Consider the following 275,424-nt stretch of genomic DNA (forward strand, 5'->3'; position numbering starts at 1 on the left):
TTAAGCAATATATCAGAGAGCGTGTAGGGTTCGGTGTTCTATGAACGAAAAGGACATGAGCAGTTTAAATAGCGATACGCATACCAAAGAATAACGCTAGTATCTATATAACAAATTTATTGTCCTGTGGAGTTGATTTAACTTCCAGACACATTTTGTTTAATAAATATTAAATATTTATTGGCTGTTTATGAAAGATATTTTTATAAATACACATTCTACTTGTTAATATCACCAATTAAATTTGCGACAATTTGAGCTATGAAATGAGACGACTGGATCACTGTGTACATTACCTAAGTAATTTTAGGTGTTGTATAACTTCTGTCGCCGCTCGGAGGATTGAGATGCGATGCGCTGACAATTGTTGTATAAATTTCCTGAATTTATCCAAGGGCCACTCTCCAGTGACCACGACGAAGACAGAAAGCCGGTGGCTTGATGAAGGTCCCGTCAATTGTCCTACTAATATTTATTAGCTGGATTTTGAGCTTTAAAAGTTTTGGCATTTATGTATTCAGCGGGTAGGCTGTTCCATGGGTTTATAACCCAGTGGGTGAAAAAAGATCTGTTTTTAGTCCTACTTGAGAGGACATACTCTCCAACACTATATATGTGATTTCCCTGTTATCAGTGACTTCAGAGCAAATGGTATGAGGTACTTTGAGCTCTGTAATTACTTCATAGTAGCTGAATCATAAACAACAACAACAACAACAATCCTCTCTCCCAACGTGGACATAATTACCACAATTTTGTATGAAGGAGCAGAAGCTAAAGGCAAAGGACTCAACAACACCCTAAAGTGGATCCCATCCCATGTTGAAATTCCATTAAATGATAAAGCTGATGAATTTGCTAAATTGGCAACTCGTCATCCAGTGATCCACAAAAGAATTTAACCCAGCCTAGAGTACATAAAAAATACCATCACCAAAAAACTCGCACACCTCAACAAAGCCCATCTACACCAAAGAGTAGCAGAAGGTTCGTCCTCTGCAATATGGAATCTTCAGGTAATCAAGTTAGACAGGTTAAATATCCCGAAATGAATCCACAGGGAAACAGCAGTTCGGTTATATAGACTACGTCTAGGTCACAGATGCAACTGGGAAATTAGTTAACCCAGACAGAGAGAGAATGCAACTTCTGCCAATCACAGAAAAGTAACTACTTCACTATCTCTTGGAATTTCAAGCAACCAACCAACGACCTTAGAAGAGCTCTAATAGTCTCTGAATCTTACAGCAACCACCCTGAAGCCATCAACACTGCCAATTTTCTGGTATAAAAAGGTGTCCAGCAGCTAGACACCCTCATAAATACTGTCAAACTGGCTCCGGCTGTCAGTAGTCGTCTGCCGTTGCTGCATGACGGTTTGCTGTGGGGGGTGTGGAGCGCCAGCTGGTCGGGGCTCCGCCTGCCGGTATGGAGGCAGCGGATCCTAGCCATATTCGGAGGATCGACACAGTGCAGCTGGACTTTTCTGCTGCTGTGGACTGGCCCGTTGTAGAGGTTGCTCTCCTGGACGTCCACCGTGTTGACGTCCCCGAGCTCCTAGGCCTTGAGAAGTTATCGCCCACCCGTGTTGCGGTGTCGTTCGCCACGTCACATGTTTACCGGGAGTTTGTGGCTCGCTGGGATGGCCGCACGCTTTCTCTTCCGACTTCGGCTGTGTCTGTGGAGATCTCGGATCCCTGGGGGCCCTTGTCGTTTGTGAGTGTTCACAGCGTGCCGGTGACCTTCCCTGAGACGGCCTTCATGTCCTTGTTTACGCGGTTTGGGATGGTGGTGAAGCACCGGTTCAACATTTTGAGTGCGGGCCGGCTGGGTTCACGCACGATTGTCATGCGGCTCACGAGCCCTATACCGTCCAGAGTCTCGTTTCGTGGGCTCTCTCTGAGGACCTTCTATCAAGGTCAAGGTCAAAGCCACACGTGTTTCCGGTGTGGTGCTGAGGGCCACGTAGCTGCCGGTTGCGACGCTCCTCGTGCAGAGGCCCCTTCAGTTTTCCTGGAAGATGACTTTCCTCCGCTTATCTGTGAGTGTGGATTCCCCGGCGGATCCTCGCTCTGTGCAGGTGCCTGGTGTGGTTCCCGAGGCGGTTCAAGCTGTCCCTACGTCTGGATCTGATATGGTTGCCACCGGTCAGCTCGGTGGACCTAGGAGCGCCTGTTTCGGACCTTCGTCGTTCAATACCAGCGATGGTGCTTTAGCATCCGGTGGCCTTGGGGGATGCTGTAGGGATAGAGCCTGTGTCGCCTGCTGAAGGAAATGTGCTTTCCGGTCTGGCGGGGCGGTGGTTTGTGTCTCTCCACCCACGCCCTCTGCCTCGTCGCCTCTGGCAGTTTCCGCGTTGACAAGTACCTCTTCTCTGCCGGTCCCGTCACCCTCCCTGGATATCTCACGTGTGCTGGAGTCTATTCTTCCGTCTGCTATGTCTCTTCCTTCTCCGATTCCAGTCTCCATGCCTAGTGGTGGCTTGTTACCCCTCGTTATTGAGGATGCTGTTCTGCGTGATTGTGCTGCCCCGGCTTTGGGGCCGCCTGCTGGGGGTGTCAGCTCCGACGATCAGCGGCCTCTTTTTAAGCGCCGTCGCTCGGCTCGGGGTGTGTCGCCTCGCCAGTCGTGGGCAGAGGAGTGTGATGCGATGGATAATGATGCTGTGGCCGACGCTGTGTTGCCTCCTGTGGTGCCTTCTGTGTTGCCTTCTGTGTTGGACGCTGTGCCTCCTGCTGGTGGCTCCCCTCAGTGGGCGGTTGCCCCTGGTGATCGCGACCTTGTCGTGGTGTTGTCAAAGGATGTGCGGCAGAAGGCCTCTGCTCCTGTTCCGGTTGGTGGGGGCGCTGAGGCCCATGTGGAGCCACCCTCCGCAGGACTCGGTGCAGTGCCTGACGTCGACCGGAGTACACGCCTTAGTGAGTGGGCCGGTGTGCGGCCAGCCGTGCAGTTCAGTGTGCTTCCTTGTGTGCGGCCCTGTGACCAGCGTCCTAGGGGGTACCCATCCCTTTCATCCTCTAGTCCGGCGAGATGGTCGGCTCGGAGGCAACTGTTTCTTTTGAGTGTGATGACCAGGTGCGTCCTGTTCCCTGGTGCCCATCTACCATCTGGGTTCCACGGGCGCGGTGTTTTGTCTCGGGAGTGCCGAATTCGATGCCTTGGCCTATTGCGGCTCCTGGATGTCCGCTTCCTGAGAGTGACCTGTTTGGGAGGCTTATTACTTACGGTTTCCAGCTCTTGAGTACCCGGAGAAGTATGAGTAACTGGTGTGATTGGTTTCTGTCTGTGTTGTGCGTGATGTTTTCCTCGGTGCCTGCGTACACAGGTGGGTGTCCTTGTCTGTGCGTGTGGGTGGTGTGGGTGTTGTTCTTGCCCCTGCGTGGCCTGTTTTGTTGTGTTTGCGAGTTGTTTTGTGCTTTGCCTTTGGTATGGATGTTTGTGGTTGTTTGCGATTGTGGGTGTTTGGTGTTATTTATTTTGTGTCATTGCGGCGCCCCATGTATTGTGTTTGGGGTGGCGGCCAGTGTGGTTGTGTATGTCGCTTGTGTGCGTGTGTTTTTTTTCTTGTCCTCTTGACTTGCTTTCTTATTTGTACAACATTTATGTTATTTATATTTGTGTTTCACTGTTTCGGTATTTCACTGTTTTTCCATATTTATCTTTTGTTGTTTCCTGTAGTTTTGTATTTTTGCCTCTATGTCTGTGGTTTCGGAGGCCTGTTGTTATTATGTACTTTTATGCACATGTGTTTGGGTTGTAGGGCTGGGCTTGTTTGTGTGTTCTCTTTCTGTATTTCTGTACTTATGGTTTTGTGGATGTGACTATAATTTATGTTATTTCTATCTTGTGCTACTTATTTGTAACGTTTTGTTTTTTTGTGATATATATCCAGGGCCCGTTTCGAGGTTTTCTCTTTTTGTGCATTGTATCATGTATTTTCATTCTTGGTTTTTGTTGGGTATGTTTAGTTTGCATCCGTGTTTACTTACTTTGTTATATTTGTCCTGTATGTATTCATAAACTGTTTATTCTGCAGTTGTCTGTTTTGTGTTTTGTACATTGTGTATTTCTTTTATAAAAATAAAAAAAAAACTTACGGGCAATTTATCCCCGTGCCCCCTCTTGGGTGCCTTAATTTTCATCAATCATCAATCACCTCTGTCCGGAGTTACAGTTCCGCTCCTGTACCAGGTAAATCCACTATGGGCTCACCTTAACCCGTGATCTTTGGAATTTTTTGTTCCCAGTAGCTGAATCTAAAACATCAACATCCTCTCTCCTGGAGACCGAAAGACACATCAAGATGTTACACGACCAAAGATCACGCTCACTCCAAACATCTTTTTATTTTTTATTTTTTTTTATTTATATATACAAGAGTTCTTACACTCATGTAAAGCTACTAGCACGCATAACGTTTACGGCAGGTCCTTAATCATAATTTTCCTTGGAGTAAAACCCGCCAAATCGTTTAACAACCACGTACCCATTTACTACTGATGAACAGAGGCTACAGTTAAGGATTGACGTCCGGTTCACCCTACACGGCCAGGATATGAACCCAGGCCAAAGTGCTCGCGAAGTGCTGGGCGAATGTTTTATCACTGCGCAACGGGGACTGTTTAACCACCGACGGTCTATTCATGCCCGTGTCTTCTCTTGTGGTGGCTGAATCATAAACAACAGTAACCTCTCTCCCTCTCACACGACGTGATAAAGGTCTAGGACGGACTGAAACGTCGTCGTTTCTTCATCTTCTGATGTGTGGTTTGGTCATCACAACTTCATAGTTTCCCTTTGCTTTCCTTATTTAATTTTTAACATTTCCAACCTGTTCGACGAATTCTTGTTGTAGACTGACTTCTCAATTTTTAATCCTTTTGTACCAAGCTCTCTTTTTACCATAACGTTCTTCAGACCCATAGTTATAAATATCATGTCATTATTCGTTCTAATAAATTTGAATGGTATACTACTCTCCTGTGATTTGCTTAGAATATTCTTAAATAAGTTATATTTTTAATCCACATCGCAATCCCTTCAAACGTTACCGATCAATAGGTTCACGTCTCGCTCCAAGACTGACCCCACTCCCCATGCCCAGTTCTGTCCACTCTATTCCAACCTAATTATTTCTTAGTCTATTAAAATCAGCTATCTGGAAAGGTGGCACTTTAACATAATTCCCTCCTACGCATCTTTTCTATTTCTTGCTAGATCTGATTTCTTTGTGATCACTGTTCCCTAGATCACTCCTTATTTCGATGTGATTAAATTGTCTCCGATTTAGTTAACACTAAGTCTAATATATGATTTTCCCGCGTTGGTTCCATCTATTGTTGCTGTTCTATTCAGTGCTTTGTCTGATAAAGTAGTAGTATAACTGTTGATCCTTTGGTGAAGACTGAGTGTTCATTAACAGGTAATTTTGTAATCAAGTGATTTCTGTATTTTTATACTGTAATTACTGACATTTTTGGTGACATTAAAGGTGACATTCACAGGATAAATAAACATTGTTATCTGAAGCTCATTTTTATGCTAATTAATAAACATGTTAAGTTACATTAAGTGTTCAGAGATCTTGTATGTTTAGACAATTGTTAAGTACGCTCTATATAATAATTAACAGGTGATGAGTAAGAGTCAACAATTACACCATATTCAATCAATAAATAAATTAATGATAGAACTTAAATAAATGAGACGTATATATTATTCACATTCATCAGGAGAATAATAATTTAAAAGTCCAATCAAAGCAACATAGGCAACTCATATGCCCGGTAAAATGGCCAAAACATATACAAATCAACTGAACACTACCTATACATCGACGTATTTATACAAATTTGTACTATTTAATTTAAAAGCAAGCATTCTTTTTAATTTCAAAGTCGCTAGATTCAAGTATTTGAACACGATTAACATAAGTTCTTAGAGTAATTAGACCAAGACTAACAACGTTGAATGAAGTATTCAGCTAGAAATATGCATTCTGGAGTCAGGCAAATATACTTGTTAGAGTCAGGCTAATACAATTGCCGGAGTCAGGCTAATACAATTGTCAGTCAGGATAAAATAATTGCCAGAGTCAGGCTAAAATAATTACCAGAGTCAGGCTAATATAATTGTCAAAGTCAGGCTAATAATTGTCAAAGTCAGGGTAATATAATTGCCAGAGTCAAGCTAATATAATTGATGGAGTCAGGCTAATATAATTGTCAAAGTCAGGGTAATATAATTGCCAGAATCAGGTTAATATAATTGCCAGATTCAGGCTAATAATTGCCAAAGTCAGGTTAATATAACTGCCAGAGTCAGACTAATATAATTGCCAGATCAGGCTAATATAATTGCTAGTCAGGCTAATATAATTGCCAGAATCAGGCTAATATAATTGCCAGTTAGGCTAATATAATTGCCAGTCAGGCTAATATAATTGCCAGCGTCAGGCTAATATAGTTGCCAGAGTTAGACTAATATAATTGTCAGAGTTAGCCTAAAATAATTGCTAGAGTCAGGCTAATATAATTGCCAGGGGCACACTAATATAATTGCCAGAGTCAGGCTAATATAATTGTCAGAGTTAGCCTAATATAATTGTCAGACTAGGCTAATATTATTGCTAAAGACCGGCTAATATAATTGCCAGAGTCAGACAAATAAAATTGTCAAAGTAAGGCTAATAATTGCTAGAGTCAGGCAAATGTAATTGCCATAGTCAGGCTAATATAATTGTCAGAGTCAGGCTAATATAATTGTCAGAGTTAGCCTAATATAATTGCCAGAGTCAGGTTAATATAATTACCATTGTCAGGCTAATATAATTATCAGAGTTAGACTAATATAATTGCCACTGTCAGGCTAATATAATTGGTAGAGTGAGCCTAATATAATTAGCAGAGTCAGGCTAATATAATTGCCAGAGTCAGGCTAATATAATTGCTAGTCAGGCAAATATAATTGACAGAGTCAGGCTAATATAATTGTCAGAGTCAGGCTAATATAATTGTCAGAGTCAGGCTAATATAATTGCTAGAGTCAGGCTAATATAATTGCCAGAGTCAGGCTAATATATTTGTCAGAGTCAGGCTGGTATTTATTGCCAGAGTCAGGCTAATATAATTGCCAGATTCAGGTAAATATAATTGCCAGAGTCAGGCTAATATAATTGTCAGAGTCAGGCTAATATAATTGCCAGAGTCAGGCTAATATAATTGCTAGAGTTAGGCAAATATAATTGCCAGAGTCAGGTTAATATAATTACCTTAGTCAGGCTAATATAATTATCAGAGTCAGTCTAATATAATTTGCTTGAGTAAGTCTAATATAATTGGTTTAGTAAGGCTAATATAATTGTTAGAATCAGTCTAATATAATTTCTCTCTTCACAGTTTCCAATTTGTGGAATTAACTTTGTCATTCTACGTTAGACACGTTCTATTCGATATATGTCCATTCTATAGTATGGCGACTAAAACTGAACTCCATAATTTAAACGTTTTGACTTTATTTCAATCCCAATTTTCACATTAGTGGCAAAATTGCAAATATTGCTGCTCAAAACAGAATCTAAAATTGTTATATTTTAACAAAATAAACAACAGAGATTCTAGGACAGTCTTGCGGCACTCCACTAACAATTGTTTCTCACACTGACTTGACTCCATTTAAACTAACTCCATGTTTCTTTTGGTATAACCCATGTCTTAATCCAATCTAATATATCACACTGAATACCGTGAATACAATCTGGACATTGATCCCAGATTGAAATTCACTACTGGTGAATTTGTGAGTTCCTTGTCGGGCATAACAACCCACGTCACAATGAGCACCGAAGCACCAAGAGGCTGTTTATAACAAAAACAACAGTTGATTGGGAAGTTTTCATGCTTGTAAAACGTTTAATAAATGTAAACAAAGCCGTCAAAGATTGAGGAAAGATGTAAACGTTCACAAATATTTCAGTAACTGCTTCGTGAATCTGGCCCCTTATCTTCAGAACGACAGGTGCTTTGAGACAGTTTAACACTGGACATCAAAAATAATTCCAGAACTAAGTCAACTCTTATGCAAGAAACGGTTTAGGGCCATAGGGGTAACAACACTGCAAACCTGGCCTGACAGGGCAGATCTCATCGGACTGCTAAAATTTTGAAAATTTGAAGGATGTTGATGCAGGCAAATTCTTCAAAAAGTCACATGTAGCACAAACAAAAAACAACGGTTTCAAGCTCAACAAGCGACACAGTAGGAATGAAAACAGGAGATGCGTTTTCACTCAAAGGATAATAAACCTATGGAACTACATACCCGCCAAAGCCGTAAATAACAAAAACTCTGTTGAATTTTAAAATCCAGCTTGAAGAATTCAACAAGACAAATGGAGAGATATTTGAGAAGCCGCTGGCTTCCTGTCCTGGTAGAGTACAGGATGGCCCCTAGAATGTTAGCGGTCCTCAGTTTCCAAAACTATTATTTTTCCCATATTCACATTAATGCCCTCTCTGTTATGACTTTTCATACACTTGTTCACCATTAATAGCTCTATCGGCTGACTTGCATGGACAAAATGATAAATGCACAAATAAATGAATTTTCTTTGAATTTTTATATCAGGTTTGGATGATTTTAATAGTGAGGGTCTACGTATCAATTAACAGATACCCTCGACCGTCATCATATATTATTCATTTATATTGACATTAGCACAGATTTATATTATAATGAGGTATTATATTCATCTTAATTTTTTAAATGAAATAATGAACTTAAGGAAATAAAATATGTTAGATAAAGTAAATGTTTCCAGCAACTTTCATACAGCTATGAAGCAACATTTACAATTTATACTTATGTATTTGTTACGGACTCGTCACCACCGTCTGAGCATGGCCTGGTAATTCCAGCGCAATTTATGAGCCTGTACTCAATCTCCCCTGGAATGGGACGCTACGTAGAGAACGCCATCTACTGGTAGTGGCCTAACAGCGATCAACGGCTCTAGTTTCCTGCCTTGGTTATACAGGGAGGTTAGTGTGGATGACCTCTAGTAAGGTGGCGGATCAAGATCAGCGCCACCTAGGTTGTGCTACGTGCATAATGTCAACTCCCTAGTGAGTAAGTGTTACTTCCTGGTTTCACCAGTACTGTCCATTTAACTGATGACGTGTTTGTGTCCACAGGTGACGTGGGACAGCAGTGGTACTGAGGACGGCAGTTTACCTTGGGCAGCCGACGTTCTAAGGACTTAGACCTGCAAGACGATTAAGTAAGTCGCCACCGATCTAAAGCAGTGTGTTGACTGCTATTTACCCAGTCGCCGATCTCTTCCAGTATTGAGAGAGATCCAGACGGAGGTCTGGACCGATTATGCTCTCGATAAACCTTGGGGCTTGATCCACAGTTAGTTGGAATAGGAGGGATGAATCTACGTTAAGTGTGGGTAATGTTAACAAACAAAGGGATAACTGAACTCTTAATCTGTGTTAGGTTCTGCGGCCTAACGATAACTCGGCCTCGTGGAACCCACGTGTCAAGGACAATGAACAATAAAACATGAAATGGAAATAATAAAATGCAATTTACTATCTAAATAATTTATTAAAGATCTAAAACAATCTAAATTAAAGCGCTCCATATCCTTAACACTCCCTGACTTAAGGCATGAGATGAACTAATTCCTATACCAAACTATAGCAACTATACCTCTTATGGCAACCAGCTGGTGTACTGCTGGTTTCAGGGAGAGGTGGAGAGTGGGTCACCTTCCCGAGTCGTTGCCTTGTCCACACTGCCCTACCTCGCTCTGCTCAACACAGAAGCCCAGATGGGTATCCTTCCGCCTAGCTTACTAAGTTACTAGCAGGGTTTAAGTTGAATCAAATAATCTCTGTTGTACTGAACGACCCAGATGGTAGAGTTCTTTTAACTGAAGGTAATTACACAGGCATCTTAGAGAAGAGCTATTTCCGATTACAAAATGGCTATTTGACCTTTGAGAAATACCAAAAATATGGAGCTTTGGTGACCCTTATCACCTAAGGTTCCCCCGAATCGTTCCGAGGCTAGTCCCGCTAGTGACGTCACTGATGGTGACTTGCTAAAGTATTCTGACAATTTAGGATACTTTAACCAGAAATACTATTGAATATGTGTGAATACAATTTGAATGAATACTAATTTCTCGAAATTACTGAATTCTGTAAAATAATTCATTATACATTATTTTAAGACAAAGGTGGTGGCCATTTTGTATTTCACCCGCTAATCCTCAGGAGATATGACCTTGCTTGGGTCAGGTCAAACTACAACATGACTCTCACTTAGTTTTGACCTTAGTCTTTTTCCAGCCTTTCCTCCCCTCTCAACATTCTGGCTCCTTCAATCCATTTCAAAGTTGAGTGGGAATCTAATTCCCTCCTCCCTTTTCTTGACGTTCATGTTCACAGCTCTGTGTCTGGGTTCAATTTCTCTGTCTACCATAAACCCATGTATAGTGGCATGTACATTCACTTCTTTTCCTACCATCCTCCTTCTGTTAAGAAAAGTGTCCTCGTCTTTCTTCCTCCGCGCTCTATGCATCAGCGACCCTCAGTATCTTGATTCTGAAATTGCCTTTATCTACAAATCATTCTCTCGCCTTGGTTACCCTTTGTATTTCATCAACTGTGCCTACTCTCAAGCTAAACGAAATTTCTTTCATCCTAAACCTGCTTCCAACACTAGTAGCACTGTACTATGCCTTCCCTTCATATCTGAACTCAAAACATTTACCAATACCTTTCGTCCTCTTGACATTAAACTCGACTTTCGACAAACTAACACTTCGTTGCAATCTAGTTCACACTGCTCCTCCTGCTTCTAATCCTGCTGGTGTCTACTCTATTTCCTGTTCGTCTTGTCCTCTCCAGTACTTTGGCGAAACTGGCCGTACACTGAATGACAGACTTAAAGAACACAAGAGAAGTGTTAAGTCTGTAGACACTATCAATGCTCTCTTCTGCCATGTGAGGGATTCTAATCATCCCATTGATTGGTCTTCCTCCAAAATCTTTCCTGCCTCTACTCTACACAGACACCGTCTTGTTGAATCGGCTCTAATACACAACGTACCCAACATGAACTTGAGTCCTGGCTTTGTTGCTGTGGACTCTTCCCTTTCACAGTATATACTCAAATGCTCTTAATCTTTCTAACAAACGTGACGTAACATAAGCTTACCCCTTCCATTTATCTTTCTTTCTCTTTCCTTTTCTTTTTCACTTCTCCCTTTTTTCTGTTCATTGTCTTCTCCTACGCTCCTTTGTTATCCTCTTCTTATTCCTATTAGTTTCTCCTTCTCATTCGGTGGTTATAATAGGAGCTGCCTCGTATGGGCCAATAGGCCCTCTGCAGTTATTATTATTACTACTATCCCTTCTACTACTACACCTTTGCTCCTCAGCTCTCTCTCGCCTATTTATTACCTGTCTCTACTTCCTCATCACAATCGAATTGTGAATGGTCCAGGACGGACCGAAAAGTCGTCGTCCCTTCACCTTCTAGTGGGTGGTTTGGTCAACATACTTTAGCCACGTTATTGTGACTCATCGCCTGCTGACTCTCACTATTGTACGAAGGCGTATCCCCCTGTCTCCCATACAATTACTTATTTTTAAAACAGGTTCAGTTGTTACAACCCCCCCCCCCTGCACAAGTAACTTAAAAGTAGAGGTTTAGTATCCAAATCCTCAATAAACTCATGCCTCAAACAAAAGCTAACCTATCTAAGAAAAAATTACAATCAGATTGTCCAGCAACATCACAATAAACATGTTCAACTTCATCAATGTCTCGGCTGTCAACTGACAACAATCCTCCAACATCAGGAAACATACATCATACATTTACTGACATAGTTAAATATCATATCCTTAATCTAACAGCAAAGACTAGCCATTAAAATTCCTTGGCTCTTCACTAGCCAACCTCATGTGTCCCCTAGAGCCGGACACACAATGCTCAACATTGAATATAAAAACTTATATCTACAGACTGAACTTTCAGTCATTCGGGAGCATACCACTGAAATCTACTAAGTTCACATCCGTGTACTATCCACTCCCCAATCAATGTCAACCTTGACATTCTAATAAAAACACACAGATTTTATTACATATATCTAAAAATAAAATCCCACTATAACTATATCACAGGTTTCATCTGACTGTACAGCTAAGTGTCCGCACTCACTTTAAGAGTGTCAATGTCTTTATTGGTCTGCCTCTCCTCTGTTCAAAAATTCTGAAAAATAATAGCACAACATAATTTTCCATAACCGTTTGTTCTGGGCTTGAGACATTCACACAGGAGGCGTTGATTTTAGTTACTGACCAATTTTATAGAGAAGAATTTTCATATATTAATATACCAGAATAATATTTATTTTAAATCTGTTTTTCAACATTTAAACAAGTGTCCAGATTTGCTTTGTAAAGGTGTTCAGAGCCAACTTTATCTTTTTCAGCAAATGTTCATATTGAGTAATACAAAAAATCAATGCTGATGGACGCTGAATGTAGGCGCCGACGATGATGATGTCGATCTTGCTTCTATCATGCGTAGATGTCGATACCTGGTCCTCTTGTACTCTCATCCGGTACTCTTGAATGACGACAGAGTGTAGTAGAGCGGAGTGCCAAGTGACAGCTGTAGAATACTGTCACTAAGGCTATTGACCTGGCTCCCGACAATCCACACGTCTTCATATCAATCACAGTTCACACGGCAGTCTTGATGTTAAACTTGACGGCGCAGACGACCACAGCAGAGCAGGACTGGATGTACCACTTGTGTTTCGTAGCAGGAGTGGTGTCAGAGGGTCGTTGAGGCGGTTGCTTGTTTGCAGAACAGGTGAATCCCGTCTTCCATCATTGTTCACGTCATCTCGGGCGTTTCTTGATGTCACCAGGTTACTAGGCTGTAAACACCAGCTGTGTATACCCTCGTACCGCTGACTTTAGGCCTAAGGAGGAAATTTTGCGACCTTCTACCCCCCCCCCCTCCCCGCTCAGCTCGTTGATGCCGTGAGGGGGGCTTAGTGGGTGGCTTGCCGGAGTGTGATGCTCCTTGGGATAGTCCTCTGTCCTTTTGTAGCCTTGTGCTCCGGCTGCCGTCCTCTCCAATTGTGCTGAGCTACTTTTCCTTTTCCTTCTGTTTCGTTAATTTCCCCCCCTCTTCTCCTATCTGCTTGCCGTTTCCTGCCGACCTTTTGCTTGCTTTGGTTATTCCTTTGGACCTCCTCTATTTTGACGCCCGGGTGCTTGAAAAGGCATACTCTTGCACCCGTAGAACTGTAGTACCCAACATCGAGAGCGAGGGGAACCTTTTATTGTCAATCCCCCTTTCATCACTGAACCCGATCTCGACGGACTGTCGGTTCTTAAGGTGGCGTTTGTGGGGCGTATAGTCACGACGCACCCCTAGGAGGCCCCGGCAAGATCGGCGATAGCTTCTTGTTGGGTGTCCTGCCTCTAATTGTGGCTCCATGGTGGGTGTGGGGGCACATTCATGAATGAATGTTTCTTTTTCGTAGCGATGATGTATACTGTTTCTCCTTTACCTTCTCAGGCTCGTGGGGTGGGCGACCAAGCCGCCGAGTCGGTCCGTGTTGGAAGACCAGGCTCTGTAGCCTCCGCTGCATTGGGCCCCGACCTTGCTCCTCCTTTGGCCTCTCTGACTCTTCCCCTCGGCTCCCCTCCCTCCTCTGTGGTTGGGTCGAGCCCCAAGCCCCCAGTGGTGACTACCTCGTCCCCTGTCGAGGTTCCATCTCTCGTTGTAACTACTGCACCATTCAACCCCTCTCTCTCTGGGGGTTCTCAACGCCGTCCTCGTCACGGCCACCCTCGCTCGATTCCTTCCTGTTTTGATACCTATCAAGTCTTGTTTGGTCCCGCTTCGTGGGCCAAATATTTTAATCTCCTCCCTCTTGATTCTGCGCCTCCTGACGATTTCTCCCTCCATCGACATCTCGTTGATTCCGTGGATGCCTCTGTTACCTTCAACCCCACTCGTCTCGGTACACGTGTCGTTGCTGCTCCTTTTCAGGATGCAGCTTCCCGCTTGGCTGCCTTATCCTGCTTTAGCGAGACCCCTGTTCGGGTCTCAAAGAACGCTCAGTTGAACGCCAGTGTTGGCACTATTCTCCTCCCGCCTCATGTTGCGACCGGTGTTCGGGATCTGCGAGACTGCCACGACGATATTCGACATATCCTTGATGCCCAGGGCCATTCTATTCTCCAGGTGGACACGTTTACTCGTCCCCCTCGTGGTAGTCACCGTCAACCCCTTCACGGTTGTGAAGATTACCTTTGATGGTCGGATCCTTCCACCCTCTGTCATTCTTGCTGGTGCCAGGTGCTCTGTCCAGGAGTACATTCCTTCTCCTAGGCTCTGCAACAAGTGCTGGAGGTTTGGGCATGGTGCCCTTCCCTGCTCTGGGACTGTCTCTCTCTGTCCTTTGTGTGGTGGCGAAGGTCACTCTAAGTTGGATTGTACTTCTCCCCTGGCTCGTTGCCTCAACTGCGGTGAGGCCCATCCTACCTTCTCCCGTGCATGTGTCCATTACAAGCTTTAGACAGCCGTCCTCAACTTGAAGCACCTAGAGCATTTATCTTTTCCTGAGGCGAGGTGCCAGGTTCGCCGGCTCCCGCCTTATGCTAATATCTCTTATGCTTGCGTGTTGCACTCTTCCTCTCCTCGTCCTTCCCACCTTCCTCAGACTCACAACCGTTTTCGGGCCTTGGACCCTGATACGCCCACTGCCCCCTCCTCTGTTCCTTTGAGTTCTGTCCCGAAGGATCCATCTCCTGGCCCTTTTTCTGGGGTTCCTTCTTTCTACCCGGTCTGTCTTGTCTCCTGTGTCTTCTTCCTCGTCTCCCTCCGTTCCTCCTTCCCATCCTTCCCTTGACTCTCCCCGCCGCCTGTTGGTGCGGGCTGATGTCAATCGCTCTCCTAACGGCCGTCGTGTGTGCTCTCGTTCAGCTTCTCCTGTTGAGATGCTAGAATCCGTTGCCCAGTACGTGGTTGCTGGGACACCTGTCTCTTTAAGTCAGAAGCGTAAGCCTGGCTCCTCTCCTTCCTCCTCCCCAGCGGGAAAGGTTTCGCTTTTTTCCTCGGCCCCTATTTCTGCCTCTATCGCTTCTTCCCCTCCCGTTTGGGTGGTTGCGCCCCCTGTTCCTGCTATGGAGGTTTCTTTGGCTCCCGCTTCCCTCTCGGTTGCTGCCCTTGCTGCGGTGCGCTCCCCTCTTTCTACTCCTCCTCTTTCTACTCCCCCTCTTTCTACTCCCCCTCTTCCTGCTGCTGTCCTTGAGTGCTCCTCTCCGTTGTCTCCTCCTCCTCCGGTCCCCGCCCGCCCAACGCTGGTCTGTTCTCCCGCTTCTCTATGTGCATCTTTATGTCTAAGGCTGTGGCGGCATGTTGGACTAGTTCTTTAAAACTCAATAACGCTCCCTCCGCAGATATAAATGACCCCATAGCAGAAGGTAACGCTCGGCAGAACAATTGTTTAGCTAATCGCTCTGCCTGACTCATTGAACCCCAGCTCCTGAGTAAGATCGTCAACCCTACTCCTCCTTAGCAGCGTCCCGAAATCTTTGATGGTGCTGCAGTCATCCCTTTTAAGCGACTGCAGGTAAATCTGAGCTTCATCTGCCGACACCCTTTCCTTAAACCTGTCCCTAATCGCTTGGACAAACTGAGGCCATGTCGTCAGGTGCCGAAAGTCTGTCAACCTCGCCAGTGGACCGGCTACGTCCACGCAAGCCCCCATAGCGAAAGTAATCTTCAGACTATCATTTGGGACAGCCTCCAGCATCGCACTAATCTGCCAAAGCCAGTCTTCCACTCGGCGGTTACGTTCCACCTTATTAGACGGCAACTCCGTACCTCTGAGTATCGGTAGAGTCACCTTGGGAATCAGACTCATAATTCCCGGTGTGTGAGACGCGAGGCTACTGGAAGTGGGTGGCCCCTGGGCTTGGGGTACGGTTTGAGGTTGGGGTTGGGTCGCCAAAGGTTTGGGTATGGTGTGGGTGGCCTGGGGATGGGGAAGTGGTTGGGGTATGGTGTGGGTGGCCTGGGGTTGGAGTAGGTATGGGGTGGACTGGGGTTGGGGAAGAGGGTGGGGTATGGTGTGGGCGGCCTGGGGTTGGAGTAGGTTTGGAGTGGCCTGGGATTGGAGTAGGTATGGTGTGGCCTGGGGTTGGGGAAAAGGTTGGTATAGGAATTCAGGTTGGGATTGGGGTTGGTATAGGAGTTGGGATTGGGTGGGTTGGAGTTGTTGTAGTGATGGGTGAGGTATAAGTGGGTGTTGTGGTATTGGTGTTATATGAGGTAGTTCCTGCTGTTGGTGTGGTTCATGTTCCAATTGAACAGGTTGCTGGTCATGTTCCCTACTTAACGAAGTGGGACGTCCTACCATGCTGACTGATGCCCCCTGTCCAGCACCCTGTATCCCCTGCTGGTATGGCGACGATGTTGTCGATGGGGGAACCCAAGACGGCACCCCTCTTGGGACGAATCCTCGAATGATTCTACACTCATGTCTATAACCGTGTGTGTACCAGAATGTGAAGATACCCTCGACTGCCCAGTCCTATGCAGAACTCGTGACACCGTCGCCTCAGTCCCACTGAATCCACCTGTGACGTCAGCTAGGCTACCTGAGCGGTCCACCAGATCCCCCGTAGTATCGGAAGAGGTGCTCTCCTCTAAGCTTGCACTCCCCCTGGTCCCTACTGACTGGTCACTGCCTGGGTTAAACATTCCCTGTACTTTCCGGTGCGCCATGCCTCTCGTAACTACCATTTAATTCACCCTCTACCCAGATTCTCACTACAACCGAGATCTTACACAAATAACACCAAAAAAATCAAAGCTCTTTTCCAAAAGAGCTAACTAAATTCCCAAAACTAGGAAATACAACGATTAATCGAGAGAATCGCTGAAGTAAAACCAATGAATGAGCGTCTGCCCCGCACTCGTGTCCTATTGCAACTAATCCGAAGTTCTATTACTGAAAACTAAGTCCTTTACGTTAAAAAAATTAAAGAATCTAATTTATATAAAAACAATTAAAATGATAAAGTAACTAACGCGCTGCACTCGTGATGGATTAATAAATAAAATTTACTGTACTTGAACACTAGACTCACTTGAAGTAAACACCCCCTCCCCGCTCAGCTCATTGTCGCCGTGTGGGGGCTTCGTGGGCGGCTGCTGGAGTGTGATGCTCCTTAGGACAGTCCTCTGTCCTTTTCTAGCCTTGTGCTCCTGCTGCCGTCCTCTCCAATTCTGCTGGGCACCTTTTCCTTTTCCTTCTGTTTCGTTTTTCTCCCCCCTCTTCTCCTATCTGCTTGCCGTTTCCTGCCGACCTTTTGCTCGTTCTGGTTCTTCCATGGACTTCTTCTATTTTGACGCCCGGGTGCTTGAGGAGGCATACTCATGCACCCGTAGAACTGCAGTACCCGACGTCGAGAGCGAGGGGACCCTTTTATTGTCAATCCCCACTTCGTCACTGAACCCGATCTCGACGGACTGTCGGTTTCTTAAGGTGGCGTTTGTGGGGCGTATACTCACGACGCACCCCTAGGAGGCCCCGACAAGATCGGCGATAGCTTCTTGTTGGGTGTCCTGCCTCTAATTGTGGCTCCATGGTGGGTGTGGGGGCTCATTCGTGAGTGAATTCTTAATTTCGTCAAGATGATAACCCCTGTTTCGGCTGCTTCTGGCTTACCTTTTCAGGCTCGAGGGGTGGGCGACCAAGCCCCCGAGTCGGTCCGTATTGGAAGACCGGGCTCTGTAGCCTCCGCTGCATTGGGCCCCGACCTTGCTTCTCCTTTGGCCTCTCTGACTCCTTCCCCTGGCTCCCCTCCCTCCTCTGTGGTTGGGTCGAGCCCCAAGCCCCCAGTGGTGACTACCTCGTCCCCTGGCGCGGCTCCTTCTCTAGTTGTAACTACTGCGCCTTTTAACCCCTCTCTCTCTGGGGGTTCTCACCGCCGTTCTCGTCACGGCCGCCCTCGCTCGATTCCTTCCAGTTCTGCTACCTATCAAGCCTTGTTTGGTCCCGCTTCGTGGGCCAAATATTTTGATCTCCTCCCTCTTGATTCTGCGCCTCCTGACGATTTCTCCCTTCATCGACATCTCATTGATTCCGTGGATGCCTCCATTACTTTCAACCCCACTCGTCTCGGTACACGTGTCGTTGCTGCTCCTTCTCAGGATGCTGCTTCCCGCTTGGCTGCCTTATCCTGCCTTGGCGAGACCCCCGTTCGGGTCTCGAAGAACGCTCAATTGAATGCCAGTGTTGGCACTATTTTGCTCCCGCCCCATGTTGCAACCGGTGTTCGGGACCTGCGCGACTGCCACGACGATATTCGCCATATCCTCGCTGCCCAGGGCCATTCTATTCTCCAGGTGGACACGTTTACTCGTCCCCCTCGTGGTAGTCGCCGTCAACCCCTCCGGGTTGTGAAGATTACCTTTGATGGTAGGACCCTTCCACCCTCTGTCATTCTTGCTGGTGCTAGGTGCTCTGTCCAGGAGTACATTCCTTCTCCTCGGCTCTGCAACAAGTGCTGGAGGTTTGGGCATGGTGCCCTCCGCTGCTCCGGGACTGTCTCTCTCTGTCCTTTGTGTGGTGGCGAAGGTCACTCTAAGTCGGAGTGCACTTCTCCCCAGGCTCGTTGCCTCAACTGCGGTGAGGCCCATCCTACCTTCTCCCGTGCGTGTGTCCATTACAAGCTTGAGGCAGCCGTCCTCAACCTGAAGCACCTGGAGCATTTATCTTTTCCTGAGGCGAGGCGCCAGGTTCGCCGGCTCCCGCCTTATGCTAATATCTCTTATTCTCGCGTGTTGCGCTCTTCCTCTCCTCGTCCTTCCCGCCTTCCTCAGACTCACAACCGTTTCCGGGCCTTGGACCCTGATGCGCCCACTGCCCCCTCCTCTGTTCCTTTGGGTTCTCTCCCGAAGAATCCTCCTCCTGGTCCTCTGTCTGGGGTTCCCCTTCCTTCTACCCGGTCTGTCGTGTCTTCTGTGTCTTCTTCCTCGTCCCCCTCCGATCCTCCTTCCCATCCTCTTCCTCCATCTATTGGCTCTCCCCACCGCCTGTCGGTGCGGGCGGATGTCCATCGCTCTCCTAACGGCCGTCGTGTGTGCTCTCGTTCGGCTTCTCCTGTTGAGACACTGGAATCCGTTGCCCGGTACGTAGTTGCTGGGACACCGGTCTCTTTAAGTCAGAAGCGTAAGCCTGGCTCCTCTCCTTCCTCTTCCCCGGCGGGTAAGAAGGCTTCGCTTTCTTCCTCAGCTCCTCCTTCTGGCTCTGTTGCTCCTTCCCCTCCCGTTTCAGTGCTTGCGCCCCCTGTTCCTGCTATGGAGGTTTCTTTGGCCCCTGCTTCCCTTTCGGTTGCTGCTCTTGCTGGGGTGCGCTCCCCTCTTTCTACTCCCCCTCCTCCTGCTGCTGTCCTTGACGGCTCCTCTCCGTTGCCTCCTCCTCTTCCTCCTCCTCCTCCAGACCCTGCCCGCCCACCTCTGCTCTGTTCTCCCGTTTCCTTCCCTCCGTCTTTGCTCAGTTTACCCAGTTGTCCTCAGCAGTTGTTCTGCTGCTCGTATCTTTGTGGGGAAATGGTACACAGTTTGTTCCATTTATCTCCCCCCGAGTGTCCCGCTCTCTCTTCCTGATTTGAAACACCTCCTGGACTCCTTGCCGGAGCCTGTGCTCCTGCTGGGTGACTTCAATTGTCGTCATTCTCTTTAGGGTGACGTTCTGACGAATACCCGGGGTCGCCTCCTTGAGCCGTTTCTCCTCTCTTCTTCCCTGTCTCTTCTGAATTCTGGTGAGCCCACTTATTTGGACTCTCGGACTCGCACCCTTTCTTGTCTTGATCTTTCTCTCTGCTCTTCTTCTCTTTACTTAGATTTCACGTGGCAGGTTCTTGATGACCTCCATGGAAGTGATCATTTCCCCATCCTTGTTTCCTTTTTATCTTTTCGCCCTTCCCTCTCTTTCCCTAGGTGGCAGTTTGCTAAGTCAGACTGGACCCTATTTACCCTCAGTGCTGCTCTCCCTGACCTCTCCCTTCTGCCTCTCTCTCGCGCTCTCCTCCTTTTTCATGACACTGTCTTCAACGCTGCCCTCCGCTCTATTCCTCGCTCTTCCTCTCGGGGTCCACGGAAGTGCGTTCCCTGGTGGAATGCGGACTGTGCTCGGGCTGTCCGCTGTAAGCGTGCAGCCTGGAAGAGGCACCGCTGTAGGCAGACGACCGATTCTTTTCTTTTCTTTCGGAAAGCGAGTGCGGTGGCCCGTAGGGCCATCCGTACGGCTAAACGTGAATGTTGGGCATCTTATGTCTCATCAATTACGTCCGAGACCCCTCTGGCCCAGATCTGGAAGCGTATCCGCAAGATAGCGGGTAAGTTCGTTCCCGATGTTTCACCGGTCCTTCACCTCCATGATACTCTTGTGGCGGACCCGTTGCAGGTCGCTTCCGAACTGGGTTCCCATTTTTCTTCTGTTAGCTCTGGTCTTCATCTTCCCCAATCTTTCCTTCTTCGTAAACCTGTCCTTGAGTCTCGTCCTTTAGATTTCTGCACTCATCTTCAGCTTCCCTATAATGATCCCTTCTCTCTCTCTGAACTTCGTTCTGCCCTGGCCCTCTGCGGTTCTACGGCGGCGGGCTCCGATGGTATTCATTATGAGATGCTTCGCCATCTCCCTCCGGGCACGTCTCAGTATTTACTGAGTCTGTATAATCGGATCTGGGAGTCGTCGTCAGTCCCTGAGGACTGGCTCGATGCCGTTGTCCTCCCTGTTCGCAAACCGGGGTCTCTGGGTACTTCCCCTAAGGACTTTCGCCCTATTGCTCTCACAAGTTGTGTCTGCAAACTCTTTGAACGTATGGTTAACGTTCGTCTGATGTGGTTCCTGGAACACCATCACCTCCTCTCCCCTTCTCAATTTGGTTTCCGCAAGTGCCGCAGCACGACAGATGTCCTGGTGAACTTGGAGGTCTATATTCGTACTGCTTTTGCTGCGAAGACCTCCGTTGTTGCCGTCCTTTTTGACCTAGAAAAGGCTTACGACACCACTTGGCGTTATCATATCCTCTCTCAACTTCATTCTTTTGGCCTTCGTGGTCATCTCCCTCTCTTTCTCCGCAGCTTCCTCTCTCGTCGTTCCTTTCGGGTGCGCCTTGGTACCGCTCTCTCTCCCTCTTTTCAGCAATACGAAGGTGTGCCCCAGGGTAGTGTTCTGAGCACTACTCTTTTTCTTGTTGCCCTCAATGGTCTTCTTTCCTCTCTTCCTTCTGGTGTCTTCTCCGCTCTCTATGTCGATGATCTTACCCTTTGTTGTCAGGGTGATGATTCGCCTCTCCTTCAACGCCGGCTTCAACTTGCAATTGATGCCGTGTCGTCTTGGGCCACAGGTCATGGCTTCAAGTTCTCTACTTCTAAGACTTGTGCCATGACTTTTACGCGGAAACGGGTTGTTCTTCGTCCCTCTTTGTCGCTTTATGGTCATCCCCTTGAATACAAAGATTCCGCGAAGCTTTTGGGGTTATTCCTTGACACTCGTTTGTCTTGGTCTCCCCATATCTCTTACCTCCGTGTTGAGTGCTCTAAGGCCCTTACCCTCCTTCGGGTCTTGTCCCATACTTCTTGGGGGGCGGATAGGCGCACTCTCCTTGCTTTACATTCCTCTCTCGTCCTGTCTAAGCTCGATTATGGTTGCCCTGCTTACTCGTCTGCTTCTCCTTCTACTCTTCGCCGTCTTGATGCTTTGCACCATACTGGGTTGCGCCTCAGTTCTGGTGCCTTTCGTTCGACTCCCATCCTTAGCTTGTATGTTGACACTGGCTTCCTGTCTCTCCAGGACCGCCGTGATCGCTACTGTCTTCGCTATCTTGCGCGGTCCTTGCAACATCCTTCCTCTCGCCTCTGTCGTGCTTTAACTTTTACCCCTCCTGCGGTTCCTGTTCCTCTTCACCACCTCCCTCTTTCTGTCCGGTTATCTCGCCTACAGGATTCTCTCTCCGTTCATATTTCTGATGTTTCTCCTCGTGTTGTTCCTTCTTTGCCCCCGTGGAGGGTCCCTCTTCCGCGGTTTTGTACTTCCTTGACCCGTATCACTAAAGCTTTTACCCCTCCTGCGGTTCTAAAACGCCTTTTCCTCGAGCACTTTTCTTCTCACTCCCGCTCCGTTTCTGTCTTCACCGATGGGTCTAAGTCAGCGGACGGTGTTGGCTACTCTATTGTTTTTCCTGATCGCACTTATATGTGTCGCTTGCCTCCGGAGACTAGCATCTTTACAGCAGAACTTTATGCTATTCTCTATGCTCTTCGTCTCCTGCTTTCTCGTTGTCAGTCCTCCTTTGTGGTTGTTGTTGACTCTCGTAGTGCCCTCATGGCTCTCGGGTCCTTTAATCCGGTTCATCCAGTAGTTGTCGAGATCCAGCATTGGCTGTTTCTCGTTCACAGTAAATTTAAGTCGGTTGAGTTTTGTTGGGTTCCCAGCCATATTGGTGTGTCTTTAAATGAGCGTGCGGATGCTGCCGCTAAGGAAGCTGTCCGCTCTTGTCCCATCTCTCGTAAAGGCATTCCGTATTACGACTTTTACCCAGTTATCCATTCCTCGGTTCTTACCCGTTGGCAGGCTTCTTGGTTGTCTGTTACTGGTAACAAGCTACGTACTCTTAAATGTTGTGTTTCCTCGTGGCCGTCCTCCTTCCACCATAACCGGCGATGGGAAACAGCTCTGGCGAGGTTGCGTATTGGCCATACTCGCTTAACCCATGGTCACTTGATGGAGCGCCGCCCTGCTCCTTATTGTCCTAGTTGCATTGTCCCTCTTACGGTCGTGCATGTCCTTCTTGAATGTCCTGACTTCCAGGACGAGCGTGTGTCTTGCTTTCCGACCGCCCCTCGCGGTCACCTGTCCCTCGATAGAATTCTTGGTGACTCGGATACTTTTGATATCGTTCGCCTTATGCGTTTTTGTTCTCGTATTGGCATCCTTGGTGATATTTAGCGCCCTCTGATTATTTTGCGTATTTGATGGTGCTACATAGCCTTCCCGGTTTGGTGCCTTCTTTTGATAATTACTTATTTACTTGAAGTAAACAGCGTGGCCACCGATGAACGATGGAGCTGGACCAGCTGCGCTAAAAACACAAGTCCCGCACTTTTTTGCTTAAGCACTTAAAAATCAAAATATTTATTCTGAAGGAAAATAACTAATTTTACGTTAATATGGACACCCAGGACATGTATTTGTTTAATTAAAGTGAATTTTCACCGAAAACTGCGTTTTTACTCAATGCTGGACTCAGACAAATTTTCTGCACCCGGAAAAAATCTATAACACAAATATCGCAAAACTCCCTTAATTCGCCAAAAATGGGTTTATCGTTCACAGATATAAATACCGTATTATTTAATACTACGATGTACACAGAACAATACTGATGCTTCGGACGATCTCAACACTCATTAATTCGATTTTCCGTCAAAATCCGAGGTTTTCACCTCAACTGGACTCTGACAAAAAAAAATCACAACACAAATTTCTCGAAAAAATAACGAAATTCGGCAAAAATGTAATTATCACTGTCCAATGCTTAAGATCAGAATTACGTTCCTTGCACGCACTAGAGAGTAATACTGACCCTAGAATATACACAAAAAATGAAAATTCGAATTTTCGCCAAAAAGTTAGATTCTAGCCCAAGCTGGACTTAGATTTTTTTTCCACCTACGTTTCCACAAAAGAAAAATTCCATGTCTAAAACGCAAATTCTACCGTCTTACTGGTAAAAACTAGAAAAAATATCACTCGCATCGACTGGGGAATCCTAATGATGACCAGATCATACACGTGATCCGGGAATATAAATTAATCACAGTTAACGACTTTCCGACGTTGACTTAGCCGAAAACCTATCCCAATATACATGTAGAAATAATTCCACGAACTCGATCAAACATTTACAACGAAAATCACTATCACTTAACATAAACTCACTCACTGTAACGATAGTGACCGACATGTAGTCCTAAGTCCAGAGCATTAGCTATGCTCTAGAAAACACGCCTCTGACTTCGACTAATACAATAGGGAAGAAATAATAAATTTACGGACTTAGCCTAATGTACAAGTAAAAATGCTGATCACTTGAGAAAAATTTATAACAGGGGACTGAATTTAGGGGAAAATTTTAATCGCTAGAAAAACGCAATTAAGGGGAATATTTTATGTAAATTTAAACTATACTTAATTAAAGATTCACTCGCCTTAATCCTATAATCGCTCCTACCGGCTCGCCGTACTGCGCCTAGCTTAGGGGCCTCGACCATCTAGGTTCCAACAGAGCAGCATGAAGATTTCAGCAACAATTATGACTAGATACGACTCGACCTCCACTAAGTGTGCGATCACTTAGTCGCTGAATCGCTGCTATGTATTATACTAGCCCGTCCCTTGGTAGCCGCAACCCCCCTTCACGGATTTACCGTTTTTCCTAGCGTGTTGGGTCGTCTAACAACGCCCTCAGATAAATCTCCTGGCGTCCCACAGATAAATCCGCCCAGACAGCCCACAAGGAACTGCTGTTGAGAGTATGGTGGCTTCCAACACCTCTGAATCAATTGCAATGGGTCGAGTAAGGTACCCAGTCCAATCAACTCGGAGCGGTCTCCTTAACCAATAAATCTTAACAGCCTAACTTACTAACTAATCCTTAATCGTATCAGCCCCCACGACCCCAAGATTCGCCAACCCCCACTCAACTGCACTGTTGTGAGGCGCACTGCTAATCCTGGCTCGCGGCCCGCGGCTGACCTCCCTAACACCTACGCACGTGTCCGAATGGCTAGACGCATGAGCCTTTCAACAATTTTTGACAAAATTAGTGAAACCACCGCTGTGCACAATTGTAACACGGGGGGGGGGGGTATATCTCTCTAACCGTCCTTTCAACCTTTACTCTACCCGTATTCTATTTTATCTTCTTCAGTCCAAGGGACCCCAGAGCTACAACTCTAGGCGAATCCCACGCCACGTGGTCTTAAGCCGTTTTGACCGGCTAAGATTCTATAGCGTTTATGACGTGGAACCAGACCTCTAGCAAATTCTAGAATCTCCTTATGCCGCCACCACCACCAGATCATTAACACTAAGGAGCAATAACCGAGGTCCGGACCGATTATGCTCTCAATAAACCTTGGGGCTTGATCCACAGTTGAAATTGGAGGGATGAATCTACGTTAAGTGTGGGTAATATTAACAAACAAAGGGATAACTGAACTCTTAATCTGTGTTAGGCTCTGCGGCCCAACGAAAACTCGGCCTCGTGGAACCCACGTGTCAAGAACAATGAACAATAAAACATGAAATGGAAATAATAAAGTGCAATTTACTAACTAATTTATTCAAGATCTAAAACAAAATCTAAATTAAAGCACTCCCTAAAGCAACTATACCTCTTATGGCGACCATCTGGTGTAGTGCTGGTTTTGGGGAGAGGTGGAGAGTGGGTCACCTTCCCGAGTCGTTGCCTTGTCCACACTGCCCTACCTCGCTCTGCTCAACACAGAAGCCCAGATGGGTATCCCTCCGCCTGGCTTACTAAGTTACTAGCAGGGTTTAAGTTGAATCAAATAATCTCTGTTGTACTGAATGACCCAGATGGTTGAACTCTTTTTAACTGAATGTAATTACACAGGCATCTTAGGGAAGAGCTATTTCCGATTACAAAATGGCTGTTTGACCTTTGAGACATAAAAAATATGGAGCTTTGGTGACCCTTCTGACCTAAGGTCGCCCGAATCGTTCCGCGGCCGAGGCTAATCGTTCCGCTACTGACGTCACTGATGGTGACTTGCTAAAGTATTCTGACAATTTAGGCTACTTTAACCAGAAATACTATTGAATATGTATGAATACAATTTGAATGAAGACTAATTTCTCGAAATTACTGAATTCTGTAAAATAATTCATTATACATTGTTTTAAGACAAAGGTGGTGGCCATTTTGTATTTCACTCGCTAATCCTCAGAAGATGACCTTGCTTGGGTCAGGTCAAACTACAACATGACTCTCACTATTGTACAAAGGCGTTTCCTCTGTCTCCCATACAATTACTTATTTTTAAAACAGCTTCAGTTGTTACAGTTGTTTTCCAAACTGTTCATTTTATGAGTATAGTTTATTTATTTATTTTTTCATTGGTTTTTATTTCGTTTTTTAACTGTTCTTCTTATTTTTCAGTGCAATTGGTGGTGAAATTGTGCTGTGTCGATTGATCTGCGTTTGATTTGAAATATTTAGTTAGTATTTTTTGTTTTTATTTTAAAAACATGAAATTGGACAACACGTTTGTTTCTCGACTACAAATGTGCAACAAACGGCTATGAATCCACCGACTACAGCGTTAACGGCTTTCTTCACATTATGTCAGAATGACGTGTTTGCCAAAACACTGCTGTATTATGAAGTGCCTACGTATTACACATGGAATGCCAGTAGAAAATTATTTGAACGACGCAAACGAGGAGAGCGAGTCGACGGACAACCTGGCATATACAAATACTTAGATTGGCAGACTGTACACCGTACATCCCAATCAGGATAAATGCTTCTTTCCTCGCATGCTGTTGGTAAATGTGCCCGGTCCAACGTCTTTCTAGCAATTGAGATTTGTCACCGGCGTAACACATGCCACTTCCCATAGTTCATGTCAAGCTCTGAATTCATTGGAGAACGACCGACATTGTGATGTGTGGATTAATGACGCGTCCAACACGTCACATCCAAATCAAATTCGTGCATTGTTTGCAATCATATTGACCACCGGCTCTCCTTCATCTCCAACAGAGTTATGGGAGAAATATAAATCGCATATGGCTGAAGATATTATCCGTCGAATACGCAAGGAAAATTCAAATATGATGATGGATTTCACAGTAAAAATCTACAACGAAGCGTTGATAATGATTGAAGACTTGTGCTTAGAAATCGCGAACAAAGTTCTCAATCAATTGGAAATGCCATCACCAAATCGATCTGCTGCTGCTTCGTTCAATGTAGAATTGCGTCGTGAACAAAATTACAACACGGGTGATCTGTTGTCGTATGTTTAATCAAATATTCCTAAGCTAACGCTTGAGCGAAAAGGCATTAACAATTGAATAATTCAAACTGTCAATAACGGGCTTGGAGAAATCTTCTTAGAAGTGCCAAGAGGAATTGGTAAAACATTCCTGTTTAGGTTGATTCTGCCAGCATTTCGATACCAAAAAGGCATAACCTTAACTCTTGCATCGTCCGGAATTGCTGCAACATTGCTACCAGGTGGATGAACTGCTACTTCGGCTTTGAAATCGCCATTGAACATGCAATTCATTGAAACTCCCACGTGCAACATTTCCAAAGCATCCGGCCTGGGAAAAGTATTGCAGAAATGCAAACTTATTGTTTGGTATGAATGCACAATGCCCCACAAAAAATCGCTCGAGGCTCTTGATCGATCATTGCTAGCTTTGCGTGGAAACATTAGACCATTTGGGAACGCGTTAATATTGGTTGCAGGAGATTTCAGGCAAACATTACCTGTAATTCCTCGAGCGACACCAGTGGACGAAATGAATGTCTGCCTGAAATACTCTACTTTGTGGCGCCACGTAAAGGCATTTAAATTAACCACAAATATGTGTGTAGTTTTGTAGCTACTGCAAAACAATCCATCAGATGAGATATTCTCACATCAATTTCAGGAAATTAGGAACGTAAACGTGCCGGTTGATCTGACCTCAGGACGAATTTCATTGCCTCATAACTTCTGCAATTTAGTGACGTCAAAAGAAGAATTGGATGAAAAAGTATTTCCCAATATTCAAACCAATTATAAGAATCACGATTGGCTGAGTGAACGAGCTATTCTTGTGACCAAGAACAAAACGTCTACGACCTTAACAATATTATTCAGTCTAACATACAAAGCGAGGCAGTCACATACAAGTCCGTCGACACTGTTGAGGAAGCAGATGAAGCGGTTAATTATCCAACAGAATTTTTGAATTCACTCGATCTGCCAGGGATACCATCACACGAACGGCAATTGAAAATCGGCTTGCCAATTATCATGTTGCGAAATACCAACCAGCCAAAACTTTGCAACGCCACGCGCCTTGCAGTAAAAAAATTAATCAGCGACGTCATAGAAGTAACAACCTTGACAGGACCTTTCAAAGGTGAAGATGTCCTCATTTGTCGCATTTCTTTCATTCTAACAGATATGCCATTTCAATATCAGCGATTGTAATTTCCAATTCGATTGGTGTTTGCAATCACCATCAACAAAGCTCAGGGCCAATCTTTAGAACTGTGCATTTTATATCTAGACACGGATTGCTTCTCACATGGTTAATTATATGTTGCGTGTTCTAGAGTCAGCAAACCAGACAATCTCTATATCTCCACAGACAATGGCACAACAAAAAGTATTGTATATCCACAAGCATTGTGATATTAAACATGTTAGAAACGTGCACTTTCTCTTTTCTTTCTTTCCCATTTAACCAGACTGAGCCACAGCAACGCGTGGCAGGTACTGCTAGTTTATTCTAATATATATATATATATATATATATATATATATATATATATATATATATATATATATATATATATATATATATATATATATATATATTATTAAATATGACCGAAAAAGTAAGATTAATAATTCTAACACGAATTTTCTCAATCCTTCGTACATTATGCTTCACTGTTGGAGGTAAATCAGATGAGATGAATTTTGGAGAAGTGATTTTTGATTTACCTCCAACAGTGAAGCATAATGTACGAAGGATTGAGAAAATTCGTGTTAGAATTATTAATCTTACTTTTTCGGTCATATTTAATAATATATGTCTACAGGAAAGACTGCTACCAAAATATACTAATATTAAAGTGCACGACCCAGCAGCAAGGAATCAAGCCTTCACGATAAAATATCGCCAGGATCTGATTCGTGATCAGATATACAAGGCAGAGAATGAAATCAAAGACAACAAAACGCAACTACTTCATGCTACAAACGAGTGGAGAAATAGCAACATCGACCATAGTATCCGTACCCGCATTGAACAACACCTCGACATCCTCACAGACCAACATCACCTCAGCACTGAAACAAGGATTATCAAGAAACTAACAACATTATATGGAGGACCTATGGCAATTCCACGACCAAGAGATGGCTTCCTGAACCTTGCAGGAATTAACCTCACTGAGGACCAAGTCACTCTCCTAAATCTGGGCATAAACTGTCATGTTATGTCCAGACCGAGTGAAATGGCCCGGAAAGTGGAGTTGGAAATTCTGTTGGACGACATATTCGACCTCGAGACACAAAAGAAGGTCACTACCAAAGATACCTTACAAGCAGAACTTATTGCAGAAGGAGGAAAGAATCGAGGCAACTACAGAAGCACCATACTGTCCCCCGAGCTTAGAGCGGCAGCTAAAAGCCTTCGTGAGAACAAGGAGATAGTTGTCAGGAGAGGTGACAAGTCGCCAATATATGTCATTCTTAAAAAAGACGAATATCTGGCGAAAATGAACATCATACTCTCTGACCAAACTAAGTTCCAAAGGGTAACGAAGGACACTACAGCCGAATTAAAAGCAAAGGTCAACAAACTGATCGAAACTGTGAACGCCAAGAAATCCGGACTCCACCTGCCAAAGATCATTGGGGAATATAAACCTGGATATGCGTATGGAAATGTCAAGACGCACAGGCCTGGAAACGCACTTCGGCCAATCATTAGCCAGATACCCACACCCACGTACAGATTGGCGAAGCGACTCAACGGCCTGCTGACTCCTTATGTTCCTTGCGCCTTCAGCCTGAAGTCTCCAAAGGAATTTGTGGACTTACTGCGGGGCGCACGGGCCACAGGGATAAGAGCCTCGTTGGACGTAGAATCGCTGTTCACCAACGTACCTGTGGACGAGACAATCGGAATGATAGCCGACAGAGTGTATCGTGATCCAGCCTGTACTCCTCTTGACATGCCAGAAAGTATTCTGAGGAAACTACTCCAAGCTTGTACTAAAGAGGCACCCTTCTTGAGCCCGGATGGGCACATGTATAAGCAAGTAGATGGGGTCGCCATGGGTTCTCCCCTAGGTGTCCTGTTTGCAAACTTCTACATGGGTACCATCGAGCAAAAAGTCTTAGTCGACATGAACTTGAAACCGGCCATATACTGCAGGTATGTTGACGACATTTTTACACAGGTACCTGATGTCAGACATCTGCAGGAGCTGAAGGAGGCATTTGAGCAGAGTTCCGTGCTGCGTTTCACTTACGAGACGGAAAAGGATGGGAAGCTGCCTTTTCTAGATGTAACAGTCATGGAAAAGGGCGGAGGTTTCCACACTGCAGTCTACACAAAGGAAACAAACATAGGAATGTGCCTAAATGCCAACAGCGACTGCCCTGACAGGTACAAGAGGAGTGTTGTTAACGCATACGTCGACCGTGCTCTCAGCCACAGCTCAGAATGGAAGCAAGTCGACGAAGAACTCTGTAGGGTAAGGCAGGTTCTAGTCAATAACGGCTTCTCCAATGGCTTCATCGAAGACATCATAAGAAGGAAAGTGAAAAGCCATGCAACCTCCGAAGAGACAACTAACACAACACCTATACCCCCTATTAGACTATTTTACAGGAACTTCTTTTCCACAGCTCATAAAACAGAGGAAAGGGTCCTGAAAGATATTGTTAATAGAAACGTTATCCCTACAGACAAAAATCAGAGGATACAACTGATGATTTACTATAAAACCAGAAAAACGGCCAGCCTACTCATGAGAAACTCTCCAGACACGAAACAGAACGCTTTAAAAGAGACTAACGTCGTCTATGCCTTCAAATGCCCACTTGGGGACTGTAAGCTCCAAAAAACCCAGTATATAGGCAAGACAACAACATCTCTTTCTAGGCGTTTAACGATGCATAAACAACAGGGCTCCATTAAGGAACATATAATCTCTTCCCATAACCAAACCATCGCCAGAGAAATCCTAGTAAACAACACAGAAATCATCGATAGATACAGCGACAGCAGGCGGCTTGACGTTTGCGAGGCACTACACATCAAGAAGTCAACACCAGCAATCAACAGCCAATTATTGCACAACTATATTCTACCCACCTCAAGACTCCGCTCCAATATAGAAGCATCAAGAAATATGGACCAATAGGCTTTCTACAAACACTTCTATTCAATACCCATTGTTTCGTGTTCTGTCTTGTGTTGATACTTTTAATACCCTATTAATATCCTCTAGTGTTCTGTCTTGTGTTAATGCCACATCATCCTTCCCACCTCACTCAAATGTAATGCCACATCACCCTTCCCACCTCACTCAAATGTAGATATAAAATCAGGGAAACGCAAGTTCTAATCAGTTGTGTATTTGTGAAGTCTTTGAAAATGTAATAAGTTTTACGAAACGCGCCCGTGTCGCGTCAGACTAGAAATAAAAATGAATTTTGGAGAAGTGATTTTTGATTTACCTCCAACAGTGAAGCATAATGTACGAAGGATTGAGAAAATTCGTGTTAGAATTATTAATCTTACTTTTTCGGTCATATTTAATAATATATGTCTACAGGAAAGACTGCTACCAAAATATACTAATATTAAAGTGCACGACCCAGCAGCAAGGAATCAAGCCTTCACGATAAAATATCGCCAGGATCTGATTCGTGATCAGATATACAAGGCAGAGAATGAAATCAAAGACAACAAAACGCAACTACTTCATGCTACAAACGAGTGGAGAAATAGCAACATCGACCATAGTATCCGTACCCGCATTGAACAACACCTCGACATCCTCACAGACCAACATCACCTCAGCACTGAAACAAGGATTATCAAGAAACTAACAACATTATATGGAGGACCTATGGCAATTCCACGACCAAGAGATGGCTTCCTGAACCTTGCAGGAATTAACCTCACTGAGGACCAAGTCACTCTCCTAAATCTGGGCATAAACTGTCATGTTATGTCCAGACCGAGTGAAATGGCCCGGAAAGTGGAGTTGGAAATTCTGTTGGACGACATATTCGACCTCGAGACACAAAAGAAGGTCACTACCAAAGATACCTTACAAGCAGAACTTATTGCAGAAGGAGGAAAGAATCGAGGCAACTACAGAAGCACCATACTGTCCCCCGAGCTTAGAGCGGCAGCTAAAAGCCTTCGTGAGAACAAGGAGATAGTTGTCAGGAGAGGTGACAAGTCGCCAATATATGTCATTCTTAAAAAAGACGAATATCTGGCGAAAATGAACATCATACTCTCTGACCAAACTAAGTTCCAAAGGGTAACGAAGGACACTACAGCCGAATTAAAAGCAAAGGTCAACAAACTGATCGAAACTGTGAACGCCAAGAAATCCGGACTCCACCTGCCAAAGATCATTGGGGAATATAAACCTGGATATGCGTATGGAAATGTCAAGACGCACAAGCCTGGAAACCCACTTCGGCCAATCATTAGCCAGATACCCACACCCACGTACAGATTGGCGAAGCGACTCAACGGCCTGCTGACTCCTTATGTTCCTTGCGCCTTCAGCCTGAAGTCTCCAAAGGAATTTGTGGACTTACTGCGGGGCGCACGGGCCACAGGGATAAGAGCCTCGTTGGACGTAGAATCGCTGTTCACCAACGTACCTGTGGACGAGACAATCGGAATGATAGCCGACAGAGTGTATCGTGATCCAGCCTGTACTCCTCTTGACATGCCAGAAAGTATTCTAAGGAAACTACTCCAAGCTTGTACTAAAGAGGCACCCTTCTTGAGCCCGGATGGGCACATGTATAAGCAAGTAGATGGGGTCGCCATGGGTTCTCCCCTAGGTGTCCTGTTTGCAAACTTCTACATGGGTACCATCGAGCAAAAAGTCTTAGTCGACATGAACTTGAAACCGGCCATATACTGCAGGTATGTTGACGACATTTTTACACAGGTACCTGATGTCAGACATCTGCAGGAGCTGAAGGAGGCATTTGAGCAGAGTTCCGTGCTGCGTTTCACTTACGAGACGGAAAAGGATGGGAAGCTGCCTTTTCTAGATGTAACAGTCATGGAAAAGGGCGGAGGTTTCCACACTGCAGTCTACACAAAGGAAACAAACATAGGAATGTGCCTAAATGCCAACAGCGACTGCCCTGACAGGTACAAGAGGAGTGTTGTTAACGCATACGTCGACCGTGCTCTCAGCCACAGCTCAGAATGGAAGCAAGTCGACGAAGAACTCTGTAGGGTAAGGCAGGTTCTAGTCAATAACGGCTTCTCCAATGGCTTCATCGAAGACATCATAAGAAGGAAAGTGAAAAGCCATGCAACCTCCGAAGAGACAACTAACACAACACCTATACCCCCTATTAGACTATTTTACAGGAACTTCTTTTCCACAGCTCATAAAACAGAGGAAAGGGTCCTGAAAGATATTGTTAATAGAAACGTTATCCCTACAGACAAAAATCAGAGGATACAACTGATGATTTACTATAAAACCAGAAAAACGGCCAGCCTACTCATGAGAAACTCTCCAGACACGAAACAGAACGCTTTAAAAGAGACTAACGTCGTCTATGCCTTCAAATGCCCACTTGGGGACTGTAAGCTCCAAAAAACCCAGTATATAGGCAAGACAACAACATCTCTTTCTAGGCGTTTAACGATGCATAAACAACAGGGCTCCATTAAGGAACATATAATCTCTTCCCATAACCAAACCATCGCCAGAGAAATCCTAGTAAACAACACAGAAATCATCGATAGATACAGCGACAGCAGGCGGCTTGACGTTTGCGAGGCACTACACATCAAGAAGTCAACACCAGCAATCAACAGCCAATTATTGCACAACTATATTCTACCCACCTCAAGACTCCGCTCCAATATAGAAGCATCAAGAAATATGGACCAATAGGCTTTCTACAAACACTTCTATTCAATACCCATTGTTTCGTGTTCTGTCTTGTGTTGATACTTTTAATACCCTATTAATATCCTCTAGTGTTCTGTCTTGTGTTAATGCCACATCATCCTTCCCACCTCACTCAAATGTAATGCCACATCACCCTTCCCACCTCACTCAAATGTAGATATAAAATCAGGGAAACGCAAGTTCTAATCAGTTGTGTATTTGTGAAGTCTTTGAAAATGTAATAAGTTTTACGAAACGCGCCCGTGTCGCGTCAGACTAGAAATAAAAATGAATTTTGGAGAAGTGATTTTTGATTTACCTCCAACAGTGAAGCATAATGTACGAAGGATTGAGAAAATTCGTGTTAGAATTATTAATCTTACTTTTTCGGTCATATTTAATAATATATGTCTACAGGAAAGACTGCTACCAAAATATACTAATATATATATATATATATATATATATATATATACATATATATATTTTAACGGTGGAGGTAAATATATTAAAAAAGTGAATAGTATTTTGTTTAATCCACCCCCCCCTCCCCTCTTATCATTGCACTATATAGCCAATTCCTTGAAAGCCACTACCGACTTGGGGTCGGATACAACTTACAATGAACCGTAACTGTGATTGACAGTGACCGTAACAGTATTTTACAGAGAATTTGATAAATTTGATATTTAGGTATATCACTTTATTTTAACATATAAGACAGCAAATAATGTTATGAAATAAATTATTAGCCAAACCACAAAAAATAATCTCATCTTGGGACAACAAAAAATGTCATTTGCAGAACCCACTGAAGAAATTCGTGGAAGTTGCAACAACGTGTTTGTGCTTGTTGGTCACTCGCCTCTACAATTTTCTTGAGTTACACATTTGTGTTCCGCTTATCATCCAAGATCCGATTCGAATAGAACTACGGTAAGTTCTCCATCACAGTTTTGACAGCGTAGGTGGTTTGCAGTGCAGGTCTTGTAGAGGTGGTTTTGGGAACAATTGCTGCGTTTTGCTTCTCGTTGTGTACATTTCCTTGTGTAGTGGTTATATTAGCAGCACCTGAGGCACTGTTTCAGCTCCATGTTCCTCTTCGCGAGGGCCGGTGATGTCGTGATACCTAAGCATCGAAATCAGTTTTCAGTAGTGAGGTTTCGCAGTATTCATGGTGAAGGTCGTCTTCAGTGGCGGTAGTTGGTTGTCATCATTGGGGACAATCTTTGCTGCAAGCCTGCAACCCCAATCAGTGAAGGATTTTGAGGTTTGAAGATGGTGATAATGTTGTCAGTATCTTCGTCGGTGATCCATATGCTATATCTCCTGATAAAGATGATGCTATCAGCCAGGTAACGTCGTGGTGGGGGGAGTAGAAGATTGGGTGGGGATCTAGTTTGTGGGAGAGAACAGGTTCTGGAGGCCCCAAACCGGGGGCCCAACCAGGATTTTTGAACCACCGTGGCCGAGCGGTTAAGGTAGGCGTCTGGGAATTACTAGGTCGCGGGTTCAAGTCTTGGGATGCCCTAAAATTATATTAAAACATATATATGCATAATCTTCACTCACTTTCTTCTTGTGCATTTTGAAACAGTTAAAATACATAACTTGACCAAAAGATATTTTGCTAGGGTTGTTAGGAAATTGATCTCTATCTCTAACACTATTTCTCTCTGTATCCCTCTCTCATTATTTTTTTTTCTCTCTCGCTCTCTCTCTCTTGTTCTCTCTCTCTTGCTCTCTCTCTCTCTCTCGCTTGCTCTCTCTTCTTATTCTCTCTCCCATTGCTATCTATCTTCTAGCTCCCTATCATCCTGCTCTCTCTCTCTCTCTCTCTCTCTCTCTCTCTCTCTCTCTCTCTCTCTCTCTCTCTCTCTCTCTCTCTCTCTCTCTCTCTCTCTCTCTCTCTCTCTCTCTCTCTCTTCTATACCATAAAACTACATATGTTTTGTCTTCTTTCCTTAAGCCTACGTGTCCTCCCTATAAACTCTCTGGCACAGGTGAAAATCTCCAACTGTGTGTGCTTGTTCATACCGAAATAGCCTCATAATTTTTGGAAAATGGCTATAGAATTTTGAAAGGAACTTTTTGGTTATTTCGATATCAACTGCCTTTCTTACCCCTCGCCTGACCAACCACATAATTGGCTTCACGAAAAACACTAACGCCGAAGAACAAATTTTTCCAAAACCAAAATTAGCCATTTTCAGTTTGATACAAAGAGCTTCGCCTACGTATAAGTATTGGCAACCTCCATCTAGAAAGACAAAATGACTACCTTGTGTCTACCTGGTTTCTACCTTGTGTCTACCTTGTGCCTACCATGTGTCTACCATGTGTCTACCTTGTGTTTATCTTGTGTCTACCTTGTGTTTATCTTGTGTCTACCTTGTGTTTAATTTGTGTCTACCTTGTGTTTATCTTGTGTCTAGCTTGTGTCTACCTTGTGTTTATCTTGTGTCTACCTTGTGTTTATCTTGTGTCTACCTTGTGTTTATCTTGAGTCTACCTAGTAATTATCTTGTGTTTACCTTGTAATTATCTTGTGTCTACCTAGTAATTATCTTGTGTTTATGTTGTGTCTACTTTGTATTTATCTTGTCTACCTTGTATTTATCTTGTGTCTACCTTGTATCTACCTTGTTGTTACGACCCTGGGTTCCTATTTGGAAACCAGAGGTCAAATTGAGTTTTAAATAGTAGTGTAAGAGGGATATTTAATTATCAGTAACGTTTATATTCAGGGCTTCTTATACCTGATGCGTATTTGTCTCAGTCTTCCTTGCCAGACGTAAGACGAACATTGTTACTCACAGATTATTCAGACTCTGGGCTTGGTGATTATTAAATATAATATTGAACTACTTATCAGCTATTCTTAGAACTGTTAAAATAACTAGTAATGAATATCGGTGAAGACATGTAATGTTTATGGTTGTACGATCAGCAAGGTGTCTTCCCGGCAGCAACTTGAGAGAGCTCAGTGGCCGGGCTCTCCCTCCTGTGGCGGCTGTGGTGGTGGCTACATCTTCCCTTGTGGACTCCGTTCGCCTCCTTTTCTCCCTTCCCTTACCTTATTCTATATTTCTTATATAAGATAAGTATCATACCGTGTTACCGGGTTACTGGCTAGGTGTGTATTTAGTTCTTGTGTAACCTAAGCTAGTGTAATGGTATCTATGTGTGTACTCTAGGGGACTAGTGAACCCACTTGTGCTAAAGTCTGCGGTACCTTTGATACAAGTGTCCTTCTCCAAGTAGTCTTTACCCTAGTGTGGAATTGTAAACCATGCATCCTGCCTATGTGGATTAAGGTGTTTAACGTAAGGTAGAGCGGTAAAGTGATTTATTGTATTAATGTATATGGGGGGTTATTAGAGGATTTATTAAATAAGTTAGAGTATGAGGTGTATCCGTTCATCCTGTTGAAGTGGAGTAGATGATTAGCTATTAGACTGCAGACCATTAATTTATAACAAATAATCATTGCTGGGAACATTTTTCCTTGGGGGCCGGGCCTATCTATTCCACTATTTTAGGAACATCTTGACTTTAGCTATTGGCCCTTCTCAGTACAACCACCTGGCCGGGAACTGAAATTTTTATATATAATTTGTAAAAAGTTACATTTTTGAGTGCCAAAACTAAATTTCTTGCATTCCGCACAACGGTTGTGTGGTAGCCTAGGGTCCAGGTCAACTAGCAAAGGATATATCTTGCACTGACTAGACATCCAACTGGATCTCTTCACGATTGAGGTAAGTGTGGCCTTGTAACAGGGGCCGTGCGAATATTTGTATTTTTTTAATTTTTATTTTTATTTTTACTTTGGCTAATAGCTACAATAATTCATGATGGAGGCTAAACTGCAGGAACTGGTAAAGACACCTTCAGTGGAATAGAGATTAAGAAGATGACCAAAGCTAAATTAGTGTTGTTAGGCAAGGGATCGGGCCTCGATTTATATGAAGCTAATAAAAAGTGGGTCTTAATGAATGAATTTTTACAAGATTGCATAGACCCGGACCTATTGGCAAGTGACATAATTTTATGCCAGGCCAATCCAGCTGAAAGTGAAGCTAGCAGGATAGAATTAGAATTACAGCTGGCCCGATTAAAACTAGCAGAGCAAGAGGCAAGAGTGGCAGAGCAAAATGCTAAGGTAGAGGAGCTAAGGCTCAAAAATGAGGCGAAAAGAATTAGAAGAAATACTGCTGTACCACCACCTGCCGGGGATTCAAACCCTAGGCATTATGATAAAAAACATAACCTGCCTGAATTTTCAGAGTTCGTCCCTGATAGGTTTTTCAGCCATTTTCAGAGACTGGCCATGTCCATGAGCTGGCCAGAGGAAGAGTGGGTGAAAATCTTGCAGGGCGGCTTAGAAGTAAAGCCCAAGATATTTTTATAAACATGCCTTACTGCGATTGTTTTGATTATAGTGAAGTCAGGGAACGGATTTTGAGGGCATATGAAATTACGCCTGAAGCTCACCGCCAAGCTTATCGCAACCTTCGGCCTACTCACAACCTTCGGCCTACTCACAACCAACCTCTCACTGAATTTGCTGACGATCAAATAAGATTGTTTGAAAAATGGATTCGCTCGGCTAAAGCTGAAACAAATGAGGCACTTAAGAATTTAGTTTTAATGGAGGGTTTTATAGATAATATGCCAGAGACGGTAGCATGGTACTTACGAGAGAGGACAGAGGTAGATACAAACATTTTGGATTTGGCCAAGATGGCAGAAAACTACCAGTGGGCGGGCAAAAGGCCCAATAAAAATAATTATAGCCCAATTTGTAACAAAACTTATACCCACAGCCAGTCCAGACCAGCCCATTCTAACCCTGAAACTAGCGCCTAGTTTCAAAAACTAGTTTTCCAAACAAAACTAACCGGGTTAAATTGTCTAACCACATGGCACCTAAAGGTGAATCAAAGGGAAATTCTGGTAGTAATGTCTCTTCTCCCCGACGATTCTGTGGTCACTGTAAACATTCAACCCACATTAATAGCCGTTGTTGGCAACTGTACCCGGAAAAAAGACCCAATGCTCTTGTGACACAAGGCTTGAGGCCTTCTGAAGGGTTAGGGAGTAAGACCTCCATCCCACAGTGGTTGGACCTGCTTACTCCATTCTTGTCGAAGGGGAGGCTTTTGTCTTCTGAGGGTTCTTCCTGGAAGGACGTGGTGGTCTTCTGCAACACCGGTGCCATCCAGACTTTAATTTTGGAGAGTGCGTTTCAAGGTGCCTACACTCTCGACACTGGAGAGGTAGTACTGGTCGAGGGTGTCACTAGTGATACTCGGGCAGTACCCCTCCGAAAGGTAACCCTGGAATCTGATTTCCACAAGGGTATTTGAACTGTCGGAATCACTTCTTACCTACCTTTCCCTAATGTTGATGTAATATTTGGTAATGATTTAGCAGGGGATAAGTTAGGGGACTCCAAACTGCATATTATGTTGCCTACCCCTAAGGTTTCCCTGGATCTACCCGCTGCAGATGAAAATGTTGTGTACCCTGCGTGCACGGTGACCAGGTATATGAGACTTAAATGTAAGGGCAGCCCTGTGGTTTCCAAGGTGGTAAATCCCGAGGACACGAGGAACTTTCCGAGTGGTGAAAGCCAGGTGGACCTTGTGGACACAGTCATGGCTCGAATTGATGACGAGGCCGAGAACAATGTGGAGAGCTTACCATCGCCTCCTACCGAGAGTAGCGAGGAGGTGAAGGAAAACCCTGTTGAGCCTCGGCCAATGGCATCTGACCAAGGCATGTATGCCCCCTTGAGTGACTTCTTGACATAATTTTGGGGCTTTAGTGTCCCCGCGGCCCGGTCCTCGACCAGGCCTCCACCCCCAGGAAGCAGCCCGTGACAGCTGACTAACACCCAGGTACCTATTTTACTGCTAGGTAACAGGGGCATAGGCTGAAAGAAACTCTGCCCATTGTTTCTCGCCGGCGCCTGGGATCGAACCCAGGACCACAGGATCACAAGTCCAGTGTGCTGTCCACTCGGCCGACCGGCTCCCACTTACAGAAGGCTGACCCCAATCTTCCAGAATGTTATGATGTAGCTCTCTTTCTAAGGGGGCGATTGTAGATGCAGTAACTGGTTACTATTATGAAGATCAGATTTTGATGTGAAAATGGAGACCACAGAGTGCTCCCTTGTCAAATGAGTGGGAGATAGTCCACCAGGTTATGTTGCCTACCTGCTATAAAGAGAAAGTTTTGGCAGCTGCTCATGATGGCCCTATGGGGGACATTAAGGCATTAATATTACGTATCATAAGATCTTTAAATATTTCTACTGGCCCAAGCTGAAAAGCGATGTGGCAAAATTTTGTAACTCTTGTATCCCTTGTCAGCTTGTTGGGAAACCAAACCAGACACCACCTAAAGCTTCTCTAAGGCCTATTGTTGTGCCGGAGGAACCATTTTCTCATGTGGTAATGGACTATGTTGCTCCATTACCTTGAACGAAGTCTGGTGATATATACCTAATCACGATGATGTGTATCACGACCCGTTACTCTAAGGCTTTTGCTGTAAGGAACATCCGAGCAACGACTGTTGTTGCTCGTATGTTGCAATTTTTTTCTACTTTTGGGCTGCTTCGGGTCATGCAAACTGACAATGGTACTAATTTTAAGTCTGATATTTTTTAGCAATTCTGTAAGGACCATGGAATAACTCATAAGGTTTCTAACTCATACCATCCACAGAGTTAGGGTGTAATTGAGCGGTTCCATCAGACGTTAAAGCAGATGTTGAGAATTCACACAGGGTGAGAATTCACACAGATTTTGGGATGACAACTTGCCATATGTTTTGTTTGCTGCTCGAGAGGGGTTACAAAGTTCACTGGGTTGTTCTCCTTTTGAGTTAGTCTTTGGCCATAAAGTCCATGGACCTTTGCAAATGTTACAGGAGAATCTGTTAGGTAATGTAACGTTGACCGAAGGTTCGGCTTTCTTTGCGCAACACCACCAGAGACTCAGTGACGGTAAGGTGGTTGCATTAAAATATCTTGGGATGGCGCATGACAGTATGAAGGAACGACACGATGCTAAGGCTAAGTTGAGGGTATTTCAGCCTGGTGACCTCGACTGGGGAACAATATGTCTCACAAGTATGAAGGCCCCTATAAGGTTACAGAAAAGGTTGGGGATCTCACATACAAAGTAAGGCACTCTCACAAGCGTAACCAGGTAATGCTTGTACACTTGAACCATCTGAAGAAGTTCCAGGGCCCCAGGCCCATTGCTCAAACCAATGTTTCCTTTTCCAGTGGGGGAGGGAATAATTGTTCTGGGGATCCATCTAATCTCATTCTCAATAATTCTAGTTCTGTGAATGCTGTGGAGGAGAGACTGTTCTTATTTGCAGATGGCCCAACATGAAGAGGTGCAATCGCTACTTGACGAATTCTCCAGTCTGTTCGGGGAGGTCCCGACTCAGACTGATGCCATCTACCATGATGTCAAGTTGACGGACTACACCCTAATTCGTCTTCAACCCTATCGGATGAGTCCAGAAAAGAAGGCTATCGTGTGGAAAGAAGTCGACTTCCTGCTCCAGCACAGCCTAATCTGGCTGAGCCAAGGCTCTTGGTGTTCGCCCTGCCTTTTGGTCCCCAAACCAGACGGCTCCAGGCGATTATGCACCGGCTATCAGCAGCTCGACAAGGTGACCATCGTGGATGCTTATCCGCTGCCCCTCCTAGAAGACTGCATCGATGAGATCGGGAATGCCACTTATCGAAATTTGATCTCTCGAGGGGATACTATCAGATCCCACTCACCAAATGTGCCAAGCAACTAACTGTGTTCGTAACACCCGATGGTGTCTTTGAGTATCAAGTGTTACCGTTCGGATTGCATAATGCCCCTGCAGCGTTCTAGAGGCTAATGAACTCTCTGCTCGCAAATGTGCCAAATTGTCAGCCGTATTTAGATGACATTGTGCTTTTTGATAGAAATTGGGCTGAGCACATAGCTAGGTTATGCCAGTTGTTCACAGTTTTGAAAAGAGCAAACCTAACATTAAAAGCGAAAAAGTGTCATTTTGGCCAAGGCACAGTGACGTACCCCGGTTATGAAGTGGGAAAAGGAAAAGTGTTACCTCAGAAAGATAAAATCAGTGCAATTCTGGAGTGTCCGGTGCTCCGGTCTAAAAAGGACATTCAACAGTTTATTGGAATGTGTGCGTACTACCGCCGCTTTTGTCAGAACTTTTCCAGTGTCGCCACTCCTCTCATCAAGATGTTGCGAAAGGCCATTAAATTTAAGTGGTCAACAAATTGTGCAGAAGCTTTTATAAACTTGAAATTGATCTTAGCTTCCGCCCCAGTGCTCGCTAGTCCAAGGTTCGACAGACCATTTAAAATTCATGTTGACTCGTCTGACTCGGGTGCTGGTGCAGTGTTGTTGCAAACTGGGGATGATCAAGTGGACCATCCAGTGTACTATTACTCTGTGAAATTTGAAAAGGCTCAACACAATTATTCAGTGGTAGCAAAAGAACCGTTGGCGCTAGTGTTAACCTGTAAATAGCTTGAAGTGTATCTAACAGCTAACAGAGTGGAAGTGTACACGGACCTTAACCCACTGGTTAAGGTCATCTTTCATCTGGTATACACCAGATGAAAGAGAAAAATAAATGCATACTCAGGTGGGCATTGTGCCTACAGGACTTCAATCTTTAATTTATCCACTTATGAGGTCGGCTAAACGTGATAGCCGATGCGCTGTCCTGGTTACCTGATTAATATTCCAACCCGTTCTCGCAAATTTAATAAGTCAATATTGACTTATTAAATATGTGCATAGGTGACATACTTAACATAATAGATACCCTTAAAAAGATTCATAGAAAACACCGACCTTACCTAACCTTGTTAGTATCTTAAGATAAGCATCTTATTGCTTCGTAATTACAATTATTACCTAACCTATAATAGGTATAGGTTAAGTAATAATTGTAATTACGAAGCAATAAGATGCTTATCTTAAGATACTAACAAGGTTAGGTAAGGTCGGTGTTTTCTATGAATCTTTTTAAGGGTATCTATTATGTTTAGTATATCACCTATGCACGTAGTTAATAAGTCAATATTGACTTTACGAATTTGCGAGAACGGGTTGTAATATTCAGCTGAGGTACAGGAAGCCATATACCAACTGTCATGTTCTAGTTATTTTTTTAGGTTCTCCTGTGACATTAAATATTCCGTGTCAAATTTACTTACTTCCCTGTTTTTTGTATGTGCTTTTTCTTTCAGAGAATTCCTTTATGCTTTTTTCTCACAGAGAAATTTTTGATATGTTTGGTTTTCTTTTATTACATAGGTTTTCCTTTTTATCAATGTATGCTCTTATAAAAAATATGACTACTATTCTAGTAGCCACATTCTTTTTCTCTGAAGGGAGGAGTGTTACGACCCTGGGTTCCTATTTGGAAACCAGAGGTCAAATTGAGTTCTAAATAGTAGTGTAAGAGGGATATTTAATTATCAGTAACGTTTATATTCAGGGCTTCTTATACCTGATGCGTATTTGTCTCAGTCTTCCTTGCCAGACGTAAGACGAACATTGTTACTCACAGATTATTCAGACTCTGGGCTTGGTGATTATTAAATATAATATTGAACTAGTTATCAGCTATTCTTAGAACTGTTAAAGTAACTAGTAATGAATGTTGGTGAAGACTTGTAATGTTTATGGCTGTACGATCAGATAGGTATCTTCCCAACAGCAGCTTGAGAGAGCTCAATGGCTGGGTTCTCCCTCCTTCTCTGTGGTGGCTGTGGTGGTGGATACATGTTCCCTTGTGAGCTCCGTTCTCCTCCTCCTTCTCCTTTCCCTTACCTTATTCTATATTTCTTATATAAGATAAGTATCATACCATGTTACCGAGTTACTGGCTAGGTTTGTATTTAGTTCTTGTGTAACCTAAGCTAGTGTGTTGGTATCTCTAAGTGTACTTTAGGGGACTACTGAACCCTCGTGTGCTTAAGTCTGTGGTACCTTTGATACAAGTGACCTTCTCCAAGTAGTTTGTTTTACCCTAGTGTGCAATTGTAAACCATGCATCCTGCCTATGTGGACCAAGGTGCTTAATGTTAGGTAGAGTGGTAAAGTGATTTATTGTATTAATGCATATGGGGGGTTATTAGAGGGTTTAATAAATAAGTTAGAGCATGAGGTGTATCCGTTGAAGTGGAATAGATGATTAGCTATTAGACTGCAGACCTTTAATTTAAAACAAATAATCATTGCTGGGAACATTTTTCCTTGGGGACCGGGCCTATCTATTCCACTATTTTAGGAACGCCTTGACTTTAGCTATTGGCCCTTCTCAGTACAACCACCTGCCCCCCCCCATCAGACTTGTGTCTACTTTGTGTTTATCTTGTGTCTACCTTGTGTTTGCCTTGGGTCTACCTTATGTTTACCTTGTGTCTACATTGTGTTTATCTTGTGCCTACCTTGTGTTAATCTTGTGTCTACCTTGTGTTAATCTTGTGTCAACATTTTGTTAATCTTGTGTCTACCTTGTGTTTACCTTGGGTCTACCTTGTGTTTACCTTGGGTCTTGTTATGATCTCAGCCTACAGGAGAAACGAGTCTCCCTTCTTGAGAGTTATTCAGCAAGCCTGACCTAACTAGAAGGTCTAGCAAGTATTGAGGTGATAACGCATATGTAAAATAGTTGGTTGGATATGTGTAACAGTTTGAGATTAAGGGCAATGCAGAAGAAAATAGATAAATGACGGGCTAAGAGATGTGGACATTTTGCTGGAGGCGTGAGGCTCGCTTCCGGAGGACCTTGACCTCACTTGAGTGCCAGACATCGCAGGGGGAAGCCGCGCTCCGTTTGAGCTCCCGCCAGAAGGGAACCCCTAGTGATATATCTCGAAGAGAAGAGAAGTGTGCGGACGTACCAGCTGTGGAATCGAGCTGGGAACGTTGTGGTCTCAAGTCCTGGTCGACGAGCAGATATTAAATCGCCCAGAAGCATTATTGTGGGCTGTGTGGAGCGCCCTGACCAGACGCCGTCAGAGGGAAAGCGCCCTCGACCAATTAATCTGTGGTAAGCACGATAAACGCCAGTTCATAGTGATTGCTTGTAGTTGGTCGTGTGCCCAGCGACAGTAGCGATGTTTATTTATAAGTTAGACATATTTTAATAAGGCAGAAAGCCTGAAATAAGAGAGTGGAGAGGGAGGAACACGGAGCGACGTCCGTCCCCTCTGAGCGCTGGCGGACGACTGAGGGAGCCTGGCTCCGGATGTAGGAAGACCCTCCCAGCGAGTGAGGACCGCCGCCAGGCAAGGTGGAGTATGGACCCGCCCAAAACGGGGGAGTCCACTCTCACTGTATGTAGAGGACAGATAGAGGTTTGAGGCAAGCATATTGTGTGGTTATTTTTGTTTATGTGTTAAAAGGGAACATTTTATTGGAACGTCGATGGGTTGCAGGTTTGTCTTTTGGGGAAGAAGTTGCTGAGAACTTCGAAGCCAGCAGATGAAGTAGTTGATGAGACTCCAAGGTAGTGGAGCAGAGGACCTCGAGCTGTGAGGAGAAGCAGCAGTGAAGAGGAGTGTCACGTGCTTCTGTAGAGGTGGTGAAGCACCGTAGTTACTCAAGGAAACTTCATGATAGCAGCCTGGAGGAGCTGCAGAGGATCCTGGTAGTGAAGCCCGGAAGAACCTAAGGATATTAGGGTAGTGAACTTCCAGAGGTGGAAGGGGAAGTTCTGGTGGATTACTTATAGGGAGTTGATAGTGTTTGGTTGTCAGTAGCGTGCAAGACGCAGTGAGAGGTGAGTGACTGTTTGCATTCTTATGTCAAGGAGTGATTTATTCTGAAGCTTAGAGTTGCAGTCGTAGGCTTGATTACCTACAGATGTATGTGCTCGGGGACTGACAGTGATCGATTAATCATTGTTGTGTATCAGTGAACATTTATACTGATATATGTTATTGCATCCAAATGCTGATTTTCTATATATACATTATCTTGCTGATAGTGCAACAGTGTATGTAGACTTGGTCAACTTGAGGAGGTTAATAGTATCAGGTGGTGAACCAGGAGATAGGATACCACCTGATAAGCTGATAATAGAGTTCTGATGGTATTGGAGTGCAACCTGATTGTGATATTATAGAGTATAGGATTCATTATTATTATATGTGTGTATGTATCGTGTATGTGCTTTGTTCAGTAAATGTGTCACAATTTGCTGGTGTTTGCCCTTGTCCTAGTGAGGCTTCCCAGGAAGTAGTGAAGAAGGAGAGAGAGAGAGAAAGAGCCAAGAACCACTGCTGTGGACAGGGTAAGAGGTAATACTAGTAAGTCATAGGGGATTGAGGAGATCATATCTCATAAGGAGAGAGTGGGGAGTCACAGCGGCTCGAGTGGGTGTGTGCACGTGACAACGAGGCTAAGTGTTGGAGCCGCATCCCCTAAACGTGTGACGTTGAGCCCCTCTCCAAGAGCCAGAAGCGCCAAGGGTGATCTCCTAGTATAAGCACTCTGCCGAGTTGTGGGTTGGGTTGTCCATAGAGAAGGATCGACGACGACAACACCAACCAACCCACAGTCTATAATAAATTGGGGGCCTGTCCGGGAGAGTGAACTGACACACCCACACCCTGTCCAAGAGTGGATTTGTACACCCCTGCTGAGATAAACTGTGTGACCGCAGGTGTATACTCTCTCTCTTGGGAAGACTCACAGGACAAAGATGGATAAGGTGCAAGCATTTGTGGAGTCAGGCAAGCCTGAGGACTTGGAAGGTTGCACGAGGGATCAATTGAAACAGATAGCAGAAAAATGTGGCATCAGGTTGAAAGCATCTAAAGTAGCTGGGATGAAGGATGAGATCCTTAGACAGTTGAGAGCCAGAAGTGAAGCGGCAGAGCAAGGAGCCCAAAAAGGAGCTGAAAGTGGAAAGGAGGATGATGGGCAGGATGAAGTGAGATCCCAGGGATCGAGTAGGAGCAGCAAGAGTAGCCGCAGTAGTAGGAGTAGCCGAAATAGGAGCTTGGAGAGATTCCAGTTAGAGCTCCAGATCCAACAACAGCGTGAGGAGAGACAGTTCCAGCTGGAAAAGATGAAATTAGAACTCCAGATGAAAAATGAAGCCGAGAAGGAAAAAGAGAAAACCAGGCTGGAAGTAGAAAAAGAGAAAACCAGACTGGAAGTAGAAAAAGAGAAAACCAGAGTAAGAGAACTGGAGTTGGAACAGGAGAAAGAAAAAGAGAAAGCAAGACTAGAGGTCGAAAAAGAAAAAGCCCAGGTCGAAAAAGAAAAAGCCCAGGTCGAAAAAGAAAAAGAGAGAACAAAACAAATGCAGATAGAAGCGAATAGAACCTTGGCTGAGCAGAGGATTGAACATGGGTTGCCAGAGAGCACCACCCAGGTATCACACCCACCAGAGGTTAGGGTTAGGGAGAAGGACATTCCCTTGTTTGTGCCCGAAGAGGCAGAGAGCTTCTTCGAGCATTTTGAGAAAGTAGCCAGTATCAAGGAGTGGCCACAGGAGGAATGGGCCCAGCTGGTCCAGTTAAGATTGACCGGTGCAGCCAGGGAGGCATACACCCAATTGTCACTGGAAGAGTGCCAGGATTATGCCACAGTAAAGAGCAGCATATTGCGCTCGTTTCAGTTAACCCCAGAAGCTTATAGAAAGCGCTTCAGAGAGATGAGCAAAGTTGGAGCATGTACGTTTGCTGAGACAGCAAGAGATCTGGAAAGACGATTCCAGAAGTGGATTGAGGCTGCTGGAGTTGGATCTTACGCTGACCTGAAGCAACTGATGGTCATGGAGAAGTTCTTGGAGATGATGCATCCCGAAACAAAGTTCAAGATCCAAGAAGCAGGGATAATGGAGGTGAAAGATGCCGCAGATAGGGCGGATATGATTACTGAAGCGTACAAGAGCTTAAGGGAGAACAGAGTGAGAAGCGAGGCGAGACGCAGCAATTGCAGATCCAATGGAGTCTGGGGAGGAAGAAATTACGAGAGGCCCAGAAGAGTCTGGGGTGAGAAAAATTTTGATAAATGGGCAGATAAAAGTAAGTACCCTAAAACTCAGAAGAGTAGGTCGCGCACTTCATCTGAAAGTGAGGATGGAGGAGCCAAACGAGAAACTAATCGTTATCCAGGGAATCAAGAGTCCAGTAAAGCTCCACAGAGTACGAGTAGTACGTCTGGCCCGAGGAACTCCAATACGAGTGGGCAGAGTCAGAGCTACTCTGGTACATATAGAAGAGACTTTTCCCAGATGAGATGTTACAATTGTAACGGATTGGGTCACGTGATGCGAGATTGTCGGCAGGGCAAGAGAGTTGTGACCCTGGCCATGTGTGACCCCCGAAGTAAATATACTAATGTGTTCCGAGACAAACCACAGAAGATGAACTTAGTGAACGAGAGGTATAGGCCGTTCATGAGCAAAGGTTGGGTCAGTATAGGAGGCCAACCTGAGGTAGAAGTTGGTATCTTAAGAGATACCGGAGCTAATCAGAGCTTGATTACGAGAAGCCTGATTGGGAATGGTCGACGGTTAGCTGGCAGTGGGAAGATGAAAGTATATGGGTTATTGTCTGAGAGTGACATGCCCGTTTGTACTGTCCAGCTAAGGTCGGAATATGTGTCGGCAGAGGTGATGTTGGGAGTGTGCCCCGACATACCTATTCCAGGAGTCCAAGTGATCCTGGGGAATGACTTGTGCGGGACAAAGGTGTTGCCAAGAGTCGTAGCGGAGACTGTGCCAGAGGAGTGCCCAGAAGGCCACTGCACGGGTGGGACACCTGAGAGTGTGAACCTGACTGACATCCGAGGAGATGAGTCAGGAGACCGCCAAGCCATTGAAAACCCTGTCTCGGTAGTGATGAAGGCAGAGGCGGCCGACAAGGAAGACGCTGGAGGAGATGAGACAGTGTCAATTAAACCGGTAGAAGATATCGACGTAGATATAGCGTGGTTGTTTGATGAAGGTCCAGCCCAGAAAAATGAAGTCTCGGTGAGGTCGAAAGTGAGGATGACCCAGCCGAAGAAGAATCATGTGAAGAGAGCGGACCTGAGTAGAGCCCAGACTGCTGAAATTAAGAGTCGGAAGGTGAATGCAACTGTGCTGAGTAGGAAAGAGGAAGGATGTGGACATACAGAGGACGAGAGTAGAGCGTCAAGTTGTCCACGAGCACAGAGGCATTTGGGTAGTAGAGTTAAGTTGTTTGAGATGTCAGGAGTTGACATGTTTCACAGAAAACGTAGAGTAGAGATAATGAAGAAGAGTAGTAGCCGAGAAAATGAAAGGAGAAGAGACAGTATGTGTGGAGAGATGCCTACGAGCACTCTGGGAGAGGCAAAGCGACATGTATGGTCGAGTGCTGTTGGATGTAATACAGTGCCCGAGGAAACTTTTAGGGAACGAAGAAGAGTCGAAGGAGAAGAAATGGAGTGGTATAGAAGTGAAAAGTGTAGGAAGAGGATGATGATGCAAGCATGGAGGGATAGAAGAAAGCCGAGGACTCGATGGAAGTCAGACAGGATGAGGTCTCGGATAAATGAGGAGACAAAAGGGAGGATCGTCAGTGAAGACGAGGAAGTGAAGTATGATGACAGGAGACGAAAGTATAACGGCAGTAGATGGAAGTATGAAGACGACAGAGGAGATACAGACAGTAGATGTCTGACTCTGGACGGGAAGAGAAGAAGACGAGGAAACGGAGGGTGGAGACAGTAAGTAGAGTGGACCAATGGAGTGCAGGCGTCCAAGGAGGACAGCCTAGCCAAGAGGTGCCAGAGAGGTCAGATCATTTGTGAGAAGAACATGTTCCTGGAGAGTTGTGAGCCAGATGTTGCAAGGTGCAACGAATTAATTGTAGACTCCTAAGGAAGTATATGGGGTGAAGAACGAGACAGTGTGGTGGCGGATGTATTATCCCGAGCTTTGCCACTGGAATAACTCTCAAAAATAAGGGGAGGGGAGTGTTATGATCTCAGCCTACAGGAGAAACGAGTCTCCCTTCTTGAGAGTTATTCAGCAAGCCTGACCTAACTAGAAGGTCTAGCAAGTATTGAGGTGATAACGCATATGTAAAATAGTTGGTTGGATATGTGTAACAGTTTGAGATTAAGGGCAATGCAGAAGAAAATAGATAAATGACGGGCTAAGAGATGTGGACATTTTGCTGGAGGCGTGAGGCTCGCTTCCGGAGGACCTTGACCTCACTTGAGTGCCAGACATCGCAGGGGGAAGCCGCGCTCCGTTTGAGCTCCCGCCAGAAGGGAACCCCTAGTGATATATCTCGAAGAGAAGAGAAGTGTGCGGACGTACCAGCTGTGGAATCGAGCTGGGAACGTTGTGGTCTCAAGTCCTGGTCGACGAGCAGATATTAAATCGCCCAGAAGCATTATTGTGGGCTGTGTGGAGCGCCCTGACCAGACGCCGTCAGAGGGAAAGCGCCCTCGACCAATTAATCTGTGGTAAGCACGATAAACGCCAGTTCATAGTGATTGCTTGTAGTTGGTCGTGTGCCCAGCGACAGTAGCGATGTTTATTTATAAGTTAGACATATTTTAATAAGGCAGAAAGCCTGAAATAAGAGAGTGGAGAGGGAGGAACACGGAGCGACGTCCGTCCCCTCTGAGCGCTGGCGGACGACTGAGGGAGCCTGGCTCCGGATGTAGGAAGACCCTCCCAGCGAGTGAGGACCGCCGCCAGGCGAGGTGGAGTATGGACCCGCCCAAAACGGGGGAGTCCACTCTCACTGTATGTAGAGGACAGATAGAGGTTTGAGGCAAGCATATTGTGTGGTTATTTTCGTTTATGTGTTAAAGGGGAACATTTTATTGGAACGTCGATGGGTTGCAGGTTTGTCTTTTGGGGAAGAAGTTGCTGAGAACTTCGAAGCCAGCAGATGAAGTAGTTGATGAGACTCCAAGGTAGTGGAGCAGAGGACCTCGAGCTGTGAGGAGAAGCAGCAGTGAAGAGGAGTGTCACGTGCTTCTGTAGAGGTGGTGAAGCACCGTAGTTACTCAAGGAAACTTCATGATAGCAGCCTGGAGGAGCTGCAGAGGATCCTGGTAGTGAAGCCCGGAAGAACCTAAGGATATTAGGGTAGTGAACTTCCAGAGGTGGAAGGGGAAGTTCTGGTGGATTACTTATAGGGAGTTGATAGTGTTTGGTTGTCAGTAGCGTGCAAGACGCAGTGAGAGGTGAGTGACTGTTTGCATTCTTATGTCAAGGAGTGATTTATTCTGAAGCTTAGAGTTGCAGTCGTAGGCTTGATTACCTACAGATGTATGTGCTCGGGGACTGACAGTGATCGATTAATCATTGTTGTGTATCAGTGAACATTTATACTGATATATGTTATTGCATCCAAATGCTGATTTTCTATATATACATTATCTTGCTGATAGTGCAACAGTGTATGTAGACTTGGTCAACTTGAGGAGGTTAATAGTATCAGGTGGTGAACCAGGAGATAGGATACCACCTGATAAGCTGATAATAGAGTTCTGATGGTATTGGAGTGCAACCTGATTGTGATATTATAGAGTATAGGATTCATTATTATTATATGTGTGTATGTATCGTGTATGTGCTTTGTTCAGTAAATGTGTCACAATTTGCTGGTGTTTGCCCTTGTCCTAGTGAGGCTTCCCAGGAAGTAGTGAAGAAGGAGAGAGAGAGAGAAAGAGCCAAGAACCACTGCTGTGGACAGGGTAAGAGGTAATACTAGTAAGTCATAGGGGATTGAGGAGATCATATCTCATAAGGAGAGAGTGGGGAGTCACAGCGGCTCGAGTGGGTGTGTGCACGTGACAACGAGGCTAAGTGTTGGAGCCGCATCCCCTAAACGTGTGACGTTGAGCCCCTCTCCAAGAGCCAGAAGCGCCAAGGGTGATCTCCTAGTATAAGCACTCTGCCGAGTTGTGGGTTGGGTTGTCCATAGAGAAGGATCGACGACGACAACACCAACCAACCCACAGTCTATAATAGTCTACCTTGTGTTTATCTTGTGTCTATCTTGTGTTTACCTTGTGTCTACCTTGTGTTAATCTTGTGTCTACCTTGTGTTAATCATGTGTCAACCTTTTGGTAATCTTGTGTCTACCTTGTGTTTATATTGTGTCTACCGTGTGTTTATCTTGTGTCTATGTTGTGGAGATAGTGAATTGAGTTGAATCCCCGGTTACATTGTTTTTAGCATATTGTGGTTCACTGGTTTAAGGCGTGCAGCTGGGACTACTCATGTGGCTGGTTTGTGTGTCGCATTGCTCCAATTGATTTCCTAGCAAATTGTTGCTAATATAATTAATTTATAAAACCTTTCTATTAAAATTTTGAAACAAAGTAACCTACATGAATCTATGATACATCTTTGCATTCATGGGTAAGTAAATTAGTTCCAATGTTCAAGTATTATTTGTTCATGTTATTACTTTTTTATGAAAAACTAGTATACAATAACATAAGTCCATTTTCCAATTTAAATTTTACAAATATCTTAAGTCAACACACAACTCATCTGAAGAAAAGACAATCAGTTTATTAAACAGTGATCCTGTTAAATAATTTAAACAAGAGTTCCGAGACAAAGATAACGAGAGAGGAGACCAGGCCGAGGGCGAGGAGCATGAAGGGTCCCTGCATGTGGTGGAGGGCGAGTGCCTGGGTCCCGGTGGTGTCTGGCTCCCCCAGGGCGGCGGCGTCCTCACCTCCAGACTCCTGCCTTGCCAGCTGCCTCCTGCGGCTCTCCTGCTTCGTCCTTTCTAGTTCATCCCTAACCCACTTTTCGTATAATCCTGCCTGAAAAGTGATAAATATGAAAATGTTTCATTGATATGCATCATAGTGGATCATAATGGCTAAGGCTGCAAGAAAATTATTAATTTTGTAATACAAATTGAAAGTTTTCCTTTGAAAACAATTATGGTAAGCAATATTGATTATTAATTGATGCGCTCACTGATGAAAGCTAATTTGTTCTTCCAACTTCCACTATCCTGACCCTTTCCAAGTGTTATTTAGTCGGAATAGCCTTGCGCTTTCCCTTGTTAATTCCTTCTCTCCCTTTTTACTAGAAAGTCCATCTCCCCCTTCTTGCCTTTACTTTATTTCTTGCATTATTACTTGGGAATCACCTAGGAAATACTGCACCAAAGATCATATAATTTATTTTCGTTTTCACTATTGCAATTTAATCAGGACCATTTTCGCTAACCATTTCTTTAATTTCGTCTGTTTGAAATTGCGGTGGGGTTTGTGTACCATACCTTAAGACACTCCCTTGACACCCTACTCATAGAATTCCAAGAGACTGGCACAAGGTTGGAGGCAGGTTGTGGGTGGGAGGCAGGTTGTGGGTGGGAGGCAGGTTGTGGGTAGGAGGCAGGGAGTGGGTGGGAGGCGGGTGTGGGGGAATTCTGACTCGTGGGATTTTGTCCCCGTGGCGTAGTGATAAGACACTCGCCTAGTGTTTCGCGAGCGCTGTGTCCTGGATTCGAATCCTGGCCGGGGAAAATTTACTAGGCGCAAATCCTTAACTGTAGCCTCTGTTTACCCAACAATAAAATGGGTACCTGGTTGTTAAACGATTTTGCGGGGTTGTATTCCGGTAAATATTAAGATTAAGGACCTGCCCGAAATGCTATGCGTGCTAGTGGCTGAACAAGAATGTATGAACACTTGTATATATAAGTAAATAGCATTATTATTTATTATAATTACAATTAGTTAATTATTTATTTAATAAATTCTAATTAAAAATATAATTAATTTATTTCGGTAGTGGATTATATGGTTTTAAATTCTCCAACAAATCATATCCTACACAAGTTGGGGGGGGGGTATTAATTATAGTCTATTACTCGAAAATTATTGACTGACAGGAAATTCACTACAAACTTGACCCATTTTTAAGTTACAATATTACACAACAGTTTAAGAAAAAATCTGATAGGGGATTACAATGTCTCATTACAATATTATTACCATATATTATGTGTTTCTTTAATGAGGCTTTTGGTTTAATCTTTCATGCTTATTCTTTGACAACTTAATCCTTCTGACTATTCAGAGTTAATCTATATCTGTTTCTGAGTAAATCTTCCCCTGAGGTTGAGAAAGACTTTCCCACGAGCCCTGCAAAGCAAGCACCCACCCAGAGCCCCACAAGCCAACAGCATTGTTCCGCCACCAGCTGAGACCATTTCAGACCCATTACTGATGGTGAATCTGGAGTCTACAAAGAACCTTTTTCTTTTCCAACCCCCCATCCCCCCCTTCCCCGCTCAGCTCGTTGATGCCGTGAGGGGGGCTTAGTGGGCAGCTGCCGGAGTGTGATGCTCCTTGGGATAGTCCTCTGTCCTTTTGTAGCCTTGTGCTCCTGCTGCCGTCCTCTCCAATTGTGCTGAGCTACTTTTCCTTTTCCTTCTGTTTCGTTTTTCTCCCCCCCCCCCCTCTTCTTCTATCTGCTTGCCGTTTCCTGCCGACCTTTTGCTTGTTTTGGTTATTCCTTTGGACTTCTTCAATTTTGACACCCAGGTGCTTGAGGAGGCATACTCTTGCACCCGTAGAACTGTAGTACCCAACGTCGAGAGCGAGGGGAACCTTTTATTGTCAATCCCCCTTTCGTCACTGAACCCGATCTCGACGGACTGTTGGTTCTTAAGGTGGCGTTTGTGGGGCGTATACTCACGACGCACCCCTAGGAGGCCCCGGCATGATCGGCGATAGCTTCTTGTTTGGTGTCCTACCTCTAATTGTGGTTCCATGGTGGGTATGGGGGCACATTCGTGAATGAATGCTTTTCTTGTAACGATGATGTATACTGTTTCTCCTTTACCTTCTCAGGCTCGTGGGGTGGGCAACAAAACCCCCGAGTCGGTCCGTGTTGGAAGACCGGGCTCTGTAGTCCAAAGATTGGGCCCCGACCTTGCTCCTCCTTTGGCCTCTCTGACTCCTTCCCTCGGCTCCCCTCCCTCCTCTGTGGTGGGGTCGAGCCCCAAGCCCCCAGTGGTGACTACCTCGTCCCCTGTCGGTTCCGTCTCTCGTTGTAACTACTGCGCCTTTTAACCCCTCTCTCTCTGGGGGTTCTCAACGACGTCCTCGTCACGGCCGCCCTCGCTCGATTCCTTCCCGTTCAGATACCTATCAAGCCTTGTTTGGTCCCGCTTCATGGGTCAAATATATTAATCTTCTTCCTCTTGATTCTTCGCCTCCTGACGATTTCTCCCTCCATCGACATCTCGTTGATTCCTTGGATGCCTCTGTTACCTTCAACCCCACTCGTCTCGGTACATGTGTCGTTGCTGCTCCTTCTCAGGATGCAGCTTCCCGCTTGGCTGCCATATTCTGCCTTGGCGAGACCCCTGTTCGGGTCTTAAAGAACGCTCAGTTGAACGCCAGTGTTGGCACTATTCTCCTCGCGTCCCATGTTGTGACCGGTGTTCCGGATCTGCGAGACAGCCACGACGATATTCGACATATCCTTGATGCTCAGGGCCATTCTATTCTCCAGGTGGACACGTTTACTCGTCCCCCCTCGTTGTTGGAAATTTCCAACACCGAATACAACACTGTTGTATTCTCATTAATTATTACTAATTCTACTAATCATTGTAGTAAGTAAAATTAACACAACGTAGAATTCACATGTACTAATAATTTCATCTGTGCAATAGGCTATAATTCTCACGTCACCCGACGCCAGTATTGTGTCAGATTTCATTACAATAAACACATTATATCCAATGTATCTGAGAATTGAATTCGATTCTCTATAACCAAGGTGTTCTGTGTGATAATTAATTACAGATAAATTGACCTCCAACTAAAAGCCGAATCGAGCGTTAGAGTCATAGCAGTTATCTAGTAATAAAAATTAACGTCACAAGTGAATGCCATGGAGAGACATTAATTCCTCCCCATTATATGTTTACTATCACTGAACTGGCAAATAATAATATTTAACTCTTCTAAATAATAAACCCGTCCTGTATTGAACATTTCAAGCACAACTGCGAGAAATACTAATATTCATGATAATAACTTGTCTAATGAACGCGAGACGCGGAGCGGGGAAGGAGAGCAAGCCAGTGCACGTGTTGAGACGCTCTCGAGCGGACCTGTTCACGTCGTGCTCAAGAGGAGAGACCATTACCCAGCCATCAGGGTAAACGCTATCCATTCTCCCGAAGAAAGTCGCCACTGTGAGGCGTGAAAGGCCTTGCAGACAATATCTTCAACTGGTGTCAGTGTCATATAAGGAACCTATCAAATCTGTTTTTTTGTGATTCCACGTGACCGGCCAGTGAAGCGCGCCATTATCCAGGATAGGTGAAGCCAGAGCCTGGGACGCGAATTTCGGCAATCTTAAAACTTATACAGTGCCCATATTAGCTAAGTATCTTATCCTTATTTGATGCATCTGATAGGGTGTAGAATTGTAGCTGGGTGATTTGTCGTGACGACGTATACCAACACCAAACTACAGGTCATTATCCCTTATCTACTATTAACATTAATTTCTTGGACATAGAAATTCAGTAGTTTAATTAGTTGCTACTGTAAATATTTGTTTTGCAGCACGTGAGAAGAATTCTCCCAGCTGTCCTCTCCCATGTTAATTGAATCCTAATCGTCATCACGCCGAGCCCAGGAGAATCAGAGGAAGCTTCGTGACTTACTTCAAGGAATCGTCATTAAGCTAAGATTCCTTTGTATTCCTTTAATTATTATCTGGAATTATTTACATGCAGAACTCTGTTTTTGGATTGACATGTGTTTATTCTGATTATCATTATTATATTCATAATCTATGTTCCCATTAATGATAATGACAATGATTTACAATAATTCATAGGATTAGCTTATTATATCTTGGATTAGTGAACGAACCACACTAGTTCCTGGACGTACTGAGTTCCAGTAATAACCCCCCATTGTAGGTGTTTGAGGGTTTGATTCATTTAATTATACAGCCCATTAATTATTTCTATGATCATATTCTCTAGTATTTTATCCATAGTTACTGGTTCATCTAGGAATTATCAAATGATCATAATTTCTCAGTTTCCCTCTTTACTATAAAAGCGGGTGGTCCTTCGTAATTTAATTTACTACATTAATATTTAAATAATTAGATTCAAGCCCCAAATGTCCCACATTATGGTCCTTCGAACCGGATAGGCATTAAATTTATAATTAAAATATTAATCATTAATAACTAATCCTTGTGTGACATAAGCTAGACTAACTCTTTAACTAATTGTGTCAACTAACAGTGTAACACATTAGTTAGTCTAGATCACACTAACATATTGCTACTTTCACCTCATGTATAAGGTAGCTTTAGTGGGTCATAGCCCATTACCCACAACATTTAGACCTACACTTCATACTGAAGTAGAATCTTTAGGTCACCAAGAGCAACAGCTCATAACCTTATATTAATCACTAACACCAATTAAGTGTTAACCATTTAGGCTATACCAATGTTTCAATGTATGGCTGTCAGCAGACTGTCCATTATAGCCTGAATCCATGTTATAATTACTGATTCACTCAAGTCAGTGGATCATTAACATTTAGGGATCCAGTATACTAATATAAATTACTGATCTCATATTAGTTAATCATTACTAACCCTGATAATATTTTATTCCACAATTAGGAGTACATTCAGGAGTTAGATAATATTTACGGCAGTAGAATACTTGCCAAACACAATTAATTTTCTTGTGTTCATTTAATTTCTTATACACATAATTACACAAGTGTATATTATATAAAATACAAAAACCCAAAAACACAGCACAATTATTTGCACATTACTGCACCATAATATAATCTTTGCCAACCTTTATTAGGTAGCAATTTAGGCTGTGATTGTGTTGAATTTGGCACAAACACAGACTAAATATAGTTGTAGTTTCTTAAGTAGAAATTCTCACGACTAGGCTTGAGCTAGTTAGTGACACATATATTATTCTTTTGTGCTGACCCTATCAAGGGTGGGATTAACCATTTATTGTGTAATTATTTTATTGCATATTTCTATGTATGTCTTTGAGTGTTACTGTAAGTCCACTACCCATCCGAGGCTGATTTAGAAGAGCTAAGCTGAGGAACACCTGTAGTGAGACCAAAGTACCACTCAAATCTTAGTTACTTATTATTAGGTAGGTAGCTAACCTCTAAAGGAGGTACATTACAACCAGCCTCAAGAAATACCAGGCTGTCAATACTTATACCTGCTCTACATCAAGGAGCAGACACCATAGCTATACCACTAGCTACATAAGCCCTATCAGGCTCAATTTACCGCAAGAATGAATCCTCTAGAAAGGAATGCAAGATTCTTGAGAACTCTTCAAGTTCGACTAGGAGAACTGCTTATGAAATGTCATCTCTGTATAGAAACTGACCCAGGTGACGTCTACAGACTAGCAAGTTACATAAGGAACGCCATCCAAAAATATGATCATGTAAAGACTGTAATCGAGTCCCACAGGAATTTACTCCAAGTCGGTCATACTGTCTCAGACCACTTACGTCTAACAGAATCTGATCTTGATAACTATGAACATTACGTTCAAACCAGGTTAGACCGATATAAGGAGGGGCTTGCGGGACAAGATATTCCCGAGTGGATAGAGCCGATCATTAATAGACCTACACCTGAGTCAACACTCAGTTCAGATGAAATACCTTAACTACCTCAAGACGAGGAGAATCCTCTAATCAATACTGATCACTACACAGGATCCACAACTGAAGTTCAACCTTCATTTTCTAACCTCTCATCTAATACAGCTTCATGTGATGATTTGTTTACAGTCTGATCAAATTTCAGACCACTCTTCTCAATGTTCCCTGGATTCTATAAGTTCAATACATAAGGCTACTGAATTAACTAGCTTATCACCAGAACCCAGAGAAACAAGTGAAGCTGCAGATGAAACAAGTGAAGCTGCAATAATCAGTGAATCTGAACCAGAAAATGATAAAGCTAATGCTGCAGCAGCAGTCGAAGCTGTAATCAAAGCTGAGGCTAAGCAAGAAGCCTTAAGCAACACAAGTAATGGTCACAATTGCTCACAACAGCCTTCTAAAGTAAGTGCTAACAATAAGAAGACTATTATAAACCTTGTGCACCAATTATTAAATTTATCTTCACCAGACCAATCAGTTGACTCTTTACAAGCCTTTAGTTTTCAGCTTGAGTCACTGATAATTTTTTTCAGTAAAGAGGCGGATCACCCAACTACTGAGTGGATGACTAAAATTATCATCCAAAGAAAATTGTCTGATGACACACTTAATAAATTATATGTATGCCAGAATGGTAATACCCTGTCAATGCAGGATATATTTACAGGTTTGCGCAATATGAGCGATCATACAGCAGACCAAGCAATTAATGCTAAATCTGAATGCACCAAAACTGTACCTACATCAGTTTCCTTGCCTGAAACTCCTAAAGTGACACTGTCACTAGGTAACAAAGGTGCTAATAATCAATGTAACAACAATCAGTCAAACACTGATTCATCAGTGAGGCCTAAGAGTCCCACAGGTGCTCCTAAGAGACCTAATAGTCCAAAGAGCACTGCTAATAACTCCACAGGTGCTCCTAAGAGACCTAATAGTCCAAAGAGCACTCCCAAGAGCCTATTAATGGTTCCTCAGAGTACACCAAGTACTCACAAGAGAATAAATAACAAGCAAATGCAAACAGCAAAACCATCACAACCTGCAAATACTGTTTTACCTAAACCGGTAAGCCCTAATCGAACTGTAGGATGGGGAATGTGCTTGTTTTGCAATCAAAAACATTCTCTGTACAAATGTACCAATTATCCTAATAGAGACACAAGAGTCAGACGACTCAAACAGTTACACAAATGTACTAGGTGTCTCAAACCACATAATGTTAACAGCTGTGAAACCCCACTGAACACCTGCAATAGGTGTAGAAGGGGCAAGCATCATGCTGCACTGTGCAAATTAGTTAAGACAAATTATGTCAATCCTAGAATAGGACGTAGAGAATCTACACCAGTACAGTGCTGCAAGGTGCGAGATGTGTACAGCGTAACTTCACAAGCATCTCAAGTGGATGCTGCCTTGCCTACTGCCCCACTTCAAGTGAAGAACAGAGGAACCAAGATCACCATACGTGGACTATTTGACCAAGGTTCCCAGAGAACTTTCATTACTCAAAGAGCAGCAGAGGCACTTAATTTACAACCAATAGGACAGGTAAAATTAAACTTGTCAGGCTTCATGATAAATCGAGGAACCCATGAATACTCAGTAGTTCAACCGCTTGTACGACTAGGTAGTCATGCCAAGGCTGTCCAAGCCATTGTTGTGGATCAAATACCTTTAGACTTAAATATTAAGGGTCTGGGGTACACAGCCCACTTCCTGCAGGAACGTGAAATTAATTTGGCTGACAACAAGTTAACGTCTGACCGCCTTAACAATGTAGATATACTAGTAGGAGCCGACTACTATTACCAGTTCATAACTGGACATGTTAAACGATTGGGAATGAATATGCTCCAATCTGCAGGTGGCTACTTACTTACTGGTAAAGTTCTGAATGTGAACAAGCCTAAGCCTGCCAACAATAATAAATTAGTCAGCAGTAAATCAATTCTCCAGCAGCAAGCTAAAAGGAGAAACACAGCTGAGTAATAAACTCAGATTGAATGTGGTGCAATTGATACTCGCTGAGATGTTTCATAGCTCTCAGTGAAAACCAATGGTCCGTACTCAAACAAGTACAAGTCACAGCGACCAACCATTGAATTCACTGCAATCCTAGAATTATTCTCGACAAGTAGTAATTGACCACACTCAGTCTTCCTAGGTAAATTGTAATGTTGGGCTAGAGAATCTAGTACTCCCTAGGTAATTAATAATGTTAGGCTAGAGAATCTAGCACTCAATGCCACTGGTATTTCCTGAATTTAGTAATAAATTCATTAGGACCACTGGTCCACTATACTTGCGCTTAAAGGTTTGCCAAGAAAACCTTCTTAATACTATGTTTTCTGCACTAAGAGTTAGTGATAAATACTTGCATCAATTTGTTTGAGTTGTTTTTCTTTCGTTTCTGCTTATTTAGTGTAGGAGCGCAGCACGAACAAACTTGCAAACTTACTAATATGTAAGCGAATTTACAGAGAACTAATATGTTTAATGCATTATCGTTAAACATCAGCATTGTTAATTAACATGCTTCATGAGCTTAATCTAGCTCACCTTAGAATTAACGTAATAATATGAGTACTTGTAACCCATGCGTACGAGCTTAATATTGCTCGCCATGACAATCGAATGCTTTAATGATCCCCATGCCACGAGCACTGCTCGCCATGATAATTGAATGATGCAAAACTCCACCTCGTTGATTCGAGTTCACTGAACTCACCCTGTTAACTGTTAACGAGCTCACTTCAGCTCACCCTGTCAACACTGTTGACGAGTTCACTGAACTCACCCTGTTAACTGTTAACGAGCTCACTGCAGCTCACCCTGTCAACACTGTTGACGAGTTCAATATAACTCACCCTGTTAACTGTTAACGAGCTCACTGCAGCTCACCCTGTCAACACTGTTGACGAGTTCAATATAACTCACCCTGTTAACTGTTAACGAGCTCACTGCAGCTCACCCTGTCAACACTGTTGACGAGTTCAATGTAACTCATCCTGTTAGCACTGCTAACGAGCTCACTGTAGCTCACCCTGTCAACACTGTTGACGAGTTCACTGTAACTCACCCTGTTAGCACTGCTAACGAGCTCACTGTAGCTCACCCTGTCAACACTGTTGACGAGTTCACTGTAACTCACCCTGTTAGCACTGCTAACGAGCTCACTGTAGCTCACCCTGTCAACACTGTTGACGAGTTCACTGAAACTCACCCTGTTAGCACTGCTAACGAGCTCACTGTAGCTCACCCTGTCAACACTGTTGACGAGTTCACTGTAACTCACCCTGTTAGCACTGCTAACGAGCTCACCATGGTCACGAGTTTAATATAGCTCGACCTGTTAATGAGTTCAATACTGCTCACAATGTTAATTCGAGTACTTTTGCTCACAATTAGCTTAGTCCCTTACTTAGGTAGGTTAGAAACTCAAACCATTTATTTAGGTAGGTTTAGGGACTTTAGTTAGTGTCAACTGAGTACTAGCCTAATCTGAACTCACCATTAATTGCAGTTGACTATACTTATAGAGACTGATTCAATAAACTCAATTTCATGTAAAGGTGATTTCGTATTAACAAGTTTACAGTGTCAAACCTATGAGCTGCCACTTAATTAGCTCATAAGTCAGAATGACTAGGCTACTAATCTCACTGTCGACTCAGAATTTTCCTTGATTTAATGAATAAACTTTTCAGTTCTCTACTTTTCTATTATTTTAGCTAGTTAGCAAATTAGTTGTACCATCAGTCAGAATGACTACTGCACGGCAGTTCACATTAAATTCAACTTCCTCATTTGAATTTGGGGTGATCATGATACTGCGTGATGTTATTGTCTAGTAACCCAATAGTTACAAGTCACAGCGACCCTAGACAGTGACCTTACTGTAGTGTCATAGTCTCCTTGATCTTAAATGACTAATAATACTTTACTGTATAATCATACAATAGTGTTATCAGTTCTTAGGAACTTATTCTGAGTTTGCCTACGATTCAGCAGCTACGTAATACACCATTACATGTCACTGCGACCCTAGTTGTTGAGTTTATTGTGAGCTTTAGAGGGTTCCTGATTACCGATAATTTAATCATTTAATGTTTCAATATTTAATACATGTTTCCACTAAGGGAAACTACAAGCCTATTATAGTTCTCAACTAAGAGCAATTCTATAATTATTGTGTAGGCTATAAATAACATGTTTCATTTGACATGTAAATAGCAAGACTTGATTTCTTGTAAGTCCTTGATAAATACGGGACGTTCGTTATGTGTGTACTAACATACTAACATATTAACCTACTAATGTACTAATATTAATCTCAACTTCGGGATAGGTCAGTACTCCACAGTACACTACGACCCTAGAATCCTCCTCCCGGAGTTATGTTGGAAATTTCCAACACCGAATACAACACTGTTGTATTCTCATTAATTATTACTAATTCTACTAATCATTGTAGTAAGTAAAATTAACACAACGTAGAATTCACATGTACTAATAATTTCATCTGTGCAATAGGCTATAATTCTCACGTCACCCGACGCCAGTATTGCGTCAGATTTCATTACAATAAACACATTATATCCAATGTATCTGAGAATTGAATTCGATTCTCTATAACCAAGGTGTTCTGGGTGATAATTAATTACAGATAAATTGACCTCCAACTAAAAGCCGAATCGAGCGTTAGAGTCATAGCAGTTATCTAGTAATAAAAATTAACGTCACAAGTGAATGCCATGGAGAGACATTAATTCCTCCCCATTATATGTTTACTATCACTGAACTGGCAAATAATAATATTTAACTCTTCTAAATAATAAACCCGTCCTGTCTCGAACATTTCAAGCACAACTGCGAGAAATACTAATATTCATGATAATAACTTGTCTAATGAACGCGAGACGCGGAGCGGGGAAGGAGAGCAAGCCAGTGCACGTGTTGAGACGCTCTCGAGCGGACCTGTTCACGTCGTGCTCACGAGGAGACGCCATTACCCAGCCATCAGGGTAAACGCTATCCATTCTCCCGAAGAAAGTCGCCACTGTGAGGCGTGAAAGGCCTTGCAGAAAATATCTTCAACTGGTGTCAGTGTCATATAAAGAACCTATCAAATCTGGTTTTTTGTGATTCCACGTGACCGGCCAGTGAAGCGCACCATTATCCAGGATAGGTGAAGCCAGAGCCTGGGACGCGAATTTCGGCAATCTTAAAACTTATACAGTGCCCATATTAGCTAAGTATCTTATCCTTATTTGATGCATCTGATAGGGTGTAGAATTGTAGCTGGGTGATTTGTCGTGACGACGTATACCAACACCAAACTACAGGTCATTATCCCTTATCTACTATTAACATTAATTTCTTGGACATAGAAATTCAGTAGTTTAATTAGTTGCTACTGTAAATATTTGTTTTGCAGCACGTGAGAAGAATTCTCCCAGCTGTCCTCTCCCATGTTAATCGAATCCCAATCGTCATCCAGCCGAGCCCAGGAGAATCAGAGGAAGCTTCGTGACTTACTTTAAGGAATCGTCATTAAGCTAAGATTCCTTTGTATTCCTTTAATTATTATCTGGAATTATTTACATGCAGAACTCTGTTTTTGGATTGACATGTGTTTATTATGATTATCATTATTATATTCATAATCTATGTTCCCATTAATGATAATGACAATGATTTACAATAATTCATAGGATTAGCTTATTATATCTTGGATTAGTGAACGAACCACACAAGTTCCTGGACGTACTGAGTTCCAGTAATAACCCCCCAATGTAGGTGTTTGAGGGTTTGATTCATTTAATTATACAGCCCATTAATTATTTTTATGATCATATTCTCTAGTATTTTATCCATAGTTACTGGTTCATCTAGGAATTATCAAATGATCATAATTTCTCAGTTTCCCTCTTTACTATAAAAGCGGGTGGTCCTTCGTAATTTAATTTACTACATTAAGGTTTGGGCATGGTGCCCTCCACTGTTCTGGGACTGTCTCTCTCTGTCCTTTGTGTGGTGGCGAAATTCACTTTTAAGTTGGAGTGCACTTCTCCCCAGGCTCGTTGCCTCAACTGCGGTGAGGCCCATCCTACCTTCTCCCGTGCGTGTGTCCATTACAAGCTTGAGACAGCCGTCCTCAACTTGAAGCACCGGGAGCGTTTAACTTTTCCTGATTGCGAGGAGCCAGGTTCGCCGGCTCCCGCCTTATGCTAATATCTCTTATGCTCGCGTGTTGCGCTCTTCCTCTCCTCGTCCTTCTCACCTTCTTCAGACTCACAACCGTTTCCGGGCCTTGGACCCTGCTACGCCTACTGCCCCCTCCTCTGTTCCTTTGAGTTCTGTCCCGAAGGATCCACCTCCTGGTCCTCTGTCTGGGGTTCCCCTTCTTTCTACCCAGTCTGTCTTGTCTCCTGTGTCTTCTTCCTCGTCTCCCTCCGTTCCTCCTTCCCATCCTTCCCCTCTGTCTCTTGACTCTCCCCGCCGCCTATCGGTGCGGGCTGATGTCCATCGCTCTCCAAACTGCCGTCATGTGCGCTCTTGTTCAGCTTCTCCTGTTGAAACGCTAGAATCCGTTGCCCAGTACGTAGTTGCTGGGACACCGGTCTTTTTAAGTCAGAAGCGTAAGCCTGGCTCCTCTCCTTCCTCCTCCCCGGCGGGTAAGAAGGTTTCGCTTTCTTCCTTGGCCCCTATTTCTGCCTCAATCGCTCCTTACCCTCCAATTTCGGTGGTTGCGCCCCCTGTTCCTGCTATGGAGGTTTCTTTAGCCCCCGCTTCCCTCTTGGTTGCTGGCCTTGCTGAGGTGCGCTCCCCTCTTTCTACTCCCCCTCTTCCTGCTGCTGTCCTTGACTGCTCCTCTCCGTTGTCTCCTCCTCTTCCTCCTCCTCCAGACCCCACCCGCCCACCGCTGGTCTGTTCTCCCGCTTCCTTCCCTCCGTCTTTGCTAAGTTTACCCATGCCCCCTAACCCTGACTTTGCTGACCCTGATCCCGACCCTAATATTCTTTAACGTGCTATGATGCTCTTTCGCCTTTGTTTCTTCCTTGTTTTCTGCTGTTGTCCTTTCTCTTCTCGTCGTTGTCTATTCTTCAATGAAACGTTCGAGGTTATTACGCCAATTTCCTCGAACTTCAACTTCTGATTTCGCGGTTTTCGCCCCTTTGTGTTTGTCTCCAGGAACCGATGCTTGGTGCTCGTCCTGCTCGTTTTCATCGCTATTCCTTTCTCTTTCCCCCCCTCAGCTGTTGCTGGGGCTCCTAATTCTTCTGCTCTCTTGATTCGCTCTGATGTTCCCTTTGTCCCCTTACTTTTTCCTTTGCCTCTCCATTGTTCTGCTGCTCGTATCTTTGTGGGGAAATGGTACACAGTTTGTTCTAATTATCTTCCCCCCCAACCCGAGTGTCCCGCTTTCTCTTCCTGATCTGAAACACCTCCTGGACTCCTTGCCGGAGCCTGTGGTCCTGCTGGGTGATTTCAATTTTCGTCATTCTCTTTGGGGTGATGTTCTGACGAATACCAGAGGTCGCCTTCTTGAGCCGTTTATCCTCTCTTCTTCCCTGTCTCTTCTGAATTCTGGTGAGCCCACTCATTTGGACTCTCGGACTCGACCCTTTCCTGTCTTGATCTTTCTCTTTTCTGTTCTTCTCTTTACTTAGATTTCACGTGGCAAGTTCTTGATGACCTCCATAGCAGTGACCATTTCCCTATCCTTATTTCCTTTTTCTCTTTTCGTCCTTCCCTCTCCTTTCCTAGGTGGCAGTTTGCTAAAGCGGACTGGAACCTATTTACCCTCAGTGCTGCTCTCTCTGACCTCTCCCTTCTGCCTCTCCCTCGCGCTCTTCTCCTCTTTCATGACACTGTCTTCGATGCTGCCCTCCGCTCTATTCCTTGTTCTTCCTCTCGGGGTTCGCGGAAGTGCGTTCCCTGGTGGAATGCAGACTGTTCTCGGGCTGTCCGCTGTAAGCGTGCAGCCTGGAAGAGGCACAGCCGTCGGCAGACGGCCGATTCTTTTCTTTTCTTTCGGAGAGCGAGTGCGGTGGCCCGTAGGGCCATCCGTATGGCTAAACGTGAATGTTGGGCATCCTATGTCTCCACAATTACGTCCGAAACTCCCCTGCTACAGATCTGGAAGCGTATCCGCAAGATAGCGGGTAAGTTCTTTCCCGATGTTTCACCGGTCCTTCACCTCCATGGTACTCTTGTGGCGGACCCGTTGCAGGTCGCTACCGAACTGGGTTCCCACTTTTCTTCTGTTGACTCTGGTCTTCATCTTCCCCAATCTTTCCTTCTTCGTAAAGCTGTCCTTGAGTCTCGTCCTTTAGATTTCTGCACTCGTCTTCGACTTTCCTATAACGATCCCTTCTCTTTCTCTGAACTTCGTTCTGCCCTGGCCCTCTGCGGTTCTACGGCGGCGGGCTCCGATGGTATTCGTTATGAGATGCTTCCCCATCTTCCTCCGGGCACGTCTCAGTATTTACTGAGTCTGTATAATCGGATCTAAGAGTCGTCGTCAGTCCCTGAGGACTGGCTCGATGCCGTTGTCCTTCCTGTTTGCAAACCAGGGTCTCTGGGAACATCCCCGAAGGACTTTCGCCCTATTGCCCTCACAAGTTGTGTCTGCAAACTCTTTGAACGTATGGTTAACGTTCGTCTGATGTGGTTCCTGGAACACCATCACCTCCTCTCCCCTTCTCAATTTAGTTTCCGCAAGTGCCGCAGCACGACAGATGTCCTGGTGAACATGGAGGTCTATATTCGTACTGCTTTGGCTGCGAAGACCTCTGTTGATGCCGTCCTTTTTGACCTGGAAAAGGATTACGACACCACGTGGCGATATCATATTCTATCCCAGCTTCATTCTTTTGGCCTTCATGGTCATCTCCCTCTCTTTCTCCGCAGCTTCCTCTCTCGTCGTTCCTTTCGGGTGCGCCTTGGTACCACTCTCTCTGCCTCTTTTCAGCAATACGAAGGTGTGCCCCAGGGTAGTGTTCTGAGCACTACTCTTTTTCTGGTTGCCCTCAATGGTCTTCTTTCCTCTCTTCCTTCAGGTATCTTCTCCGCTCTCTATGTCGATGATCTTACCCTTTGCTGTCAAGGTGATGATTCACCTCTCCTTCAGCGCCGGCTTCAACTTGTGATTGATGCCGTGTCGTCTTGGGCCACCGATCATGGCTGCAAGTTCTCTACTTCTAAGACTTGTGCTATGTCTTTTACTCGGAAACGGGTCGTTCTTCGTCCCTCTTTGTCACTTTATGGTCTTCCCCTTGAGTACAATGATTCCACGAAGCTTTTGGAGTTATTCCTTGACACTCGTTTGTCTTGGTCTCCCCATATTTCATACCTCCATGTTGAGTGCTCTAGGGCCCTTACCCTCCTTCGGGTATTGTCCCATACTTCTTGGGGAGCGGATAGGCGCACTCTCCTTGCTTTACATTCCTCTCTCGTCCTGTCTAAGCTCGATTACGGTTGCCCTGCTTACTCGTCTGCTTCTCCTTCTTCTCTTCGCCGTCTTGATGCTTTGCACCATACTAGGTTGCGCCTCAGTTCTGGTGCCTTTCGTTCGACTCCCGTCCTTAGCTTGTATGTTGACACTGGCTACCTGTCTCTCCAGGACCGCCGTGATCGCTACTGTCTTCGCTATCTTGCGCGGTCCTTACAACATCCTTCCTCTCGCCTCTGTCGTGCTTTAACTTTTACCCCTCCTGCGGTTCCTGTTCCTCTTCACCGCCTCCCTCTTTCTGACCAGTTATCTCACTTACAGGATTCTCTATCCGTTCGTGTTTCTAATGTTTCTCCTCGTGTTGTTCCTTCTTTGCCCCCGTGGAGAAGTTCTCTTCCGCAGTTTTGTACATCCTTGACCCACATCACTAAAGCTTTTACCCCTCCTACGGTTCTAAAACGCCTTTTCCTTGAGCACTTTTCTTCTCACTCCCGCTCCGTTTCTGTCTTCACCGATGGGTCTAAGTCTGCAGACAGTGTTGGCTACTCTGTTGTTTTTCCTGATCGCACTTATATGTGTCGCTTACCTCCGGAGACTAGCATCTTTACAGCGGAGCTTTATGCTATTCTCTATGCTCTTCGTCTCCTGCTTTCTCATTGTCGGTCTTCCTTTGTAGTTGTTGTTGACTCTCGTAGTGCCCTCATGGCTCTCGGGTCCTTTAATCCGGTTCATCCAGTAGTTGTAGAGATCCAGCATTGGCTGTTTCTTGTTCACAGTAAATTTAAGTCGGTTGAGTTTTGTTGGGTTCCCAGCCATATTGGTGTGTTTTTAAATGAGCGTGCGGATGCTGCCGCCAAGGAAGCTGTCCGCTCTTGTCCCATCTCTCGTAAAGGTATTCCATATTCCGACTTTTACCCGGTTATCCATTCCTCCATCCTTACCCGTTGGTAGGCTTCTTGTTCGTCTGTTACTGGTAACACGCTACGTACTCTTAAATGTTGTGTTTCCTCATGGCCGTCCTCCTACCACCATAACCGGCGATGGGAAACAGCTCTGGCGAGGTTGCATATTGGCCATACTCGCTTAACCCATGGTCACTTGATGGAGCGCCGCCCTGCTCCTTATTGTCCTAGTTGCATTGTCCCTCTTACGGTAGTGCATGTCCTCCTTGAATGTCCTGGCTTCCAGGACGAGCGTGTGTCTTGCTTTCCAACCGCCCCTCGCGGTCACCTGTCCCTCGATAGAATTCTTGGTGACTCGGATACTTTTGATATCGTTCGCCTTATGCGTTTTTGTTCTCATATTGGCATCCTTGGTGATATTTAGCGCCCTCTGATTATTCCGCACATTTGATGGTGCTACATAGCCTTCCTGGTTTGGTGCCTTCTTTTGATAATTACTTACCTTCTTTTCCAGCTGGGTCAGCAGGCGGCTTTACAGGATTAAAACCTCAACACATCAAGCAAATGTTAAAACCTGCAGTTAGCAACGCTGCACAAGATCTTCTTATGAAACTCGCAAGGTTCGTCAATGCGTGCCTGGCTGGTGATATACCTGAAGTCATCAGGCCCCTCATTTTGGTACCTCCCTCTGTGCGCTCATCAAGAAGGATGGGGGAATCAGGGCAATCGCTGTTGGTAACACTCCGACACCTGGCTGTCAAAGCTGCCACGAGGGTAGTCAGCCAGCAAGTTGCTAAATTGCTGAAACCACTAATGGGTTCACCATAGCCCATGCTACTTGGAACTTTTTGTTTCAGGTAGCGAATCTTAAACAACAAACAATGCTGAAACCAATTTAGCTAGAATTTGGGATCCCCCAAGACTGTGAAGCGACTGCTCATGCAGCACGAGCATACATCACCAACATATCTGACGGAAAGGCCCTACTCAAACTGGACTTTAAAAGTGCCTTTATCATGGCCAGAAGAGATGCAGTGCTCTATGACATACATCGCCATTTCCGGCCCATCTTCCCGTTTATACTATCTTGCTACAGTGGTGAATCTAACATGCTCTTTGGCGAACATGAAATCAGTTCCTGTGAAGGTGTTCAGCAAGGTGATCCTCTAGCTCCTCTTCTGCTTAGTCTTAAAATAAATAACCGTAAGCTTGTTCAGCGAGTTCAACATCTTGTTTTTGGATAATGGCACCATAGCTGGCCCCCTAGACCACCACCTGGAAGACATCAGAAAAATAAAGGAGCAAGAAGTAAGCCTGGGTCTCTTCCTGAACCCTTCCAAGTGTGAAGTAGTCTCCTCCAACCCAGACATCATAGCTAGAATAAGGTCTGCCTTGCCTGGAGCTCATGTCATTAGGGCTGATAACAGCACTCTCCTAGGAGCCCCCCTCGGGTCTAACGGCATTGAGGAAATCCTTGACAAGAAAATCACAGACCTCAGGAGGATGGAAGACAGAATAGGTGACATTGATGCCCACGATGCTTTTTATCTCCTCTCTAAAAGCCTATCCCTTCCAAGGCTAACCTACTTTTTGAGGTTCTCCCCATCCTATGACGAACCCAAAGCTTGAAGAGTTTGACCTATTACTAAAGACCATGCTAGAAAAATTTGTCAATCTTTCCCTCAACGAATGCCGGTGTAAACAAGCCACTCTTCCTGTTAGGCTCCGGCTTGGGTGACCGCACTTCCACCCAAATTGGTGTCCCAGCCTTCCTGTCTTCCTCAGTATCAGATGAACCTGGATAAGAAAATTTTTATCTAACAACCAGTGTGATTTAGCATAGACACACTACTCCCCACTACATGGAATGCAACACAAAATAGGATACCATGGCAGATCCAGCACTCAGACCAACCATGTTGAAAGCCAAGAAACAATCCAGCTGGGACAGCCCCATTGTAGCCAAAGAAGCCACAGCTTTGCTAGCGGCAGCAACAACCCGAAGTGATCGTGCACGCCTGACAGGCTCTCCAAGCAGGGAACTTCCTCTTGCCAGTTCCTATGTCTGCAACAGGCACACATCGTGATTCGCAGCTGCTCCGGATCGTATTCATAAGTGTATTTGCGGCAAGTCAGATGCAGACGAATATGGATTGCATGGCCTGCACTGTGTAAAATCTGGCGATTGGAACTCTAGAGACGACGAAGTCAATGACATCATTATAAGGAGCCTTGTCTCTGCCTAGTGTCCTGAAGGGAGAGAGAGAGAGCCCTAAAATCAATTGAAACGTAACTCTGCTATCTTTGCCTGTCGACCAGATGGAATCACACTGCACCCCTTGGAAAGGTGGCAGACAGTTGGCGTGGGACTATACTTGCGTATGCACCCTGGCAACCACATACATCAACCTCTCTGTCGGCAAAACAGGAACCGCGGCGACACTAAGAGAAAGAGAAAAGTCAACCACATACAGGGAAATAGATCACTGGTACAACTTCGTTCCAAAAGGTCCAATAACCCCCAAGTTCTATGGCGAGAGAGCGGAAGGAGCTTTCTTTAGAATCTTGGGTCCAGGCTCACTGACACTACAGGAGACCCTAGAACAGCAAGTTTTCGCTACCAGCGCCTCGGTGTAGCGATCCAGAGGGGGAATGCTCACTGCATCCTAGGTTCCTGGCCAGCGTCAGAGGAGTTCGAAGAAATCTACAGCCTTTAGGAAACAAACTATCACTTACTTCCACTTAATGTTCTCTTTTTGTAAACAATCAGATATGTAGCTGTATAACCTTGTTTAATAAAGTGCACAACAAAAAAAGGGGGGTGGTATGAGAAGTGAACACTCATATGTAGTCAGAGTTAAATTGCAAGTTTTTCCTCTTAATGCTCTGTGTTACCTGCTTCGAGGCAAGGGGTCCCTACAATTGCACCGAAGGTGGTACCCCTATGTATATACATAGTATATACATATTCAAATATATGTACTTTTATATATACATATGCGAACAAGCTTGAATAGTCTCCAAGCATGAATGCAACTGAAAACTCCACAGCCCAGAAGTAACTCGAACCCATACTGCCAGGAGCACTATGCAGCTGGTGAATATGATACCTTAACTACTTGACCAACAGTGCCCGTACACAAGACATTGGTAGCCGAGGCTATATCCCCAACATCCCGACGGCTCTTGGTGGTAATCTTGGGCATAGTTATGTCATCGAATTACCTCACATTGTGGGGCCACGTGAGCAACACAAATGCAACACACACACACACACATACACACACACACACACACATATATATATATATATATATATATATATATATATATATATATATATATATATATATATATATATATATATATATATATATACATACATACTAACAGTACCCGGCCACGCATTGCTGTGGCTCAGCAACGCATGTGCGTTGCTGAGCCACACCAACATTCCCTGTCTCCCAGTCCTCCCCACCATACTCTCCCTCACTCGTCTCCTCGTCCTCCCAACCATTCCGCCACTACACCGTCCCCTCTTCCTCCCCACCAAGCCCACTCCCCAGTCCCTTTGTCCTCCCACAATACTCCATTCCCCCATCCCCTCGTCCCCACCATCCCAAACTCCCCTGACCTTTCGTTCTTCCCCACCATTACCCCCTCCCTTGTCCCTGCATCCTCCCCACCATCTCTCACTTCCATCTCCTCGTCATTCCCACCATTCCCCATTCCCTCGTGCGATGCCTTCCCAAAATGTTCTGATGTACCCATCAGAAAATTGGGAACATCCAGTGATCTGATGTACCCACCACTGAAATATAAGGAAAACAGTTAACAAATGAAATGAAGATATGGAAAAAAATAATAAACTATACTCACAAAATGAACGGTATGGTAAAACAACACAGCTATGCACAGAATTCCAATGCAATTCACACAAAATAATTAATAAAAATAAAAATAAATAAAAATCTATGAAAATTAAATTTATCAATGCAATCAGAAACATTGAAATTGAATTGTTACATTTTTAGTATAGCATGTGTGTTGCTCTTACATGCAACAGATGACGCTGTTTTTCAAAAAAAGCATAGTTTTACCCATCACATGTGTGGCATCTATACTTATACTTACGAAATGAATGGTATGGTAAACAACAGAGCTCAATTCCAACACATTGTCACACAAAATAATTCAATACAAAAGAAAATATATCGAAATCTATGAAAATAAAATTTATCAATGCAATCGGAAACATTTTAATGAAATTCGTGACATATGTGCAACAGATGGCTCTCTTTTTGAAAAACGCATGTCGTTACCTGTGACAGGGGTGGCATCTATATAGTAGGTATATAAAAACACGCGCCTATTCGAATGCAACGTTGTGTCAAAATTTCAAAGCAATCGGTAAAGAGGTTTCGAAGATTTCCCTCACATGAAAAAAACAGTTTTTGAGAAAAAGTATGTTTTTTTACCATCACAGAAGTGACATCTATATAGTATGTATATAAAAACCTAGTCGGATGCGAATGGAACATTGTGTGAAAATTTCAAGGCAATCAGTGAAGAAATTTAGGAGATAAGCGATTTTGAACAAACGAATATTTCCATTTATATATATATATATATATATATCTATATATATATATATATATATATATATATATATATATATATATATATATATATATATATATATATATATATGTCGTACCTAGTAGCCAGAAAGCACTTCTCAGCCTACTATGCAAGGCCCGATTGGCCTAATAAGCCAAGTTTTCCTGAAATAATATATTTTCTCTATTTTTTTTCTCATGAAATGATAAAGCTACCCATTTCATTATGTATGAGGTCAATTTTTTTTATTGGAGTTAAAATTAACGGAGATATATGACCGAACCTAACCAACCCTACCTAACCTATCTTTATAGGTTAGGTTAGGTTAGGTTGCCGAAAAAGTTAGGTTAGGTAGTCGAAAAGACATTAATTCATGAAAACTTGGCTTATTAGGCAAATCGAGCCTTGCATAGTAGGCTGAAAAGTGCGTTCTGGCTACTAGGTACGACATATATATATATATATATATATATATATATATATATATATATATATATATATATATATATATATATATATATATATATATATATATATGTCGTACCTAGTTGCCAGAACGCACTTCTCAGCCTTCTATGCAAGGCCCGATTTGTCTAATAAGCCAAGTTTTCATGAATTAATTGTTTTTCGACTACCTAACCTTCCTAACCTAACCTATCCTAACTTTTTCGGCTACCTAACCTAACCTAACCTATAGAGATAGGTTAGGTTAGGTAGGGTTGGTTAGGTTCGGTCATATATCTACGTTAATTTTAACTCCAATAAAAAAAAATTGACCTCATACATAATGAAATGGGTAGCTTTATCATTTCATAAGAAAAAAATTTGAGAAAATATATTAATTCAGGAAAACTTGGCTTATTAGGCAAATCAGGCCTTGCATAGTAGGCTGAGAAGTGCGTTCTGGCTACTAGGTACGACATATATATATATATATATATATATATATATATATATATATATATATATATATATATATATATATATATATATGTATATGTCGTACCTAGTAGCCAGAATGCACTTCTCGGCCTACTATGCAAGGCCCGATTTGCCTAATAAGCCAAGTTTTCCTGAATTAATATATTTTCTTTAATTTTTTCTAATGAAATGATAAAGCTTCCCATTTCATTATGTATGAGGTCAATTTTTTTTTATTGGAGTTAAAACTAACGTAGATATATGACCGAACCTAACCAACCCTACCTAACCTAACCTAACCTATCTTTATAGGTTAGGTTAGGTAGCCGAAAAAGTTAGGTTAGGTTAGGTTAGGTAGGTTAGGTAGTCGAAAAACAATTAATTCATGAAAACTTGGCTTATTAGGCAAATTGGGCCTTGCGTAGTAGGCTGAGAAGTGCGTTCTGGCTATTAGGTACGACATATATATATATATATATATATATATATATATATATATATATATATATATATATATATATATATATATATATATATATATATATATATATATATATATATTTATATATATATATATATATATATATATATATATATATATATATATATATATATATATATATATATATATATATATATATATATATATATGTATTAATAAATATGACCGAAAAAGTATGATTAATAATTCTAACCCGAATTTTCTCGATCTTTCTAATGTTTCTTTTCACTGTTGATGGTAATTGAAAAATCAATTCTCCAAAATTCATTTTTATTTCTAGTCTGACGCGACACTTGATCGTGTTTCGTAATAACTTATTACATTTTCAAAGACTTTTAGTTTACACACACACACAACTATTACCTGCAAACAGAAAACAGAGTTCTTACTTATGCTATGATTTAAACAGCTTTCATTTTTCATTTTATACCCGCATTTTGGGTGAGGTGATATGTTACAACAGTTTTGGATGAGGTGAACAAAACTTTCAACACAGGATAGAACACGAAACAATGGGTATTGAAGGAAAGAATGAAAGTAATTGCAGAGGGCCTATTGGCCCATGTTTCTTGATGCTTCTATATTGGAGCGGAGTTTTGAAGTGGGTAGAATATAGTTGTGCATTAATTGGCTGTTGATTGCTGGTGTTGACTTCTTGATGTGTAGTGCCTCGCAGATGTCAAGCCGCCTGCTATCGCTGTATCTATCGATGATTTCTGTGTTGTTTGTTAAGATTTCTCTGGTGATGGTTTGGTCGTGGGAAGAGATTATATGTTCCTTAATGGAGCCCTGTTGCTTATGCATCGTTAATCGCCTGGAATGAGATGTTGTTGTCTTCCCTATATACTGAGTTTTTTGAGGCTTACAGTTCCCAAGAGGGCATTTGAAGGCATAGACGACGTTGGTCTCTTTTAAAACGTTCTGCTTCGTTTCTGGAGAGTTTCTCATGAGTAGGCTGGTCGTTTTTTGGTTTTATAGTAAATCGTCAGTTGTATCTTCTGATTTTTGTCTGTAGGGATAACGTTTCTATTAACAATATCTTTCAGGACCCTTTCCTCCGTTTTATGAGCTGTGGAAAAGAAGTTCCTGTAAAATAGTCAAATAGGGGGTATAGGTGTTGTGTTAGTTGTCTCTTCAGAGGATGCATGGTGTTTCACTTTACTTCTTATGATATCTTCAACGAAACCATTGGAGAAGCCATTGTTGACTAGGACCTGCCTTACCCTACAGAGTTCTTCGTCGACTTGCTTCCATCCTGAGCTGTGCTGAGAGCACGGTCGACATAAACGTTAACAACACTCCTCTTGTACCTGTCTGGGCAGTCACTGTTGGCATTTAGGTACATTCCTATGTTTGTTTCCTTAGTGTAGACTGCAGTGTGGAAACCTCCGCTCCTTTCCATGACTGTTACATCTAGAAAGGGCAGCTTCCCATCCTTCTCCATTTCCTAAGTGAAACGCAACACAGAATTCCGCTCAAATGCCTCCTTCAGCTCCTGCAGATGTCTGACATCAGGTACCTGTGTAAAAATGTCGTCAACATACCTGCAGTATATTGCCGGTTTCAAGTTCATGTCGACCAAGACTTTTTGCTCGATGGTACCCATGTAGAAGTTCGCAAACAGGACACCTAGGGGAGAACCCATGGCGACCCCATCTACTTGCTTATACATGTGCCCATCTGGGCTCAAGAAGGGTGCCTCTTTAGTACAAGCTTGGAGTAGTTTCCTTAGAATGTTTCCTGGTATGTCAAGAGGAGTACAGGCCGGATCACGATACACTCTGTCCGCTATCATCCCGATTGTTTCATCCACAGGTACGTTGGTAAACAGTGATTCTTCGTCCAGCGAGGCTCTTATCCCAGTGACCCGTGTTCCCCGCAGTAAGTCAACAAATTCCTTTGGAGACTTCAGGCTGAAGGTGCAAGGGACATAAGGAGTCAGCAAGCCGTTCAGTCGTTTCGCCAGTCTGTACGTGGGTGTGGGTATCTGGCTGTTGATTGGCCGAAGTGGGTTTCCAGGCTTGTGTGTCTTGACATTTCCATACGCGTATCCAGGTTTATATTCCCCAGTAATCTTTGGCAGGTGGAGTCCGGATTTCTTGGCATTCACAGTTTCGATCAGTTTCCTTCATTACCCTTTGGAATTTAGTTTGGTCAGAGAGTATGAGGTTCATTTTCGCCAGATATTCGTCTTTTTTAAGAATGACGTATATTGGCGACTTGTCACCTCTCCTGACAACTATTTCCTTGTTTTCACGAAGGCTCTTAGTTGCCGCTTTGAGCTCGGGGGACAGTATGGTGCTTCTGTAGTTGCCTCGATTCTTTCCTCCTTCCGCAATAAGTTCTGCTTGTAAGGTGTCTTTGGTGGTGACCTTCTTTTGTGTCTCGAGGTCGAATATGTCGTCCAACAGGATCTCCAACTCCACTTTCCGGGCCATCTCACTTGGTCTGGACATAACGTGACCGTTTATACCCAGATTTAGGAGAGTGGTTTGGTCCTCAGTGAGGGTGATTCCTGCAAGGTTCAGGAAACCGTCTCTTGTTCGTGGAATTGCCATAGGTCCTCCATGTAACGTTGTTAGTTTCTTGATTATCCTTCTTTCAGTGCTGAGGTGATGTCGGTCTGTGAGGATATCGAGGTGTTGCTCGATGCGAGTACGGAGACTTTCGTCGATGTTGCTGTTTCTCCATTCGTTTGTAGCATGAAGTAGTTGCGTTTTGTTGTCTTTGATCTCATTTTCTGCCTTGTATATCTGATTACGAATCAGATCTTGGCGATATTTTATCGTGAAGGCTTGATTCCTTGCTGCTGGGTCGTGCGTTTTATTATTAGTATATTTTGGTAGCAGTCTTTCCTGAAGACATATATTATTTAATATGACCGAAAAAGTAAGATTAATAATTCTAACACGAATTTTCTCGATCTTTCTTATGTTTCTTTTCACTGTTGATGGTAATTGAAAAATCAATTCTCCAAAATTCATTTTTATTTCTGGTCTGATGCTAGACTAGAGCCTCAAAAAACTCAGTATATAGGCAAGACAACAACATCTCTTTCCAGGCGATTAACGATGCATAAGCAACAGGGCTCCATTAAGGAGCATATAATCTTTTCCCACGACCAAACCATCACCAGAGAAATCTTAGCAAACAACACAAAAATCATCGATAGATACAGCGATAGCAGGTGGCTTGACATCTGCGAGGCATTACACATCAAGAAGTCAACACCAGCAATCAACAGCCAATTAATGCACAACTATATTCTACTCACTTCAAGACTCCGCTCCAATAGAGAAGCATCAAGAAATATGGGCCCATAGGCCCTCTGCAATTACTTCCATTCTTACTTTCAATACCCATTGTTTCGTGTTCTATCCTGTGTTGAAAGTTTTGTTGACCTCATCCAAAACTGTTGTAACATATCACCTCACCCAAAATGCGGGTATAAAACGAAAAATGAAAGCTGTTTAAATCATAGCATAAGTAAGAACTCTGTTTAGTGCTTGCAGGTAATATTTGTGTGTGTGCGTAAACTAAAAGTCTTTGAAAATGTAATAAGTTATTACGAAACGCATTCAAATGTCGCGTCAAACTAGAAATAAAAAAGAATTTTGGAGAATGGATTTTTCAATTACCATCAACAGTGAAAAGAAACATAAGAAAGATCGAGAAAATTTGTGTTAGAATTGTTAATCTAACTTTTTTGGTCCTATTTAATAATATATGTCTTCAGGAAAGACTGCTACCAAAATATACGTATATATATATATATATATATATATATATATATATATATATATATATATATATATATATATATATATATATATATATATATATATATATATATATATATATATATATATATATATATATATATATATATATATATATATATATATATATATATATATATATATATATATATATATATATATATATATATATATATATATATATATATATATATATATATATATATATATATATATATATATATATATATATATATATATATATATATATATATATATATATATATATATATATATATATATATATATATATATATATATATATATATATATATATATATATATATATATATATATATATATATATATATATATATATATATATATATATATATATATATATATATATATATATATATATATATATATATATATATATATATATATATATATATATATATATATATATATATATATATATATATATATATATATATATATATATATATATATATATATATATATATATATATATATATATATATATATATATATATATATATATATATATATATATATATATATATATATATATATATATATATATATATATATATATATATATATATATATATATATATATATATACAATAGGAAGGGAGTACCACCTCTAGCTGGAAGAAGGGGGACCCATAGCCTCGGAGGAAACCACGCATAACGGATTAGAGGGAATGTTTAGATCCCCTCCAATACAGTTTCTGTGTGCTTTTCTCCTACCACCCCCTTCCTTGAATATTTTTTGTGCTTTATTATGCATTTGATGGTTACAAGATATACATGGGTTGATACAAAAATAATAATGCAAAAAGGTGCTTAAAGGTTATGGATCTCTTGAAGAACACAACAATGGGAAACATTGATGAATGTCACAGACGGGTTCGATCATTGTTGCAAGTCAAACACTTCTTCGAATTCCTCTGAAGTTGGACTAGTGCCCAAGACGCAACAGGCATTTCCCCTCTGAATCGCAACACTGAGGCGCTGGAACAAGAAACTTTTTGCTCTCTGGTCTTTTGTAGCGCTGATCAATTTGTCCCCCAATTCCTTCAGGAACTTCAATGCACATTTTCCCCACGAACCGAGGGTCTCCGAGCCGATCGGAACAAAGCTGTAGCAGTGTGCTAGACCTCTGTATTTAATAATTTTCTGCGATTCCCTGAAAGAAGCAGCACCACCGCTTTCACGTGTGCTGTAGTGGAGGTAGGTACTGGCCAGTGTGGCAGCGCACGTGTAGTCCCATACCACTTGCTTACCATCCTTCCAAGGTAGCAAGGTGACCCCATCAGGGCGCTTCTGAGGGTCGTTAGGTCTGGATAAGTGTGGTTCTCTTTGTGCCGGGCAGCGGGCTGTGGCGAGGCTCCTCTTGATGATGTCGTTGACTTCTTCATGTCTTGCAATTTTACCCTGTGATTTACGACATACCAGACCATGACGACCATATTGGTCTGCCATCGCAGTTCCGCAGATGCACCTATGTTCGGTGAGGATGGGGGCGGCAAGGCGAAGGGCAACTCCAATGCGGAGAGCGTCATGACTGAGGCGAGTTCCCAGGGCTGCATTGGGCACAGCAAATAAAAAATCCCCGGCGTGGGGTGCTGTTACCGCTAGGAGGCGGGCTTTGTTTTCAGCATCAGCGTTGTCAATCATTGCTGTGACAGTCTTTTCCATTATGGGGCTATCCCAGTGGGCCTGCTTGTGGTCTTTTGGGACTTGTGGTCGGGGTTGAGGGTGTGCCATGGTGTCCCATTGTCTGGCTGCTTCGATGAACGTTTGATCATGAGTTCCCGCTGTCTCTCTCATACGCTCTGGTAGGATCTGCCCTACCAATTCGTTGGCTGCTGTACATGAGGATAAGAATGCTGGAAGTGCTACCTCAGTTGCCTTTCGTATGCCTATCCCTCCAAATCTCACTGGTAGTGTTGCTTGGTCCCACTGACTGTCATCTAAATCTAGGTTGAGCGCCTTCCTGAATATTGACCTGAGGAGCTCATCATATTGATTTAGAAGTGGGTTGCCAAAAATTGGTGCACACCTTAAGAAGTATGTTAGCCTGGGCAGGGTAAGGCACTTTGTGAGAAGGTAGAGGGCATCGTGGGAGTCCAAGTCCCCAATTCTCTCTTCCATCCTCTTTAGGTCTCTAAACTTTTCGTCAAGGACTGCAGCAATGGCATTGTGGCCCAGAGGTGCTCCGAGTAGTGTGCTGTCGGTAGGTTTAACGACTGAGGCTTCTGGTAGAACTGATTTCACTGCTCTAATGATTACTTCACTAGATGCAATAATTTCGCACTTGGAGGGGCTAAGAACGAGACCCATGGACTCCCCCCGTGTCTTCACCAGCTGTAAGTCTTCTAGCAGGGAATCTTGTGTGCCTGCCAGAGTGCCATCATCCAGGAACCAGATGTTGAGCTCGCTGGACAGTCTGGTTGTAATTTCTCGAGCCGCTATGCAAAAGAGGAACGGTGCAAGTGGGTCACCCTGTTGAATTCCCTCTGGTGAGGTGACTTCATGTTTGCCAAACAGGAGGGTTGAGTCTTTGCTGTAGCCTGCTGACACAAACGGGAGAATGCTTGGGCAATGTTCCTGGACTGCAGTGAGGATTCCTTCCCTTTTGACCGAGTTGAAAGCGTTTTTAAAATCTAATTTTACTACTGCCTGGTCTTCAGTAAGAGAGCTAATGTAGGCTCGTGCAGCATGAGCCGCTGCCTCACAGCCTTGGGGGACTCCAAACCCCAGCTGGTTGGGTTGCAGCATGGTGGCTGCTTCCGTTCGGATACTTCTGACAGCAGCCCTTGCAACTAGGCGGCGAAGGGTATTACCAACGGCAATGGGTCTGATTCCTCCCCCCTTCTTTTTGAGGGCACATAGGGATGCACCAAAGAAGAATGGTTTGATTTTATCAGGGATTAACGCGGCGAGACAGTTGTTGACAAACGTTGTGATTTCTGTCAGGAGCGCTTCTGCAGCTGGGCCAAGAACAGGGTTCACCATTTCCTTCACATGTTGAGGTCTTACCCCTGTGTAGCCTCCTGAGGAGCCCGGGGGAAATGAAACGATAGCTTTATAAACCTCTGACTCCCGGAGGACGAGAGGTTCCTGATTAGGGGCGAGCCTGACCTGTGGGGGAGGTCTACCTACGGCCCTGACGGGGTGTTTTTCTCTCAGTGGTTGGGCTGTGGTTTCATCCCTGGGCAAAATTTTGTCCTCACTTGTGATTAACCTGAGTGCCCCGACTGTATTGCCCTCTTCAATTTTCTTGCTGACTTGGGTACCTAATTTTCTGTTGTCGCTGATTGTCGTACTTGGTCTGCCTCGGCGGTGTTTGGTGTGTTTGGGGAGGCGGACTAGGTTGTCAGCCCTCGGAAAATCCCTAATTGCTTTATTGACGGATGAGGCCAGTGTCTTGCCTCCTCTGTCTGGTACACCTAAGCATGCATTGCCAAAAAGTAACAGATTGTGCCAGGCTTTGATGGTATCAGGTGCAACAAGGGTATTTGACCCTCTGTTGACTTTTGCGATGAGGTCCGTGTATTTCCCTGCAGCAAAAGGGCGAGAGGCCTTTGGGATGTGGGTGAGTGTCCTGGTTGACGTTGCTTTAATTGCCTCTAGCAGGTCGTCTGTTGCAATGTAATCTGTTGCGATTTGTACTGGTGCAACAGGCTCCTGAGTGCTGCCTCCTCCCACGGGAGGCCTCCCTGACCCAGGACAGTCACCATGCTGGCGTATGACTCTGGAGACAGAGTTGATGCTGACGATGTTCCCACAACCACTGCATGTGCCTCTCCTTTGATTGGCTTCGGGAGGGGTGAGCTGGCTGTTAGCGGCTTCTTCTGCCATTCCCTTATATATATATATATATATATATATATATATATATATATATATATATATATATATATATGACAATGTCAGACCACGGAGGAAAAATGAAACAGGAAATTTCCTTAAGTACTTTCGTATATTAAATACATCTTCAGAAGAAGAAAGTTTCGTATATTTAATATACGAAAGTACTTAAGGAAATTTCCTGTTTCATTTTTCCTCCGTGGTCTGACATTGTCACATTCTTAATCACGTGTTTATTTTCGTGATATACACACATATATATATATATATATATATATATATATATATATATATATATATATATATATATATATATATACATATATATATATATATATATATATATATATATATATATATATATATATATATATATATATATATATATATATATATATATATATATATATATATATATATATATATATATATATATATATAACACAAACAGTATGATGCGTGAAACATATATAGCTTCAACTTTTAATTTCTTGAAAGTTAAATTTTAAAATTTAAAGACATTACGAAGTCTTGAACTTCATCATCAGGGATAATGAGAGAATATTTACATACCGAAATTAGGTAGGAGCAATGTAATATATATAAAATTATATACTGAATGAAAATTAAAAAGCAAAAACCTAAACCTAAGCTATATACAAAATAAAAGACAAAGATATACACACAAGAAGAAGAACAATAAAAGAAATCAACACCTACTAAAAATAAGACGACAATTAGTGTACAAACAACTGAGGTGACGACTTTGAACTGTTCAACTCTGTTTTCATTTTCAAAAATAGAGATACTCTCGAAACTAATGAGTTCAAAGCGAGACGACCTAGAAGACAGAATTGAGAAATCGCTGAGGGTGATAAGGTGGCCTTTGTCCTTGATGTGATCTCTAATACCATACGAAGCACATTGCCTAAGAGGCAAACCAGTAAAGTAAGAGATAATCATATGTTCATCTATACATTATATAAAAAAATCTGTCCCCAATTCCGTCTCTTTTTTCATTTTGGATGCGAACTTTTTTGCTACAGTTTAATTAAGCGAAAGGTATGATCTAAACTATCTTCCTGAAATTTTCCAGATAAAATTATATAGATTTAATCTTATTATTGCACTTTTTTTTTCAATTTATTATGTATTGCAATGTATATAATGGAATGAAATTAATTCCTACCTCGACGACAGACATCATTATTGTGTCCAGCTGAGGCTTGTAAGGAGCGTCGTGAGGTATGGGCCATGCTCCCAAGCCCGGAAGAACACTCTGTCTTCCGATATACAGCTTAGTACTGCCGTCGACGCTCATGAAGTGGTCAGCGAGCATCTGTTGCAGGTATCGGCGGCCGTCCATGTGAGCCTGTCTGGTCAATGAGATATATATATATATATATAATATAATATATAATATATATAAAAGTTTGTGAGGGTACCAACTCTGATGCCAATGTGGGGACCCATAGCCTCGGAGAAGAAAATAAAAATATTCATAGTAGACCTTGTGGTTTCTCACTGAACACTAATATTATCTTCTCCTACCACCCTAATTCTTTTGTATGTACACATATATATTTCAACTTTGTTACAAAAAAGGAGTTACATATAGGGTACAAAAATGGTTATCATAAGTTGTCGAGTTCCTGCAGCTCCTCAGATGACTGGCAGGAACCCTGATTGCAGTGTGCATTTCCCCTCTGTATCGCCACACTGAGGCGCTGGAAAAGAAAGCTGGCAGCTCTAGGGTCTATTATTGTTTCAATGAGGTTAGAACCCAATTCCTTCAAAAAACTGGTAGCACTTTTACCCCAGGCGCCGAGTGTTTCAGAAGCAATGGGGACAAAATTGTAGTGGTGATCCAGTTCTCTGTACTTACGGGATTAAGCTGCTTCCCTGTGGGTGGCAGCGCCACCTGGATGTGCAACACTGAGGTCAATGTAGGTGTTAGCCAGGGTTGATATGCACGTGTAGTCCCATACCAACTGCTTGCCGTTCTTCCAGGGGTTCCCTGTGATACCATCCGGGCGACCAATAAGAGCATCAGAGTTATGGGGCATTAGGTAACGGGGCTCTCTTTCAGCTGGGCATCCAGCTGTGGTGAGGCTCCTCTTGATGATGTCGTTAACTTCACTGTGCCTCGAGTATATGCCAAAAGTAGCTTTAGATCTATACTGTAGCATGAATGTGCAAAAGGGTAGAGGGAAGAGAAATGACTATGAACCGCATGGAGTATAGCATCCCTCCGCACCAAATTGAAGGCATTTTTGACATCTAGCTTGATAAGGACCTTTTCGTCTGTGATGCTGGCGATGAAGGCTCGAGCGGCATGGGCTGTAGCCTCACACCCTTGTGGAATGCCGAACCCTAGCTTCAGCATGTTGGCCGCTGCCTCACTAACTGTTCTTGCAGCAGCCTTTGCGATGAGATGCCGGAGAGAATTGCCCACAGCTATTGGCTTGATCCCTCCATCCTTTTTCTTTAGAGCACAGAGAGATGCTCCAAAAAAAGATAGGTCATATGGTCTCTGGTATGTTGCCAGCGAGACATGTGCTGGGGAATCTGGTTAGTTCCACCAAGAGGTTCCTTGCAATGTCACCCAGTGCAGGGTTGAGCATTTGCTTGATGTGGTTGGGTTTAATCCTGTGAACCCACTTGCTGATCCTGTTGGGAAGGACAAGGCTGCTTTATGGACCACAGATTCGGCCACCCAGAGTGGTTCTGCTCCGGTAGCCCCCACTTGTACAATGTCGTCCTCACGTGGAGCCCTGGGTGGGTGTTTCTCCCTTAGGGCTTGAGCTGTTGCGGCATTTCTGTCAGCAATTGAGTCCTCACTGGTGATGACTCTTATTGCGCCAATAGTGTTTCCTTCTATTTTCTTGGTGACTTATTTTCTGATTTTTGATGTCTCTGATATGCCACTGTTGCTCTTCCTGCCGTGGGTGTTTCTCGCGCGAGTGGGAAGGCGCACCTGGTTGTCCTCCCTGGGAAAATCATTTATAGCTTTGATGACTGATGCAGCTAAGGTTTTGTCTCTCCTTGCAGGGGTGGCTAGACATATGTTGCCAAATAGTAGGAGGTTGTGCCATGCTTGGGTCGTTCCAGGAGAGTCGTTGACCTTTCTCAGGAGGGCAGATAATTTGGCTGCTGCATGGGGGCGGGCTGCTTTAGGGATGTGTTGCAAGGTTCTGGCTGATGTTGCTTTGATAGCTTCTAATAAATTTTCTGTGGGAATGAGGGTCTGGGAGGTGTTTTGCCTGACGGGCGGTGTGGGCTGTTGATTGGTGTTCTCCCTGGGAGGGCGCCCAGAACCCAAACACCTGGCTCCGTTGTGGTAATGATTGCGCACATCACCGTCACTCGACCGGATATAGCATACCTTGTCACACGTCTGACATCTGCCTTGTCTACCCCTGCTTGATGGCTCATCTTGGCTTGGAGAAGCCTGGCTGTCTGTTGAGAGCTGCGACATGGGCGGGCGCTGGGAGGGAGGGTGGACGGCGGGTGGAGACTGGAGGGTGGGCGGCGGTTGGAGGCAGGGGGGATAGTCAGCTGGCTGTGGCACTTACTACTCAGATGAGTGGTAATACATATACCACCTCTATACAATGTGTGGTTATACACCCACTACACAATATGTGGGTATACATTGGGTGGGTGGGTGGCGTAGACACACATGGGAGCCTCCCGGCTTCTATGGGCGGATGGCAAGGTGGCCTCGTGGGTGGGGAGGCGACGTGGTGGGGTGGGGAAGGAGGGGGAGAGCAGGTACTTCCCGGCCTGGGCGCAGGGTGGGGGCGGGGGTCAGGGCGACACTAACACTGGTATAATTTCCCCATATATCACTGCACAATGATGAAAGAATCATACACTTGTAATCTGACTCACTGCACGTGTGATGTACTCACAATATGATAGATATGTTGTGCCAATTATCGCTGACAACGTAACTTGTTCAACAAAACTTTCAGAAAAGAAAAACACAAAACACTATTTGGCACACGCGTAACCCGCACCTCTCTCTCCTGACCACACAACACCCCTCACTCACCCCCCATCTCCCCTCACTATGGGAGGCCTGCTGGGTCCATCCTGGCCTCTCACTCCAGCCTCCATGACTCCACACTGCCAACCCACCTGTTTTGACAAGTTTTCACATAGATGGTACACCGTAGGCACTTCCGGCCACTCCCACGTCTGCTTGATGTATTCACGGTGAATATGGTTGAGTCTTGGTACAGTGAGGCCAAGATGTCTCAGGGTAAAGGCTGAAAAGGCAGCAGCTCCTCCACCTCACGTCCGTCCCGTAGGGCGTTCTGGCATATATATATTTATATATATATATATATATATATATATATATATATATATATATATATATATATATATATATATATATATATGTTGTACCTAGAAGCCAGCACGTACTCGGCCTACTATGCAAGACCCGATTTGCGTACTAACCCAAGTTTTCCTGAATTTATAATTTTTTCCATATTTTTTTCTTATGAAATGATAAAGCTATCCATTTCAATATGTACGAGTTAATTTTTTTTAAAATTTGAGTTAAAACTAACGTAGGTATATGACCGAACCTAACCAACCCTACCTAACCTATCCTAACCTCTCTTAACCTAACCTAAACTAACAATTAAGTCTGTAATTTATGTTCTTAATATAATATAATAATAATAATTAAAATAAGCCTATTGGAAAGAATTTATTGAAAATAAAGAAAATCACTCGGCCTATTAGGCAAATCGGGCCTTGCATAGTAGGCTGAGAAATGCGTTCTGGCTTCTAGGTAAGACATATATATATATATATATATATATATATATATATATATATATATATATATATATATATATATATATTTCAAAAGCTGTTTCAAAAGCTAGGGGCAGGGCCTCGTCACATAATAGAAAAAAAAAGAGAAAAGCTGGAGCTTTCGTCTGTGGTAAGGTAATGGGAAGACACACAAAACACAAGTAAATTAACAATGAAATTTTAATTACTCTAGAAAAACAAGACATGAATAAAGTTAAGCACATAAAATATGAAAGACAAATCAACAAACAAAATAATATGAATAACCACTGGCAAATGAAAAGTTACGTTAAGACAAGTGAGTTACAGTGATAGCAAAATAAAGTATTAGTGGTGCTGGAATACCGGCTTCGAGCTGCCTCCTCCCTTCGTACACGAAAGCCAAGGCTTAGTCTACCAGCGAGAGATGTCAACTGCTTGGAGCACAGAGATATTCTGACGATATTAGCGCACTGCAGCCCAGACATCAACTTGTGGCGGAGGCGGAGGGCAGGTGCGACGGGACACCAGCCAATCAGCGACAGGCAGGCAAAGGATGAGCAGTTTGCTGTTTACGGCGGTGGTAGGTAGCAGGTGTCACTGTGTGCTGGGTACGATTTGCTCTCTGGGCAAAACGTTTTGGCGATACTTGGTGGACGTATCTTCTTTAGTATCTTGTATATTGACGTACTTGTGTAGGGAAGAGCAGGCTCAATCTCTCTTGAAAGAGATTATCGTCACAACTCTCCCCCGAAGCCTGCGGTTCTGGAAGAAGTATGTCGTCATGTGGTGGAGTAATAGGTGGAGTTGCTTCTACTTTGTAAACTCTGGAGAGGGTGTCGGGTATGATGTTGTCAGACCCCTGGTATAGCGGATCTCCAGGTTGAATTTCTGCAGTTATCAAGCCCATCGTAGAAGACGTTGAGTGTAGAAGTAGGCTTGCTGCAGGAAGTGTAGGGTGTTGTGGTCCGTGTTGATGGTAGACCAAGCACTTTTCAGGTATGGAGCAAAGTGCTGTAGATCCAGGATGATGAAGAGTAGTTCCTTGCTAATTGTTCCGAAGTTCCTTGTAGCTGTGGTCGCTGACAGGTGTATTCTCCTCCCCTCGTTGTTGTACTAGGTCACCCCCGATACCGGTACCACTGGCGGCGACATGGAGGATGAAGGGCTTGGTGATATCTGACGAGGTGAGAGTAGGATTAGAATATGGCAAAGGAGCACTATTATGGTCCTGAAAATGGTTGGGAAGATCAGTAAGGATTTCTGAATTTGAAAGCGCTGACTTAGTGTCAGTGCTTTCGGGAGGAGAAGCAGGGAAGGTCTCACTGTGGATGTATGGCTCTTTAAAGGAAGAGTATAAAGTCAAGACAGTGGGAGGAGTACCGTTATATAGTTTCAGGAGGTTGACGTGGCACAGCTGGGTCTTCCGCCGCCTATCTGGAGTCTCTAGAACGTAGTTATGGTGGTTTCTGCACTCCTCGATGCGGTAGGATCCTGAAAACCTGTTTTGTAAAGGAGAACCTGGGATAGGGAAATAAGCAAGTACGAAGTCTCCCGGCTTAAATTTTCTTACTTTGCTGGTCTGGTCGTAATGAGTCTTCATCCTCTCCTGTGCTTTCAATAGATTATCTTGGGCAAAACTGTGGACCCTCTCTAGAATGTGTAGTAGGTTTTGAAGAAACTGGGGCACATTCTGATGCTCACTGAAGGTGGCATCACGTAGAGAGTCTTTGAAAGCCTTGAGGGGAGTACGGCACTTACGTCCGTAGAGCATCTCATAAGGAGATACTCCTAGGGACTCATTGGGAAGACTTCTATATATGCACATTATCAGGTCGATTTGCTTATCCCAATCCTTAGAGGTTTCATTACAAAACTTCTTCAGGAGTGCTTTAATAGTCTGATGACTACGCTAAAGAGAACCCTGTGAAGCAGGATGATAGGGGCTGGACAATACCTGTTTGATGTTGAACTCCTCCAGTGTCCTCTTGAAGAGATCACTGGTGAAGTTGGTGCCACAGTCGCTCTGAACCTTCCTTGGAAATCCATACTGGGTGAAGATCTTCCATAAGTGTTTCACAACCGTAGCAGCCGTAATGTTCTTTACTGGAACTGCTATGGGAAATCTGGTGGTAGGACACAGGATGGTTAAGATATAGGCGTTACCTGAACTGGTCCGAGGTAAAGGACCAACACAGTCTATAATAAGTCTGTGGAAAGGTTCCGCAGGCACCTGTATGGGAATCAGTGGCGCTCTGGGAATAGAGATGTTCGGTTTACCTGCCATCTGACATGTATGACACTGTTTGACGTACTGTTTGACGCTATTTACCATACCTGGCCAGTAGTAGTCTTGACGGATTCCATGGCAAGTCTTGTTAAATCCGTAGTGGGAGAGTGCTCCGTGGGCCAGGTGTAGAATAGTGGGCCACAGGCTGGCAGGAATCACAAGTTGTTCGACGTTGGGCCAATCGTCCTCCTCCTTCAGTATACTGGGTCTATATCTGCGGTAGAGCAACTCGTTCTCTATGAAGAACCCAGGAATACTGTCGGGTTGAGTCTCAGCCTGGAAAAATAATGGTGTCAAGGTAAGATCTTCCCTCTGTAACTTACGGAACTCCAACTTGGTCAGATTCGGGGGTAGTTTCTGAGAGTCTTGAGGGACAGCGGTAGCAGTAGAGTCAGCTGGCTGTGGACGTGTGGCTTGTGCACGGGTGGTCACTAAAACCGGAGGAGAAACTTCATCACTCTCTTGAACCTTTGCTGGAACATACTTAAATATAGGGTTATCTGGCACAGAGGTACACACCTGGGGTTTGTCCATGACGATCAGGTTGGTCGGTTGCAGGTCTTCTGCCAAGTCATTGCCTAGGAGAAGTTGCACTCCAGGCATGGGAAAAGGCTTTTCCCTGACGACGACTTGGACTTCTCCGTTTACGAAGGGACAATCCAGGTGGACTCTGGCGAGAGGATAAGGAGTGGTAGCAGTGAGGTCAGTGATGAAGACAGTTTCTCCGGTGTAGGCGATGTTGGGCACAGCTGACTTCAAGATGATCGATTGAAGAGCCGCTGTGTCCCTCAAGATCTTCAATTTGAAACGTTCCTCCGGATTTGAACCGTTGGCAGAGACAGTTCCAGTATACAGGTGTTTACTGAAAAGAGAAAGATCATTAACATGAACACCAACATTCATCACAGGCTTACCGGACTTAGGAGGAGTTGGTTTGGGTTTTGGTGATTCGGTGGTTCCTTTGTATTGAGACTTACCACATTAATCTATGGTATGTCCATAGAGTCTACAATACTTACAGTACAATTGCGAGCCAGCTTGATCGGTACTCACTTTCTCGTAACTGTACCACGACTTCTTACTGGAACATGGTTCTGGTGTCAGCCGGTGGATGAGGCTGTAAGTGTCAGCCGACTTAGCACACTTTAGGTAGTCGGCTTCTTCTTTATCTGCTAAATATAGACGGACAGGAGGCGGCACACGCCTCAAGAATTCTTCAACTAGCATGAGGTTGACGAGTTCTGCAAAGGTAGAGACATGTGCTGCTTCCAGCCATTTCATAAAATATCTCCTTTTGGTATTAGCAAACTCGAGAAAGGTAGTGGTACTTGCCTTCAGGTGGTCACGGAATTTCCTTCGATAACTTTCGGTGGAGAGAAGGTAGGCGTCCAACACTGCTTGTTTCAGAGTCTGGTAGTCATTCTCAGACGCCAAAGTACTGAGTGTAACTGCAGCTCTACCTGTAAGATGTACTCTGAGAAGGGTTGCCCATTGGTCGGCAGGCCAACTAAGTTGATTAGCAAGGGTTTCAAAGGTGGTAAAAAACACATCAACTTCTGTCTCTACGAATGGTGGCATTAACTTACTTGCATGTGATATATTGAAACTGATGGGAAGATTGGCGGTAGCTTGCTGGCGTTGAGCGAGGTGTGAAGTTTCCAACACGAATTCTCGTTGACGACATTCTATAGCCAAAGTTGCTTGTTGTTTGTCATATTCGTGTTGCATCTCCAATTGGCGTTGTTTTGTTTCAAGCTGTATTCGTTCCCGCTCACGGAGTATTGCAATCTCACGTTCTTGTTCTTCCTTTCTTATGGCAGCTGCCTCCCTTTGCTGCTCGCGTTCAATCTTGGCCAGCTCTAGTTTGAGTTTCATCGTTGCCAAATCAGTTTTATCTGCAATAAAGTAAGTTTCGTGAGTTTCAGAGTCTATCTTACCTTCCTCTAAGAGATGATCCAGTAACAGGTTATGTATTTCATTTTTGTTGGCTTGGTAGGGAACTGCTAGTTGGTACTCGTGTGCAAGAGTTTGTAATTCAGTCTTCTTGGCATGACTTAAAGTCCCCTATTGCACCTGCTGGATCTGCACGGAAAGCTTGGAGACGAAACATGGTGAAATTAGCAAATAAATGCACAACGAATATACTGTTGTGATATGGTGAATGTCAGAAACAGGACAACGTGGCAACTGGTACCTATCCTGTGGAATCTTTAACAATTAATGTTAATTACAAGATGATAAATGATTAATTAAATCAAGGTCGCAGGAAATCTTGTACCCGGTACTCATGTAAGAGGATAAGAGCAAGAAAATCCTACTAAACAAGCGAAACTGAGTTTCTAAAACAAATGAAACAGTTAATTGCCTCAAAAGTAAAATTGGTAGTCCAAGAATGTAGGCATACCTTGCCGAGTCTATAGGACATAAGCAAGTTTTCCCACTGAAATTAATATGATACTTACAGAATTAGCGAACTTTTGTGCTCTGGAAAAGAAGGCTAATTCCCTATCAATGTAAATATCATCATCTCTGACCGACGTGTAGGGGTGCGAGGTGTCAACTGGTGACGAGAACTGCTGCTGAGGTCCCAATTCAGCAACTAAAGTTCGTACGAGAGGAACTATGGCCCTCTTTATCCTCCTACTGTCAGATTGCAGAAGATTAGGTGCACTTGACCCGGGGACAGACCACAGTACCAGGGTACCAATATGATGATCTGTCGAAAATATGAGAAATATCCTAGGGACAAAAGGTGGTAAACACGAGTAATAACACGGAGGGAGAGATGAGCAATTAAGAGAATGACTGAGGCCTACAGTCACAACGTAATCCAAAGTTGTCTCACCTTCACCATATGCTACTTTCGGAATGCACAATACACACAGCACCATATAAAAATAAAATTGAAAATTGAAAATAGTAAAAAGCTATGTTACCAAAGCCAAATACGCTTACCATAAATTTACTACTTGGCACCAGTACCTGAGTGAAGCTCCTAGGGCAGGCTCCCACTTTATGTGACGGTAAAGCGTTGGTGTTCGGCTGTTTCAAAAGCTAGGGGCAGGGCCTCGTCACATAATAGAAAAAAAAGAGAAAAGCTGGAGCTTTCGTCTGTGGTAAGGTAATGGGAAGACACACAAAACACAAGTAAATTAACAATGAAATTTTAATTACTCTAGAAAAACAAGACATGAATAAAGTTAAGCACATAAAAATATGAAAGACAAGTCAACAAACAAAATAATATGAATAATCACTGGCAAATGAAAAGTTACGTTAAGACAAGTGAGTTACAGTGATAGCAAAATAAAGTATTAGTGGTGCTGGAATAACGGCTTCGAGCTGCCACCTCCCTTAGTACACGAAAGCCAAGGCTTAGTCTACCAGCGAGAGATGTCAACTGCTTAAAGCACAGAGATATTCTGACGATATTAGCGCACTGCAGCCCAGACGTCAACTTGTGGCGGTGGCGGAGGGCAGGTGCGACGGGACACCAGCCAATCAGCGACAGGCAGGCAAAGGATGAGCAGTTTGCTGGTTACGGCGGTGGTAGGTTGCAGGTGTCACAGTGTGCTGGGTACGATTTGCTCTCTGGGCAAAACGTTTTGGCGATACTTGGTGGACGTATCTTCTTTAGTATCTTGTATATTGACGTACTTGTGTAGGGAAGAGCAGGCTCAATCTCTCTTGAAAGAGATTATCGTCACAACTCTCCCCCGAAGCCTGCGGTTCTGGAAGAAGTATGTCGTCATGTGGTGGAGTAATAGGTGGAGTTGCTTCTACTTTGTAAACTCTGGAGAGGGTGTCGGGTATGATGTTGTCAGACCCCTGGTATAGCGGATCTCCAGGTTGAATTTCTGCAGTTATCAAGCCCATCGTAGAAGACGTTGAGTGTAGAAGTAGGCTTGCTGCAGGAAGTGTAGGGTGTTGTGGTCCGTGTTGATGGTAGACCAAGCACTTTTCAGGTATGGAGCAAAGTGCTGTAGATCCAGGATGATGAAGAGTAGTTCCTTGCTAATTGTTCCGAAGTTCCTTGTAGCTGTGGTCGCTGACAGGTGTATTCTCCTCCCCTCGTTGTTGTACTAGGTCACCCCCGATACCGGTACCACTGGCGGCGACATGGAGGATGAAGGGCTTGGTGATATCTGACGAGGTGAGAGTAGGATTAGAATATGGCAAAGGAGCACTATTATGGTCCTGAAAATGGTTGGGAAGATCAGTAAGGATTTCTGAATTTGAAAGCGCTGACTTAGTGTCAGTGCTTTCGGGAGGAGAAGCAGGGAAGGTCTCACTGTGGATGTATGGCTCTTTAAAGGAAGAGTATAAAGTCAAGACAGTGGGAGGAGTACCGTTATATAGTTTCAGGAGGTTGACGTGGCACAGCTGGGTCTTCCGCCGCCTATCTGGAGTCTCTAGAACGTAGTTATGGTGGTTTCTGCACTCCTCGATGCGGTAGGATCCTGAAAACCTGTTTTGTAAAGGAGAACCTGGGATAGGGAAATAAGCAAGTACGAAGTCTCCCGGCTTAAATTTTCTTACTTTGCTGGTCTGGTCGTAATGAGTCTTCATCCTCTCCTGTGCTTTCAATAGATTATCTTGGGCAAAACTGTGGACCCTCTCTAGAATGTGTAGTAGGTTTTGAAGAAACTGGGGCACATTCTGATGCTCACTGAAGGTGGCATCACGTAGAGAGTCTTTGAAAGCCTTGAGGGGAGTACGGCACTTACGTCCGTAGAGCATCTCATAAGGAGATACTCCTAGGGACTCATTGGGAAGACTTCTATATATGCACATTATCAGGTCGATTTGCTTATCCCAATCCTTAGAGGTTTCATTACAAAACTTCTTCAGGAGTGCTTTAATAGTCTGATGACTACGCTAAAGAGAACCCTGTGAAGCAGGATGATAGGGGCTGGACAATACCTGTTTGATGTTGAACTCCTCCAGTGTCCTCTTGAAGAGATCACTGGTGAAGTTGGTGCCACAGTCGCTCTGAACCTTCCTTGGAAATCCATACTGGGTGAAGATCTTCCATAAGTGTTTCACAACCGTAGCAGCCGTAATGTTCTTTACTGGAACTGCTATGGGAAATCTGGTGGTAGGACACAGGATGGTTAAGATATAGGCGTTACCTGAACTGGTCCGAGGTAAAGGACCAACACAGTCTATAATAAGTCTGTGGAAAGGTTCCGCAGGCACCTGTATGGGAATCAGTGGCGCTCTGGGAATAGAGATGTTCGGTTTACCTGCCATCTGACATGTATGACACTGTTTGACGTACTGTTTGACGCTATTTACCATACCTGGCCAGTAGTAGTCTTGACGGATTCCATGGCAAGTCTTGTTAAATCCGTAGTGGGAGAGTGCTCCGTGGGCCAGGTGTAGAATAGTGGGCCACAGGCTGGCAGGAATCACAAGTTGTTCGACGTTGGGCCAATCGTCCTCCTCCTTCAGTATACTGGGTCTATATCTGCGGTAGAGCAACTCGTTCTCTATGAAGAACCCAGGAATACTGTCGGGTTGAGTCTCAGCCTGGAAAAATAATGGTGTCAAGGTAAGATCTTCCCTCTGTAACTTACGGAACTCCAACTTGGTCAGATTCGGGGGTAGTTTCTGAGAGTCTTGAGGGACAGCGGTAGCAGTAGAGTCAGCTGGCTGTGGACGTGTGGCTTGTGCACGGGTGGTCACTAAAACCGGAGGAGAAACTTCATCACTCTCTTGAACCTTTGCTGGAACATACTTAAATATAGGGTTATCTGGCACAGAGGTACACACCTGGGGTTTGTCCATGACGATCAGGTTGGTCGGTTGCAGGTCTTCTGCCAAGTCATTGCCTAGGAGAAGTTGCACTCCAGGCATGGGAAAAGGCTTTTCCCTGACGACGACTTGGACTTCTCCGTTTACGAAGGGACAATCCAGGTGGACTCTGGCGAGAGGATAAGGAGTGGTAGCAGTGAGGTCAGTGATGAAGACAGTTTCTCCGGTGTAGGCGATGTTGGGCACAGCTGACTTCAAGATGATCGATTGAAGAGCCGCTGTGTCCCTCAAGATCTTCAATTTGAAACGTTCCTCCGGATTTGAACCGTTGGCAGAGACAGTTCCAGTATACAGGTGTTTACTGAAAAGAGAAAGATCATTAACATGAACACCAACATTCATCACAGGCTTACCGGACTTAGGAGGAGTTGGTTTGGGTTTTGGTGATTCGGTGGTTCCTTTGTATTGAGACTTACCACATTAATCTATGGTATGTCCATAGAGTCTACAATACTTACAGTACAATTGCGAGCCAGCTTGATCGGTACTCACTTTCTCGTAACTGTACCACGACTTCTTACTGGAACATGGTTCTGGTGTCAGCCGGTGGATGAGGCTGTAAGTGTCAGCCGACTTAGCACACTTTAGGTAGTCGGCTTCTTCTTTATCTGCTAAATATAGACGGACAGGAGGCGGCACACGCCTCAAGAATTCTTCAACTAGCATGAGGTTGACGAGTTCTGCAAAGGTAGAGACATGTGCTGCTTCCAGCCATTTCATAAAATATCTCCTTTTGGTATTAGCAAACTCGAGAAAGGTAGTGGTACTTGCCTTCAGGTGGTCACGGAATTTCCTTCGATAACTTTCGGTGGAGAGAAGGTAGGCGTCCAACACTGCTTGTTTCAGAGTCTGGTAGTCATTCTCAGACGCCAAAGTACTGAGTGTAACTGCAGCTCTACCTGTAAGATGTACTCTGAGAAGGGTTGCCCATTGGTCGGCAGGCCAACTAAGTTGATTAGCAAGGGTTTCAAAGGTGGTAAAAAACACATCAACTTCTGTCTCTACGAATGGTGGCATTAACTTACTTGCATGTGATATATTGAAACTGATGGGAAGATTGGCGGTAGCTTGCTGGCGTTGAGCGAGGTGTGAAGTTTCCAACACGAATTCTCGTTGACGACATTCTATAGCCAAAGTTGCTTGTTGTTTGTCATATTCGTGTTGCATCTCCAATTGGCGTTGTTTTGTTTCAAGCTGTATTCGTTCCCGCTCACGGAGTATTGCAATCTCACGTTCTTGTTCTTCCTTTCTTATGGCAGCTGCCTCCCTTTGCTGCTCGCGTTCAATCTTGGCCAGCTCTAGTTTGAGTTTCATCGTTGCCAAATCAGTTTTATCTGCAATAAAGTAAGTTTCGTGAGTTTCAGAGTCTATCTTACCTTCCTCTAAGAGATGATCCAGTAACAGGTTATGTATTTCATTTTTGTTGGCTTGGTAGGGAACTGCTAGTTGGTACTCGTGTGCAAGAGTTTGTAATTCAGTCTTCTTGGCATGACTTAAAGTCCCCTATTGCACCTGCTGGATCTGCACGGAAAGCTTGGAGACGAAACATGGTGAAATTAGCAAATAAATGCACAACGAATATACTGTTGTGATATGGTGAATGTCAGAAACAGGACAACGTGGCAACTGGTACCTATCCTGTGGAATCTTTAACAATTAATGTTAATTACAAGATGATAAATGATTAATTAAATCAAGGTCGCAGGAAATCTTGTACCCGGTACTCATGTAAGAGGATAAGAGCAAGAAAATCCTACTAAACAAGCGAAACTGAGTTTCTAAAACAAATGAAACAGTTAATTGCCTCAAAAGTAAAATTGGTAGTCCAAGAATGTAGGCATACCTTGCCGAGTCTATAGGACATAAGCAAGTTTTCCCACTGAAATTAATATGATACTTACAGAATTAGCGAACTTTTGTGCTCTGGAAAAGAAGGCTAATTCCCTATCAATGTAAATATCATCATCTCTGACCGACGTGTAGGGGTGCGAGGTGTCAACTGGTGACGAGAACTGCTGCTGAGGTCCCAATTCAGCAACTAAAGTTCGTACGAGAGGAACTATGGCCCTCTTTATCCTCCTACTGTCAGATTGCAGAAGATTAGGTGCACTTGACCCGGGGACAGACCACAGTACCAGGGTACCAATATGATGATCTGTCGAAAATATGAGAAATATCCTAGGGACAAAAGGTGGTAAACACGAGTAATAACACGGAGGGAGAGATGAGCAATTAAGAGAATGACTGAGGCCTACAGTCACAACGTAATCCAAAGTTGTCTCACCTTCACCATATGCTACTTTCGGAATGCACAATACACACAGCACCATATAAAAATAAAATTGAAAATTGAAAATAGTAAAAAGCTATGTTACCAAAGCCAAATACGCTTACCATAAATTTACTACTTGGCACCAGTACCTGAGTGAAGCTCCTAGGGCAGGCTCCCACTTTATGTGACGGTAAAGCGTTGGTGTTCGGCTGTTTCAAAAGCTAGGGGCAGGGCCTCGTCACATAATAGAAAAAAAAGAGAAAAGCTGGAGCTTTCGTCTGTGGTAAGGTAATGGGAAGACACACAAAACACAAGTAAATTAACAATGAAATTTTAATTACTCTAGAAAAACAAGACATGAATAAAGTTAAGCACATAAAAATATGAAAGACAAGTCAACAAACAAAATAATATGAATAATCACTGGCAAATGAAAAGTTACGTTAAGACAAGTGAGTTACAGTGATAGCAAAATAAAGTATTAGTGGTGCTGGAATAACGGCTTCGAGCTGCCACCTCCCTTAGTACACGAAAGCCAAGGCTTAGTCTACCAGCGAGAGATGTCAACTGCTTAAAGCACAGAGATATTCTGACGATATTAGCGCACTGCAGCCCAGACGTCAACTTGTGGCGGTGGCGGAGGGCAGGTGCGACGGGACACCAGCCAATCAGCGACAGGCAGGCAAAGGATGAGCAGTTTGCTGGTTACGGCGGTGGTAGGTTGCAGGTGTCACAGTGTGCTGGGTACGATTTGCTCTCTGGGCAAAACGTTTTGGCGATACTTGGTGGACGTATTTTCTATAGTATCTTGTATATTGACGTACTTGTGTAGGGAAGAGCAGACTCAATCTCTCTTGAAAGAGATTATCGTCACAATATATATATATATATATATATATATATATATATATATATATATATATATATATATATATATATATATATATATATATATATATATATATATATATATATATATACTGGCAGGGGTCTCCAGCAACACACTGGTAGAGGTCTCCAGCAACACACTGGCAGAAGTCTGCAGCAACACACTGGCAGGGGTCTCCAGCAACACACTGGCAGAGGTCTCCAGCAACACACTGGCAGAGGTCTCCAACAACACACTGGAGGGTGTGTTGAACAACACACACACACACACACACACACACACACACACACACACACACACACACACACACACACACACACACACACACACACACACACACACCTAAGTTTCCCCTCTCCCCCACTCCCCTAAACCCTCCCCTCTTCCTCACCCACCTAAGCCCTCCTTTTTTCCCCATGCCCCCCAAGCCCTCCACCCTTTTCTCCCCCCCCCCCATCTCCCCTATCCCCCACAGCCTCTCCTCCCCCCATGCTTCCCCAACCCTCCCTCTCTCACCCCCCAACCTTCCCCCTCTCACTCTCCCCCCCCCCAACCCTCTCCCTCTCACTCTCCCCCCCTCCCCTCCCCCTCTCCCCAACCACCCCCTCTCTCCCCCCCCCCAAGCCCTCCCTCCTCCACCAGTCTCCCCGTGCCAGGCCCCCCCAGCTCCCACTCACCCCAGATCCCAAAGGTTCCCCCCAGAGAAGAAGCAGAAGAGAGTCAGTTTCAGGGTGATGTACTCGAACATAGATGAGATCACAAGCAAGACAAGTGAACTAAGGGAAAGAGCACAGGAAGTTAACCCAGATGTGATCGGACTCACTGAAACAAAACTCTCTGGAATCATAACGAATGCCGTGTTTCCCCAGGAGTACACAGTAATAAGGAAAGAGAGGGAAGGTAGGGAAGGAGGCAGAGTGGCCCTACTCATGAGAAAGGAATGGAGTTTTAAGGAGATGGCCATCCCGGGCTGTGAGGGGTTCAGAGACTACATAGCAGGCACCATAACAATGGGAGGATCAAGAATAGTAGTAGCAGTAATATACAACCCTCCACCAAATGACAGAAGACCCAGTCAAGAGTATGAAAACAACAACATGGCAGTTAACACTATAATTGAGAGGGCAGCTTCTGCTGCCTGTAGAAATAGATCCCACCTGCTCATCATGGGCGACTTCAATCACGGAAAGATTGACTGGGAGAACAAGGAACCGCATGGAGGCGAGGATACGTGGAGAGCCAAACTATTGGAGGTGGTGACAAGAAACTTTTTAACCCAGCATGTCGGAGAACCCACAAGGATGAGAGGCAATGATGAACCAGCGAGACTCGACCTAGTCTTCACTCTGAACAACTCCGGAATAAGAAAAATCGGTTTTGAGGACCCAGTAGGAATGAGCGACCTCAGTGTACTGGTGTTTGAGTACTTGATTGAAGAAGGGTTATTGAACTCGAGGAGGGATACCGAAACCAAAAGGTTAGCATACCGAAAGGGAAACTATGAGGGGATAAGAAAATTCCTAACAGACATATCATGGGAAACAGAGCTCAGGGGAAAGACGGCCCAAGATATGATGGATTACATCACACAGAAGTGCAAGGACGCAGCAAACAAGTTTGTCCCAGTCCAAAAGGAAAGCAGAGAAATGAAAATGAGAAACCCATGGTTTAATCAGAGATGTGGGCTAGCTAAGCAGCAAAGTAAAAGGGCATGGAGAAACTATAGGAATAACAGGACTCTGGAGAGCAGAGAAAGATACCAGAATGCCAGAAATTAATATGTCAGGATGAGAAGAGAGGCAGAAAGACAATACGAAAATGACATCGCAAGCAAGGCAAAGACTTAGCTTAAATTGTTGCATAGCCACATCAGGAGAAAAAAAAAACAGTAAAGGAACAGGTTATGAAATTAAGGATAGGGGCGGAAGGATTCACTACAAATGACAAGGAAGTGTGTGAGGAATTGAATAAGAAATTCCAGGAGGTCTTCACCTTAGAGCAAAGAGAAATTCCAGAGGTAAGTGTGGGAATAGTTAACCAGGAACCACTGGAAGAGTTTGAGATTACCAGCGGGGAAGTAAGGAAGTTTTACTAAAGTTGGATGTGACAAAGGCTATAGGCCCAGATGGAATCTCCCCTTGGGTTCTAAAGGAAGGAGCAGGAGAACTGTGCCTACCACTCTCCATAGTGTATAACAAATCACTGGCAACAGGGGAACTGCCAGATATTTGGAAAGCAGCTAACGTAGTCCCGATATTCAAGAAAGGGGATAGACAGGAGGCACTGAACTACAGGCCTGTGTCCCTAACCTGCATACCATGCAAACTGATGGAGAAGATTGTGCGAAAATAACTAGTGGAGCATCTGGAGCGAAGGAACTTTGTAACACAGCATTAACATGGTTTCAGGGATGGCAGGTCCTGCCTCACAGGGTTACTTGAATTCTACGACCAGGCAACAAAAATAAGGCAAGAAAGAGAAGGGTGGGCAGACTGCATATTTTTGGATTGTCAGAAAGCCTTTGATACAGTGCCACACAAGAGGCTAGTGCGAAAGTTGGAGACGCAGGCTGGAGTGAAAGGGAAGCTACTCCGGTGGATAGAGGAGTACCTAAGCAACAGGAGACAACGAGTCTGTGTGTGGGGGTGAGGTCTCAGATTGGCGAGACGTTACAAGTGGAGTCCCGCAGGGGTCAGTCCTTGGACCTATACTGTTTCTGGTATATGTAAATGATCTCCCAGAGGGTATAGATTCGTTCCTCTCAATGTTTGCCGACGATGCAAAAATAATGAGGAGGATTAAAACAGAGGATGATAGTAGGAGGCTACAAGATGACCTAGATAGACTGATTGAATGGTCCAACAAATGGCTGTTGAAGTTCAACCCGAGTAAATGCAAAGTAATGAAACTAGGCAGTGGAAACAGGAGGCCAGACACAGGATACAGAATAGGAGATGAAGTACTTAATGAAACAGGCAGAGAGAAAGATCCAGGAGTTGATATCACACCAAACCTGTCTCCTGAAGCCCACATAAAGAGAATAACGTCTGCGGCATATGCGAGGCTGGCTAACATCAGAACGGCGTTCAGGAACCTGTGTAAGGAATCATTCAGAATCTTGTACACTACATATGTAAGATCAATCCTGGAGTATGCGGCCCCAGCATGGAGCCCGTACCTTGTCAAGTACAAGACGAAGCTGGAAAAAGTCCAAAGGTATGCAACTAGACTAGTCCCAGAACTAAGAGGCATGAGTTATGAGGAAAGGCTGCGGGAAATGCAACTTACGACACTGGAAGACAGAAGAGTAAGGGGGACATGATCACAACCTACAAAATTCTCAGGGGAATCGACCGGGTAAACAAGGATGAACTATTCAACACTGGAGGGACGCGAACAAGGGGACACAGGTGGAAGCTGAGTACCCAAATGAGCCACAGAGACATTAGAAAGAACTTTTTCAGTGTCAGAGTAGTTAGTAAATGGAATGCACTAGGAAATGATGTGGTGGAGGCTGACTCCATACACAGTTTCAAATGTAGATATGATAGAGCCCAGTAGGCTCAGGAATCTGTACACCAGTTGATTGACGGTTGAGAGGCGGGACCAAAGAGCCAGAGCTCAGCCCCCGCAAGCACAATTAGGTGAGTACACACACACACACAGGAGGGCCTGGTAGCCTGGTGGTTAGCACGCAAGACTCGTAATTCTGTGGCGCGGGTTCGATTCCCACACCAGGCAGAAACAAATGGGCCAAGTTTCTCTCACCTTGAATGCCCCTGTTACCTAGCAGTAAAGAGGTATCTGGGAGTTAGTCAGCTGTCACAGGCTGCTTCCTGGGGTGTGTGTGTGTGTGTGTGGTGTGTGGAGAGAGAGAGAAAAACGTAGTTAGTAAACAGTTGGTTGAGAGGCGAACCGAAAGAGCAAAGCTCAACCCTCGCAAACACAACTAGATGAATACAACTAAGTGAATACACACACACACACACACACACACACACACACACATTAATTGTACACTAAGAGAGAGAGAGTGTGTGTTGGAAATTACACATCACATTCTCTCTCTCTCTCTCTATCTCTCTCTCTCTCTCTCTCTCTCTCTCTCTCTCTCTCTCTCTCTCTCTCTCTCTCTCTCTCTCTCTCTCTCTCTCTCTCTCTCTCTCTCTCTCTCTCTCTCTCTCTCTCTTTAGTGTACAAACAATTAATGTGCTGAAAAATGGGAAAATGTACAGACATATAATGAACATATTTTTCATTAAGTGTGAATTGGTTACCTACCTCTTCTCAACAGCTTGGCGCAATCCATATTCAGCAGAAGGAACAAGTTCCATTAGGCGTGAGAGGGTCTGAAACACGATGGAATCCGATTGTTTGAAGAACTGTAAAAATTCCTCTCCGTAAGGCGGCATCGTTACCCTGGGGAGAAGTACACAAGATCCAGAAATTTATTGTGGTGAAGGGTAGGAAAGGTGTTAAAGGGCAGGGAAGGCTGTGAAAGGCAGGGCAAGTCCTGAAGGTTGAAGGGAAAGGAAAGTGCTGAGGAGTATTGAAGGTAGTAAGGAGTAGGCGAGGATGTTGAAGGATTGGGATGGTGGTGAAGGAGAGAGAGGATAATGATGGAGGTAAACGGAAGGGAAAGTGGTGAACGAGAGGGAAGGTTCTGAAGTGATGGAAGGTGGTAAAATAGGTGGAATAAGATGAAGGAAGGAGGAGAAAATGATGAAGATGGGGCATCCTGTGCTCACCTAATTGTACTCATTTAGTTTTGCTTACCAGAATAGAACTTCGGTTTTTTGGTCCCGCCTCTCAATTGTGACTCAACTGGAGTACATGTTCCTGAGCCTATTGGGCTCTATCATATCTTCATTTTAAAACTGTGTATGGAGTCTGCCTCCACCAAATCACTGCCTATTGCATTTCACATGTTAACTACTCTGATACTGAAAAAAATATTTCTAGCATCCCTGTGGCTCACATGAGTACTTAGGTTCCACCTGTGTCCCCTTGTGCGAGTACCACCCGTGTTAAATAATGTCTTTATATACTCTGTCATTTCCTCTGAGAATTTTGTAGCTGGTGATGATGTCTCTCCTAACGTTGTTGTCCTTCAGTATCGTGAGGTCAATTTCAATAGTCCTTCCTAGTAGCTTATGGTAGTGAAGATAGTTACAGAGATGAAGACTTTGTGCAACGAAGATGGTTACAGTCTGGAGGAAAGCCTTGTATATTGTAAATAGTTACAGTGCTGAAAGTTATTTGAGTGAGGATGGTTACAGTGATGAAGTATGTGAGTTGTTAAGAAGGTTACAATGATACAGTTGAGCTTAGTTACCATTATTACAGTGTGAAGATTGTCTTTAGTGAAGAAGGGTACAATGATGATGGTCGTGTGTTGTGTATATGGTTAGAATGACGAAAGTTTTGGTTAAAAAGATGGTTACAGTAATGATGGTTGTTTGTTACTGATGATAGTTATAGTGGCGAAGTTGTTGTTGTTGTTTTACATTCAACTACTCTGAACAAAAGTTCCAAGTATCACGGGCTATAGTGAACCCATCGTGGACGACGAAGCTACTTTGTAATCAAGATATACCCTATATCACCGGAGAAAAACGCGGAAAAATCACTTTTGAAAACAAGTTAGAGATCCCCCACTCTATCTTGCTCTGATGAGGCCGAAAACGCGATCAGCATTCTCTTAATTCTTCAAATGTGAATTCTCCCCATACTTGGATCACTGTTTTTTTGTGATCGTTGTCACACACACTTGTCCCAAAAGTATGTGTGTTGTTAAGAAGGTTACAATGATACAGTTGAGCTTAGTTACCATTAGTTAGTTGAGTTCAGCCAGCCGCGCAGGGAGGGTCACTGGGGTCAAGCGCTACAATAATCGCCAATATTTTAGGGTTAATTAAGGCTACAGTGACAGATCACAGATCTAGGGGTATCACAAAGCGTAAAACCGCCGCGACTATTAAAGAATAATACAGTGCTATCACTAGAACTTGGTGTTAAACAGTGAATTCACCAGACAGGCCACGTTGGAGGGCCCACGAGGCTTTGTTTACATATTGGGTCAAGTGATCAGTGGTACAGTGAATTGGTGAACTGTAACACAGCAGACACACCGATACAGTGATTGACTCCAGAGATTTGTGTTAGATAGAGAAGAACCGCCATCATCAATCTACTGGATTAGTGAATCACCACGTGGGAGACGACGACGGAGCACTTCGTCATCCAGCATCGTAATTATTCACCTGGTTGTGTGAGCGGGAGGCTGACAGGTAGGTACCCCTCTCTGGTCAAGTCTTCAGGTGTACAGAGGTAAAATACTACCAAATTCTTGTTCAGTATATCAGATACATTTAAAATATCAAAGTGGCTCATTTTGGGTAGAGGTTGACATTTTACGGGACCCCCGTAACACACACACACACGCACGCACACGTACGTTTGCAAGCACACGCAAAAACACACGCACGCACACACACATACGTCCAGTTAGGCTAGAAGGGATTAACACCTTTCGTGGAAAGGGGATAAAACCTCACTCATAATCCACCCCTTCTCTTACCCCTTCTCTTACAGCCTTTTTTACCTGCCATAATCTGCAGACAACACCACACCTCCTCTTAACCCCCATCCCACGCGCACACACACACACACGCAAGTTCTCTCTCTCTCTCTCTCTCTCTCTCTCTCTCTCTCTCTCTCTCTCTCTCTCTCTCTCTCTCTCTCTCTCTCTCTCTCTCTCTCTCTCTCTCTCTCTCTCTCTCTCTCTCTCTCTCTCTCTCTCTCTCTCTCACACTCTCTCTCTCTCTCTCTCTCTCTCTCTCTCTCTCTCTCTCTCTCTCTCTCTCTCTCTCTCTCTCTCTCTCTCTCTCTCTCTCTCTCTCTCTCTCTCTCTCTCTCTCTCTCCCTCTTGCTCTCTCTCTCTCTCTCTCTCTCTCTCTCTCTCTCTCTCTCTCTCTCTCTCTCTCTCTCTCTCTCTCTCTCTCTCTCTCTCTCTCTCTCTCTCTCTCTCTCTCTCTCTCTCTCTCTCTCTCTCTTGCTCTCTTGCTCTCTCTCTCTCTCTCTCTCTCTCTCTCTCTTGCTCTCTTGCTCTCTCTCTCTCTCTTGCCCTCTCTCTCTCTTGCTCTCTCTTTTGACAAGGGGGCAGAATGGCAGGAGGCCACAACAGGGACACAGGAAACAGCCAGAGTGACCAAACGAAGGAAATGTTAACCCAAGTTCTGGAGGAATTCAGGATGGTGATGCATGAAATGAGGATTACAATTAACAATCTGCAAAGTGAGCAGACATCAGCAAGGGAGGAGATCAAATCCCTCACAGAGAAAAATAAAGAGACCGAGCATCAGATTATCATCCAAAGGGAAGGTAGGAATGTTACATTGGAAGGAAATGCCTCTGTACCTGAAACATTTGCGGACATACTGAAAAAGAGCTCAGAAGCAATGGCCACAGTGAGGGAGATAGCCATGCAAGCTGCTACCTCACAGGAAGTAGCAAGGTGCACCACTCAGCTGGTGGAGAGAAAAAGATCAGTGGTAGTTGTAGGCATCAAAGATCAGGAAGGATCCAACAGGCAAGAATGGAATAGCAAAGATAGAGAGGCAGTACATGAACTACTGAAGGGGTTACAGATGGAAGGGGCTGAACAAAACATTGAGAAGGTTTTCAGGTTGGGCTGGTACAACAAGGACAGAAACCGACTTGTAAAGGTGGTGTTTACAAATGAAACCACGAAGGAGGACATGCTCGAAAGGAAGAGTCGTCTGCAGCATGTGGAGGGATACAAAAAAGTATTCTTGCAGAGGGACAGGACGAAGGAGGAGAGAGCCAGGGCAGCAGAGGCAAGGAGGAAGCGCAGGGAGAGAGGAGCAAACCAGGAAATCACAGCCCCCAACACAACAGTCCTAGAGACAAGAGGGGAACCCAAGACCAGCATCCCAGCAACACCAGAGGGAGGGCAACACCACCACCCTCCTCTGCATAGAAACCCTCCCTTCCCCTCACCCTACCTGCCCCCACCCAACCCTCCCCCCCCCACCCCATTCTGACCCTGTCACCCCTTCCCCATTCCCGTCATGTCCCCCCTCCCACCTTTCCCCCCCTGTCTTCTCTCCCCCTTCATCCCATACCCTCCCTGTCCCTCCTCCCCCCTCACCCAGTATCCTCCATGTCCCCCCTATCTCCTTAACCCACACCCTACCTGTCCCCCCCTTCCCTTCAACCCCCACCCCCCACACCAAAATCCTCTGAGACCCTGCAAACCACCTCACAGATCTTCTCACCCACGGAACAGCTTCCCACACCAGCAGAATGCTCGCCAAGAAAGGGACAAGAAAATGAACAGAAGAAAGTGAGCTTCAAGGCAATGTACACTAACATAGATGGGATTACAAATAAAACAAGTGAACTCGGAGAATGGGCACTAGAGGAAAACCCAGACATAATAGCACTCACAGAAACAAAGCTAACGAAAACTATAACAAACGCAGTGTTTCCACAGGGCTACTATGTAGTGAGGAAAGAGAGAGAAGGGAGAGGAGAAGGTGGTGTAGCTTTGCTACTAAGAGAAGGTTGGAGTTTTGAAGAGATGGTAATTCAAAACTGTGAAGGTTTCAGTGACTACATATCAGGCACCATAGCAACTGGAGGACAGAAAATTATAGTAGTAGTCATATATAACCCCCCACCGAATGACAGAAGATCCAGACAGGAATATGATAGAAACAACTTGGCCACCATCAATATAATAGAGAGAGCAGCTTCTGTGGCTAGCAGGAACGGATGCAGACTACTAATCATGGGAGACTTCAACCATGGGAAGATAGATTGGGGGGAACAGAAACCCACATGGAGGCCCAGACACATGGAGAGCTAAGCTGCTGGATGTGGCAACAAGAAACTTTCTAAGTCAACACATCAAGGGACCGACAAGAATGAGAAGAGGGAATGAACCAGCCTTGCTTGATCTGATATTTACCCTAAATGAGTCGGATTTAAGGGAAGTTAAGTTGGAAGCCCCCCTTGGGAATGAGTGATCATAGTGTATTGGGCTTTGAGTACCGGGTTGAGCTAGGAATTATCACCCCCAAAAAAGAACTGGGAAACAAAGGGCTGGCGTACCAAAAGGGAGACTATGAGGAGATGAATAAATTCCAACGGGATATACATTGGGACACAGAACTAGGAACCAAGTCTGTACAAGACATGATGGACTATATCACCCAAAAATGTCAGGAGGCTGTAAGCAGGTTTGTCCCAGTCTGACAGGAAAAAAAACAGAGAAGCAAAGGAAGAACCCATGGTTTAATAGGGAATGTATGAAAGCAAAGGAACTGAACAAAAGGGCATGGAGGAACTTCCGTAATAACAGAACACCAAAAAGCAGAGAGAGATACCAGAGAACCAGGAATGAGTATGTTAGTGTGAGAAGAGCAGCTGAGAATAGGTATGAAAATGATATAGCTAATAAAGCCAAGACCGAACCAAAGCTACTACACAGTCACATCAGGAGGAAGACAACAGTGAAGGAACAGGTGATGAAACTTAGGGTGGGCGAGAACAGGTACAAAGAGATTGACAAAGAGGTGTGTGAAGAACTCAACAAAAAGTTCCAGGAGGTCTTTACAATAGAACAGGGAGAAGTCATGGTGCTAGGAGAGGTGGCAGCAAACAGGTGACCTTGGAAAGGTTCGAAATTACAAGAGATGAGGTCAAGAAGCACCTATTGGAGCTGGATGTCAGAAAAACTGTTGGGCCGGATGGAATCTCACCATGGGTATTGAAAGAGTGTGCAGGAGCACTTTGCTTGCCACTCACCATAGTGTATAGTAGGTCACTGGAAACGGGAGACCTACCAGAAATATGGAAGACTGTTATGTAGTACCAATATACAAAAAGGGTGACAGACAAGAGGCACTGAACTACAGGCCAGTATCCTTAAATTGTATACCATGCAAGGTGATGGAGAAGATTGTGAGAAAAAACCTAGTAACACATCTAGAGAGAGAAGAGACTTCGTGACAACCCATGAACATGGGTTCAGGAAGGGTAAATCTTGCCTTACAGGCTTGATAGAATTCTACGATCGGGTGACAAAGATTAAGCAAGAAAGAGAAGGATGGGCGGACTGCATTTTTTTGGACTGTCGGAAAGCCTTTGACACAGTACCCCATAAAAGGTTGATGCATAAACTGGAGAAACAGGCAGGAGTAACTGGTAGGGCGCTCCAGTGGATAAGGGAGTACCTAACCAATAGGAAGCAGAGAGTTACAGTGAGGGGTGAGACCTCAGAATGGCGTGAAGTCACCAGTGGAGTCCCACAGGGCTCTGTGCTTGGACCTATCCTGTTTCTGATATACGTAAATGATCTCCCAGAGGGTATAGACTCATTCCTCTCAATGTTTGCTGACGACGCCAAAATTATGAGAAGGATTAAGACAGAGGAGGACAGCTCGAGGCTTCAAGAAGACCTGGACAAGCTGCAGGAATGGTCGAACAAATGGCTGTTAGAGTTTAACCCAAGCAAATGTTATGTAATGAAGATAGGGGTAGGAAGCAGGAGACCAGATACAAGGTATCATTTGGGAGATGAGATACTTCAAGAGTCAGAGAGAGAGAAAGACCTGGGGGGTTGATATCACGCCAGACCTGTCCCCTGAAGCTCATATCAAGAGGATAACATTAGCAGCATATGCCAGGTTGGCTAACATAAGAATGGCCTTAAGAAACTTGTGTAAGGAATCTTTCACAACATTATATACCACATATGTCAGACCAATCCTGGAGTATGCGGCTCCAGCATGGAGTCCATATCTAGTCAAGCATAAGACTAAACTGGAAAAGGTTCAAAGGTTTGCCACCAGACTAGTACCCGAGCTGAGAGGTATGAGCTACGAGGAGAGACTACGGGAATTAAACCTCACTTCGTTGGAAGACAGAAGAGTTAGGGGGGACATGATCACCACATTCAAGATTCTCAAGTGAATCGACAGGGTTGATAAAGACAGGTTATTTAACACAAGGGGCACACGCACTAGGGGACACAGGTGGAAACTGAGTGCCCAAATGAGCCACAGAGATATTAGAAAGAACTTTTTTAGTGTCAGAGTGGTTGACAAATGGAATGCATTAGGAAGTAATGTGGTGGGGGCTGACTCCATACACAGTTTCAAGTGTAGATATGATAGAGCCCAATAGGCTCAGGAACCTGTACACCTATTGACTGACGGTTGAGAGGCGGGATCAAAGAGCCAGAGTTCAACCCCCGGAAGTACAACTAGGTGAGTACACACACAGAACGCCTTTGACACAGTACTCAACAAAAGGCTGTTAAAAAAGTTGGAGCAGGAGTAAAAGAGAAGGTGCTCCAGTGGATAAGGGAGTACTTAAGCAACAGGAAACCGCGAGTAACGGTGAGGGGGGAGACATCAGAGTGGCGAGATGTCACCAGCGGAGTCCCACAGGGTTCAGTACTTGGACCCATCTTGTTTCTAATATATGTAAACGATCTTCCGGAGGGTATAGACTCGTTCCTCTCAATGTTTGGTGATTATGTCAAAATTATGAGAAGAATCGAGACGGATGAAGATAGACAGAGACTACAGGATGACTTGGACTAACTGGATGAATGGTCTAGAAAATGACTGATAAAGTTCAACTTCGGAAAGTGTAAGTTAATGAAATTAGGCGAAGGGAGCAGAAGGCTAAACACAAGGTATTATCTGGGAGGTGAAATCCTGCAAGAGTTAAATAGAGAGAAAGATCTGGGGGTCGATATCACACCGCACCTGTCCCCAGAGGCCCACATCAAAAGAATATCATCAGCGGCATATACTACACTGGCCAACATAAGAACTGCCTTTAGAAACTTGTGTAAGGAATCGTTCAGGACCCTGTATACCACTTATGTAAGACCAATCCTGAAGTATGCAGCTCCAGCCTGGAGTCCATACCTAGTTAAACACAAGACAAAGTTAGAGAAGATTCAGCGGTATACCACCTGGCTCGTCCCGGAACTGAGAGGAATGAGCTACGAGGAAAGGTTAAAAGAGCTGAATTTCACATCCCTGGAAACAGAATTGTAAGAGGGAGACATGATAACCACCTACAAAATTCTCAGGGGAATTCACAGGGTGGACAAAGACAAACTCTTCAGCACGGGTGGGACACGAATAAGGGGACACAGGTGGAAACTTAGTACCCAGATGAGCCACAGAGACGTTAGAATTTTTTTTTTCAGTGTCAGAGTAGTTAATAAATGGAATGCACTAGGAAGTGATGTGGTGGAGGCTGAGTCCATACACAGTTTCAAATGTAGATATGATAGAGCCCAGTAAGCTCAGGAATCTGTACACCAGTTGATTGACAGTTGAGAGGCGGGAAGAAAGAGCCAAAGCTCAACCCCCGCAAGCACAATTAGGTGAGTACACACACACATACACATACACACACACCCACCAGGGGACTCGAACACTGGCCAACCAGGTGGCAGTTGCACGCTGTATCCACTACACCATACTTCAAAGCCATAAAGAGAGGTAGGAATTCTGGGGTATTTAACCAACCATGCAACTGCCACCTTGTTGGCCAGTGTTCGAGTCCCCTGGTGGGTTGAGTGTCTAAAAAGTTATAAACTTCAGCTACTGGAATAGGGTAGTCTGTGCATTAAGCATTTGGCACTGAGTTTTCCCATATAACAGGGCTCGATGAAAGAGCATCGGGGGTCCCACACTATCTCATTGCCTGGGAGAGGATTGGAGTTGTGGTTGGTTAAATACCCCAGAATTCCTACCTCTCTTTATGGCTTTGAAGTATGGTGTAGTGGATACAGCGTGCAATTGCCACCTGGTTGGCCAGTGTTCGAGTCCCCAGGTGGGTTGAGTGTCTAAAAAGTTATAAACTTCAGCTACTGGAACAGGGTATTCTGTGCATATATATATATATATATATATATATATATATATATATATATATATATATATATATATATATATATATATATATATATATTATTAAATATGACCGAAAAAGTAAGATTAATAATTCTAACATTCTTTTCACTGTTGGAGGTAATTCAAAAATCAATTCTCCAAAATTCTTTTTTATTTCTAGTCTGACGCGACACTTGAGCGCGTTTCGTAAAACTTATTACATTTCCAAAGACTTTAGTTAACACATACACAACTGAATAGAACTTACACATCTCCGATTTTGTTTATATCTACATTTGAGTGAGGTAGATGGGGTGAGGTGGTATTTAATAAGGTATTAATTTCATCAACACAAGCCAGAACATGAAACAATGGGTATTGAATAGAAGTGATTGTAGAAAGCCTATTGGTCCATATTTCTTGATGCTTCTATATTGGAGCGGAGTCTTGAGGTGGGTAGAATATACTTGTGCACAACTATATTCTACCCACCTCAAGACTCCTTCTAACCCCCCCCCCCTTCTTTTTGTGTTTTTTGTGCTTTATTATGTATTAATGGTTACAAGATATACATGGGTTGATACAAATAAACATATATATACACGAAGCCTGCACTAAAGAGGCACCCTTCTCGAGTCCCGATGAGCACATGAATGAACAAGAAGATGGAGTCGCTGTGGGTTCTCCCCTAGATGTCCTGTTTGTGAACTTCTACATGGGCACCATCGAGCAGAGGGCCTTAGTTAACATGGACTTGAAACCCGCCATATACTGCAGATACATTAATGACATTTATATGGAGGTACCTGATGTCAGACTTTTGCAGTAGCTGAAGGAGGCATTAGAGCAAAAATTCGGTATTAAGTTTCATTTACGAGATGGAGTGTGATGGGAGGCAGCCCTTTCTAGATTCATCATTCGCGGAAAGGAATGGTGGCTTCCACACTGCAGTCTACACTAAGGAAACGAACATAGGAATGTGCCTTAATGCCAATAGTGACTGCCCAGACAAGTACAAGAGGAGTGTTGTCTATGATTATGTCGACCGAGCTCTCACTCACAGTTCTGGTTGGAAGCAGCTCGACGAACAACTCTGTAGAGTAAGGCAGGTCCTAGTCAACAATTGCTTCTCTAACGGTTATGTTGAAGACGTCATCAAAAGAAAAGTGAAACGCCATGCAACCTCTGACGAGTCAACTAACACAACACTTGTACCTCCTATTAAACTGTTTTACAGGACTTCTTTACTTTTTTTCGACGGGTCACAAAACGGAGGAAAGTGTCCTGAACGATATTATTAATAGGAATGTTATCCCCACAGACACAAATCAGAAGATACAACTAACAGTTTACCAAAAAAACAAAAAAACGGCCAATCTACTCATAAAGAACTGTCCAGACACCAACAGAACGCCTTGAAGGAAACTAAAGCGTCTATGCCTTCTCATGCCCACTTGGGGACTGTCAGCCCCAAAGATCTTAGTATATAGGCAATACAATAACGTCTCCTTCTAGGCGATTAACAATGCATAAACAACAGGGCTCTATCAAGGAGCATATAATCTCCACACACAGCCAGACTATCACCAGAGAAATCTTAACAAGCAACACAGAAATTATCGACAGATACAACGATAACAGGAGACTCGACATCAGTGAGGCCTTACCCATCAAAAAGTCAAAACCAGTAATCAACAGCCAATTAACACATAATTACATTTTGCCCACTTCAAGACCCCGAACCAGCACAGGAGCAAGAAGATAGAATATATACCCATGGTTATATGCCCATTGTATATATCCATTGTTTCGTGTTTTGTCATTTGTTTCCTGCTACCTCACCCAAAAACATTTGTATCCTATCACCTCACCGAAAAACGAATATAAGCACGATCTGAGTAAGTAAAAAAATTGTCTTTGAAAATGTAAGAAGTGTTCTTGAGAAACGCTTCTAGGCGTCAGACCATAAATAAAAAGTGAAAATGAACTTTGGAGAGTTAATTTTTCATCTACCCCTGACAGTGAAGAAAAACATAAGAAATATTGAGAAGATTCGTGTTAGAATCATAAATCTTTCCCTTTCGGTCATATTCAACAACATTTATATAAATAAAAATAAAAATGTTCGTTTGTTCATAACCGATAATCTCCGAAAGTTCTTTACCGATTGCTTTGAAATTTTCACACAACGTTCCATTCTCATCCGAGAAGGTTTTTATACATACTATATAGATGTCACGTCTGTGACGGTAAAAAAAACATGCTTTTTCTAAAAAACTGTGTTTTTCATGTGCGGGAAATCTTCTATACCTCTTTACCGATTGCTTTGAAATTTTGACACAACGTTGCATTCGAATAGGTGCATCTTTTCATATATCTACTATATACATGCCTCACTCATGACAGGAAAAAACATCCTTTTTTTTATAGAAAAAAACAGCGCCATCTGTTGGACGTAAGAACAACACACACTGTAATCTCGAAAGTTCTTCACAGATTGCTTTGAAATTTTGACACAACGTTACATTCGAATAGGCGTGTCTTTTTATAATACCTACTATACAGATGCCACCCCTGTGAAGGCAAAACATGCGTTTTTGAAAAATAGTGCCATCTGTTGTACTAATAGCAACATGCACGCTATACTAAATGTGTCACAAATTTTATTTCAATGTTTCCGATTGCATTGATAAATTTAATTTTCATAGATTTTGATTTATTTTATTTTTTATTAAATGATTTTGTGTGGCATTGTGTTGGAATTGAGATGTGTTGTTTACCATACCATTCATTTCGTAAGTATAAGTATAGATGCCACACCTGTGACAGGTAAAATTATGCGGAAAAACAGTGCCAACTGTTGCATGTAAAAGCAACACATGCTATACTATATAGGTTAAGATTCCATTTCAGTGTTTCCGATTGCATTTATAAATTTAATTTTCATTGATTTCGATATTTCTTCATTTTGATTCAATTATTTTGTACGACATTGCGTTGGAATTGAGCTGTGTTGTTTACCATACCGTTCATTTCTTCTGCTTAGTTTAGTTTTTATATTTTTTCATTGTTTTTCAATTCTATTTTTAACTGTGTTTCTTATTCTTCATTGATGGGAACATCGGATCATTTGGGAATGCATCGGACGAGGGAGTGGGGAATGGAGGGGAAGACGAGGGGACGGGGGAATTGGGGATGGTGGGGACGGAGGAATTGGGGATGGTGGGGACGAGAGGACGGGGGAGGGGAATGAAGAATGGGGAGGGGAGGAGAAAGGGGCAGGGGAGTCGGGGATTGTGGGGAGGAAGAGGGGACAGGGGAGGGGGGAATGGTAAGGAAGACGAGGGGACGGGGGAGTGGGAGATGGTGGGGAGAACGAGGGGGATGGTGGAGTGGGGAATGATAGGGAGGACAAGGGGGCAGGTGAGTAGTGAGATGGTGGGAAGGACGAGGGGACGGGGGAGGGAGGAATATTTGGGAGGACTGGGAGATGGGAAAGTTGCTGTGGCTCAGCAACGCACATGCGTTGCTGAGCCACAGCAACACGTGGCCGGGTACAGCTAGTAAAGAATAAAATTATATATGTGTATACTTTCCCAAATCCTTTGTAACTGGAGTGTAGAGTGAGCATGTGATGGTGGTAATGGCAGTAGAGGACAAACACATTCCTAACGTTGAGATTGGACATGTAGATAAGACCGTTAAGCAATTAAGTGCTTCCACAATTCACTGAGAATCTGACAGTTCTCACACCGTAGGAATGGCATCTAAGTTGCACCTGCCCCTATCATAGAGAGAGCGAACGCAGCCAATACCCAGATTAAATTTAACAAATTGTGACATCTACGGTCCTTAATGTTTTTATATAAGATGAAGAACTCGAACCAGAGATTGACTAGATGGGCTGTTCTGTTGCAGGAATACTAGTTAGAGATGAAGCACATTAAAGGAAGAGAGAATGTAATAGCAGACGCCCTTTCTCGAATGCACTAAACTGATATGATTCTTATATTAAAGGGAGGGATATGTTACGGTGCCCTCTCCTATATCTTCCCTTATCCAGCAAGATGAGTCATACCTCTACATCCTGTATGTTCCTTGAGATGCAGGGATTCGTTTGAAGTAGGTGATGATTAGCAAGAGTACTAATTTGGTTAGAAAAGGCAAAAACTAAAATGTCCTTACAATGGGGATTATGCCCTTTAGGTGTGCAAGATAGCGACTGATAGACCAGACTCCCGCCAAGACGTGAGGGTGTGAGCCGCTTGGTGATTGGCAGTCCAGGTCACGTGCCAATACTGAGCAATGAGGAGCCCGTCCTCGGGGCGGTAACGTCACCGGGCAGCAGAGCCTGAGAGTTGGCAGTGCCAGGAGTTCAGAGTTACCCGACCCTTCACAGAGAGCAGACGTGCGCCGAGTGAGTTCCCGATATTGGAGGTCGAGGCCGGAACCTCGCACTGTGGATTTATGCAGCCTGGCATGTATCATTGTTATTACAGAAAACTAGTGTGCTTTTGGGGAGGAAGCTAGGAAACCGAGTTTCGAGGAGTGAGAGGCCACCAAGAATTCGTGGCTGATAGTCTCGAACGGAGGAGGTGCAGCGATTCTTGCACTTGCAAGAAGGTTGCAATCCCTTTAACCATGTTTTGGCACAGTCAACTAAGGTGCATTAGGCATTATCCCGGACGTAGATTCGAGCCATCATCACGCCCCTTGTGGATTTGTTCATTTGATATATCATACTATTGTGATTTCCAATTTATACCCATTGTTTCGTGTTCTGCATTGTGTTGATACTTTTAACACCCTATTAATATCCCCTTTGTTATGTCCATTCATCCACGTTTACACTTCTATCATGTCACTAATAATTCTTCGCCTTTCCAGAGACTGTAATTTAAGTTTCGATAATCTTTCTTCATATGACAGGTTTCTAATATGAGGGATTAACTTCATCATCCTACGCTGGACGCGTTCTAGTTAATTTATATCCATTCTATAGTATGGCGACCAAAACTGAACTGCATAATCTAAATGGGGCCTAACAAGAGCAAGATAAGATGAAGAACAACACCAGGTGTCCTATTACTAATGCTTTGATAAATAAATCCCAGTGTCCTATTGGCCTTATTACGAACATTTATGCATTGATTTTTTTGTTTTAAGTTCTTTCTAATCATAACTCCCAGATCCCTTTTGCAGTCCAACTTCGCAATCTCAACACTATCTAGCTCATATTTTGTAACCCTGTCATCATTACCTATCCTCAAAACCTTACATTTGTCAGCATTAAACTGCATCTGCCCAACTTTTGACCATTTCAAAACCCTATTTAGGTAGTTTTGAAGTGAAAGTGAGTCTTTTTCCTAGTTTATTTGCCTCCCGATTTTTATATCATCGGCAAATTTGCAAATGTTGCTGTTCAAACCTGAATCTAAATCATTTATATATATTATGAATAACAGAGGTCCAAGGACAGAGCCTTGAGGCACTATCCTGGCGCTTTTTGTGTTCCTAAATTCTGTCATTCACTGTACGGCCAGTTTCACCGAATATTGGAGAAGAGAAGACGAACAGGAATAGAGTACACACCAGCAGGATTAGAACAGGAGGAGCAGTGTGAACTAGATTACTATGAAGAGTGTTAGTTTGTCGAAAGGTGAGCTTTATATCAAGAGGACGAAGGGTATTAGTGAGATTTTTGAGTTTATATGTGAAGGGAAGGCAGAGCACAGTGGTACTAGTTTGGGAAACAGCATTGAGGTGAAAGAAACTACGTTTAGCTTGAAAATACGCACAGTTGATAAAATGTAATGGTTATCCAAGGCAAGAGAAAGAGTTGTAGATAAAAAGAAATTTCAGAATTAAGAAACTGAGGGTCAATGATGCGTAGAGCGCGTAGGAAGAGAGAGAGAGACAAGAACACTTTTTCTCAACAGGACGATGCAGTCCATCCTCCGAATAGACAGTACGTTTTAATGCTAAATGTAATAAGTACAATCCTGACTATCAGTATAGTACATAAATACACTTAATCACCAGTATTGCACCAAAATATTATGAATATTTAAGTTTACATGAAAAGCTGAATAGAAAACCACGACCTAACCTAACCTTGGGAGTGAAGGACAAACATGTAAATAGCATTTATTGCTCCTTAATTACAGTTGATACTTAACTTATAGCTGTATTGATATTACAATTTTATAAAACTAATAAAACAAAACTAAAGTCTTTCAATAAATTATAAAGTAACTCAGGATATTTCCAAATTTTGTATAAAATCTCTATTGTTTAATTTAATAAAACTGAAAAAAAAATTCTTTATGTTTAAAACTTCTGTATGTAGCCTTAAACACGAAAATTTCAACCTAAAAATTTTGAGTGTATTAACAGAAAATAAGAACATATGGGGAGGTAAATGTAAGGGCACAATTAAATGTATTTATGTACTATGCAGACATTCAAGAATGTATTTATTACATTTAGTATTAAAACGTTCTGTCTATTCGGATTAAGGGTTGGGAGGAAAGTAGAAAAGTAGTGAATGTACATACCACTATGCATGGATTTGCGTTAGACAGAGAGATAAACCGGACACAGAGCTGTGAACATGAACGTAAAGAAAAGGAATTAGATTCCAAATCAACTTTGAAATCGATAGGAGCCAGATTGTTAAGAGAGGAGAGAAAAGGCTGGAAAAATATAGTGTTATGATCCTATAGAACAAAAATAAAATTAATATGACTATGTCAATGCTATAGTCACTATATTATGCAAGAATTTTTTTGTGTTAGCATCCAAAAGCAAAATTACGTTCCACTGAATTGCTAGGCTACTTCTACCAAACATAACTCCACAAATCAACTTTATTTGTCAGGATCTAATTATAAAAATGTCACAACCCAGAAAATATGTAAATAATCACTCATGGCATATAAATCAATCAATAATAAATATAAATCATACATCGTCATCAAAACAGCCAATTTCAGGGGAAAGGGGAAGTATGAACTAGATGTATCTGAGATTACAACTAGTGCTCCCAGTCATCGTCTGCCTCCTCGGTCGGGGGATCTAGGACTACTCTTCTCCTCGCTCGCTCACTATTCACATTGTGTCTTTTATTTGATTTGTTGCACTTATGTCGCAATTTTTTATTCACACTGATATTTATGCACTCGTCTTTACACTGCTACTCCAGGCCACCGGGTAATTGAGGGGATTAACTGTAGTCAGTCTGAGGACCTCCTCGGTACGAGGCTACATTTGAAATTGTTCTTCTGTTGCAGTGCTAATCTAAATCGTGTCCACCAATGATTGTGACCCACTCACCCCTTGCAACGACTCTGGGTTAAACACTACTCATCACATTAGGAGTTAAACACTTACTCTTGCTTTCAGGCAAAAGACATTGGAAAGTCAATGATTCACCACCGGAACACAGTGCTCCACCACACAGGCTCCTAAGGCTTCTCTGATGTCGCAATTCTCTGCTACTGTCACTAAATAATTGGCACACTATACTCAGGCATGTCACGACCTCATATGTTACTGATTTTGGCTGCGGGTGTTTCCTACTCTACACTCACTTTCATTAATTGAGGGGTGATTGACGTTTTCGCCAGAAGGGGGTGTGGGTGTCTCTTCCCTCCCTGCTGTTCCTGGTGGTGGGGACGTGGCGTGTTTTGTGATGGGCGGCCCTATTCCCGCTGTCGTGCAGTTAAACTCCATCGGATTGGAGTTTACTGGTCGTGCTGGTTAGCCGCTGGTGGACGTGGTATTGAGTGACATGCTTCGTGTCCCGATTGGGGACGTATATGGCATTGAGCTGGTCACTGCTCACCGTGTCATTATCAAGTTTGTGGATGAGGCAGTGTGCCGTGCTTTCCTACGGAGGTACGAGGGACGTACTTTGAAGCTCCAGGACGGCACCGGGTCTGTGACCATTTCAGACCGTAGTGGTGCTGTGACGTATGTCAGTGTTCATGGCGCCCCCATGGAGTTTCCTGAGACTTTCCTCCGGCGATTCTTCCAGAGGTACGGCTCCGTCGTCAGTGTGCGGATGAACTCCCTGTCGTCTGGCACGTATTCGGGTGTGAAGACCAACATTCGGACCCTCGGGATGCGACTGAGGTCGGACATACCGTCCTCTGTCCGGCTGTTGGGGTACTACATGCGGGTGTTTTATGCCCGGCAACCCTGTACTTGCTTCCAGTGTGGCTTGTTGGGGCATCAGGCTGGCGGGTTTACTGCTGATCCGGTCGCTCCTGTGAACTTGTTCCGTAAGGAGGATTTCCCGCCGCTCCCTCTGAAGGAGGACTCCGGGGGTGAGGAGGTGAGCGTCCCGTTCGCTGCTGAGGCTCCCCCAGCGTCACCCGACGTTCCCCCGGTTGTTGCAAACCCTCCTCCGGGTGTTGCGGTGCCGTCGGATGTTCCTCCTGACCGTGTCTCTGGCCCTGCTGTTCCCATGGAACTTCTTGGTGATCCCTGTGGAGCGTCGCTGTCGGCTTCCTCGTCTTCGGCTGTGGAACCTGGCCCTGCGTCCTCCCCTCGGGTCCCTCCTGTGAAGGGTGCTGGGGTGGCTGCGGAGCCTCCTACTGTGTGTGGTCCGGTTCCCCCTGTGGTAGAGGCTGCTGCCGTTCTGCGTCGGGCGTCGGTTCGTCCGGCTAGTGGTGCCCGTGCCACTGGATCTGCGTCCGGCTCTGACGATATCCGGCCGGAGCCCAAATGTTCCAGGCGTTCGTCTATGGCCTGAGCTGATGTTGGGGACTTTAGTGACTGTGGGTCTTCAAGTGTTGATGGCGTGGATCCGGGTGAGTCGTTGTCTCCGCGGTTGGTGGTGGCGGAGGTTCATGTGCCTGCTGGTGCTGATGCCCGTGTCTCGGGTGTGTCTCCTGTTTCTTCCCCGCCCGGGGGCTTTCCGCTATGGGGTGTGGTGGCTTCTGCTGTCAGGTATGGTGTGGATGCTGGTGCATGGGCGTGGCCTGGTGGTGACTTTATGTAAGGATCCGCACCGCCATGATTCCCTGTAGTCGTCTGGTGGTGTGCCCGTGGCCGCTGGTGCACCTGTGGTGGTGCCCTTTGTTGAGCCCTCTGTCGAGCTCCCTCCTGCGGTGTTGTGCATTGAGGACCTGGAGGCCCGGGTTGCCGAGTTCTTGCTGCTTGAACGGCCAGAGGACTTTTCTGTGGGCGGGTTCCGGGTGTATGGGATAGGGTGGCGGTTACTCGCGTCCGGAGGGACACCGTGTGGGTTCCATGTCTGCGGGTGTTTGTTGCCGAGGTTCCGGTTCACATGGCGCAGCCGGTGTTAGGCCACGCCTCCTGGACAACGTGGCTGCTTTGGGAGGCGTTCAATGTGCGGTTTCCACCGGATATGTTCCCGGGCAAATATGTACACTGATTTCATGTTACTGTAGTTGTTGTTTTTGTTGGTATTCTTGGCTTGTTGGGTGCTGTGCGAAGTGTCTTGTTATGTTTCTTGATGTACTTTATGTTGTGTTTTATTCTCGGTCCTTCAGGCCAGTGCATGTATATTGTTGTGTTTGTACCTGTTTGTTTTCTGGTTTGTGTGGTTTGCTTGTTTATCATTATTGTTTATTTTGGCCTCGCCCTTTGTTTGTTGCTGGCCGGATGGTTTGGTGTGAGTGTTTTTATTCCTGTATTGTTTCTGTGCTGTACGTTTGCACTGGTGTTTTCATATTGCTTTACCTGTTGTACGTGTTTGTTCTTTATGTTTTGTTTGGTATGTATTGTGATTGTCCTGTTATGTTTCCTGTTATGCCTCTTGATGTATGTTTTGTTTTATGAAGATTTTGTTTTGTGATGTTACTGTGCTTGCTTGTTTGCCATTGTATTATGTTTTGTGCCTTGATGTATGCAGTATTTTTTCTATGCATTTATCGTGTTTGTGTTTTGTTGTGCTGTGCTGTCAGCCCTTCTGGCCGGTGGTCTATTGTTTTAATTTGTTCTGTTCTGTTTTCTGTGTTGTTTTTATTGTATTTAATTTGCATGCTTTGCATGTAAAAATAAAAAAAAAATAAAAACTTTCATTAATCGGCCTAAACATAATCGTTTCGATGACCAAAGTGACATGCTAAGGGGGAGGAGGAGGATGAAGAATGAACATTTTTCGAAATAATGATAAGGATGGGGAACGATTAGGAAAGTTCGACGACCTGTCCACTTTGGATTGAAACTCTGTGATTTACTATGGTGTTGATGGTGAGCATTCTCGGGTGGTAACCGGTGGCGATGTCTTTTGGGGGAGTGGAGGAGGGGCGTACTTGCTTTGCTCAGGTACTGTACTTCATTTTAATTGTTGTTGTTGTGTTCAACTGTTAAGTCTTCTTATTCGCCTTTTCTGCAGTGAGTTTGACTCCTCGTCATTATGTTGGCGTAGTCACTTTTGTGTGAATAGAGCTCGTAATGCTGGATCGACAACTTTCGGGTCAAATCGGTTAATATCGCAGACGTAGTGGACTGACTGCTTTGATGACCCATATGATGGGCCACTCCTTTGATTTGTTGAGCTTATGCCAAGTGTTGTTGTAAAGAGAATTCGAATTCCTCCACTCTGAGGAGTATGAATATTTGGAATGATTTTCTATGGTAGCGCATTTTATTTCTTGTGTTCGTTCTTGTTCTCTTTCTGTTGAGACCGTGCGTGTACTCACCTAGTTGTGCTTGAAGAGGTTGAGCTCTGGCTCACTGGTCCCACCTCTCAACCATCAATTAACTGGTGTACAGGTTCTTGAGCCTACTGGGCTCTATCCAATCTACATTTGAAACTGTGTATGGAGCCTACCTCCACTACATCACTGCCTAATGCATTCCATTTGGTAACTACTCTAACATTGAACAAAATATTTCTAATGTCTCTGTGGCTCATCTGGATACTAAGTCTCCACCTGTGTCTCCTTGTTCGTATTCCACCTGTGCTAAAGAGTTTGTTTTTGTTCACCCTGGCAATTTCCCTGAGAATTTTGTAGGTGGTTATCATGTCTTCGTTAACTCTTCTGTTTTCCAGGGACGTGAGGTTCAGCTCCCTTAGCCTTTCCTCGTAGCTCATTCTTCTCAGTTCCGGGACTAGTCTGGTGGTTGTGGATATGTCGGTGATATCCGCTGACGTATCTTCGTCAGATGAAGAGTAGGACTCATTCTGGTTTGCAAGGTTGGCTGAAGCAGATGCCAGAGTAGTAGGCTCCAGAGTAGGTGTTGCAGGTTCAGGTGCTGCAGGCTCAGACGGCTCTGCCGGAGCAGGTGTAGAGGCAGGAATCATGGTAGGCAGTGTCGCCGGTGGAGTAAGCAAGTTTCTGAGCATGTCAGCAGGGACATTAACTGTGTCCAAAGCAGTACTAGGTGTAGCTGGGGATGAAGTTGTCGTTGCATGAGCAGTAAGCAGGTAGTCAGGAACTGGAACTGTGATGGTTGTCAAACTATTTGTAGAAAGTTGCTTGCTCGTGTGCTTTGTCCAAAGAGCTTGGAAAAATAGGGTGGGAGGGGGAGGGGGGTTGGAAGAAGAATGATGGGGAGTTTAAATTCTGGAATAGTTTAAAGTTTAACTTTAAATTTAAATTTTAAGTTTTAAGTGAGTTTAAATTCTGGAAGAGTTAAATTATTTCTGGAGGCTTGAAAGTTTGGTGACCTGTTCACCGTGGATTGGCATGATGAATTGATCTGGGAGTGGAGCTTGTTGTTGGTGTTGATGTTGACTTCTTGTTCTGTGGCAGGACGCTTGTGGAGCGGCGGTTGACTGTCATGCTGGTGTAGGTGAAGCGCTGTGTCTGGCTTGGAGGAGGCGTCTTCCCATTTGAGGTGTTACACATTTGTTATTCCAGTGCATATGTTGGTGGTCGTTGATCTTGCTGGAGGCGATGCTTGACTAATGCACACGACACTTGTGGGAGTTTGGTTCCTTCCAGTTCGTCGTCTTCGTCGTGGAATTCGCATTGTCTCTCAAGGAATTTCTGTTGAAGTTCTTGTTAGGGATGATCCAGTTACTTTTGTGGGCCAGCTGTTTTTGTGGTACTGTGGTTACCCCTGAGTCCCTGGGTGTAAATGTAGAGGGACTAGCAGGACTCTTGTCGTCATAATTTTCCTCGTCGTCGGGTTAACTATAGGCAATTTCAAGGTCCATACAGTCGGCTGGTTCAGTTGTTGATTCACCTAAAAATGTGGTCTGTTTGTTCTTAGTTTTTGGTCGAGTGCCGGCAGAGGGAGTTGAGGTTGCCACTGGGCGTCGATGAGCCAGGTCCGAAGTGGTAATCACAATCTCTAACTAGCTTGTTGATTGAATTAACGAAAATTCCGTTGTCAGACCCGGCCATCCTAATACTAGACAGAGCAAAACATGAGCAACATCGGTATTTGTGGCTGGTGGAAGCCGCCGTGGCTAGGTTGTTGATTGGGGAAAACGCTGGGAGCAGCTTCCCCCTTGCTTAAGCCGTAGTTTAGTGCTGCATTGGATGGTAAGATCAGAAACGCTTCTGGTTGAATGTTGATGGATGGCGCAGGTCGAGAGGTGGTTGAAGATTGAATAGCTTCAAACATTTTCTTCATTTCGGCTTCATGTAGGTACACTCTTGTGAGAAGGTGGTAAGGGCGCTGTGGGAACCGACTCGTGAAATTTATATTTATTTATTTTATATGACTTTATATATAATTTATATTTACGTTAATTTATATATTTTTCATAGCATTTGTATGATGTTTAGTGGACTGTATATCTGCAATATTCTCACAACTCGATTCTTACACATTAGGGGGAGTTTATATTAAATTTATTTATGCAGCCAATCAAACTATTGTATTAAACTACATATATTAGTAAATAAATTGAGGTGCCTTATCTTATTGTATGGTAGGCTTAGTGCACCAGTTATAACAAGGATGTAGACACCAAATAATCCTCGTGTGAGCCTAGCTTCCAACACCCAATTAACAGATGCATCAAGATTAATTCTTGTTTCCTCTTCTATTAATCCTGTCAAAGGGCACTAGTTGTAAGCCGGAATCCTAATATATGACAGCTATATCAGAGAAAACACTGTTACTTTACTAGATAAGAACCTATGATTAATTACCTGGGTTTAGTGGCTTGTCTAGTGTCCTAACTGGTTCGCCCTATATCTACTTACCATTAACTGGCCAGAAATGATTAGATAAATGGGTTTCGGTAAGACACTTCCCTTGTTTAGATGTTGACTGCGTGTTGATGATGGAAGAAACACTAATTTGATCTCCATAATACTTCGCCCAAAGGAGAATTATAGGAGCTGAATTTACTCCTGCCACTATGTTCTTAAACAATGGCTGACCTCCTGACCACTGACGCCTGGCTCTCCTTGTCCAGATGTCAATAAGTGATAGAGGAGTCACATTTACTCTATTTTGATAAAGATAATTAAGTTAATTCAAATGAGATGATTTTAAGATGCCATAAGTCCAAAGACTACCGTATTAACAATATTTCCCAACAGAATAGCTGGTGAATTTATAGCGCTATGTGGCAATGATATCTCGTTTTCTATTGATGGAAAATTCCACTGTGACACGTCTTCTTTGGGAGAATTTATATATATATATATATATATATATATATATATATATATATATATATATATATATATATATATATACAACAGCAGCAATATTATCTACCTATTGTATTGAATATAAATGATGGTGTCGGGTTTTCCGACATAATTCCCCGGGGGGCTGCTTATGGGTCGCAGTTCTATTTAGAACAGACAAACACAGATACTTCTCCTTCGACTTATTAGATGAATTTGAGGTTAGTAGTTAGTAATCACACATATGTGTGTCTGTTCGTACAGGACGGATGTCCCGTACTCGAGTTGCAGGGGTTAGAAGTCTAATGCGATTTCATTTCCCTGTTAAATCTTTAGGAGGCTAAAATTCTAGCCTAATTACATATCAACCCAGAGTACTGAATGTGATCAAGTACTACAGTCAAGTATGGTTCAGGGACTGCAGTGAGATCAGTGACATTAGTTGCAATAACTCGAAGCTTGTTCATGTAACTGGTCACTGATATATACACTGAGGCCCATGGAATTCATCTTGATTAAACAATAAATGTATCAAAATCAGTCGTCAGATTAATTGGGGTTTAATTTAGTTAATTGATTCAGAGGATTGAATATAGTCCATCATTAAAGTCAAGTATGGTCTGAGACTTTAGTGGGTCGCAGTGACTTGTAGCTGTTTAGGCTACTGTTCATTGATTTGCCACTGAGGCCTCATGAATGGCAAACAGACCACATTTGCCACTGAGGCCTTCAGCTTTAAATGATGATATTAAGATCAACCTCTGTTGTTATAGTCAGCTATAAACTCCTAAGTATAATGCACTGGAGATATACAGTCAGCTGACAAATTTAGATTTCTACTGGTATTGTTTATCTGCAGGCATAGGTCTCCTCAGGCTTAATACTGGGCCTGTGAGTAATTTGCCTCCTGCAAAATTTAACATGGTTATGCCCTGATATTTAGTATAGCTACCGATGAATCAATGAATCTGTACCTACAAGGATACCGATGTCGGTGATGTGATCAGATTTAATATTATCTGCCAATTTTATTCCTCTCCTCTTGGTTAGGTTTGGTCATATATCTACGTTAATTTGAACTCCAATAAAAAAAAATGACCTCATACATAATGAAATGGGTAGCTTTATTATTTCATAAGAAAAAAATTAAAGACAATATATTAATTCAGGAAAACTTGGCTTATTAGGCAAATCGGGACTTGCATAGTAGGCGAGAAGTGCGTTCTGGCTACTAGGTACAACATATATATGTATATATATATATATATATATATATATATATATATATATATATATATATATATATATATATATATATATATATATATATATATATATATATTATTAAATATGACCGAAAAAGTAAGATTAATAATTCTAACACGAATTTTCTCAATCCTTCGTACATTATGCTTCACTGTTGGAGGTAAATCAAAAATCACTTCTCCAAAATTCATTTTTATTTCTAGTCTGACGCGACACGGGCGCGTTTCGTAAAACTTATTACATTTTCAAAGACTTCACAAATACACAACTGATTAGAACTTGCGTTTCCCTGATTTTATATCTACATTTGAGTGAGGTGGGAAGGGTGATGTGGCATTACATTTGAGTGAGGTGGGAAGGATGATGTGGCATTAACACAAGACAGAACACTAGAGGATATTAATAGGGTATTAAAAGTATCAACACAAGACAGAACACGAAACAATGGGTATTGAATAGAAGTGTTTGTAGAGAGCCTATTGGTCCATATTTCTTGATGCTTCTATATTGGAGCGGAGTCTTGAGGTGGGTAGAATATAGTTGTGCAATAATTGGCTGTTGATTGCTGGTGTTGACTTCTTGATGTGTAGTGCCTCGCAAACGTCAAGCCGCCTGCTGTCGCTGTATCTATCGATGATTTCTGTGTTGTTTACTAGGATTTCTCTGGCGATGGTTTGGTTATGGGAAGAGATTATATGTTCCTTAATGGAGCCCTGTTGTTTATGCATCGTTAAACGCCTAGAAAGAGATGTTGTTGTCTTGCCTATATACTGGGTTTTTTGGAGCTTACAGTCCCCAAGTGGGCATTTGAAGGCATAGACGACGTTAGTCTCTTTTAAAGCGTTCTGTTTCGTGTCTGGAGAGTTTCTCATGAGTAGGCTGGCCGTTTTTTGGTTTTATAGTAAATCGTCAGTTGTATCCTCTGATTTTTGTCTGTAGGGATAACGTTTCTATTAACAATATCTTTCAGGACCCTTTCCTCTGTTTTATGAGCTGTGGAAAAGAAGTTCCTGTAAAATAGTCTAATAGGGGGTATAGGTGTTGTGTTAGTAGTCTCTTCGGAGGTTGCATGGCTTTTCACTTTCCTTCTTATGATGTCTTCGATGAAACCATTGGAGAAGCCGTTATTGACTAGAACCTGCCTTACCCTACAGAGTTCTTCGTCGACTTGCTTCCAATCTGAGCTGTGGCTGAGAGCACGGTCGACGTATGCGTTAACAGCACTCCTCTTGTACCTGTCAGGGCAGTCGCTGTTGGCATTTAGGCACATTCCTATGTTTGTTTCCTTTGTGTAGACTGCAGTGTGGAAACCTCCGCCCTTTTCCATGACTGTTACATCTAGAAAAGGCAGCTTCCCATCCTTTTCCGTCTCGTAAGTGAAACGCAGCACGGAACTCTGCTCAAATGCCTCCTTCAGCTCCTGCAGATGTCTGACATCAGGTACCTGTGTAAAAATGTCGTCAACATACCTGCAGTATATGGCCGGTTTCAAGTTCATGTCGACTAAGACTTTTTGCTCGATGGTACCCATGTAGAAGTTTGCAAACAGGACACCTAGGGGAGAACCCATGGCGACCCCATCTACTTGCTTATACATGTGCCCATCCGGGCTCAAGAAGGGTGCCTCTTTAGTACAAGCTTGGAGTAGTTTCCTCAGAATACTTTCTGGCATGTCAAGAGGAGTACAGGCTGGATCACGATACACTCTGTCGGCTATCATTCCGATTGTCTCGTCCACAGGTACGTTGGTGAACAGCGATTCTACGTCCAACGAGGCTCTTATCCCTGTGGCCCGTGCGCCCCGCAGTAAGTCCACAAATTCCTTTGGAGACTTCAGGCTGAAGGCGCAAGGAACATAAGGAGTCAGCAGGCCGTTGAGTCGCTTCGCCAATCTGTACGTGGGTGTGGGTATCTGGCTAATGATTGGCCGAAGTGGGTTTCCAGGCTTGTGCGTCTTGACATTTCCGGACTCCACCTGCCAAAGATCATTGGGGAATATAAACCTGGATATGCGTATGGAAATGTCAAGACGCACAAGCCTGGAAACCCACTTCGGCCAATCATTAGCCAGATACCCACACCCACGTACAGATTGGCGAAGCGACTCAACGGCCTGCTGACTCCTTATGTTCCTTGCGCCTTCAGCCTGAAGTCTCCAAAGGAATTTGTGGACTTACTGCGGGGCGCACGGGCCACAGGGATAAGAGCCTCGTTGGACGTAGAATCGCTGTTCACCAACGTACCTGTGGACGAGACAATCGGAATGATAGCCGACAGAGTGTATCGTGATCCAGCCTGTACTCCTCTTGACATGCCAGAAAGTATTCTGAGGAAACTACTCCAAGCTTGTACTAAAGAGGCACCCTTCTTGAGCCCGGATGGGCACATGTATAAGCAAGTAGATGGGGTCGCCATGGGTTCTCCCCTAGGTGTCCTGTTTGCAAACTTCTACATGGGTACCATCGAGCAAAAAGTCTTAGTCGACATGAACTTGAAACCGGCCATATACTGCAGGTATGTTGACGACATTTTTACACAGGTACCTGATGTCAGACATCTGCAGGAGCTGAAGGAGGCATTTGAGCAGAGTTCCGTGCTGCGTTTCACTTACGAGACGGAAAAGGATGGGAAGCTGCCTTTTCTAGATGTAACAGTCATGGAAAAGGGCGGAGGTTTCCACACTGCAGTCTACACAAAGGAAACAAACATAGGAATGTGCCTAAATGCCAACAGCGACTGCCCTGACAGGTACAAGAGGAGTGCTGTTAACGCATACGTCGACCGTGCTCTCAGCCACAGCTCAGATTGGAAGCAAGTCGACGAAGAACTCTGTAGGGTAAGGCAGGTTCTAGTCAATAACGGCTTCTCCAATGGTTTCATCGAAGACATCATAAGAAGGAAAGTGAAAAGCCATGCAACCTCCGAAGAGACTACTAACACAACACCTATACCCCCTATTAGACTATTTTACAGGAACTTCTTTTCCACAGCTCATAAAACAGAGGAAAGGGTCCTGAAAGATATTGTTAATAGAAACGTTATCCCTACAGACAAAAATCAGAGGATACAACTGACGATTTACTATAAAACCAGAAAAACGGCCAGCCTACTCATGAGAAACTCTCCAGACACGAAACAGAACGCTTTAAAAGAGACTAACGTCGTCTATGCCTTCAAATGCCCACTTGGGGACTGTAAGCTCCAAAAAACCCAGTATATAGGCAAGACAACAACATCTCTTTCTAGGCGTTTAACGATGCATAAACAACAGGGCTCCATTAAGGAACATATAATCTCTTCCCATAACCAAACCATCGCCAGAGAAATCCTAGTAAACAACACAGAAATCATCGATAGATACAGCGACAGCAGGCGGCTTGACGTTTGCGAGGCACTACACATCAAGAAGTCAACACCAGCAATCAACAGCCAATTATTGCACAACTATATTCTACCCACCTCAAGACTCCGCTCCAATATAGAAGCATCAAGAAATATGGACCAATAGGCTCTCTACAAACACTTCTATTCAATACCCATTGTTTCGTGTTCTGTCTTGTGTTGATACTTTTAATACCCTATTAATATCCTCTAGTGTTCTGTCTTGTGTTAATGCCACATCATCCTTCCCACCTCACTCAAATGTAATGCCACATCACCCTTCCCACCTCACTCAAATGTAGATATAAAATCAGGGAAACGCAAGTTCTAATCAGTTGTGTATTTGTGAAGTCTTTGAAAATGTAATAAGTTTTACGAAACGCGCCCGTGTCGCGTCAGACTAGAAATAAAAATGAATTTTGGAGAAGTGATTTTTGATTTACCTCCAACAGTGAAGCATAATGTACGAAGGATTGAGAAAATTCGTGTTAGAATTATTAATCTTACTTTTTCGGTCATATTTAATAATATATGTCTACAGGAAAGACTGCTACCAAAATATACTAATATATATATATATATATATATATATAAACAAAAAAGAGAAAATCTGGAACTTCGTCTGTGGTAAGGTAATGGGAAGACACACAAAACACAAGTAAATTTAACAATGAGATTTTAATTACGTTAGAAAAGCAAAACATGAATAAAATGGACATAAAATTCGTATCATAAAATCAATCAACCAAAATAATAAGAATAATCAAATGACAAAATGAAAAGTTACGTTAAGACAAGTGAGTAATAACAAGTGAACAATATACAATGCAAAATATGGGTGCAGGAATATTGGCTTTAAGCTGCCACCTCTCTTAGTACACGTAAGCCAGAGCTTAGTCTACCAACGAGACATGTTAACTTGTTGAAAGCACTGGATATTCTGAGGTCTGCAGGTCGTGGTGGCCCCAGACATCAGGTAGTGTGGTGGTGGAGGAGCAGGTGCGACTGACCACCAGCCAATCAGCGATGAGCAGGCGACGTACAGGTAGTTTGGTGGTTCGAGTGGTGGAGGCGGAGCAGGTGTTACTGGTGCTGAATACGTTTGCTCTCTGGCAAACCTGGGTGTTGTACTTGTTGGATATTTCTTCCATATTAGTTGTATAGGGATGTATAGCGACGAACTTAGGAGGGAAGAGCAGGCTCAATCTCTCTTGAAGGAGATTATCGTCACAATATATATATATATACATATATATATATATATGTCGTACCTAGTAGCCAGAACGCACTTCTCAGCCTACTATGCATGGCTTGATTTGCCTAATAAGCCAAGTTTTCCTGAATTAATATATTTTCTCTAATGTTTTTCTTATGAAATGATAAAGCTACCCATTTCATTATGTATGAGGTAATTTTTTTTTATTGGAAATAAAATTAACGTAGATACATGACCGAACCTAACCAACCCTACCTAACCTAACCTAACCTATCTTTATAGGTTAGGTTAGGTTAGGTAGCCGAAAAAGTTAGGTTAGGTTAGGTTAGGTAGGTTAGGTAGTCGAAAAACAATTAATTCATGAAAACTTGGCTTATTAGGCAAATTGGGTCTTGCATAGCAGGCTGAGAAGTGCATTCTGGCTACTAGGTACGACATATATATATATATATATATATATATATATATATATATATATATATATATATATATATATATATATATATATATATATATGTCGTACCTAGTAGCCAGAACGCACTTCTCAGCCTGCTATGCAAGACCCAATTTGCCTAATAAGCCAAGTTTTCATGAATTAATTGTTTTTCGACTACCTAACCTACCTAACCTAACCTAACCTAACTTTTTCGGCTACCTAACCTAACCTAACCTATAAAGATAGGTTAGGTTAGGTTAGGTAGGGTTGGTTAGGTTCGGTCATGTATCTACGTTAATTTTATTTCCAATAAAAAAAAATTACCTCATACATAATGAAATGGGTAGCTTTATCATTTCATAAGAAAAACATTAGAGAAAATATATTAATTCATGAAAACTTGGCTTATTAGGCAAATTGGGTCTTGCATAGCAGGCTGAGAAGTGCGTTCTGGCTACTAGGTACGACATATATATATATATATATATATATATATATATATATATATATATATATATATATATATATATATATATATATATATATATATATATATATATATATATATATATATATATATATATATATATATATATATCGTACCTAGTAGCCAGAACGCACTTCTCAGCCTATTATGCAAGGCCCGATTTGCCTAATAGGCCAAGTTTTCATGAATTAATTTCTTTTTGACAACCTAACCTACCTAATCTAACCTAACCTAACTTTTTCGGCTACCTAACCTAACCTAACCTATAAAGATAGGTTAGGTTAGGTAGGGTTGGTTAGGTTTGGTCATATATCTACGTTAATTTTAACTCCAATAAAAAAAAATTGACCTCATACATAATGAAATGGGTAGCTTTATCATTTCATAAGAAAAAAATTAGAGAAAATATATTAATTCAGGAAAACTTGGCTTATTAGGCAAATCGGGCCTTGAATAGTAGGCTGAGATGTGCGTTCTGGCTACTAGGTACGACATATATATATATATATATATATATATATATATATATATATATATATATATATATATATATATATATATATATATATATATATATATATATGCAATTGACGATCACAAAACACTGATCATTTTATGCGGAAAATCCACAGAGAAATATGAAATGAGGTGAACGTTTCGGCTAGTTAAAGCCTTTGTCAACACCAGACTGACTAAGGAGAAGGGAGAAGGGGGAGGATATATAGGCCGACACCTGACCAACCCATCCCTAGGGTTGGTCAGGTGTAAATAACCATATATTATACCTATACCTACCTAACCTAACCTAACCTATCTTTATAGGTTAGGTTAGGTTAGGTAGCAGAAAAAGTTAGGTTAGGTTAGGTAGTCGAAAAACAATTAATTCATGAAAACTTGGCTTATTACGCAAATCGGGCCTTGTATAGTAGGCTGAGAAGTGCGTTCTGGCTACTAGGTACGACATATATATATATATATATATATATATATATATATATATATATATATATATATATATATATATATATATATATATATATATATATACATATATATATAATAATCATACACACTAATGATTTGAGTGATAAACCAGTTACTGGAAGTACCTTTAGGTTAGCTCCTCAATTATCACCCTAGGATGGTATAGACACTATTTAATCACTCAAAAGGTGCAATGATTATAAGAAAATTATTATATATATACACAACTCAACTCGAGCTGATAACAATTACTCCTAAGGTAAGGTCTGAACCATTCATTAATGGTGCTGAGTTGTTCAATATAGTACAACAAGACTCTGGTAATAAATGGAACTAGGATGAACAATAAATAGTTCAACTAGTCAATAGTAATAGGGGACTAGATTATCAATAAACACTAGCAATGTATATCCTACCCTGTTGTGGGTTTGTTTGGCAATTAGTAAATATTGTATCGAGAACTCTAGTGCAATATATATATATATATATATATATATATATATATATATATATATATATATATATATATATATATATATTATAATTCTCTATTTAAGAGAAATAGTATACACAATTATTGATGATAGCCTCTAGTATTATCTAGAAATACTAAATCTTATTAATAACCTCTCGAAATTAACACCACAAAATTCGTGGATAATCTTGCGAGGGCGCAGCCACTAATTTGGCTGGCTTTAAAATAAGCACTGTCACATCAGGGAATAACACTCCACTAAATTGGTGAGAGTCAGTGGAGCCGCTGTGAGGCTGGGCTGAGGGGCTCGCGAGGCTACGCGGCCGGTCTTTGACTGGCGATGTATTGTTATTGTATAAATCTCACTAGTACCAGTGTGCTTAATGAATCCACTGGTTAACTCTGGTTCATTCAGTACAAAGATGACCAAATAATCTGTCATCCGGCTTGAAGATGACCATATAATGTGGGAACCGACTTGTGATATTTATATTTATTTAATTTATTTGGATTTATGTAGAATTTATATTTACGTTAATTTATGTATTTCGATAGCAATTTGAATGATGTTTAGCGGACTGTATTTCTGCAATATTCTCACAACTCGATTCTTACAGATTAGGGGGGTTTATATTAAATTTATACATATGCAGTCAATCAAACTACAGTATTAAACTACATATATTAGTAAATAAATTGAGGTGCCTTATCTTATTGAATGGTAGGCTTAGTCCACCAGGTATAACTAGGATGTAGACACCAAATAATCCTCGTGTGAGCCTTGCTTCCAACACCCAAGTAACTGATGCACCAAGATTAATTCTTGTTTCCTCTACTATTATTCCTGTCAAAGGGCCCTAGTTGTAAGCTGGAATCCTAATATATAACAACTATATCAGAGAAAACACTGCTACATTATTGGATAAGAACCTAGGATTAATTACCTGGGTCTAGTGGCTTGTCTAGTGTCCTAACCGGTTCGCCCTATATCAACTTACCATTAACTGGCCAGAAATGATTAGATAATCGGGTTTCGTTAAGACACTTCCCTTGCTTAGATGTTGACTGCGTGACGCCTGGCTCTCCTTATCCAGATGTCTAGAGGGGTCACATTTACTCTCGTTTGATACTGATAATTAGGTTAATTCAAATGATATGTTTTATGATGTTATAAGTCAAAAGATTACTATATTAACAATAATTCCCAACAGAACAGCTGGTGAATTTATAGCGCTATGTGGCAATGATAACTCGTTTTCTATTGACGGAAAATTCCACTGTGCTGCGTCTTCTATGGGCGAATTTATATTTATTGTGACGTGAAAGTGTAGGAGTGTAGATGTTCTTCAGTCCTCCAATGGCTGGTGTCAATGCCTAGTCACACTTACAAAAAAAAGATAGACTGCTTGGCAGTTTGTCTGTGGTAAAGTAAGGGAAGACACGCAAAACACATAGTATGAACAATGAAAGTTTAATTAATATAGAAAACAAATTAAAAACAAAGACAATCTCTTGGCTATGTACAGTGCAAACAAACAAGTCAAAAACATATAACGTAAATGAAGAATAGGGATGATGTTACTCTACAATATAAAGACCAAGAGATTAAACAGGTGCTGAGAATATAGTGCTAGCTGAGAAACATCCACCTGATAGCGCATATCAGTTAGTTGTTCACAGCTTGAGAGCACAAGGATATTCTGACTTCAATGGCTGGTTCAAGCCCAGACATCGACTTGTAGAAGGCGCTGAGGTGCAGAGGTGCAGGTGTGCAGTCGGTGAGTCACCAATCAGAAGCAGGCAAGCTGGGAATGGCAGTTTGCTGGTTGATGACGGAGCCGGCATGGAGGGAGTGTGGAGTAGGGGGGGAGTCTTGGGTACGTTTGCCTCCTGGTCAAAACGTTTTGTGCTACTGGGAGACGTATCTTGAAGGTAGCATCTTATTGTTGTATAATATACATAACTTTATGTAGAGAAGAGCAAGCTCAATCTCTCTTGAAAGAGATTATCATCACAACTCTCCCCCGAAGCCTGCTCTAATGGGTGAAGTTACGTCTTCAGGTGGTAGGTGGAGCTGCCTCTACCTCATAGACTCTGGAAAGGGCGTCTACTATAATGTTGTCAGAACCCTTGATGTAGAAGATCTCCAGGTTGAAATTCTGCAGATACAAAGCCCATCGTAGAAGCCATTGATTGTTGAACTGGGCTTGCTGCAGGAAGTGTAGGGGATTGTGGTCCGAGTAGATGGTGGTAGACCGAGCACCTTGTACGTACGATTCAAAGTGCTGTAAGTTCAGGACAATGGAGAGAAGTTCCTTTTCGATAGTGCTGTAGTTCTTCTGGGGAGGTTTTAACTTGTAGCTGTAGTAGCTAACAGGTAGAACCTCCTCGCCTCGTTGTTGCATCAGAACGCCCCCGATGCCAGTACCACTGGCGTCGACATGGAGGATGAAAGGCTTCGTGATATCTGGCGAGGCGAGAATAGGATTAGAACAGAGCATGGATTTAAGTTGTTCAAAAGCAATGGTTTGCTGAATGGTCCAATGATACCGTTGCTTGGGGCTGGTTAAAGTGATCAATGGTGTCGCCACCATACTAAAATTCTTCATAAACCTATGGTAGTAGGAGGCAAGACCAAGAAAGCGCAGGAGCTGCTTCCTGGTGGTAGGCTGTGGGTATTGCTGGATGGCTTGGGTATGTATGTTTAACGGAGCTAGGCTGCCACTCCCTATCTCATGACCAAGATAACGCACTTTACCTTTAGCAAAGGTGGACTTGCCCAAGTTGATGGTGAGGCAAGCAAAACTCAACCGACTTAAATTTACTGTGAACAAGAAACAGCCAATGCTGGATCTCGACAACTACTGGAAGAACTGGATTAAAGGACCCGAGAGCCATGAGGGCACTACGAGAGTCAACAACAACTACAAAGGTAGACTGACAACGAGAAAGCAGGAGACGAAGAGCATAGAGAATAGCATAAAGCTCCGCTGTAAAGATGCTAGTCTCCGGAGGTAAGCGACACATATAAGTGCGATCAGGAAAAACAACAGAGTAGCCAACACCGTCTGCAGACTTAGACCTATCGGTGAAAACAGAAACGGAGCGGGAGTGAGGAGAAAAGTGCTCAAGGAAAAGGCGTTTTAGAACCGTAGGAGGAGTAAAAGCTTTAGTGATGCGGGTCAAGGATGAACAAAACTGCGGAAGGGGGACTCTCCACGGGGGCAAAGAAAGAACAACACGAGGAGAAACATTAGAAACACGAACGGAAAGAGAATCCTGTAAGCGAGATAACCAGACAGAAAGAGGGAGGTGGTGAAGAAGAACAGGAACCGCAGGAGAGGGAAAAGTTAAAGCACGACAGAGGCAAGAGGAAGGATGTTGTAAGGACCGCGCAAGATAGCGAAGACAGTAGCGATCACGGCGGTCCTGGAGAGGCAGGAAGCCAGTGTCAACATACAAGCTAAGGACGGGAGTCGAACGAAAGGCACCAGAACTGAGGCGCAACCTAGTATGGTGCAAAGCATCAAGATGGCGAAGAGTAGAAGGAGAAGCAGATGAGTAAGCAGGGCAACCATAATCGAGCTTAGACAGGACGAGAGAGGAATGTAAAGCAAGCAGAGTGCGCCTATCCGCTCCCCAAGAAGTATGGGACAATACCCGAAGGAGGGCAAGGGCCTTAGAGCACTCAACACGGAGGTTAGAGATATGGGGAGACCAAGACAAACGAGTGTCAAGGAATAACCCCAAAAGCTTCGTGGAATCTTTGTACTCATGGGGATGACCATAAAGTGACAAAGAGGGACGAAGAACGACCCGTTTCCGAGTAAAAGACATGGCACAAGTCTTAGAAGTAGAGAACTTGAAGCCATGATCGGTGGCCCAAGACGACACGGCATCAATCGCAAGTTGAAGCAGGTGCTGAAGGAGAGGCGAATCATCACCCTGACAGCAAAGGGTAAGATCATCGACATAGAGAGAGGAGAAGACACCTGAAGGAAGAGAGGAAAGAAGACCATTGAGGGCAACCAGAAAAAGAGTAGTGCTCAGAACACTACCCTGGGGCACACCTTCGTATTGCTGAAAAGAGGCAGAGAGAGTGGTACCAAGGCGCACCCGAAAGGAACGACGAGAGAGGAAGCTGCGGAGAAAGAGAGGGAGATGACCACGAAGACCAAAAGAATGAAGCTGGGATAGAATATGATATCGCCAAGTGGTGTCGTAAGCCTTTTCCAGGTCAAAAAGGACGGCAACAACGGAGGTCCTCGCAGCAAAAGCAGTACGAATATAGACCTCCAAGTTCACCAGGACATCTGTCGTGCTGCGGCACTTGCGGAAACCAAATTGAGAAGGGGAGAGGAGGTGATGGTGTTCCAGGAACCACATCAGACGAACGTTAACCATACGTTCAAAGATTTTGCAGACACAACTTGTGAGGGCAATAGGGCGAAAGTCCTTAGGGGAAGTTCCCAAAGACCCTGGTTTGCGAACATGGAGGACAACGGCATCGAGCCAGTCCTCAGGGACTGACGACGACTCCCAGATCCGATTATACAGACTCAGTAAATACTGAGACATGCACTGAGGGAGATGGCGAAGCATCTCATAATGAATACCATCGGAGCCAGCTGCCATAGAACCACAGAGGGCCAGGGCAGAAGGAAGTTCAGAGAGGGAGAAGGGATCGTTATAGGAAAGTCGAAGACGAGTGCAGAAATCTAAAGGACGAGACTCAAGGACAGGTTTACGAAGAAGGAAAGATTGGGGAAGATGAAGACCAGAGCTAACAGAAGAAAAGTGGGAACCCAGTGCGGTAGCGACCTGCAACGAGTCCGCCACAAGAGTACCACGGAGGTGAAGGACAGGGGAAACATCTGGAACGAACTTAACCGCTATCTTGTGGATACGCTTCCAGATCTGTGGCAGGGAAGTTTCGGACATAATTGTGGAGACATAAGAAGCCCAACATTCACGCTTAGCTGTACGGATGGCCCTACGGGCCACCGCACTCGCTTTCCCAAAGAAAAGAAAAGAATCGGTCGTCAGCCTACGGCGGTGCCTCTTCCTGGCTGCACGCTTACAGCGGACAGCCCGAGCACAGTCCGCATTCCACCAGGGAGCGCACTTCCGTGGACCCCGAGAGGAAAGCGAGGAATAGAGCGGAGGGCAGCGTCGAAGACAGTGTCATGAAAAAGGAAGAGAGCGCGAGGGAGAGGCAGAAGGGAGAGGTCAGAGAGAGCAGCACTGAGGGTAAATAGGTTCCAGTCCGCCTTAGCAAACTGCCACCTAGGGAAAGAAAGGGATGGGCGAAAAGAGAAAAAGGAAACAAGGATGGGGAAATGAACACTGCCATAGAGGTCATTAAGAACCTGACACATGAAATCTAAGTAAAGAGAAGAAGAGCAGAGAAAAAGATCAAGACAGGAAAGGGTGCGAGTCCGAGAGTCTAAATGAGTGGGCTCACCAGAATTCAGAAGAGACAGGGAAGAAGAGAGGAGAAACGGCTCAAGAAGGCGACCTCAGGTATTCGTCAGAACATCACCCCAAAGAGAATGACGACAATTGAAATCACCCAGCAGGAGCACAGGCTCCGGCAAGGAGTCTAGGAGGTGTTTCAAGTCAGGAAGAGAAAGCGGGACACTCGGGGGGAGATAAAGGGAACAAACTGTGTACCATTTCCCCACAAAGATACGAGCAGCAGAACAATGGAGAAGCGAAGGAAAAAGTAAAGGAACAAAGGGAACATCAGCGCGAATCAAGAGAGCAGAAGAATTAGGAGTCCCAGCAACGGCTGGGGGGGAGGGGGGGAGAAAGGAATAGCCACGAAAACGACCAGGACGAGCACCAAGCATCGGCTCCTGGAGACAGACACAAAGGGGCGAAAACCGCGAGATCAGAAGTTGGAGTTCGAGGAGATTGGCGTAATAACCTCGAACGTTCCATTGAAGAATAGACATCGACGAGAAGAGAAAGGACAACAGCAGAAAACCAGGAAGAAACAAAGGCGAAAGACCAACATGGCACGTTAGAGAATATCAGGGTCAGCAAAATCAGGGTTAGGGGGCATGGGTAAACTGAGCAAAGATGGAGGGAAGGAAGCGGGAGAACAGACCAGAGGTGGGCGGGCAGGGTCCGGAGGAGGAAGAGGAGGAGACAACGGAGGGGAGCAGTCAAGGACAGGAGCAGGAAGAGGGGGAGTAGAAAGAGGGGAGCGCACCTCAGCAAGGGCAACAACCGAGAGGGAAGCGGGGGCAAAAGAAACCTCAATAGCAGGAACAGGGGGCACAACCACCGAAATGGAAGGGGAAGGAGCAAGAGAGGCAGAAATAGGGGCCGAGGAAGAAAGCGAAACCTTCTTACCCGCCGGGGAAGAGGAAGGAGAGGAGCCAGGCTTACGCTTCTGACTTAAAGAGGCAGGTGTCCCAGCAACTACGTACTGGGCAACGGATTCTAGCGTCTCAACAGGAGAAGCTGAACGAGAGCACACACGACGGCCGTTAGAAGAGCGATGGACATCAGCCCGCACCGACAGGCGGTGGGGAGAGTCAAGAGATGGATGGGAAGGAGGAACGGAAGGAGACGAGGAAGAAGACACAGGAGACAAGACAGACCGGGTAGAAAGAAGGGGAACCCCAGACAGAGGACCAGGAGGTGGATCCTTCGGGAGAGAACCCAAAGGAAAAGAGGAGGCAGTGGGCGTATCAGGGTCCAAGGCCCGGAAACAGTTGTGAGTCTGAGGAAGGTGGGAAGGACGAGGAGAGGAAGAGCGCAACATGTGAGCATAAGAGACATGAGCATAAGGCGGGAGCCGGCGAACCTGGCGTCTCGCCTCAGGGAAAAGATAAACGCTCCCGGTGCTTCAAGTTGAGGACGGCTGCCTCAAGCTTGTAATGGACACACGCACGGGGGAAGGTAGGATGGGCCTCACCGCAGTTGAGGCAACGAGCCTGGGGAGAAGTGCACTCCTACTTAGAGTGACCTTCGCCACCACACAAAGGACAGAGAGAGACAGTCCCGGAGCAGCGGAGGGCATCATGCCCAAACCTCCAGCACTTGTTACAGAGCCGAGGAGAAGGAATGTACTCCTGGACAGAGCACCTGGCACCAGCAAGAATGACAGAGGGTGGAAGGGTCCTACCATCAAAGGTAATCTTCATAACCCGGAGGGGTTGGCGGCGACTACCACGAGGGGGACGAGTAAATGTGTCCACCTGGAGAATAGAATGGCCCTGGGCAGCAAGGATATGTCGAATATCGTCGTGGCAGTCTCGCAGATCCCGAACACCGGTCGCAACATGGGGCGGGAGCAGAATAGTGCCAACACTGGCATTCAACTGAGCATTCTTTGAGACCCGAACAGGGGTCTCGCCAAGGCAGGATAAGGCAGCCAAGTGGGAAGCAGCATCCTGAGAAGGAGCAGCAATGACACGTGTACCGAGACGAGTGGGGTTGAAAGTAACAGAGGCATCCACGGAATCAACTAGATGTCGATGGAGGGAGAAATTGTCAGGAGGTGCAGAATCAAGAGGGAGGAGATCAAAATATTTGGCCCACGAATCGGGACCAAACAAGGCTTGATAGGTATCAGAACGGGAAGGAATCGAGCGAGGGCGGCCGTGGCGAGGACGGCGATGAGAACCCGCAGAGAGAGAAGGGTTAAAAGGCGCAGTAGTTACAACTAGAGATGGAGCCGCGCCAGGGGTCGAGGTAGTCACCACTGGGGGCTTGGGGCTCGACCCAACCACAGAGGAGGGAGGGGAGCCGAGGGGAGGAGTCAGAGAGGTCAAAGGAGGAGCAAGATCGGGGCCCAATGCAGCAGAGGCTACAGAGCCCGGTCTTCCAACACGGACCGACTCGGGGGCTTGGTCGCCCACCCCACGAGCCTGAGAAGGTAAAGGAGAAACAGTAGAACCAGTAAACATCATCGCAACGAGAAAAAATATTCATTCACGAATGTGCCCCCACACCCACCACGGAGCCACAATTAGAGGTAGGACACCCAACAAGAAGCTATCGCCGATCATGCTGGGGCCTCCTAGGGGTGCGTCGTGAGTATACGCCCCACAAACGCCACCTTAAGAACCGACAGTCCGTCGAGATCAGGTTCAGTGATGAAAGGGGGATTGACAATAAAAGGTTCCCCTCGCTCTCGACGTTGGGTACTACAGTTCTACGGGTGCAAGAGTATGCCTCCTCAAGCACCCGGGCGTCAAAATAGAAAAAGTCCAAAGGAATTACCAAAACAAGCAAAAGATCAGAAGGAAACGGCAAGCAGATAGTAGAAGAGGGGGGAGAAAAACGAAACAGAAGGAAAAGGAAAAGGTGCTCAGCATAATTGGAGAGGACGGCAGCAGGAGCACAAGGCTAGAAAGGGACAGAGGACTGTCCCAAGGAGCATCACACTCCGGCAGCCGCCCACTAAGCCCCCCTCTCGGCAACAACGAGCTGAGCGGGGAGGGGGGGCTGTAAAGGCCAAAAGGAGTGGTAAAGGCAGATATTTCCTTAGCTCGCTCTGTCAAACATACTTGTTAGTATCCTTTGAGTAAGTCTAGCTTCGATAGATACCGAGCATTACCAATGGCGTCAAGGATGTCATCTATTCTAGGTAATGGATAAGCATCCTTGATAGTCACAAGATTCAATTTCCGGTAATCGGTACACAACCTCACTTTACCGTGCGGTTTCGGCACCAAGATGCAGGGTGAGGCCCAAGGGGACTCACAAGGGGTGGCCAGCACATGATCCAGGAGGTACTGTACTTCAGCACGCATAACTTCTTTTTTGCTCGGGCTGATTCGGTAGAAAGGTTGACGAATCGGCCGGGTGTCAGGGAGTAGCTGGATGTCATGCTGAACCACATTACACTCCTGCGGATCATCGCTGAACAACTTCTGGTGTTCATTGCAGATTCTGATGAGAGGAGCACTATTACTGTCCTGTAAATAGGTATGAAGATCAGTAAGGATTTCCGAGTTGAAAGGCGCTGACTCTATGTTAGTGCTTTCGGGAGGAGAAGCAGGGAAGGTCTCACTGTGGAGGTATGGACCTTTAAATGTGGATAATGATACCAATACAGTGGGCGGAGTACCTTGATACTGCTTCAGGAGGTTGACGTGGCACAACTGGGTCTTCCGACGCCTATCTGGAGTCTCAAGAACGTAGTTGTGGTTGTTTCAGCACTCCTTGATGCGGTAAGGTCCTGAAAACCTGTTTTGCAATGGAGAACCTGGGATAGGAAAATATGCCAACACGAAGTCTCCTGGTTTAAATTTCCTTAGTTTGCTGCGTTAGTCAAAATGAGTCTTCATCCTCTCCTGAGCTTTCAATTGATTGTCATTAGCAAATTTACGTACTCTCTCTTGAATGTGTTTTAAGTTTTAAAGAAACTGGGGCACATTCTGAGGGTCACTGAAGGTGGCATTATGTAGAGAGTCTTTGAAAGCTTAGAGAGGAGTACGGCACTTACGTCCGTAGAGCATCTCATAATTAGATACTCCTAGAGTATTGGGAAGACTTCTGAAAATGCACATAATGAGGTCAAGTTGTTTATCCCAGTCCTTCAAGGTTTCATTGCCAAATTTCTTTAGGAGTGCTTTAATAATCTGATGACTACGCTCAAGAGAACCCTGTGAAGCAGGATGATAGTGGCTGACAGTACCTGTGTGATGTTGAACTCTTCCAGTGTCTTCTTGAAGAGATCACTGGTGAAGTTGGTGCCACAGTCACTTTGAACCTCTCTTGGAAATCCATACTGGGTGAAGATCTTCAATAGTTGTTTCACCACAGTAGCAGCCGTAATGTTCTTTACTGGAACTGCTATGGGGAATTTGGTGGTAGGACACAGGATAGTTAGTATATAGGCGTTGCCAGAACTGGTCCGGGGTAAAGGACCAACACAGTCTATGATGAGTCTGTAGAAAGGTTCTACAGGCACCTGGATAGGAGTTAATGGAGCCTGGGGAATAGAGATGTTAGATTTACCTGCCATCTGACATGTATGACACTGTTGCACGTAACTTTTGACGTCTTTAACCATACCTGGCCAGTAGTAGTCTTGTCTGATTCCGTGGTAGGTTTTGTTAAAACCGTAGTGAGGAAGAGCTCCGTGGGCCAGGTGTAGAATATCGGGCCGTAGGCTGGTGGGAACCACTAGTTGTTCGACATTTGCCCAATCGTCATCCTCTTTCAGCTTACTGGGTCTGTACCTGCGGTAGAGCAACCGATTCTCTAGGAAGAACTCAGGGATACTGTCAGGTTGAGTCTCAGCCTGGAAAAATAATGGTGTTAATGATAGATTTTCCCTCTGTAACTTACAGAACTCCAAACTAGTAAGATTCGGTGATAGATTCTGATGGTCTTGAGGGACAGCAGTAGCAGTAGAGTCAGCTGGTTGCGGGCGTGCAGCTTGTGCACGGGTGGTCACCAAAACCGGAGGAGAAACTTCATCACTTTCTTGGACCTCTGCTGAAACATACTTATAGATGGGATTGTCCACTACAGAGTTACACACCTGGGGTTTGTCCATGATGATCAGTTTGGACGGTTGCAGATCTTCTGCCAAGTCGTTGCCCAGGAGAAGTTGCACTCCAGACATGGGAAAAGGCTTTTCCCTGATGGCGACTTGGACTTCACCGGTTACAAAAGGACAATCCAGGTGGACTCTGGCGAGTGGATACGGAGTGGTAGCAGTGAGGTAAGGGATAAGGACGCTTTCCCCCGGTGTAGGTGATGTTAGGCACAGCTGATTTCAATATTATTGACTGAAGAGCCGCTGTGTCCCTCAATATCTTCAATTTGAAACGTCCCTCCGAATCTGTACCATTGGTAGAGACAGTTCCAGGATACAGGTGTTTGCTGAAGAGAGAAAGATCATTAACAGGAACACCAACATTCATCACAGGCTTACCAGACATAGGAGGAGTCGGTTTGGGTTTAGGAGTTTCATTGCCTTTGTATTGGGCCTTCCTACATCTATTTATGGTATGTCCATAGAGTTTGCAATACTTACAATACAATTGAGAGCTCGCTTGATCGGCACTCACTTTATCATAACTGAACCAAGACTTCTTACTGGAAGGTGGTTCTGGTGTAAGCCGGTGGATGAGGCTGTAGGTGTCAGCTGACTTCGCACATCTGATGTAGTCGGTTTCTTCTTTATCTGCTAAATATAAACGAACGGAAGGGGGAACACGTCTCAAGAATTCCTCATCTAGCATGAGGTTGACGAGTTCTGAAAATGTAGAGACATGTGCTGCTTCCAGCCATTTCATGAAATATCTTTTCTTGGTATTGGCAAATTCTAGAAAGGTGGTGGTACTTGCCTTTAGATAATCACGGAATTTTCGTCTGTAGCTTTCGGTGGAGAGAAGGTAGGCGTCCAAAACTGCTTGCTTCAGGGTCTGGTAATCATTCTCAGACGCTAAGGTACTGAGAGTAACCGCAGCTCTACCTGTGAGATGCACTCTGAGAAGGGTAGACCATTGATTCGCAGGCCAGCTAAGGGTCTCAAAAGTAGTGAAAAATACATCGATCTCTGTCTCAACGAATGGTGGCATTAACTTACTTGCATGGGAGACATTGAACTTACGGGAAGACTAGCGGTAGCTTGTTGGCGTTGAGTGTAGTGTGTAGCTTCCAACGCTAGTTCTTGTCGCCGGTATTCAAGAGCACTATCAGCTTGCTGTTTACTGTACTCCCGTTGGATTTCCAGGTCACGTTTTCTTGCTTCAAGCTGTTCTTGCTCACACTCACGGAGTAGGGCAGCCTCTCGTTCTTTGAGGGCCATCTCTCGTTCTATTTGTTCCTTCTTAATGGCAGCCTCTTCCTTCCTTAGGGCCGCCTCACGTTCCTTTAGGGTGGCTTCACGTTCCTGTTCTTCTTTCCTGATTGCAGCCTCTCTTTCCCTCATTTGTAGAACTTCCTTTTGTTGTTGGAGGGCTTCTTTTTGTTGCTCCCGCTCGATCTTTGCAAGTTCGAGCTTGAGTTTCATAGTTGTCAAAGCATGTCTATCTGCAATAGAATAATTTTCGTGATTAAATCTTCCCTTCATCTACGAGGTGATCCAATATTAAATTGTGCAATTCATTTTTGTTGGCTCCATGGGAACATCTAGTTGATACTCATGTGCAAGAGTTTGTAATTCGGTCCTCTTGGCACGACTTAAGTTCCCTATTTCACCTGCTGGATCGTTACGAAAAGCTGGGAGACGAAACATGGTGAAAAATAGCAAATAAATGTACAACGAATACTTGTGATATGGAAGTGTCAGTAACAGAATAACGTGGCAACTGGTAACTATCCTGTGGAATTTTATATTTAACAATTAAAGTTAATTTTAGTAGGGTAAATGATTAGTCAATCAAAAGCGCAGGAAATCATGTACCCTGTACTCAATGTAAGAGAATAAGGGCAAGAAAATCCTATTAAACAAATGAAACCGATAGTTTCTAAAACAAATGAAACATTTAATTGTTCCAAAAGTGAATAAGGTAGTCCAAGAATGTAGGCATACCTTGCCGTGTCTCTATAGGACAGAAGCAAGGGTTTTCCCACTAAATGAAATATGATACTTACAGAATTAGCGAACTTTGTGCTCTGAAAAAAGAAAGCTAATTCCCTACCTAAGTAAATATCATCATCTCTGACCGACGTGTAGGGGTGCGAGTATCAACTGGTGACGAGAACTGCTGCTGAGGTCCCAACTCAGCAACGTAGTCCGTGCTAGAGGAACTATGGCCCTCTTTATCCTTCTTCGGTCGGATTGCAGAAGATAGGGTGCTCTGACCCGAAGACAAACCAAAGTACCAGGGTACCCAAAATGATGATCTGTCTGAGATTGAGAAATATCCTAGGGACAAAAGGTGGAAAACACGAGTAATAACACGGAGGGAGGGCTGACCAATTAATCGAATGACTGAGGCCTCCAGTCACCACGTAATCCAAAGTTATCCAACACTCACAATATGCTACTCTCGGAATGCACAATACACACAGCACCATATAAATATTAAAAGTAATGAAAATATTGAAAAGCAACTGTATCAAAGCCAAGTACGCTTACCACAAATTGATGTTCTGTTACTAGTACCTGAGTGAAGCTCCTAGGACAGGCCCCCCATTAAATGTGACGTGAAAGTGTAGGAGTGTAGATGTTCAGCAGTCCTCCAATGGCTGGTGTCAATGCCTAGTCACACTTACAAAAAAAAAGATAGACTGCTTGACTGTTTGTCTGTGGTAAAGTAAGGGAAGACACGCAAAACACATAGTATGATCAATGAAACTTTAATTAATATAGAAAACAAATTAAAAACAAAGACAATCCCTTGGCTATGTACAGTGCAAACAAACAAGTCAAAAACATATAACATAAATGAAGAATAGGGATGACGTTACTCTACATTATAAAGACAAAGTGATTAAACAGGTGCTGAGAATATAGCGCTAGCTGAGAAACATCCACCTGATAGCGTATATCAGTTAGTTGTTCACGGCTTGAGAGCACAAGGATATTCTGACTTCAATGGCTGGTTCAACCCCAGACATTGACTTGTAGAGGGCCCTGAGGTGCAGAGGTGCAGGTGTGCAGTCGGCGAGTCACCAGTCAGAAGCAACCAGGCTGGGAATGGTAGTTTGCTGGTTGATGATGGAGCCAGCATGGAGGGAGTGTGGAGTAGAGGGGGTCTTGGGTACGTTTGCCTCCTGGTCAAAACGTTTTGTGCCACTGGTAGACGTATATTGAAGGTAGCATTTTATTGTTTTATAATATACATAACTTTATGTAGAGAAGAGCAGGCTCAATCTCTCTTGAAAGAGATTATTGTCACAAAATATATATATATATATATATATATACATATATATATATATATATATATATATATATATATATATATATATATATATATATACATATATATACATATATATATATATATATATACATATATATATACATATATATATATATATACATATATATACATATATATATATATATATATATATATATATATATATATATATATATATATATATATATATATACATACATATATATATATATATATATAGAGAGAGAGAGAGAGAGAGAGAGAGAGAGAGAGAGAGAGAGAGAGAGAGAGAGAGAGATAGATAGATAGATAGATAGATAGATACACAACAGCAGCAATATTACCTACCTATTGTATTGAATATTAGTAATGGTGTCAGGATTTGCGACAGGCGCCACCACATAGTAAGCAACGTTCGGAGTGATGCTTCCCAGCTCTTGATGTGGTCTTGAGCACACTTGCTTCATGTGGCAACTGGAAGTGTACACTTCTTGGTGTAGTCAGTGTACTGGTAACACTTAGAACACTGCCTCTCTTGCTACTGTCTACAATGCCACTCCTTGAAGACTTGGTGTGGTGTGCAACAGACCCAAAACATTACAATTTATTTTCAGCAGCATGGAAGCCTCAGCAGGAGAGTTGATGGTGATCTTCTTAATAGAACGTTCATTGTCGGCCGTTCAGATGAACTTTACTGCTACTGTAGTCATGGTTGGGTTCTGATTGGGTATAGTTCAATCAGGTTGGTTGCCTCTAATGCAGCCAGTATGGTGGAGGTATACAGCTACTGTAGAGCATCTGCATTGCTGAAGTGTTGAGCTCCAGCGCCGTCGTCAACGATGTCCATCGGTGCAACGTCGGTGATTTCCCCTAAGATTTCGAGAATCTCAAACCTGGTGAAGATGTTGGTTGCTCGGAGCTGCACCGTAATCCTGTAGAGCATAGTACCTGTACCACTGTACCGTGAGCAAGTGCTAGAACTAGTTGCAATGGAAGAACTGTCTACCATATCTGACGAGTCACCTGCAGGAGTTTGGTGCCTCTCCCATCCGTCTGACTCGGTGAGCAAACTAGGAACACCACTTGTATCCCGCCAAACACACACCGAAACTACGACGTTGGTACAACGTTCGAACAAGTTTTAACACCTCCTAACCAGTTATAACAATCAATATAGCAAGTTGTAACAACGTTCTAATACGTCATAAACACGTTAAGCCAACATGTAACAACTTTATTACAAGTTGTAACAAGCGGAAAATAGAAACAGTTTCGGCTTGTGTTTCCAGGGATTAGTGGCGTATCTAGAGTATGACGTGTGCCCAAGCGCCACTTGTAGCAGTGGCGTATCCTGGTTATAGCAAGTATGGCACGTGCCCAGGGCACCACTTGAGGGAGGCGCCATTGACCACTTTCTGTTAGAGCCAGATAAGCTATCCTTGGATACTGAAAAAATTATTTTTTTTTCCAGATGTTTGATCCGACTTTTATTATATTATCATTATATGTAGATACAGGATTTATTTCTTTAGCTACATATAACAATGTTATTGTAATACGGCGCCGCCACTGACAATAACAATCTAAATAAGAAGAACAACGAAAAATTTATCGAATAGTACTTTTCTGATGTGGATGAACAGCAGCTATGTGAAAAAAATGGATTGCAGAATGTTTCTATCAAGTTGGGCCAACGTGATAATATCAAGACCTGAAGAACTTCTCAAATTTATTGTTCAGTATGGAGATCAGAGCGTGTTGTCAACTGCCCAGGAGGCCTGGTTGGGGACCGGGCCGCGAAGATGTTGATCCCCGAAATCATCGCAAAGGTAAGGTGTGGCCTAACCTTGGCATTGCTATTCAGATAATGCTAACCATCGCAGTCCCCATCGGCAATTGTGAGAGATCATTCTGCAAGTTAAATCAAATACTTTCGTACTTGAGAGCATGCCTGAGTCAAGGCAGACTTCGTGGTCTTGCTCCGTCAAGTGTAGAAAGAGAAGAAACTGAAAAAACTGACTTTGGGCGCATTGCAGCTGGGTGGACAGCGCTTCGAATTCGTAGTCCTGAGGTTCTAGGTTCGATCCCCGGTGGAGGTGGAGACAAATGTTCAAAATGTTTCTTTCACTCTGATTCCCCTGTTACCTAGCAATAAATAGGTACCTGGGAATTAGACAGCTGCTTCCGGGGGGGGGGGGGGTGTGTAACAAAAAGGAGACCTGGTCGAGGACCGGGCCTCATGGTACGCTAAAGCCCCGAAATGATCTCAAGATAAGTTCTCAAGAAGATCATAGACCTATTTGCATCAGTGAAAACAAGGAAGGTACAATTGTCATTTTCATGTGGTGTAATAATTTGTCAAGTAAAAGATTGATGAACTTGACTGGTATTTTTGAGCTGACTTTATAGTAAACGTTTCTTAGAGATTGAAGTCAAATGGACAGGAGCGCAATTTTAGTGATTGCCACAGGTGCTGTTTTCACTAGATACGCCATTCATTTGTAGAGACGACTTCACCATACGGCTGCTGTGTAGAAACTCCCGATGATCAAGTGTTCTACATAATTGCCCAGGCAGCAGGACAGCAGCTTGCTATACACTGATTACTTTATTCTTGTCACTGCTGGTTCTCAATAGCTATGTTTGACCTGAGGTGCACCATACGGTTACAGGAGGTCAAGCTTAAGAGCGACCACATTGGACCCTCCAGTCCAGGAGTTACGTTTAAACTGATGTCCCCCAGCCACTAGCAAACTTTTGACTTCCACTCCTTTTTCAACTTGTTAAATCCGTCAACCTTGCCTGCCTTCGCTGGTGCCTGAAATTTCTCCCCTGTAACAACGTTCTCAATTATTATTATGGATATGTCAAGTTGGCTCCCCCCCCCCCCCCGACAAAACAAATTACATTTTTCAACTTACCATAAAAATTAGACATGCTTCCACCTCACAAATTTAACTAAGGATTTCTTGTACCGTCTTATATATGCACAAGTTGGTTTATATGACTCTTGATATTTGGAATAGGCTTGTTAAGCATTGTTAAGAGTGTGAATCTCCTGAGAGAAGTGAACTAATTCTACTTAAACAATAATTCAAAACATGGCAGGGAGTGTGTGTGCTATGATTCATGGAACCTAACCACCTAGCCTAACATACGTTAGGCCTAGCTACTCAGTAGTTAGTTGCAGCAGGTAATAATATTAACTTATATTCGAAAAAATACAAAGGTTTAATGTGTAGTATGTTTACATTCAATTAATGTGTGTTTGGGGTAGACTTCAGGATTAATGGGCTTAATTCTCCTTTGGAAGAGTTATTTTAAATCTAGTTTTGATAAGGATTGTTCTTGTACATGTGAGGGAAAGACGAAGCATAGGTCTCTTACAATAAACAGATGTAGGTACAGCCTCGACAAATTTCTTCGGAACATTTGAAATGTGACATAACACGACGAGGTTGGTCGATAGGGCGCACACCCTCCGTCACTATGTGATGGAGTGCAAAAAGATAGTGAATTTAGAGACAATTCTATAACCAATGTTCCAACGATATGTAAATATTTCATTCAAAATGATCTGCTACCAGAAATTGTAGCCAAATGTCCCCAGTTTGCTAACTGTAGGTAGTCGAGTTGCTGCCTGGTGTTGCGAGGGGGCGAGTGCAGTTTGCGGTGTGGAGCGCCCGCTAGCCGGGGATCCGGCTCGTGGTAGCTGGTGATACCCATGTTCGGCGGGTAGATACTGTATGGCTGGATTTTTCTGTTGCAGTTGACTGGCCCATTGTGGAGATTGCTCTCCTAGACGTGCTACGTATCGACGTCTCTGATCTACTGGGGCTAGAAAAGATCTCGCCTACCCGTGTGGCGGTGTCGTTTGCCACGTCACTGCTTTACCAGGAGTTTGTGGCACGCTGCGGGCCATGTGGCGGCCACCTGCGACGCTCCTCGTGCTGAGGCCCCTTCAGTTTTCCTAGAGGATGACTTTCCTCGCTTGTCTGTGCATGGGGATTCCCCGGCGGATCCTCGTTCTGTCCAGGTGCCTGGTGTAGTTCCTGCGGCGGTTCCAGCTGGCGTTCCGTCTGGACCTGATCTGTCCGGCCCTGGTATGTCTGCCCCACCGGTAAGCTCTGAGGACCTGGGGGCACCTGCTTCGGATCTTCGACGTTCGGTGGTTGCGGAGGTGCATCCGCAGCCGGTTGCTTCCATGGAGGCATTGGATGGTGAAGCACATGTCCGTCTGCATTGGACTGCAGACGGACATGTGCTTCCCGGGGCTGTCTGGGTGGTGGTGTGTGAAACTCCCCACCCCCTGCCCTCTGCCTCGTCACCTCTGGTAGTTTCCTCGTTCCCACATGCCTCTTCTCCTGTACCGGTTCATCCGTCCCCGCTGGATACCTCACGTGTGCTGGAGTCTACCCTTCTGCCTGCTGTGTCTCTTCCTTCACCGACTCCGATCTCCTTGGATGGTCGTGGCTTTATGCCCCGCGTCGTTGAGGCTGCTGTTCTGGGTGATCGTGCTGTCCCGGCTTCAGGGCCGCCTGCTGATGGTTCTTCTGGGGCACCGCTTGCAGGGGGTGACAGTTCCGACGATTTGCGGCCTATTTCTAAGCGTCGTCGTTCGGCTCGGGATGCGTCGCCTCACCGGACGTGGGCTGAGGAGCGTGATGCGATGGATGATGATGCTGTGGACGACGTTGTGCTGCCTCCTGTGGTGCCTTCTGTGTTGGCCACTGTGCCCCCTGCTGGTGGCTGGTAGTGGGCGGTTACCCCTGGTGACCGTGACCTCATAGTGATGTTGTCGAAGGATGTACGACGGGGGGATTCTGCTCCTGTTCAGATTGGTGGGGGCACTGGGGCGCCTGCGGGGCCGCCCTCCGCGGGGCTCGATGTGCTGCCCTGCGTGGAATGTAGTGCACGTCCTGGTGGCCGGCCCGATGTGCTGCCCGCTGTGCAGCCTGGTGGGCTTCGAAATATGCGGCCCTGTGACCGGCCTCCTAAGGGAAAACCCTTCCCTTTCATCCTCCCGTCCGGTGAGGCGGTCGAGAGAGCTGAATCTCCGACTTTTAAGTGTGATGACCAGGTGCGTCCTGTTCCCTGATGCCCTTCTACCATCTGGTTTCCGCGGGCGCAGTGTTTTGTCATTGGCGTGCTGGATTTGATGCCTCGGCCTATTGCAACTCCTGGATGTCTGCTTACTGAGGTCGACCTAGTTGTTTGAGATGCTTAGTGCTAACAATTTCCGGCTCGGGAGTACCCGGAGAAGTATGAATGATCCGTGTGGTGTGGTGTGTGTTGATTCCCCAGTGCCTGCGTGCACAGGTGGGTGTCCTTGTCTGTGCGTGTGTGTGGTGTGAGTGTTTGTTCCTGTGTTTGAGAGTTGTTTTGTGTGTGCTTATTTCTTTGTCCTTGTACTTGATTTATTCTTTGTACCTGTTTATGGTATTTCTGTTTATATGTGTAATTTTTGGATTCACTGGTTTTTTGTACATTTATTGTAACTTTTGTGTATTTTTTCTTATACATTTTTGTTATTGTACTTATGTCATTTATTTGTTGTGTACTGTGTGCATTCTTTCTCCTGTGCTGATTGTGGGTTTCTTTGCTTGTGTCCTGTGTGCTTTTCTGTGACCTCTTGTATGTATTTTCTGTGTGTTTTATGGTGTTTTGGTGTTTGCTTTGTTTCATGTATATGCACGATTGTTTGTATTTTTCTGTTGTTTTGTACTTGTTCCCTGTTTTTGTATTATGGTTTTTAAATATCAATAAAAAAACTGTAGGTAGTAACTAAGTGATTATAACCTATCCACCGCTGCCCACTGGATGGGGGGCGGTGTGCAGGACAAACATATTAATTGTGACAATAGATCTCCACATATGTCAGTTGCTAAATTTAGAAACTGTACTTGTGGTCGATCTCGAACCCATTGTTGATGTGACGACTTATGCTGAATTTTGTAACTAGCTCATCACGATTGTAACTTGCATAGCTAAATGAATTGTTGGGTTTAGTCCCTGAGCCCATTATGTGCCTCTGTAACCCTTTCCACTACCGCCCACAGGTTGGGTATGGAGTGCATAATAAAAGAACAAAACTAAACGTTGATCGATAGCCAATAGGAGTTGCTGGTCAAGCGTGGCATCATGTAGGTTAGCCTTTTGGACGAAAAATCCTATTTATGGATTTTTCGTAGGGTTACGGGGGTACAAAGAACAACAAGGAAAGCATGCGTCAAACGTTTCTGTGAATAAGCAGTGAAATAATATTCAACGGAAAAAATATGGAAAATTATGTTTTCGAAGTTGTAGAGAGTTTTTATATAAAGTCATTATAGATGTACGGTATGGCAAGTGTTTACATGTGAGATCACAACTGAGGTTGCCATATAAAGATAGTGATGAGCATCTTGGTATTTAATGTGAAGTGAGCGGAATATAAGTAACACGAAAAGAACTATGCTGTATAACAAGGATTGTACAATTGTGAAAGATATAAGTGATAAATATTTGCGAGAGTAGTAGAGACACATATAACAGAGAGGAGACTATCAGTTAAGTTGTGGGGTCGGCAGCAAGTCACCGACAGGCCAATATTCTCTACCGTAGTGGTGGCAACCACCAGCCGGGTCGGACGTTCCCCTGGTCTCCCTGCTGGTATTTACATTGGGTGATTGTTGGTTGCCCTGACGGGTGGTTGTTTGCCACTGCAGGGTGACTGTTTTTCAGTCAAGTATGGGGACTTACGTGCTACCACTAAGGGGGAAGGACTCGGCTGGGCTGACTTTTATCTGTCGGGTGGATATTGGTGTAGTCAGCAACACTCTGTTTGCAGTTATGGGTGTGAAAGTGGAAGGTCTCGTCGGTCTACAGGTTGTTCGTGACGACAGAGTAGTTGTGAAGTTCGCCGAGAGTGGCTTGTTCCGGAGGTTTCTCGACCAGTATGAGGACAAGGTGATGAGGCTGAGCAACGGTCTTGGCTCTGTGACTGTAACGAATTTGAGTGTGGAGTACACATACGTGTCTATTAAGAATGCACCGTTTGAAATGTCTGAAGATCTTCTCCGTCGGGCTCTTGTCAGGTATGGGCGTGTGGCTTCTATTCGTGTCTGTAAATACACAGCCGGGGACGTCAAGGGACTCGGTAATGGTTACAAAACAGCTAAAATGATTCTTCATGGGAATGTGCCTTCTTCTCTCGCACTTGCTGGCATTACGGTCTGCTTCTCCTGCCGTGGGCAGACTCGGATGTGTTTTAAATGTGGCCATGTTGGACATTTGACTGCTGCCTGCGACACTTGGATGTATGATCAGGTAAATGTGTTTCATGAAGCGGATTTTCCTCCCTTGCCCGAGCGTGAGGATGTCTCGGTTGTGGATGATATCCCTTGTGAGAGGACGGCCGCGGTGATGGGTGCCGCTCCAGTTAGTGCAGTTGGTGGTGTGGGTGTCGGGGTGGTGGGGGGTGCGGACCCGCCCCTGCCGTCAGCTTCCTCGCCTCCTCCGGCTTCTTCGCCTCCGCCGGCCCTGCCGGCTCCTTCACCTCCGCCGGCCCTGCCGGCTCCTTCACCTCCGCCGGCCCCATCTCCAGCTCATGATGCGCCTGAAGGGTATGGGCCTGTACCCCCTGTGGATGAGGCTGATGTTTTTCCGGATCGTGTGTTGCCCGGTGACTTGCGGCCGGCCCTGGGCTCTACTGGAATGCCTCCTGCTGGGGCCGACAGTTCGGATGATCTGAGGCCTCTGTCCAAGCGTTCCCGGAGGGTTAGGAGTGTGTCGCCCCCTCGTGCGTGGGCTGCAGAGTGTGAAGTTATGGAGGATGATGTGATGGAGGGGCCTGTGCGGCCTCCTGTGACGCCTACGGCGCCTGCTGCTGGTGTCTCCCCTCCTTGGGAGGTTGCCCCTGGTGAGCGTGACATCGTGGTGGTCCTCACTAAAACTGTGCGCCGGGAGGCCTCTGATCCTGTGCCCGATGGTAGGGGCCCTGGCAAATGTGCATTCCCTGTGGTTCCCTATGGAGTGAAGAACCGTGTGACTATCAGTACGGACCTCTGTGGCTACCCTTGTCCATCCCCTGGTGCTCGTACCCCTCGTGCTGCACCCCTCCCTGTGGTATCGGCCAATGGAGTCCCGCTCGATGTGTCGCAGACTTTGGAACTTACTGTGGATAGCCGGGTGTATCCGGGGCCATGGTGCCCCTATACTATTTGAGTGCCAAGGATGAAGTGTTTTGTTTATGGGGTGCCGGAGCTGATGTCTCAGCCTTGTGCGTCGCCTGGTAGACCGGTGTCTGATGATGTCAAGCTCGTTTGGGAGGCATACTAGTTGTGGTTTCCGAAGAGGGAGTTTCCCGATAAATATGCTTAGTTTTGTGCTTGCATTATATGCTCCCGGAACGATTATAACTTATTGTATTGTCTGCAATGTGGTTGTTTCGTTTGCCTAGTTTAGACCTTTGTTTACATTGTTTTGTGTTTGTTCATACTGTAATGTGTTTTCCGTGTGTGTTAGCCTGTTATCTTCTGTGTTGTGTTTCTAATGGTGTTCTGTGTGTGTGTACTTCTGGTGTGTGTGGTGGTGTTTTCTTGCCGGATTCTGCGTGTTCCAGTATTTTTTTCATGTGTGTCTGGGTTGTGGTTGCCGTTAGTTTCATGGTTCCTGTGTGTTCCGGTCGACCGGTCACGTGTTTCAGTACTGTGTGTGCCGGGTGTTCCATGGGTTGTGTGTGCATTTAATTTTTTTACTTTGTACCTTTGTTTATGACTGTTTATTTTTCGCCATTGTGTGGTTTTTAATGTATGTAACTTGGCGCTCCTCGTCTGGGTTGTGCAGTTTATTATTGTGTTTTCTAATGTATTTTGCTTGTTTCAGGGATTCTCATTTACGTTTTGCACTATGTAAATTGTCCACTGTGTTTTTTTTGTTCACGTATGTTCAGCTTTTGGTGTGTCATCTGTACTGTATTTGTTCTGTGTTGCTTGCATATCAATTGGTGTTATGTTGTTGGTGTGTGCTGGCGTACTGTTTTTCTTTTGGTGCTTCGGTGCCTTAATGTTGTAATGTGCGGCCTTGTCATGTATTTGTTTAATAAATAAAAAAGGAAAAAAAAAATATTCTCTAGCCCCCACCCCCTCCTCCTCCCCCTCCTCCTCCCCCTCCCACAGCATTGCCAGATCTACACCGCCACTGTTCGCCACTGTTCTCTAATCCTCCCTGATACCATAACTGCCCACTGTCCTTTATAGCAACAGATAACTACTGAAGCAAATAAACTAGATAGCTAAAAGGAAGAGGAAATAAAAGTTCAGTGTCAAGAGAGGATATCATTGGTAGGAGCTGCCTACCACACACCACTTACCTGTTTCTGACTGAGGTAGATAGTTGGGTCTTTGAATTGTTGCAAGCCAGCTGACTTGTTGTATCCGAGTGTTAGTTGTTATAGTGTAGTATAACTCTGGGAACAGCTGAGAGAGGAACAAAAAAAAATGACCGATAGAGCAGAGAGCAGTAGGAAGGAGAGGATTAGGAAAGATAGGGACAAAGAAGGAACAATGAACCATAAGGCAAAGAAATGTTCAATCGATATAAACACGGCTACATGGAATATGTTAACATCATTAGAGGCTCAAATGAAGGAGTAACAGCTAAGAAATGCAACACCATAACAGAGTTGAAGGAAAATGTTGTCACTAACAAAAGATGTAGAATAGAAGAGAAAGTAAAGTGAGAGATGATAAGAGAGCTACAAGCAGAGGTAGCTTTACTTTTTTTTAATAGCATATAAATACTAATAAAAGGCAGGGTATCGAAGCACCTGAACATTGTCGAACACCACAGGATACATCACCAGCAACAGAGCATCATTCCAATACAAAACAAATACACCAAACCAATCCATAAATACAAAAACACCATGCAAATACAAATACACAAACCAGGGCACAGCAAATTCGCACATAAACGGGAACAGAACTGCACTAGGGAAACACTGTTAAGGCACTGCAAAGTCAAAACCAGGACCACACACAACACTTAAAAAACAGAATACACAATTGGAGTTGCGCACTGGGAGGAGTGGGGAGCGGTTCACTTGCCTGTCCAGGCGTTGCTTGCCTGGTGTAGCTAGCGGACCCTTGGTGGTATGCTGACGTAGCCTGAGTGAGGGGCGGTTCCCTTCCCCCCCATTTTGGCTCAAAATGGGGCTCAGTCGGTTGGCCTGGAGTTTACTGGCAAGGCTGGCTACCCGGCAGTAGAGCTGGTGATGTGTGAGATGCTGCGTGTGGATGTGGCTGCCATCTATGGCGTGGAGGTAGTATATTCTCATCGGGATGTGCTAAAGTTTGCTGATACGGAAGATTACAGGGGACTCCTCACGACTCTGAGACATCCTCACGCTCGGGCAAGGGAGGAAAATCCGCTTCATGAAACACATTTTTACGCCGCTACGAGGGACGGTCATTTCAACTGCCAGACGCTGCTGGTACGTGGTTATCATTGACAGGAGTGGTGCTCTCACTTTCTTCAACGTTCATGGTGAGCTCCTTTAGTTTCCAGAGAAGCTGTTAAGGAGGTACTTCGGGCAGTTTGGTGCTGTCGTGAGTGTGAGGTGAAATATGATTTCCTCCGGAGAAACACCGGAGTGTACGGACGAGTATCCGAACCTTAGTTATGCGGCTGCGTGCGGACATCCCTTCCTCAGTGAGATTTATGGGCTGCTACATCCGCGGCTACAACGCAAAGCAGCCTCACACGTCCTACTGCTGTGGGTTGTTCGGCCACCTGGTTGCTCGGCAGATGCCGTCACACAGGCTAATCTCTTTCGTGACGAAGATCTCCCGCCGCTGGCTGTGGATGCAGACCCATGGGTGTGCCTGTGGACGAGCCCTTGGTTGCTGTGCTGCTTCCTGTGTCAGATGGGGCACCTGCTCATGGTGGAAAACATGCGCCAATGAATGTGCAGTCATCGGTTGTGTGTTATGCTGCTAGTGGTGTTGCCGGTGCTGCTGTGGATCTGCCAGTTGCTCTTTCTCCATCTCCATCTTCTGTACCTGCCCCTCTGTGTTGTCCTGCAGATCCTGTCCCCGGCGCTTTTACCAGCCATGCTGAGAGGTGGTGTGGAGTTGGGGCCTCCTGCTGAGCTGGGGCCGGTCCCCCATGTCGTCGAGGATGCTGCAGTCCCGCGCCGTGCGAAAATTTTACTTTTAAGCGCTTCCCGTGCTTCGGGTTCTGCCTCTGGCTCTGACGATGTACAAATGGATCCCTGAGGATTCGCTCACTGGCCACCAGAGGGCCAGGACGTGCTCGTTTGACCTGCCAGATGTCGCCTAGTGCTGAGTGGTGGCGGGTGTGGATTGTGGTGTGGTGCGCCCGCTGGCCGGAGGGCCCGGCTGGTGGTATGGTGGTTGGTGGTGTGTCCCGCGTAGGGCGGGTGGACATGGCGTGCGTTGACTTCTCAGGGGATGTGGACTGGGCGCTTGTGGAAGTTGCTGTCGTCGATGTGCTTCAAGTGGATGTCCAGGATTTGATAGGGCTGGAAAAGCTTTTCCCTACGCGGGTGGCGATGACCTTCTACAGGAGCTCGCTGTACAAGGAGTTTGTGGCGCGTTGGGCCGGCCACTCGGTTCCAGTCACCGACACGGCTGTGTCTGTGGCCGTTTCGGATCCCTGGGGGGCCGTGCAGTACGTGAGTGTGCATGGTGTACCTGTGACGTTATCTGAGGTTGAGCTGCGGGTTGTGTTTGAGAAGTATGGAGTGGTGCAGTTTCATCGCTTCAACCATCTGCGTACAGGTCGGCTGAGCGGGCTGCGTATGGGCATTCGTACACTAGGTATGAAGATTACGTCACCGGTACTGTCTCGTCTTATGTATCGTGGGCTCTCGCTCAGAGTATTTTATCAGGGCCAGACTCGCACTTGTTTCCGGTGTGGTGCTGAGGGCCATGTGGCAGCGAGCTGTGATGCTCCTCGAGCTGAAGCTCCCTCCGTTTTCTTGGAGGGTGACTTCCCCCCTTTGGAGACGCGGGGGGCTTCCTCGTCGCCTTCTCGCCCTGGCGAGGTGCTTGGGGTGGTTCCTGTGGCGGGTTCGGCAAGTGCTCCCTCTGTCCCTGTTTGGTCGGGACATAGTACGTCTGTTTCCCCAGTGTGCTCTGTGGGAACGGGAGCTCCTGCCTCGGGGGTTCCTCGTTCGGTAGTGGCGGAGGTGCATCCGCGGCCGGAGGCTTCTGTGCGGTCCTCGGCTGCTGCTGTTGGTGTGGTGCCTGCTTCCCCTGCTGAAGATTGTCTGCTGCCCGGGGATGCTGGGGTGGTGGGGTGTGTGGCCTCCTCCCTGCCCTCTGACTCTGCGTCGACTCCCTCGTCGTCTGCGAAGGTCGCCTCATCCAGTGGTTCGTCAGCTGCGCTTGCCTCGGCGTCCATGGTGGATGCCCCCTGTGAGCTGGAGTGTGCTCTCCCGCTTTCTGGGCCTGCTCCTTCTGTTCCGGTCTCCGGGCGTGGTGGTAAGCTGTGGCCCCATGCTGTGGAGGTTGCTGCTATGTGTGTCCGTGCTGCCTCGGCTTTGGGCCCGCCCGAGTCGGGATCTTCTGGAGCACCCCTTGCTGGGGGTCGTTGTACCGACGATCAGCAGGCTCATGTGAAGCGCCGTCGTTCGGCTCAGGATACATCGCCTCGTCGGTTGTGGGCGGAGGGCGGTGTTGCGATGGAGGTTGCGGGTGAGGACATCGAGGAGGTTTCTTCTGTGGTGCCTCCAGTGACGGCAGCTGCGACTCCTGATGGTGGCACCCCTGGGTGGGTGGCTCATCGCGGTGACCGGGACCTGGTGGTTGTGTTGTCTAAAGATAACTGTCGGGGGTTTCGGCCCTTGTTCCGGTTGGTGGGGGCTCTGCGGATCCGGCGGAGGGCTCATCCACGAGGCTGGGTACGGCGACTGGCGGTGTTCACTGTGATCACCCTGGGGTCCAGGATGATGTGCGGCCATTGTGTCGCAACGGGTTGGGGGTGTCCTGAGGTTGTCCTGATGGCGCCCTCCATAGTATGTGCGTCCTTGAATGTTCGGGGTTTGAATGCTCTTGGGGTCCAGTTGGGCCTGTTGGATGTTTTGCAGGAGCAACGTGTGGATGTAGCTCTCATACAGGAGCATAATGTGCATGATGTGTCTGTGTTGCAGTGTCTGAGCGTGCATTATCATGTGGTGCTCAACCCGCCGAGGACGCCTTTCGGGGGGACCCTTATGTTATTCTCTCATAGGGCCTCCTTCTCCGTGCTTCACACGAAGTTGGACGAGGATAGGCGGGTGTTATTTGTGTGGGTGGAGTTTCTGGGGGTCGTCATTCCGTTCTTGACGGTGCACGCCCCCTCGGGTGCGGCGCGTCGTCGGGAGCGGGAGGAGTTTTTTCGGGTGGGGCTTCTCCCTTTCTTGCGCCATGATACGCGGGGCATGATTTTTGGAGGGGACTTCAATTGTGTGACGAGTGCACGGGATTGTTGTAGCGCTCGTCCGCAGAATGTCTCGGGTGCGCTGCTGGTGGTGGTGCGTTCCTGCGGTTTCCGGGACGCTGCTGTGCTCTTTGGTGGAGGTCTGTCGTTTACTTTTGCTGCACATGGTGTGCGTTCGCGCATTGATAGGGTGTATGTCAATGGTGGGAAATGTACGGTGTATGATTTTCGCACTGTCCCGGTTGCATTCTCCGACCACAGTTTGGTGGTGGTCCAGGTTGGGGTGCCCAGTCAGGTTTCGGGTCGGTGCGGGGTGGTGGAAGCTAAACTGTGGGTTGTTGCGTTCTCCGAGTGTTTGTCGTCAGTTTCGGTGTTGGTGGGTCGGGATTCGGGCCCGGCGTTGTGAGTTTCTGTCTGTCTTGGAGTGGTGGGAGTGGTGTAAAGTGCAGTGTTGTTTGTTTTTTCGCGTGGTTGCTAAACGCAAGGCTTCTGGGCGCTTTGGGTTGCTGCGGTTGTTGCAGGCGCAGCTGTCGAAGTTGTATGTAAGGTACGATGCTGGTGTTGATTGTTTTGATAAGATTGTGGACTGCAAGGCGCGTATATGCGGGTTGCGGAGTGAGTGGGCGGAGGGTGTGCGTGTGAGGGATCATGTTTGTGAGAGGGTAGGCGGGGAACAGATTTCTCCGTTTCTTTTAAGTAAGGTAAGGGCCACGCGGGACTCTGTTATTTTTATGGCCTTGCAACGGCCAGATGGGACGGTTGTTTTGGACACAGGTGGGGTGTTGCATTATGTTCGGCAGGAGTTGGCTGCGCTGTATGCGGAGGTGGCTGGGGACGCCGCGCTTGCGGAGGATTTCTTGGGTCGGTGCCTTCCTGGGTTGTCGGTCGCGGAGTGTGCTGGTCTGGTGAAAGAGGTCTCCTTGGCGGAGCTGCTTGTGGTGGTGCAGTCGTTTCGTTCCGGGAAGGTGCCGGGTTCGGATAGCCTTCCTATTGAGTTCTATGTCGCCTTTTGGGATGTGTTGGGGGATGTTCTGCTGGAGGTGGTCCGGTCTTGTCTTTGGGAGTGTGTTCTGCCTATGTCTCAGTGCGTTGGGATTGTGCGGCTTCTCCCGAAGTCGGGCGATTTACGGTTCTTCTCAAACTGGCGGCTCATTACTTTGTTGAATGTAGACTACAAGATCCTGTCTAAGGTCTTGGCTGGTCGGTGTCGCAGTGTTGTGGCGTCTGTTGTCTCTGTGGAGCAGTTTTGTGGTGTTCCGGGTCGATCCTTTTTGCATTGCAATGCATTGTTTCGAGATTTGCTCTTGTACGTGTCCGACTCTCGCTTGTCGGCAGCGATGATTTGTCTGGATTGGTCGAAGGCTTTCGACCGTGTGTCGCTCGATTTTGTGTTTCTTGTGTTGGGGAGGCTGGGCTTTCCGCCCTTGTTTGTTTGTTGGGTGCGTATGTTGTACGCTCAATGTTGTAGTCGGGTCTGTGTAAATGGGTTTTTTAGTGATTCTTTCCCTGTGCGTCGCTCGGTGCGGCAGGGTTGTCCGCTTTCGATGCTTCTGTATATCGTCTTTCAGGAGCCTTTTTTTCGGGCGATCAAGGGATGCCTGTTGATCGTCCCCCCCCCCGTTTGTCGTCGGGTCTTCGGTTGCTTATCTGCGGTTTTGCAGATGATACCGTCCTGTTCGTGGCCTCGGAGGGGGTCGGTTGGGGCGGTCCAGGTTGTGGTTGAGAGGTTTGAATTGGCCACTGGGGCGCAGGTAAACTGTGCGAAATCCGGTCTTATGGGTCTTGGTGGGTGGTCCTCTCGCCGTGTGTGGGTGGGGTCATGGTTTCCGGTTGTCGCTTCTATGCGGGTTTTGGGACTTACCTGGTTCGCTTCCTATGAGCTGTCCTTGGCTTGCAATTGGGATATGGTTTCCCGGAGTGTCGGTGTTGCGATTGGGTTGCTGGCTGTGCGCCCGTTGACGCTTTATCAGCGGGCGTTGCTTGTGAATTGCAAAGTTTTGTCCTGGGTCTGGTTCATGGCTCGGTGCTTCCCCCTGGATCGTAAGCTGGCTTTCGGGTTGGAACGCCAGGTTTATCGTTATGTGTGGTGTGGTCGTTACCACCCAGTTTGCCGGTCGACGTTGGTGTTGGCTGTCCGGGAGGGTGGGGTGGGCATTCTTGATGTGTTCACGAGGGCTCAGGCGCTCTTTTGGGTCTCGTTGTGTCAGGGGTTTGAGTTGGGTGGGGGGCTCAATGGTTTGTGTATTTATTATTGCTCTGTTCGGTTTAGCTATTTGGTGGATTTTGGTGTTTGTCGGGAGGCGGCGGTCTGTACACCCCCACCCCCCCCACCCCCGGTTTACTCTTGGGCAGTGGCGATCCTTCCGGAGGTCTGCCGTTGTCCGGGGTTCCTGTCCTTGTTGGTCAAGGCGGTGTATCGGGTTTTGTTTCGTTATGTTCCACCGCGGGTGGAGGGTTTGTTCCAGTGTTGGGATTGGGGGGATGTGTGGGCGGCGCAGGGGGCTCGGATTCTGGCTCCGCAACAGCGGGAATTGTTGTTTCGGCTCTTGCATTTGTCGTTGGCGACTAATGCACGGTTGTGCATGCTGGGTTTGCGTGCCTCTGATGCGTGTGTGCACTGTGGTCTCCCTGAGACACAGTTGCATGTCTTTTATTTTTGCGGGCGGTTGCGGGGCTTGCTTGATTGGTTTCGGGATGTGTTGGTTGGGGTTTGTGGACCTGGGTGTCGGGGTGACCTTTTGAGGTTCTTGTTTTTGTCCTTTCCGCGGAGGTCGCGCCGTGTTCGAAATATGCTTTGTCTTCTTGTTGCTGACTTTGTGTATTGTGTGTGGGTGGGTCGGAGGGAGGGTTATGGGGTTGCTAGGCTTTTGGGGTTTTTGAGGGGTCATTTGCGGTTCACGTGGTGGTGGGTGCTGCGTGCGTTTCCGAGCGAGTTTCGTGGTTGGTTCACGGGTGGGTATATGCGTGGGGTTGCTTTTGGGTGAGTGGTCTTCTGTTTTCATCCTAGATCACCGGCCCTCCGGTGGGCTTCCTCGGGGGGGTTGTGCCGGGTGTGTGTGTGGTTGCTCCTGTGGTTGTGTGTTCGGTTTGGTGTATGGGGTTGTGTGTGAGCGTGGGTATGCTTCTTTGCTGGGTCCTGCGTGGGTCGTTGCTTGTGCCTTATGTGGGTTGAATGCGGCTGTTTTGTTACTCATTTTGTTGGTTTGATTGCTGTTCTTCCTGGAAGTGTGTTTGTTTAGGGTACATGTATCTCTGTGTTTCATTGTTCGCCCCGGATTCTTTCTTGGGGTTGTCATATAGTAGTGCCTGGGCCTTGGCCATGGTTTGTTTTTATGTTACTTATATGATTTGTGTGCGATGTGCTTATGCTTTGTGTTATTTCTGTAATTGTGTGCATTGTGTATTTATATGTGTGTCTGGCTTCTTCTTTGTATGTTTGTTGTGTCTTTCCATGTCCGTATGCGTCCGTTTGTTGTGTGTCCATTATTATGTTTAATTTTGTATACGGACTTATGTCCCTGGAGTTTCTGGGGTCTTGTTATGCAATGTTCTCTTTTATGCCTGTTTATGATTATGTTTTTGTTGCTATGTTCTTGTTCTTAGGTTCATGTCATGTATATATTGTGCTATACTTTGTATATTTCTTTTATCAAAATAAAAAAAAAAAAAAAACTTGCCTGTTTCTGACTAAGGTAGATAGCTGGGTCTTTGAATTGTTGCAAGCCAGCTGACTTGTTGTATCCGAGTGTTAGTTGTTATAGTGTAGTATAACTCTGGGAACAGCTGAGAGAGGAACAAAAAAAATGACCGATAGAGCAGAGAGCAGTAGGAAGGAGAGGATTAGGAAAGATAGGGACAAAGAAGGAACAATGAACCATAAGGAAAAGAAATGTTCAATCGAAATAAACACGGCTACATGGAATATGGTATCATCATTAGAGGCTCAAATGAAGGAGTAACAGCTAAGAAATGCAACACCATAACAGAGTTGAAGGAAAATGTTGTCACTAACAAAAGATGTAGAATAGAAGAGAAAGTAAAGTGAGAGATGATAAGAGAGCTACAAGCAGAGCTAGCTTTACTTTTTTTAATAGCATATAAATACTAATAAAAGGCAGGGTATCGAAGCACCTGAACATTGTCGAACACCACAGGATACATCACCAGCAATAGAGCATCATTCCAATACAAAACAAATACACCAAACCAATACATAAATACAAAAACACCATGCAAATACAAATACACAAACCAGGGCACAGCAAATTCGCACATAAAAGGGAACAGAACTGCACTAGGGAAACACTGTTAAGGCACTGCAAAGTCAAAACCAGGACCACACACAACACTTAAAAAACAGAATACACAAATGGAGTTGCGCACTGGGAGGAGTGGGGAGCGGTTCACTTGCCTGTCCAGGCGTTGCTTGCCTGGTGTAGCTAGCGGACCCTTGGTGGTATGCTGACGTGGCCTGAGTGAGGGGCGGTTCCCTTTGGTGCAGTCGGTTGGCCTGGAGTTTACTGGCAAGGCTGGCTACCCGGCAGTGGAGCTGGTGATGTGTGAGATGCTGAGTGTGGATGTGGCTGCCATCTATAGCGTGGAGTTAGTATCTTCTCATCGGGATGTGCTAAACTTAGCTGATACGGAAGATTACAGGGGACTCCTCACGACTCCGAGACATCCTCACGCTCGGGCAAGGGAGGAAAATCCGCTTCATGAAACACATTTTTACGCCGCTACGAGGGACGGTCATTTCAACTGCCAGACGCTGCTGGTACGTGGTTATCTTTGACAGGAGTGGTGCTCTCACTTTCTTCAACGTTCATGGTGAGCTCCTTTAGTTTCCAGAGAAGCTGTTAAGGAGGTACTTCGGGCAGTTTGGTGCTGTCGTGAGTGTGAGGTGAAATATGATTTCCTCCGGAGAAACTCCGGAGTGTACGGACGAGTATCCGAACCTTAGTTATGCGGCTGCATGCGGACATCCCTTCCTCAGTGAGATTTATGGGCTGCTACATCCGCGGCTACAACGCAAAGCAGCCTCACACGTCCTACTGCTGTGGGTTGTTGGGCCACTTGGTTGCTCGGCAGATGCCGTCACACAGGCTAATCTCTTTCGTGACGAGGATCTCCCGCCGCTGGCTGTGGATGCAGACCCATGGGAGTGCCTGTGGACGAGCCCTTGGTTGCTGTGCTGCTTCCTGTGTCAGATGGGGCACCTGCTCATGGTGGAAAACATGCGCCAATGAATGTGCAGTCATCGGTTGTGTGTTATGCTGCTAGTGGTGTTACCGGTGCTGCTGTGGATCTGCCAGTTGCCCTTTCTCCGTCTCCATCTTCTGTACCTGCCCCTCTGTGTTGTCCTGCAGATCCTGTCACTGTGTCCCCGCCGCTTTTACCAGCCATGCTGAGAGGTGGTGTGGAGTTGGGGCCTCCTGCTGAGCTGGGGCCGGTCTCCCATGTCGTCGAGGATGCTGCAGTCCCGCGCCGTGCGAAAATTTTACTTTTAAGCGCTTCCCGTGCTTCGGGTTCTGCCTCTGGCTCTGACGATGTATGAATGGATTCCTGGGTAGCTTGCATTTTCCTAGACTGTCACAAGGTATTTGATCCTGTTTTTCATGAAAGGCGCATGTACAAGATGGAAAAACAAGCTGTGATAATTGGAAGATACTGAATAAGGGAATACCTGATGGACGGACATCAAAGAGTCACAGTCAGTGACGATGTCTCCAGGTGGAGGAATGTAACAAGTGTGGTCCTACAACGATCAGTCTTGGGACCCTTATTGTTTCTAATTTATGTTAATGATCTACCTGAGGGAGTGAGCTCATGCTTGTCAATGTTTTCAGACGATGCCAAAATTATGAGGAATGTAAAAACAGAGGAGGACTGCAGAATGTTACAGAATGACCTTAATAAACTCCAAAAGTGGATAAGCAAATGGTTATTAGGGTTTAATCCTAATAAGTGGAAGGTAATGAAGAAGGGGAAGGGAGAAAGAAGACCAGAAGGTGTCTACAACATTAATGGAAGGCAATTGCAGGAATCTGAGAGAGGAAGAGATCTGAACGTTGATATATTTCCATCACTACCACCACAGGCAGACACAGGCAGGGTGACATTGGTGGCAAATGGGTTGCTGGCAAACATTAGAACGTCGTTTAGAAGTCTAAATCAGGACGTTTTCAAAGCAATCTTCACTGCTTTTGTTAGGCCAGTACCTGTTAGGCCAGTACCTGTTATATGCAGCACCTGCCTGGAATCCATACCTTTTGAAACAAAACTATAATGAAAAAAGTGCAGACGTTTGCAACTAGATTAGTGCTATAGATTAGGTTATATGGATAGGCTGAAGGAACTGAAACTCATAATCTTGGAGGACAGAAGATTTAGAGGAGATATGATAACAACGTACGAGATACTGAGGGGAATAGACAAGATGGATAAGGACAACCTCTTCAAGTTGACAGACAGTGGGATAATATGACACAAGTCAAAGTTGGAATCACAAATGAGTCGAAGAAATGCAAGGTAGTACTCGTACTCTGTACGAGTAGTCAACAAGTGGAATGCACTAAGGGAAGAAGTTGTGGAAGCCACCTCCATTCACAATTTTAAGGAAGGGATTGATTGACATAAATATTGAGTGTTAGAATGGTGAAGCTTTAACGCAACGGGAACAGCAGGGCTTGTAGGCGAGGCATAAATAGCTATATCTCACTTCCCTGTAGTCACTGATAGGTAAGTACTCTGTCTTTGGCTGAGAGATTTAATGATTGTTCCGAAACTTACACTGATGTTTTGATGCATCTTGCACACAAGTGCAAGATGTTCTCTTGCCATCCTAGTATTAGTTTATGCATATAAATGACCTGAACAACAACCTGAGAGTATTTAGAAATAAGAGTCGAAGCTACAACAGGGCAGAGAGTCGACTGTCTACTCTTGGTGGCTAGATCTGTTACTCCAGCTGGACTTGTTCGACGAATTACCTGGTATCAACATCAATAGTCATGAGTGGAGTCACTTCCCAGGGTCCATAGACTCCAGGAAGAAGAAAAAGAACTATTGGCACCTGTGGAAGGTGACCTGCTTCCTCAGAAGAGAGACGTCGTGTGTTTGAGTCACTATTTGTGATTTACTGTCCCGAGAGGAGAGATTAAATTTGGCATCTACAGAATAAAGTCTCGAGAACATAAGTGAATTGTTAAGATTCCACAAGTTCTTTTCAGTGGACAATCAGAAAGCAGACTTTTGCACAATCGAATTTCGAAAGCAGGAACAATTTTCAATTTATGTTGCTTAAAAAACCTAGCCGTATTATGTCTAATGCATGCTATCTAATATTTATTATAGTTCATATATGAGTTATCCTAGGCGTAGGCTATTCTATATTATTATTATAATTATAATTATAATAATAATTGTTGTAATTAATAATTATTACTCTTCCTTCGGCTGGGTCATGAAGGAAGCCAGCCTCGGGTGAAGGAGGGCTGAGACGGTCTCTGTCTGAACATGTAGGTGCGGGACTGGGACATCCACCTCTCGGGGCTCGTGCGGCCCAAGCCGATAGCTTCAGGGGCCGATAGAACAGTTTTGGAAAAGTTGTTCAATGTCAACCAATATTTTTTGACTGGTTGTATATGAAAAGTGCTGAAATTGTCCCAAGTTTCAGTAACGTAGCGTAAATAGAAAGGGAGATTTTTTTTTTCATCGTTTTTTAAACATTTTCAAGTCTACACTTCAGAACACACGTTTCAGATATAATTCCTCTGTGACACTTTTCTGACACATTAGCATATAATAAAGGATCGTTAGTTAGATAATTTCCAAATCATCTTTAGTTTTCCTAATACAAATTTTCAATGTCCCCCCCCCAAAAAAAATTATGCAAATATGGCATGTTTATTGCTATCATAAAGTCAATAAATGAACTTTGAGAAAAAAGCTGTCTACCAAATGTAGAGACATGCCCTCCACATATACTGTGTAAGTTTCATGTAAATTGAATAAAAAATGAAAAAGTTTTGTAAACGTTTAGGTCAATTGAAAAAAAAAACAGCAAATAATAAAGTCTAAGGTTCTAAAATCTGTGGCTGAGGTATGATGCCAAATTTCTCCAAAATTGGCATCCTTACAGATAGGCTTACGTGCAGTCAGGTGTATAAGTTTTATGCAAATCGTCCGAAAAAAAAGAGAAAAAAAATTGAAAAAAAAAAATCAATTTATTTTTAAACTTAATTTTTTTTTCCAATTAAACTCATTATAATATTTGTTTAATATATGCTATTGTGATAGCAAAGAGTCATAGCTATGATTTCAGTTGACCCTTTTGTTTGATAATCGCTTTTGACCATTTTGGCATAATTTCCACACCTACTTCAATATTTTTTTCTCCCTTCCTATTTATGCTACGATGCTGAAACTTGGACCAGATGAAACACTTTTCATATAGAACTTGTCAAAAAATTTTGATTGAAATCGAACGAGTTTTCATTTATTGCATTTTTGGAACCAAAGGGGCCCTTTAGGCAGTTCGATGTTGCCTTCAATCTCGTTCTGACAGTACCTGCAAAGGCGCTGAAACCAATCGAATTTGTGTTTGCCTTTCCATTGGAGACTTTCGGCGTCGTGGAGATGGGGGACCTGCTGCTTGGATAACAGCTTCTTCCCTGTATCAACCTACCCTGGCTTTGCGCCCTGGAGAGGTCACTCGAAACCGACAACCAGAGCACAGCTCCATAGTCTCCTGAGACTGATGGATGCCTACTATCCTAGGCCAGGGAATATTTACATTTGGTTTAAAGCTTTTTTTCCGGACACTATTAAAACTAGTACTAAAATAGCTGATTTGGGGCTTCATTTCTACATATTGGTACTTTCGACCACATCATTTCAAAAACTCTATGATTTCAGGAGGATGAGTTGCATTATATGCACAATGATTATATGTAAGGAGGCATATGTATAAGCATAAATGTATGTGTACTTCTAATCCACAAAACAATTCTCATTACTTGTGAACGACTCCAACAAGCTGCTGGAGCGTTTCAATCCTTGGTGGGTACTTGGGCAGGGTGAGGGCGGCGGTGAGGGTGCCCCGGTACACGGTTCCTACCACAAAGGCGAACAAGAGCCACGTCACCAGCAACACCCGACTTGAGCTACTCCCAGGAAGGCGCTTACCGCTGCTCTGGCCAAGCAACGCTCCAACAGTTACTTCCACCGCGTCTCCCATTGATATGCCTTTACCATGTCCGTCATCAACTTCCGGCCAAGTAACCTGATGAGGGATAGTGTCAGTATAATGGGGACTAACACACATTGTTCGCGTTTTTAACGCTTAAATTGTATATCTCTTTACGTTAGAGGTGGAGGGGGTATATAAAGGTTGTTAAGTTGTTTAGACTCGGGTTTAATCTTAACATGAGTTTTCAACCTGTAAACCATTATTCTCAGTCCCTTGAATATATGCTCGTGAGTGAGAAACTCGGTTTTATAGTGCGAGCAGATTTCTGCTAAAATATTTCGAGGTAATTTCCTCTGTAAAAGTAACTTAATTGACCATTCTGAGGCTGGTACATCAACTTTAGTACCTAAGGCCTTCACTAGAGACTCTACTTCTAGCCTGAAGCTTTGAAGTGAGTCAGGTCGGTTACTTGGTGCATTCAGATCCAGTAACTGGTAATACAGGTTAGCTATACTCAACTCCTTGTTGCAATAGTTCAACTTTAGTAGTTTTATAGCTTCCACATAATTACCCTCAGTGAGAGCTAGGTTATTTATGATCCTTTTAGCCTCCCCTTTGAGATGACTGATTAGGTAAGAGAATTTAGAAACTCTGTCAAGAGAAGATTTTTTATGTATATGAACTTCAAATGAAGTCCAAAATGTGTCCCAATTTTCTTCATCAAGCCCTGCAAATGTAGGTAAGTCTAAAGTAGGCAGACGAACCTCAGGTAATTGATTACTGGATTGAGACACAGTATTATTTACATTGGATTTATGTTGATTTACTATATTGGATAGTACATTAAGTTTATCTTGAGTCTCATCTTCATACTGATAAATTTCTTCTAGAGTTTGATCTATTTCATCAGGATCAGTTTCAGCTGCATTCAGTATGTTCAGATAAGACTGGATTGTAGATCTGACTTGATCAAATTTGAGATCAGCTACTCTCAATGATGTTTCTAATTGATGGTAATCAATGGGAGTTGCTTTAGACAAAGTATCAGACTTATTAATCAGTCTGGTTAAATGACCTTTAAGGCCAATATAGGTTCTCCACCACTGTTCAGGAGCAGCCATGGTGGCTTTAAGTCCAAGTTTCATAGGACTTGAATAAGTATTGCTAATGTAGCTTGGGTACTTGCTCATTAGTCGACAAGTAAATTAAATATAGCCTAAATTAGTCTAGCAAAATTGCATTCTTCATCACTCGAGGTTAAATGAACCTACCTAAGAATAAGTAGCTAAGGATTTTGAGCAGTGTTTGAATGCCCCCTTTAAATTTTCTTCTGGCTAGCTCTTCATTATCACCATTAAATGTAATAGTGATCATTCAGCAGCAATCAGAATTCATACACACAAATAATTAATACACAAAATAATTAATATGTATATACTCTAATCAGAGTTACTATAAAGTTTGAATCCCACCCTCAGTAAGGTCAACACAAGAATGAATAATGTAAGCACTACTGACTAGTCCAAGACTAGTTGAAATGATTTCTACTAAAGAAAATTATTTAGTCTGCATTTGTGCAAAACTCTGCACAATCACAGCCTAAATTCCTACCTAATAAAGGTTGGCAAAAATTAATTTATGGTGCAATAATGTGAATATATAGTTGTGCTGTGTTTTTTTTTTTTAGATTTTATAGTTTATATAAATGTGCACTTCTACACACAGGTGAAAATACAAATATATTCAGTTAATTTTGGCTTGCTAGCCACAGCCTTTTAAGGTGGTTGATTGTGTTGACCAACTTGTCAACTACATGTGACCTAGACTCACCTGACAGGTGTACACCATCTCTTGCCAGGTTTTGCCTGTATGGTCTGGCTGTAAATTGAATGTAAGTTATGAGCTGTTGCTCCTGGTGACCTGAAGATTCTTACCTCAGTTTGAGGTATAGGTCTGAGTGTTGTGGGTAACTGACTGTGTCCCACTAGTGCTACTTTATAAATGAGGTATAAACAGCAAATAAATTGGTGTGAATTAGGCTAACCTATGTGGTACACTGCCGGTAGCCACAATTAATAAAATGTGGTTAGTCTAGATTACTACACACGGTAATTAGTTATGATTATGGTATTAATTGTAATATATCCGGTTCGATAAGGACCATATTTTTGTGTTGGGAAGAAAGCTTACTCTCTATTTATGGATTGATGTTTAATTAGTAGATTAATTTAAATTAATCGAAGGACCGCCTTATTTTTACTGAACAGGTGAAACAGATAAAGGTATAATAGATAAGGACTGAAATACCAGTGCCTATGGATAATGGAACTATTAAGAGTTATTCTTTAAACCTTAACGAACTGTATATTAAATTAATGTTCGAAAATAAACTTTCTGTCCTTCACAAAATGGGGGGTTAATACCAGAAGTAAAATACTCCCAGTACGCATCGAGACTGGTTCTTCCTCGAATAAAATTTGTAATTCTTACTAAGTTATATACAAATAAACATTAAATAAATTGGTTAGTAACAAGAATATTATATTATGGTTAAACAAGAAATCATTTTCATTTAAATTTCATGAGGCTATCAAATTGTACTAGATGTCTCAAATCATATAAACGAAATATTCCTGACTGGTGATTAATTATCAATGTCACTTAATGAGAGAAAAATAACTGGAAAAAAGCAGCTGTGATAGTGAGGGAGAGGTAGAGGTGTGATGGCATCATCTGGTACTTGCTGTAACACGTGTGCCCGAACGTGGTGTGGGAAAGTGAGACCACGGCCGCTTTCAACACAAGCTGAAATTCCAATTAAATGTAGCAATTGATTACACCAAATATCCTGTGTCATCACTATTCTATAGAAGGAATAGAATTAATTCCTTGTGGACGTACTTGTTGTTTGGGGAAGTCATGTAGCGTGACTATGGACAGTGCACAGTAAAAATTATACAGAGATCTCATAATATAAATAATACTAGAGCACTTAACCTGCTGGTTGTCCACCGAAGCAATCCTTAGATTGCTACTGGAGCAATTGCACGCTCCTAGGCCGATTAACTGCAAGGGCCTATCGTAGAATTGATGGAAATTCGACTCTCCCTGGATGCTCGTTGTACTTTGATGGCGTCGCTAGTCAGCTCCGAGCCCCAAGTCGTAGTGGCGTCTCCATGCTTCCGTCTCCCTCAACCCGCCTCACGCATTCGCAATAGAATTTAGTAACAGACAGAAGATTCTTTATACGTAATAACTTTACGTAATGCGTTAATGAGAACCGGGTTGCAATTGTAGGGAATTAAATAGTATCTATATTCTCGTTAAATGGTGTTAATCGAGAAATGGATTGAATTTCTATTTCCTCCATAGCGTTCGTATGTAACAGATAAAACTGTTATTTAGTGATAATCTTAGTTAATAACTCTCGGTTGTTGGATCATTAGGAGTTATATTATCCATAGTTAATTATTGTACGGAATACTGATAAAATTAGAGAACCATATTCAATTCTCTAACATGTTGGTAATAAATATGTCTAGATAGACGTTATCTGACGCAATCCTGCCTCTCGGTGTCGTGAGAATTTCAGCAATAAATGTACAGATAAAGAAATAATAATTTATGTTAGCACTACAGTTAGTAGAGTTAATAGTTACTGTACTTAGCATACAATAGTGATGTATCAGTGTTGGAAATTTCCAGCAGGTGTGCCTGTGAGTACGGGTGGTGGTATGTGTGACGGGGTGGTGGTGTGTTCGGCCCCGCACCCGCCGTCTGCCTCTTCGTTTCAGGAGGATTGCTCCACTATACATGCCTCTTCTTCTCTGCCGGATCTGGCGTCTCCGCGGGCTCCCTCACCTGTGCTGGGCTCTTCCCTTCCGCCAGCAGCACCTGTTATTTCCTCAGTTCCGGTCTCCGCTGTGGGTGGCGGCCTCGTCCCCCATGTCGTCGAGCCTCAAATTCTGAGGGGTCGTGCCCCCACGGTTATAGGGCAATTTGACAGAGGCTCTTCTCGGGCCTCCTGCAAGGAGTGATAGCTCCGACGATGTCCCTAAGCGTTCTCGTACGGATAGGGGTGCATCGCCTCCTCATGCGTGGGCTGAGGATTGTGAGGTTGAGGAGTGAGATGTTGGCACTTCTGCGAGCTGTTCCTCTGTGGAGTGTGAGGATGGTGTACCGGGAGCTGGTGTAGTTCCGGAGGGTGGTGTGGGCCCTGGTATGGCGCCTGTTGTCAGGGTGGAGGTTGGTGTGGGGCCCTTGGGTCCTGCTTTCGGTGCCTCGCCCGCGTCTGTTGGTTCCGGATCCTCGTGGGGGGGGGGGGGGTGAGCACGGTGGACTCGTGGTGGTCCTGAAGAAGGCTGCTCGCTCGGTGGAATCCGTGCCTGCACCCCCTGATCCTCGGCGGTGGTCTTGCTGCCTCTCCAGTCTCCTCCCTCTTCGCCGGTGTCTCCTGCTTCGTCGGCAGCAGTGATGCCGCATCCCCAGGTTCGCCCGTCGTCTTCTTTGTCCTGTGCTTGGGGGCATCCACCTCCGCCCGAGCTTCCTCCTGATTTCGTGGTACCGGACTACATGCCTCGTCCTACCGAGCGGGACTGGTTGATGTGAGAGACTTATGGTAGCAAGTTTCCACGGAAGGAGTACCCTGAGAAATATGATGAACATGAAACATAGTGCCTGTATTCCTGTTACTGTATACTCCATGTCATTGTTTTTGTTACCGTGTCTACTGTTCTATGTATGTTTGTCTCCGTGTGTGATTTCACCCTGTTGGGTGGTGTATTTGTTTGTGTTCAATGTGCATTTTTGGTGGTGCTGTGGTGTTTGTGTCCTGTGTGTGCTTTGTGTTCTATTGCTTGTGTTGTTTCTAGGGATGTTGGGTGTGTGTGTGTGTGTGCGCGTGTATATGTTTGTTCCCAGTCCCTGCGTGTTCCGGTTATGCATCTGTCCTGTTCTGGCTTTATGTGCAGGCGATGAGTCACAATAACGTGGCTAAATTATGTTGACCAGACTACACACTAGAAGGTGAAGGGACGACGACGTTTCGGTCCGTCCTGGACTATTCTCATGTCGATTGTCTCTTCTCACAATCGACTTGAGAATGGTCCAGGACGGATCGAAACGTCGTCGTCCCTTCACTCTCTAGTGTATGGTCTGGTCAACTAGCTTTATGTCCTGTCTGTGTGGCCCTTCAGGCTGGCTGGTGTAACTAGAGCAGTAATTGTTATTTTGTACAATGTCATTTCAGTGTTTTTTCTGTGTTTCCTGTTGTGTGCTTATTTTGTTTTTCAGTTGTGTGTTTCCTTCCTTTCTTTGTTGTTCTCATGTTTTGTTTTGTGCTTTATGGTTCACTGCTTGTGCGGTTTTTTGCCAGGCTGTTTTTATGTTTATTTAATGTGCTTTATCAATATAAAGAACAAACAATGACATTGACCAACAATGTACTTAAATTCACGATTGCCAATGTCATGTGTTCCAGTTACTGTAATCTGTCCACATTGTACCACATTTTGTGGAAAATTTCCACTGCTTGTTATATATAACATCTTTGTTAAATAATAAGTATAAAATCAGTTGCATGAGCCAATTATGTGTCTAGACCGGAACTACAATTCGTCACCACCTATTATTTTCATAGATTTTCACAGCCCCAGTGAGAAGCCATAAATCTACATGCAGATGACATGGCGAATGACAGGTGCCAAAGACAGAATGCTGCTGACTAAACCCAACCAATGAATGAAATTCCCGTCTCTTGTTACACCCTTCGCCCTACATTCGTAAATTAATGCACGGACAAGTTAGAATGTGCCTAAAAATTGTCTACTAACTTAGCACCGCAAAAATAAAACACACTGCTTACTATGCTTGAATAAATCCATGTGAAAATTTCCAAAATTAAACAAAAATTACATTAAATTAACTAACACAAAATAATTATAATCATCTTGATAAAATTTTATTATTTACTATAAATACGAACACCCGATTTTGATTGGTTAACATCATATGACGATCGTATGATCATATCATCATTTTAACCAATATGAATTAGTTAAAATTTTCCTTTCAGCTAAAACACAAATCCAATATCTTTTACCAAAAAATCAAATAATTATTTACTGAACACTTGAACAATATATGCTGTAACTTGTACTAGTGATTTTCCACAAAGGAACTACTGTTAACAATTGCTATCGAATTTACCGATGTAGCAAAAATGTTTGAAGTTACCAAGACCAGCGCACAATGCACAAAATCAGTTTAATTAACAATATTTTCTAGTTTTCTTTAATTCACAGCCACACTTTAATTACTGACGTTACTGTAATAATTTAATACTGGTGCAATGTGAATCTCTACAAAATTTTATTCCTTGCGCAAGACTTAAACTGCGGCACGCTAAAGTGAATTTAGAACTTTCTGTAAATTATTAAATAATTAAGAATATATTTTAAATCAATTAATTTGTTACCTGTTGGAACCGGATGTTTAAGACACTTGTTTGTCGGTATCCGCGCTGCAGTTCACTAAGAATTTCTGAATAATAATACTTGACCACCGTGCTGGAAAAATTTGTGTTTGTGTTATTTCTTAAAAAAAAATCTAGTAATTTTTTCCCAAATTATAAATTAAATATTCTCGTTTTGCCCACTTAATTGTTGATCTGATAAGAACACTTGCTAGCCGCTTGTGCACTAGATTGAGTTTTAACAATTTGAAATGCTACACACCCACTGTTGAGTACTACCATGCTAAAAAAAAGTCACGTGCTAGTTTGCTTTATTAACCAAATATCGATTTTAATCCCCAAAGCTTTAAAACATGACACACATTAATAACACACTTAAATAATCCCTGCAAACACTTTAATGGCACACTTGACACACAAAATGGAATTTAAAAAAAAAACACGATTTCTTGTCCAAAGTGGACTTAGAAAAATTTCAACACCCAAAAATTAATATGTTATAAAATCGAGTTTTAATCCCAGAACTTTCACATAGGATACATTCTATTTCAAAACACTATTAATTACTGATGACACACGAAACACGCACCTACCATACGAATCAGAATTTCTAAAAAAAAAAAAAAAAAAAAATTCTGGCCCATTCTGACAGAAAAATTTTCACCACAAACGTTTCTCACGACTTTTCCACAACGTCTTGTCACTTTCTCACAATACCACTTGCAAAAGTATCAACTCTACTCACCTTATTTAATTCTCCCGAGAATTAATGACGTTTCCATGGTGAAATACTCCACTTTAAAATACCTCACCCCTGACTTAATTATTCTAAGGGTAGTACAGGAACTATTTCCTGTACTTGGAAATTACAGGGGTACTTATAATAAGGGAAATTCTTATAAACAAAGGGAGAACACTTGATCAGAGAGGAACACTTTAGATTAAAGGGAACAGTTAATTCAAGGGGAACATTAATTTATCTTAAGAAAACTTTAAATTAAGAAGATAGCTGTCCTTACCAGTGTGCTCTACTGGCCCCTAAAGCCAAGTCCCTCGACCACTTGGCTTCCCGCAGTAACAGGAAGCTACTTTCAAGCCCACAGCTAGACTAGAATTCGAATCAACTTCCGAACTTAGTACGTGATGCTAGTCGTCGATTCCTTTGCTAGGAGTCCACTACCTCATCCCTCAATGGCCCTCTGACCACTTACATGAGTGTACCACAAAGCCAAGCACTGTTCCTACCTCACATATACCAGACACTGACACAGGCCTTTTTATCCGGTCGATGGTAACTTGAGAGTGGAATGTTTATGGTCCCGGACTGATAGATCGCTCTCCGTGTTATTGCCATGGGTGAGGGAACGGAGAAAGGAGAGGTCGGTGAGGGGATGAAAGGGAAGAATAAGGAGAGGGGAGAGTGGGAAGGGGAAGGGCAGTGGGCCGCACACAACAAACGGGCGCTTCACTTTTGGGATTTATGGTGAAAGCCTAGGCCTCCATACTGTTCCAGACATTGGATTGCCGGTAGGGGAAGCGAAGGGAGGGGGAGATGGATGTGGAAGGGAAGGGGAGAAGGGCAAAGCGGTCGGCGACAATTGACCGTTACAAAAATAATAAATTATAAAATTATCTTCTTGTTGTTTACAACTAAATATGTGAAAAGATTCCAGAATTAAAATATTAAACTAAAATGATAATTCATAACCGGCAATAGATCGTGCTGTATTATAATTCAACTAATTTTACCATTTGATAAGGATATTTTTTATTCAACAGGTAAAGGAAACATCCCTGTTGAATCTCCCTCCCACTGTAGGCTCACTAAAGAGTACTGAGCCTACAATACAGTCCACTTTCTTGCACAGTTATATCAACACAGATTCCCAGGTACCACAGGAAATTACTACTCCAGCAATCAGCAGCCAAGAATATACCACTTTGTTATTTTTATTTGTTTTATAATAGGTTCTTTTCATTTTAATAATAATCTTTTGATATTGAGGGAATCAAATAAATTGCGTATATTTTTTCTGACCTTATCAATACCTAGCGCAGTGGCAGAATGATCCTTTAGTCGGCTCAAGCACATAAAGCTTTACCTTTGTTCTACAATGGTCAAGTATAGATTGCCTGGGTTAATTTTGCTTTCCATTGAAAGACAGATAGTTAGTTGAATTATAATAAAGGAATTAAATAGATACCTTTGCAAGGATATAACATAAACGAAAGATGCCGTCATTTTTACATCATACATCTTTCATAATGCTTCATTTTGTTTTATTTTTACTTTTAAAATATAAAATACTTATATAGCACAAATGTTGTTATTATGCTTTGATTTTAAATACAATATAGATATATAAGGTTACTGTAAAGCTTTTTTATAATGCGTTTTGATTTTTAAAAACTAAATACAATTTTAAAGGAGTTACGTAAATGTTATGTTTCTTGTGTTTTGATTCGAAAAAATATTTTTTAATTAATTTAAAATTATTTGGTACATGTCGTGGAGCTTTTTATGTGCTTGCTCTCTGCCACTTTTGTTAATGGTCCAATTATCTGTGTCATCAGAATTTCATTTAATGCGAGTTCAGCCTCCAATTTTTCAAAATATATTTTAATTCTATCATCTCAAAACGCAAATTTCCTTTTTCGATTTCATTTCCACTTCAAATAATAATTGCAAATCACTCTTTAATGTTGCTTTTCCCCTGTCACCTTGTGTCGTCTCATTATATGTTTCCCCCGTCATCTTGTGTCATCTCATTATATGTTTCTACTGTGAATGATGTTCTCACTTTTTCTAGCATAGAGTTTGTTCCTGTCGTTATATAGGTGTGCCTCTGGAGTTATATTTGGCGTTAGTTCCACTCCCAGGTCTCTTTCTCGAATCGTCACGGGTATGTAGTTTCCGTTCAATGTTTACTTTCCTTTTGGTCTACTGTCGCCAAGTTCAATTTCCATAACTTTATATTTTCTCGTGTTGATCTCCAGTAGCCATTTTTCTGACCATCTCTGGAAATTGTTCGGTTCTCTTGGCGTATCTTACAAGCCTCATCTGTCACAACTCGTCTCATTAATTTCGCGTCATCCGTGAACATCGACATGTAAAACTAGACTCCTGTAGATATCTCCTTAACACGTGTGTGTGTATCTGCTGCATGTAATATGATGCTAATTAAGAATCAGCCAAACAAAGATTGATGTAAGATATTTCATTTATATTTTAAAAAATTCGGAATGTTATCAACATTATTTAATACTTTTTAACTAATGGAAATAATAACTCAGATCCTATAAAAAAAAACAATTCTTTCATTAACATATTTATTTAAAATCTGCTGTTTTAAGCGCAAACACATTTTCCCTGCTATAATATCGCACACAGATAATTACGTACATAAAACAGCTCGCTAATGGATTTTTGTTGAAATAAAACCATTTACCCAAACCCATCCTTAACCTTTACAACTCAGTCAAACCCAAATCGACGTTGAATAAGTCCAATAAATTCAAACCTAAAACTGCTCCATCCACTGGGAAAAGGAGAGGTAGTGTAGGTATTTATTTAGTGTCTCCCTCTGACGTTGCAACTGATGAGTCTACTAAAAGGACAAACTCAACAAGAGAGTGAAAGTGTCTGTTCTGTGAACAAGAACATGTCACCTACAAATGCAATGTTTATCCTAACTTTAATACCAGGATTAAACGGCTACAAGAATTACACAGATGCACCAAGTGCATGGGTTCTCATGATCCCAGTAAATGTGTAGTACATCTATGGTTGTGCAGTAGAAGCAACAAAGGTGTGTTATTAAGCATCATTATGCCTTTTGTAGAAAAACTTCTTCACAATCTGTGACACCTAGGGAGGATTCTATGAATTCTAACACAGTACAATATTGCAAAGTACACCAAGAAATAAATGTACTTGCTACTGAGTCAAGCAATAATACTATTCTGCCTACAGCTCAACTCAAACTAATTGATAGGAAGTCTAGAGTTAACACTAGAGGTCTCTTTGATCAAGGATCACAGTAAACTTTCATCACGCAACAATTAGTCGAGCAGTTGAAATTAAAACCTGCCAAAAGTGTGAAACTGAATATCTCTGGGTTCTTGACTAATAGTGGACCTCGTGAATACAAAGTAGTTAAAGTGTTGGCGAGACTTGGATCTTCCACTAGTCCAATACAAGCGGTGGTAGTAGATAAACTTCCTTCAGACCTGCAGGTCACAGGACTAGCTCGCACTGTGAGATATCTCAGACGTAACCGCATGAGGCTAGCGGATCACAAAGTAAATTCTGACTGCCTAACAGACGTTGGTATCCTAATAGGCGCTGACTATTATTACAAATTTATAACAGGATGCACCAAACAACACGGAATGAATTTGTTGTCATCTGCTGGAGGCAAATTGCTTACTGCACTGGTGCTTTTCCAACAAAAAACTGCGTCAACCAACAAACAAGCTAACAATTCAATAGTGACGTGACTAGGCTTGGAACAGTCACCCCTACATTTCAGAGAAATATCTGAAGATAATGAGTCTGATCCACCTGTATTTCGTCTGTGGGATTTAGACGCTTTAGATATTGTCCCTGATAAACCAAGCCCTGATGATGCGTGGACTTACCAGCAATATCTGGACACAGTTGTCCATAAAGACAAACAATACTGGGTGAGACTGCCATGGAAGTTGAATCATCCACAACTTCCAGTTAATTATTACATGGCAGCCTCTCAATTACAGTCTCAATTAATACACCTGACGAAACAGCCAGATAAATTGAACATGTATCATCAATTAATTCAACAATAACTCCACAGTAAATTTATCGAAGTTGTTGATAATGATGACCGAAAAACAGGTCACTATTTACCCCATCACGCTGTGGTGAAAGATTCATTGACTACACCAATACGTATCGTTTTCAACTGTAGTGCCAAAGTGAAGGCAAACAGCGTGTCCTTGAATGAATGTCTCCAAATGGGACCTAGCCTGACACAAAGGTTACACGACGTATTGTTATGATTCCGTACTGGTATTTTCGCTTATACTGCTAATATCAGTAAAGCTTTCCTTAGAGTAGGCTTACAAGAGGAGGATCGTAATTGCACCAAATTTTTCTGGATTAAGGACCCACTGGATCCTGACAGTGATATCGTAACCTACAGGTTTGCCTCTGTGCTATTCAGTGTGACTTCTTCCCCGTTTCTACTTCAAGCCACATTATATACACATTTGAAGAAGTCAGACAGCCCTTATAAAACGGAGATTAGTGACAACTTGTATGTCGATAATTTCCAGGGAACTACTAATGACAAATGCAAATTGGTAGAAATCTACCATGAGGCTAACCGTGAGTTGTTAGGAGCCAATATGCCACTACAATCATGGGCCTCGAACAACAAATCATTAAATCAGATAATAGAGAAAGAATTTCCGGGTTATTGGGTGCCTAATCAATTAAAGGTTCAGGGCGTGGAATGGAACACAGTTACAGACGAGATGAATATCAAGTCTGTACAAACCAATAATTCAACCCTTTCCATGAGAAAATTACTCGAGTATGTCAGTCAATCATTTGACCCTTTGGGCTTACTTAGCCCTATTTTAATAAGGGGCAAACTCCTCATGCAGGAATGCTGGCAGAAACATATGGGATGGGACGATCCGTTGCCAATTGAGTTGCAAGATAAATGGCAAATACTCACAACGGAATTTAATCAATTAGGAGTTTTGAAATTTCCTCGTAATGCTTCAGGACAAAACTTACCCACAAATTTGCACGTCTTTTGCGACGCCTCTGGCAAAGCGTATGGCGCTGCAGCCTACTTATTCAATAATGTACAATCATTTTTATTCACATCTAAAGCAAGAGTTGCTCCAATCAAGAAGAGATCTTTGCCTCAAATAGAGTTAACTGCATTGCTGGTGGGAGTACGATTGGCTCATTGCCTGACCAAGACACTCAACAATATTCACTTTGGTGAAATCGTAGTGTGGTCAGACAATAAGGCAGTCTTACAATGGGTAAAAATAATAATAAAACTCCCTACGTTAGTAATCGTGTTAGGGAAATTCATGAATTATCTGCGGGATACAAATTCAGACATGTTCCCACCAAGGACAATCCTGCAGATTACCTATCATGAGGCTTAACATTAAAACAGCTAATCAAGTCTTCGATGTGGTTTAATGGACCTTCATGGCTTGTTAGTGGTCAGTGGCTCAAACAGAAACCACAAGTCATAGTGACCAGTATCACTACTCCCATGAAAGACCAAGGACCTCATCGAATCTCAGCTATTAATCCTTACAGTCATTCCAACTTGGGTAAGTTATTAAGAGTGACAGCACATGTGTTTGATTTTCTTGCTAGGATAGGAATCAGACATAAGTTTCCGAATCCTATCCTCTACTGGATCAAACGTGCACAACAAGAGACGTATGGAAGTGAATATGAAAATCTTCCAGATAAATTAACCAAGTATCTAGGTATCTGGTATGATACCAACACTCATAATATATTAAGGTGTGGAGGACGTCTGCTTCATGCAGAAATTGATTTGGATACAAAGAATCCGATCCTTCTACCACGTCACCACATTGTTACGAAACTTCTAGTTTTACACCATCATCAATATGGTACTTTGCATAACGGAGTGTTAGACACTCTCACCGACTTGAGACAGAAATATTGGCTTCCCCAAGGTCGTCAAACTGTCAAATCACTCATGAAGTCCTGTGTAATCTGCAAAAGATACGATGCTCGAGTGTGTCTTTACCCAGGACCTCCACCACTCCCTAAGGAGAGAGTAGTCCTTCTTCGTCCCCTTGAGACCACTGGTGTCGATTACACAGGAGCCTTACTTCTCATTGGCACTCCAGAGAAGTTACCATTGAAGGCTTATATTTGCCTCTTCACGTGTGCAACCACACGAGGAGTACATCTAGAAGTGACTTCTGACATGAGTGCCGAAGCCTTCATCCAAGCTTTTCGTAGATTGTCAGCTCGCAGATCCTGTCCCAAACTAATGATATCCGATAATGGTTCGAATTTTGTGGCAGGAGAAGCCTGCCTACGAGAGATATGGAATCATCCAGAAGTGCAGTCTGTCATGCAGAGACGACAATGCCACTGGAAATTTATAGCTCCCAGAACCCCCTGGCAAGGTGGGTTCTACGAACGTATGATAGAGACTGTCAATAAATGTTTAAGGAAGACCTTACATCGACAGAAAATTAGTTTCCCTGAACTACAAACACTCGTCGTAGAAATTGAGGCACGAGTCAATAACCGCCCATTAAATTACCTATCAGATGACTACTCACAGAGAGAACCCCTGAGAACCCCTCACATTTAATACATGGAGGCCGGCTGTGCCCTCTGATACCTTTGGCAGAAGAGGATCCAGTTGACCCTTCCCATGTGACTAGGAGTGATTTGGTGGAAGGTTACCAACATCTCTCGAGAGTAATTGAAAGGTGGAATGAGGTGTGGACTCGAGAGTACCTCACAGCTCTACGAGAGTGCCACTATGGACCTTCGAGCCCCTATAATAAGGTTCAACTCAAACCAGGAGACCTAGTGTTGATTGACAGTGATGGACCCAGGTTAGAAAGGCCTATAGGCAAGATTGTCTCTATTCACCCAGATCACCAAGACATCCTGAGAGTAGTACGGGTATTGTGCCGAGGCACTACTACCCTAAAAACATTAGAGTTATATTATAAGTTATAAAAACATGAATTCGAGAGTTGGTACCTCTCGAATTAGCAAAACAAGAGTGTTTAACAGAACCAACTTCACCTACAGTTTCTGAGGACAACAATTCTAGTCCACCGAGCACACGCCCACTTAGAACAGCTGCTCAACAATGTAAACGGAAACTACAAGCCTGACTAAGAGCAAATAATTTACCATACAATTTTGGGTAGTCATGATGATACCGTGTTGTGATGTCTCGTAACAAATCAGTTACAAGTCACAATGACCCAGGACATTCACCTCACGGTGGATTCTCAGTTACCTTGAATTGTATGATTTAATCATTAATTTGTTTTTGTAGGCTATCAACTATAACATTATTCCATCTAGAGAATCTATGAGTTTACAAAACTTTAAGACTTAGTAACATAACCATTACATGTCATCGTGACACCAGTCATTGAGTACATTGTAGGCTTTAGTAGTTATTAACTTTAGATGATTTATCATTCAATATTCTACATTTAACTTTAATTTCTTTTATAAGACTTAGAGTCTTATCTGCCTTTGACAGATACTGTACATCCGTTATGTGTGTACTAACATACTAACATTAAATTAACTTCGGGATAAGTACGTTAGTACTCAACATTGAACTGCGACCCAAGTTTTCCCCCTCGGAGTTATGTTGGAAATTTCCAACACTGATACATCACTATTGTATGCTAAGTACAGTAACTATTAACTCTACTAACTGTAGTGCTAACATAAACTAATATTTCTTTATCTGTGCATTTATTGCTGAAATTCTCATGACATCGAGAAGCAGGATTGCGTCAGATAATGTCTATCTAGACATATTTATTACCAACATGTTAGAGAATTGAATATGGTTCTCTAATTTTATCAGTATTCCGTACAATAATTAACTATGGGTAATATAACTCCTAATGATCCAACAACCGAGAGTTATTAACTAAGATTATCACTAAATAACAGATTTATCTGTTACATACGAATTCTATGGAGGAAATAAAAATTCTCTCCATTTCTCGATTAACAGTATTTAACGAGAATATAGATATTATTTAATTCCCTACAATTGCAACCAGGTTTTCATTAACGCATTACGTAAAGTTATTACGTGAAAGTAAGTAAGTAAGTAAGTAATTATCAAAAGAAGGCACCAAACCGGGAAGGCTATGTAGCACCATCAAATACGCAAAATAATCAGAGGGCGCTAAATATCACCAAGGATGCCAATACGAGAACAAAAACGCATAAGGCGAATGATATCAAAAGTATCCGAGTCACCAAGAATTCTATCGAGGGACAGGTGACCGCGAGGGGCGGTCGGAAAGCAAGACACACGCTCGTCCTGGAAGTCAGGACATTCAAGAAGGACATGCACGACCGTAAGAGGGACAATGCAACTAGGACAATAAGGAGCAGGGCGGCGCTCCATCAAGTGACCATGGGTTAAGCGAGTATGGCCAATACGCAACCTCGCCAGAGCTGTTTCCAACCGCCGGTTACGGTGGAAGGAGGACTGCCACGAGGAAACACAACATTTAAGAGTACGTAGCTTGTTACCAGTAACAGACAACCAAGAAGCCTGCCAACGGGTAAGGACTGAGGAATGGATAACCGGGTAAAAGTCGGAATACGGAATGTCCTTACGAGAGATGGGACAAGAGCGGACAGCTTCCTTGGCGGCAGCATCCGCACGCTCATTTAAAGACACACCAATATGGCTGGGAACCCAACAAAACTCAACTGACTTAAATTTACTGTGAACGAGAAACAGCCAATGCTGGATCTCGACAACCACTGGATGAACCGGATTAAAGGACCCGAGACCCATGAGGGCACTACGAGAGTCAACAACGACTACAAAGGAAGACTGACAACGAGAAAGCAGGAGACGAAGAGCATAGAGAATAGCATAAAGTTCCGCTGTAAAGATGCTAGTCTCCGGAGGCAAGCGACACATATAAGTGCGATCAGGAAAAACAACAGAGTAGCCAACACCGTCCGCTGACTTAGACCCATCGGTGAAGACAGAAACGGAGCGGGAGTGAGAAGAAAAGTGCTCGAGGAAAAGGCGTTTTAGAACCGTAGGAGAGGTAAAAGCTTTAGTGCTACGGGTCAAGGATGTACATAACCGCGGAAGAGGGAACCTCCACGGGGGCAAAGAAGGAACAACACGAGGAGAAACATCAGAAATACGAACGGAAAGAGAATCCTGCAGGCGAGATAACCGGACAGAAAGAGGGAGGTGGTGAAGAGGAACAGGAACCGCAGGAGGGGTAAAAGTTAAAGCACGACAGAGGCGAGAGGAAGGATGTTGCAAGGACCGCGCAAGATAGCGAAGACAGTAGCGATCACGGCGGTCCCGGAGAGACAGGAAGCCAGTGTCAACATACAAGCTAAGGACGGGAGTCGAACGAAAGGCACCAGAACTGAGGCGCAATCCAGTATGGTGCAAAGCATCAAGACGGCGAAGAGTAGAAGGAGAAGCAGACGAGTAAGCAGGGCAACCATAATCGAGCTTAGACAGGACGAGAGAGGAATGTAAAGCAAGGAGAGAGCGCCTATCTGCCCCCCAAGAAGTATGGGACAAGACCCGAAGGAGGGTAAGGGCCTTAGAGCACTCAACACGGAGGTAAGAGATATGGGGAGACCAAGACAAACGAGTGTCAAGGAATAACCCCAAAAGCTTCGCGGAATCTTTGTATTCAAGGGGATGACCATAAAGTGACAAAGAGGGACGAAGAACAACCCGTTTCCGCGTAAATGTCATGGCACAAGTCTTAGAAGTAGAGAACTTGAAGCCATGATCAGTGGCCCAAGACGACACGGCATCAATTGCAAGTTGAAGCCGGCGTTGAAGGAGAGGCGAATCATCACCCTGACAACAAAGGGTAAGATCATCGACATAGAGAGCGGAGAAGGCACCAGAAGGAAGAGAGGAAAGAAGACCATTGAGGGCAACCAGAAAAAGAGTATTGCTCAGAACACTACCCTGGGGCACACCTTCGTATTGCTGAAAAGAGGGAGAGAGAGCGGTACCAAGGCGCACCCGAAAGGAACGACGAGAGAGGAAGCTGCGGAGAAAGAGAGGGAGATGACCACGAAGGCCAAAAGAATGAAGTTGAGATAGGATATGATAACGCCAAGTGGTGTCGTAAGCCTTTTCCAGGTCAAAAAGGACGGCAACAACGGAGGTCTTCGCAGCAAAAGCAGTACGAATATAGACCTCCAAGTTCACCAGGACATTTGTCGTGCTGCGGCACTTGCAGAAACCAAATTGAGAAGGGGAGAGGAGGTGATGGTGTTCCAGGAACCACATCAGACGAACGTTTACCATACGTTCAAAGAGTTTGCAGACACAACTTGTGAGAGCAATAGGGCGAAAGTCCTTAGGGGAAGTACCCAGAGACCCCGGTTTGCGAACAGGGAGGACAACGGCATCGAGCCAGTCCTCAGGGACTGACAACGACTCCCAGATCCGATTATACAGACTCAGTAAATACTGAGACGTGCTCGGAGGGAGATGGCGAAGCATCTCATAATGAATACCATCGGAGCCCGCCGCCGTAGAACCGCAGAGGGCCAGGGCAGAACGAAGTTCAGAGAGAGAGAAGGGATCATTATAGGGACGCTGAAGATGAGTGCAGAAATCTAAAGGACGAGACTCAAGGACAGGTTTACGAAGAAGGAAAGATTGGGGAAGATGAAGACCAAAGCTAACAGAAGAAAAGTGGGAACCCAGTTCGGAAGCGACCTGCAACGGGTCCGCCACAAGAGTATCATGGAGATGAAGGACCGGTGAAACATCGGGAACGAACTTACCCGCTATCTTGCGGATACGATTCCAGATCTGGGCCAGAGGGGTTTCGGCCGTAATTGTTGAGACATAAGATGCCCAACATTCACGTTTAGCCATACGGATGGCCCTACGGGCCACCGCACTCGCTTTCCGAAAGAAAAGAAAAGAATCGGTCGTCTGCCTACGGCGGTGCCTATTCCAGGCTGCACGCTTACAGCGGACAGCCCGAGCACAGTCCGCATTCCACCAGGGAACGCACTTCCGTGGACCCCGAGAGGAAGAGCGAGGAATAGAGCGGAGGGCAGCGTTGAAGACAGTGTCATGAAAAAGGAGGAGAGCGCGAGAGAGAGGCAGAAGGGAGAGGTCAGAGAGAGCAGCACTGAGGGTAAATAGGGTCCAGTCTGCCTTAGCAAACTGCCACCTAGGGAAAGAGAGGGAAGGGCGAAAAGAGAAAAAGGAAACAAGGGTGGGGAAATGATCACTTCCATGGAGGTCATGAAGAACCTGCCACGTGAAATCTAAGTAAAGAGAAGAAGAGCAGAGAGAAAGATCAAGACAAAAAAGGGTACGAGTCCGAGAGTCCAAATGAGTGGGCTCACCAGAATTCAGAAGAGACAGGGAAGAAGAGAGGAGAAACGGCTCAAGGAGGCGATCCCGGGTATTCGTCAGAACGTCACCCCAAAGAGAATGACGACAATTGAAGTCACCCAGCAGGAGCACAGGCTCCGGCAAAGAGTCTAGGAGGTGTTTCAAATCAGGAAGAGAGAGCGGGACAGTCGGAGGGAGATAAATGGAACAAACTGTGTACCATTTCCCCACAAAGATACGAGCAGCAGAACAATGGAGAGGCGAAGGAAAAAGCAAAGGAACAAAGGGAACATCAGCACGAATCAAGAGAGCAGAAGAATTAGAAGCCCCACCAATGGCTGGGGGGGGGGAGAGAAAGGAATAGCCACGAAAACGACCAGGACGAGCACCAAGCATTGGCTCCTGGAGACAGACACAAAGGGGCGAAAACCGTGAAATCAGAAGTTGGAGTTCGAGGAAATTGGCGTAATAACCTCGAACGTTCCATTGAAGAATGGACAACGACGAGAAGAGAAAGGACAAAAACAGAGAACAAGGAAGAAACAAAGGCGAAAGAGCAACAGAGCACGTTAAAGAATATCAGGGTCAGCAAAGTCAGGGTTAGGAAAATAGGTAAACTGAGCAAAGACGGAGGGAAGGAAACGGGAGAACAGATCAGAGTTGGGCGGGTGGGGTCAGAAGGAGGAGGAGGAGGAGGAAGAGGAGGAGACAACGGAGAGGAGCAGTCAAGGACAGCAGCAGGAAGAGGGGGAGTAGAAAGAGGGGAGCACACCTCAGCAAGAGCAGCAACCGAAAGGGAAGCAGGGGCCAAAGAAACCTCCATAGCAGGAACAGGGGGCGCAATCACTGAAACGGGAGGGGAAGGAGCAACAGAGCCAGAAGTAGGAGCTGAGGAAGAAAGCGAAGCCTTCTTACCCGCCGGGGAAGAGGAAGGAGAGGAGCCAGGCTTTCGCTTCTGACTTAAAGAGACCGGTGTCCCAGCAACTACGTACCGGGCAACGGATTCCAGTGTCTCAACAGGAGAAGCCGAACGAGAGCACACACGACGGCCGTTAAGACAGCGATGGACATCCGCCCGCACCGACAGGCGGTGGGGAGACCCGAGAGATGGAGGAAGAGGATGGGAAGGAGGATCGGAGGGGGACGAGGAAGAAGACACAGGAGACACGACAGACCGGGTAGAAGGAAGGGGAACCCCAGACAGAGGACCAGGAGGAGGATCCTTCGGGAGAGAACCCAAAGGAACAAAGGAGGGGGCAGTGGGCGCATCAGGGTCCAAGGCCCGGAAACGGTTGTGAGTCTGAGGAAGGCGGGAAGGACGAGGAGAGGAAGAGCGCAACACGCGAGCATAAGAGATATTAGCAAAAGGCGGGAGCCGGCGAACCTGGCGTCTCGCCTCAGGAAAAGATAAACGCTCCCGGTGCTTCAAGTTGAGGACGGCTGCCTCAAGCTTGTAATGGACACACGCACGGGAGAAGGTAGGATGGGCCTCACCGCAGTTGAGGCAACGAGCTTGGGGAGAAGTGCACTCCGACTTAGAGTGACCTTCACTCCCACACAAAGGACAGAGAGAGACAGTCCCAGAGCAGCGGAAGGCACCATGCCCAAACCTCCAGCACTTGTTACAAAGTCGAGGAGAAGGAATATACTCCTGGACAGAGCACCTAGCACCAGCAAGAATGACAGAGGATGGAAGGGTCCTACCATCAAAGGTGATCTTCACAACGCGAAGGGGTTGACGGCGACGACCACGAGGGGGACGAGTAAACGAGTCAACCTGGAGGACAGAATGGCCTTGGGCATCAAGGATATGCCGAATATCATCGTGGCAATCCTGCAGATTCCGAACACCGGTTGCAACATGGGGTGGGAGGAGAATAGTGCCAACACTGGCATTCATCTGAACGTTCTTGGAGACCCGAACAGGAATCTCGCCAAGGCAAGATAAGGCAGCCAAGCGGGAAGCCGCATCCTGAGAAGGAGCAGCAACGACACGTGTACCGAGACGAGTGGGGTTGAAACTAATAGACGCATCCACGGAATCTACAAGATGCCGATGGAGGGAGAAATCGTCAGGAGGCGCAGAATCAAGAGGGAGGAGATCAAAGTATTTGGCCCATGAAGCAGGACCAAACAAGGCCTGATACGCATCAGCACGGGAAGGAATCGAGCGAGTGCGGTTGGGGCGCGAACGGCGTTGAGAACCCCTAGAGAGAGAGGGGTCAAAAGGCGCAGTAGTCACAATGAAAGACTTAGCCACACCAGGGGACGAAGTGGTCACCACCGGGGGCTGGAGGCTCGACCCAACCACAGAGGAGGGAGGGGAGCTGGGGGAAGAAGTCAGGACGGTCAAAGGAGGAGCAAGGTCCGGGCCCAACGCAGCGGGAGCTACAGACCCTGGTCTTCCAATACAGGCCGACTCGGGGGCTTGGTCGCCCACCCCACGAGCCTGAGAGGGTACAACGGAAACATTCAACGACATAGAGACGAAAGGTGACAAATTCATCCACGAATGTGCCCCCATACCCACCATGGAGCCACAATTAGAGGCAGGACACCCAACAGGAAGCTATCGCCGATCATGCCGGGGCCCCCTAGGGGTGCGTCGTGAGTATACGCCCCACAAACGCCACCTGAAGAACCGTCAGTCCGTCGAGATCGGGTTCAGCGACGAAAGGGGGATTGACAATAAAAGGTTCCCCTCGCTCGAGACGTTGGGTACTACAGTTCTACGGGTGCAAGAGTATGCCTCCTCAAGCACCCGGGCGTCAAAATAGAAGAAGTCCAAAGAAATAATCCAAAACAAGCAAAAGGTCGGCAGGAAACGACAAGCAGATAGGAGAAGAGGGGGGAGAAAAACGAAACATAAGGAAAAGGAAAAGCGATCCGGCACAATTGGAGAAGACAGCAGCAGGAGTGCAAGGCTAGAAAAGGACAGAGGACTGCCCAACGGAGCATCACACTCCGGCAGCCGTCCACCAAGCCCCCTCACAACGCCAACGGGCCGGATGGGGAGGGGGTATTACGTGAAAAGAATCTTCTGTCTGTTACTAAATTCTAAGCGAATGCACGAGGAGGGTTGAGGGAGACAGAGGCGTGGAGACGCCACTTCTACTTGGGGTTCGGAGCTGACTAGCGACGCCATCAAAGTACAACGAGCGTCCAGGGAGAGTCGAATTTCCATCAATTCTACAATAGGCCCTTGCAATTAATCGGCCTAGGAGCGCGCAATTGCTTCAGTAGCAATCTAAGGATTGCTTCGGTGGACAACCAGCAGGCTAAGTGCACTAGTATTATTTATATTATGAGATCTCTGTATAATTTTTACTGTGCACTGTCCATCGTCACGCCACATGACCTCCCCAAACAACAAGTACGTCCACAAGGAATTAATTCTATTCCTTCTATTGAATAGTGATGGCACAGGATTTTTGGTGTAAACAATTGGTACATTTAATTGGAATTTCAGCTTGTGTTGAAAGCGGCCGTGGTCTCACTTTCCCACACCACGTTCGGGCACACGTGTTACAGCAAGTACCAGATGATGCCATCACACATCTACCTCTCCGTTCACTATCACATCTTAGCAGCTAAATCCTTATTCCAGTTATTTTTCTTTCACTAAGTGACGTTGATAATTAATCACCAGTCAGGAATATTTCGTTTATATGATTTGAGACATCTAGTACAATTTGATAGCCTCATGAAATTTAAATGAGAATGATTTTTTGTTTAACCATAATATAATATTCTTGTTACTAACCAATTTATTTAATGTTTATTTGTATATAACTTAGTAAGAATTACAAATTCGATGAAGAACCAGTCTCGAAGCGTACTGGGAGTATTTTACTTCTGGTATTAACCCCCCGTTTTGTGAAGGACAGAAAGTTTATTTTTCGAACATTAATTTAATATGCAGTCCGTTAAGGTTTAAAGAATAACTCTTAATAGTTCCATTATCCATAGGCACTGGTATTTCAGTCCTTATCTATTATTCCTTTATCTGTTTCCCTTTTCAGTAAAAATAGGGTGGTCCTTCGATTAATTTAAATTAATCTACTAATTAAACATCAATCCATAAATAGAGTAAGCTTTCTTCCCAACAACACCAGCCAGAGAACCAGGTAACACCACCGGGTCAACAGACGGCAGGGAAACCTCCCCACCCACTCCATCACATGGTGACAGGTCTTTAGCCACAAACGGGGATAAATCCTCCTTCCTAAACAAGTTAACAGGTGCAGCCGCTACCCTAATACAGGCGGCCTCCTGGTGCCCCTAAAGGCCACAATGGAAACATGATCTGGGCTGCCCTGCATAAAAAGCACGTATGGTGTAGCCCAGCAATGTAACCGAAGATGGAACAGGTGACTTGAGCCGCATGGCGAGAGTCCGGGTATCACAGGAGACCCCGCACCACCTGACAAAAGAGACAGAGTTCATGCGGAGGGAAACCACGGTACCAAACTTTCCAAAGTACCTCCAAGCAGGGCCTCCGAGAACTCGAAGGGCACAATATGCAGCGCCACATACGTCACAGAGCAACAGCGGTCTGAGACAGAGACGGTTCCACTGTCTCCGGGGAGAGTAAACAATTGCCCATCATAACGGGCCACAAATTCTCGCGGAGTGAAACTTAACAAGCTCCAGGTGGGTAGTTAACAGCTGCCGTCCATACACATCGGCCACACGAACACGTAGCATATCCAGTAGAAAAACCTCAATAGCAAGGTACGATGCGCGCCCGAAAACTCCAGACTAATAATCTCTGAACAGCGAAAATTGGGAAGGAGGGTCTCCATGGTGCCGACACAAAATATCTGGAGGGCAACGCCCCCGGTCCGGTCGTTAGAACAGTCGGGGAAGTACTGAGCGAGCCACGGAGCGCACACACCAGCACCCGGCGCACTCTAGCCGGTCCTCAATTTCTTTACGCTTGAATTTGCCACATTAGTAGTGCTCATTATCTGTCTTGTCTTGGAATGTACATGTTTTGGAATGTACATGTTTTGGAATGAGAGAAACTCTTGTTCGATTTCAGTTTTACCATATAAATTAACTAATTAACAAAAAGTTAAAAAAATCTTGAAAAGGTGACACTTCTTAAAAAAGGGTTCAAATGAAGCAACTGTTCTAAGTGCTTCCTCCAAGCCCCTGCCCCTTAGCCTGCTCCCTCCCACCCCCGGCCCCTTAGCCTGCTCACTTCCACCCCGTCCCCTTAGCCTGCTCCCTCCCACACAGGCCCCTTAGCCTGCTTCCTCCCACCGCCGGCCCCTTAGCCAGCACCCTCTCACCCCCGGCCCCTTAGCCTGCTCCCTCCCACACTGGCCCCCTAGCCTGCTCCCTCCCACCCCCGCCCCCTTAACCTGCTCCCTCCTACCCCCGGCCCCATAGCCTGCTCCCTCCCACCCCCAGCCCCTTAGCCTGCTACCACCTTGTAGGGGTTTTCTAATTTGCTTTCCCGTCTGCAATGCGTACGTCGCCAATGTACATGTGGCAGACGCTTCACGAAGCTGTCGGAATCAGCAGAGAAAATATGAGAGCAACCGTACAGGGCCTGGGAGCAAGGTCGAGTTAGAGTCCTTGAGGGTCTCTTCTCAGACTAGCCTCATATGGTCCTGGTCCACGCTGATCGTTGGAATCTCCTTAATGATTTAACACTTTAAAGGACTCCTAGGGTCCTCACCACATTTATAGTTTAGTGAGTATAGGCAACTCGGTGTTGAAGACACCTAGAGCTGAAGGCTTGAGTAAATAGTTGGCAGTATTCAAAAGTGGTTCAACGGAAACACCACATAAAGCTTAACAGCAGTTTATTTACTAACTTAACCACTAATACAAAGGGTGCTTGATTTACTTTAGATAGGCATCAGAAAGGCTATGGTGCATTAGCGAGACTCTTGACGTCTGGCTAATCGATTCGGAACCACTCGTGGCGAAACACCTAACTTAACACAGTTGTCAGCCGGTGTTTTGCGATGGGCGGCCCTATTCCCGCTGTCGTGCGGTTAAACTCCATCGGATTGGAGTTTACTGGCAGTGCTGGTTACCCGCTGGTGGACGTGGTGTTGAGTGACATGCTTCGTGTCCCGGTTGGGGACGTATATGGCATTGAGCTGGTAACTGCTTACCGTGTTGTTATCAGGTGTGTGGGTGAGGCGGTGTACCGTGCTTTCTTACGGAGGTACGAGGGACGTACTTTGCAGTTACAGGACAGCACCGGGTCTGTGACCATTTCAGACTATAGTGGTGCTGTGACGTATGTCAGTGTTCATGGCGCCCCCATGGAGTTTCCTGAGACTTTCCTCCGGCGATTCTTCCAGAGGTACGGCTCCGTCGTCAGTGTGCGGATGAACTCCCTGTCGTCTGGCACGTATTCGGGTGTGAAGACCAACATTCGGACCCTCGGGATGCGACTGAGGTCGGACATACCGTGCTCTGTCCGGCTGTTGGGGTACTACGTGCGTGTGTTTTATGCCTGGCAACCCCGTACTTGCTTCCGGTGTGGCTTGTTGGGGCATCCGGCTGCCGGGTGTACTGCTGATCCGGTCGCTCCTGTGAACTTGTTCCGTGAGGAGGATTTACCGCCGCTCCCTCTGGAGGAGGTCTCCGGGGGTGAGGAGGTGAGCGTCCCGTTCGCTGCTGCAGCTTCCCCGGCGGCGCCTGCCGTTCCTCCGGTTGTTGCCGTCCCTCCTCCGGTTCTTGAGGTACCGTCGGTTGGTCTGCCTGATCCTGTCGCTGTCCCAGTTGCTCCCGTGGGCCTTCCGGGAGCTCCCTGTGTGACGTCGCTGTCTTCTCCCTCGTCTTCTGATGCTGCGCCTGGCCCTGTGTCCGTGACTCGGGTCCCAGATGTGCTTGGTGCTGGGGTGGCTGCGGAGCCTCCTGCTGTGTGTGGCCCGGTTCCCCCTGTGGTTGGGGCTGCTGCCGTCCTGGCGTCGGTTCCTTCGGCTCGTGGTACCCGTGTTTCTGGGTCACTTACCGGCTCTGACGATATCCGGCCGGTGCCCAAACGTTCCCGGCGTTCGTCTTCTTCCTGGGCCGATGCTGGTGACTTCAGTGACTGTGGGGCCTCGGATGTTGACAGTGTGGATACGGATGCGTCGCTGTCTCCGCGGTTCGTGGTGGCGGAGGTCCATGTGCCTGCCGTTGCTGGTGCCTGTGTCTCGGACGTGCCTTCAGTTCTTTCTCCTCCGGGGGACTCTCCACAGTGGGGGGTGGTGGCTTCCGCTGCCAGGGATGGTGTGGACTCTGGTGCTGGGCGTGGCCTGGTGGTGACGTTATGGAAGGATGCGCGCCGTCCGGGTTCCCTGCTGTCGTCTGGTGGTGTGCCCGGGGCCGCGAGTACCCCTGTGGTGCAAGTATGCGTTGGGGCCCTGGGGGACGTGTTGCCGGCGTCTGTGATGCCACCGGGTCACTGGTCGAAGATTGCCGAGTTACTGCTGTCTGACGGACCGGAGTGCTTTCGTGGGGGGGCAAGTTCCCTTCCTGTGGGGGCGAGTGGCGACTTCTCGCCTCATGAGTTCCACCATCTGGGTCCCCAGTTTGCGGGCGTTTGTTGCCCCGGTTCCGGATGTTATGGCGTCCCCGGTGGATGGACGAGACCCTTGGCAATGGGTGCTCTGGGAGGCGTTCAATGTCAGATTCCCGCGGGCCAAGTTCCCGGGCAAGTATGTGCTCTGATTTCTTGTGTATTTGCTCTGACATGCTGCGTGCCCTTCTGGCTGTTTGTTTGCCCTGTTCTATTATGTGCTTCTGCCTCTCCCTTTGTGCGTAGCTTTGCCGTGTGGCATATTAGTTTCTAGTGCTTGGCGTCACTCGTTTCGCGTTTTGGCTTAGCATTTCGCCTTTCCTGGCTTTGCGATTCACTCTTCACGGGTACGCCGGGGCGCATCCGATCCCACGATCGTCGTCGCCCCTAACTCAACAACAACAACAACAGTTGACAGCCAATCATTAACACGGCAAACCTAACTGCCGGTATGCAAAGGGATCACAAGAGTTCCGACAAATACTTGGGTAACGATGATATGCAATAACTCACAAATACACTGTCAATGAGACAGGCAATAACATGTGCAATAATAATGTCACACAATAACTAAATGTGTGGTGTATGTGAAGCTCACATTCACAGACGACTGTAATGTCGTGATACCACACAGATAAACACGCATACACCATCGAGGTCTTCACCTATACCTGTGTCAGGTATGAGAAGGTGAGACTGTGGTTGATACCTCAGATCATCACAGACAGACACAATATAACAATGACAAGATCTTGTAGTTACAGGTAGGGTACCTCTCTTATTCACTCACTTACTCAGGCACATTTATGCAAGAACTCGTAGGTGGCCTGACAGCTGGGCGCTCGTTATGACGTGAGACTATTGGCGACAGGCTTTCCCACAAACCGTACTTGACACGGGGGTACTCACAGGAGTGCGCGCAGTATGTCAACAGACACACGCACACACTCTGGCACTGGCGGTGAGTAAGGGTGGTGACCTCACCCTGGTGATTTGTCACTAGGCTTCTAAACAATATATTCACAGTCGCGATTCCGGGCGAGCGTTGGTATATCAAAAAGACGCTGAGTGTCACAATTGTTATTCTCCACCACACCAGTTGAGGCTGACCCCAGAGGTCAGACTGTCCTGTCGCCTCGCTGGCATCTCTCTCACGCTGGCACCAGCCAATGTACTCTCTGACCCTATGGCCAGTAACTTCCCTGTATCTACTTCCTGCCTGGACATATGGCGGCCTCCGTATTATAAACGTGTTCCTGGTTAAGTGGGCATTCTGCAGATATCCAACATAGCAGTATACAATCCAGGGTTAACAGAGATAGGGCTTGTGCACGAAGATCGGTGCACTGCAATGAGCCGTTCAAGTCAGCTGTGGGAGAATCCTGAGAGACCATTCTCTCATACTCCTACCTCCGGCCCCTAAGCCTGCTACGTCCCACCCCCAGCCCCTTAGCCTGCTAACTCCCAACACCCGGCACCTTAGCCTGATCCCTTCGATCCTGGGCCCTTAGCCTGCTCCCTCCCACCCCCGGCCCCTTAGCCTGCTCCCTGGCTAAGGGGCCGGGAGTGGGAGGTAGCAGCCTATTGGGCCAGGGGTGGGAGGGAGCAGGCTAAGGGGCCGGGGGTGGAAGGGAACAGGCTAAAAGCCGGGGGTAAGAAGGAGCAGGCAAAAGGGCCGGGGGTGGGAGGTAGCAGGATAAAGGGCCGGGGGTGGGAGGGAGCAAGCTAAGAGGTCGAGGGTGGGAGGGAGCAGGCTATGGGTCCGGGGGTGAGAGTGAACAGGCTAAAGGGCCGGGGGAGGGAGGGAGCAGGCTAAGGGGTTGGGGTTGGGAGGGAACAGGCTAAGGGGCCGGGGAAGAGAGGAAAAAGGCTAAGAAGCCGGGGGGGGGGGGAGCATGCTAAAGGGCTAGGGGTGTGAGGGAACAGACTAAGGGGCCGGGGGAGGAAGGGAACATGTTAAGGGTCTGGGGGTGGGAGGGAAAAGGCTAAGGGGCCGGAAGTGGGAGGTAGCAGGCTAAGGGGACGGGGGTGGGAGGGAGCAGGCTAAGGGGCAGGGGGTGGGAGGGAGCAGATTAAGGGGCCAGGGTGGGAGGGAACAGGCTAAAGGGAGGGGGATGGAAGGGATCAGGCTAAGGGCCGGGGTGGGAGGTAGCAGGCTAAGGGGCCGTGGGTGGGAGGTAGCAGGCTAAGAGGCCGGGGGTGAGAAGGAGCAGGCTAAGGGGCCGGGGGTGGGAGGGAGCAGGCTAAGGGGCCGGGGGTGGGAGGGAGCAGGCTAAAGGGCCGAGGGTGGAAGGGAGCAGGCTAAGGGACCAGGGGTGTGATGGAGCAGGCTAAGGGGCCGGGGAAGGGAGGGAGCAGGCTAGGGGGCCGGGGGTGGGAGGGAGCAGGCTAAGGGGCCTGGGGTGGGAGGGAGCAGGCTAAGGGGCCGGGGGTGGAAGGGAGCAGGCTAATGGGCCGGGGTTGGAGGGAGCAGATTAAGGGGCTGGGGGTGAGAGGGAACAGGCTAAGGGGCCGGGGGTGGGAGGTTGCAGGCTAAGAGGCAAGGGGTGGGAGGGAGAAGGCTAAGGGGCCGGGAGGGAACAGGCTAAGGGGCCGGGGGTTGGGAGGGACTAGGCTAAGGGGCAGGGAGTAGAAAGTAGCAGGCTAAGATGCCGGGGTGGGAGGGAACCGACTAATTGGAGGGGGGTGAGGGGGAGCAGGTTAAGGGGTAGAGGGTAAGAGGGAGCAGGCTAAGGGGCCGAGGATTGGAGGGAGCAGGCTAAGGGGCCGGGGGTGGGAGGGCGCAGGCCAAGGGGCCGGGGGTGGTAGGGAGCATGCTAAGGGGTCGGAGGTGGGAGGGAGCAGTCTAAGGGGAAGGGGTTGGGAGGGAGCAAGCTAAGGGGCAGGGGGTGGGAGGTTGCAGGCTAAGGGGCCGGGGGTGGGAGGTAGCAGGCTAAGGGGCAGGGGGTGGGAGGGAACAGGCTAAGGGGACGGGGGTGGGAGGGAGCAGGCTAAGGGCCAGGGAATTGGAGGGAGCAGGCTAAGGGGCAGGGGTTGAGAGTTGTCTAAGGGGCAGGAGGTGGGAGGGAGCAGGCTAAGGGGCAGGGGGTGGGCGAGAGTAAGCTAAGGGGCCGGGGTGGAAGGGAGCAGGTTAAGAGGCAGGGGGTGGGAGGGAGCAGGCTAAGGGGCCGGGGGTGGGAGGGAGTAGGCTTATGGGCCGGAGGTGGTAGGAACCAGGCTAAGGGGCTGGGGGTGGGAGAGAGCAGGCAAAGGGGACGGGGGTGGAAGGGAGCTGGCTAAGGGGCCAGGGGTAGGAGGGAGCAGGATAAGGGGACGGGGGTTAGAGGGAGCAGGGTAAGGGGCCGGGGTTTGAAGGAACAGGCTATGGGACCGGTGGTGGGAGGTAGCAGGCTAATGGGCCGGGGGTGGGAGGGAGCTGGCTAAGGGGCCGGGGGTGGGAGTGAGCGGGTTAAGGGGCCGTAGGTGGGAGGGAGCTGGCTAAGAGGCCGGAGGTGGGAGTGAGCAGGCTAAGGGGCCGTAGGTGGGAGGGAGCAGGGTAAGGGGCCGGGGGTGGGAGGGAGCTGGCTAAGGGGCCGGGGTGAGAGGGAGTAGGCTAAGGGGCCGGGGGTTGGAGGGAGGTGGCTAAGGGGTCGGGGATGGGAGGGAGCAGGCTAAGGGGCAGGGGTTGGGAGGGAGCAGGCTTAGGGGCCGGGGGTGGGAGGTAGCAGGCTAAGAGGCTGGGGATTGGAGAGAGCAGGGTAAGGGGCCGGAGGTGGAAGGGAGCGGGCTAAGGGGCCGGGGGTGGGAGGTAGCAGGCTATGGGCCGGGGGTGGGATGCTGTAATGCTCCTGAATCTTGCCTTGAAATGAATCTTTCCTACCCTCCTTCTTCTTCACTCAATACCCCAGCTTAACACTGTTAGAGTCCAGTCAAACCCCCTCACTGGACTGCCACGAATATAAGCTGAGTGTTAAATGAGGAGGACACCACAAGGATAGGTGTTATCAATTTATAACTAATAATAAAATATCATTAAAACACTGCCACCACCTTCCCGATCAACCGTATCTGAATGTGTCTATCACCGATCCCCCAGGAAGGCAAGTAATCAGTAATCATGGAACTCCCAGGTAATAGGAACTTCGGTAATCAATTTTGGGAATTAGTTTGTTTAATTTACTTTGATTATTTAAATCCAAGGGCAACTTTAATATCTAATAAATGGAGGAGAACATGGGGGGTTTCCAAATATCACATAAATATACACCGCAATAGAAACTGCAAACTTTAATAACAGAAGGGACCGAGATTAATAACCAATCAAAACCGATTTAATACTTTATTTAAATTAAATAAATTTAACACATTTTGAAATCAAATGAACATGTACCCTACTCTATGACCTACAGAGGCAAAGTGGATATCTACCGGGGACATGAATACTCAAGTGCACAATACCTTAAAACCGCACTGAAGCCAAGATGTCGATGGCTGCCCTCAGCCCCTTGGATGCAGGCCCGGGTCCCTATTCCCAACACACACCCAGGACACACTACCAAAATTTTGTTTTAACAGCTTACTGGTGGCAAGGATTGCTCCTCCCACAATCTAGTACAGCCCCCAGGGCTCCACCCATTATTTTGGCAATGGCCAACCATTTAACACTAGGCCTGAGGTCTGACTCTCTAGGGCCAATAAGGACTTGGAACTTATCTACCACCAATCACCTTCCATGATCTGCCATGGAAGGATACATGAAATAGCGCTCTCCAGCTATTTGAAGGGAACAAGGCGCTTCTATAGTGGACCACCGGAGCCTAGTGCACCTCCGAGAAATGTTTACCAAACTGATAAATTATATTCAAGCCTGTCTCCTCCTAGATAAATGGTAGGAACATTTGACTCGCCTGGTATGGGGAAGGAACCGGTGAGAGGCGAAGAGAGGGAATTATGGGGAAGGAACCGGTGAGAGGCGAAGAGAGGGAATTGAGAGGTTGGTGGAGAGAGAAATTTGAGTGGGAAGAATTGAGTGGGGAAGCAAGGTACCACGAGGGCCAGCTAGCAAGACCACCCTCAGGTCAACCTCTTGACCCTTAACAAATGGCCGAAGAGGGGGATGAAGAGGTGGGAGACGAATGACAGGCAAGGGGAGGGAAGAAAAAGGGGAGAAAGGGAGAATTAAGGAAGGAGGGGAGAAACCATGATCTGAGCACCAGATCATTACAAGGGAGCTGGCTAAAGGGCCGTGGGTGGGAGGGAACAGGCTAAGGGGCAAGGGGGTGGGAGGAAGCAGGCTAAGGGGCCAAGGGTGGGAGGGAGCAGGCTAAGGGGCCGGGGGAGAGAGGGAGCGGGCTAAGAGGCCAGGGGTGGGAGGGAGCAGGCTAAGGGGGCCAGGGGTGGGAGGGAACAGGCTAAGGGGCCGGGTGTGGGAGGGAGCAGGCTAAACGGCCGGGGGTGGGAGGGAGCAGGCTAAGGGGCCGGGTGTGGGAGGGAACAGGCTAAACGGCCGGGGGTGAGAGGGAGTAGGCTACGGGGCAGGATGTGGGAGGGAGCAGGCTAAGGGGCCGGGGTGGGAGGTAGCAGGCTAAGGGGCAGGATGTGGGAGGGAGCAGGCTAAGGGGCCGGGGGAGAGAGGGAGCGGGCTAAGGGGCCGGGTGTGGGAGGGAGCAGGCTAAACGGCCGGGGGTGGGAGTGAGCAGGCTAAGGGGCAGGATGTGGGAGGGAGCAGGCTAAGGGGCCGGGTGTGGGAGGGAACAGGCTAAACGGCCGGGGGTGAGAGGGAGCAGGCTAAGGGGCAGGATGTGGGAGGGAGCAGGCTAAGGGGCCGGGGTGGGAGGTAGCAGGCTAAGGGGCAGGATGTGGGAGGGAGCAGGCTAAGGGGCCGGGGGAGAGAGGGCGCGGGCTAAGGGGCCAGAGGTGGGAGGGAGCAGGCTAAGGGGCCGGGAGTGGGAGGGAGCAGGCTAAGGGGCCGGGGGAGAGAGGGAGCGGGCTAAGGGGCCGGGTGTGGGAGGGAGCAGGCTAAACGGCCGGGGGTGGGAGTGAGCAGGCTAAGGGGCAGGATGTGGGAGGGAGCAGGCTAAGGGGCCGGGTGTGGGAGGGAACAGGCTAAACGGCCGGGGGTGGGAGGGAGCAGGCTAAGGGGCAGGATGTGGGAGGGAGCAGGCTAAGGGGCCGGGGTGGGAGGTAGCAGGCGAAGGGGCCGGGGGAGAGAGGGAGCGGGCTAAGGGGCCAGAGGTGGGAGGGAGCAGGCTAAGGGGTCAGGGGAGAGAGGGAGCGGGCTAAGGGGCACGGGGTGGGAGGGAGCAAATTAAGGGACAGGGGTTGGAGGAAGCAGGCTAAGAGGACGGGAGTGGGAGGGAGCAGGCTAAGGGGCAAGGGGTAGGAGGTAGCAGGCTAAGGGGCCAGGGGTGTGAAGGAACAGGCTAAAGGCTCGGGGGTGGGAGGGAACAGGCTAAGGGGCCGGAGATAGGAAGGGACGGGCTAAGGGGCCGGGGGTGGGAGGGAGCAGTCTAAAGGGACAGGGGTAAGAGGGAGCAGGCTAAGTGGCCAGGGGTGGGAGGGAGCAAGCTAAGGGACCGGGGGTGGGAGGGAGCAGGCTTAGGGGCCAGGGGTGGGAGGGAGCAGGCTAAGGGGCAAGGGGGTGAGAGGAAACAGGCTAAGGGGCCGGGTGTGTGAAGGAACAGGCTAAGGGACCGGGGGTGGGAGGGAACAGGCTAAAGGGCCGGTGGTGAGAGGGAGCAGGCTAAGGGGCAGGGGGAGGGAGGGAGCAGGCTAAGGGGCAGGGAGTGGGAGGGAGCAGGCTAAGGGGCAGGGGACGGGAGGGAGCACGCTAAGAGACAGGGGGTGGGAGGGAGCAGGCTAAGAGACCGAGGGCTGGAGGGGGCAGGCTAAGGGGCCAGGGGTGGGAGGAAGCAGCCTAACGGGCCAAAGTAGGAGGGAGCAGGCTAAGGGGTCAGGGGTGGGAGGGAGCATGCTAAGGGGCAGGGGGCGGGAGGGAGCAAGCTAAGGGACAGGGGGTGGGAGGGAGCAGGCTAAGGGGCCGAGGGTTGGAGGGAGCAGGCTAAGAGGACGGGAGTGGGAGGGAGCAGGCTAAGGGGCAAGGGGGTGGGAGGAAGCAGGCTAAGGGGCCGGGGATGAGAGATAGCAGTCTAAGGGGCCAAGGAGAGAGTGAGCAGGCTAAGGGGCCGGAGGTGGGAGGGAGCAGGCTAAGCAGGTTCCAGGGGTGGGAGGGAGCAGGCTAAGGGGACGGGGGTGGGAGGGAGCAGGCTAAGGGGCAGGGGTGGGAGGTAGCAGGCTAAGGGGCCAGGGGTGGGAGGGAGCTGGCTAATGGGCCGGGGGAGGGAGAGAGCAGGCTAAGGGTCGAGAGGTAGGAGGAAGTAGGCTAAGGGGCAGGGGGTGGGAGGGAGCAGGCTAAGGGAAGAGCGGTGGGAGGGATCAGGCTAAAGGGCCGGTGTTGGAGGGAGCAGGCTAAGGGGCACGGGGGTGGGAGGAAGCAGGCTAAGGGGCCGGGGATGAGAGATTGCAGTCTAAGGGGCCGGGGGAGAGAGTGAGCAGGCTAAGGGGCCGGAGGTGGGAGGGAGCAGGCTAAGCAGGTTCCAGGGGTGAGAGGGAGCAGGCTAAGGGGCCAGGGGGTGGAGGCAGCAGGCTAAAGGGCAGGGGGTGGGAGCGAACAGGCTAAGGGGCCGGGGGTGGGAGGGAGCTAGCAGACTAAGGGGCCGGAGGTGGGAGGGAACAGGCTAAGGGGCCGGAGGTGGTAGGGCGCAGGCTAAGGGGCCGGTGGTGAGAGGGATCAGGCTAAGGGGCAGGGGGTGGGAGGTAGCAGGCTAAGTGGCCGAGGGATGGAGGGAGCAGGCTAAGGGGCCGGATGTAGGAAGGGACGGCCTAAGGGGCCAGGGGTGGGAGGTAGCAGGCTAAGGGGACGGAGGTGGGAGGGAACAGGCTAAAGGGCCAGGGGTGAGAGGGAGCTGACTAAGGGGCAGGGGGAGGGAGGGAGCATGCTAAGGGGGAGGGAGTAGGCTAAGGGACAGGGAGTGGGACGTAGCAGGCTAAAAGGTCGAGGGTTGGGGGGAGCAAGCTAAGGGGCTGGGGGTGTGAGATAGCAGGCTAAGGGGCAAGGGGGTGGGAGGAAGCAGGCTAAGGGGCCGGGGATGGGAGATAGCAGGCTAAGGGGCAGGGGTGGGAGGTAGCAGGCTAAGGGGCCAGGGGTGGGAGGGAGCTGGCTAAGGGGCCGGGAAGAAAGAGAGCAGGCTAAGGGTCGAGAGGTAGGAGAAAGTAGGCTAAGGGGCAGGGGGTGGGAGGGAGCAGGTTAAGGGAAGAGCGGTGGGAGGCAGCAGGCTAAGGTGCAAGAAGTGGGAGGAAGCAGGCTAAGGGGCCGGGGGTGGGAGGGAGCAGGCTAAAGAGCCGGTGGTGAGAGGGAGCAGGCTAAGGGGCCAGGGGGTGGAGGCAGCACGCTAAGGGGCAGGGGGTGGGAGGGAACAGGCTACGGGGCCGGGGTGGGAGGGAGCAGGCTAAGGGGCCGGAGGTGGGAGGGAACAGGCTAAGGGGCCGGGGGTGGGAGGGAGCAGGCTAAGGGGCCGGTGGTGAGAGGGATCAGGCTAAGGGGCAGGGGGTGGAGGCAGCAGGCTAAGGGGCAGGGGGTGGGAGGGAGCTGGCTAAGGGGCCGGGGGTGGAAGGGAGCAGGCTAAGGGGCTGGAGGTGGGAGGTATCAGGCTAAGGGGCAGGGGGTGGAGGCAGCAGGCTAAGGGGCAGGGGGTGGGAGGGAGCTGGCTAAGGGGCCGGGGGTGGAAGGGAGCTGGTTAAGGGGCAGGGGGTGGAAGAGAGCAGGCTAAAGGGACAGGGGTGGGAGGAAGCAGGCTAAGAGGCAGGGGGTGGGAGGTAGCAGGCTAAGGGGCCGTGGGTAGGAGGTAGCAGGCTAAGGTGCCGGAGGTGGGAATGAGCAGGCTAAGGGGCAGGGGGTGGGAGGAAGCAGGTTAAGGGGACGGGGGTGGGAGGGAGCAGGCTAAGGGGCAGGGGGTTGGAGGTATCTGGCTAAGGGGCCTGGGGTGAAAGGGAGCTGGCTAAGGGGCTGGGGATGGGAGGGGGCAGGCTTAGGGGGCGGGGGTGGGAGGGAGCAGGCAAAGGGGCAGGGAATGGGAGGTAGCAGGCTAAGGGGCAGGGGGTGGGAGGGAGCAGGCTAAGGGGCCGGAGGTGGGAGGTAGCAGGATAAGGGGCCGGGGGTGGGAGGGAGCAGGCTAAGGGGCCGTGGGTGGGAGGGAGTAGGCTAAGGTGCCGGAGGTGGGAATGAGCAGGCTAAGGGGCAGGGGGTGAGAGGGAGCAGGCTAAAGGGCAAGGAGTGGGAGGAAGCAGGCTAAGGGGCAAGAAGTGGGAGGGAGCAGGCTAAAGGGCCGGTGGTGAGAGGGAGCAGGCTAAGGGGCAGGGGCTGGGAGGGAGCAGGCTAAGGGGCAGGGGGTGGGTGGTAGCAGGCTAAGAGGCCAAGAGTTGGAGGGAACAGGCTAAGGGGCCGAAGGTGGGAGGGAACAGGCTAAGGGGCCGGGGTTGGGAGTGAGCAGGCTAAGGGGCCAAGGGTGAGAGGGAGCAGGCTAAGAGGCCGGGGATGGGAGGGAGCAGGCTAAGGGGCCGGAGGTAGGAGGGAACGGGCTAAAGGGCCGGGGGTGGGAGGGAACAGCCTAAGGGTTCGGGGTGGGAGGTAGGAGGCTAAGGGGACGGAGGTGGGAGGGAGCTGGCTAAAGGGCCGGGGGTGGAAGGGAGCTGGCTAAGGGGCCGGGGGTGGGAGGGAGCAGGCTAAGGGGCCGGGGGTGGGAGGTAGCAGGCTAAGGGGACGAGAGTAGGAGGCTGCTGGCTAAGGGGCCGGGGGTGAAAGGGAGCAGCCTAAGGGGACGGGAGTGGGAGGGAGCAGGCTAAAGGGCAGGGGGTGGGAGGAAGCAGGCTAAGGGGCCAGGGGTGGAAAGGAGCAGGCTAAGGGGCAGGGGTGGGAGGAAGCAGGATAAGGGGCAGGGGGTGGGAGGTAGCAGGCTAAGGGGCCGTGGATGGGAGGGAGTAGGCTAACGTGCTGGAGGTGGGAATGAGCAGGCTAAGGGGCAGGGAGTGGGAGGGATCAGGCTAAGGGGCCGGGGGTGGGAGGGAGCTGGCTAAGATGCTGGAGGTGGGAATGAGCAGGCTAAGGGGTAGGGGGTGGGAGGGATCAGGCTAAGGGGCTGGGGGTGGGAGGGAGCAGGCTAAGGGGACAGGGGTGGGAGCGAGCAGGCTAAGGGGCAGGGGGTGGGAGGTAGCAGGCTAAGGGGCCGTGGATGGGAGGGAGTAGGCTAAGGTGCTGGAGGTGGGAATGAGCAGGCTAAGGGGCAGGGGGTGGGAGGGATCAGGGTAAGGGGCCGGGGGTGGGAGGGAGCTGGCTAAAGGGCTGGGGGTGGGAGGAAGCAGGCTAAGGGGCCCGGGGTTGGAGATAGCAGGCTAAGGGGACGAGGGTGGGAGGCTGCTGGCTAAGGGGCCGGGGGTGAAAGGGAGCAGCCTACGGGGACGGGAGTGGGAGGGAGCAGGCTAAAGGGCAGGGGGTGGGAGGAAGCAGGCTAAGGGGCCAGGGGTGGAAGGGAGCAGGCTAAGGGGACAGGGGTGGGAGGAAGCAGGCTAAGGGGCAGGGGTGGGAGGTAGCAGGCTAAGGGGCCGGGGGTAGGATGAAGCTGGCTAAGGGGCCGTGGACGGGAGGGAGTAGGCTAAGGTGCTGGAGGTGGGAATGAGCAGGCTAAGGGGCAGGGGGTGGGAGGGAGCAGGCTAAGGGGCCGGGGGTGAGTGGAAGCAGGCTAAGGGGCCGGGTGTGGGAGGGAACAGGCTAAGGGGCCGGGGGTGGGAGGGAACGGGCTAAGGGGCCAGGGTGGGAGGGAGCAGGCTAAGGGGATGGGGGTGGGAGCGAGCAGGCTAAAATGCCGGGGTTGGGAGGGTGCGGGCTAAGGGGCACAGGACAGGCACAGGCACAGGGCACTAAGGACACATTTTGCCTATTTTCAAAATCCCACATTTTTTCAAAGAGCATTTTCTGAGAATATGTTCACAAAACTTTTGCTAAGGAAAGCAAAGGAAACATCGAAAATTAGTCAGAGGCCAGTTGTAGGCAGAAATTCGTCAGAGTCCAGTTTAAGCCAGAAAAATTAACAGAGTCCACTTTGTGAGCAAAATTCGTCCAGTTCAATAAAGATCCAAATTAACAGCATCCAGTTTGTGCCCGAAAATAATCAGAATCCAGTTTGTTCCTGAAAATATTCAGAGTCCAGTTTGTGCCCAAAAATATTCAGAGTCCAGTTTGTGCCCAAAAATATTCAGAGTCCAGTAATGACCGAAAATTAAGCAGAGTCCATTTTATACCCAAAAATATTCAGAGTCTTGTTCATTACCCAAAATTAATCTGAGTCCAATTGAAGACCTAAATTTGTCAGAGACCAAATTTTCGCTACTAATAGCCCAATTTTAGTATCATATTTCAGACGTACTAAATAAGATCCAAACAATTACCGAGTTCTAGCTCTTAACCATCGCCTTAGCTCTCTCTCGTATCTTCGTTAATACCTAACCAATTTCCCTGAAATTTAAACCTGCTGTATTTGAGACACAGGAAATAAGATCAAGTCAGTTACTGAGCTCCAGCTCTTGTCCTCCACCATAGTTCATTTGTACAAATTCTATAGTAGCAGATCAATTTCCCTGAAATTTAAACCAGCTGTATTTCAGACACAGTAAATAAGATCAAGTTAGTTAGTGAGCTCCAGCTCATGTCCTCCACCTTAGTTCATTTGCACAAGTTCTTTAGTAGCAGATAAATTTTCCTGAAATTTGTAACTGCGATATTTTCAGACATACTAAAATAGTTCCGAACAATTACCAAACTCTAGCTCACGTCCGCTGCCTTAGCTCATTTATACATGTGCTTTATTATCAGACCAATTCCCTTAAAATTTAAGATCACTATATATCTAATGTAGTAAAATAAATCAAGACATTAACTGAGTTTCAGCTCATGTCCTCCACCTTAGTTCAACGTTCATCAAAATTAATTCAGATCAAGCCCCTCTCCAGTCTTTCAGAAGTAAACATCTTGGCCTTTAATGCCCTTTTTGTACTCAGCTATGTAATATTCAGACGGTCATGTAACACCTTACTTTCAATACGTTTTGTTTACCCAAGTAAGCAATACTCACACTATCAAAAATTGCACCTTACCCTTTCACTCCCTCACTTTCTCATCCTTTACCTTCCCTTCCTTTCCCTCCCCCAACGCCCACACATACTACACCCCCCAACTACACAGAGACTACCACACTCCCCAGTATCACTTCCAAAACTGGACAAACCATTGCCACAACAACACACCCTGGGTCAGGGTAGAGAGGAGGGAGAACTACCAAAACCTTCCAGAAGTTACACACAATATGGACAATCATTCATATTTGCAAACATTCAAGGTTTAAAGCCAAAGTCAAGAAATAAAGTTAAGTTCATAAATGGCCTTCTATTAGAGTCAAACTCAATATTTGGGGCATTCACGGAAACTCATACAAAAGATTACATGGATGGTGAAATCTGGATTCCAAATTATAATCTATATAGATGTGTTAGAAAAACTAGGTCAAATGGAGGAGTAGGTCTGTATATTAAAGAAGACCTGGTATGCACAGAACTACTAAATTCAACTAATGAGGTGGTAGAGGTACTTGGAATGAAGGTAGAGAAACTAAACCTAATTATTATTCTAATATATAAACCGCCAGATACAACGATTGAGGAATTCACAGAGCAGATGCACAAAATAGAGAACATACTTGACAACCTAGCAAACCCAGCTCCAGATATTATCTTTCTTGGAGATTTCAATTTACCGAGTCTAAGATGGAGAACGGCAAACACAAATATCATAGCAGGGAATGACCCGGGAAATAACCAACCACAGGTTAGAGAACTTTTGAGATTCTGTGACAAATTCTCGCTCAATCAACAGATTACAGAACCAACTAGGAACGAAAACACACTAGACTTGTTATTCACAAACAATGATGAACTAATCAGGGATATCACAATCTCAGATACTTCATACTCAGACCATAAGCTCATTGAAGTGCGAACTAGCATAAATAACGGTAGTAGGTCTAAGAGACCCAACAAGCGAGAAGGAATATTCAATCAATTCAATTTCAACAATAAGAGGATTGACTTGGAAAAAATAAATGTAGACCTTGCAACCATTCAATGGGAGACGGTCTTAAGCGACAAAACTCCCACACAGGGAATAGCTCAACTGACAGCTGAAGCTTACAAGGTCTGCTTGAAGCACGTACCTGTGAGGAGGGGCAGAAAGAGGACCACTCTAGAAAGAGAACGGAGACGACTGTACAGGAGAAGGAAAAAAATAACGGAAATGCTTCGGCAGACACAACTATCACAAGCAAGGAAAACAAGCCTAAGCAGGGAGATTGAGGAAATAGAACAAACGTTGAAGCGATCATATGAGTCTGAGGAAATGGAATTGGAACAGAAAGCTATACAAGAGATAAGGAAAAATCCGAAATATTTTTTCACATACGCAAAATCAAAATCCAAAACCTCGACCAGTATTGGACCGTTAATTACAAATGAAGGTACGTACACAGAGGACAACAAAGAGATTAGTGAAATTCTAAGAAGCCAGTATGAGGCTATGTTTAGCACACCAATAAACAACATGAAAGTTGATGACCCAGACAGCTTCTTTATGAATGACATTCAAGCTGCAGATAATATAACGGATATTACCACAAACTCGGAAGACTTTGAAAGAGAAATTGATAATATGCCTATGCACTCAGCTCCTGGGCCTGACTCATGGAATTCAATATTCATAAAGAAATGTAAAGTACCAGTAGCGAGAGCACTCAGCGTAATATGGAGAAAGAGCCTGGATACAGGGGAGATACCAGCAGCACTTAAATCTGCAGATATAGCTCCGTTGCACAAGGGGGGGAGTAAAGCCTTGGCAAAAAATTATAGGCCAGTTGCACTAACATCACACATAATAAAAGTGTTTGAAAGAGTGATTAGGAATCAAATTTCTAGTTTTATTGAAAACAATGAATTGCACAATAAAGGACAACATGGATTTAGAGCGGGAAGATCCTGTCTGTCACAGTTACTCAACCACTATGACAAAATCACAGAAGCCCTAGAAGAAAAGCAAAATGCAGATGTTGTATACACAGACTTTGCAAAGGCGTTCGACAAATGTGACCATGGGGTGATAGCTCACAAAATGAGGTCAATGGGAATAACTGGAAAAGTAGGACGCTGGATACTCAATTTCCTGTCGAACAGAACACAAAGAGTAACAGTCAATCAGATAAAATCGAGTCCAAGCGATGTTAAAAGCTCTGTACCTCAAGGTACAGTCCTTGCACCGCTACTGTTCCTTATTCTCATATCTGATATAGACAAAAATACACGCCACAGCTTCGTGTCGTCCTTTGCAGATGACACAAAAATCAGCATGAAAATTACCTCTGCTGAAGACATTGAAAAACTACAAGCAGATGTCAACAAAGTTTTTGATTGGGCAGCAGAAAATAACATGATGTTTAACAGTGATAAATTTCAGGTACTCAGGTACGGCAAAAATGAGGATCTGAAACATAATACAGGGTACAAAACACAATCGAATCTTCCCATAGTAGAAAAACAGCATGTCAAGGATTTGGGAATAATGATGTCCGACGATCTAACGTTTAGGGAGCATAACCAAGCAAATATCGCGTCAGCCAGAAAAATGATCGGATGGATTACGAGAACTTTCAAATCCAGGGATCCCATCACAATGGTTGTACTCTTCAAGTCACTTGTGCTGTCCCGTCTCGAGTACTGCTCAGTACTCACTTCCCCCTTCAGAGCAGGAGAGATTGCTGAAATAGAGGGAATACAGAGAACATATACGGCACGCATAGACGAAATAAAACACCTAAATTATTGGGATCGTCTCAAAGCTCTCCAAATGTACTCTCTAGAAAGGAGACGAGAAAGATACCAAATAATATACACATGGAAAATACTGGAGGGTCAGGTCCCAAATCTACACAGTAAAATAACAACGTACTGGAGTGAACGATATGGAAGAAAATGCAAGATTGAACCTGTGAAGAGCAGAGGTGCCATAGGCACAATCAGAGAGCACTGTATAAACATCAGGGGTCCGCGGTTGTTCAACGTCCTCCCAGCGAGCATAAGAAATATTGCCGGAAAAACCGTGGACATCTTCAAGAGAAAACTGGACGGTTTTCTAAGAGAAGTTCCGGATCAGCCGGGCTGTGGTGGGTACGTGGCCCTGCTGGCCGCTCCAAGCAACAGCCTGGTGGACCAAACTCTCACAAGTCGAGCCTGGCCTCGGGCCGGGCTTGGGGAGTAGAAGAACTCCCAGAACCCCATCAACCAGGTATCAACCAGGTAACGCCCTTTCACCCTTCATCTCACCCTCACCCCCCTACTCCCCCTTACTTTCTCATCCCTTACCTCCCCCTTCATCTCTCCCATTTCCCAACTTATCCAAACCTTCAATAATCCTACTGTATTTATATATTTTCTCTATATTCACCGTGTTTATCTCATTCTCTTCCATGTTTTCTGTGTTCATCCCATGTTCAGCAAGTATTCACAGCAATGTTCAGTTCACATTTTTTCACCAGTTTTCTCTCTTTTTCTCTGTTTTCTCTTTTCTCTTTCCCCGTATGTTCACTGTGTTCTTTGTCATGTTTTTCATATACATCATATGTTCTCTGTACAACTTTTATACTCAATATTCATGTTCTCAATGTTCTTAGCTTGTTCTTCACATATTCAGTGTTCATTCTTTGTATTCCCTATGTTCCTTATCATGTCTTCATGTTCTCTGTAAGTCCATATTTCCCTTATATTCACTGTGTTCATCAGCTTTTCTTACATGTTTTTTGTGTTCCCCATATGTTCACTATGTTGTTCGCATTTTTTACGTGTTCTATATGTTCATTATCATGTTCCCTGCATGTTCACTGTGTTCATCATCTTTTCTTACATGTTCTCTGTCATGTTCCCCATATGTTCACTGTAAATTCATATTCCCCTGCATGTTCACTGTGTTCAACACCTTTACTTACATGTTCTCTATAAGTTTATATTCTCGCCTGTTCACTGTGTTCATCACCTTCACTTACCTGTTCTCTGTGTTTTTGGCATATTCCCCGTATGTTCACTGTGTTCATTAGCTTTATCATATTTTCATGTTCTCTGCAAGTTCATATTCCCCACAAGTTCACTACATTCAAAATATTCTCTTACATTTTCTTTAAGATCAAACTTTTCTCGCTTTTAACAAAGTATTCATCAATCTACTGAAATAGTAATTTTCATCAAGTTTTCTGTTCGTTTCTTAACTAAAATAACACTTCTCTCAACTAAAAATAGTAAAGTGTAGCCTCTTTCCAACTCTGTCTTTAACTAAAGTAACCTTTCACTTTGCTACAAATAGTCAAATGTAACTTCATTCAATACCGTTCTTAACAGCCATTATGTTTTATCAAGTAAGAAAAAATAACCAAAGATATCTTTCATCGCTGTTCTTAACTGACATTATACTTTGTGGAGTACAAAAGTAGTCACTGTCATGTTGAGGTCATGATAGTCAAATGATAGTCAAATAGTCAAAAGTAACTTCGTTCCACACTTTCGTAACTAACAGTATACATCGTAGAGTACAAAAATAGTCATATGTAACTAAAATTTCGCCTCATTAGTAAGAACAAATAGTGAAGGACACTCTTCGAGACATCAAGGACACACTCAGTTATTCTCAGTGTCATCAAAGGTATTCTCAGAGACATCAAATGTATTCACAGTCATCAAAGTTGTTCTCTAAGACATTAAAGTTATTCTCTATGTTATCAAAGGTATTCTCAGATTCATCAAAGATATTCTCAGAGTCGTCAAAGGAATTCTCAGTCATCAAAGTTATTCTCAGAGTCATCAAAGGTATTCTCTAAGACATCAAAGGTATTCTCAGAGGTAACAAAAGTTAATCAGTCATCAAAGTTGTTCTCTAAGACATCAAAGTTATTCGCAGAGTTATCCAAAGATATTCTCATGTCCTCAAAAGTTAATCTCGGTCATCAAAGTTGTTCTGTAAGATATCTTCTGTAATGTTCTATAAGATTGTTATGTAACATATAAGTTATTCTCAGAGTCATCAAAGGTAATCTCTAACTCACTTTCGTTCATCATAGTCATTTTCTATGTCATCAGAGTTGTTCTCTAAGACATCAAAGTCATTCTCAGAGTCATCGAAAACTATTCTCAGTCATCAAAGGTAATTTCTAAGTCACTTTCATTTATCAAGTTATTCTCTAAGTCATAAAAGTTATTCCCAGAGACATTAAAAATTAATCTCAGTCATCAAAAAGCTAATCTCAGTTATCAAATGTTATTCTCTAAGTAACCCTCCGTTCACAAGAGAAGCTTTCTAAGACTTTAGGTGAAGTGGGATGGTGGGTTTGGGTAAAATATACAAAAAGGAGAAACAAAACTACATCTGAAAGGTTAGGTTGGTGTTGGGGAATAAAACCAAATGATATATGAATACATACTGAATAATGAATACACTGAGATTAAAGAGGTTAGGTTAAGAGGGTAAAAATAGGAACAAATTATAACAAACATAATGAATACACTAAGATCACAAGAGGTTAGGTTAAAGGGTGGAAGAAGAACAATTATAACATAATAAATATAACTTTTGAGCAACTAGAAAATTTTTAACAAATAACCCTTGAAATGCATGAACATCCATTTGAGAAATTAACCCTTGGAACGAGTAAATGCCCATATATAACAAAATTTCCCTTGAAATGCTTAAATACCCAATCTTTAACAAATAGCACTTGAAATGCATAAATGACCATTTGAGAAAAATAACCATTGAAACGAACAAATGAGTATGAAACAATGATTGACGAAACACAAAAGACAAGCAGGAATAATTATATAAGTTAGGTCATGTCTGGTTTGGTAAGTTCGACTAGGTAAGTTAGGTTATGTCAGTTTGGGTAAGTTAGGTTAGGTTAGGTAAGTTAGGATAGGTGTGTTAGGTTAGGTAAGTTAGGTTAGGATAGGTAAGTTAGGTAAGGTAAGGAAAGTTAGGTTAGGTAAGGTAAGTTAGGCTAGGTAAGTTAAGTAATTTATGTAAGTTAGGTTAGGATAGGTAAGTTAGGTTAGGTTAGTTAAGTTAGGATAGGTAAGTTAGTTAGGTAAGTTAGGTTAGGTAAGTTAGCTTACGTCAGTTTTGGTAAGTTAGGTTACGTCAGTTTGGGTAAATTAGGTTAAGTTGCGTAAGTTAGGATAGGTTAAGTTAAGTTAGGATAGGTTAAGTTAAGTTAGGTTAGGTTAGTTAGGTTAGGTTATGCAAGTTAAGTTAGGTTAGGTTAGTTAGGTTAGGTTAAGTTAGTTAGGTTACATTAGGTTAGGTTAGGTTATGCAAGTTAGGTTATGTAAGCTATGTTAGGTAAGTTAGGTTAGGTTAGGTAAGTTGCATTAGGTTAGGTTAGGTTAGGTAAGTTGCATTAGGTTAGGTTAGGTAATTTGCATTAGGTTAGGTTAGGTTAGGTTATGCAAGTTTGGTTAGGTTAGTTAAATTAGGATAGGTAAGTTAGGCAAGGTTAGTTTTGGATAGTTAGGTTAGGTTATGTAAGCTAGGTTAGGTTTAGGAACATTATGTTAGGTAAGTAACATTAGTTGGGGAGGATAGGTTAGGTTGGTTTATGAGGTGTTGTTCAGAGAACAGTTTTAAGGTAAAGTGACTAAGAAAATATATTTTAATAGAAGTGCTGGTTTGATATGAAAAGGTGAACTAATATTTTTGGAGATAAATTTTATGACTGAAGATGTCTTAGAGAACAACATTGATGTCTTTGAGAATAACTTGATGGAAGGAGAGTTTCTTTGCTAAACGAATGTGTCTTAGAGAACAACATTGATGAACGAAGGTGAGTTAGAGATTACCTTTGACGACTCTGAAATAGCTTTGGTGACTTAGAGAACAACTTTGATGACTAAGATTAACTTTTGTTAGCTCTGTGAATAACTTTAATGACTCTGAGAATACCTTTGGTGACTCTGAGAATACCTTTGGTGACTGAGATTAACTTTGATGTCTTAGATAACAACAGTGATGTCTTAGAGAACAACTTTGATGACCGAAGATGTTTTAGAAAGCTTTTCTTGTGAACGAAAGGTTACTTAGAGAATAACATTTGATAACGAGATTAACTTTTTGATGACTGAGATTAATTTTTAATGTCTCTGGGAATAACTTTCATGACTTAGAGAATAACTTGATGAATGAAAGTGACTTAGAAATTACCTTTAATAACTGAGAATAATTTTTGATGACTCTGAGAATGACTTTGATATCTTAGAAAACAACTTTGATGACAGAGAATGCCTGCTCCCTCTCACCCCCATCCCCTTAGCCTGCTCGCTCCCACACCTGGCCTATTAGCCCGCTCCCTCCGACCCCCAGCCCCTTAGCCTGCTCCCTCCCTCCTTCGGCCCCTTAGCCATCTCCCTCCCACCCCCCGCCCCTTAGCTCGCTCCCTCCCTCCCCCGACCCTTTAACCCGCTCCCTCCCAACCTCTGCCACATAGCCTGCTCCCTCTCACACCCCTGCCACATAGCCAGCTCCCTCCCACACCCCTGCCACATAGGCTGCTTCTTCCCACTCCCCCTGCCACATAGCCTGCTCCCTCCCACACCTCTGCCACATAGCCAGCTCCCTCCCCCACCCCTGCCACATAGCCCCTTCCCTCCCTCCCCCTGCCACATAGCCCCTTCCCTCCCCCTGCCACATAGCCTGCTCCTTCCCCCATCCCTGCCACATAGCCCCTTCCCTCCCTCCCCCTGCCACATAGCCCCTTCCCTTCCTCCCCCTGCCACATAGCCTGCTCCTTCCCACACCCCTGCCACATAGCCTGCTCCCTCCCACACCCCTGACACATAGCCCCTTCCCTCCCTCCCCCTGCCACATAGCCTGCTCCTTCCCACACCCCTGCCACATAGCCTCTTCCCTCCCTCCCCTTGCGACATAGCCTGCTCCTTCCCACACCCCTGCCACATAGCCTCTTCCCTCCCTCCCCTTGCGACATAGCCTGCTCCTTCCCACACCCCTGCCACATAGCCTGCTCTCTCCCAATCCCCCTGCCACATAGCCCCTTCCCTTCCTCCCCTGCCACATAGCCTGCTCCTTCCCCCACCCCTGCCACATAGCCTGCTCCCTCCCAATCCCCCTGCCACATAGCCCCTTCCCTCCCTCCCCATGCCACATAGCCTCTTCCCTCCCTCCCCTTGCGACATAGCCTGCTCCTTCCCACACCCCTGCCACATGGCCTGCTCCCTCCCACACCCCTGCCACATAGCCTTCTCCTTCCCATCCCCTGCTACATAGCCCCTTCCCTCCCTCCCTCTGCCACATTGCCTGTGCCCTCCCATCCCCTGCCACATAGCCTGCTTCCTCCCACACCCCTGCCACATAGCCTGCTTCCTCCCACACCCTTGCCACATAGCCTGCATCCCTCCTACACCCCTGCCACATAGCCAGCTCCCACTCCTGCCACATAGCCTGCTCCTTCCCACACCCCTGCCACATAGCCACCTTCTTCCCACACCCCTGCCACATAGCCTACTCCCTCCCACATAGCCCGCTCCCTCGCACCCTTCTGCCACATAGCCTGCATCCCTCCCACCCCCTGCAACATAGCCTGCTCCCTCCCACATAGCCTGCTTCCTCCCACACCCCTGCCACATAGCCTGCTCCCTCCCACACCCCTGCCACATAGCCTGCTCCCCCCCACACCCCTGCCAAATAGCCTGCTCCCTCCCACACCCCTGCCACACACCTCTGCTACATAGCCTGCTCCCTCCCACACCCCTGCCACATAGCCTGCTCCCTCCCACACCCCTGCCACATAGCCTGCTCCCTCCCACACCCCTGCAACATAGCCTGCTCCCTCCCAAACCCTTGCCACATAGCCTGCTCCCTCCCACACCCCTGCCACATAGCCTCTTCCCTCCCTCCCCTTGCGACATAGCCTGCTCCTTCCCACACCACTGCCACATAGCCTGCTCCCTCCCAAACCCTTGCCACATAGCCTGCTCCCTCCCAAACCCTTGCCACATAGCCTGCTCCCTCCCACACCCCTGCCACATAGCCTGCTCCCTCCCACACCCCTGCCACATAGCCCGCTCCCTCGCACCCTTCTGCCACATAGCCTGCATCCCTCCCACCCCCTGCCACATAGCCTGCTCCCTCCCACATAGCCTGCTCCCTCCCACACCCCTGCCACATAGCCTGCTCCCTCCCACACCCCTGCCACATAGCCTGCTCCCTCCCATACCCCTGCCACATAGCCTGCTCCCTCCCACACCCCTGCCACATAGCCTGCTCCCTCCCACACCCCTGCCACATAGCCTGCTCCCTCCCACACCCCTGCCACATAGCCTGCTCCCTCCCACACCCCTGCCACATAGCCTGCTCCCTCCCAAACCCTTGCCACATAGCCTGCTCCCTCCCACACCCCTGCCACATAGCCTGCTCCCTCCCACACCCCTGCCACATAGCCAGCTCCCTCCCACACCCCTGCCACATAGCCTGCTCCCTCCCCCACCCCTGCCACATAGCCTGCTCCCTCCCACACCCCTGCCACATAGCCTGCTTCCTCCTATACCCTTGCCACATAGCCTGCTCCCTCCCACACCCCTGCCACATAGCCTGCTCCCTCCCACACCCCTGCCACATAGCCTGCTCCCTCCCACACCCCTGCCACATAGCCTGCTCCCTCCCACACCCCTGCCACATAGCCTGCTCCCTCCCACACCCCTGCCACATAGCCAGCTCCCTCCCACACCCCTGCCACATAGCCTGCTCCCTCCCCCACCCCTGCCACATAGCCTGCTCCCTCCCACACCCCTGCCACATTGCCTGCTTCCTCCTATACCCTTGCCACATAGCCTGCTCCCTCCCACACCCCTGCCACATAGCCTGCTCCCTCCCACACCCCTGCCACATAGCCTGCTCCCTCCCACACCCCTGCCACATAGCCTGCTCCCCCCCACACCCCTGCCACATAGCCAGCTCCCTCCCACACCCCTGCCACATAGCCTACTCCCTCCCACACCGATGTATTCAAATTCTGTTTTCAAATAAGGAAGCACTTAACAATGCTTAAGAACATAAATACCTGCTGAGGATGTGTTATGATCCAGCATAAACCAGCATGACTGGTATACGCTATGATCATATCTTAATATAATATAATTCAGCATTACATTGTATCACCATTATAAATTGGTTTTGCTATATAGTTGATACACTATTAAGTATATAGGCTACTATTGGTTGATTGATATTGCTATGCTTAGTATTGTATGGATATATACTCATAGGCAGGGCTATGTGATCATGTTGTGTTATATTATAGTATATTTGGATTATTGTATAACTATGTATTGATGAATATTGTTTAAGAAGGTTCAGCCAACTGGCTAGGCTAAATGTTCAGCCAACTGGCTAGGCTAAATGTTCAGCCAACTGGCTAGGCTAAATGTTCAGCCAACTGGCTAGGCTAAATGTTCAGCCAACTGGCTAGGCTAAATGTTCAGCCAACTGGCTAGGCTAAATTCTTTGGAATCCTCTCCTATTCCCCCCCCCCCCTGCTTGTCTGCCAACATTAAGTATTACCAAGTCGAGTAAATGGGAATTCTCTGTTTGTATCTATTTTATATTATTCTGTTCTTCATTGTGTGCCTATATGCTTATACCATTTTAAATTGTGAGTTGTATATTGTGATGTTCATTAGATCTGTGTATGCTCAAGGATCTATAGAGTTGTATATTTAGTGATATGAGTTAGAAAGTTTGAAAGAGAACTTGATGGGAATGTTTGCAATTTTGGTGCTAGTGTGGTCCGCAGCCCAGCGTCAGCTTCATTGGTCTGTAGGTTTTGGTCCTATTCAGGACCTAGATTCACGAAGCTTCATGTATTTCTTCGTAGGTATATTTGCTACGAAGGTTCCTAAGTACCGGCTAAGAGCACGCCAAAGTGTGATTCAGAAAAGTACACTTACGAAGATTTTTAAGTAGTTCACTTAGGTCTTGCTAGATGTCACTAGGGGCTTTTAGTTTGGCCAATCAGAGAGAAGGTAACATTTTTCATCTTACAGCTGTAGCCAATCATGACGCTGGCATATCGGAGCTTATCTGTGATCACTTGCCACTTATATACGTCGAATTGTCTTATAAAATTAATATATTTCGAAGTAAAACTATGTTTTTTCAACTTCTACAGTCAGCACCGATATTGTAGTAAACAAATATGTTAAAATTTTTGTTTATCTACGTAATTCTAAGAGAGAGTGTGTAGCTTTCCTTGTCGCTCCCAAGATATGAGAAGCGATGGTATTTATTTACGTATATATTTACCTAAATTTACCCAATGGTCACTAACTATCTGGTGGCCTCGACGAAGACAAAATGCCTGTTAAGCTTGTTAAGTCCCGCCAATTGTCCTAATGATATTTTCTAGCTGGATTTTGGCATTTACGATTTCAGTGGGTAGGCAGTTCCATGGGTTTATAACCCTCTGGGTGAAAAAATTTCTGTTTTCAGTCCTACTTGAGAGAACATACTCTCCAACACTATATCTGTGATTGCCCTGTTATCAGTGACTTCACACCAAATAGTATAAGGTACTTTGAGCTCTGTAATTACTTCACACACTCAGTAATATTGGAAGATGTTCTAGTGCTGTACTCAGATTTTGCTAGTGTATGCTAATAGATCAGCCTTACATTTCTTGTTCTCTCCTGATTCCATGTATGACTGGCCGTCCTGTGAGATGGGGATGTTGTATGAGCTTGTAGCTGGTTTTTGATCTTTACTGTGTGGTCCTTCATACAGAATAGGGAAGCAGCACATTGCTACTCACCTATTTGTGCTTGTGGGGGTTGAGCTCTGGCTCTTTGGTCAACCTAAGGTGTATACCTAAGCTTGTAAAAAAAAATTTTGAGAGGAGTCTTGTAGAAATTGGTAAGAGGAATTATAATATAATGTTACATGATTCTGTGTTTACCTCTTGTGAAAATGGTGAAGTTGTTGTTTAGTCAGAGTTGATTTGTTTTTTGTGTTGAGGCTGGTATTTTTTCCCCTGATGACTAATGTATTTTCTCCATGTGTGACTAACCATTCTGTGAGATGGGAGTACAGCATTAGATGAACTTATAGCTAGTTTTTTATCTACACTGTGTAATCTTTCATATAGAATAGGGTAGTAGCACATTGCTGTGTATACCTAAGCTTCTTAAGAAATCAAATCAGAAATGAAGGTTTTAAATTATAGTTTGTATTATTACCCATATTATCCCTATTAAATCATGTTCCCCATAGATCATTAAGACCTCTTGTTGATATGTAATAGTCATATTTCATTTGTATCATTCATTAAATTGTTAATTATGTCTTAATTTTTCACTTCTTTGGATATACAGTACAAATGATAGTTTAAACAACCCATAACTATTTGTTGCATTATATTTTTTATTTAAATAACTGTATCAATATTTTTATAGCTGACAGGATTTGTTTTATGTTTTATTCTCAAGTGCATTATCTGTTTAAAAAAATTAGGTATATTGTTACACAAAATGCTGCTACATAGCCTTCCCGGCTTGGGGCCTTGTTTTGATAATTACTTACTTATTGTTACACAGCCAAATTGTGTAACTGGATGAGGTCTTGGACCCCTGCTTCCCCCCTATCTTTTTTAACAGGCCATAATAGTCCATATAGTCATAATTATAGGCCTATTTTTTTGTTTTTTTTGTTTTAAGATATATACAAGAGTTGTTACATTCTTGTACAGCCACTAGTACGCGTAGCATTTCAGGCAAGTCCCTGGAATACGATCCCCGCCGCGAAGAATCGTTGTTACAACCAAGTACACATTTTACTGTTGAGTTAAACAGAGGCTACAGTTAAGGATTTGCGCCCAGTAAATTCTCCCCAGCCAAGATACGAACCCATGACAAAGCGCTCGCGGAACGCCAGGCAAGTGTCTTACCATTTCACCACGGAGACTGGTAATTCAATTACCAAAGTTTTTGAAGTTTTTACCCTTTCCCTTACGAAATATCATTTGTGTAGCATATTTTTCTTTTATGTCTCACCCAGATTTAATTTCGAAATATAACCAAACAAAATAAATTAAAAATGGACATGTATAGCTAAGGTACACCCCCTAGCTATACTTATTACTAGGTGAACAGGGGTATTTGGTGATAGTAAATACTCATACCAGCTCGGGATCATCACCTTCTCTCATATTTCATGTTCACCAGTGTTTATTTACTTAATAACTACTGGTATATTATTTTGATATTATAAAACTAATTCTAATATCATAAAAAGACATATTTACTGCAAGTTTCAAGCAGAGAATGTATATATATCTAACACGAAGGTCTCCTCTTGACGAGACTCGCCAGCGCTATAATATTTGTTTATATTAAAGTCGATCCTCCGTGTTGTGTAGTTAAGAAAAATTGAGTTATATCCAGTTTACGTAAAGCTACGAGAGGTCGACACCGTCCTTAGCGCGACGGAAAATACTTACGAAGATTTTCATACTTAGCTGCCTACCTAAATACCAACGTACCCGTACGAAGATGCTAAGAAAATAGCTAACATTCGTAAGCACGTACATAAATGCTTCGTGAATCTGGCCCCAGGTTTCTGTATATTTGTTGATCTACGAATCCTGTAATCATATTGATGTAAACTGAGAGTACTGTATGGTGATGGATCAAGACTATTCGGTTGTTCACCTTTCTTGGAGCATTTGTGGAACAGGCCAAAGGTGATTATTTTGTGTAAGCAGTTTTCTAACTGCATGGACATGCCATTCCTTTGACAAGGAATTGGATGAAACAAGTTTCATATAGTCATGAGCAGCATGGCGTCGCTGCCAGAGTACCTGGTGGCGCCATCACAACCATGGCACTCCCTGGAGTACTTGGTGGTGCCATCACAACCATGGCACTCCCAGGAGTACTTGGTGGTGCCATCACAACCATGGCACTCCCCGGAGTACTTGGTGGTGACATCACAACCATGGCACTCCCCGGAGTACTTGGTGGTGACATCACAACCATGGCACTCCCCGGAGTTCTTGGTGGTGACATCACAACCATGGCACTCCCTGGAGTACTTGGTGGTGCCATCACAACCATGTCACTCCCCGGAGTACTTGGTGGTGCCATCACAACCATGGCACTCCCCGGAGTTCTTGGTGGTGACATCACAACCATGGCACTCCCCGGAGTTCTTGGTGGTGCCATCACAACCATGGCACTCCCCGGAGTTCTTGGTGGTGCCATCACAACCATGGCACTCCCTGGAGTACTTGGTGGTGCCATCACAACCATGGCACTCCCCGGAGTACTTGGTGGTGCCATCACAGCCATTGCACTCCTCCACACTCCAGTATGGTCCTCATATCTTTTCAAGTGATATATGATCATACTGGCGGGACATTTTCTTCTGATCGTTAGCAGCTCTCCTAATGTCCCACAATTTTGCCAGTTCTACTGGTCGCCGAAATGGGGAATATAGTTTACTCTTAAGCAGTGGAATAAAGTTGATGAGGTTCTTACTGAAGCGACCATACGAGTCATAAATACTCATACTCCTCTCAAGTAAAACAGAAACAAGCAACACTTAGTGGGCCAGCCAGAGGCTTAGGGCCCGCGCAGGAATATCCCGGAAAAAAAAAGTTGAGGATATACTTTGACGTACCCACCTTGGCTGATATCTACATTGGCTTTAGTGTTGAGCATTCAGGTGCTGTGGCCATCAAAGATTTATCATATGTACAAAACAGTTTACATTCAATATAAATTTGCCCACCTTGCTTTGGAAGCTCTTAGTACCTGGTGTAAAACTGCCAAGAGTTTTCTCGAGGATCTGTATTTAAGAGTCACGGAAACTACTAAAGAGCCAAAAGCTGCCAGCTTTTTTGCAGTACTTCAGTGTTGTGATACAGAGGAGGAGCTTTGCAGCACTTTAGTGTTGTGATACAGAGGAGGAGATTTGCAGAACTTCAGTGTTGTGATACAGAGGGGGAGATTTGCAGCACTTCAGTGTTGTGATTCAATGGGGGAGATTTGCAGCACTTCAGTGTTGTGATACATAGGAGGAGATTTACAGCACTAATATTGACTAATATTTACAGTAACTAATATTGAAACCCATCCTGTGCTTGATTTAAAGGATGCTTTATAAATAACCAAAACTTTCAGGATTGAAAGACGATTAAAAGTGGGGTGGTAGGAGAAGAGAAGACACCAGTGGGAGTGATACAAAGCTTCCCGGGGGCTGTACGCTTCCTTCTCAAGAGCTGGTGTAAGTGCGGCTTACATGTTTTACACGTAATAAAGTATATTTGCATGGTTTATTTCACATGCAATTGCACTTACAAAGCCTAAGTGGGTTTGCGCTCTTTTATTTTACCTTTTTTTTAATTTGTTTTACTTGTATAACTTATTTATGACTTATGTATACTAAACCTAACTTTAGTGTTATAGCATTGATTTAAGTACAGTGTGTTTGGGCTGTTTTAGACGCATAGAAGTGAGTGTCGTTGTTTTAGTCGTTTTTAAGGATGTGTCGTAGTTTTTGACATATCTAAGTGTGTTTCGCTGTTTTTGACGCAAACTGACGTATCTCAGTATACTTTTCACACATTAAACATATTTCACTAGGTGAAAGTGCGCTATTTTAGACACTTTAAAGTATTTTAGTGCAGTTTATGTTGCATTTAAATGAGTCTGTTGGGTTTTAGTCATATCTATATGTATTTGTGCTGTTTTTCTGGCAAAATGCACGGGCACAATTACGTTACATTATTATAAAAGTAAGGTTAGCGCATCGCCCGTTTTGCTTAATTCCAAATACCGCAACGTTAACTTTTAAAAACATCAAAACTGTTAACAACTGGAACGAGCATAATCAATGTATTCAACCATTTAACTGGACTTATTACTCAATTTGAACCAAACAGCCGGCATAGTACTGACAACGTCGGAACATTTACTAAAGGGAACCTCAGCCTCCAACCCAGCAATCCCAGAGGGGAGTGGGGAACCCCAATCCAGCAACCCAGGAACCCCAGGGGGGAATGCAACACCCCAGCCCACCACCCAATAGGGCCCTCCCTACCCCCCAGCACAAACCCTTCCTTGGCCCTGCATAATGCCCACCATGAAACCCAAATCCTCCCCCTCCCCTTACCCCAAGTAGTCCCTGCTTTCCCAGCCCCTGGTCTTCTCCCTGCCCCAAGCAGGCCTGAGAAAGACCAAAGCCCTCTATCCCCCACTCCACCTCCCTCCAAACCCCTGTCAACTACACCGCAGGAGGGCGTGCCCTCTCCCCAAGCAATCCCTGCTCCCTCACCCCCAGGACTTCTTCCTGCCCCAAGCAGGCCTGAGGAAGACCTAAGCCCGCCGCCCCCCACTCCACCTCCCCCTGAACCCCTGGCAACTACCTCACAGGAGGAGGAGCCTACCCAAGTAGCAATGACCATACAACAACCTCCTACACTTGTAGGGAGTGTGGGTGAAATTGGATATAAGAAAGTGAGCTTCAAGGTAATGTACTCAAACATTGATGGGATTACCAATAAAGCAAGTGAACTGGCAGAAAGGGTGCAAGAAGAAAACCCTGATGTAATAGAACTAACGGAAACAAAATTGTCAGGAGTCATAACAGATGCTGTGTTTCCAAAGGACTACTATATAGTAAGGAAAGAGAGGGAAGGGAGAGGAGGTGGAGGAGTGGCCCAACTGATAAGGAAGGACTGGAGTTTTGATGAGATGGAAATTCTGGGCTGTGACGGATTCAGAGATTACATAACAGGAACTATAACAATGGGTGGACCTAAGATAATAGTGACAGTCATTTACAACCCTCCCCTAAATGACAGAAGACCTAGGCAGGAGTTTGATAGGAACAACATGGCAACCATTAATATAACAGAGAGAGCAGCTTTAGTTGCCTGCAGGAATGGCTCAAGACTCTTAATCATGGGTGATTTCAACCATGGAAAGATAGACTGGGAGAATGGGGACCCACATGGTGGCGCAGATACGTGGCGAGCTAAACTCTTGGAAGTGGCAACAAGGAATTTTCTGAGCCAGCATGTCAAGGAACCCACAAGAATGAGAGGCAATGATGAACCAGCTAAACTTGACTTGATATTCACCCTGAATGAGTCAGAAATAAGGGAAGTCAAAGTTGAAGCCCCCATAGGAATGAGTGACCACAGTGTACTGACCTTTGAGTACTTGGTGGAGGTAGGGATAACCTATCCAAGGATGGGAGTGGAGGGGAAAAGACTGAATTACCGAAGAGGAAAATATGACGAGATGAGGAACTTCCTCAGGGGAATACCATGGGAAACTTAGAGACAAGAATGTGCAGGTCATGATGGATATTGTCACCCAAAAGTGCCAGGAAGCTGCAGACAGGTTTATCCCCGTCCAAAAGGAGAAAAACGAAAAACAACAGAAAAACCCATGGTTCAACCAGGAATGTAAGGTAGCGAAACAGCTGAGTAAAAGAACATGGAGAAACTACAGAAATAACAGAACACCAGAGAGCAGGGAGAGATACCAGAGGGCCAGAAATGAGTACATCAGAGTGAGGAGGGAAGCAGAGAGACAGTTTGAAAATGACATCGCGAGTAAAGCCAAGACCCAACCAAAGCTGCTCCACAGCCATATCAGGAGGAAAACAGCAGTGAAGGAACAAGTGATGAAGCTGCGGAAAGGGGAGAACAGATACACACAGAATGACAAGGAGGTGTGTGAAGAACTCAACAAGAGATTCCAGGAGGTCTTCACAATAGAACAAGGAGAAGCCCCTGCACTAAATGAGGAGGCAGCAAACCAAGCAACCTTGGAGGAATTTGACCTCAACAGTGATGAGGTCAAAAGGTGTCTGCTGGAGCTGGATGTGACAAAGGCTGTTGGGCCTGATAGAATCTCACCATGGATACTAAAGGAAGGTGCAGAAGCACTAAGTGTGCCACTCTCTATGGTGTATAACAGGTCACTGGAAACAGGAGACTTACCAGAAAGTTGGAAGACAGCTAACGTGGTCCCAATATACAAAAAGGGTGACAGGCAAGAGGCACTGAATTACAGGCCAGTTTCCTTAACTTGTATACCATGCAAGGTGCTGGAGAAGATCGTGAGGAAAAGGCTCGTAGAGCATCTGGAGAGAAATAACTTTGTAACGCACCACCAACATGGGTTCAGAGATGGTAAATCGTGCCTCACAGGTTTAATAGAATTTTATGACCAGGCAACGTAAATTAGGCAGGAAAGAGAAGGGTGGGCCGACTGCATTTTCCTGGATTGCCAAAAAGCTTTTGACACAGTACCCCATAAAAGGCTGTTAAAAAAGTTGGAGCAACAGGCAGGAGTAAAAGGGAAGGTGCTCCAGTGGATAAGGGAGCACCAGCATGTCAACAGGAACCAGCGCGTAACGGTGAGGGGGAAAACATCAGAGTAGCGAGATGTAACCAGCGGAGTCCCACAGGGCTCAGTACTTGGACCCATCCTGTTTCTAATATATGTGAACGATCTTCCAGAGGGTATAGACTCATTCCTCTCGATGTTTGCTGATGATGCAAAAATTATGAGAAGAATCAAGACGGATGAAGATAGACAGAGACTACAGGATGACCTGGATAAACTGGAGGAATGGTCTAGAAAATGGCTGCTGAAGTTCAACTCGGGAAAGTGTAAGGTGATGAAATTAGGCGAAGGGAGCAGGAGGCTGAACACAAGGTATCATCTGGGAGGGGAAATCCTGCAAGAATCAAATAGAGAGAAGGATCTGGGGGTTGATATCACACCGAACCTGTCCCCAGAGGCCCACATCAAAAGAATATCATCAGCGGCATATGCTAGACTGGCCAACATAAGAACTGCCTTCAGAAACTTGTGTAAGGAATCTTTCAGAACCCTGTATACCACTTATGTAAGACCAATCCTGGAGTATGCAGCTCCAGCCTGGAGTCCATACCTAGTTAAACACAAGACAAAGTTAGAGAAGATTCAGCGGTATGCCACCAGGATCGTCCCGGAACTGAGAGGATTGAGCTACGAGGAAAGGCTAAAGGAGCTGAACCTCACATCCCTGGAAAACAGAAGAGTAAGGGGAGACATGATAACCACCTACAAAATTCTCAGGTGAATTGACAGGGTGGACAAAGACAAACTCTTCAGCACGGGTGGGACACGAACAAGGGGACACAGGTGGAAACTTAGTACCCAGATGAGCCACAGAGACGTTAGAAAGAATTTTTTCAGTGTCAGAGTGGTTAATAAATGGAATGCACGAGGAAGTGATGTGGTGGAGGCTGACTCCATACACAGTTTCAAATATAGACATGATAGAGCCCAGTAGGCTCAGGAATCTGTACACCAGTTGATTGACAGTTGAGAGGCGGGACCAAAGAGCCAAAGCTCAACCCCCGCAAGCACAATTAGGTGAGTACAATTAGGTGAGGAAAGGTATAGTGTATGTGGATGGCTTCCAACACAGGAACTAATCAGAGCAGTAATAGTACTTGCGTGTAGCCTACCATGACCATGAACGGCGGCACGACCAGGAGGGCCGCCAGGATGGACGCCCACACCTTGTCCGCCAGACAGGAGTAGAGACTTTGCCAGTTGGATATGAGCGAAGGCTTCGCCATCGCGAAGTCAGTCAGAATATGCTCGTAGGTGTAGGTAAAATCATAGAGGAGCCGGCGCTGTGGCAGCACGACGTGGTACACCGTGGCCATGAAGGAGATTCTCTCCATCACTAGACCAGTAACCTAAAAGAAGGATATGTGTGTACATGAAGTTTTCGAAGCATGTCGTCAAAGTGTTAGTTTGGTGTTGAGCTTAAAGCTTCACAACCCCAGTACCTTAAATCAACAGCTAGCATTCTTGTCGTCAACATAATGTGGTCAAACGTAAACTCACGGACTATACACCAAGAATCTGAAAGCATCCCTCGATGTGTGTATCCACGTGTTAAAATATTTTTTTTTACATTGCTCATATTATTAAAAAAATCTTAAATATATACGTTATATTCCATTTTACAAATAGGTTTAATTAAGTTAGCCAGGTGATCAGTACGTTCTTCAAATTATTACAAAACTAATAGCATAAATAAACTGACGCCAAATAAAATTATAAATTAAAAAAATCCTTTAAATATTGAATTCATATTAAAGTCACAATAATGAGACATAATGCGGACGCTGAGTTAACAAACCTGGTCCCAGCTGGTCACAGGGAGAACACTGAAGGTAAAGTTGAGGGCCTGAGCTATAGTCATGAGCAGCATGGCGTCGCTACCAGAGTACCTGCTGGTGCCATCACAGCCATGGCACTCCTCCACACTCCAGTATGGTCTATATGGCAGGGCAGACACATTGACCGTAGCGCCGTAAAAGCTGCAGGAATTACGTTCATGTCTTTCAAGACATATAAGAATGCGAATGTGAGTCTTGTAAATATTTTGTATGTAATATTCCATTAAACATAATGTTTTTGATGACCAAGCCGCACATCAGAAAACGACGAAACGGCGACGTTTCGGTCCATCCTGGACCATATCAGGACGGATCGAAACGGCGTTTCTATATTTTCTTGTCTGATGCGTGGTTCACTCATCATATCTGCAGCCGCGGAATTGTTTTCTGTAATGTATTGCAAGCTAAAGATATTTCTTTTGTATATAATCTTACTTATTAAACTTGTGAGGAAAGAGAGGATGGTTAATGACTTGGAGGCCATGAGCTGGAGCCCAGACTGCTGCCCGCACCGCCCGGGCACCGCCGGCGCTGTAGGGCAGCCACACATGCACACTGAAACTAATGTCAGAAAGCACAAGAAGAAATTAAAATTTTTTGCCTCTTGCATTCAGAAAGATGAAAAACACTTGTTACTTCCTTTGGCCTGTTTGACGTGATACATATGGTAGTATGGGTGTTCGACGTGATACATATGGTAGCATGGATGTTCGACGTGATACATATGGTAGCATGGATGTTCGACGTGATACATATGGTAGTATGGGTGTTCGACGTGATATATATGGTAGCATGGATGTTCGACGTTTTACATATGGTAGCATGGATGTTCGACGTGATATATATGGTAGTATGGGTGTTCGACGTGAAACATATGGTAGTATGGGTGTTCGACGTGAAACATATGGTAGTATGGGTGTTCGACGTGATACATATGGTAGTATGGGTGTTCGACGTGAAACATATGGTAGTATGGGTGTTCGACGTGAAACATATGGTAGTATGGATGTTCGACGTGAAACATATGGTAGTATGGGTGTTCGACGTGATACATATGGTAGTATGGGTGTTCGACGTGATACATATGGTAGTATGGGTGTTCGACGTGAAACATATGGTAGTATGGATGTTCGACGTGATACATATGGTAGCATGGATGTTCGACGTGATACATATGGTAGTATGGGTGTTCGACGTGATACAGATGGTAGCATGGATATTCGACGTGATACATATGGTAGTATGGGTGTTCGACGTGATACAGATGGTAGCATGGATATTCGACGTGATACATATGGTAGTATGGGTGTTCGACGTGGTACATATGGTAGCATGGATGACTGCGCGATACTCTCCTACATAGCCTCAGGTGATAGAAAAAACTGGAAATAAAAAAATTCTGTAAAAACACAGGTATTTGCATGGGTATGAGTCAGGTGAGTAAGTACAGAGCTGAAACAGGTTGGTGAAGAAAGACTCAAGGCAAGTGGGTGTTAGAAGACACAGGTCAAGATGATGACATAAGAGAGGTGCTTAATAGGAAGACTCAAAACAGGTGGTAATGGGACAACACAAGATGTAGTGGGAAGACAAGTCATGTGGGTGTGGGAAGACTCTAGACAGGTTTGTGTTGTGGGGAATTCTACCGTTGATTAAATTGCATATTACCCTAAGGGATTGTATTTAATTATATTTATTACCTATGAGCGGGCTTTATAATTTATTATCACCAGTAAACTTCCCTTCACACATTTTGTTCACATTTTAATCTATCACACCATAAGGAAAGTTTGATATAGTATATCTACTGAACTGTAATCAAATGGTTTGTAGTAGTGTAATATGGGTTAATTATGAACTGATTGGCCTCATCTGTGGTGTAGTGTTGGCTGGTCATCCAGCACCAGATCTCCCGGACATGTGTACTACACACTGGACAGGTAGCAATGGCGTCCGCGTGGTCCTGGATGTACCAGCTCAACTGATCTCTGGTGTATTTTGAATAACTAATGTATTTATTAGCTACTTGAAGTTACGTGATACCTAGCAAATTAACAACATTTTATGGTTGTTACATTAGAGTTTTTATATTTGATGTAGAAATTTCCTACATGTGTTGTGAAGCCATAAAGCCTCATGTTGTGTTGTGAAGCCATAAAGCCTCATGTTGTGTTGTGAAGCCATAATACCTCATAATTTAGGCTCTGCCACAACATGAGAGCTATTCTTCACTCGATTCTACAGAAGATTAAGATTCTACGTTCAGCATTGCTTGCAAAGTCAAGCACCATTGGAAGATATGAAAGAGGCATTAGTGAGTCTCTGATCAGCTTTGGAGGAACAGTAAAAGATGGCGATAATATTTCCCAAGGGGGACGAAGCTCGATAATGTCATTGTTAGCGAATGGGGGAAGGAGTTATGAGTGATGTGTCGTGTACAAAGGCTTTGCTATTGTTGGAGCCAGCATCTTGTCAGTGTGGGGTCGATGTGGACGCCACCACTTTGGGGAAAGCACATTCCCAGCGTTTTGGGCGAAGAAACTAAAGTGAACTATGACTGAGAAAAATGCTGTAAGTAAGAAGATAGCGATTGTCTCACCTTGTGGAACCAGAAGGAAGGTCCGAATCCAAACGAGGGTAATCGTACCCTGGAAGTCCACTGTGCAACCTGTCCTAATAGAACGTCGCATTTTGACGTATAATGTATGTAAAGTCAAAAATTGTCTTATTAGAAAATAGTAGCGCCTTGTAAAATTGACACACTTTTCCGTTTTCTGTCCTCTAGTAGGTTAGGATAAGGGTACCTTAGTACAACAGTTTCTTGGCGTTTGGAAATCTTTAGAGGATGGGACTCCTGCTTCAACCTGGAAGCCGAGCGGACGTCTGGACACCTCCTCCGCTTGGGGGCCTCCTGATCACGTCTTGTTTTCGCGTTTTGGCTTTGCTATTGCCGTTTGGCATCCCTATTCAACGGTCCGATTGTTCGACGCTTGGCGCTCATATCGCCTTGGGTCACGGGATTGTTGATAGATTTTTTTTGGCGTGTTCTGGCTGGTTCTCCCGGTGGGGTGACGGTGTTCGGGGGCCGGCTTGCCCGACGGGTGCCGGGGGTTGGTGGGTCTTGGTGGGCTCCTGGTGTGCCATCAGTCGTGATGAGCTACTGGCTTCTGCTCTGCCGGAGGACACTGGATGACTTTTTGCGTTTTAGTTGGGGGCTGAGTTTTGGTTTTGCTACCTGGTGTTCTCTGTGCGGGGCGGAGCCAGTGCTTGTCACCCTGTGGGACTCTTGGGGCTCCCCAATCATCTGCCCGTTTGTGCGTTTATTTGCCGTATGTCATATTAGTTTATACTGTTTGGCGTCACTCGTTTCGCGATTTTGCTTAGCGTTCCATCTTTCCAGGCTTCGCGATTAACCCATCACGGGTACGCCGGAGCGCATCCGATCCCACGATCGTCGTCGCCCCTAAATCAACAACAACAACTTTAGAAGATGGGTTGAACTGTGATAGACATAAAAAGAGGTTTCGTTGTCCTAGGCGAGGCCACGTGGACGGGTGAGCCAGGTCTGGTGCTTGTGTGTGGCACTCAAGTCACAATAAGAGAAGTCAACAGTGACGGTCGAGATAAGAATTGTGGTCGACCTGAAGGAGGTAAACCCCTGGCGCTGTCTTGACTTTGTGGAGACAAGCGTCGTCTCTCCTGAATTTTGCAGTAAGTGCCTTTGATTGATATAGTATGTGATGTGAAGAGAGGATAAGTGTCCAGTGATTGTTACAGTAATACTTAGATGCATGAATTAGTCATGATTATAGTGATTATTGATGATATTAAAGAATTAACATGAAATAGCATGATGAAGGCGAGAGTTACTCATGCTCCCTTGACGGTGGTTGGTGTTTAACTGACTGTGAGGGGCTGCAGAAGATTTCAGTTGTGGACTCGCCCAGAATGGGGAAGTACGCTTCACAGAACACGGGGAGAGCCAGTTTGTGGCATGAAGTGTTTGATTATTATATTTTTATTATTTACTAGTTATTATGGAGGGAGATTATTTTTGTAATGACAAACTTGCAGGTTCGTGCATGGTTGGTGGTTCTACAGATGGCCTACAGGAGGATAAATCGACATGGCAGAAGTTTACTAGATTACAAGGAACATTAATCCACAGGGATCATTGGACAGCTTTGCTTCTTGAGGTTATCTTCAGATGATTTCAGGGCTTAGTGTCCCCGCGGCCCGGTCCTCGACCAGGCCTCCACCCCCAGGAAGCAGCCCGTAGCAGCTGTCTAACTCCCAGGTACCTATTTAGTGCTAGATAACAGGGGTATCAGGGTGAACGAAACATTTTGCCCATTTGTCTCCGCCTCCACCGTGGATCGAACCCGGAACCTCAGGACTACGAATCCGAAGCGCTGTCCACCCAGCTATCAGGCACCTGACCTGGTTGTATAAGGAGTTCATTTTATGGGTATACGTGACGCAGTGAATGGAGGTCAGAGTATTTATTTGATTTTTATTGATTTACATGTTAAAGCCCAGGTGTGATGATCCTGTGACCACTGCCCAGCATAATTAATAAAAAAGAGAACGGTAGTCTAGTGAGGGACAGTTTGACGTACAGAGACTCTGTGGAAGAATAGTAATTGTTGAAGCAGTAATCCTTTATATTGACATTATACCATACTCCAAGATAATCATTTGTACGTTGATACATAGAATTATGTATGTTCCTGATAAATAGTGATTATAATAATCCGGAGTTTATAATATTTGAGAGTGGGGTTTAAACTATTGATCTGATATTTATATGTATATGATAGTATAGCCTAAGCTGCTGAATAACTAAATTACAATACTCACTAAGTTACATGTTACAAATTAGGGTCCCCGTCCAAGGCACCATTTAATATTGTTTCTTTTCTTTTGTAATAAATGTTTATCTGTCAGACAACTGTGTTTCCTCTCGTTCTTGTGAGGGTTTTAGTTAAGAAGGAGAGAGTTGATAACCTCGGCCTGCGGACTAAATATAAGGAGAGAAAATAAGGGGAACTGTTACAGACGATTCCAGAGTTACCAGCGAGAACAGTAAGTCATCGGTTGTCCAGTACGGGGGTGTGAACACCAGACACCAGGTGAGTTGACCAGTACGGGGGTGTGAACACCAGACACCAGGTGAGTTGACCAGTACGGGGGTGTGAACACCAGACACCAAGTGAGTTGACCAGTACGGGGGTGTGAACACCAGACACCAGGTGAGTTGACCAGTACGGGATGTGAACATCAGGCACCAGGTGAGTTGACCAGTACGGGGGTGTGAACACCAGACACCAAGTGAGTTGACCAGTACGGGGGTGTGAACACCAGACACCAGGTGAGTTGACCAGTACGGGGGTGTGAACACCAGACACCAGGTGAGTTGACCAGTACGGGGGTGTGAACACCAGACACCAGGTGAGTTGACCAGTACGGGGGTGTGAACACCAGACACCAGGTGAGTTGACCAGTACGGGGGTGTGAACACCAGACACCAGGTGAGTTGACCAGTACGGGGGTGTGAACACCAGACACCAGGTGAGTTGACCAGTACGGGGGTGTGAACACCAGACACCAGGTGAGTTGACCAGTACGGGGGTGTGAACACCAGACACCAGGTGAGTTGACCAGTACGGGGGTGTGAACACCAGACACCAGGTGAGTTGACCAGTACGGGGGTGTGAACACCAGACACCAGGTGAGTTGACCAGTACGGGGGTGTGAACACCAGACACCAGGTGAGTTGACCAGTACGGGGGTGTGAACACCAGACACCAGGTGAGTTGACCAGTACGGGGGTGTGAACACCAGACACCAAGTGAGTTGACCAGTACGGGGGTGTGAACACCAGACACCAGGTGAGTTGACCAGTACGGGGGTGTGAACACCAGACACCAAGTGAGTTGACCAGTACGGGGGTGTGAACACCAGACACCAGGTGAGTTGACCAGTACGGGGGTGTGAACACCAGACACCAAGTGAGTTGACCAGTACGGGGGTGTGTGAACACCAGACACCAGGTGAGTTGACCAGTACGGGGGTGTGAACACCAGACACCAGGTGAGTTGTCCAGTACTGGGGTGTGAACACCAGACACCAGGCGAGTTGACCAGTACGGGGGTGTGAACACCAGACACCAAGTGAGTTGACCAGTACGGGGGTGTGAACACCAGACACCAGGTGAGTTGACCAGTACGGGGGTGTGAACACCAGACACCAAGTGAGTTGACCAGTACGGGGGTGTGTGAACACCAGACACCAGGTGAGTTGACCAGTACGGGGGTGTGAACACCAGACACCAGGTGAGTTGACCAGTACGGGGGTGTGAACACCAGACACCAGGTGAGTTGACCAGTACGGGGGTGTGAACACCAGACACCAGGTGAGTTGACCAGTACGGGATGTGAACATCAGGCACCAGGTGAGTTGACCAGTACGGGGGTGTGAACACCAGACACCAGGTGAGTTGACCAGTACGGGGATGTGAACACCAGACACCAGGTGAGTTGACCAGTACGGGGGTGTGAACACCAGACACCAGGTGAGTTGACCAGTACGGGGGTGTGAACACCAGACACCAGGTGAGTTGACCAGTACGGGGGTGTGAACACCAGACACCAAGTGAGTTGACCAGTACGGGGGTGTGAACACCAGACACCAGGTGAGTTGACCAGTACGGGGGTGTGAACACCAGACACCAGGTGAGTTGTCCAGTACGGGGGTGTGAACACCAGACACCAAGTGAGTTGACCAGTACGGGGGTGTGAACACCAGACACCAGGTGAGTTACTCAACCTTGAGTTCCCAATTTGGTGACACTATACTTCTCCACAATTTTGGGCAAGTCCGCCCAGTCACTGGCCTGACATAGTGTGGTGTCAAGGGAACTACCAGCGCAAGAGGGTGACGTGCTTGCTTGTTGGTTTCGTTTTTTGTTTTATCATACCTTTTCTTAGAGGGAACCCCAATAAGGTAATTTGGGGGCCACACCATGATACTTGGAAGACACAAGACAGATGGATGTGATAAGATACAAGCCAGGTGGGTGTGGGAACACACAAGCCAGGTGGGTGTGGGAACACACAAGCCAGGTGGGTGTGGGAACACACAAGCCAGGTGGGTGTGGGAACACACAAGCCAGGTGGGTGTGGGAACACACAAGCCAGGTGGGTGTGGGAACACACAAGCCAGGTGGGTGTGGGAACACACAAGCCAGGTGGGTGTGGGAACACACAAGCCAGGTGGGTGTGGGAACACACAAGCCAGGTGGGTGTGGGAACACACAAGCCAGGTGGGTGTGGGAACACACAAGCCAGGTGGGTGTGGGAACACACAAGCCAGGTGGGTGTGGCAACACACTAGACAGGAGGATGTGAAAAGGCCCCAGCGAGGAGAAGTGATAATTTTTGCACAAACCTTAATATTTACTTTGTTGCAAACCAAACCTGGGGTGACGAAGCACATTGTTCAAAACAAGCAACATGGCATTCATCATTAAGAAGGTGTAGTTGTTGCTTAGAACCTGCTGCAGGTGGTGGAGGGGGAGGCGGGTGACGACCAGGAGCCTCGTCGACCACACCAGGAGGCGGCCCTTGAGGGACCACTGGGCGAAGGTGGCGAGGAAGGTGAGGTCGTCGCTCACCACCACCACCGTCACGCACCACGACACCTGCCGCAGCTGTGGACGACAACACGGTACACGTTATGTGACAGTGACCCACCACCACCGTCACGCACCACGACACCTGCCGCAGCTGTGGACGACAACACGGTACACGTTATGTGACAGTGACCCACCACCACCGTCACGCACCACGACACCTGCCGCAGCTGTGGACGACAACATGGTGTTGAGTTTCTTTTAATTTCTGGCTCCCTAAATAAGGAACTAACTGGCCACAAGAAACTGTTGTTTTCGTCTTGGGGTAGTGGAGTGTATTTATTCTGTTCCCTGACTGGCCTAGTTTTTAGAGAATCCAACAGAAATTAGGAGATTCATTTACCTGTTGACGAGAAAATCTACACTTACCACTTGGTAAAAAGAATTGACTCCTCTGTCACCAGAGGGGGTGGTCGTCGGGGTTGGGCCTGCCAGTGGCTGTTTGTCGCTGCATAGTGATGGTTACCCGTTGGTGTGTAGAGCGCCTGCTGGCCGGGGCGGCAGCTAGCAATTATGGTGGCGGCCGCATCCGCCGTGTAAATACTGTGCGTTTAAATTTCTCTGCTGCGATGGATTGGGAGCAAGTGGCGGTTGCGCTCCTGGATGAGTTGGACTTGGAGGTTCCGGATCTACTCGGTCTGGAGACGTTTTCACCCTCTCGTGTGGCGGCGCCGTTTGCCACGTCACCTGGATATGTGCAGTTCGTGCAACGTTGGAATGAGTGGACGGTTCTCCTTCCTGGTACGGCTTTATCAGTGACGATCTCTGATCCGTAGGGCCCCCTGACCTTTGTGAGTGTTCACAGAGTGCCTTTGAATTTTCCCGAGGCGGAGCTCTCCTAGGTGTTTACATACTTTGGTACATCATCGGTACAACGTTTTGAGTGCCGGACGGCTGTGGGATCTCCATCTCGGTACTTGTACGCTGCAAATGAGTATCACGGACTCCATTCCTTCCAAGGTTTTGTGTTGTGGCGTTTATCCCGTGTTTTCTACCATGGTCAGGCCTGCACTTGCTTTCAATGTGGTGAGAAGGGCCACGACGCTGCCAGGTGTGGTGTTCCTGGCATGGAGACCTCTTCGTCTATTTGGGAGGAAGATTTCGCCCCCCCCCCCCCATTGCATGTGCGGGCTGCCTCCCCGGAGAGTCCTTTGCCTGGTGGTTTACCTGCGACGGATGTGCCTGCTGTTCCGTCTCCGCCTGTAGTGTCTCCCACTCCGGCTTCCGTGGAGGACCTGGCTGCCTCTGCTTCGCGTTTTCAGCTTCCAGTGGATGTGGAGATGGATCCGGTTCCTGGTGCTTCCGTGGTGGATGAGGATGGTGATGCGGGTGTGGTGCCGGTGCCTCCTGATGAGAGGGGTGGGCTTCTTCTTCTACTTGAGAATAGGTGCAGTTTGCATGAAGGGGTAACCCTCCCGATGACTGCACCAGGACAGATGTAAGGAGACGCGTTGATGGTAAAGAGGAGAAGAAAGTCAAAAGCGGTAGACGTGATGGGCCGTAGAGAGAGGAGTGGCGACGAAAACAGAGGCGAACGTCAGAGGGAGACTCCCCGCACCGGGGGGCGGGGCGTCATGGTCACGGTGACAGCTGATCCAGGCACGGCGTAGCGGTGCGCGCAAGACGGGAACTAATATTTCACCGGAAACTTACGGTACGGAAAGCGCAAGCGGTACGCTTCCCAAACCACCCACAGGTCGGCGGGCAGCCGGCCATCAGGCTGTACCCTCGGCTGAGACATCCTATCCGGCACCCTATAAACAAACTCCTTCTTTGACGACACCCAGATGGTTGACGAGCACCACGGGATCGGAAGCACCCGGGCATCCCGATAAGGGCCCAACTCCGGACCCTCACAGGGCACGACCCCAGCAGACGGGACTAGGCAACCCCCAGACCGGGGCAAGGAAGGAGGGGGAACTGCAGGCGCGGCAGCGACCCCACCACAGGGCACAGGAGCCGAGGCTCCCTGGCGCACATCTTTCCGCAACTTCACGACGAGGTCCCGACCATCAGGGACAACCCCCCACTGCGGGGACCCAACAGCAGGAGACGCAGGAGGGGGGGCACAGGGAGCAACGTCGGAGCCCCTCACAGCACCATCATCCTCGGCGGGGGACGCCAGCTGAGCACCATACTCTCCCACCTCCTCCCAAGGCACACCACGAAGGGGGGAGACACTCCGAGCCCGCCGCGAACGCTTCGAGACAGGCCGCACCACACCACGCCCAGCAGGCCCCGCCGCAGGCACAGCCTCCACCGTCATATCCACACAGGCCACACCCGCACCGTCCGAAGAGTCCACAGAGGCCACATCACCCACACTGTCTACATCATCCACGGAAACAGCCTCAGAACACCGACGCGCGCGCTTCTGCAAAGGAATGGGAAGAGCAGAACTACAGGAGGCAACACACTCAGGCACGGCAGGCACCTCACCACGAAGCACCCCCTCCAAAACGGCAGAACCCGCGTCCCCGGGAGCCGGTAACACATCCACAGGCGGGGGCGGAACATGAACCTCCACCGGGACACCTTTCACTACACACAGCTCAGGCGACAGCCCGACACCCTCACACACCGGCGGAACAACCCCAGGGGCCACAGCTGGCACTAGACGTGTCGCACAGGCCGGAGAGCTCTCCTCAACAGGCGGAGCAGCAGACAGGCAGGCAGGCGCCTCAGGCACAGCACCTACACCGCCCGAACGCAACAGGGGCGGAAAATCCTCCGCACAAAGAACATGCACACGACCAGTCGCTCCCACGTCGCACGCAGCAGCCAGATGACCCTCGTGACCACACCGATAACAGGTGCGCGGTTGACCCCGGTACTGGCAGCGGAGCGTGTATCCAAACACGGACATTGACGACGGTACACTACCTTTCAGCGACATCGTCAGGGTGCGGGAGCCGTCAAGCATACCAACACAGTGCCCGGCAACGACCTTGTTCCAACGAACACTCAACACTGTCCCAAACCGTTCGAAACAGGAGGTTAAAAATTCGTCCTGAAATTCGAAGGGGGCACCATGCACCGTCACAGATGTCAAGGTGACACTAAGATTCACTACCTTAACTGAGCCAGCTGAATCACGGAGAGGGTAAACACGCCCCTCACACCGCTCGAGAAACGCCTGAAAGGCAGCCTGGAGGCGGAACTTGACCACAGCACGGTGGCCCTGAAGCAGCTGGATGCCCACCAGGTCAGACAGCTGCACATGCAGCACGTCTACTAGGGCGACACCAACCAATGGATGGTCCACCGGCACCGTAAACGCCAGACCAGCTGACAGCGTCCTCTGCAATGGAGAGCGAAACGTCCCCATGGCGAAGCAAACGTCACCCCGTCAGTGGCAAACCACCACCAGCAGGGCAAACAAGCGATCACCCAACGTAAACACTAGCCAGTGTGGAGAGACCTCAGGAACGTCCGACCCGGCCGGCGGTCACCACGCAACCGGGGTGGGCTTCCTGTGGCTGGCGATGACGTTGTCTCCCTGGAGGTTGTCCTTAATGATGGTGGCATTCCTGATGCTTGTGTTGCAATTCCGCCTTCTGCTACTCCTGGTGGTGTGCTCCACGAGGGGGTGTTATGCTCCTCATTTCCTCGCCGGAAGCGCACTTCGAGGGGGCTTTCGTGCAGTAGGGAGCGAAAGTCGAGGAAAGAAAGAAAGCGAGGCCACACCATGTGAAACCTAAACCCCCTGGCAAAGGGTTGAGGCTTCACGTGGTGTGGCCTCGGATCGTGCCCCATCCCCTCCTTCTAATTCTCCTGCGTCTGCTGAGGATTCCGGTGGTGATGTAGTGCCTGATGACGGCGTGCTTTCCTCGGCGACAGTGGACGTGAGTGGTTCCTGGAAGGTGGCGGCTGGGTCTCGGCATGTTTCGCTGGGTGATGCTGGAACTGTTCGACTCCTGAAGTGTTCGCGGCCCAGAGTTCCTGTGGATTCCCCCGCTGTGGAGCACCGGGCGGTTGGCCCTAGCGTTGCTGACGCCGCCCCTGCGATGTGCCCCCTGGTGGGCCTGTGGGGTTGAGGGGTTCTTGATGGGTTTTCGATGGTGCCTGCTCTTGTTTGCATATCTTTAAATGTGCGTGGTCTGAATGCTCTTGCGGTCCAGTTGGGCCTAGTGGATGTGCTTCGGGAGCAGCGTGTGGATGTGGCTCAGATCCAAGAGCACAATTTTCGGGATGTGTCTGCTCTGCAGGGGTTGTGTGCTGATTATCATGTGTTGAACCCGCCGAGGACGTCCTTTGCGGGGACACTCATGTTATTTTCGTGGAGGGCATCTATTTCCGTGCTTCATACGGAAATGGATGAAGATGGGCGGATCTTTATTGTGCGGGTGGAGTATTTGGGGGTTGTGATTCCGTTCTTGACCGTGTTCTGGGGTGGCGCGTCGTCAGGACCGGGAGATGTTTTTTTGGGAGGGGCTTCTGCCCTTCCTGCGGCATGATACGAGGGATTTGATCTTTAGTGGTGATTTTAATTGTGTCACGAGTGTGCGGGATAGCTCTAGTGCCCACCCGCAGAATGTTTCGGTCGCTTTGCTTGAGGTTTTGCGTTCACGCGGATTTCGCGATGCTGCCATTTTGCGTGGCGGTGCTGCCACGTGGCGCATTCTAGGTTGGATATGTTCTATGTTTCTGGTGGGGAGTGATCTGTGTTTGACTTTCGCACTGTCCCTGTGGATTTTTCGGATCATTGTTTGCTAGTGGTACGAGTTGGTGTACTGAGTCAGGTGCGTGTGGGTCCTGGGTGGTGGAAACTTAATTGTCAGTTGTTGCGTTGTCCGCGTATTTGTACGCAGTTTCGGGTCTGGTGGGTTGGAATCCTTGCCCGGAGGGCTGCTTTCTCTTTTTTCTTCGTTTGGTGGGAGTGGTGTAAGGTGGAGTGTCGGAAGTTTTTTTGGAGTTGTTGCTAAGCGGGAGGCAGCTGGGAGGTTTGGGCTGCTGTGGTTGCTTCAGTCGCAACTGTCTGGTTTGTATGTGCGGTTGAATGCTGGGGTTCACTGCTTTGGGGATATTTCTGAGTGTAAGGAGTGTATGTGTGCTTTGTGTGTGGAAATGGCTTATGGTGTTCGGGTGCGTGCTCGTGTGGTTGGGGAGCGGCTCTCCCCCTTTCTTTTGGGTCAGGAGAAGGCTGCTAGGGCTTCCGTTCTCCTTAACACTTAAACTGATAGAGGTCCAAATGGCTTTAGCACCCACAGGCGCAACAAAAAAAAATCCAAAAAATTCTTTCGTCTTTTAAAAGTGTTCGTTTTTGTATCCTGATCCCGGAAAAAATAACAAAAAAAATCGTTGGTGGCATATTTTAGCCGCAATAAGGTAGGGAAGTCTGGCAAAAGAGGGGCATTGACAGAGTATTCGCCAGTCGAGGTCTACTCTGCTCGAGCTGTCAGGCGACAGTTGCCACAAATATATTATTACCTAATTATTTCAATGTCTGATTTTTTCTTAGTTTTTTTGCAGTAATATTATTCAATACAGTGAATTGTGATATATTTATATAATAAAATGTGTGAACCATCGCTGTACTCAAAATGATGGTGTGCATATTAGTGATTCAATTATTATTTTCATAAAACAATAAACAAATAGTTTTCCTGTTATTTCACTATATACACAGGTTATATATAAGTATCTGCATGTTTTGCTCACCATAACGAACCACTAAGTTGGTATTGTGAGTCAAAATGCAACGAGGAGTGACTGCCACACACCAGCCAGCCACTCGTTGCCACTCACTCCCTCAACAACACCTCACTCGCCCTCATTCTCCTCCCACAATACTGTTTTTGCATTTATTCACTATACACAGATGTTATATATATGTATATACACGTTTTGTTCACCATAACTGTATTCTAAGCTTGTATGGTGAGTAAAGGCACAAAGACGTAGCTACTCACACAGTCAGCTGGTGGCGGCCACCCTCAAGGCCAGACTCACTAATATTTCTCCTCCAACAATACTGTTTGTGGTGTTATTATGCTATATACACATACTATATATAAGTATTGTGAGATTATTTTTCTTTGACAATTCTCATAAGACTTAAGTCCTATTGATGTTACGTTAATCGTAACTACTTCGCAAGAGAGGCAGACCTTAAACAGCAAGAGCTGCCAGTGGCAGATATTTAATCTTAAAGCCCAAGATCATATGACCGCGGGAGTAAACCGCCAGGCGAAACCACACAGGTAACACCTGTCACTTAGGTCGCTGGCTCCTCCTAGTTGACAACTAATAAAGGGTAGCTGATGGATTCTCACTTCTTATTTATAGAAGTGTGGCGCTGTGCAATGGACTCAAGCTTTATATACAGACTTGATATGAACATAAGCAGGCAAAGCGTTGCAGAACATGAAATGTGGGGCAGTAATATTGGAAGGTTTGACGTAAACGACCGTTTTCTATAACAACAATTTATTCACAAATAAACTAAAACTACTACACAGTGACTTTACGTTACTTTACTGTCACTCCAGTGGCACATTCAAGAACAGCTAATCAACAGCCAGATGGACCCACGGTATCCTTATACCGTCGTCGCTGACTGACTAATGACACTAACTGAACAAAGTGGTGCGCACTGGTGACGCAAGATTGCAATCAATATTGTCACAGCTTCACGGTGAACAAATACTCTACTCACAAAACTTGACTGGCGCTCGCTGCTCTCAACGAGGTACCAAGTAACAAGGCAGTTAATCCAGGAATGATAACACCTTATAAAAATCTTACGTAAACACTTGTCTCTCAGGACAATCAACAACAAAAGTTACTCTAATTGAATTTCAACAATTACGTTAACACACACGTGTCTCAACGACACTTAAATGGCAGCAATAACTCGTAACTCAATTAATTACACCAACTTGAAAGTCAAGCATTCGGTGAGTAATTCCCAATTAATTAATAAATACATCAGCCTATTAATTCAGACGAGTATTGACAAAGCCTACTGTCTCTCAACTGACAGTTCACTTCCAGTCATACGACAAGATTACCTTAACGAGGGTAGACTACTGTACCACACAAGGTTACAGCACTCCGTGTAAACAACAACATCAACACCTGATGAATTCACTAAGTGGCGGTTACTAATTATCTTTAATTAGCTACGAGTGCTTAATCACTCTGTCCGCAGACAGATCTGATCAGTCCAACGAATTACAGCAGCTTAATTACAGCGCAATTGACTCCGATCATAACAGACCGTCAACCCCTTACGTTAATCAATCAATTAACGACAGCTCGTTAAATCATTAACACTACGTTAGTCTTCACCTGACAATTCATCCACTGCGTGAACTTCACTGTGACTGTTGCCTTTACACGTCTCTACGTTAATCACAACAATGTTCAACGAAACAAGTGACCTCGTTAAGTAAATTGTGACCCCCGGTGACGTTAACTGACTTTAATTCTCACGGAATCCTTTACAGTACATAACGCCTTCCACCAAGGACAACTTGTCTACGGTTTACACACAGTACAACACTGTACATCACAGTACATCCTTGCTACTCACGGAAAAACTTGTAAATGACTTCCCCTAGTTAGTTATCTACCAATAATTCACACTTTACCACAACCCAACAGTAAAATAAGCGCTGGCCAATATAATAATGGGAATTATTTATAACCAAGGGAAACCTCCCTGTTAGCACTTTCACTGCTGAAAAAGGGAATCAAATTACAGCGAATTACATACACGGCACATAGAGAAAATAGAAGCAAATAACTCGCATACTCCACCACTGAATGTGTGTCTAGGTGTCCTCACACACGTCAAAATCACAGTTGGGCCCAACCTCAACTTGATGAAGGCAAACAGGGTAAACTCACACGTCTCCAATTCCCATTCACCTCACCAGGTGGTCACCGGGACAGAGGACAGACGGAACACTGGGGGCGAACCCAGCTTCAGAGTTTTATTACCCAAACTGGAAACAGTGTACTTACATCAATCTCGCGGGCCCGCCACACACACTCACTCACATACACGTCAACCTCATATTCCCACTGCTGCTGCTCGATGATGACGTAGGCGTCCTTACTTCCTACACGTGGTCAGTAGGAGCACAGGGTCCTAGACAACGGGGTTAACTCCACACACAGAGACCAGGTGGCGCGAACACGCCGGCTTAGGCAGACCAGGGTACGCACACAACAGATATACACAGCGAGGATGCGGTACCACGCCCTTCCACTTGACACGGTACCCCAGGATACAACGGTACACGAGACCCGAGACGGAGTCCTTCACTGTTCCTTTGTTATTCCTCAGAATTAGGAATCTTAAGGTTTCTCTCATACCACTGAAACCTTCTCTAGCACGTCTCACTGCAGTACCTTCAAGCACAAATATGATAGACGACGGATGTCACTTTCCTAGCCCGATAATTAACAGCCTCACTCTGTCCAGTTGCTCTGAGATGGCGTCCCACAATTACGCGGCTAGATGTCTCAGTTCACACTTTTTGGTACAAGCACCTTTCCGAACTACCGGATTCTTACGGACGGTACACGGAAAGATAGCAAGATGATAGGCATGACTTTAGTAACGAATTTCCCGATGCTTGGCCTTGCCCGGAAAATACGTCCTCTCATAGCAACGTGCTAGGTAAGAATATTTGTTCTCGCCAAGACTACCCCTGGGGTACCATGAGGCACGCCTCAGCATCTTGACCAATCACAGTTCAGCATTCCTGCGGCCCAGGAGCCCTGGCCAATGGCGCACCTGCCTCATGACGCTACCCTCTCTCTCACGAGGTGGACGCGTGATAGGGGGGGGTGGTCTACAGCCGTTAACCCCCCTTACTTCCCTCTCTACACTTGACTTGTACAAAAATTTCCCTGAAATCAACTCCCTTCTGTAATTTCCTTCACAGACCTGATACAGCGATCAGAATGACATCAATGGCTAGCAAATGTCACGGGCTGTCCAACAACACTCAACACTACTGTGGAAAAGTTATATTCAGAAAGTTGAATCACGGTGCACATCACTGGTGCACTATGCAATTTCGTACTTCATTCAGTGCACGAGAGAGCAGGAAAAATATGTCCCCTGACATCAACCTCCCACTAAGGGTTTATTTCACTGGAAGCGAAATACACCCCACCATTTTACCAGCTCGATGGTGCACTGTGCACGAGCGGTCACACACTTTGACAGCTCCCTTCCGGCTGGGTAGTAGTGGGTGGAGACTCCGTTTTCTATGAGTCGTCGCCCTGAGACTTGGGGTGACTCCTCCGGTTCGTCCTGGGTAGTGTTACCTGACTTAGGCGCAGAGTGCTCGGCTCCAGGGCCAGGCTCTAGCCGGCTCGACGCCTCGAAGCTAGGCTGAACCCCAAGCTCTGCAGCTCCGGCTTCAGTCTGTATCATACCGGACACACTAGCAACACCCTGGGATGGACTACCCGGAGAGGCACTATCTTCACTCTCCTCCGACCTTGATGACGCATCATCGCGTTCCTCATAACGTTTTAACATGTTAACATGGTACTCCTTATTGACCCCCCTTACGCATACGACGTACGTCAATGAGTGACTGCACTCAGTGATGGTGAAGGGTCCCTTCCACTGTAGCAGGAGCTTGTTCCTGCTTGTAGGGAGGAGTAGGAGTACTTTATCTCCCACTTTAATCATCCTCTCCCTGGCCTTCTGGTCGTACCTGCTCTTCTGGTACTCCTTAGCCTTGGCGAGTTCCTCCATGGCCAACTTACACGTCTCTTCTAGACGGTTCCTCAAATCTATGACGTACTCATACGTCGTCTTGGTTTCTGGGGTACAGTCTTCTCCCTCCCATAGATTCTTCAATACATGCAGCGGTCCCTTTACCGTGCGACCATACAGGAGCTCGAATGTTGAGAACCGGGTACTTGCCTGGGGTACTTCCCTGTAGGCAAACAGTACCGGGTTAATGTACCTTGGCCACTCCTTGGGTTGCTCTATGCACATCTTCCTGAGCATTCTCTTTAGGGTACCATTAAACCGTTCCACCAACCCATTTCCCATAGCATGATAAGGTGTGGTGAATGATGACTGCAACATGAGTAGCCTAGCTACTTCCGCCATCATCTCACTGGTGAACTGTGCCCCCCTGTCGCTGAGTATCTTCTCATGTATACCTAAGCGACTGAAGAATCCAACCAATGCTTCCGCCACTGTGACGGTCTCGATATTCTTCAAAGGTGCCGCCTCTGGATATCGAGTAGCATGATCTACCATGGTCAGGATATATCTACTGCCGTCTGATGCCCTCGGCTCAATCGGGCCAATTATATCTACACTGACCATCTTAAATGGTTGATCAATGATAGGGAAAGGCTTCAGCTTCCCTGGCTGCACCTTACCTCTGTCAGTGGTGCGTTGACAGGCGTCACATGACCGAGTGTACCGCTATATGTCCCCAGTCTTCCCTGGCTAATAGAACGATGACTGAATTCGTTCACTGGTCTTAGCATGTCCCATGTGGCCCCCCATTACTCCCCCATGACCGAGAGTAAACACAGCTAGGCGATGCTCTTTGGGGACCAGTAATTGTTGCCAAGTGTCCTGGGGTGTTTCCACCCTGCGCACTAGCTTACCCTTAACCTCCAAGTACTTATACTTGCGCTCATTCAAGGTGAAGACCTTGCCCTCTGCGGCATGCTCTCTCATCTTCCTGAGTGTGGGGTCTTTCCTTTGGGCTTCCTGGAATTCTTTAGCGCTTACTCCTTTCAAAGAATGTACTTTCAGCGGCTTGACCACTTTGGTGGGTTGCGCACTCATTGCGCGTGTGGTCACCGCGGCTACTAAAGCCTTGTTCCCCCTGGGAGCAGCAGTGACACCCTCAGTCACCAGGGGTCTTCCCCCTCTCCTCTTATCTACCTCCGTGGCGGTGACCCTTGTCCACCCCCGGGGTTGGCGGGACCTGGCTGGATCAGCTGATCGAGCCCCCACCCACCTCCTTGGGTTTCTTCCTGTTTTCTGTTGGCGGAAAGGAGCAGGCTTTCCCCGTTTTCCTTGCGCCTGCTGCTTCTGTTCCTTACCTGGGGAGGCGGCTATGGCTTGGCTACCAGCTGACTGGCGCGTGACGTCACCTCCAGCTGGTGTGGGTCCCATTTTCAGTGAGTCACTTCCACAGGACCGACTCTTACTATTTGACACTCCATGGGCGTTTCCCAACAACAACCCGTATACAGCGCCTTTGCATTTTACCGCTCGTATTTTACCTTTTACATATGGTGTGTCAACAATCAGGGATACCTCGATCATGTCTATCTGGGTACCATCAGGGTATCTTACATTAATGGTCCTGCCTGTCTCGTTCCCAGGCGTGACTAGGCTCTCTCGGACCATATGAGTGGTAGCTCCCCTGTCTCGAAAGACCTTGGTCCATCTACCATTAATTAAACCTCTTGCTGTCTCCAGGGTGTGCTCCAGAGGATCACCTCCCTCGTGGGCACCCAGACCAGCAATCTGTGCATGTGTTTCCCCCTTTTCTGCACGCTTGCCCTTCTTACACTGACCTGCCTTGTGACCTGGCTGGTTGCAAGTATAACAGCGGGGTCCACTGACCTTGGGTGGCTTATGGCTTCCTCTAGACTTACTTTCTTTAGGCCTAGCCCCGCTCCCTGAGGCTTGGTCATGACGTCGGTTCTCAGATGAACCTCCCTGTCTAGGTCTGTGTGCCTCAGCCCACCTGTCGGCACATTCTGCCATAGCCTCATTAGAGACTATCTCATTTTCCTTCAGTTTAGCACGGAGCACAGGTTCCACTGCCTCCAGGAACTGTTCTCTAGTCATCAGTTCAAACAACGTATCATCTTCCGGAACGTCGGCGTTGTTCAACTCAAAATAGGCCTTGAGGCTCGTCTCTAGCCTCTGCAACATGGCCCGGTACGTCTCCCCTTGAAGTACTCTAATCTGACGGAATGTCCTCATCATTCCATCGGCCGAAATGCCATAGCCTTTCATTAAGGCTCGCTTCAGTGCATCATAATCGATGCACATGGGGGTTCCCAAACTCTGGTATATACTTAATGCCCTTCCCTTCAACAATGAAGCTAGCGCTTGGGCCCAAGTTGACCTACTCCACTTCCCTTCCGTTGCTCTGCGTTCGAAGCGGTCAATGTATGCATCCATTGAATCCACTTGCTCATCGAAGGCTATAAGATTAGGCATTTTTATCTTAATAACTGACCCCTCTGGGCCGGGCTCTGTGGGTTGGGTTTGGCTTCCCTTCCCAGCTGTGGCTTGCACCCTTGCAATCTCCAACCGGTTCTCTCTCTCCTGATGGGTATTCCACATTTCCATCACAAACTTAGACATCTCAGTTGCTGGGAGACCCATTAACCTAGCTTGTTCTCTCAGCATGTCTAAGGTGAATCCCGCCTGGGGTTGTACAGTCCCCATTCTGGGACTGTACAAGGCCGTGCATGGGTTCGAACCCAAGTGACACAGCCCCACGTTGGGCGCCAGAAATGTGAGATTTTTTTTCTTTGACAACTATCAAAAGAATTAAGTCCTATTGATGTTACGTTAATCGTAACTACCTCACAAGAGAGGCAGACCTTAAACAGCAGGAGCTGCCAGTGGCAGATATTTAAACTTAAAGCCCAAGATCATAGGACCGCGGGAGCAAACCGCCAGGCGAAACCACTGGGTAACACCTGTCACTTAGGTCGCTGGCTCCTCCTAGTTTGACAACTAATAAAGGGTAGCCGACGGATTCTCACTTCGTATTTATAGAAGTGTGGTGCTGTGCAATGGACTCGAGCTTTGAATACAGACTTGATATAACATAAGCAGGCAAAGCGTTGCAGAACATGAAATGTGGGGCAGTAATATTGGAAGTTTTGACGTAAACGACCGTTTTCTATAACAAACAATTTATTCACAAATAAACTAAAACTACTACACAGTGACTTTACGTTACTTTACTGTCACTCTAGTGGCACATTCAAGAACCGCTAATCAACAGCCTGATGGACCCACGGTATCCTTATCCCGTCGTCGCTGACTGACCAATGACTAACTGAACAAAGTGGTGCGCACTGGTGACGCAAGATTGCAATCAATATTGTCACGGCTTCACGGTGAACAAATACTCTACTCACAAAACTTGACTGGCGCTCGCTGCCCTCAACGAGGTACCAAGTAACAAGGCGGTTAATCCAAGAATGATAACCCCTTATAAAAATCATACGTAAACACTTGTCTCTCAGGACAATCAACAACAAATGTTACTCTAATTGAATTTCAACAATTACGTTAACACACACGTGTCTCAACGACGCTTAAATGGCAGCAATAACTCGTAAATCAATTAATTACACCAACTTGAAAGTCAAGCATTCGGTGAGTAATTCCCAATTAATTAATGAATACAACAGCCTATTAATTCAGACGAGTATTGATAAAGCCTACTGTCTCTCAACTGACAGTTCACTTCCGGTCTTGCGACAAGATTACCTTAACGAGGGTAGACTACTGTACCACACACAAGGTTACAAGACTCCGTATAAACAACAACATCAACACCTGATGAATTCACTAAGCGGCGGTTACTAATTATCTTTAATTAGCTACGAGTGCTTAATCACTCTGTCCGCAGACAGATCTGATCAGTCCAACGAATTACAGCAGCTTAATTACAGCGCAATTGACTCCGATCATAACAGACCGTCAACCCCTTACGTTAATCAATCAATTAACGACAGCTCGTTAAATCGTTAACACTACGTTAGTCTTCACTTGATAATTCCTCCACTGCGTGAACTTCACTGTGACTGTTGCCTTTACACGTCTCTACGTTAATCACAACAATGTTCAACGAAACAAGTGACCTTGTTAAGTAAATCGTGACCCCCGGTGACGTTAACTGACTTTAATTCTCACGGAATCCTTCACAGTACATAACGCCTTCCACCAAGGACAACTTGTCTACGGTTTACACACAGTACAACACTGTACATCACAGTACATCCTTGCCACTCACGGCAAAACTTGTAAATGACTTCCCCTAGTAAGTTATCTACCAATAATTCACACTTTACCACAACACAACAGTAAAATAAGCGCTGGCCAATATAATAATGGGAATTATTTATAACCAAGGGAAACCTCCCTGTTACCACTTTCACTGCTGAAAAAGAGAATCAAATTACAGCGAATTACATACACGGCACATAGAGAAAATAGAAGCAAATAACTCACATACTCCACCACTGAATGTGTGTCTAGGTGTCCTCACACACGTCAAAATCACAGTTGGGCCCAACCTCAACTTGATGAAGGCAAACAGGGTAAACTCACACGTCTCCAATTCCCATTCACCTCACCAGGTGGTCACCGGGACAGAGGACAGACGGAACACTGGGGGCGAACCCAGCTTCAGAGTTTTATTACCCAAACTGGAAACAGTGTACTTACATCAATCTCGCGGGCCCGCCACACACACTCACTCACATACACGTCAACCTCATATTCCCACTGCTGCTGCTCGATGATGACGTAGGCGTCCTTACTTCCTACACGTGGTCAGTTGGAGCACAGGGTTCTAGACCACGGGGTTAACTCCACACACAGAGACCAGGTGGCACGAACACGCCGGCTTAGGCAGACCAGGGTGCGCGCACAACAGATATACACAGCGGGGATGCGGTACCACGCCCTTCCACTTGACACGGTACCCCAGGATACGACGGTCCACGAGACCCGAGACGGAGTCCTTCACTGTCCCTTTGTTATTCCTCAGAATTAGGAATCTTAAGGTTTCTCTCATACCACTGAAACCTTCTCTAGCACGTCTCACTGCAGTACCTTCAAGCACAGATATGATAGACGACGGATGTCACTTTCCTAGCCCGATAATTAACAGCCTCACTCTGTCCAGTTGCTCTGAGATGGCGTCCCACAATTACGCAGCTAGAAGTCTCAGTTCACACTGTTCGGTACAAACACCTTTCCGAACTACTGGATTCTTACGGACGGCACACGGAAAGATAGCAAGATGATAGGCGTGACTTTAGTAACGTTGCAGGCGGTATTTCCCGATGCTTGGCCTAACCCGGAAAATTCGTCCTCTCATAGCAACGTTCTAGGTAAGAATATTTGTTCCCGCCAATAGTGCCCCTGGGGTACCATGAGGCACGCCTCAGCATCTTGACCAATCACAGTTCAGCATTCCTGCGGCCCATGAGCCCTGGCCAATGGCGCACCTGCCTCATGACGCTACCCTCTCTCTCACGAGGTGGACGCGTGATAGGGGGGGGTGGTCTACAGCCGTTAACCCCCCTTACTTCCCTCTCTACACTTGACTTGTACAAAAATTTCCCTGAAATCAACTCCCTTCTGTAATTTCCTTCACAGACCTGATACAGCGATCAGAATGACATCAATGGCTAGCAAATGTCACGGGCTGTCCAACGACACCCAACACGACTGTGGAAAAGTTATATTCAGAAAGTTGAGTCACGGTGCACATCACTGGTGCACTATGCAATTTCGTACTTCATTCAGTGCACGAGAGAGCAGGGAAAATATGTCTCCTGACAAGTATCTACTTGTTTTATTCAACATACCTGTACAAATAAGCTGGCATGGTGACCAAATACCATAGTGGCCACCAGTAAACAACATGATAAGTCGTGCAGACGACGCATGTCCCTCACCAAAATGGCAGCTCCCAACCTACTCCTATTGCTGTTATTACACTCAATACACACGTTATATATAAGTACTTTTGTGTTCACCATAGCGAACCGCTAAGCTGGTATGGTGAGTGCAGTCAATAAAAGGTGGCCACACACAGTCAGAAGACGACTCCACCACCCTCCCTCTCACAGCATTACTCCTCCCTCCATGGAGCACAGAACTAAATATCACCAAAATCCTGCTATTATCAGAATCCGGGTCAGTTTTATCACAGTCAGGGGTCTTCTGTAATACTATCATCGCTAAATAATAGCATGAACATATATATTATGGCATTTGAAGGCGAAGTAGATCACAAGCTGAACAGCGGTGCTGTGAGCTCGTGCTGCGTGTGTCAGCCTTCGTGGCTCGCTCAATACTGAAGCTCTCACACCCAAGAATGTTGGCCTGGATTTTTTTTCTAGGTGGAATCTGACAACTATTGGTCGTGGCTGCCCTATAGCTGCCTCTATCCCAAGTGGGGCGTTTAAATTATAGCGCTAGACACGAAATCATATGTATATGACATGCACGGTTTCAGTTTTGTCACTGAAAGCATATATATATGATTTGTGCGGTTTAAGGGTTGAGGGCCTTAAGCGGCCTGATGGTTCTGTACTTTCTAGCACGGATGGGGTTCTGCTTGACGTGCGGCAGGAATTGGTGGCACTCTATGGGGCGGTGCAGGGTGATGGTGTGCTCGCAGATTCTTTTTTGGATGGGTGCATTCCTGGGTTGTCGGAGGCGGAGTGTGCCCGGTTGGTGCAGGATGTTTCATTGGGGGAGCTCCTGGATGTGGTCCAGTCGTTTCGTTCGGGGAAGGTGCCTGGTGCGGATGGCCTTCCTGTTGAGTTCTATATTACCTTCTGGGATGTGCTGGTGGAGGTCCTCTTCGAGGTGGTGAAGGATTGTCTTCAGGAGCGTGTTCTGCCCGACTCCCATTGTGACGGGATCGTGCAGTTGCTCCCGAAGCCGGGTGATTTGCAGTTCTTCTCGAATTGGTGGCCTATTACGTTATTGAATGTTGACTATAAAATTCTGTCCAAGGTTTTAGGGCGTCACTGTCGTAGTGTTGTTGAGTCGGTGGTTTCTGTTGAGCAGTTTTGTGGTGTTCCTGTGCCTTCCCTTATGCACTGCAATTCTTTATTTTGTGATGTGCTTCTGTACGCGTCCAAATATCGCCTTTTGGCAGCGATCAACTTGGACTGATTGAAGGCCTTCGATCGGGTGTTGTTGGTGTTTGTGTTTCGTGCAATGGAGCGGCTTGGGTTTCCGTCGGTGTTCGTGGATTGGGTGCGCATGTTGTATGACAGGTGTCGCAGTCGAGTTTATGTGTGAATGTTTTTTTTTATTTCCTCTTTTCCTATTCGCCGTTCTATGCATCTGGTTGCCCCATGTCTATGCTCTTGTATGATTTTTCGGGAACTTCTCTTTCGGGCGGTCAAGGCTTGTGCCTTGATTGTGCTTCCTCTTTTGGCTTCCGGTCTTCGGCTGCCCATTTGTGGGTATGCTGACGATACTATTTTGTTTTTGGCTTCGGTGGGTTCTGTCGGTGCTGTCCAGGACGTTCTCTTGCAGTTTGAGTCCGCCACAGGGGCCGTCATTAATCGTACGAAGTCGGGTTTGATGGGTATCGGTGAGTGGACCTCCTGCCTGGTGTGGGAGTGGTCGTTGTTTTCCAGTGGTCTCATCCCTTTGGGTTCTTGGTATTACCTGGTTTGCCTCTTATGATCGCTCCTTGGAGTAAAATTGGGGTGCTGTCTCTCATTCGGTTGGGGTTGCAGTTGGGTTATTGTCGGGTCGTCCATTCACGATTTACCAGCGGGCGTTGCTTGTTACATGTAAGGTGCTATCGCGGGTATGGTTTGTGGCTCGGTGCTTCCCTCTAGATCGCCAGAAGGCCTTGGGTTTGGAGAGTTTTGTGTACAGGTGTGTGTGGTGTGGTCGTTATCATCCGGGTCGTCGTTCGACGCTGGTGCTGGGGATGTGGGTGGGTGGTGTTGGTATTCCTAACGTCTTTACTAAGGCCGGGGCCCTCCTCTGGGTCTCGTTGCGTCAGGGGCTGGTTCTGGATGCGGGGCTCTTTTTTTTCAGGGATATTCCTGTGCGAAATCGACCTGAATGCTTTGTGTTTTTTTTTTTTTTCCTCGATTAGGTTTAGTTACTTGGTTGATTTGGGGGTTTGTCGGGAGGTGGCTTTGTTTACCCCTCCTGTATATTCTTGGGCCATGGTGATTCTTAGGGTGCTCTACCATCATCCTGGGTTTATGTCTTTTTCGTGTAAGGCTGTGTATGGGTGTTGTTGCCTCGGGTGCAGCCTCGAGTGGAGGACTTATTCCCTTGTTGGGATTTGGGTGTTATCTGGTCGTGTTTAGGGGGGAGGTTCTTGGAGCCGCAGCAGCAGGAGTTGACATTTCGGTTTCTGCATTTGTCGTGGGCGACAAATGAGCGGTTGTGTATGCTTGGGTTGCATGATTCTGCAGCGTGTGTGCACTGTGGCTTTAGTGAGTCGCAGGTGAATGTATTTTATTTTTGTGTCTGGTTGCAGGGGTTGGTTGCCTGGTTTCGGGATGTCCTGGAGGTGTTTTGTAGGCCGGAGTGTATGGTGATGTTTTCGGTTTTTGTTTTTGTCTTTTCCGGGTAGTTCGTGGAGGGTGCGCAATACGTTGTTTGTTTTGGTTGCGAATTATGAGTTTTGGGTGTGGGTTGGGAGGCGGGAGGGTTATGGGGTTACTTGCGTTTTGGGCTTTTTGCTGGGGCGCATGCAGATTACCTGGTTGCGGTGCGGTTTTCCGGCAGAGTTTGGTCAGTAGTACACGGATGCCTGTGTTCGTAGCGTTGCTTTTGAGTCGGTGGTTGCGTGACGGTGCTTGATTTTGGATGGGGTTGGGGTGTCAGTGTGGGTTTGGGCGGTTTGGGATGGTTTAGGGAGGTTGATTTCGCTTTGTGGTCCCTTCCCTTTCGTTTGGGCCTCCTTGGCAGGGGTTGCGTGGACTGTGTGTGTCTTCCTTGTGGTAGTGCTGCTCCTGTGCGTGTGTGGTGTGTTTCGGTGCCTCAGGGTGCCGGTTGTGTCTGTGTGCATGTGGGAGTGTGGTTTGGGGAATGTTTTCGGCTCCTGCGTGGGCCTTCATTTTTCTGTGTTTTTTGGCCTTTGGTCTGCCTTGGCCTGTACTCCCTGTGTTCGGGTGCTTGGTTGTTGCGTGGTGTGTAGTAGTGGTGTGGCTGGTTCTGTATGCAATCCTCTTGATGTTGGCGTGTGTGTTTCATGTGGGTTTACGTAATTTTCTGTGCTTTTGTCTATGTGTATAAACCTCTGTGGTATGTGTGGTTTTGTACTGTGCTCCTTTGTTCCTATGTATGAGAGGTGTGGTTGTCTTTGTGTGCATGGTCCTCTATATGTTTCTGTTTTGTGTATTTGGTTGTGGGTGTGTATTATGCTATTTATGTTCTTTATTTTATATGCTGTCTGTGTTCTGTTATATGTTACTACATATATGTGTTGTATACCAGATTTCCTTGTGGTTCTTGTATGTTCTTGTATTTTGTTTTATTTATAAAAGTAAAAATAAAAATTGGTAAAAAGAATTTGTATAAATGCAGCTAGTCCTGATACGGTTACATTATTTAAGCCTATCCTATGATCTAGCTTCTTGCCACATAAAAATCATTATAAACAATGACAAGATTATGTAATGATATGAATTTATCTATAGCAAATGTGTACTTTAATTTGTCTTTAAGTAATTCACTTACTGAGTTGAGCTCGTAAGTTGATAACCGCACCTGCAATAATAGGCTTAGTGGCACAAAGAATTGGAATTTAGTGAATTTTATTAAATTAAGTTTTAAATAAATTAATTTTAATTTAAATTAAATTAAATTAATTAAACACAAATAAAATGAATTACACTGAATTTTAGTCAATTGAGTGACCTACCAGCCTCAGCAATAATGTGAGAGTGACCTACCAGCATCAGCAGTAATGTGAGAGTGACCTACCACCATCAGCAGTAATGTGAGAGTGACCTACCAGCCTCAGCAATAATGTGAGAGTGACCTACCAGCATCAGCAGTAATGTGAGAGTGACCTACCACCATCAGCAGTAATGTGAGAGTGACCTACCAGCATCAGCAGTAATGTGAGAGTGACCTACCTGCATCAGCAGTAATGTGAGAGTGACCTACAACCATCAGCAGTAATGTGAGAGTGACCTACCACCATCAGCAGTAATGTGAGAGTGACCTACCAGCATCAGCAGTAATGTGAGAGTGACCTACCACCATCAGCAGTAATGTGAGAGTGACCTACCAGCATCAGCAGTAATGTGAGAGTGACCTACCACCATCAAGCAGTAATGTGAGAGTGACCTACCAGCATCAGCAGTAATGTGAGAGTGACCTACCACCATCAGCAGTAATGTGAGAGTGACCTACCACCATCAGCAGTAATGTGAGAGTGACCTACCACCATCAGCAGTAATGTGAGAGTGACCTACCACCATCAGCAGTAATGTGAGAGTGACCTACCACCATCAGCAGTAATGTGAGAGTGACCTACCACCATCAGCAGTAATGTGAGAGTGACCTACCACCATCAGCAGTAATGTGAGAGTGACCTACCACCATCAGCAGTAATGTGAGAGTGACCTACCACCATCAGCAGTAATGTGAGAGTGACCTACCACCATCAGCAGTAATGTGAGAGTGACCTACCACCATCAGCAGTAATGTGAGAGTGACCTACCACCATCAGCAGTAATGTGAGAGTGACCTACCAGCATCAGCAGTAATGTGAGAGTGACCTACCAGCATCAGCAGTAATGTGAGAGTGACCTACCAGCATCAGCAGTAATGTGAGAGTGACCTACCAGCATCAGCAGTAATGTGAGAGTGACCTACCAGCATCAACAGTAATGTGAGAGTGACCTACCAGCATCAACAGTAATGTGAGAGTGACCTACCAGCATCAGCAGTAATGTGAGAGTGACCTACCAGCATCAGCAGTAATGTGAGAGTGACCTACCAGCATCAGCAGTAATGTGAGAGTGACCTACAAGCATCAACAGTAATGTGAGAGTGACCTACCAGCATCAACAGTAATGTGAGAGTGACCTACCAGCATCAGCAGTAATGTGAGAGTGACCTACCAGCATCAGCAGTAATGTGAGAGTGACCTACCAGCATCAGCAGTAATGTGAGAGTGACCTACCACCATCAGCAGTAATGTGAGAGTGACCTACCAGCATCAGCAGTAATGTGAGAGTGACCTACCAGCATCAACAGTAATGTGAGAGTGACCTACCAGCATCAGCAGTAATGTGAGAGTGACCTACCAGCATCAGCAGTAATGTGAGAGTGACCTACCAGCATCAGCAGTAATGTGAGAGTGACCTACCAGCATCAGCAGTAATGTGAGAGTGACCTACCAGCATCAGCAGTAATGTGAGAGTGACCTACAAGCATCAACAGTAATGTGAGAGTGACCTACCAGCATCAACAGTAATGTGAGAGTGACCTACCAGCATCAGCAGTAATGTGAGAGTGACCTACCACCATCAGCAGTAATGTGAGAGTGACCTACCAGCATCAACAGTAATGTGAGAGTGACCTACAAGCATCAACAGTAATGTGAGAGTGACCTACCAGCATCAGCAGTAATGTGAGAGTGACCTACCAGCATCAGCAGTAATGTGAGAGTGACCTACCACCATCAGCAGTAATGTGAGAGTGACCTACCAGCATCAGCAGTAATGTGAGAGTGACCTACCAGCATCAGCAGTAATGTGAGAGTGACCTACCAGCATCAGCAGTAATGTGAGAGTGACCTACAAGCATCAACAGTAATGTGAGAGTGACCTACCAGCATCAGCAGTAATGTGAGAGTGACCTACCAGCATCAGCAGTAATGTGAGAGTGACCTACCAGCATCAGCAGTAATGTGAGAGTGACCTACCAGCATCAACAGTAATGTGAGAGTGACCTACAAGCATCAACAGTAATGTGAGAGTGACCTACCAGCATCAGCAGTAATGTGAGAGTGACCTACCACCATCAGCAGTAATGTGAGAGTGACCTACCAGCATCAGCAGTAATGTGAGAGTGACCTACAAGCATCAACAGTAATGTGAGAGTGACCTACAAGCATCAACAGTAATGTGAGAGTGACCTACCAGCATCACCAGTAATGTGAGAGTGACCTACCACTATCAGCAGTAATGTGAGAGTGACCTACCACCATCAGCAGTAATGTGAGAGTGACCTACCACCATCAGCAGTAATGTGAGAGTGACCTACCACCATCAGCAGTAATGTGAGAGTGACCTACCACCATCAGCAGTAATGTGAGAGTGACCTACCAGCATCAGCAGTAATGTGAGAGTGACCTACCACCATCAGCAGTAATGTGAGAGTGACCTACCACCATCAGCAGTAATGTGAGAGTGACCTACCACCATCAGCAGTAATGTGAGAGTGACCTACCACCATCAGCAGTAATGTGAGAGTGACCTACCACCATCAGCAGTAATGTGAGAGTGACCTACCAGCATCAGCAGTAATGTGAGAGTGACCTACCAGCATCAGCAGTAATGTGAGAGTGACCTACCAGCATCAGCAGTAATGTGAGAGTGACCTACAAGCATCAACAGTAATGTGAGAGTGACCTACCAGCATCAGCAGTAATGTGAGAGTGACCTACCAGCATCAGCAGTAATGTGAGAGTGACCTACCAGCATCAGCAGTAATGTGAGAGTGACCTACCAGCATCAACAGTAATGTGAGAGTGACCTACAAGCATCAACAGTAATGTGAGAGTGACCTACCAGCATCAGCAGTAATGTGAGAGTGACCTACCACCATCAGCAGTAATGTGAGAGTGACCTACCAGCATCAGCAGTAATGTGAGAGTGACCTACAAGCATCAACAGTAATGTGAGAGTGACCTACAAGCATCAACAGTAATGTGAGAGTGACCTACCAGCATCAGCAGTAATGTGAGAGTGACCTACCACCATCAGCAGTAATGTGAGAGTGACCTACCAGCATCAGCAGTAATGTGAGAGTGACCTACCACCATCAGCAGTAATGTGAGAGTGACCTACCAGCATCAACAGTAATGTGAGAGTGACCTACAAGCATCAACAGTAATGTGAGAGTGACCTACCAGCATCAGCAGTAATGTGAGAGTGACCTACCAGCATCAGCAGTAATGTGAGAGTGACCTACCAGCATCAGCAGTAATGTGAGAGTGACCTACCAGCATCAGCAGTAATGTGAGAGTGACCTACCAGCATCAGCAGTAATGTGAGAGTGACCTACAAGCATCAACAGTAATGTGAGAGTGACCTACCAGCATCAACAGTAATGTGAGAGTGACCTACCAGCATCAGCAGTAATGTGAGAGTGACCTACCACCATCAGCAGTAATGTGAGAGTGACCTACCAGCATCAACAGTAATGTGAGAGTGACCTACAAGCATCAACAGTAATGTGAGAGTGACCTACCAGCATCAGCAGTAATGTGAGAGTGACCTACCAGCATCAGCAGTAATGTGAGAGTGACCTACCACCATCAGCAGTAATGTGAGAGTGACCTACCAGCATCAGCAGTAATGTGAGAGTGACCTACCAGCATCAGCAGTAATGTGAGAGTGACCTACCAGCATCAGCAGTAATGTGAGAGTGACCTACAAGCATCAACAGTAATGTGAGAGTGACCTACCAGCATCAGCAGTAATGTGAGAGTGACCTACCAGCATCAGCAGTAATGTGAGAGTGACCTACCAGCATCAGCAGTAATGTGAGAGTGACCTACCAGCATCAACAGTAATGTGAGAGTGACCTACAAGCATCAACAGTAATGTGAGAGTGACCTACCAGCATCAGCAGTAATGTGAGAGTGACCTACCACCATCAGCAGTAATGTGAGAGTGACCTACCAGCATCAGCAGTAATGTGAGAGTGACCTACAAGCATCAACAGTAATGTGAGAGTGACCTACAAGCATCAACAGTAATGTGAGAGTGACCTACCAGCATCAGCAGTAATGTGAGAGTGACCTACCACCATCAGCAGTAATGTGAGAGTGACCTACCAGCATCAGCAGTAATGTGAGAGTGACCTACCACCATCAGCAGTAATGTGAGAGTGACCTACCACCATCAGCAGTAATGTGAGAGTGACCTACCACCATCAGCAGTAATGTGAGAGTGACCTACCACCATCAGCAGTAATATGAGAGTGACCTACCCGCTGAGCCTGTGCAATCACCAGAGGGAGCTGCGTGAAGTTAGCGTCCTCGCCAAGCACCGGCACCTCCAACACTGACACTCCCAAGGACTCAAGCAGGTGATTGTAGTCCTGTACAAGAGTACATTAAACATGATGCGGATTTATCTGCTAATGACTTCTTGTACTCTTGTATGCAAATGGGCAGCCAATCTTTTCCTAAGATATATATATATATATATATATATATATATATATATATATATATATATATATATATATATATATATATATATATGATATATATATATAAATGATAAAGCTACCCATTTCATTATGTATGAGGTCAATTTTTTTTTATTTGAGTTAAAATTAACGTAGACATGTGACCGAACCTAACCTAACCTATCTTTATAGGTTAGATTAGGTTAGGTAGCCGAAAAAGTTAGGTTAGGTTAGGTTAGGCTAGGTAGGTTAGGTAGTCGAAAAAGCATTAATTCATGAAAACTTGGCTTATTAGGCAAATGGGGCCTTGCATAGTAGGTTGATAAGTGCTTTCTGGCTACTAGGTACTATATATATATATATATATATATATATATATATATATATATATATATATATATATATATATATATATATATATATATATATATATATATATATATATATTGTGACGATAATCTCCTTCAAGAGATTGAGCCTGCTCTTCCCTCCAAAATACGTCTCTACAAATCTATTTAAAATTACTATGGAAGAAAAATCCAACAACGACAACACCAGCAAGGTTTGCCAGAGCGCAAAACGTATGCAGCCAGGAACACCTGCTCCACCTCAAACCGCCAAACTACCTGTCTTGTCGCCAGCTCATCGCTGATTGGCTGTGGGTCTAGCTGCAACTGCACTCCACCCACCATACTACTTGATGTCTGGGGCCGCCACGACCTCAGTCTTCAGAATATCCCGTGCTTTCGACAGGTTAACACGTTGTTGGATATTTCCAACATCGAATACAGCATTGTTGTATTCTCATTACTTATTACTAACCATTTTAATATTGTGGTAAGTAAAATTAACAACTCGTAGAATTCTCCTGTACTAATAATTCATCTGTGCATTAGGCTAGAATTCTCACGTCATCTGACGCCAGTATTGCGTCAGATTTCTTTACAGTAAAACACATTATATACAATTTGTGTGAGAATTAAATACGATTCTCCATAATTAAAGCACTCTGTATGACAACTGATTGCAGACGAATTGTTCTCTAACTAAAAGCCGAATAGAGCTTTAGAATCAAAACGTTTACCTCGCGATAGAGGTAGCGTCATCAATGAATGCTATGGGGAGACATTAATTCCTCTCCCTTGTATCTTTACTATTCTTAAATAGTTAAATAATAATATTTCGTTCCTCTAAATAATAAACCCGTCCAGTCTTTAGAGTTTCAAGCGCGAATGCGAGAAATATTAATGTTCATGCCAATAATTTGTGTAATGAACGTCGACTCGGCGTGGGGGGAGGGACGCCATGCCATCCTCAGTCGGTGACGGTGTCGGGAAGCGGACACGTGCAAGGCCAGAAGGAGGCAAAGCCACGCTTACCGTACTCACAAAGGACGCCATTGTCCAGCAAATAGGACACGTGTGTCTATCCACAGATGAAAGCCGCCACTGTGAGGCGTGAACGACCTTGCAGATAATATCTTCAACTAGTGCTGGTGTTAAATAAGGGACCCCTAGACTTGGTTCCTGACGACACGTGATCAGCCAACTTGAAACGTATTAATCCAGGATAAGCTCACCTGAGTTTGGGATACGTAATTACGGCAATCTTAATACTTACACAGTGCCCACAGTTAAGTACTTTTATTTGATGCATCATTTATAAGTGTATTAATGGTAGGGTGATTGCACGTCACGCGGCAAGACAACACCTAATAACAGGTGATTAGAATTCTATCTGTAGATATCAATAATCTTGAATATGTATTGAGTAGTTAAATCAATTGCTACTGGTAGTCATTTATCTTGCAGCTCGAGAGACGTATTCCTCATGCTGTCTTCTCCATGCTAACCGTGTCATTCGTCGGTGTACCAGACTTGGAGATTAAGAGGACTGCCAGGGTTATCTAAAGGAATCTATTACCAGCTAAGGCTTATTTCTTTTATTCATAACTTTGCAATTTGATACATTCAGAATGTACAACATAATGTGTGATTTACTGTAACTCATTATTATGCTCATATTCATGTTCTTCTTTGTATGAATAATATTATATTCAACATTAATTATAGGATTAGATTATTATTAATAGAATTAGTGAACGAACCACACTGATTCCTGGACGTACTGACCTCCAGTAATAACCCCCCAATGTAGGTGTTTGAGGTTTGGTTTTAATAATACAGCCCATTAATTATTCTTATGATCATACTTTCTAGTCATATCCATAGTCACTGGTTTTCTCTAGAATTTTATCTAATGATCTGAAATTCTCAGTTTCCCTCTTTACTTTAAAAGCGGGTGGTCCTTCGTAATTTAATTTACTACTTTAATTATTAATTAATCAGAATCAAACCCAAATATCCCACACACGTCTCGTTGGTAGACTAAGCCCCAGGCTTACGTGTGCTAAGAGAAGTGATAGCTTGAAGCCAATATTCCGGCACCTACTTACTTTGTTTGCCATACTCTTGTTATTTGTTCATTTGTCTTAACGTAACTTTTCATTTTGTCATTTGATTATTCTTATTACTTTGATTGATTTTATTACACGAATTTGTATGTCCATTTTATTCATGTTTTGCTTTCTTTAACGTAATTAAAATTTCATTGTTAAAATTTACTTGTGTTTTGTGTGTCTTCTCCTTACCTTACCACAGACGAAGTTCCAGATTTTCTATTTTTTTTTCTATATGTGACGAGGCCATACCCCTAGCTTTTGAACAGCCGAACACCAACGCGTTACCGTCACATATTATATGGGGGCCTGTCTGGGAGCTTCACTCAGGTACTGGTGCCAAGTGGTAATTAATGGTAAGCGTATTTAACTTTGTTAACGTAGCTTTTACTATTTTTCATATTCAATTTCATTTTTTATATGGTGCGGTGTATTGTGCATTACGAGAGTAGCATATGGTGAAGGTGAGACAACTTTGGATTACGTGGTGACTGTAGGCCGCAGTCATACTCTTAATTGGTCATCTCTCCCTCCGTGTTATTACTCGTGTTTACCATCTTTGTCCCTTGGATATTTCTCATTTTTGACAGATCATCATATTGGTACCCTGGTACTGTGGTCTGCCCCGGGTCAAGTGCACCCAATCTTCTGCAATCTGACTGTAGGAGGACAAAGAGGGCCATAGTTCCTCTAGCTCGAACTTTAGTTGCTGAATTGGGACCTCGGCAGCAGTTCTCGTCACCAATTGACACCTCGCACCCCTACACGTCAGTCAGAGATGATGATACATACAACGGTAGGGAATTAGCTTACTTTTTCAGAGCACAAAAGTTCGCTAATTCTGTAAGTATCATATTAAATTCAGTAGGAAAAACTTGCTTTATGTCCTATACAGACTCGGCAAGGTATGCCTACATCCTTGGAATACCAATTTTACTTTTGAGGCAATTAACTGTTTCATTTGTTTTCGAAACTCTGTTTCATTTGTTAGTAGGACTTTCTTGCCCTTATCCTCTTACATGAGTACCGGGTACAAGATTTCCTGCGCCCTTGATTTAAATTAATCATTTAACACCTTGTACTTAACTTTAATTGTTAAAGATCCCACAGGATAGGTACCAGTTGCCACGTTGTCCTGTTTCTGACATTCACTATAACTGAATATTCGTTGTACCTTTATTTGCTAATTTCACCGTGTTTCGTCTCCAAGCTTTCCGTGCAGATCCAGCAGGTGCAATAGGGACTTTAAGTCATGCCAAGAAGACTGAATTACAAACTCTTGCACATGAGTATCAGCTAACAGTTCCCTACCAAGCCAACAAGAGTGAAATACACAATCTGTTGCTGGATCATTTCTTAGAGCAAGGTAAGATAGACTCTGAAACTCATGAAACTTACTATATTGCAGATAAAACTGATTTGGCGACGATGAAACTCAAACTAGAGCTGGCCAAGATTGAACGTGAGCAGCAAAGGGAAGCCCGCGAACAGCAAAGGGAAGCCCTCGAACAACAAGAACGAGCTGCTGCCATACGAAGAGAAGAACAAGAACGTGAGGCTGCTTTGAGGAGAGAAGAACAAGAACGCGAAGCTGCTTTGAGGAGGGAAGAACACGAACGTGAAATCGCCCTCAAGGAACGTGAACTCGCCCTCAAGGAACGTGAAACTGCCTTGAAGAAAGAAGAACAGGAACGTGAACTCGCCCTCCAGGAACGTGAGGTTGCAATGCTCCAGGAGTGGGAACGAGTACAGCTTGAAACCAAACAACGCGAGTTGGAGATGCAACGCGAACATGACAAGCAACAAGCGACTCTGGCTCTAGAGTGTCGTCAACGAGAATTCGCGTTGGAAACTTCACACTTCACTCAACGCCAGGAAGCTACTGCCAATCTTCCCGTCAGTTTTAAAATATCACATGCAAGTAAGTTAATGCCATCCTTTGTAGAAGCAGAAGTTGATGTGTTCTTCACCACCTTTGAAACCCTTGCTAATCAACTCAGTTGGCCTGTCGACCAATGGGCCACACTTCTCAGAGTCCATCTTACAGGTAGAGCTGCAGTCACTCAGTACTTTGGCGTCTGAGAATGACTACCAGACTCTGAAACAAGCAGTGTTGGACGCCTACCTCCTCTCTACAGAAAGTTATAGAAGGAAATTCCGTGACCACCTGAAGGCAAGTACCACTACCTTCCTCGAGTTTGCTAACACAAAACGGAGGTATTTCATGAAATGGCTGGAAGCAGCACATGTCTCTACTTTTACAGAACTCGTCAACCTGATGCTAGTTGAAGAATTCTTGAGGCGTGTGCCGCCTCCTGTCCGTCTATATTTAGCAGATAAAGAAGAAACCGACTACCTGAAGTGTGCTAAGTCGGCTGACACTTACAGCCTCATCCACCGGCTGACACCCGAACCATCCTCCAGTAAGAAGTCGTGGTCCAGTTACGAGAAAGTGAGCACCGATCAAGCTGGCTCGCAATTGTACTGCAAGTATTGTAGACTCTATGGACATACCATAGACAAGTGTGGTAAGTCTCAATACAAGGGAACCACTGACCCACAGAAACCCAAACCAACTCCTCCTAAGTCCGGTAAGCCTGTGATGAATGTTGGTGTTAATGTTAATGATCTTTCTCTTTTCAGTAACCACCTGTATACTGGAACTGTCTCTGCCAACGGTTCAAATCCGGAGGGACGTTTCAAATTGAAGATCTTGAGGGACACAGCGGCTCTTCAATCGATCATCTTGAAGTCGGCTGTGCCCAACATCGCCTACACCGGAGAAACTGTCTTCATCACTGACCTCACTGCTACCACTCCATACCCTCTCGCCAGAGTCCACCTGGATTGTCCCTACGTGAACGGAGAAGTCCAAGTCGCCGTCAGGGAAAAGCCTTTTCCCATGCCTGGAGTGCAGCTTCTCCTAGGCAATGACTTGGCAGAAGACCTGCAACCGACCAACCTGATCGTCATGGACAAACCCCAGGTGTGTAACTCTGTGCCAAGTAACCCTATTCTAGCGTATGTTCCAGCAGAGGTTCAAGAGAGTGATGAAGTTTCTCCTCCGGTTCTCGTGACCACCCGTGCACAAGCCGCACGTCCACAGCCAGCTGACTCTACTGCTACCGCTGTCCCTCAAGACCCTCAGAAACTACCCCCGAATCTGACCAAGTTGGAGTTCCGTAAGTTGCAGAGGGAAGATCTTACTTTAACACCATTGTTTTTCCAGGCTGAGACTCAACCCGACAGTATTCCTGGGTTCTTCCTAGAGAACGACTTACTCTACCGCAGATATAGACCCAGTAAACTGAAGGAGGAGGACGATTGGGCCAACATTGAACAACTTGTGATTCCTACCAGCCTGCGGCCCACTATTCTACACCTGGCCCACGGAGCACTCTCCCACTACGGCTTCAACAAGACTTACCATGGAATTCGTCAAGACTACTACTGGCCAGGTATGGTAAATAGCGTCAAACAGTACGTAAAACAGTGTCATACATGTCAGATGGCAGGCAAACCGAACATCTCCATTCCCAGAGCGCCACTGATTCCCATACAGGTGCCTGCGGAACCTTTCCACAGACTTATAATAGACTGTGTTGGTCCTTTACCTCGGACCAGTTCAGGTAACGCCTATATCTTAACCATCCTGTGTCCTACCACCAGATTTCCCATAGCAGTTCCAGTGAAGAACATCACGGCTGCTACGGTTTTAAAACATCTATTGAAGATCTTCACTCAATACGGATTTCCCAGGGAGATTCAGAGCGACTGTGGTACCAACTTCACCAGTGATCTCTTCAAAAGGACACTGGAGGAGTTCAACATCAAACAGGTATTGTCCAGCCCCTATCATCCTGCTTCACAGGGTTCTCTTGAACGTAGTCATCAGACTATCAAAGCACTCTTGAAAAAGTTTTGTAGTGAAACCTCTAAGGATTGGGATAAGCAAATCGACCTTATAATGTGTATTTACAGAAGTCTTCCCAATGAGTCCCTAGGAGTATCTCCTTATGAGATGCTCTACGGCCGTAAGTGCCGTACTCCCCTTAAGGCTTTCAAAGACTCTCTCCGAGATGCCACCTTCAGTGAGCATCAGAATGTGCCCCAGTTTCTTCAAAACCTTCAACACATTCTAGAGAGAGTCCACCGTTTTGCCCATAATAATCTATTGAAAGCCCAGGAGAGGATGAAGACTCATTACGACCAGACCAGCAAAGTACGAAAATTTAAGCCAGGAGACTTCATTCTAGCATACTTCCCTATCCCAGGTTCACCTTTACAAAACAGGTTTCCAGGACCCTACCGCGTCAAAGAGTGCAGAAATAACAACAACTACGTCATAGAGACTCCAGATAGGCGGCGGAAGACCCAGCTGTGCCACGTCAACCTCCTGAAGCAATATAATGGTACTCCTCCCACTGTCCTAATAAATTATTCTACCTTCACAGAACCCTACATCCACAGTGAGACCTTCCCAGCTTCTCCTCCCGAAAGCACTGACAAGGAGTCGGCGCTTTCTAATTCCGAAATCCTTAATGATCTTCCCAAATACTTTCAGGACAATCATAGTGCACCTCTTGTCAAGATCTTCAGAGAACATCAGGAGTTGTTCCGAGATGACCCCCAAGAGTGTAATGTTACCCAGCACGACATCCAACTGCTCCCCGACACCCGGCCGATTCGTCAACCCTTCTACCGAATCAGCCCGAGCAAGAAGGAAGTCATGCGTGCTGAGGTGCAGTACCTCTTGGATCATGGACTGGCTACACCTTGTGAGTCCCCCTGGGCCTCACCTTGTATCTTGGTGCCCAAACCCCAAGGTAAGGTAAGGTTATGTACTGACTATCGAAAACTTAACAACGTAACTGTCAAGGATGCTTACCCCTTGCCTAGGATAGATGACATCCTTGACGCCATTGGTAGTGCCCAGTACTTGTCCCAAGTGGACTTGCTTAAGGGGTACTATCAAGTGTGTCTAACGGAGCGAGCTAAAGAGATATCTGCCTTCATCACTCCTTTTGGACTTTTCAGATATGAACGCCTTCCTTTCGGACTATGTAATGCCCCGGCCACCTTTCAGAGAGCTGTCAACCGTGTCATCCAGGGCTTGGATAACACATACGCCTACCTGGACGATATCGTCGTAGCATCCAACACCTGGAGTGAACATCTGCTCCAGCTGCGACGTTTGTTCTCCAAGCTCCTGACAGCCGGCCTCACCATCAACCTGGGCAAGTCCACCTTCGCGAAAGGTAAAGTGCGTTATCTGGGTCATGTTATTGGGAGTGGCAGCCTAGCTCCGTTAGACTCTCACACTCAAGCTATCCAACAGTATCCACAGCCTACCACCAGGAAGCAGCTCCTGCGCTTCCTTGGTCTTGCCTCCTACTACCGTAGGTTTGTGAGGAATTTCAGTACAGTCGCCACACCTCTAATTCTATTAACCAGTCCCAAGCAACGGTATAATTGGACCATGCAGCAAACCGTTGCTTTCGAACAACTCAAATTCCTCCTCTGTTCTAATCCCATTCTCGCCTCACCAGATATCACCAAGCCTTTCGTCCTTCATGTCGACGCCAGTGGTACCGGCGTTGGTGGTGTCCTGATGCAACAACGAGGCGAGGAGGTTCTACCTGTCAGCTACTACAGCTACAAATTGAAACCACACCAGAGGAACTACAGCACTATTGAAAAGGAGCTACTATCCATCGTCCTGAACCTCCAACACTTCGCTCCGTACCTACAAGGCGCCAGGTCTACAACCATCTTCTCAGACCACAACCCTCTCCGCTTCCTACATCAAGCCCAATTCACCAACCAGCGTCTTCTACGATGGGCTTTGTATTTACAAGATTTCAACCTGGAGATCCGCTATATCAAGGGTTCTGACAACACCATAGCCGATGCCCTCTCCAGAGTTTATGAAGTAGAAGCGACTCCATCTATTACTCCACCACATAACGACGTACTTCTTCCAGAACCGCAGGCTTCGGGGGAGAGTTGTGACGATAATCTCCTTCAAGAGATTGAGCCTGCTCTTCCCTCCAAAATACGTCTCTACAAATCTATATAAAATTACTATGGAAGAAAAATCCAACAACGACAACACCAGCAAGGTTTGCCAGAGCGCAAAACGTATGCAGCCAGGAACACCTGCTCCACCTCAAACCGCCAAACTACCTGTCTTGTCGCCGGCTCATCGCTGATTGGCTGTGGGTCTAGCTGCAACTGCACTCCACCCACCATACTACTTGATGTCTGGGGCCGCCACGACCTCAGTCTTCAGAATATCCCGTGCTTTCGACAGGTTAACACGTTTCGTTGGTAGACTAAGCCCCAGGCTTACGTGTGCTAAGAGAAGTGATAGCTTGAAGCCAATATTCCGGCACCTACTTACTTTGTTTGCCATTCTCTTGTTATTTGTTCATTTGTCTTAACGTAACTTTTCATTTTGTCATTTGATTATTCTTATTACTTTGATTGATTTTATTATACGAATTTGTATGTCCATTTTATTCATGTTTTGCTTTCTTTAACGTAATTAAAATTTCATTGTTAAAATTTACTTGTGTTTTGTGTGTCTTCTCCTTACCTTACCACAGACGAAGTTCCAGATTTTCTATTTTTTTTTCTATATGTGACGAGGCCATACCCCTAGCTTTTGAACAGCCGAACACCAACGCGTTACCGTCACAATATATATATATATATATTAGTATATTTTGATAGTCTTTCCTGTAGACATATATTATTAAATATGACCGAAAAAGTAAGATTAATAATTCTAACACGAATTTTCTCAATATTTCTTATATTTCTTTTTACTGTTGATGGTAATTGAAAAATCAATTCTCCAAAATTCATTTTTATTTCTAGTCTGACGCGACACTTGAACTCATTTCGTAATAACTTATTACATTTTCAAAGACTTTAGTTTACACACACACAACTATTACTTGCAAACACTAAATAGAGTTTAAACAGCTTTGATTTTATACCTGTATTTGGGTGAGGTGATATGTTACAACAGTTTTGGTTGAGGTGAAAGCAAACTTTGAACACAAGACAGAACACGAAACAATGGGTATAATATTTTGTAAGTTAAAGGGAAGAATGGAAGTAACTACAAAGGGCCTATTGGCCCATATTTCTTGATGCTTCTAAATTGGTGCGGAGTCTTGAAGTGGGTAGAATATAGTTGTGCATTAATTGGCTGTTCATTGCCGAAGAAACGGGTAATGAGGAAGGGGCCACAGAACTCCCGGAGCGAGCATCATTTCTCAACACCATCACCAGGCCACCCCGCTCACTACCAACCGCAGCAGGGGGAACCACCTCCCACGAAGAACCGGAGCCATCCGACACAGGCAACGCACCTGAAGCAGGACCCTCGGACACCAGACCAGAAGGGAAGGCTGAAACACCGGCACCGGCATCCTCCGGCAAGTGCACCTCTGTCACCACCGAAGTGTGCACCACAACTGGAGCCACCCCCACCCTCACCGAAAGGACCACACTCGTCGAAGTCGCCAACGTCAGCCCACGCAGAAGAAGAACGCCGGGAACGCTTAGGCTCGGGCTGCTCATCATCAGACCCAGAGGCACACTCAGAGACACGCGCAACACTAGCCGGGCGAACCGACGCACGCCGCAGTACGGCAGCATCCTCAACCACATGGGGCACCAGGCCAGGCACAGAAAGAAGCACCGGATCCACCCCAGCTCCCAGCACAGCCGGAACAGACAGCGAGGGTGCAGGGACAGGGTCAGACGCAGCAGAGGAAGAACTGGAAGACGAGGGGTCCGAGCAGACGGCAGTCGGAAGAGGCCCAGGGACACCAGCCAGAGCAGGCTGAGCACCAGGCGAGGCCACAACCTCCGAAGGAGAGGCGACAACAACAGGGGGTGCAACAGGGGGAGCAACAGCTTACACAGAGGGCACCTCCTCAGCCGAAGAGACGTCCACAGCCACCGAATCATCCCCCACAGGAAGCGGCGGAAAATCTCCCTCACTGAAGAGATTCACTGGCGCAACATCAGACGCAGAACAGTCAGCAGCCTGATGGCCCAAAAGGCCACAACGATAACACCTCCGCGGCTGGCTGGCAAAAAACACCCGGACGTTGTACCCCATAAGGCGCACAGAGGACGGAATATCTGCCCGGAGCCTCATGCCCAGGGTGCGAATGTTAGTCCTCACACCCCTAAGAGAACTGGAAGACACCACGTTCACCCGCATTCTAACCACTGCGCCAAACCGGCCGAAATACCGCCGTAGCAGACCCTCTGGAAACTCCAAGGGAGCCCCATGCACACTAACGTAAGTGAGAGCACCAATTCCATCAGAGAGGGTCACAGTGCTCGCACCATCCGGCAGGGGCAATGTCCGCCCCTCGTATCGCCGGAGAAAACCGCGATACTCCATCTCCTCGGTGAATTTCACTATCGCCCGACGGACCGTTACCAACTCGACCCCATAAATTGCTAAAACAGGGACAGATAGCAAATCACAAGCCAGCGCAATCTCCGGGTAACCGGCCCGCACAAAGAACTCTACTCCCACAGACTGAGCCCGGACGACAGGGAAGAGAGGGACCCCCATCGTAACTCCACGTCAGCACAGGCGGGCAGAGACACACCCGCCCCCAACCGACCAAACTGGTAAACAAGCACCAACTGCTAGAGCCATGAGGCAACACGTCTGCCCCCTACCGAAGCAAGGGCCAGACTCTTTTCAGTGCAATTGGTGGTGAGATTGAGCTGTTTCGATTGATCTGCGTTTGAACTGAAATATTTCGTTATTATTACTTTTTGTTTAAAAACCTGATAATGAACAACACGTTTATTTCACACCAGCAAATGTGCAACAAACAGCTATGAATCCACAGGCTACATCGTTAACTGCTTTCTTCACGTTATGTCAAAATGACGCATTTGCCAAAACATTGCTGTATTCGGAAGTGCCTACGTATTACACATGAAATGCCAGTAGAAAATTATTTGAACGACGCAAAAGAGGAGAGCGAGTCGACGGACACCCTGGCATATTCAAATAAACTACGATTGGCAGACTGTAACCATGCATCCCAATCAGGATGAATGCTTCTTTCCTCGCATCCTGTTGGTAAATGTGCCCGGTCCAACGTCTTTCCAACAACTGAGATTTGTCAATGGGGTAACACATGCCACTTCCCGTAGTGCATGTCAAGGTCAGAATTTATTGGAGAACGACCGACATTGGGATGTGTGCATTAATGGCGCGTCCAACACATCACATCCAAATCAAATTCGTGCATTGTTTGCAATCATATTGACCACCCGCTTTCCTTCATCTCGAACAGAGTTATGGGAGAAATATAAATCGCACATGGCTGAAGATATTATCTGTCGAATATGCAAAGAAAATTCATATATAGCCATGGATTGTACAGCAAAAATCAACAACGAAGCATTGATAATGATTGAAGACTTGTGCTTAGAAATCGCGGACAAAGTTCTCAATCAATTGGAAATACCATCAGCGAATCGATCTGCTGCTGCTTCGTTCAATGTAGAATTGCATCCTGAACAAAATTACAACACGGGTGACCTGTTGTCAAATGTTTAATCAAATAATCCTAGGCTAACGCTTGAGTGAAAAGGCATTTACAGTCAAATCATTCAAACTGTCAATAACGGGCTTGGAGAAATCTTCTTAGATGCGCCAGGAGGAACTGGTAAAACATTCCTAATTAGATTGAGGGAGTCAGTCGGCCGAGCGGAAAGCACGCTGTACACGTGATCCTGTGGTCTCGGGTTCGATCCCGGGCACCAGCGAGAAACAATGGGCAGAGTTTCTTTCACCCTATGCCTCTGTTACCTAGCAGTAATATAGGTACCTGGGAGTTAGTCAGCTGTCACAGGCTGCTTCCTGGGGGTGGAGGTCTGGTCGAGGACCGAACTGCGGGGACACTAAAAGCCCCAAAATCATCTCAAGATAACGTCAACCTTAGCTCTTGTATCGTCAGGAATTGCTGCGATATTGATACCAAGTGGAAGAACTGCTACTTCGGCTTTGAAATCGCCATTGAACATGCAATTCATTGAAACTCTGACATGCAACATTTCCAAAGCATCCCGCCTGGGAAAAGTATTGCAGAAATGCAAACTTATTATTTGGTATGAATGCACAATGTCCCAAAAAATCACTAGAGGCTCTTAATTGACCGATCATTGCAAGATTTGCATGGAAACATCAGACAATTTGGCAAGGCATTAATATTCCTTGCAGGAGATTTCAGGCAAACATTACCTATAATTCCTCGAGCGACACCAGCGGATGAAATAAATGCCTGCCTGAAATACTCTACTCTGTAGCGCCACATAAAGACCTTTAAATTACAAATATGCGTGTAGTTATGTAGCTACTGCAAAAAGATCCATCAGCTGAGATATTCTCACATCAATTTCGGGAAATTGGGAACGGAAACGTGTCGGTTAATCTGACCTCAGGACGAATTTCATTGCCTCATAACTTCTGCAAATTAGTGACGTCAAAAGAAGAATTGGTTGAAAAAGTATTTCCCAATATTCAAACCAATTATAAGAATCACGATTGGCAGAGTGAAAGAGGTATTCTTGTGGCCAAGAACAAAACGTCTCCGACCTTAACAATATTATTCAATCTAACATACAAAGCGAGGCAGTCACATGCAAGTCCGTTGATACTGTTGAGGAAGCAGAAGAAGCGGTTAATTATCCAACAGAATTTTGAATTCACTCGATCTGCCAGGGATGCCATCATACGTACTGGTATTGAAAATCGGCTTGAAGATTATCATGTTGCGAAATATCAACCAGTCAAAACTTTGCAACGCCACGCGCTTTGCAGTAAAATAAATCAGCGACGTCGGTGAAGCAACACTCTTGACAGGACCATTCAAAGGTGAAGATGTCCTCATTTCTCGCATTCGTATGATTCCAACAGATATGTCATTTCAATTTAAGAGATTGTAATTTCCAATTCGATTGGCGTTTGCAATCATCATCAACAACGTTCAAGGCCAATCTTTAGAATTGAGCAGTTTATACCTTGACACGGATTGCTTTTCACATGGACAATTATATGTTGCGAGTTCTAGAGTCGGCAAACCAGACAATCTCAAAATCCACATACAATGGACAACCAGACAATCTCTATATCCATTGTCCAAAGACAATGGAACAATAAAAAATATTGTATACCCACAAGCATTGCGAAATTAAACATATTAGAAACGTGCGCTTTCTCTTTTCTTTCTTTCATATTTAACCAGACTGAGCCACAGCAACGCGTGGTGGGAACTGCTAGTGTGTATATAAATTATATATATATATATATATATATATATATATATATATATATATATATATATATATATATATATATATATATATATATATATATATATATTTTATCGTGAAGGCTTGATTCCTTGCTGCTGGGTCGTGCACTTTAATATTAGTATATTTTGGTAGCAGTCTTTCCTGTAGACATATATTATTAAATATGACCGAAAAAGTAAGATTAATAATTCTAACACGAATTTTCTCAATCTTTCGTACATTACGCTTCACTGTTGGAGGTAAATCAAAAATCACTTCTCCAAAAATCATTTTTATTTCTAGTCTGACGCGACACGGGCGCGTTTCGTAAAACTTATTACATTTTCAAAGACTTCACAAATACACAACTGATTAGAACTTACATCTTATATGGGTAAGTTCTAATCAGTTGTGTATTTGTGAAGTCTTTGAAAATGTAATAAGTTTTACGAAACGCGCCCGTGTCGCGTCAGACTAGAAATAAAAATGAATTTTGGAGAACTGATTTTTTATTTACCTCCAACAGTGAAGCGTAATGTACGAAAGATTGAGAAAATTCGTGTTAGAATTATTAATCTTACTTTTTCGGTCATATTTAATAATATATATATATATATTATATATATATATATATATATATATATATATATATATATATATATATATATATATAAGATGAATAGGAAAACCAGGGATATACTGAACATCTTGTTTCAGATTCTTTACTTTAAATGCATAACGTTTCGAATACTTCTCGTATTCATCATCAGATCTAAAAGAAAAAACAGAAATCACAATCAAATAACTGGTAAACAAAGAGCTCATACTGAATATAATTGCCTATCAAAGAAAGGAAAATGCTTAAAAAACAAAACACTTAAGCGCACTTAAAGTGATCAATACAAATAAAACTTATTAACTGTCACATATATTAAAGCTAATTTAAAAATCCATTAAACTACAAGATGAATTTTATAACTACTAAAACAAACCATTCTATTAAACTTACGTGAAGTGATCAGAAGTGAAACTTG

At 45.4% G+C, this 275,424-nt stretch overlaps 1 protein-coding gene and 1 long non-coding RNA gene across 2 annotated transcripts in view; both read right to left on the minus strand.

Moving 5' to 3' along the window:
• Positions 1–52,595: 52,595 nt before the first annotated feature.
• Positions 52,596–236,624, minus strand: LOC138370421 (uncharacterized). Its single transcript, XM_069334771.1, has 11 exons — positions 236,592–236,624; positions 236,224–236,456; positions 229,181–229,306; positions 228,706–228,886; positions 228,020–228,256; positions 184,312–184,368; positions 170,983–171,225; positions 170,004–170,269; positions 103,248–103,385; positions 84,073–84,259; positions 52,596–52,910 (listed from the first exon to the last, which is right to left on the minus strand). The coding sequence occupies exons 1-11, from the start codon at positions 236,622–236,624 to the stop codon at positions 52,653–52,655; spliced, it is 1,959 nt and encodes a 652-aa protein (XP_069190872.1). The 3' UTR covers positions 52,596–52,652.
• A 23,755-nt stretch (positions 236,625–260,379) lies between these two features.
• LOC138370401 (uncharacterized) overlaps positions 260,380–275,424 on the minus strand; it is a 48,448-nt gene continuing 33,403 nt past the window's right edge. The window contains exon 3 of the long non-coding RNA XR_011230127.1: positions 260,380–260,490. This is a non-coding gene — a long non-coding RNA (uncharacterized lncRNA). The remainder of the gene's footprint in view (positions 260,491–275,424) is intronic.

The sequence above is a fragment of the Procambarus clarkii genome, chromosome 32 (assembly GCF_040958095.1).
Source record: "Procambarus clarkii isolate CNS0578487 chromosome 32, FALCON_Pclarkii_2.0, whole genome shotgun sequence".
Classification (NCBI taxonomy): Eukaryota; Metazoa; Arthropoda; class Malacostraca; order Decapoda; family Cambaridae; genus Procambarus; species Procambarus clarkii.

What these genes read in the sequence shown, in the direction of transcription:
- LOC138370421 (XM_069334771.1), bottom strand. Translation starts at nt 236,624, where the DNA reads ATGTTGTCGTCCACAGCTGCGGCAGGTGTCGTG. An exon ending in CTGTGACCAGCTGGGACCAG is followed by an intron (nt 228,257 to 228,705) that starts GTTTGTTAACTC and finishes TCCTTCTTTTAG; the next exon opens with GTTACTGGTCTAGTGATGGA. An exon ending in TAATGATGTCTGTCGTCGAG is followed by an intron (nt 52,911 to 84,072) that starts GTAGGAATTAAT and finishes ATCACTTTTCAG; the next exon opens with GCAGGATTATACGAAAAGTG.